The 278,404-nt window shown below is 38.5% G+C and overlaps 25 protein-coding genes, 2 long non-coding RNA genes and 2 pseudogenes across 38 annotated transcripts; 20 read left to right on the forward strand and 9 right to left on the reverse strand.

Annotated features, from left to right (window-relative positions):
• Positions 1 to 5,864: 5,864 nt before the first annotated feature.
• Positions 5,865 to 15,533, reverse strand: LOC103709818 (V-type proton ATPase subunit e1-like). Its single transcript, XM_008795324.4, has 3 exons — positions 15,319 to 15,533; positions 9,480 to 9,527; positions 5,865 to 6,203 (listed from the first exon to the last, which is right to left on the reverse strand). Exons 1-3 carry the CDS (start codon positions 15,414 to 15,416, stop codon positions 6,137 to 6,139), a joined length of 213 nt encoding a protein of 70 aa, XP_008793546.1. The 5' UTR covers positions 15,417 to 15,533; the 3' UTR covers positions 5,865 to 6,136.
• Positions 15,534 to 19,724: 4,191 nt separating this feature from the next.
• LOC103709819 (lipoyl synthase 1, chloroplastic) lies at positions 19,725 to 24,887 on the reverse strand. Of its 2 annotated transcripts, none has more exons than XM_008795326.3 (7): positions 24,193 to 24,887; positions 23,158 to 23,339; positions 22,779 to 22,869; positions 22,434 to 22,591; positions 20,944 to 21,115; positions 20,750 to 20,860; positions 19,725 to 20,247 (listed from the first exon to the last, which is right to left on the reverse strand). In XM_008795326.3, the coding sequence occupies exons 1-7, from the start codon at positions 24,532 to 24,534 to the stop codon at positions 20,209 to 20,211; spliced, it is 1,095 nt and encodes a 364-aa protein (XP_008793548.2). In that variant the 5' UTR covers positions 24,535 to 24,887; the 3' UTR covers positions 19,725 to 20,208. The 2 variants fall into 2 exon arrangements, with proteins under 2 accessions (XP_008793548.2, XP_008793547.2); XM_008795325.3 differs by having other exon boundaries at positions 19,725 to 20,264; positions 24,193 to 24,882.
• A 2,103-nt stretch (positions 24,888 to 26,990) lies between these two features.
• LOC103709851 (pentatricopeptide repeat-containing protein At3g53360, mitochondrial-like) lies at positions 26,991 to 29,036 on the forward strand. Its single transcript, XM_008795374.2, has one exon. It carries the CDS (start codon positions 26,991 to 26,993, stop codon positions 29,034 to 29,036), a length of 2,046 nt encoding a protein of 681 aa, XP_008793596.2.
• Positions 29,037 to 30,288: 1,252 nt separating this feature from the next.
• On the reverse strand, positions 30,289 to 32,864 carry LOC103709820 (pentatricopeptide repeat-containing protein At4g02750-like). The gene has a single exon (XM_008795327.4). The coding sequence runs from the start codon at positions 32,602 to 32,604 to the stop codon at positions 30,367 to 30,369; it is 2,238 nt and encodes a 745-aa protein (XP_008793549.2). The 5' UTR covers positions 32,605 to 32,864; the 3' UTR covers positions 30,289 to 30,366.
• Positions 32,865 to 34,109: 1,245 nt separating this feature from the next.
• LOC103709821 (probable UDP-arabinose 4-epimerase 1) lies at positions 34,110 to 39,114 on the reverse strand. 2 transcript variants are annotated; one of them, XM_008795329.4, is made up of 11 exons: positions 38,966 to 39,114; positions 37,978 to 38,132; positions 37,440 to 37,564; positions 37,015 to 37,128; positions 36,760 to 36,867; positions 36,572 to 36,663; positions 35,774 to 35,915; positions 35,418 to 35,512; positions 35,176 to 35,305; positions 34,842 to 34,986; positions 34,110 to 34,588 (listed from the first exon to the last, which is right to left on the reverse strand). In XM_008795329.4, the coding sequence occupies exons 2-11, from the start codon at positions 38,036 to 38,038 to the stop codon at positions 34,347 to 34,349; spliced, it is 1,254 nt and encodes a 417-aa protein (XP_008793551.2). In that variant the 5' UTR covers positions 38,039 to 38,132; positions 38,966 to 39,114; the 3' UTR covers positions 34,110 to 34,346. The 2 variants fall into 2 exon arrangements, 1 of the variants encoding a protein (XP_008793551.2); XR_005506527.1 differs by having other exon boundaries at positions 34,438 to 34,588; positions 34,842 to 35,044.
• Positions 39,115 to 48,128: 9,014 nt separating this feature from the next.
• On the reverse strand, positions 48,129 to 58,512 carry LOC103709822 (protein PAT1 homolog 1-like). Its single transcript, XM_039114466.1, has 5 exons — positions 57,970 to 58,512; positions 56,875 to 57,023; positions 56,024 to 56,080; positions 53,365 to 53,434; positions 48,129 to 50,906 (listed from the first exon to the last, which is right to left on the reverse strand). Exons 1-5 carry the CDS (start codon positions 58,052 to 58,054, stop codon positions 48,820 to 48,822), a joined length of 2,448 nt encoding a protein of 815 aa, XP_038970394.1. The 5' UTR covers positions 58,055 to 58,512; the 3' UTR covers positions 48,129 to 48,819.
• A 5,832-nt stretch (positions 58,513 to 64,344) lies between these two features.
• Positions 64,345 to 66,434, forward strand: LOC120104067. Its single transcript, XR_005506530.1, has 2 exons — positions 64,345 to 65,574; positions 66,133 to 66,434. It is a non-coding gene; the product is annotated as an uncharacterized LOC120104067 (long non-coding RNA).
• A 3,412-nt stretch (positions 66,435 to 69,846) lies between these two features.
• LOC120104066 lies at positions 69,847 to 73,004 on the forward strand. Of its 2 annotated transcripts, XR_005506529.1 has the most exons (4): positions 69,847 to 70,011; positions 70,049 to 71,228; positions 71,899 to 71,953; positions 72,752 to 73,004. It is a non-coding gene; the product is annotated as an uncharacterized LOC120104066 (long non-coding RNA). The 2 variants fall into 2 exon arrangements; XR_005506528.1 differs by having other exon boundaries at positions 69,864 to 71,228.
• Positions 73,005 to 83,589: 10,585 nt separating this feature from the next.
• LOC103709823 (protein LIGHT-DEPENDENT SHORT HYPOCOTYLS 4-like) lies at positions 83,590 to 85,522 on the forward strand. Its single transcript, XM_008795332.4, has one exon. The coding sequence runs from the start codon at positions 84,606 to 84,608 to the stop codon at positions 85,302 to 85,304; it is 699 nt and encodes a 232-aa protein (XP_008793554.2). The 5' UTR covers positions 83,590 to 84,605; the 3' UTR covers positions 85,305 to 85,522.
• Positions 85,523 to 92,681: 7,159 nt separating this feature from the next.
• LOC103709824 (pentatricopeptide repeat-containing protein At4g21300) lies at positions 92,682 to 97,826 on the reverse strand. The gene is made up of 2 exons (XM_008795333.4): positions 94,879 to 97,826; positions 92,682 to 93,720 (listed from the first exon to the last, which is right to left on the reverse strand). The coding sequence occupies exons 1-2, from the start codon at positions 97,471 to 97,473 to the stop codon at positions 93,709 to 93,711; spliced, it is 2,607 nt and encodes an 868-aa protein (XP_008793555.2). The 5' UTR covers positions 97,474 to 97,826; the 3' UTR covers positions 92,682 to 93,708.
• Positions 97,827 to 102,322: 4,496 nt separating this feature from the next.
• LOC103709825 (serine/threonine-protein kinase tricornered-like) lies at positions 102,323 to 120,452 on the forward strand. 4 transcript variants are annotated; one of them, XM_008795335.4, is made up of 15 exons: positions 102,323 to 102,569; positions 102,824 to 102,929; positions 103,053 to 103,342; positions 106,921 to 107,095; positions 110,241 to 110,324; positions 110,404 to 110,645; positions 110,723 to 110,960; positions 111,648 to 111,727; positions 111,796 to 111,880; positions 115,302 to 115,433; positions 115,520 to 115,633; positions 116,526 to 116,573; positions 119,458 to 119,542; positions 119,702 to 119,758; positions 119,844 to 120,452. In XM_008795335.4, exons 3-15 carry the CDS (start codon positions 103,122 to 103,124, stop codon positions 119,975 to 119,977), a joined length of 1,695 nt encoding a protein of 564 aa, XP_008793557.2. In that variant the 5' UTR covers positions 102,323 to 102,569; positions 102,824 to 102,929; positions 103,053 to 103,121; the 3' UTR covers positions 119,978 to 120,452. The 4 variants fall into 4 exon arrangements, with proteins under 4 accessions (XP_008793557.2, XP_008793560.2, XP_008793558.2 ...); XM_008795338.4 differs by having other exon boundaries at positions 102,412 to 102,648; positions 119,458 to 119,536; XM_008795334.4 differs by having other exon boundaries at positions 102,413 to 102,648.
• Positions 120,453 to 125,047: 4,595 nt separating this feature from the next.
• On the forward strand, positions 125,048 to 133,600 carry LOC103709826 (ribosome-binding ATPase YchF). 2 transcript variants are annotated; one of them, XM_008795339.3, is made up of 11 exons: positions 125,048 to 125,302; positions 125,809 to 125,997; positions 128,215 to 128,268; positions 131,039 to 131,149; positions 131,319 to 131,381; positions 131,490 to 131,744; positions 132,213 to 132,359; positions 132,455 to 132,482; positions 132,578 to 132,648; positions 133,025 to 133,084; positions 133,205 to 133,600. In XM_008795339.3, exons 1-11 carry the CDS (start codon positions 125,093 to 125,095, stop codon positions 133,271 to 133,273), a joined length of 1,257 nt encoding a protein of 418 aa, XP_008793561.1. In that variant the 5' UTR covers positions 125,048 to 125,092; the 3' UTR covers positions 133,274 to 133,600. The 2 variants fall into 2 exon arrangements, with proteins under 2 accessions (XP_008793561.1, XP_008793564.1); XM_008795342.3 differs by lacking the exon at positions 125,809 to 125,997.
• A 1,386-nt stretch (positions 133,601 to 134,986) lies between these two features.
• On the forward strand, positions 134,987 to 135,647 carry LOC103709827 (auxin-responsive protein SAUR78). The gene has a single exon (XM_008795343.3). It carries the CDS (start codon positions 135,068 to 135,070, stop codon positions 135,440 to 135,442), a length of 375 nt encoding a protein of 124 aa, XP_008793565.2. The 5' UTR covers positions 134,987 to 135,067; the 3' UTR covers positions 135,443 to 135,647.
• Positions 135,648 to 142,898: 7,251 nt separating this feature from the next.
• On the forward strand, positions 142,899 to 144,319 carry LOC103709852 (peroxidase 5-like). Its single transcript, XM_017843475.3, has 2 exons — positions 142,899 to 143,255; positions 143,364 to 144,319. The coding sequence occupies exons 1-2, from the start codon at positions 143,025 to 143,027 to the stop codon at positions 144,123 to 144,125; spliced, it is 993 nt and encodes a 330-aa protein (XP_017698964.1). The 5' UTR covers positions 142,899 to 143,024; the 3' UTR covers positions 144,126 to 144,319.
• An 8,651-nt stretch (positions 144,320 to 152,970) lies between these two features.
• Positions 152,971 to 159,539, forward strand: LOC103709853 (putative pentatricopeptide repeat-containing protein At3g01580). 4 transcript variants are annotated; one of them, XM_017843479.3, is made up of 3 exons: positions 152,971 to 155,599; positions 158,754 to 158,873; positions 158,968 to 159,539. In XM_017843479.3, exon 1 carries the CDS (start codon positions 153,037 to 153,039, stop codon positions 155,203 to 155,205), a length of 2,169 nt encoding a protein of 722 aa, XP_017698968.2. In that variant the 5' UTR covers positions 152,971 to 153,036; the 3' UTR covers positions 155,206 to 155,599; positions 158,754 to 158,873; positions 158,968 to 159,539. The 4 variants fall into 4 exon arrangements, with proteins under 4 accessions (XP_017698968.2, XP_026661518.2, XP_026661517.2 ...); XM_026805717.2 differs by having other exon boundaries at positions 158,971 to 159,539; XM_026805716.2 differs by having other exon boundaries at positions 158,754 to 159,539.
• A 68-nt stretch (positions 159,540 to 159,607) lies between these two features.
• LOC103709829 (alpha N-terminal protein methyltransferase 1) lies at positions 159,608 to 170,079 on the forward strand. 2 transcript variants are annotated; one of them, XM_008795345.4, is made up of 9 exons: positions 159,608 to 159,945; positions 160,026 to 160,164; positions 160,459 to 160,517; positions 163,297 to 163,416; positions 163,501 to 163,602; positions 167,313 to 167,367; positions 169,219 to 169,316; positions 169,428 to 169,574; positions 169,807 to 170,079. In XM_008795345.4, the coding sequence occupies exons 1-8, from the start codon at positions 159,805 to 159,807 to the stop codon at positions 169,554 to 169,556; spliced, it is 843 nt and encodes a 280-aa protein (XP_008793567.2). In that variant the 5' UTR covers positions 159,608 to 159,804; the 3' UTR covers positions 169,557 to 169,574; positions 169,807 to 170,079. The 2 variants fall into 2 exon arrangements, with proteins under 2 accessions (XP_008793567.2, XP_008793568.2); XM_008795346.4 differs by having other exon boundaries at positions 169,899 to 170,079.
• Positions 170,080 to 173,033: 2,954 nt separating this feature from the next.
• On the reverse strand, positions 173,034 to 175,000 carry LOC103709854 (berberine bridge enzyme-like 18). The gene has a single exon (XM_008795378.4). It carries the CDS (start codon positions 174,932 to 174,934, stop codon positions 173,285 to 173,287), a length of 1,650 nt encoding a protein of 549 aa, XP_008793600.3. The 5' UTR covers positions 174,935 to 175,000; the 3' UTR covers positions 173,034 to 173,284.
• Positions 175,001 to 182,717: 7,717 nt separating this feature from the next.
• LOC103709855 (patellin-4-like) lies at positions 182,718 to 185,216 on the forward strand. Its single transcript, XM_008795379.4, has 4 exons — positions 182,718 to 183,814; positions 184,374 to 184,498; positions 184,584 to 184,728; positions 184,848 to 185,216. The coding sequence occupies exons 1-4, from the start codon at positions 182,864 to 182,866 to the stop codon at positions 185,094 to 185,096; spliced, it is 1,470 nt and encodes a 489-aa protein (XP_008793601.2). The 5' UTR covers positions 182,718 to 182,863; the 3' UTR covers positions 185,097 to 185,216.
• Positions 185,217 to 190,402: 5,186 nt separating this feature from the next.
• On the forward strand, positions 190,403 to 191,261 carry LOC103706518 (protein P21-like). The gene has a single exon (XM_008790648.4). It carries the CDS (start codon positions 190,427 to 190,429, stop codon positions 191,108 to 191,110), a length of 684 nt encoding a protein of 227 aa, XP_008788870.2. The 5' UTR covers positions 190,403 to 190,426; the 3' UTR covers positions 191,111 to 191,261.
• A 6,390-nt stretch (positions 191,262 to 197,651) lies between these two features.
• LOC120104138 (patellin-4-like) lies at positions 197,652 to 198,332 on the forward strand. Its single transcript, XM_039114679.1, has one exon. The coding sequence runs from the start codon at positions 197,652 to 197,654 to the stop codon at positions 198,330 to 198,332; it is 681 nt and encodes a 226-aa protein (XP_038970607.1).
• A 5,532-nt stretch (positions 198,333 to 203,864) lies between these two features.
• On the forward strand, positions 203,865 to 204,764 carry LOC103709833 (protein P21-like). Its single transcript, XM_008795348.4, has one exon. It carries the CDS (start codon positions 203,921 to 203,923, stop codon positions 204,602 to 204,604), a length of 684 nt encoding a protein of 227 aa, XP_008793570.2. The 5' UTR covers positions 203,865 to 203,920; the 3' UTR covers positions 204,605 to 204,764.
• A 4,095-nt stretch (positions 204,765 to 208,859) lies between these two features.
• On the forward strand, positions 208,860 to 209,754 carry LOC103709832 (protein P21-like). The gene has a single exon (XM_039114468.1). The coding sequence runs from the start codon at positions 208,897 to 208,899 to the stop codon at positions 209,578 to 209,580; it is 684 nt and encodes a 227-aa protein (XP_038970396.1). The 5' UTR covers positions 208,860 to 208,896; the 3' UTR covers positions 209,581 to 209,754.
• Positions 209,755 to 220,778: 11,024 nt separating this feature from the next.
• Positions 220,779 to 221,683, forward strand: LOC120104068 (annotated as a pseudogene).
• Positions 221,684 to 223,706: 2,023 nt separating this feature from the next.
• LOC103709831 (thaumatin-like protein 1) lies at positions 223,707 to 224,626 on the forward strand. The gene has a single exon (XM_008795347.4). It carries the CDS (start codon positions 223,765 to 223,767, stop codon positions 224,461 to 224,463), a length of 699 nt encoding a protein of 232 aa, XP_008793569.2. The 5' UTR covers positions 223,707 to 223,764; the 3' UTR covers positions 224,464 to 224,626.
• A 5,765-nt stretch (positions 224,627 to 230,391) lies between these two features.
• On the forward strand, positions 230,392 to 231,302 carry LOC103709834 (thaumatin-like protein 1). The gene has a single exon (XM_008795349.4). The coding sequence runs from the start codon at positions 230,450 to 230,452 to the stop codon at positions 231,146 to 231,148; it is 699 nt and encodes a 232-aa protein (XP_008793571.2). The 5' UTR covers positions 230,392 to 230,449; the 3' UTR covers positions 231,149 to 231,302.
• Positions 231,303 to 239,308: 8,006 nt separating this feature from the next.
• LOC103700746 (thaumatin-like protein) lies at positions 239,309 to 248,289 on the forward strand. Its single transcript, XM_039114469.1, has 2 exons — positions 239,309 to 239,956; positions 247,999 to 248,289. The coding sequence occupies exons 1-2, from the start codon at positions 239,373 to 239,375 to the stop codon at positions 248,090 to 248,092; spliced, it is 678 nt and encodes a 225-aa protein (XP_038970397.1). The 5' UTR covers positions 239,309 to 239,372; the 3' UTR covers positions 248,093 to 248,289.
• A 6,444-nt stretch (positions 248,290 to 254,733) lies between these two features.
• On the forward strand, positions 254,734 to 256,396 carry LOC120104110 (berberine bridge enzyme-like 26). The gene has a single exon (XM_039114639.1). It carries the CDS (start codon positions 254,964 to 254,966, stop codon positions 256,335 to 256,337), a length of 1,374 nt encoding a protein of 457 aa, XP_038970567.1. The 5' UTR covers positions 254,734 to 254,963; the 3' UTR covers positions 256,338 to 256,396.
• Positions 256,397 to 261,708: 5,312 nt separating this feature from the next.
• Positions 261,709 to 270,512, reverse strand: LOC120104139 (annotated as a pseudogene).
• A 61-nt stretch (positions 270,513 to 270,573) lies between these two features.
• Positions 270,574 to 272,567, reverse strand: LOC120104140 (stress response protein NST1-like). The gene is made up of 3 exons (XM_039114680.1): positions 272,324 to 272,567; positions 272,103 to 272,217; positions 270,574 to 271,028 (listed from the first exon to the last, which is right to left on the reverse strand). Exons 1-3 carry the CDS (start codon positions 272,375 to 272,377, stop codon positions 270,574 to 270,576), a joined length of 624 nt encoding a protein of 207 aa, XP_038970608.1. The 5' UTR covers positions 272,378 to 272,567.
• Between the last annotated feature and the right edge of the window lie 5,837 nt (positions 272,568 to 278,404).

Raw genomic sequence — 278,404 nt, forward strand, 5'->3', positions numbered from 1 at the left:
ACCTTCCCTCTTCCTTGCTCCACCCTTTTGCCTCCTTCATCGTTGTCGTCACCTCTGATAGTATGAGTGTGCTACCGCTTGCATCCTCTCCATCATTATCTAAGTCCCTATTATAAAGTTTATCCACACTCTCACTAAGCCTATCCTCACCAACAACCTCCACCTTAGCGCCACCACTAACTTCGACAAGCTCAACCTTGTCGCGCTCTCCTACACCCTTTGCCACATTACAGCCACCATAGGAGCATACACTAATTCCAGATTTTGACCATAGATTTTGCTAATTAAATCATTAATTTGACTAAGCAAACTATAAATTCTCTCTCACTCTCAAAAAAAAAAGGAAAGAAAACTATAACTTCCACTCCATCTATCTACCAAGCAATATAATGCATATCATCTTCAAAGTTAAAGCTCTCTACTAGAGGTATCCAAATGACTTTCAACTTTATTTTTTCTATATTTCCATGCATCCAACAGCTTTAATGGCCTATTCCTCTTTTCCAGGACTCATATAGCACATGAATAAATCTTGGAAGAAGCTTTCAATAGCTAGGTAGAAGATATTCAAGGCATGCTTTGCTATCCAATTTTTTATCTTTCCTCTTTTTTGGCATTATGCTAGCAATATATTTTTTATATGTACTTTTGGGTACTATTCAGATTTTCTCTCTATTTGGCTAGGATTATTGCAGATCGAGAAACTAATAATCTAGAGAGTTTGGTTTTATAAGCTTTACATAATGTGAAAAAAACCTCCGCTATTACTTGTGGTGTGGATGGAATGGTACTTAAATGAGACAAGTAACTTTCCTTTCATACTCAAACAACCCTAAATGCTCATTAATATTAACGACTCCAACTAAGCCCTTTTATCCTTGTGAGGACATGATTGACTAAGAGGGAACTTCTAAGATAACTGAAGTTATTTGTTCTAGAATTTAACTATTTGATTATTCTAGCATTTTTCCTTCACAAAAATGATATGAAAAGAAATTGATCTCAAATCTTTACTTTGCATATTTCAAGTAGTTGTGTACTTTCAATAAATATAGTGATTCAAGATGGATGAAAGAATTAACCTATGCCTCCAAGCCATTTTGCTCAACCTTTTCTTTTGGCCCTATATAGGTTAAGCCACCTTGGCTATCATGTTATATCTCTAAACACGTCCATAGTGGAATATGAAGCCAATACAGTTTCACTATCAACTTCAAATTTTCTATTCTAATATTATTTGGATGAACCCAATGATACTCCACTATGAAGGAGATTTTGGTACAAAGAACTCTAAACTTTGAATTAAACTCTTACTATAAATTAAGTGCACACATTTAAAAGGTAGTCTTTGGGCTGCCTTTGCGTTGATGCATCTTGGTGGACTTGGATATATATTTAGGCAGAGAAAGATTGTTGCCATGCATGTAACTTTGTAGAAAGAAACATAATTAGGTAAATGATCTTCTTAAGATAAGCTTTATTTCTTTTTAAAGTCTTTAGAATGCAACACAATCTATATCGTACCTTGATGCATGGTATTTACTACATCATGTAGTGACACTAGCTTATTTAAATTAATATCTTTGCATACATCTAACAACCATGCACCAAGCTAACATTTTACCGTGATCCTTTTCTAGGCATTCTAATATGAAATGGTTCCACCTAATACTTTTGTTATTAGCTCGTGTGCTAAAATTTGAAAGAATGTAATAGGATACCGCCATAGGATATTGTTACATGGTTACCAAATAATATAAAGTTTGCTATACCAAAATGGGACAAGACTGTTATTTTGTTTTTATTTTGGTTTTGCACAATTTTTCTCAGAAAATTAACTAATCTTTTTATATCTCTATTTTTACATATATAACATAAGGAAAGCTAATATTAAGGGAAAAAAAGACTATAGTGGAACCTCCATAAGAAAAAAATCTATTTCCTCGGAGAAAGGGATGGAAAAATGCCCTGGGTCCTAAAAAGGATTCCCATCCTATATATATCCACAAATTGGGCAAAGATTGAAAAAAGAGAACCGATGGCTTATTAATTGTTTTACTCGGCTACCTTCTTTTTCTCTAACTTGCAAATTTCTAATTCTATCTCTGCTCACTCTATGTAAATCTCAAATCTTCCCACCCATACTCTTGCATAGACATTAAAGCATCTTCCTTTGATCAATCCAATCTCTCTCTTCTTTTTCTACTAATCACTTTCATCATTCCATCCATGACAAAAGATATTTAATTTTTCATATCTTTTAATACTTTTATAAGTTTTGCCTTTCTTTTTCACAAAACTTATTTCTTCTTTTTAAAAGCACATTAATATTTTTTACCAATAGGAAAAGGTATTCAAACTTTTTATTTACTTAATCTTATATCTGGATTTTGTATTTTTTTATACTTCTACTTTAATGTTATTTAATTTATAGTTTTTGTTTTTTAATTCTTTAATATTTCTAGGGAAATTATTTTTTATTTTAGTAAATTATTTATATTTATTTTTTAGTATAATGTGCATTAGACATGTAATAGAAACAATGAGTTTTGCACTTATATTTATAATATCTATTTTATCATTTATAATTATTTTTTATTTTCTATTATACATTTATTTTTTTAAAATATTTTTATTATTTTTATTTGATATTTTATCCTTTACTCAAAATCATGATAGTTATTGTTGTTATATTATCTAAATTTTTATTACTAAATGTGCATCGCATGTACCTACATGTAAGTTGTTAAAAACATAAATATGGTGAGGTTGTTGTGATGGAGGCAATAGGAGTGGTAGTGGTATTGGTGGCAGCGATAATAGTAATGGTATGGTAGAGACGGTGATAATTGCTACAACAATGGGATGGGATGATGCGGACATTGGTAATGTAGTGGAGGTGACAACAATGGCGATAGTGGTATAGTGGAGATGACGGTGCCGAGATGGTGGTGGGATGTCTGGATGTGGTGGAAGTGACGACAACAATGGTAGCAGTGTGGTGATAACTATGACAATGTTGCAACATTAGCAATAGTGGTGGAGGGGACAATAACAACGACGGTGGTGAAGACAGTAATGATGATGATGATAACAAACATGTTTTTTATTTTGAAATTTTTTTAAAAAAAACTTAGCGGTGTTTGGTGGTGGTGTTTAAGTTAGACGAGTTATTTTTAGAGTGAAATTTCTAAATTAACATTATATTGCTTATATTATTTAGAAAAAATTACTGAAACACCTTCTCAACTTAAAGTTGTTTTTATTTAGTACCTATTGAGATTAAAAAGTTCCAATTTGATTCTAAAAGTTACTTAAGTTGTTCAATATAGTCCCACAAACCATCTCCATTTACTTAAGCTTATGGAATTGCATCCTGTAATGGTCACATGACAATCTTAGCACAAAAATATCCTATAAGGGCTCAACGAAGAGGTCCGATGGTTCGACGTCGGAGCATGGTGGCAACATCAATCATAGTAAAGATAGAAACCCCTATTATACAATTTTTTTTTAAAAAAAATCTGTATAAGTCAATTGAGAATTTGAGATGGGGATTAGTATTTTCTATACAACTCAAAATAGGTGCAAACGGTTGCCTACAGAAAAATGACAGTAGACCATCCAAAATTGCCTTGTCATTGCAAAACCCTCATTGAGGAAACATCACAGCCTCCTCATGTAGAACCCAAGAGCAAAACAAAGAATAACAGAAGCAAGTTTAGAATGGGAGTCGTCCTCATGGTGGGAAAGTCTGAGGAGATCGAGAAGAAGGGGTGAAGCTGAACCTAATGAAGGACCACGTAGATCCAATCATGGTGGGAGAAGTGCTTTAAAAGAAGGATGCGACCTTCTCCAATCGCTCGATTCCTTATGCCATTCACTCGCTTAGCTACGTCGGTATCTCCATCCCATTGCTGCCACCAACTAAAGAGTGGCAGAGCCTTCACAACATTAACATATGCAATGTAAAAAAAGAAAGAAGACGATTTCTACAGTGCTCTAAAGGATAAAAAACTCTAGCCATCCGATTTGACATGAATGGTCAAGATTCGTCCACTAGCAACCGTCTGTAGCCAGTCATGTGCGTGGCTGGTATGGTAATTGTTTTTCAAAATCTAGGATCATTTTATACTGACAGAATGGTAGGGAGCATAATTTTGTGGAAGTTGAGGGACTTTTTCCGAATGGCCTTCTCCCCTCTTCGGCTCGATCCCTGCTCTATCGATGGAGACAAGTCTCTCACTCCGTACGACCTCACCTACTCCTTCTCGCTGGTGAAAAGCTTTTGCTTGGATGAAATGAAAAGAAGTTAAGAAAAAGCAAGGAGGATAGAGAGGGTGGATGATGCCAGAGAGGGTGGATGATGCCGGATGCCCCCGGAGCCGTAATACATAAGCGGCCCAATACATTTGGCGACCTAACGAGAACTCATTAAGAGCAATCTTTTTTTTTCTTTTTCCGTTTTATCTTTAAAACCTTTTCTGCAGTGGGCCGGCCTAAGGCGAACTCACTAAGATGCGTCTTTTTTGGACCGAGGCCTTAGGCGGCCACCTCAGTCGCCTAAAGATTAGGCCGACCCTAGACAGATAGAGGCAAAATGGTGGGGAGACAAGTAACGAAAAAAAGATGAGCACCAGCAAGATGGCAGGCAATAGCAGAAAGATGGGCAGAGAAGGTGAGAAGGAGAAGATGTCGAGGTGAATGATAGCAAAATGGTGAAGAGTCAGGGGACCGTAGGGAGGCAGCCGACGGCAAGAAGGCAAACAGCGGTGAGGAGGTGACAATGAGGAGGAGTAAGGTCCATGAGTGGGGCATAGATAGGGGTGGTGGAAGATGGATTGGAGTCATTTATAAATGTAAATGTCGGTGTAAAAGGGGAGATGGATTAAAACGTGCCGTACTAATGCAGTTTATAAATGTCAGTGTAAAAGGGGGAGATGTGTTGGAGTAGTCGAATAACTTTCTCAAGGTACGATACATTCAAAGATGCCCATCTTTGTAGATATCTAGTCTGTTACTGCCCATCATAAGTAGGCTTGCTAATTTCAAGGAATCCATCTCCAACCCTAGTTCCACCCCACAATGGACGAAACTCCAAGATCAACTCCACTTTTACTGGGGTGAATCCTTCCTCCCGTCCTTGTTTGCTCTCCTCCTTTCTCTGGCCGAGTATGTGTCATGCATGGGGTAAATACCAGAAAACTACAAAGGCAAGTAGAACAAAGGTACTCAAGTGGACTCTCTCAAGGGACAAGCTGGAGGCCAAGCACAGGCAGTCAACTTCTCTAACCGGACTCCTTGAGAATGATTGCTATTTGAAGAGTTCAATTAATTAGGATTCAGATTCAGATTAAGATTAGATGTATTATTGCAGGAGCATGTTTGATCATAGAAAGTTGGACTTTGAAATGGAAATGAGTAACTTTCATTCAATGAGAAATTCTATTCTCATTCTGATTTTAAGAGAGTGAAAAAATCCTATTCTCTCAAAACCAAATCTCTACTCTTTCCTAGAATTCAAATTCCACTCCAATTTCGGTCACGAACTAAACATATTGGACGATATGACCATTCTGATTCTTATTTTAATCCATTCCAATTTCGGTTCAGACTGCGAATCAAACACACCTTAGAAGTATACTAGTAATACCAACAAAAACACATAATAACTCGATCATCTAATTCTTTTGTTTCATCAGCCGACCAACCTACTTGACAGATTAAATTTCTTAGAAACGTCTAATGACACTGAACAGCTGGTGTCAGGAACTGAATCCTGACATGAAAGACGCAAGCATTGGCAAACTCCACATGGAAATGGATCCCTTTCACATTCGGCTCACCCTTGCACAAAGTTCACATTTCCAAGAATTGAAAACAACAAATGGCCTTCTTTTATGAACTCACTGCAAATATCTGAAGTCCCACGTTCCTTAGACCAATAAAACACTACATGAATCCATGTACGTGAAGATATCTCTGGTACAAGTTATTAGTGGCAATATATTTTACCAAGCTCAAAGGGAAGGAAATCCAAAACTTGCATGCTGAAGATTTCTCAAGTTGCACTGCAGGTTGAAATAAGACATGATGCTGAATGCCACCAACTAAAAGTTATTCTTTGACAAGCATTTCACTCTCCTTCGCTGAGGATGGGGACAATCAACGGCTTCAGCTGTGCAAGATATACAATTGCCCACCTAACAGTAAAAATAGCAGATGGTCATGAAAAATATAATGGAATAAACGTTTAAATCTGAGCAAATGTTTACTGATAACATAGTGGCATAAGGAAATGTTCCCCAGTTTCATGATAAGTAGTTTGGCGAACTGCCAGAAGAATTTCAGATTCAGCAGTTTTTCTCTGAGTATCAGTCAAAAAATCATAAAAAATAAATACATTCTGAAAAAAGAAAACTAAATTAAGCCATGAAAATCACACATTTAAAGTATTCAATATTTTGGAATCATTGATTGTATGGTTTTAGTATATTTGGAGTGAAATCTTGAAATTTAAAACTTAAAATTCTAGTACAAAAAGAAACAGAAATATGGTCTCTAATTATTTGACAGCAATCGAATGTTAGATATCTATGTATATCTGTGAGAATAACTGTATATCAATATGAACATAAAATAATTATAATACAGAGAATTTGCAAATATGACTTCGATTAGATCTATTTCTTTATAAGATTTGATCTCAAAACTCATAGACCCAATCTCTCTTAGGTGTAAATAGAGGGGGAAATGAACACTTTTTTCTTCTTTTTCATTCTATTTTCTTAATTTCCTCTTGAATTCCTTAAAGCCGACATCTAATGTGTTTCCAATGTTCTGAAAAATTGCAAAACATCTCTATTTGATCTTAAAAGTTCTTTCAAAGGCTGCATTAATCATTCATCATTTGGCAAAGTAGCACCTCTTGGTGATTGATTGTCCATTTTCGATTGTCCTGCCCTCACCCTAATTTCATCCAGAATATTTCCCATCCTAGTTCTCAAATATATATAGCTTTCTCATCTTTTCCCTTCTAATCGTTGATACAATCAATTTGTAATTGAATTACTCTTTCCCTTTATGAATTTGTATCATTCTAAGACTTGGGAGAACATTATTTGCTTATTCATTTAGATGTACTTAATAATACATGACGAATAATTTCTGTACTTGGAAAGTCTGAAAAATTACTTGAAGGACTAATTTGCATAGACCCAATGCTACTATTTAAAGTAGATTCTTCTTTGAAGTCCAAAAAATTGAAAAAGACCAAAAATCAATATTAAATACCCAAATATAATTAGATAAGTGAATGTCCTGATGACATATAATAGTCATATAATCAACATATTATAGCAAGGGTGATCAGTTGGAGTCAATTTGCATCCAGACAAAAACTGGCTGTGTCAGCAGAAATGCACAAATTTCCCTAGTGTCAGCCAAAGGTGATTCATTTTGGATGAAAAGTATCTGTTTTAGCTGAACTTAAAACCTTGTATTGATATTAAAGCACAAAGCACACTCGAGATCCCAAATAAGACAACATATATTATATGACACAAATAACAATATAATCTTCCTTTTTTTTTCAATGCATAAGATGCAGAATCATATTCTAAATCCTAAATGCCATCGAAACTGGCAGCTTTGTTTATATTTTTAACATACTATAACTTCCCTGCATCTCTCAAATTCGCATTCATTTCCCACGCAAAATGCACGTTTGTGGCATTGCAGGATACCTTTAGCCATTGTTTAGCTAGTTGTTTCATGTTTGTGCGTTCGTGCGTGCGTGCGTGCGTGCATGCGTGTGTGTGTGTGTGTGTGTGTGTGAGAGAGAGAGAGAGAGAGAGAAGAATAGCATGCCATTACAGCATACCATTGGCTACTGTGTAGCTGGCAGTTTCGTGTATGTGCACATTCGTGCCATTGCAGCGTACTTTTAGCCATTGTCTGGTTGGGGGTTTCGCGCATGTGTGCACGCGTGCATGACAAAGATAGCATGCCATTTTGCATGCATGCATGTGACAAGGATAGTATGCCGCAGGTGGTTTGAGGAAAGAGATGCCAAAAGGGAAATTTGAGAAAGTTTGCAAGGTCAGAAACCACATTTCCTAAAAACTCAGGGTTAATGCAAGTCACCTCAAAGGAAGATACAGTATCCCATATATAAGAAAGAACATTAAACAGCCTTACGGTCGATATCTGCCATGAAATTTATATGCTGATCGTGCCATGTTTCTATAGCATTTCCATGCATCCAAAAAGCTCCTAAAGATATTGGTCCTTCAATTCAGATGCAAGGGTGTGGAAGTTGGAATATATGAACAAGAGTTGTTCAGTTGATTTCTAAACCTAGGGTTTCCGTATATTGTTTAACAATTTGCATTGAGATACTTGTAGAAATGCAAGCAAACGTGAAATCTTCAATAATACATTCTTAACTATCATTTAGTAATCATTTGCATAATTAAAGAATTGTGTGCCAGTAAAGCATTCATGAAATGATCTCCTATACATATGCTTGTGCAAAAGATCATGTGCTCCACAATCTGCAAGCAAGGGGAAAACCTAATCTTGCATAAAATCTAAATTTGAACATTAACATGGAGCACATTTCGAATAAAAGTAGCAAATAAAGCAGTTTTTGGGGTCTATTTAGGACAGGTGGAAGCCCACTGCTTATACTAATTAAATATACCAAAAACTACAGAGGATTGATGGATATTAATAAAATATAAAGAATTTTGTTAGCTGCTTAATCTTAAGCTCAAAGTCATAGAAATCAAAACATTTAGATGACCCAACACCCCTAACCAAGGTATGACATACCGTACCGAACCGGATACTATGAAGCATACCGAACCAGTTCGGTACCGATATGTGGTACGGAAGGTGAACCAACGCTCGGTACATTGAACTGGACCCCATACCGGACATGCTAACATAGTAACAGGATGGCATCAGTATGGGGTTCGATACCGAGACGGTGTACCTTGCCCCTAACCAAGCAATTCCATGCAATTTACTAAGTGGGAAGCAGGATGCTAGCATGCAATTTCATTTGGCAACATATTTTGGGAATTGGAGACCATCTGGGTTTGTTAGGAAGAATGTCCAAAATAGGGTTCTTTTTTTCCCATTTGTGGTGAGGAGGGGACGTGGGATGGGCAGGTTGGTTAGCAAAATGAGCGTCTTGTAAAATATGACAAGCCATAATGAAACATCTACATTTTAATTCTTTGTTGGGGGGGACCCCAGAGTCCAGTATATATGCTCAACTCTAGGACCTCCCATGAGTCCCTTAAAAGCAAGCTGCTAAATCCTGAGATGCCATCTCTTGAAAAGAAAAAAAAAAAAGAGAAGGGGAGAATCCACAACGTGTACATGCATTGTGCTGGGGACTAGTTAAAATAATGTGTCAAAAATATTTTGAATATTGAACTTATGCCAATGCAAGAAACGGGAGAACTTACATCATCCAACAACATACTGTTGCGGTGACAACCAATGTAAAACGTAACCTGCATCACCAAATTAAAACAGTCATATGCCAATGAGCGTGGAAAACTTCTTTTAAAACAACCAAAACTCAAGATATGTATGCCAAAGCTGCTTAGAGTAGTAAATTTCAAAATAAATCGCACAATGCTCCAGTTATGGTCATTTAACCACAATCACCCCATGAGACACAATCCACACATTTGATGATCCAAATATAAATCTACTATTAAACTTTTGATGTATCTTGACATGGAAAGTGTTGAACTTATTAAATAAGTCTATTTTGGAATAGAATTTATGCATCAAAAGCTTTACATGAGATTATGGCATATCAGTCTTTATTTTAGTCACTTAATTTGGTTATCAATGGCTACATTATTTTTAATTTGACTCAATAGTTCAAAATGCTTCAGCAATCAAGTTGTTTCGTAAATGCTATAAAAGCGTAGTCTTGCATTTTGACTTACTACTTTTCTTCTTCACGGTAGTGCTATTGCTGCAATTATGAGACTTCATCAACTTGATTAACATAGCTCTAATCATCTTCTTAATGGGCGAGCTCAGTTGAGGCCTTTCACAAGATGACTCTATATTTTATCCAAGAAGAGAGGTGCAGTGCCTTTAGCTATTGCTTTAACCATCCCCCCCCCCCAAAAAAAAAGAATAGAGAGATATTTTATAGCTTTATATTAATAAACAAGATTGTCTTGATGCATCAACATCGACAATCAAAACGGATCAAGATGAATATTTTTTAATTCCTCTTACCGACTTCGCTTAAGAATTGCGAAATTAAAAAGCGGTCGACCCCTATTTTGAACGAAACAGAAAAACGGCTATGTAAGTCGCAAAAGAGCCCGACGCCGGCCTCCCTCCCTCTCTCCCCTGCCCTCTCTCTCTTTTCCTTCACTTTCTCCGCCTCCGGCAATGGATTTCGTTTCCGTTGCCGGAACCGTACCGGTGAGCCACCGGTAAGGTGCAGAACAGCCGGAACCGTCCGATTCGGGACGGTTCCGTCAACGTTGAACCACAGACATAATAATTTTATGAGGCAGTTCATATCTAAAGTGGCAAATTCCCCTTTGTGTGGAGCCTCGGGCTCTTTAGGAGACATACTCAAGGCCTTGTTCCTTATCTATATGTTACTCTTCTATCAACTACAAGAGAGCGTACAAAGTTCTGAACTGGTTTGATGGTTTAAGGAAATGAAGAAAAGCTCATCTACCACTCAAGGATTTGTTCAAGAGAATGATATGCACCATCACAAGAACTTCATCCTTTTGGTGAAGCAGCATTACTTGGACAATCTCATCCATCTTCAAAAAATTGTCTTGACACAAATCTACAGATGGATATACATCAAAAGTCTAAATATCTATTAGAACCTTGGATTGTGGTTAAGACTGGTTGAGAGTCAAATTTTTCCAACATTGAATCTGTCTCACAATATCTAATGATAATTAGAAGTGGAATCTATTTGTTCTTGTATGGATGAAGGCATTAAAAACTTGGTGAAATGTCATATAACTTTTGTTCTTGAGCTATATTTCAGATTCTAATTAGAAATATCTATTATAACAGCAATTGCAACATGGCAAATTATCAATCTTAAAATTCATGTTTTATAGTGGCGACGACTTTCAAAAGTCTGAATCATCACTACATTTACTAGCAGAACACCTTTTCAACACACTTTCAATCACTTTTCACATATGAAATGACAAGCAACATTGCTGTGGCTATTTGAGTTAATCATTTCTGAATACGTCAGCACTAACATCAAAGAAGCACTTCTCAGTTATAAGTTAGGTGAAACAACTTCATAAGTATTATATTTTCAATATTTTCAATTCAACAATATGAAATAACTCATTATATACTTCTCGTACATATCCTTGTATCTTGTATTTTTGCTCTTGCCACATGATACTTGGATACACATCTGATCTGATTCTCATGTCCGTGCCCATGCATTTTGGTGGTGAAGACGACTACAATTTATCCTAGTTTTAGTTGTCACAATTTGTACTAAATTTATTAATCAAATTGATGTGAAGAATGACTTTTATCATGATGATTTTTATGGGGTCTAAGATGCAACACCCAAGTGTCTGTTGCCTTTATGAAACCATGTATGCACTCAAGTAAGTTTGTGTTGTCATTTGAACACTTTGGGTGATTCTTTGTTGTTCTTTTGGCATAATTCTTCAACAAAGTAGCAATTACTTTTGTTATTCTCACAAAATATTCGTTCAATAAGATAGCTATTGTCCTACCCAATGTCGATGATAATGCTTCAGTGATGCACGTAGGAAGCAGTTCTTAGAATTTTGAGAAGAGACTTGGGCCTTTTTACTACTTTTTGGGTCTTGAGTTGTATGCTATCTCCCAAGATACAAGTCCTTGTTTCAACAGAAATATAAGCATCTCTGATAAGCACCACCATGATGGATACTCATAGCATTGGTACAGTAGTGGATCTCCATTAGAGGCTTCATCACACTAGTCATCCTCTATAATGAGTAGCATATGCTTGGTACGTTAGCTTGCTACTGAATTTCTTAAATTGACTATAATAATGTTCAAGTGTTGAGCAAGTTTGTTAGTCCCCCACATTCCAATTCATTAACTGCAATTATTGCAAATCATTAATATCATCTTAACATTAGAACAATTCTCCATACCATCATACAACTACTGAGAGAATAATGCTTTGAACAACATGCATCTTAATTGGTTCCCAACATGAGTTTGAGATGAGAGGCCTCTTGATCCTCAGCTATTCTTTAGATTTTGAAATTGTCTTTCTTTTTCAAAGACACTTGCTCTCATAACAGAAATACAACTCATCCCTAATCAACCAGTCTGTAATAGACAGCCATACTGCTAGTATACCAATGAAACAAAGCCTGAGCTAATAGTAATATATATCCAAATCCGATTCAGCATTGTCAACTTGCAAGTCGCTTGTTGGACTGACTGCGACATTGTGCTTGTGATGCTAGTGTCGAGCAAGTTTGTCAATTAATTGGTTTTATTACGCATTCTTCAGTACCTTTATGGAATTACGAATTACTTTCCCTTGTCCTTTGCCTTTACGTGAAGGCTAGGTTGGGGCCTCCAATTATAACAATTTTGCTATGCACCAAATACTTCAACACCATAGGCTTGATGATCTATATCTTCTTGAGATATTCCCTTATCTTGGCAGAATTGAAAGCACAATGTGTCGTTTTGCTCCATTAACCAACGTAATAACAATGCATCATGGTTAAATTTCTACTAGAGGTCATCTAGCCTCATTACCTTCTCTTAATGTTGGTGCTGCACATATAAATCTTGCTGACATGATACATGCTTTTACATTGCTAACAAACTGATTTGACGAGTACGGGCGCATTAGAATCAACTACCACTTTATCCAACATGTCTACCATGGTAATGTCACTTGCATCCAGTCTACTGAGTTGCTGGTGGACCTCTTAAAACCAGTACTGCAAACAAACCACCTACTAAGCACCTGATGACTACTTGCTAATTAGGCAACGAGTATGAGGGAGATATTCGATAAACCCAGATCAGACTAGATTTCACATGCATGCATTATGTCTACACTTCAGTGGATTGAGTGCTCCGCATATTTCAATGCGTAAAGTGTCAACCAATAGAATGATATGAAGAGGCAGACTAACATAGAGTCTAAATCATTGAGAAATCCTTTGTGTTAATGGCTTGTTCCTAATCTAAATTCTCCATTGTTAAAACCTTCAAGTTCCCAATATTCTTTTTTCCATATAACTGCCTTCATGAAGTTCCTTTTAGTTTTCCCAGGAAACAACAAATTGACTCAAAATCACTTGAGAGCTACTTATAGGGTCAGAGGAAGCTGCAACATCAGAAAACTGATGCAGCATTAAGTTCATTCTGACATGTTTAAAGTAAAAATACCAGATAGGAAAGATGAGTTATGTATAAGTTGGAGAACAAGTCAGTTTTCTTAGTTCAAGACTAGAAGCACTAAAGTTTAATTTCATTAGATGAATCAGCTTGGTACAATACTAGGATCAGAGGATGAGATACTATTTTGAAGGTGAAAATAACCATCATAGTCTTATGTAATAATATTTCTTTTATACTTTTAGGGTTGATCCAAAAAGACATGATAAAAAACGAAAGCTTTACCAGGTCATAGATATATCAGTTAAAGAACAATCCAGTTTTCTTACTAAAATGAGGATACTTCAACTTGCTAGACAGAACAGCTTGAAATGATGTCTAAATCTAAAACATCAGCAGATGGGATACCAATTTGGGGGTTAAGCATAACAATTATATTCTCATATGATAACATTTCTTTACAGATTTTTTCAGGACTGATCTGAAAACATATGCCAAATGCAAAAGGTTTAGTATTTTATATATATTATAGCTGCGGAAGTCCAGGGCCAAGAAATCATCAGAAATCATGAAAGAAGAAGACCAACCATGAAGCAGCATCATACTTTAATCTCTGTACCTGCACTGCCGCAATTCTACCATAGATTTTTCTAAAGAATCCATGTTTATGTTCAGGTACCATTGAAGCTCAACCTCATCCGATATCAATCCTCTGTTTATATCAAACCACTGACAAATATATTCTTCATTGACCCTCGACAGCGGATCTATACTCAGTCAGCTTGAGTTTCCTCATGTAGAACTACCTCATGGAGTACTCCAATTTATACGTTCTTCTCACAATCCTCTACATATTCCAACTCTCTCAATGATAGATGGACTCTCGCATCTCTCTCACACATCTCCCCCAGCCTCACCAACCATTATAATGCCTTTAGGGAAATCAATATCGCTAACATCATCGAGAGAACTCTCATAAAAGCTTATTAGAGAGGACCTCTTGATGAGCAACTTGAGATTTATGTCAATATTTTTTTTTCAGACGCATGTTGTTTATCCTTAAAATTCATATAGAAGGAAAAAGAACCATACATGTCTTACCTATGGGTATGCACTATCCTCCTTACACCTTCGCCCCCCCCCCCCCCCCCCCCTCCTCTCTCTCTCTCTCTCTCTCTCTCTCTCTCTATTTTGCTTTCTTTTACATCATATTATTCTATCTATTTTGATTGCTCCTATATATGTGCATCTTTTATAGTTATTTTATTAAAAAAACTCTCTAGGGCTGGTAAACGAGCAAGTTGTTCACAAGCCAGCTCGTGGTCAGCTTAAAATTTGGCTCGACTTTAGCTCGCTCGCTCAGCGAGCTTTTGCATAAAACTTCTGAAACTCCTTACTTTTACTTTAGTTTTTGTTTCTGAAAGCAATAAATTTTTGCTACCTAAAGCTCCAGAGCCTAGAGGCTTGGCCGAGATTTTTTTTTTAAAGTTCAGTTAAACTTTCTTCTTGGATTTTTGAAAACAAAAACAGAAAACAAAAGAAACACCAAACGGGCCACTAATGATTCAGAATTCTGTGCCGTAGTTTTAGTTCTTTTCCTTTGTCCTCTACATAAATAAAATTGAGAAAGCGAAATATTTTGCGCATAGACGCAAAAACAGAAAAAACCACAAACATCATAGATCAAAAGATGCTGATGCATCCAAAATTCAAACATTACACACAAAATCTGCACTAATTTTTATCCAAGGTTAAGGAGATTAGACTGTGTCGAGGTGATCCAACTCCAAAAGGCAATCCAAAACACAAATACGACGGAGTCCTAATAAGAGTCGACGGTTTCCGTTAGATTTCCTCATCCGAAATCGTAATCCAAGACAACAAAAGAGAGCGGGAGAGGATAGGGAGACGTACAGATTGATGGAGGGGCCGCCGTTGAAGCAGAGGCGGACGGATAGGGCGGCGACGACGCCCGCCACGAAGAAGATGAGGGTCGTCACCAAGAAGCCCATCGCGAGCGATTCCGACGATGCGACGGAGCGAATCCGACCCAAAAAAAAAAGGAGATTGGATGTCTCGTCGTTAGTTTGGGAAAAGAACCGTGGAGGTTTTGTCCCGTTTGCTGTGGGTTGGCAAGGGATCGGGTTGGAAGGATGGGGTTGGTCTGATACGAATCGGATCAAAAATTTATCCTCGAACCCAAATTATCCATTAAATAAATTAAAAAAAATAATTAAAATATTTTATTAGGTAGATAATTTTATTGATTAGGTTGAATTAGGTTAAATAGATTAAGTGAATTTTAAAGGGCCCGATAGATTTAAATAGATTATATTGGTCGGATCAAGCATGTTAGATAGATTTTAAACAAGTTTTGAATAGATCTAATAAATTTAGTCATGACTGATCCAATTATTAAAAGAGATTTAAACCCGAACTCTACCTATTTAATAAATGGATCTAGGACCTCTAGATGGGTTGTCCATTGTTCACGCTATATTTTAACTTATAATTGGAGCTTGAAGGTCGGTTAAATGATGACCACATGCAGGACCGGCCTAATTCTTAGACGACTGAGGCGGTCGCCTAAGACTCCGGCCCAAAGAAGGCCCACCACAGAAAAGACTTCAAAGATAAAACAGAAAGAAAAAAGGCTTTTCTTAGTGAGTTAGCTTTAGACCGGCCCACTATAGGAAATGCCTTAAAAGACAAAATAGAAAGAAAAAAGGCCCCCTCTTAGTAAGTTCGCCTTAGGCTCCCAAATGTATTGGGCCGCTCCTGACCATATGGCATAGGATAATAATAAGAAACTGGTCTTAGCATTGTCAAGTATGCTATAAGGGTCAACTTTGATGCGTCAGTGCAGGCGTGGAAGTCACTAACTAAAAGATAGGAGAAGATCAACTAAAATGGTTACACATAATGAGACCCGAGTATAGTGGGCTGATCAAGTCCTCACCAAGTACTAAGCAAGATGGATAGGATCATGACTAAAAGGGATAGGTCGAATCAGGATGAGTGATGGATTGAGGCTTGGACCTAGTTCCAAAGATAATTGGTATAGGTTGATTATAAGTATGGCTTATTGAATAGGGTAAATAGTGATTTAAGAAGCCAATCGTACCTTATGTTGAATGAAGCCTCTGAAGCAAGACAAGAGAGAGATAAAAGCAGTTGTTAAAAGATCGGGACGTGGAAGGTGGAGATGTGCAAAACCGGTTATGACAACCATCAGAAGAGAGTGGACGAGGTAGCAACTGCTAATATGGACAAATGTTGGTATTTGGAAAAGACAATTGTTCAGAAGTTAAGAAGAATATGTATACATATGAAATTGCAATCCTGGGAAGGGCCAGCTTAGCCACCAATTGAATCAATTACCAATTTTTTTATTAGTTTATCTTCCAATTTATTTTTAGCATTTTCAATTCCCAGTTCATAATTTGTTGCTCGTAGGTCCTAGATGCTGCTCTCTTCCCTGAAAATATGGTACTCTGGTAGCGAAAGATCTTAAAGGTCAAGACAGTAATATCTACTTCCATTTATCCTCTTTCCAATTTAGATACTGATGGCATGCCCGCATCTCTATCCAACCAGATCCGTTAGCTTGCTCTCCATCCTAAGGAGAAGGAAAAAAAGAAGCACCAAGACTTGTTTATGCTCGAACTTGTTTATGTCAAACCCAAACCTGCTTAAAAGCAGGCTCGGCTGACGGGCCAAGTTTTATATTGCCACTAGGTTGGAAACTGGGAGATAAGGAGGATGCCAACTTCTTGTTTTATACCAAACGTGGTATGGTATTACTTGTAATTGAGCAGATGACACTTAACTTCTTTTATTAGCTAAGTAATCCATAGATTTTGGTTCGCTTCTCTAAAGACTCGTTTGGTTTGCATGAAGAATTTTTTTATACTGGAATATTTTTTTAGAGAAGATAATATCTAGGAAAGTGATTTTTACATATTTGGTTAACCATGAGAAAGTAGCATATTCCAGAGAGGCTTATGTTTGGTTGAGCATTTATTTTCCTAAGAAAGTTGTGTAATATTCTTATTATGCCCTTAATAGATTTTATCCCATTATATCTAAAAGCTTAGGGGTGTTTTTGGAAAAAAATATCTCAATTTTCAGTTCGTAGGAACTGAGCTTTTTCATGTCCTATATAGATTTTTCTTTTCTATGAAATATAGGAATTTTATTTCTATAAAAAAGCTACTTTTTTTATCCCTCTAATTTGAAAATTTCAACCAAATATAAGACATTTATTTATTTTTTTGTTGGCCATACTTTCCTCTCTCTCCTCTTTCTAGAAACCACACGAGTCCATTTGTAGCTAGCAAAGCATGCAATACGTACTTGATTTGCCATATATCTTTGAAATTGTGAATATGAGATGAGATGAAACATCAAACATTCAGAGCTATTTATACTGGATGATTAATAGTGAATCACCTCCCAAACCTAAGAGACCCGATAAACATAAACTGCCACATATTAAGCCTTCCTAGGCTACCTTTAGCTCAACATTAAGGACTGAGCACATTAATGATATACTCAAGATGATCTTTAATTACGAATAGCACTAGCCAAAGAATACTTATATGATCCATCAAAGTTCACTTTAAAAACACTTAGGACTCGTTTAGTTCGTAGGAAACAAATGAGAAAAAGTGTGGTCAACGGAAAAATGAAGAAATGCCTCTTATTTGGTTGAAGTTTTTAAAGAAGAGAGATGAAAAAGTAGCATTCCTATGGGAATAAGATTTTCATGTTTCATGCAAAAGAAAAATCCACGAGGAACATGAAAAAGCTACTTTCCCACCAGTTGGAAATTGGGATTCTTTTTTTTTCCAAAACTATTCTTAAGCCATAAAAAATTTATGAATAAGATCTTTCCTTTATTAAGGGTATAATAGATATTTCATACAATTTTCTCAGAAAATAGATGCTCAACCAAACATAAGCCACTCTGGAATAGTCACTTTTCTATGGTCAACCAAATATGCCCAAATCATTTTTCTAGACATCATATTCCTAGGAATCAACTTTCTAAAAAAAATATTCCGATACAGAAAAATTCATCATGCGAACCAAACGAGTTCTTAAGGGATGAAGAAAGCTAGCTAACCTTAATTCGATAATGGGTCATGAAAACCAGAACCTTCATAGGGCCTTGCTATTGTAATGAATTTCTCTTCAAATGTAGGAGAAAAAATCTTTAGCTAGGAATTTAGGACTATCAGAGATCATCCAAGTTGTATTAATCTTACCTTCAAACAATCATTCGTTCCTACTGCACCATATTAACCAACAACTACACAGAACTCAAAGCAATAGTTTCACGAGATCTATCATTCCCTGTGGCACAATGTATCAAGTTCTCAATAGAACTAGCAGTTATATTCAAATTGTGCTTTCCATAAGGTTCTCTGTACAATTTGGCTATAAATCTCCTTCAAGTAGACCCTATTACTTTCAATCCTTGAAAGAGTTCGAACACTCCAGAACCTTTTTATAGAAGGGGTCGTGGGGGTACACTCACAAGCTCTTTTTTATAATTAAACAAGATCGTTATCCATAGCCTTGTCCATGAGATAGGTTTCTAGCACCTTAGCTAGGTGACAATTTCATAATAAGCCCTAGGTCAGAGAGGGTCCACGAACACTAGGCTTTAAACCTTATAGTTTTGTTCTTCTTTTAGAAATAAAAGGAGGAAATACCCGCCTTCCAAATGTATCATTCAAGACTAAAACCTAGAACTTCCTTAGAAAACGAGGGGTACATGACCACTCAACCTTTAGCTTAATAATTATGAGGCTGTGTTTGGTATCTAGCCATGCTATTCATCTGACAATGACATACATTATTAGACATTTAGCCTAATTACACATAGATTGAGTAAATTTTCATATGATGCTACAAACGTAAGCATTCAAGAATCTGCTAAGAGTAATGATATGTTCTTTGCATATATAGTTAGAAACCCACAGCATCATGGATACATGACAAAGATAAGATATGACTGACACTGTCAAATGAAAATGACAATCAAAACCTATTTGTTTGCTCATGAAAGTCCTCACTTTTTTAATTTGTTGGACTCTTCACCACTAGATGAATAAGCTTGGTGGAAATTTTTGATCAAGACATAGCAACAACAACAACAATAATAATAATAATAAAGCAAAGCTGCTACCTCTTGTATCAACCATTACAAAATAGCAAACTGAATTTGAAATGAATGTGGCCATGTCTCAAGCTCTCCCAATTCTAAATGTTTATTCTGATTCAATTTAAACAATATGCCACAATTGCAATTATTTAAATAAAAGAATTGGTATTTCACCTCATTTTGCTGGAATAATGTGGCTTAAAAACACAATAAGAGAATTTAAGCAATTCAATAATCTCAACTCTCAAGAACCTCCATCTCACTTTTCTCACTTTCTCTGACTAAAGCCAGCTAAGAGAGCCAAACAATTTGCATCAAGACAAAGAACAAAAACTCGAATAAGTTTTGTAATTCCACATGCTGTGTATTATATGGTACACTACAAAAATGAACATGTTTTTCTTCCATCAACCAAAGGCGGTCTCTAGAATTGAACATATTTAAGTACCTTCCAACAGCTCTTACTTGCCACCAAGACTGTTTTAGTGGATTAGCATCCATCATTACTAGTCTCCAGTGCATTGTTTTCTGATGTAATTTGCGAGGCCATGGATGTCAATGTGAAGTTGTCACTCAAAAATCTAGCAGCCATCTGTGCTGATTAAGATTCACAGGGTACATCCTTTGTCTTGTTACCTCTCGCCAACTTTTGAACAAACAGCTCGCCTGCTCTATAGGAAGACCGAACCTAGAATTACCAACAAAGGAGTCCAAGTTTCTTAAGCAAAAACAGGAACTTGAAAGAACGAACTGAAACTTGTTTCCATGCAGGTTACAATTGAAGATGAGAAGATCAATAGTTTTAAGAGATATAGTGCATTAAGAAATCACAGTGTAGTGAAATTATTGCATTATCCCTTTGGCAGGGTAAAAAGGGTTCACCAAAGATGATGGATGACATTGAGACCGAATCATGTCACTCAGAAGGGCAAATAATTTCAGGTGCTAAAAGCATCAAACAACTAGATGGTTACAGATGAACAACTAGTTAATGATTTTATTGTTTTGAACAGCTCACTTTAACCTTCAAAAGAGTACATCGAGATGATTACTTGTTCATTAGTTAAAAGAATGAGTCAGAGCATAAATTTTCTGACAGATATAAGGTACCCAATTTTTCCCTTAAAAAAAAAAAGGAGCAAGCCAACTAATATGAAGTATGAATTGGTTTACCATTGGTCCACTGGCAACATAACGGAAACCAACAGATTCCCCATAATCCTTCCAGAAAGCAAACTTCTCAGGAGTCACATATTCTTTGACAGTCAGGTGCAAGGGTGTAGGCTGCAAAAGCTCTCAGCATTTACAACAGCTAATTAAAGGAACAAAAAACTTGATTGAAATGAACTGCTTGCTTGCTATCTAACCTGCAAATACTGTCCTAAAGTCAGAATATCAACACCAATGGCCCTTAAATCAGCCATAGCTTCCTGAACCTCCTCATCTGATTCTCCAAGTCCTAGCATTATAGAGGACTTTGTAATCATCCCTTCCTTGCAAAGCTTTGCATGCTTCAGAACAGACAAGCTCTGCTCATACCTGCCCCAGAAACAATGACATAGTCAATGCTATTAGAATATCTAATCTACTATATAACACAAATTCTGGAATGGAACATTTGTGAAGCTCCTGTCTCAGCATTGCTCGTGTCATACTCTAGTATATATAAAAGAAAGGATCCATGACAAGAATCTGTTCTGATGCATTTGTTGGTTTTTTATTTTAGGTTGGGCGGGGTTGGGGGGGTGGGAAGTAGAACCTCCGGGAAAAGAAACTAAAAATAGAAATTAAATCCTGGGAAAAGAACCACCGTAGCTGTCACCAGTGAGTTGACATATGGTGGGCAAAAATCGATCCCAGTAAAATCAAAGTTCCCGGGACACTTTGACCTGATCTTCCACTTTAAAGGCAATAGATCCATTCCATTCAATCTTTTACTACAACAATTAGTGCCATGTCTTCAAAATCAGAAGCCTTCTGCATGGTATGTCTTAAGAAAGATCTGCAGTTTGAATTGCAATTCCGAGAAATAAAGCATGAATTTGTAACATTTACAAGAACTCACGTCATAATCCTTAAAACTAGTCAAGAGGAAGCTGTTCAAGTCTGCAACCAAGTTCAGCCAGTCCATGTTACTTGATTAAGTGCTTTGCAGAAGATATGATAGTCTTGAAGGATGTTTTGGATGGTTTTATAGTCCTGTTATTTCCAAAAAGATAGAAAGTAGAGAAATCGAGGGAAAGCCTACATTTTAGGGAATGCAGGTAGACAAAAAGTTTCAGTGCGTCTTCTTTGAATAACTCAAACTATGAAAGGGATCGAGGCTGACACCAGTTCTTGACTTTGGTAGCAAAACCGTTGCTTGCAAATTTAGTGGACGTTAATCAAGGGAACTACTTTTTGAAACGACTACAAGATTGTTTAGACTACTAAGTTAAGAGAACTTTGCCCATGTTTGCATCATTTGCTTAAATTTCTTGTTGGACCCAATGTAGCTTTCCTGAGGTAGATTAGATGGAGGGAAATCCATAGGTAAGTAGACACATAATGGCGAGCTGCAGGAGTTGACAACAAATTTGACTTTAATTAGTTTTATGAAGAATGGAAGGGGATATGGCAGAGACAACGGTAAAAAATTTAGATTTCTCAATTATCTATCAAAAGGTTAACCACATGAGAAAAGGATGATTCATCCAAGACAATGTATAGACAAGTTAACATCTACATTAGATGAAAAATATTAGATTATTTATAGAAGACTTCAATAAAAATTAGATACTATTTCATAACAAAGCACTTTGGAAGTTCAACCAAAAAAATAATGATTCCTAATAGTAGAAACATGAGTGCTTCTTACCCTGCTCGAGGATCTCTAACAATTCTCTGCAGGCGCCTAACAGTTTCGATGTTGTGGGCAAATACGTCTAGCCCAGAATTTACCAAAGTTGACACAGCCTCTAGATCGCCTCGAAAGTCAGAAGTTAAACATTCGACCAAAATTTCAGGCTTTAGGTTCTGCACAATAACCAACTAGCATTTCAGTAAAATGAATTGTAGAAAACCCAGATACCTATTGGAACTTCACCTCATCATGCATCATCTGTATAGGAGGAATGCATTACGAACCTAGCAGTAACTATGCAAAAAAAATTAAAGTTATTTTTCTTAATTAAGAAAGAGGTACTGAGGTATGTTAATGAACCTTAATGGCTTTGACTGTCTTAGCAAAGTGGCCACTTCCACCATCAGGAAGGTCATCACGATCAACACTAGTCAATACAATATATTCCACACTGCCAAAAACACAAAGAGAAAGCAAGTTGTTGAAAATTCTATAAGCAACTGTTTTTTTTTTTTTAATGAAACTTGGTCAGGTACAAATCTGGAAACTGAAACCTTGTACATCAACTTTTATTGCACCTTATTTTTCAAAAATGTATTAAGGGGGACAGCACTTTAATCAGTTGCTATAAGATGTTCAAACACTCAAGAGACAACTTAGATTCTTAAGCACCGATTTTACATCAGCAAATTTTAAATTACTGCAAGACTATAATCTCAGCATGAAGAGAAAAGCCTACCCCCAACTTGCAATTGCCCTAGCTGTGTTTTCAGGTTCCATAGCATCTGGTGGTGGTGGGTTTCTGCTTGTTTTCACAGCACAAAATCTACATCCACGGGTGCAGGTATCCCCTAGAAGCATGATAGTTGCAGTTGCAATACCATCCCCTTCTCCTCCTGCTCCTCCTCCTCCATTCCAACACTGCACCCAAAAGAAAGCAAATCATGATGAGCCAGCTTGTCAAGCATATTATTTCTAACAGATTCCATGTAACTTTAAAAAACACATACACACATGCAAAAGGAGTGCATTCAAGAAAATACATACATGCTTGATACAAGCATTCTTCTTTATTCCACAACATTGCTACAATTAGACTCTTATAATGAAGGAGGAAAAGGAAAGAAAAACCCACCTGCTCCTTCTAGCCATGACAGAAGACCACAAAACTTTACAACATGAAACAAAAAAAAAGCTCATAAAATTAAAGAAGGAAATTTCTAGTGAAGTATTTGAAAATAAACATGAAACATTACAATGGCAATAATTTTAATCAACGAAGAACAAACTATGGACCGAGAGCATATCAAAGAACAAGGCATATCTTTCATTTATCCCGTCTACTCAATACCTTCACTTCCACTTTGTTTAAGTCACTGAAATTCTAAACTTGCCGTGAATAAGAACTACTCAAGCATCTACAACAATATCTTGAAACAAGTACAAAAGAAGGGCAAAAAAAAAAAACATAACTGCCCTAAATAAAAACCAAATCAAACATTTTAGCCACCACAGAAAGCTATAGAAGTTACAAAAAGAAGATGAAAACATCAATAAAGTACCATTTTTCCTGAATTAGAAAAGGCTTAAAGTCAAAAACATCTATCATATTCACCAAAGTCTAATTAAAGAACAGACATATGTTTACAGATAATAAAATAGCAGAAGCTCATAAACCTCCATTCATGACCTAATTCCAAAACTAGCAAACACACAACAAAGAGAGAAAAAAGCGCATTTTGGGGTAGAAATCAATGGAAAAAGAACATTTGACCTCTCCAATGTTGGGGCATTGGGCTTCCACGCAAACAGTATTCAGCTTCAACTTGGAGAGAGACTCTTGAAGCTTCGCAAACTTCTCACCTTGCGGCGCCCTCTGCCGCAACCACTCCGGCTTCCTCACGCTCGGATTCCGTCCCGTGTGCAGTCCCATTCCTCCCGGATACGGGCCCCCAGGCCCCTTCGAGATCGCCGGGGACTCGAACAAATTCTTCGAAGAATCCACGGCATTAGATCGAACAATAAAGGCAGATCTGGGGGAATTCTGGGATCTCGGCTTCGGAGAACAGATTGGAATCGGCGAAACCAAGGGATTGGCGAGCGATTTCTGAAACATTATTACTGTTCGAACGATGAGAAATAGAGGATTAAAACCCTAGAATGGATCGAAGGAGAATAACGAATAGAATGACATGGACGAGGACATCGAGGCTAGAAGGGTTATCAACGATTTGAAGTTGGACTGATTGTGGGTGGTTTGGCGATTGCGATGAAACCGATGCTGATACGAGTCCTCTCAAACCTAGGTTACTCCGCCTTCACCGTCCCGGTGACGGGCAGCAGCCGAATTCGGCAAACAAGAACCCCACGATTAGAAGTTTACACGTGTGAAACGGACCGCACGTTTCGTCATGAAGCGCTCTAGGCTTGCCATGCATCCTCATGCGTTCAAGGTCGGAGGGTTATACGTGAGACCAAAACGACCACCCACCCAAAGTTTGTGCCTTTGTAGCCCAGAGTGAAAGGCTTCAAAGCATTCAGTCCCATGTAGAAGCACAGAGTAATGCTACTCGAACTAGCACACGCCGAGATTCGTTGTCTCGGTATCGAACTTCGTATCAATACTATATTAGTATAATATCAGTACAATAGAAAATTTTTTTGGCATACCAAGCATTGGTACGTCACCTATATTGAATACCGATATCGAATCAGTACTGTACGATATATCCTATACCGTCCGATTCAGATCCGTATGGCCTACCATAGTGCATACAAACATCCCTCTTAAGTGGATATTTTGATGGATGTTGTTTAGTTGTGGTCACCACACATGGATGACTGTGATTGGCAAATATAATTGCACCTTAGATATTGCACATCATTCTCATGTGTTGCCACAAATTAGAATTTAACGTTCTCAACCTAGAGAGAGAAAGCGGAAAGGAGGAGGAAAGGAGAAGAAGAAGAGTGCAACCTACAATACTTATAAAAGACTTAGAAAAGGAAAATATAGAAAGATGATAATTTTAATTAGAGGAGACTATCTAAGGACTCTAATATTAGTGTCAAGAAACTTATATATAGGGCTGTAAATGAGTTGGGTCGGGTCGACCCGACTCGTCGACCCGACCCGACCCAACTCGAATTTTAGGACCCACGGAGCTGGGTTGGATTCTAAATTTGGACCCATTCTATTTTTCAGGTCAAGTCGGGTCCATCCAATTTTGACCCGGATCTGACCCGACATATTTTTTTGGGTCAGTTTTTTTACTATTCTATGGTGGAACTTTGAATATAAAAATACATAGATTCGGACCCGGATCCGACCCGACCCCTTTTTTTGGGGTCAGTTTCTTACTATTATATAGTGGAACTTTGAATATAAAAATACATAGACTCGGACCCGACTCGGATCTGACCCAAATGACTCGTCTGGTCAAAATTTATAGGCATGGACCCAACCCGACCCGATCCGAATTTCAACCAGATCGAATTTAGGTCCAAAATTAGGACCCAAAAAAAAAATCGGGTCGGATCGGGGTCCCTCAGGACCCGATCTGATCCGACCTATTTGCAGCCCTACTTACATATGACTTATTGTCATATTTGTTGTTTAGATATACTTGCAACCTATATGAGTTGTAAGTAAAATGATTTGGCCAGTATTAAAAAAAAAAATACGAGGACATCTCTCTAAGTTTGGATCAGTTACACTTAGGTCAAAAAAGTTTAAAAAGCATCAATTAGCCACTAATTGATACTTTTTTAGTTTCTTTTTTAATAAGAAACTAAAAAAGATTTTAGAGATTGGTAAACATAATATGAATGCCTTCTTGCAAAAAATAGTAGGCCAAGCCCACACAAGGATAGAGAGGTCATCAAGCAAGACAATTAAAAGCTCTTAAGGAAAATTAGAAAGAAGAGATCACTATATTTATCTACCCAGCACTGCTCCCATATCCAATTAGCAGCATGTTTGACCTCCCAACATCCATGTATAATAACTGCTTTTTTTTTTTTTTTTGCTAAAAAAATGGGGGGAGGGGAGACAATATACTCATACTTTCTCCGACCCATGGTTACTCACGTGTAAGTACGTCACCCCAGCACCAGCATACCAGCAGACCAGAAACGCTCTCACGGAGCGCGTCCAGGCGGCGCGCGTTTCGAACCTAAACCACACTAGTAGAAACAAAGCTCTGTTTCATCTGTGCTACAACCTTGGTAGTTAATAACTGCTTTTAAACTTCTTATGATTACCAGAAAGTCCCAAGCCACTATACTGGATTATCCATGGGATTCCTTCTCTTGCATGGGCCCTTCTTCCAAGTTCAATGCTAAACCCATGCCAAATTTATTGCCTTATAATGTTGCAAGCAATCCAATGCCTTAGATCACATCCAAGACAACTTTAAACTCACCAATGCCCCTCTCTCTCTCTCTCTCTATCTTCTCAGTCCCAGCACACTCCAATCCATCAGCATAATTGCAACCAAATCCAGAAGCCATACTTCAGTTTCAACCATGAAAAGAAACTGATGGCATCTTTTCCACAAACCCATTGATCCAATGGAGTCCACCCCACCACCCAGTCTTCCAGACAAGCTTTCCTCCTATCTCAAATGCCGGGCCATCGACCCAAGAGCCGTCCATGGCCTCTTTCATAAGCTGGGCTGCCTGTGCTCCACTTTCCTCTCCAACAACCTTCTCCATGCATATGTTTCACGATCGATGATCGTCGATGCTCGCAAGCTGTTCGACGTAATGCCCCAAAGGAATGTTGTCACTTGGTCTATGATGATTTCTGGCTTTGCTCAAATAGGTAATCTCAAGGATGCCATCTTTCTGCTCAGAGAAATGCTAGGTAGCAGAATTCCGGAGAGCGAGGACGGAGATGGTCTCCTCCCAAACAAATTCACTTTTGGCAGCATTGTCACGGGTTGTGCTCGTGCTAATGACTTAGGAACAGGGGTCCAAATCCACTGTGACATAATTAAATTCGGAGTCGAGTCTGATACATTTGTGGCAGGTGCACTGATTGACATGTATTCCAAGTGCGGGAAGGTCAAAGAATCATGGAACGTCTTTGATCAGACTCCAAATAAGGATGTAGTGTCTTGGACTGCTATGATCACTTCCTTAGCCAATTGCGGGCAGCATCAATTATGGGATTATGCATTCAAGCTTTTCAAGGACATGATCTGCAGGGGGATTCAGCCAGTTGGCATGACATTTGCTAGTCTGGTCAAGACTTTCAATGAACCTATGAAGCTAAGCCAAGCAAAGCAGGCACATGGATGCATGGTGAAGCTTGGGATTGAAGTGGATGATCTTATGGGAAGTGCTCTGATTGCAATGTATGGGAGGTGTGGGGGAACGGATGAAGTTATTAGACTCTCTGACAGAATAAACCATGATGTGGTTTCACGAACTTCGCTGCTAGTGGCTTACATGCAGAATGGATTTAATGTAGAGGCAATCAATGTGTTCTGTAAGATGATAGAGGAGAAGTTTATGATGGATGTATTTGTGTTCGCAAGTGTAATTGGTGCTTGTTCAATGCTGGAGGAATTAGGAATGGGAAAAGAGATCCATTGTCATGCTCTGAGGAAAGGTTTCACATCAGATGTATCAGTTTGCAATGCTTTAATCACACTATATGGAAGATGTGGTGAAATTAGAAAGGCCCAGAGAGTGTTTCAGTTGATGGGGGATAAGGATATGATCTCTTGGTCAGCAATATTGACATGCCATAGTCAGAATGGTTATGGGGAAGAAGCCCTCCTGTTGTTTAGGCAAATGCTTCAGGAAGGACTGAGCCCACCCATCTTTTGCATCACCAGTGCCATACGGGCATGTTCTACAACAGTGAGCCTTTCGGTGGGTCAGCAGATACACTCAAGGATTGTGAAAATGGAGATTGTTGACAACCTCTCTGTGGAGAATTCTCTTATAACAATGTATGCCAAGTGTGGAAGAATTGAAGTGGCAAAAAGAGTTTTCAACTCCATGACAAATAGAGACATTGTCTCTTGGAATGCCCTAATTGCAGGTTATTCACAGCATGGTTATGAGACAGAGGCTCTAGAACTGTTCAACCAAATGCAGAAAGAAGGTGTTCGACCCAATGGCTATACTTTCACTGGACTATTAGTCTCTTGCAGTCGAGTGGGCCTAATTGCTGAGGGTTGTAGGTACTTCGAACTTATGAGCTCAGAGTATGGATTGGAACCCATAATGGAGCACTATGCCTGTATGGTTGACCTATTCGGCCGTGCTGGTAGGCTTCATGATGCCATGGAGTTCATTGATGCGATGCCCTGGGAGCCAGACCAGTTGGTTTGGGAAGCCTTGCTTGCATCATGCAAGGTCCATGGAAATGTAGAGCTTGCAAACTTTGCGGCAAAAAAGATATTGCAGATGAGACCAGAAGAGCCTTCCCCTTACGTCATATTATCTTGTATTCATGCTTCCATGGGTGTGTGGGATACAAAGGCTCGCTTTCATGCTATGATGAAAGATCAAGGGCTGCAAAAGGAGCCTGGAAGAAGTTGGATTGAAGCCCAGGAGTATTCAGAAGATATATTTAACATGTTGCAAGTTGGAGGATTTTGATGAATAAAGAAACATTTAGGTATATACACCAAAGAGAAGATCACATTGCACAGGGACAGACAGCAAAACCATTATGACATTTACTGGGGCAAAGAGTTAACTAAGAAGTTGGGTTGAAGCCCAGGAGTGTTCAGAAGATGTATTTGATATGTTGCAAGCTGGAGGAATTTGATGAAAAAAGAAACATTTAGGTATAGACACCAAAGAGAAGATCACATTGAATGGGGACAGAGAGCAAAACCATTATGACATTGAACAGGAACAAGAAGTTTGTGTTCTCCATTCTCCGACAAAGGGAAATGTGCCACTGGCAGTTGCCTCACTCGCACTAGAAGATGATCATAGATCACAATCATGCAGATGATCTTGTGCGGTGCGGTATGCAACTATGCAAGATATTAGGTGATCTTAGGTAGCACAATACTACCAAACTGCTGGAGAACTGTTTACAGAGGTGGAGGATTGAGAAACTGAAATCAGTTTCATCATCGAATTAAATGTCTCTATACCAAGACCCTCCTTAACCAGCATCATTCAGAATGTAGATTATAAAGAATTACTTTGGAAAAGATTAGCCTGATAATGTTCTGGACATTCTAGCCTTAGGTAAGGAGCTGACGAGAAAAACGGGTCTCCACGTCTTTTGGTACCCTTTTTATGTCTGAAGAGGCAACAGATTGGTGATAGAAATAACATTGTACAAGGTTACTCTTCCTGTATCGAAAATTTTTGATCCCTTGGTCTCAATGCTAGAAAAATGGATTGGTAATGAAATTTCAAGGTAGAGGACTGCTTTCATTGTACTGCAATAATTTATAAAGGTTTCAAATTACATGAGTAATTTTTCAAATGATTTCTACTCATATTTTACAAACAGAAACAATGTGCTCCAGAAAATCAATATTATTTATGATTATCTCATGCCACCCCCAAATTGTTGGGAAAGGCTGGATGAATATGGTTATGGTTATTCTCCGATCTCCCACATGTAGCTCTCATCTCTGATTCTTTGTCTCAAATTTCAACCAGCAGATTCTTCTCCTTCAGTGATCAACATAACTGATCGCTGAGGTCTCACTATTAGATGGTGAGTAGACTTGAATATCTTTGAAACAATTTATGCAGCTCTATATGCATGTGTGATTCTGGATGGAGCTTGCAGAGGTAACAAGTTCAATGGTGATCATATTGAACCCAACTGCAAAAAAAGTCAGTCACACTGATCTCAGACCGGTTCATCCCTTTGACTCAATTCATTTAAGAGCATAGCATTCTCGGTGAAGAATAACAAGAAGCATTGATAATATCCTTGTGAATTTAAGCCCAAATGTCATCCACATTCTATTTGACATGAACCAGCCATAAGCCCTGTATTTCTCATCTGTGCATTCAATGTCTCCAAAACAGTGCACACTTCTGCTGTTCTTGGCTGTGTTGAATCATCAGAGGAAAAGGCACAGACGTTGTTCTTAATTTCAATCCAACTGCAGCCACGTTGCTTCTGCACTCCTCTCTCTTTCATCAAAACCCTCACTCTTTCAACCTCATCCCATCTACCTGCCTCAGCATGTATGTTTGACAACAGCACATAGTTTGAAGTCTTGTGGGGTTCGAGTTCAAATAGCTTCTCAGCAGCAAAATTCGCAAGCTCTGGATTCTTATGTATCCGGCAAGCCCCAAGTAAGGCACCCCATATACCAGCAGTTGCCTTGATCGGCATTCCCTGCACGAGTTTGAATGCTTCTTCCAATCTCCCTGCTCGGCCAAGCAAGTCGACGACACAGGCGTAATGCTCAGCCACAGGTCTAATTAAGTAGGCTCTGCTTATGGCGTTAAACAAATCTAGTCCTTCATCGACTATTCCTGCATGGTTGCAGGCTGATAGAACACTCACAAAGGTGACCTCATCAGGCCTCACCCCATTGGTCTCCATCTCTTGAAAAAGTGAGACTGCCTCTCTTCCATAGCCATTCAAGGCATAAGCAGCAATCAAAGAATTCCATGAAACAAGATCAACCACTCCCATCTCATCAAAGATTTGCCTCGCTCTCGAGATCCTTCCGCACCTGGCATACATAGCTATCAGTGCATTACCAGCAAACAAATCATCGACATGACCACTTTTCTGGAGAAGTTGGTGGAGTTGCTTCCCGACCTGTAAAGCTGCAAGGTTCGCGCAAGCACTGAGGCCACATGCAAATGTAGACCAATCAGGTTTCTTGCCCTCCTTCCTCATCAACACAAAATACCGAAGTGCCTCTGTATAGAACCCATTTTGAGTGAATCCAGAAATAATAGAATTCCATGAGACTGTATTTCTCTTACTAATTTGTTCGAAAATTCCAACTGCTTCATCCATTCGCCCTTCTTGAGCATACCCTGCGGACATAGTATTCCAAGAGACAACATCCTTTTTTGGCATCTTCTTGAATAATAGCATAGCTTCATCCATTCTTCCACATTGTGCATAGGCAGAGATCATTGTATTCCAACATACAACATCTCGTGTGCTGATTTGCTCAAAAAGTTGATGAGCATCATCCATTCTGTTACTCCGAACATACCCATTGATCATTGCAGTCTGCGCTGCAACATTTTTAAAAGGCATCCTATCAAGCAGTTCCCTCGCATCTTTAAGCTTCCCAACACGAACAAATCCACTAATCATTGTTGTCCAGGATACTGAGTTTCTCTCTGGCATCTCCATGAACAACCTACTAGCCTCTTCTATTTGCAAACTCTGCACATATCCTGCAATCATTGCATTCCAGGAGACCACATTCCTCTCTGGCATTTGATCAAATAGCCTTCTAGCCTCAATGATCCGACCACTCCTGCAGTAACCATTGAGCATCGTCACCCATGAGACAACATTTGGGCAAGGAATCCTTCTAAAGAACTCCAACGCTGTGTCCATATCACCAATTCGAACAAAGCCATCAACCATTAAGTTCCATGAGAATACATCCCTCTCTGGCATGTCCTCAAAAAACTTCAAAGCCAGTCCCACCTGTTCATCCTGCGTGTACCCTGCAAGCACCGAGTTCCATGAAACCAAGTCCCGATACGGCATCTCATTCAATAACTTGATGGCATCTTCGAATCTCCTATTCTTCGCATAACCCGAGACCATTGCATTATAACAAACCGAACTCTTCTCTCCAGGCATTCGATCAAAGAGGCACCTTGCCTTCCCCAATTCCCCATTCCGCGCGTAACAAGAAATCATCAAAGTCCATGAAAAGACGTCCCTTTTGGGCATTCTTTCGAACAATTCGAATGCCTCCTGAACACAGTCATTATGGGAGAATCCGGCAATCATGGTGTTCCATGAAATCAAGTTCCTGAAGGGCATCCGATCGAAGAGACGCCTCGCTTCGGCTATTCTACCATTCTTGGCATACGCCGAGATCATGGAGTTATAGGTCACAGTGTTTCGACTTGTCATTCCATCAAAGATTTTGACGGCTTCTTCGAGTCGGCCGGATCTCGCGAGCTGCGTAAGCTTTACATTTTGATTGAAGACGAGTCTCCCCCTCTCGCCCACGGACTTGAGGGTGGAATTCATTTGGAGGTGAAGGCGTTTGGTCGCTTGTCTAAAGGCAGTAGAGGGTTTCTTTACGTGGGTCCAAAATTTGAAATATAACGGTAAAAAAAGACACTGGGCTGGATTAACGGTAAAGTAAATCTAAGACGCCATGGCTGTCCTTATCATCTTTTGACCCGTCACCGACAAATCTAAATGAATGCTGCCATCTGCTCCCATTCTTAAAGCCTGATGCAGTACAGCTATATTATTTGGCACAACTCACAGACAGACAGACACACACACACACACACACAGAGAGAGAGAGAGAGAGTTATGTCTGAGTCACCATGGGGCCAATGCATCATATTGCTTTGTCTAATTTTAACACTTTGGCAGCCCATAGGGCCAAAGCATTATCATGCTGCTTCTCTAATTTTAACAATGCTAGCAAGCATCCCTATTCCCATTTATGCTCAGCTGCTAAATACATGCTTAAATTGCTGACATTGTTAATTAGGATGTTTCAGTGCCGTGCCAATATCATTGAGCATGGATCCTCTGCAGCGCACTGTTTGCACCGCAGGGTGCTGTGCAGCATTCAATGGTTTCTATCAGACAAGACACTGGACGGTCATTAAACAAGACGGCTTTACATATCATATACGACACATCTTGCCAGACGACAATCTACGTTCTGATAGCAACCATCGAGTGCTGCACTGCACTATATGGTGTTGCACTCCTATGGCTTCATCTACGACAACTACGTGTCCGTGCTTCAGCCTTTATGTTGTCTTTTCTTTTCTGATTTTGTTGGCCATACTTACATCTGTCTATGAAAGCTGCCATTGTACCAAAAAAAAAAAAAAAAAAAATTGTGATCTAGCACTATGGGTTCATATCCATCCTTAGAAAGTTTCTTCTTGGCATCTTTTAGCCCCTTCTATTGGCCGAATTTTCATGATGCAAGCACATGCATGTCTTCTGCAAGTCTCCAAGCTACCAACAACCATCAATTCTTCCAATCTCATTTTTCAGTGAATTCAGGGCCTTTGGCTGTTGAGTGGCATTCACAAAATCCAATGCCTATTTGAGTAATGAACTTGTTTTTCATAAAAATCGACAAATTCAATGAATGTCTAGCGACAAGCACCAATCCTTCACATCTCATTTTTCAGAGTGCTTAAAGCCTATTGAAGAATTAATTTGTTTTTCATGGTCAACAATCAATGAATGTAATACCTTCCAGACCAACAGATGCTTACGAGTCGAGTTCTTATCTCTAGTTCTTTAAGCTTCAACAAGAAGCAGCAGTTCTTAGATTGTTGGAAATACCAAGGACCACACCAGATATCGTGAATGCCTTGCGCTCATCGATCTGTTATGTTTCCCTAAGAAACCTCATCGATGCCGCTAGAGCATAATAAAGAGGATGCATGCTCCCTGAAAGAGCACACCAGAAACTTCAAATTAAATAAAACTTCGAAACAAAGTTGAAAGATGCCACTCCACCAGTTACCATTAATTAGCAAGAACAATACAAATACGAGGATGGCCATCAGCTTCAATCTTTATTAAATTTGTTGTCCACGTAAAAATAAGAAATGAACAGCTCCTACCACCATGTTACATATGTAAAAATAATAAATGAACTGCTCCTACAACCAAATAGATGAATCCTTCTATGCGCCTCATTACCACCACTCTTCTAACTAAAGAGCCATAGATCAAGGAAGAGCTTATAAATTTCGATACAAATAAAGATGGTGCAAAGAGCCATATCAGGAAGCCATAGCCCGTGGCGAACCATAGCCATTCCTATGTTCTTTCTGCCATCTCCATGCAACACCAAGGCTCTCCAGAAGGTCTGTGTGTTTTGCTGTCCAGTTCAATTCACGATTTATCTTGGACGGGTCACTATAAACTTCAGCATAATCGCCGGGACGGCGGCTAAGGTAATCAACCTTAATGTCAACCCCAGTTGCTTGCTTGCATGCTTCCACAAACTCTCTTACTGATCTACCTGATCAGTAATGCAAAATGAAGTTAGAAATTACTGGATAGAACTAATATCCATTTATGGTGACATCTAATTCAAGAGTCTATTATTTAGAAAAGAAAAAAAAAACTTGCAAATAAGAATTTAACAGAAATCTCAATAAAACAAAACTAAGAAACATAAGTACAATGCTCAATAATTATTAAGATATGCAGTCCAGAAGACCACTGGAAATGTAAATGCAAAAAGGAGAGAAGAAAAAATGGCATAAGGGGACCTTTTCCTGTTCCGACATTGTATATGCCAACTTTATTTGGTTCTGCCTTGTCAAGGGCTTTCATATGAGCATCAACAAGATCAGTGACATCAATATAGTCTCGTATACAGGTTCCATCAGGCGTTTCATAGTCAGTTCCTTTAACCTATAAGGCAGCCCACATATCATCAGCAACAAATCTGAACATAATGCCATTTCCTTCTCTGTACAAGTACTTGAATGTTATACACTTAGGAACTCTTGTTTTACTAACAAATTTCACAAGATATGACGGAAGGATTAGAAATAGCAGTATACTGCATCTTTATATGAAGAGAATAAGTAACCACCGTACCTTCAGACCTGGAATAATTCCTAAAGCTGCATCAAAGCATGCACCAGAAATACGTCCATGCTCTCGCAATTCAGGTCTGGGAGCTTCGCCTAGTCTTCCCTCTGGATCAGATCCAATGACATTGAAATATCTGAAAGCAAAAATGTGAACTTAATCTCTATTTTTGTCAATTAGGCAATCAATTTCTTCTTCACATAGGCATCAGATTTAGTGGTTTCATTTATATTTCAGAAGCAACAGACCTTAAAATCATTACGGCCATGTTTGATTTCTTTGAGAAATCCAAAATGATGTCCTCAGACATTTTCTTAGCCTTCCCATATGGGTTAATCGGAAACTGCACACATGCACAGAAAAAATCAGTTCAAAGAACCTAAAATACAAAGCTCAATCTTTCAATGCATGGTTTATCTTATAGACATTCTGCTTCGTATTGTTTGACAATTGGAAATAACTTAAAAGAAAAAAGAGATTTAAGTAACAACACGCTATGATTTCATATTCTTTCTAAAAAAGCTAGATGACTTTAAGCCAATGAAAGGAAAAACTCCAATGCATAATCGATCTGACCAAATACTCAAATAATTTCCTACATAACCTGAGGAGTTTCTTCTGTGATGGGCATCTTTTCAGGCTCTCCATAAGTTGCACATGTACTAGAGTAAATTAGGGTTTTAACACCATAGGCTGCCATAGCTTCTAGCACAGTCAAAGTATTCGATGTTATATTGTGATAGTACCTGTTGAAAAATAGAATATGATAATAAGAAATTAGTAGCACTGATGCTGAATTTCCAACATCTAGATTTATCCACAATAAACAATCAGTTGCAGTATCTCGTGATACTAAAATTAGCAAATTTAAACAAGTAATCAAATCACTAGGGGGAGGTGACAGGTGAAATCATGATGCCAATCCTGAATGCAGCAATAAATTTCACATGCAGTCCAATTTTAAGGATTAGGACCCACAACATATGGAGCATAGAGCATTTCAAACAATTAAAAAGCTTCTAATGCCATGCAACAAGAACAGCCAATCGCTATATGCTTCAACAAACCAATGATCTTCTACAAATAATGTCAAATTTATAAAAAAAAAATGGCTGACAAGAAACTAAAAAAATCTTTTAATTAATCCTAAAAAATAAGCCTGGTGTCTGCAGTTTACAACTAAACAACCATCATGCTGTTTAAAAATATGATAGACAGAATCATGGAGCTTCATTTTGTGGCTCAATCCAATATACCCTCCTCCACCAAATTATAAGGATTGAATGAACCAAACCACCAAATTATAAGGATTGAATGAACCAAAGAAACAATCCATCCCAATTGTTTGCTAACCTTATGATGTCAAATAAACTTCATAAGGAATATAAAAAAAACAGCATACCTAAGAGGTTCTAGCGTGCTTTCACCCACATAAGCCACAGCTGCAAAGTGCATAACAGCATCAATTGCATTTTCCGCAAATATTTGTTTAACCTGAACATTGATTAAAAAGTCAAACTCTTAAGTCCATTCTGGCAACAATAAATTTTTATCAAAAAAAGGATAATCGAAAGGCATGTGATAACATACAGCTTTTGCATCTCCTAGATCAGCATATATAAATTGAAGTCTTCCAGGCTCTGGGAATCGTTCCTGGAGAACCTTAATGGCCCCAATATTTCCCCTAGAAAGATTATCCTGCCATATTTGAATAAGAAAGATTAGTGATTTACAGGAGAAAAGAGTACCTAAGCTTTGATTTAAAACAATAAGAGAGCAGAGAAGAATGAAAAGAAAAAAGAAAGAAAGAAAGATCAATTACATATGCTAATAATAGCGAATTACCACTATAGTCACTCGATATGAGTCCTTTAATAGTCGAAGTGCAGCATGTGAGCCTATATAGCCAGCACCTCCTGTTACTAAGACATGCGTCACCCCACGTTCGTGGATGGAGAACTAAGAAGATGCAAGATCAACCAAATAAGCTATCAGGGAAACATAAAAAAGAGAAGCATAAGACAGGACTTTATATTGCTACCATTCAGGAACAACTTTTATGCAGTCGTGTATTATGACGTCCCTAATATATAATTTAAACAGCTTCTGCTGCTGGCCAAATCCTGGCCTTAGGAAAAAAAAATCTAAGGATGCTTTTAAAATAATTATGCAGCAACTCTAATTGCATAGACGGCAACAAAAGATTAACATACCAAAAGATTCTGATACCAATAGGCACAAGGACAACAGGATGGAGTTAAAATATGTACCGGGCTTATTTCTCTATAACAAGGAGTTTGTTTCAGCACAAGTATGCACATGACTGTCAGAACAGCAGCCACAAGAATTTTATTGAGAAAATGAGGCTTGCGTTTTGGATCGGAGTAGTCCATTTCTGAGAAAGAATAAGAATAATATTAACAAAGAATTCAACCAAGTAGAAGAGACAGCAAAGAATATCCTCATGCTTGCAAATGAAGATGCTCAAAATTAGCTGCTCTTCCCAAGTACTTAACTATACGCGAAAAATACAACGATATCAGTTCTTTTGGAGCACAAACCATAAACAGCTTGAAGAAGGAAATGGAAGAGTAGGTTTCAACCATACAGATATTAAATTTGCAGAAATCATAAAATGTTGGAAGCACTAGAAGCGCAAATTTGCTCGGCTAAAAAGGAAATTAATAAGCGCAAAGGCATCATTAGTCAAAACATGAAAACTCAATTTCATGAAACCAGAATTATCAACTTAGATCAAAATGCAAGTTAAATAGCCAACAACAAACAATAGTAGGGATCAAGCCGAACCTGAAAAGGACCAAGGTCTGACAGACCTAGTCCCAGGTCTGCTCCGGTTGGCTGGTAGCATTCTAGCAAAGTCTCTCAGTCCAATGAAATTGAACACGTCTCGTGAGATAAAACTCCTTCTCCTTTGTGAAGCAAATTTTTAGCCAAACAAAAATCTGTGCCAACAAAAACACCACCAGAGATCAATCCTAGATGTTCAAACTTCAATCTTCAAAAAAGGGGCTTAAGACGCTAAAATCAGAGGTAAAGGCAAAAGCATGCAAATTCCTAAAATAAATTATTAAGATAATCGGACCCTAAAATTTCAATTATGGAGGAGCCTAAGGCGATTTCCCTAGAGACATCTGCGAAAATAAGAAATAAAAAAAAAAGAATACCAAGAAAATTAGCATGGCCCAGAACCCTTAAGATCTCAAAAAATAATTTTTTTTTAAAAAAAAAAAAAACAATGCAAGCGTCTACGAACAGATCTCACATATGATCATGTTACAGCAGTCAGTAGAAGAGAAAGAAACCATTACATAATTGCCAAAAAAGAGGACACCTGAAAGCAACCAAATAAATTCAGCAACCAAAGTAATTCAAACAATGTCAGCTAAAGCGTAAAGGACACCTGAAAGCAACCAAGTAAGGCATGATCTAATGAAAGAACAAAAGGTCAAAAACGATCACAATAAGTTTCCCCAAAACTCGATTTTTCCAATATAACATGGAACCCAAAACCATACAAAATTAAAAAAAGGCACCACCTTTAACCTCAGTAACACCCCTAAAAGTAAAACCCCATCCAATTCTGCGATCTCCCCAGCAAATAAATGAGTTCCGACAAATATCACAAAAATGAAAGTGAAGAAAGTGAGGGAATAAAAACAAAATTTTAGCGAACCCAGAAGAGAGCAGATCGTGGAACCAAAATCTCATCCCCACAAGGCAATGAAAAAGGTAAGAAATCGTTTAAACTTTCAACATGAGAGGCGAACTGCAGTACCTGGGAACTGGGGAGTCACAGGGGAACAGGGGCGAAGAGATGGAGATATGGGAGGTGGGCGTTGGAACCTCGGCGCGGAGGTCCTTTTGAGGTGTGTGTGTGAGAGAGAGAGAAAAAAAAGAGAGCAAAGGAATTGATTCCGCTGGGTTCGCGGCACCTTCTCCATGGTTCATACGACGGCAAATAAATTTCGGAAGCGGGTCCCGCTTTCGTTGTCTTTGGACTTTTGGCATCCCCCACTTTTTTCCTTTTTTATTTAATATTTCTTTCTTTTAATTATTTTCCCATACAATTAAATAAATTGAAACCTGCTGAGCTTAGGTGGCATGATGCATGTCATGGAGTCATCTTCATGTTTTGAACTAACTTTGTATAGAAAAGTTTAGTAATGGGCCCCTTCTCAATTTTTGCCATGTAAGTATTTTACTTATAACTAATTGTGACTGCAATTGGTATTTGGATGGATAAATAGGCGGGATTGCACATTCCATGAATTATATTTGGTCTCTTAAATTCATTCGGAGAATGAGTTTGAAGCTTGTGAGGTTCCTCGATGCGTATATATTCTTATGGTGGCCACAATAACTTGCGATATAATTCATTTTGCTGTTGTTAAATAGGATATAGTTAGTTTAGGAAGCTCCACTTAGATGAATTATGTTTGCGTCGACTCAGATGTTCTTCATCAATTTGCTTTCCCATGACTGATAGTCCCAATGAACTGTGCTTGATGCTTCCTCACCATGGAGATGTGCAACTTTTCATAATTTGAAAGAATCTATTAAGCACTCTCTTATGCATTTTATTGTTTAAGGTATCCTTAAAAAAATATCAAGTTTATTATTGTTATATCCTATTCACAACAAGAAAATGTTTTAGAATCTCACTCGAAAGACTCACCTAATAAACCAGGTATCTTCTTATTGATCCTTATATGCAAACATTTTACAAGGTTGTGATAAAAGGATATATGGTTTTCTTTTTTTGATATTATCATAAAAAGGATGATAGTTGAAGCACAACATCTACAAGGGTACTATTACCTACCTTGTTCGGTTCCCCTTTTTCTTTTTGGTAAAAGTTCTCCGATCTTTTATGTGATATGCGGTTGGTGAAATAAACAAGGGGATGGAGGAGCGTTACTCATAGTCATGTCATTCTACAACACCAAGTCAACATTTGTAGACCACCCTATTATTGGTAAGAAAAATTAGATGTTGATGTTTAGCGTCTTTCCTATTGGAATCTCACTTCGCATGATTGAATATTTTACGCCATATGTACAAAGGCATAACATTTATGAAACATGAAAAATAAAATTTTAGTATATATATATATATATGTATGTATGTATATATGTATGTGTGCATGTACGTATGTATGTGGATAAAAGTTAGGGCTCATAGCCGATATAAGAGAAAGATAGGACTATGATAATCACTTAGAAACATTATATATATATATATATATATATATATATATATATATATATATATATATATATATATATATATATATGTATGTATATATATTATAAGTAAATATTATATTATTTTTTTTCTTTACCTTATATTTGGTTGGGGTTATGAGAGAGAGGATGGATGGCCTTCATCCACCGTTTGATTCAAAAAAATTTAAAAAAGACAAATGAAAAAGAGAGATTGTCCATCCATTTTGGTCCACCAATTTGTACCCTTCTAAATTGGAATGATGTAAGGAAGGAAGAATGAAGCATATAAGAGATGGATTTCTACGTTGTTAAAATTATCCCGTACTAATTTTTTGACAAAACTCTAACACCACTTCTATTTTTCTATTTATATTCACTATTTTTAGTTAACTAGTTGTATAATAATTAATTAACTACTTAAATTAAATTCTAAATTAATTACATATTTATATAATTAATATGTATGAATAAATTAATTCATATATAATTAATTTGTAAAATTATTTATTTAATTATATTTAAGAAAATTTAAATATTATATTATTTATATAATCATAAATTATTAAGATTGTAAGTTTATATATTGCCCCACTTCTTTAGCATAAATAAGTGTCGTAAATCGATAATAATAGTACTTTTGTATCAAAAATATAGTTTAGCAAAAATACCACACAAATATCATCCATCCTTACTTTTATTCCTTCAATTCTTCTGTACTAAATAGAGGAGAAAATTATTTCCACCCATCCTTTTATGTATTATGAAACATATAGGAAGATGAATGGAAGATCCATTCATCCTTTTCCTCATCCATCCTTCCTCCCGTATCCATCCTTCCTCCAATCCATCATTCATACCAAATAGAGGGTAACACGATAATTGGGTATAAGTGATAAATAATGAAGTATCTTACTAGTATCATTATTAAATATCAATTATACAACTATTAGTTATATGTATATAATTGATATGAATATCATTGATACTTGAGAATATTATCTAGCTAAAATAAAAAATATTAAATTTATCTAAATTCATGTTACCATATCAGTTTAGATATTTGATATGAGTTTCTGCTCAGCCATCTTAAAGTTCTTACTTAATGTACAACAAAAATTTAGCTATTGAAGCCTTCTATTAATTATAATTTATTACATTGTTATATTATATTTCAAGAATAATTGGAAAAAAAATGTACCCCACACATCAAGTGAGGTCATTCGACTAATATGTTTATAGTATGTGAATTGAACAGTTTTCTGTATTATTTTTTGTATATCTTTTGCTTTATAAATCTTCTAATGTTAGACACAAGTCATCTTAAACAGCCGACTTTTTGAGCATATGTTCTGCACAAAAAAGAGCACTTGAATCAGAACAATCTATTTCCCATGGATCAACAATTTTTAATGATCCGTTGAAATATTCTTTGGAATTAGAAATCATAAAATAAATTATCATAGTCATATATGTGTCAAAGAAATCTTCTAAGAAAGAAAAGAAAAAAAAGTATAAACGAGATTTACTAATATTTAGTAAGTCAAATGAAAACTTACTAAGTTGAGCTCTCCATTTGCTATGTGGGCACTCGTATTAATAATGTCATTAATATAATATTTTATTTTGGACAACAAGTAGAGTTCTAATACCAGAGAAAAATAGGTCTATAATGATCACTTATTAATAGATACTTGTTATGAATGAGTATTATATTATCTATTATTTTAATGAGTGAGTATAAGTGATGGATAATGAAACATTTTACTATTTTCAATATTAAGCATCAACTATACTTACATGATTAATATAAGCACAGTCGATACTTGAAACATCATCTAGCTATAATGAACAAGTATCATTCTTATACAAACTAATATTACTATATCAATTTAGATATTTAATGAGAGTTTCTGCTTGACCATCATTAAAGTTCATTATCTAATGTGCAACAAAAATTTTGTTACCAAGGTCCTCTATTTACTCTAATTTGCTACATTGCTCCAAAAACAGTTGGAAATGGCGAACTCACATAGATATGCAACCGGTATTATTAATGTTGGTATTGATGATGAGAGTTACTACTCACCTATCATCAAAATTAATTACTCAATGAAGAAATAAAAATTTAGCTATTATAATTTTCTATTGATTTATTATATTAATATATTATAATTTAAAAATAGTCTAAAAAAAGGAAAAAAAAGTATCATGGATCTTATGGGGTATTTACTAGTGTGTGGGTTCTTTAGTGCTCTCAGGGCTCGATGACCCCAATCAGTTATTGTGCCCATGTGAAGGTTCTTTACTCTTTAGTGCACCACATTGCAAATAAATATTAATACCATGGATGGTGATGGCTTGCTTATCTTGAGGGGCGGGTGGATGGCCAGCGCTTCCCTGGTTGTCAAAAGTGGATACCTTGGTGGAACGTTACCAAGCCGGTTGGATAATTCGCTGAATAGTCTCCTGTTTCCTGTCGCTGGACATTTTATTGCATATTTAGGTGGGTTCACTGGACCGGATGCCTCCTGCTTGGATACGCTCGGTGAGAATGCTATCTGATCTAGCTGGCATTCAGGTGGCGCTGGAGTGACGTACTCACACGTGAGGTGACCCATGGATCAGAGAGGATATGAGCAAAAATTTCTACCTGCATCGAACATTCTCTGGTGGAAGAGGGGTCCAGTAAAAGCTGCTACATGGGTGAGGTTTCCTCTTCTCTCTCCTATTTCTTAGCAAAAAAAAAAAAAAAGCATTAAGTTCTAACTTTCTTCTTTTTAAAAAAAAAATTATTTTATTTATTTTAATTTTTCTCTTCTTTTCGAGTAATGAATTTTTGTTTGGCTAAGTTCTGCCTTATATTTGCAGTCCTAGATCCTATCACTTTTTTACATAAAAGAATAACCAGTCTTCTTTCGCGACATTGATCGTTGGATCATACTTCACATGGATCTCGGAGCACTTCAAATTTTTTAATTTATCAGCATAGATCTCAAAACGGTTGTTACATGATTCAATTATGAATTTGTGCCAAAGTAAGATGAATTCTTCTTTCGTGCGAAAGATACAACCCCTATTCCTCTTCGATTGCGTTGTAGAAGATTAAGGTGCAACTCTTGGACAAGTTCCGGTACTCATGATTATTTTATACAATTAAAGAATAATGTAGAATATAGATCCATATAATTTAAAGAGCAATATTTTAAAATAATAAAATATAACAATTTTATATTATATTTAATCTTTTAATAAATTTTAATATTTTAACAAAAAATATTTATCATTTTAACTCAATTCAACCGATCGTCTTGGTGATTACGTTAGTGGCTCAGTGGCCTGACCCTTTAGTAGGACGTGTAGCTATACTTTGTACTAATTTTTATATCATTCAGAACTAATGTATATCTACCGTAGAAAAACTATCGATACAATGCTCTTGTTTTCTTAACTTAAAGTCCTTAAATTAACTTAACAATAAGTTATTGTTCTTACTTAAGTTAGGGACTTCTAAGTAATTCCACAATGACCGAGTGTAAAAATTATCATACTTATTAAACCCCAATTAAAATCCAAACTTGGATCAATTGGTCCGACCAAATTATTCTAAAAATATATTTGAAAACAAAAAATATAGAAAAACTAGATTCAATACAAGAAAATAATATGCATGATTTTTGATGGATTTTTAAATTTTTATTATTACTCTTTAAAACATATAGATCCACTTATATATTACTCTTTAGTTGTAGGATAGATAAAAATAATCATGAATCATTTATATTTTTTAAATAATGTAAGAAAAATTATACATGTAAAAAATAGTATTGTTGATGTTTTTAATTATTCTAAGCAGTAAAGTTTCAAAAATATAAAATGAATGAAATGAGTACTCATTTTGTAAAAGAAGGGACGATTAAATAATTTTTCTTATTATGAAAAGAGCCAATTATTAGACATTTATAACATAGTATAGTAGTTTAATTTCACATTTATGTGCATCAGGTTATTTTCTGGTGGTTTATATTTTGGTACAACCAAGATATAAACACAGTAAAAAAAAAAAAAAAACTACATACCCGCAGCTTAAGCGAAGGCTTAGGCGCTCCTACAACACCATAACCTAGTGGGAGAACATACGTAAACAAAACTCATGCAGCAAATTTAATGAGCCTAAAAGAAGGGTGGCGGATGGGGGCAGTCAAAAGGAGTAGGGTTTGAAACCAAAGCCTCCGAGGGGCAAAGCCAGCTCGGGGCACCAACTTTCCTAGCCATGCATGCATGCTTCCCTACCAACATTGGGAGGATGATATCTTTAGCTCGCAGGGGCATTCGCAATGGTTGATGCAATGGAGCCTACACCATTTGAAGGAAAGCTGGATGAATTTTTTTTTTAAGAGCAGCTCCATGAATGGATGTCGGATCTGGTGCAGCTTACCTTGTCTGCAGGGCAGAGTTTGATGACCAACCACGCGAGAGACTTGGACCATTGGAGGCATGCATGGTAGCCATAACCACACTCATATCTCTGCCAAAATTGTCGTTTCGAATAGGCGCAACAATAGGAGTCTATAGTAGTAAAAAAAAAAAAATTTATTTGGTTCGCGGGAAAAAAAAATTCTTTACTAGAATATTTTTTTGAAACGTTAATTTTTGAGAATATAATGTCTAAAATTTAATTTTTATATGTTTGATTGATTATAAAAAAATAGCATCTTTTTTCTAGAAAATTAATTTGTTATTTTTTTATATAATTTGGATCATTACTATAGATTTTTTTTTTTTTTTGTAATGCAGTGCACGTTACGTATCTATCAGCACAAATACTATTTTGTAAGTGATAACTTAATTCAGCGCGAGGGTAAAGTAACTGGCCCTCCCTGAGTAAAAGTGAATTGCCAGCAGAGCAGAAGAACCAATGAGATAAAAAGGTAAAATACTCTATATACGTGAGGATGACCCCTTTGTTTTTATTACAAAATATCCATGCATGATTGTTAATTAAAGACTAAAGAATGTCTCTTGGAAGTAGTACCAGTAATAATAGAAAATCGTACCGTCTTGATGCATTGCATTCCGTCATGGCACCGAAATGTTCTGCGCAAAATGACAGAAATCTCGGAATTCCCCCCCCCCCCCGGGGGGGGGCCGCCCCAACACATTTTTTTCTGAAAACTTGATTTCTAGATAATATGTGATACTTAAAAAAATAATTTTTATATATTTAGTTAACAATAAAAAATATATTTTTAAATAATGTATATTTAATTAAATATTTTTTTGAAAAATTTATGTAAAATATTTTCTATTTCCTCAATAAAGGAAAAAAAATCTAATCTCATTCTATTTAAAAATTTAAATTTTTTTAAAAAAATACTCAAATTTCTAATAAATAAAAAATAACTTTTTTACATTGTATCTAAAATTTTCTTTTCAACAAGATATAAAATTTTTATTTTCATAAAAAACTTTTTTTTATTTTTTTAAAAAAAACTCTAACTAGATTTTTTTTATTTTTTTATTTTATTTTTTTCAAACAAATCAGTCAAGCTTTTGCTTCTTTGTTTTCTTGGAAGTGGCCGTATTCCAATTTGTCAACGATTCTGAAAAATTTAAATGAGTCGGCGAGGTTAGATTTGGATCGCAAAGCGCCTGTACCTACCGACGACCTTGGAAATGTACCTAACAGGCTTGCCGATTTTTCCAATCACTTTCCTGCTGTTATCGTGGCAGGATGGCTGCCGGTAGAAGCCCACACGAGGTCGGTAGGCAATAAATTAGCATAAAACGTACAGAGACATGTCTCATGCCCATAAATCCACCCCACTTGCAATTTTAAAACGTTAGATACCCATCCGTAACGCCAATTGGCGGACCTTAGCCTGCGAGATTTACGGTTACCAACCGAGCTCTCACGGAAACGCTGGATTCAGCGGGAGAGAAGCATGTGCGCGGTCTTTGTGCACAGTCTGGTCCACGGAATCATAACTATTTAATTTTGTCCTATTGACCGCAATGATTGAGTCTCGTTCAATTAATTAAAGCTAGCGTCCGATCCCCCAAACTTTTCCTCATTCCACAGCCCTCACCAATGGAGCACCACCCCATATATAATTTCTAGGAAAGTTGCACTACTAAATCTAGAGGGACGAATCACCCTAAAAACACGATCCCAGCCTCAAATTTGCAAACAAAAGGGTCTAACCGTCGAGAGAACAGTCATGTTATACAAAGCTAAGAACCTGAACCTTTTTTTCACACACACACACACACAAAAAAAAAAAAATCCCAGACGCCCTTTTGATCCTCCATCACTTTGCCATGCAGCTTTTGGCTTCACCTAAGATATTTATTTTGCACATCCTCTAGTAGACACTCATCTCATACATATCCAATAATTAAAATTTCCCCTTTTTCCGTAGCTAGGTCCTTCAAATGTAAGGATAGAGTATAGAGACTGAGCAGTTTGAAATTTAGGAACTGAGATCCGGCCACCTTGGACTAGATAAGAGACCAATCAGATCTAGAATAAAATAAAAATCTATCAAACTGAAACTAACCTGTTTATTAAACAGATTAAAAATCCAAACCCAAATCTTTCCAAGGCTGACCTACAGCAGGTTGAATCTAGTTAGTGAGTTAAATCATGTTAAACACTGCCACTGCTGTTGAAATTTCTTTTAAAGACCCATATGAAACACCAAGATATTAGTACACCATGTAACTTGGGTCACCTTTAGCAATCTGCTGGGCTGACAGAAAAGTTAAATCCCGGTAAATGGTTGAAATGTAATCAGTGCTGAACGCAATGGTTGCCGGCTAATTATAGGACTAGGGAATCCATAATTCATCTTGGCAAAAGCTCTTAACCTTATACCAGTCATTTTGCGCACCAGTTTCCCATGTCATGTGGCAGGAAAAATTATATTCAGTAATGCCAAAATCCTGGCAATCTGAGATGGCTAGACATCTTTTGCGAATCTGGCGCTTGCCATCCAAAACAGCACAAATCAACGATAGCTTTCTTGATGAACTATAGAGGACAATATCATGTTTGGCGAACATCTACACCACCTCATGGGATAGTTATCATCTAGGATAACCAACTAAATAACAAGAAAGCCCACCATCAAAGGGACTCATATTAATGATCAATACCTGCTCGTCAGATTCAATCACCATCTTTTTGGCGAAAGGATTCAATCATCTTTTGGGTGAAACTGCTTGTATAAGCTCAGTTTTTCACGACATTTTTTAAATACATGCCATACCCGGTTATATGACCGACATGTTTAGACATTTATTTAGCAATATGCTCACATCATTTTATCCCCATGAAAAGAAATTATAGAGTTTGACGCCAATCTAGAGCGTTGGATACAAATATGTGATCTGCACTCAAAAAAAAAAAAAAAAAAAAAAGAAAGAAGACTAGCGCCCAAATTCCTGCTATTTCGGAGCCTGGGGAAGGTCAAATATATGCGGTTTTACAGCCGCATACAAAGAAACTTTCTACGTTCTAAACCTATGAACTCCAAATCATAATACAGCAACCTTATCATTGCATCAAGACTTACCTCTAAATAGGTTCATCCACACTGCATCAGTAAAAGGCCGCCTAATGCTTCAAAAAACTCTGATCCTATAGGGCCCCATTGAGTGCTAGCATGCATAAAGAACCACTTGACTGTTAAAGCAGAAAGATTCTAACCAATCAGAACAAAAAATTTGCAATAATACATGTTGCTTCCACGCTAGAATAAAGTTGAATATCCAGAGCTTGAAGTTTGGAGGCTACATTCATAAGCTGAAATGTGGAAAAAGGGAAGGACAAGAAACAAACCTTGCGGATGATAAGTGCACGTGACAACCATGGGTCCAATCTACACAAGCTAAGAGAAGCGCTCTCTCTCTCTCTCTCTCTCTCTCTCTCTCTCTCATCAACCAAAGCATGCGTAAAAGAACTACCTTGTGCACACTTCCCATCTCTTTTCAAAAGAACGGAGATAAAGGAAAGCTGCCAGTAACAGAACCTGTACAACTTCTATTCCCACTACATTTGTCTGGAGTTCCAATACAGAGCACCAAAATTAAGCTCCCCAGAAGAAAAGAAACTTCCAGTTGCAACTCCCACGATGCACTAACAGGATACATACATGCAGAGGCTACTACATTCACCAGGGCAGTAAAAGTTGAAATGATGATCCAATAAAATAGGAGAAAGAAAAGCTATAGAGCATTTTACCTGATTTCCACAGATGTTCACACCCTCCTGCGCTTATGTTCCACATGCCACCAACATGTTTCAGTTCTTGGCGGGGGGGCACAAATGTGTGGTATGTAGAAATGTAGGGACAATTCGCATACAGCATGCCGTTATTAAACTGCTTATTATTTTCCAGGTGCATTAGCCAGGAACTGATTCGGAGGTCACAGGACCACTGCCACCTCCATGGACGCTAAAACCAGTTACGGGCTTGGATCTCTGAGCAAAATCAAGCAGCATCTTGCGCTGGTGCTCATTTGTATGAGGAAGGCTCGCGCGTAGCAGCTCCACAGGCATCTCCCTGCTTACTGCTCTGGCTGCTTCAGACCCAATAATTGAAGTGTTAAGCGCCTGCATGTGCAACATTTGCAATATACTGTCATATTTACTCCCACAGTACTTTGTAAGAAGCCCAAAAAAGGCATCAAATGATGCTTGCCAAAGAGCTCGGTTAGACATGCTGTAGTTGCTTGCGGCATGGGGCTCTGTCAAAACGTCCGTTGCTCTGTCAAGAACAGATTTTAAAATCATCGATGCTCCATCACCGGCTGAACTACCAAGTGGGCGAAGAGGTGGCTGTTCAGATGAGCAAACAACAGCAGCAAGGCAAGCACTGAGTGCACTCAGCTCCATACTACATACACATGAAGAAACAGTCTTGGCAAGATCTATTGTTGTTTCTGCTGCACTAGAATCTGATGGCAAACCACCAAATAAAAACCGTAGATGCCGGAAAATGGCCATGCAAACTATCCGAGTGAGCTCACTGCCGGGAATAAGAAGCTGAAGGTAGCGTGACAGGAGCTTCCGGCCCTTAGGAAGAGATGCTAGGCGAAGAAACACAAGATCATCTTTTGGGGCAAGCCCACCCGAATGACCAGCTTTAACCGGGCCAAGTGGATCAACGAGCTCAAGAGATGCTGCAAAGCTTTCCAAAAGGACCTGGCGCCTCCGTCTCAGCTGGAAGCCACCATCTTGTTGTTGGCTAAACTGTAACATCCGGTCAATATCATCTATATCAAGGAGGAAGCAAAGACCGTCTTCAATGGTGATTCTAGCTGCCAGCATCGGCTCTTGTTCAAGGGGCTTTACTGAAGATTTCTGTTCATGGATGCCATCACCTGAGGCTGAAGGCAGGTCAACTTCAAGGAGAGGGCGGGGCCTACGAATGGACGAAAATGCAACCCTCCCAAGTGCGTCAACCTGAAGAAATGCATGTGGCTCATTATTACCTCGTGACCGAGAAGGCAGATCTCGAATAAATGTTGGAAAGAAATGGTGCTTCAGCCTTGAACCAGCAGACTTTTTTGCAACACAAGCTTGGTGATAGTAATCGTCTATATACGGATCATTGCTATGAGTTGCAGCATTCTGCATTCTCAAAATGCTTTCAATCTCTTCAGCTGACATGTACTTGGACCTAAACTGTGGCCACCTATTGTCACCTTTCGGGCTGCTGGTATCAGAAGATTGTTGAGGATACCGCATGTTCTGTTTTCCTCTTTGTGATGATTTGGATCTCTGGTCTCTCAAGCCAGATATACCAAGAATTGCATCAAGCTTATTCATTATTTCTGGAGGATGGGAACTGAGTAAGGGAGACTGCAAGCGAGAAAAAGGAGGCAGAGATGGCTGGACCTGTTGCACTCTCTGCTGCTGCTGCAAACGTAGCTGTGAAGGGACTGAGCCATTTGGCTGCGGCAAATGTTGCTGTAGGAAGTTAGGCAGCAGATTTGGATGTTCCCCTGCAAATAGGCTGGTTTGATTCAACCAGTGATTCTGCGGCTGGTTATTAAAAGAGAGGCCTGGAGAGCCAAACTGAGACATGTTTCCACCATAATGCAATCCATGCAGTAGTCCTGCCAAATGATGCTGCGGACCAGAAAAAGGAGAGAGATTTGGAGGAGCCATCTGAAGCCCAGCAGTTAGAGATGGAATGCTTGCATGACGTGTGAGGTTGGGTGAAATCTGAGATCGTCCACCAGGTGGAGGATAGGATGTGAAAGATGATTTAGGTGTAAGAATTGGTTCACTGGAGTGTTGTTGTGGCTGTTGTTGAGGATATGATGATGCTCTATACAGGGGTTTTGATTCTGAAAGACTAGATGATGATGGACGTGGTTGTGACCACCATCGTTTGCCCTCCTGAAAATTTTCAGCATCTATTATATTCTCGTCAATCCAGTTTGAACAATCTGCCTCCTGCATCCAGTCTGCAGTTGAAGAGCCTGAAGATACAAATTACAACAGTCAGCAAAACAGAATGGAAAAATAATTTATCTTAACAGATACATCATTAATCAATAACATTTCACAAAAACAAAAGTAAATTAATAATTGCATGATTCACACAGAAACGCATGCACACACGCATGCATAGAGAGAGAGAGAGAGGGGGGGGCATGTTCCCTTAGAATAGAACATTATTTGTGTCATGAAGCATTCAAGACTGTCAATATAGAAGTCTAAAAGATGGTTTATATATTATATTTGTAAAAGCTAGAGTCATTCTCCTATACACCAAAGGTCCCCATATCCAACATTACAAGACAAAAGACCTCCCTCTTCCTCCACCTGCACCACCAACTATGCAATCAGCGCATTAAGCTCCCCTTCTCCTTCCTGCAAGAATTCTACTTTTTGTGATTTTTTTGGGTTTGAATACTGAATACAAAGTAGAAAAGAGAAATGACCCAAAAAAGGGAGCCGCTACCCTAATCAAGAATTTTTCACTTCTTAACTTGCCAATCCTCAACTAAACCCTTTTCACTAGAAAAGATCAACCAAGTTCTCAGCTTACAAGCACGTTTTCATTAAAGTTCTGTTGCAGTTAAAACAAACAGATAAAGTAAATAACTAAAACTCCACAAATTTTCTGAAACAAAAGGATAATATATAATAGATGACATTCGAACCACCTCACCAGATAAATGTCGCATCTATTCATCAATTCCAAACCCCTTTTCTGAAGGTTATATGGATCAAAATTGTTCATCACAAACACCACAAAAGACTTGCACCATTCAAGTGGCAAAAATGTTACCATATGTAGAGTACCGCAAATTTCAAAAGATTGCTCAAAACTTGGAGATCAAACAGTCAAAGCCCCTAATCCCTACTATCCCACTATCATTTACAAGTCTACCAAAAACAATTGTTTCGGAAAATTCTGCATTGCAATGTCCCTGGAGCATCAGAAATGTACATCAATATCACAACATTTAAATGTCTCTCCACTTGCATATACACTCTAATCATGATATACTTGCATCTACCTATATTCCCATCCATTTGTAGAGTCCTGAAATCTCTTCTCCACCGGCTATGAGTGAAGCAGAAGAAACTTTGCAATAATAGTTATTCAAATTAATATCAAGCAAAAAAGTTTCCCAGCCTAAACCCTATTAGAGATAAACCTGCAAAGTATTGGATGAAAAAATATTAACTTGTATCATGTGCAGATGCTAAATATAAATTTATTTATGCCTCTGTGCCTGTCCATGCACACAAAGGCTGCACCAAAACTGAGCCCAACAGCCCAAGCTGGGGCATTTCCCAGTTCACAACCACCATGCCATATTACAACTGCCTTGTATCTGAAAACAAACAAGGATGAAGAGATCTAAATTTATCCAAAAAAAATCATAATACTTATAAGCCATGCTTTCAGCAAACGTAATTACGACTTATAAGATTATCTATGGTAAAATAGATAGCTGGATTACTTTATATTCTGGTTTATTTAAATTAAAGTTGCAAAACCATTATTTGGTTTATGGCACCAACTTTAGAATGCATATATGATAGCCCACAAATTTACATAGTTACAATAACACCCCCTTCACCTTCCTAGACATACATTCTTCTTCTTCCTTCCTTTAGGTCTTAAACTTCGTGTACAATTGATTTCAGACCATCTGGACTCATCTTACCAATACTTCACTTGTCATTGACCTAACCCAACTTTTTAGACATTTTTTAATTTAATACTGAAATGTGAATTATACCCCCCTTTTCAAGCACCTTCCCCCACCTTTCCATCCCCAGCCCGCTTTTCGAAGTGCATTAAAGCCCTAGCTCCCTCACTCATAGCAGGGTTTCCTTTTAGTGCACTGGTGTATCTTGGCATGCCAACACATCATGCACATTGCATGATGCGCTTCTATCTTTGTACTTCTAATATTAGAATAGTAGCATATAAATTCTGCCATCTTTATGATAGGTATTATGACAAAAATATAACAGAAATAAACAGCAAGATAAATCCTGGAGGAACCTAGGAACCTCAAGAACGTCTATTATGCCCAAAAAATAAATACTTCTACATGGAACCATACATACATTCAAATTTATATTCTACAATTGAAAAGGTTAGTCTCCATTGAAGTATCATTATTTTTGCACAGGAAAAAAAAAATCTCATACAACCATTTTGATGCAGTTTATCTGAAAATGCAGTATCTTAATCAACTAATACAGGTTGAATGCCTAAGGTCACAAAAATTAGAATGATAATCTAAATTCATTTAGATATTAATTCTCAAGATGGTTTTGGCAACGTGAAACAAAAATAAAGAATAATATTGAAACTCCCATCAGACCTAGCTACAGGCTTCACAGATCAATTCTGCTGTTATAAATATGTTTAACCGAACCATAAAGAGTTTGTACAGCAGGATTACTCACTTTCTCTGGAAAAAGATCTTCTATCACCAATAACCCCAGCACTCCTTGGGTCACTAATAGTTCTGTTCAACTGACAACAAGATGAAAAACTTAGTATAGAACACTTCACTAACAACCAAATCATGGTTAAAATACCTTAAACAAAAAAAGATATAAAGGTATCACACATGCACCAGAATTGCTAGATGCAAACAGGAAATGCATTGGCCTGTACAACCAAAAACATGAATAACATGTCAAAAAACAATGCAGCAGAATTGCTAAATGCAAACAGCAAGCATATTGGTCTGTACAACAGAAAACTTGAATAACATGTCAGAAAAGAACAGAACACTTTATTTTTCCAATTGTTCATAGAAATGATATTGGACGTAGACCAATAAAGAAGACAATTTAACTCATTAGGATATGCACTAGTAAGTTTTTATACTTAAAGCCTCTCAGTTGATGACCTGCCAGCTCACAAGGGTACGTGGAGTAATGAAGGTCACCATAGTCAAGTAGGTGAAGCAGTGTACCATATCTAACAGATGAATGAAATATAGCAAAACTGCCTAGGAGGAGTGCAGCTTCAGATACACTTCAAAAATCAGATCGAAAAAGCTGACAACTTCCCCAAGAGAATACTGTTTTCACCAGACTAGCTACCGGATAGATGCAAAGCACATTAAAATAAATAAATAAATAAATAAATCAACATTTTGGAAGATAAGAGACAAAATACATAGATTAGTGAAAGAGTACCGATGTTTCTTTTTATAAAATAAAAAATAAAAAGAGCCTAATAGAAATTGGTATTTATTTCAAGCTCAAAAAATATATTTTCTATGTTTAATTATTACAAATCTGTTTAATTATTATGATGGCATCCATTAAGCAATCACACGGTTTCTCTGAACCAATATAAAATAAAATCGCATTAAAACATCCTTAAAATCATTATCTAAAGATCCATAAAACTTAAAAAAAACCTTTAAAAAAATTGACAAACAAAAAGGCAAAAAGTGAACCAGTACCAAACCTATATGCATATCGATTGATGGTATGGTTTGGCTCGGTATCGTATCATACCGGTAGGTGACCGGTATGATCCTCGTTACCAAGATTATGGACCTTAGTTATGATAGTGGGTCATTGGTAGGCCAAAATAGACAATATATTTAGTAGGTGGCGATTCTAAGTTTCAAAACTTTTTAATAGGATCATACTAGTGATAAGTGTTATAAAAAGTAACTGATTTGTCTAGGCAACTGTATGATGCCCATGCAAAAAGTGGAAATGGATATGTAGGTAAATATTAATAAAACTATTAAAACCGTAAATATATAAATATAACCAGAAATTAGGGCCACATGTGGAGGTTTTTTGTTCCAAAAACATTATCCTTTTCATAAATTTGAAATTTTTAAATTTTAAAATTTGAGAAACTTCAGGTGTCTGGTTGTTAAAAGGATAAAAAACAAAAATAGAGAAAACTGAACATCTTGTCATGAACTTGCAGAGTTCCATTCAAAGTTACAATTTCGCCATATTAGGTCCTTCCGAAGTTTCACCGCAAACCAAATACCTCACATTGCAACCTAATAATTACTAAATTTAAAAAAGAAAAGTCATGAACTATCATAATTTGCAGTATATCCAATAATCCAAATGCACAATAATATAAATGACACAAGAAATATAGAAAATCTTAGCGAAGGTCATTTAGAGTCCTATACTAGCATAACATGACCCTTTATGTCAACTACACAATAATTATAACCCAAGCTAATGGAAGAATACCTCCACCAAATGATGAATAAGCAGCAAAAAATTGGAGGAACAGCTAATCAAGTCATCTCTAAGTTTTGATTATTTTATCAACAGATAAAAACATGGTGGTCATGATATTTGAAATAAAACAATACAAATCATTCAACTCTATGATATGACCTATCGAACAACAGTTACAGGTGTAGGCACAATAGCCCCTTGTAATGCCTAACCTGCCTAGCCTAACTATATGCATTGGACCAGCGTGAGCCAACTATGCAATTGTTTAAGCCTAATGACATGCGTCCTCAACATATACGCAAGTGATGAGAACCGTGAAAAATAACACAAACCAACAGCAATGTATTGCAAAGTTAAAAACATTGGTTGAATGCCAGCAAAAATCAATTTCGCAACAAATTGTCAACCAAAAGAAGGGCCATAGATTAATCAATACTAATGTAGCCAACCCTAAGCAAATGACTAAGCACCAGCACAGCGGAAGGGCATGACATGTTATAGTTAGCTGCATTTAATCATATTGTTAGCACATTTCACAATTGCTTGCAGAAGTATCCTAGAAAATGTTAGTATAGAAAGAGCAATTAAATTCTTAAGCTATCCATATTTGGGGTCAATATATCCATGACATATGACAAGATGAGATATATGAACAACTATAATAAACTATGATTACCTAATGAAAGACAACACATAATATAATATACAAACCACATGAGCTGGCTTAAAACCTTCTGCAATATGGTTATTAAAAAAAAATCATCATGACAGAAAATAACAAGGAAAACCATAAGTATACATGACTATGATAACTCTTTATGAATAACCAGATTTACAAAAGAATCCCCAGTTGATAGTGATAAAGCAGATATAAAAAGAAACCAACCTTTGCAAAAGTACTTGTAAGATCATCTATATCAGATAAAGATCCCAAACCTTCAACCTGTAAATATTACAGAATCGTATGTTTTTAGAATTCAAGGTCAGCCCTTCATAAAATGCATATCTCAAACTAATATAGTGAAACAAAGAAGGAACAGGCACATAAAATATCATAAACACTTAAAGCGAGAAAAACCCCATTCCTCTCTTTCCTTTTTGAGAGCATCGTACCACAACTGAGAAAATAAAATTGTGTACAAAAAATATATATAAATAACAGGCACACTCAATATTACTAATTCTAATAACTTATTACAAACAACTCCAACATTAGAGGATTTATAGTGACGTTAGACTCAGACAAACAAGTGTAAATTTGACACAGCATGAACTAAGCCTAGTGAATCATTGAATAAATACAATGTAGATCAGCAGCTACTCCTCCGATGCGGAAATAATTATGCATCATTCGCATACCTGTGGCGGCTTCGAATAAATCATTATATTCTAAAAAAAGAAGCATTTTTTATATTTTCTATATCTAATAATATACACGTCCAGAGCAAATCAAATTGTGGAAAAATGGCCCCAGAAAAATAATAAATGTACATCCTTTATAATATTAAAAGATGAACAGGTTGCATTATGATGAAAAATAAAGATATAGCACTTCACATATAACGAAAACAACAGAAAAGTAACTCTACAGCAATTGCTGCATTTGTAATCTTAAAAGGAAAGACAGCTAAAACTGCTTGCCCCTAAGAGCAAAGATACATATTGTAAGGTAATATATGGACATGAACAATTCAACATCAAGATACTTGTGTGTATCCTGTAAATAAGCTAAATAACCTCTTCTCTATCTCCAATAGAACTAAAACGGTATTCTTCATCATGAAGCCCGATAAATCCAGCATCATCTTCTAAACCCCCTAATTCAACTTCCTCCATGACCTCCTTACCGAAGAATGCATACTGTGAAGCATCAAAGCGAGCATTATCTGCAATGAAGCACGAGGATGAATTAACAAATTACATCTGAAAAAACATGACCAAGTTCTTACACGCAAGCATATCTGAATAAGCAAAGCTGAACATTCAGTTTGTGAACAGAATCAGTCAATATAAATGTACAAATTAACATAGAACAGGTCAAAACTTTTCTAGATCGTGAAATGCATACAAAAAGAATTAAAAATTTAGCAGTCAGCTACGCATGAAATGAAGACCCCAGCCTCGCAGTGATCAACGTCGCTACATAATTCAGGGGCTAAAGATGATTAGAGAAGAGAAAAACAAGATTGCAATATGAGAACCTTACTTAAATGATCAATGATCAAATGCAAAGCAGCATAATATGAAACCAAAACTAAAAATCAAGTTCCACAAGGTACTCAAAGCAAAGTACTAATTCAAATGCACATCAAGTACAAAGAAACGGAATGTTGAAATCCAGAACAATAAATAAAGTTCGAACTGTCAAAATGAACAAAGAGGTCACTCCGGAACAGGGATTGCACCAACGCTTTTTAAGACAGTCAAGAAAAAACCCTCCCAGATTGTGTTGACCGAGAGCACAACAACACTAAAAATAATGAATTGCGAAGGGTGGCCACGGCATACATAAGTCTTGAAGATCAAGAAAACATCCAAAGTTGACCCTATACAGATTTCGACTCTACTAAGGAAAATTAAAAAAAAAAAGAAAGGGAAACGCCAAAACACGAAACAATCCCTAACTCAACAGCTACAGAGTCTTGCAAGACGTCATCTGAACTCTATAAGCCCCTAACACGAAATCCCCCAAAACACAGCGAAAAGCAATTTTTCCGACCAAGAACTCAATCAAACAACAAAACTCATCGAATCACACCAAGAAATCAGATCAAAAAGATTATCAACAATAAAAGAAACAATCGAAATTCCCATCCGGAATCAAACGCTCACCTGCAGCACCAGCGCCCAATTCTTTGACATCGTCATTAGGGTTAGGGTTTTCGGAAACCCCACCCTCTCCATCTATCCCCCCCATATATCCCCCCCTGCTACTACTAAAACCCTAGCACTCGAAACCCTAGGAAAACAAATCCCGCAAGACGATGGAGATCAAGAAGCGCATACAGATAGAAAATATGACAACGCCTCCAATCCGACTCCACCGTTAGGGTTTCCTCGCGAGCTGAGATCTGAGAGCACAGCCCGGACGAGAGCGAGACCGACCTCGCCTCCTCCCAAGGGCGCTTCGCCCTATAAATTATCAAGACTCGAGAGCGCAACGAGAAGAAAAAAAAAAAAAGGAAAAAGGAATCAAAATATTAAGATGATTTCGCACACAGAAGAAGGATTTCGGTGGGGAGAGAAGGGTGGTGGGTTCTTTAATATTCTCTCTCTTTTTTCTGTGACTAAAATTCTCTCATTGCAAAAGGATGGGACGGGGTGATGTTTTTATATATATCCCTACGGCCTAAGTTTTTTTTTTATTATTATTTTCTTGGACTCGGACAAGGCTTTTAGGAGGTCCCAAACTTGCTTTCTTGGGTCAATGTTAAATAATTGTGGGGGGATTCATGAGCCGATATGGGGGAGTAGTCGGTTCGAGTGGGAAGCGTACATGAGACAAGGCCGTGGAACTTCCATGATGGAAATTTCACTGTAAAAGTGGGGTTGAGGTGAAAAGGGAAATGGCTGAGAGAGGTTGGGAAGGGAATAGAATATTCCTTGTGAAGAGCACTTGATGATAGGGAATATATGTAAAAGAATTGGTATATATATATATATATATATATATATATATATATATGATGCAATGGGCCTGAGGTGTTCTCATGTGGTAAAGGAGGGCAGTATGGTAATTCCAACTTCTATGAGTCTTAGAATGAATACATACAACAAAATTAAAAAATAATATATCTCAAGGCCGATATTAGTATCCTAGGTGCCCCCACCCACAGATTTTTTTTCAAGGTAAACTTCGATAGCAGCGTAGCAGCGGACGGAAGTTGTGGAGGTGTGGGATTTATTATCAGTTATTATGACGCTAGACTTGTGACGGCAGATGGGCGGAAGATTTTTGATTCGTCAGTGATGACCGCTGAGCTTCGGGCGGCCTGGAAAGGTGTCTTATATGCGAGGCAAGTACTAGGTACAAGTCGCATCCTTCTCGAGGGGAACTCGACCATAGTGATCAAGTGGATCTGGAAAGAGAGGTGCTCAGTTGAGGACCGGCCGCTACTCCACGATATTCGCAGGACATTAGGGAAAGCTGATTCCTACCAGGCCAGGCACGTATATCGGGAGGCGAACGGTGCTACAGATTGGGTTGCTTCCTTCGCGGCTCATAACTCGGGAAGCTTTTTCTAGATAAACTACGGAGTTGTGCTTATGCCTTTGCGCAGTATTTTGTTGGCCGTCTTCACACTCATCAGGTGCGAGCCGCCGATATACAAAAATAATAATAATAATAATAATAATATATCCTTAAACAGAACAAGAATACTAAAGTAAAATGTCCACAAAATTTTACTAGACTTCTCACCAATAAAACAGCCACTCAATCAGTATATATGGTCATGACAAATGATAAACAACTCTCAGCAAGTCTTCAAGTGCCTAGTAATAGGAGATAATCGGTAGTAGATACTCACCCTCCATTGTATTTATGTGATTTGAAAATGTATTCATTGAGAATGCATTGCATGGTTGTTATTGCTATAATTAAAGTACTTGGATGGCATATGGATGTCTCTTTATGTGACTTGGGATTCATTATCATGTCCATGATGAAAACAAAAAATTAAGTCGTTCTCACATTCACAATAAGTTAATATATATATCAATTATATGTTTAGTCATTCTCTTTCCTTGATATTATCTTTCTATCAATTGAAAGCATGTATCATAATACAAGGTGACATTTTTTTTGTTGTAAATAATAAGCAATATCAAACATGTGTAGATGCATGCAATGTGTGCACAGGTTTTTGCTTCAATGAATAGATGGTTAAGGTTAGATGTCATGATATTTGAAGGGTTTGTAGATGTACTTCTCTTTGTGTATATTCTCATCCTTTCTGGCACTCTCTTCAAAGAGAAAAATTGAGGCATTTCACAAAGTGAGTACACATTTGTTGGCTTCAAAGAGAACCTTTTTTTAAAAAGTCATAATAAGTTTTCAAAATTTGCTACCTCACATGGGCACATATAAGTAAAATTCTTAACTTAAAATTCTCAAGTAAACCTCCTACAAAAAAGCTAAAGAAAAAAAAGAAGAAAAAAGAAATAGAGATATATTTTATATTTAAACTACATAGCAAAACCTACAAAACAAAATGTGATTGTTCTTATGTCTTTCAAAGCGAACATAAATTGATTCATGACTTAAGATCTTTAGCTCCAACAATTTATTTTCCCATTTTATATTGTTTATTGGTTGATAAAAGACCTATACTTATCGTTCTTTTAAGAAATGGCAACGAGTTCTAACCCTATACTCGCCCACCGAGCCTAATGCTCATCGAAACAGGTTACTAAGAAATAGAAGCTTGAAAGGAGGAAGGGTTGACACCCTTCGGGATCAAACTCTACCCCTTGTCTTAAGTGGCAAGAGGTGATACTATCCAAACTAATGTTTAATGGCGACCATAATTTTATCATTCAAATAGTACAAAACTAATGCATGCAAGTGAAACCCAGTTGTAGGGGAGGCCCTTTTCCAGTGTTTGGATTATTATACATTGACCAAATTAAATCATGTAAATCAAATTACATTCGGTAGCCTTTTGCAGTATATTATCTTATGGCTAAATTGGTCGTATGATGAACCACTAGAACTAGAAAGGCTTTAGAGACATCTTTATGATTTAGTAGTACATAATTAATACCACTTTAATAGTACAGCCAAATACAGTTATAGTTCTCACTTGCAGGTAAAGAAATATAACATTTTGTTTACTACAGGCATTCAAAGGCCACCTAATTGATTAATGATTAGTTTGAAATAGGTGCCAATTGATAATAGAAAAAACATGAGCATACCATAAAAAAGGTTTGAGTTAAACCTTACATAAAATGAAGTTTCGCTGTTTCTTTTGCAAGTATGAACACTATTTATGCTCCTTTTCATGTTTGGACACCAAAGTTAGAAAATAGTCAAATGTAATCCTATGCTCATTCTCTCATTTAAATGCTTGGTTTTTCTTATCAATATTCCATAGTTTGGTAAAAAGTCATTTATGTCATTCCTCTTACAAAGCAGGATCACTTCTTTAATACCAACATCTAGTACGATTCAATGCATGTGGTGGAAAATGGCTATGATCTCATCTAGTAGAGGGACCACTAGACCTACATGAGAAAACTTGCATATTTTATAGGTCCAAGATGTGGCAGTATCGTCCCTTCCACTGTTTTGGTTGTAAGAGCAGTGGACTTAATAAGTTTTTAGGGTGGAGCCAGGATTTTAATTAAGGAGCATATGGTATTTACTTTGACCATGGATTGTTGAGCATTAACTATCATTTTATCTTTGAAAAAAAATGTAGAAACATCCCTTCGAGTTTGGACCAATTACAATTTGACCCAAAGATTTACACAGTTTCAATTAGCTACCAAAACTTTATTTTCGTTGCAATGTGGCTCAGTCGTCTATCTAGGTCTTGACAGCGTTAACAGAGTAAGAAAAAAAAATAAAATTACTCTTGACTCAGAAAAGTTGGGTCGTGGTAGATCTTAATGCACTCCATCCAGGTGCATAAATTTTAAAGCACTTCACCTCTACCATCCATCCACTTATACATATCTTAAAGCACTCCATTTTTATTATCCATTCATCCGCACAGATCTTAAAGCACTCCATTTTCTATCCGCTTACACTATCTTAAAGCACTCTATGCTCATCTTTCATCCATCTGCATAGATATTAGAGCACCCCAACCTCGTTTTTCATCCACCTGCATATAAAGCACTCCATTCTCTATCATCCATCTAACTATACATATCTTAAAGCATTCAATATTTCATCATCTATCCATCTATATAGATCTTAAAGCACTCTATCCTTTATCGCCATTTCTTGCACAAATCTCAAAGCACTCCAAAGTATGAGAGGACTTTTTTCTATCCATCCAAATCCATCACCTTTGCACAAACCTCAAAGCAAATCATCCTTTGTTGCACCTGCACAGATTGCAAAGCACTTCATCTTCTATCATCCATTTACTAGCATAGATCTCAAAGCACTCCATTCTCTATCATGCATTCACTTGCACAGCTCTCAAGCACTCCATCCTCTATCATCCATCCCTTGCATAGATCTCAAAACACTCCATCCTCCATCATCTGGCTGCACAAATCTCAAAGCACTCTATTCTTTGTCATTTATCTACCTGCATGATATTAAAACATTCCATCCTTTGTCATACATCTACTTGCACTGATCTCAAAGCACTCTGTTCTTTATTATTCTTCCGCATGCATACATCTCAAATTACTTTGTCCTCATGACTCTTCTTCCCCTCTTCTTTAATTCGTGCCAAAAGATGAGCATCTTGCTAAGTTAGTGGGAAGGACAACTCTAAATTTTTTTAAAAGTTTAATTATTGGGCAACCCTTACATGATAATATTTCGTAACGGAGATAGATGGCTGCATTACATTGCAACGAATTTGAAGTTTTGGTGGCGGATTGATACTTTTTAACCTTTAAGATCTAGATGTAAATAGCCCAAACTTGAAAGGGTATTGATGTATTTTTAATTTTATTATATATTAATATAAGATATAATAATGTTAAAAATTAAAAATATATTATCAAATTTTGGTGCATGTTGTAATTGTCTTTGATGGATCTCATATTTTTAAAGATTCAAATAATTATCTCAGATAACATAGAACAAAATTTTATTTCTATAGTTTTCAAAACTTAGTGTATCTTTTTTTTGTGATTCTATTATTTTTTATGTTAGAAAGGGCCGTAAGCAATAAGCGATACAATAGGGGGCAACTCACATCTAAATAACCTAGTCCTTCAAGGTCTCAATGATGGGGATCTAATCCTAAGTTATTGATATGAATGCAAAAGACTTTACCAACTTCGTTAGGTAGAACTTTTATAGATGGCCGTACTCATATAGTAGCATCCCGTATGAAAACACAAAGAGCCAAGTAAATTTAAAGATAATAAAAAATATTCAATGATACGAGGCAAGTAGTATTGTAGACATTCCCGATCATTCCCTCCTAAGCTTTAGAATCTAAAATAAATAAGTAATGATGCTCCTAAATCAAAATATCTTTTTTTTTGTTTTTGGCATATCTTTATCTCACTAACCTTCTTTTTTATTTCAATTAGCTCTAAATTATTTGATATCCACTCCATCCTGCCCTCAATGGATTACATTTTTGATTGAACCTAATTTCACCCAATTATGTCAATTGACCTATTTTCTTAATTCCAAAACCATAATTCATCCAGTTTAATCTAATTACACCTAGCCTAGTCATTTCAAATCCTATTCAGAGACTTTCCTATCTGATTCCATCTACAATTAACCAATTGTAAGCTCAATTAAACAATTTTCTTATTAATCGTGCCAAGCTCCATCTGTCCTCCAATAGGACGTTCCGCGAGAAGCGCATCCTGGGGAGTCACGTCAACCATCCCACAGAATTCGACTTGATTTTTCTTGAACCTTCGGTCATGCAATGTGCTAACCATCTTGGTTTGAGTCGGAGGATTGAGAAGCGCATCCTGTTTTGAATGACTTTCTAGTCAGATCGTTCCTGCGTTTCGGATATTCAGTCTCATTCGAAGCTTTAGACAAGGGTGCTATTGAGATATTGGGCCCTTATGGTATCTCGAATTAACCTAAATAGATTAATCAGAGTTCACCTGATCTAGCTAACTCATTTACTCGATTCAATTTTCTCCTAATTATCCCCCAATTCCGTCTTCCTATCCATACCAATTATTGATTGGTGGGTCAAAATTGCACTTCTTGATATCCAATATTGTCGATCTTTATATATGGAAGTTGATCGGACATAACTTGGACCACTTCTATATCTAAATTTTATGATTTTTCAAACCACTTTAAACTAGCTTAGGTTGGGCTCAAATTTAAATCACAATCTCCTCCCATATCCCAAATTTTTTATTAGAATTTCTTTTTTTTTTTGATATGGCTACACACACCAATTAAAATTATTAAAAAACACCTAAAAATCCACCAAAAATTATCAAAAACAAAAATAAAAGAGAATAACAAATAGATCTAATAATTTTGAGCCCTAACTAGTGTTTTACTTTCAAAATTAATGAAAAATTTACAGAGAGAGCATCCCAACCATCAAATCAAATTCGTAATCCATGGCTCATCTCAACTTCTTTTCTCCAATTTAGAAAATTTAAACTCCACCATTTTCTCCCCATCTCCATCAACTCTTGGAGGATAGGAAAGCCTCTCTTATTCCTCTGCGCTCTCTCTTGATCTCTGCTCCCATTTGGATTCCTATTGGCCCTTCTCTAGCCCTTCTACTTTCTTAGCTCTTCAGCTTTAGTTTAAGATCCCTTAACTTTAATTCTCTTTCTATGCTTTCCTTTTTCTTTTTCCCAATTCTCTTAGATTTAAATTCCTCCAATCCTAAGAGCAACCCTCTTTGAGATCCAAGAAAGCGCAACGTAAGGTGAAATCCAAGCTAGGAGAGATCCTTAATGGATCTACTCCGAGAAGGAGCAAGTATATCAGATTGTATCGATTGATCACTAGAGAAGCTTCTTTTCCCTTATCTTCCTTTTTTTATTTATTTGATCTTGTTATTATAATTGTTAACATGTCATCAATCTAAATTCAATGAAAGTTCTGGTTCCTTGATGATAAATTTGCTTGTATTTCTCTTTTCTTGCTTGTTTTAGCTTAATTGCTGCCTACTTGCAGATAGTTAGTAGATCCCTCTCTTTTTTTGGCTTTTAAGGCATCTATGTAGATAGATAAGGTCCAAGATTCCTTGATCGAACTCTTTAGAAAGCCCTAACACTATCAAATCCTGAGATCTAACATGTTAGGGCATACCAAGGAAGTTAGAATTTTGGTTTCTAGATCCCGGCCATCGAATGCCCACTTAATAGTTGCATGGTAGTACCCCTAGGCCCTTCTCCCAATAAAGAAGTATATTCCTAGAGAGGTTGCCTCATTCCCAAGCCTTTTCCAACAACACCATCTAGTCTTACTCAAGACTCAATTTTGTTGATTGGCCTATCTACTCTTTTCTTTAGTTTTCTGGCTTTTCTTAGCCTTAAAAAGTAGAAGGCAACTTCAAACCACCTTAGATTGCTGCCATACCATAATTATAAAGGATGTTGCAATAATCTGGCGACTCCACTGGGAAAATTCAATTTGAAACTTGGAAAAACTATGTAACTTGAAGTTGCTAGACCTAGGGCCTTTGCTTTTTGGTTTTTAGTTTGCTTTGTATTTGCTTACTTCTTGCATTTGCTTGTCTTTTTTTTCTCCAGGTTTTTATCCAAAAAAAAAAGTTCACAAAATCTTTAAAAGAGGTAGGCCACGAGCAGTCCTCTCTCTAAATGTTGCCTATGTAGGGTTTCTTTTTGCTTTTGTAGTATAGATCTTGATCTTTGGTATCTTTCATGCTATACTCTTTTGTTTTTGTACATCCATGCTATGATCCCTTGCATATCGAGATCCTAGACTTTATAATGCATGTATGATTAATTCTAGCTTGTTTATTTGTAGATCTATGATTTTTTGTTTAGAACGTGCATGAGGTAGTGTAAATTGCTTTGTTTCGTTTAGATCTAGTTTCTTTAACTTGCTCTAGTTTAGATCTAGCTTGTTTTGCTTTGCTTTTTCTTAGATCCTATTCTTTTGCATGCTTTGGCTAAAATATAGAGTCTTTTCTTGCATCTTATCTAGATCTAGCTTGTTTCTAGTTTGATCTTGTTTAGCTTTTCTGAATCTTGCTCTAGTTTTCTTTGATCTAACACAACTTTTTCTTGCTTCCTTTTCATGCTATGGTTTCAAGCATGCAAGCTTCCAAGATATGACTGTACATATGCTTAACTAGCTTCTGTACTTGCTTTGGTTCTTGCTATTAGCCAAGGTCTACTGTGCCAATACTGGACACCGTACCGGTTGCCTGGTGGCACGAGTCGGTACGGGCTATGTCGGGCCTGTACCAAGAGAGAAAACCTGCCATAGCTGGAGAAGGAGAAAAGAAAGAGAGAGCGAGCGGGGGAGGGAGGAGAAGAAGCAGCGGCAAACGCCGGTGGAGAGCCATGGGGGGCCGACGGAGGCCACGGAAAAAAAATTTAAAATTTTTAAGTAAAGTCGGCAAGTCTAAGATATGACTGTACATATGCTTAACTAGCTTCTTTACTTGCTCTGGTTCTTGCTATTAGCCAAGGTCTGCTATGCCGGTACGGGGCAAAGTACCGGTTGTCTGGTGGCACGAGTCGGTACGAGCTATGTCGGGCCTGTACCGAGAGAGAAAATTTATCGGAGAAGGAGAAGAGAAAGAGAGAGCGAGCGGGGGGGAGGGAGAAGGAGCGGCGGCGGATGCCGGCAAAGGGCCGTGGGGGGCCGACGGAGGCTGCAGAAAAAAATTTCCAAATTTTTTTCCACGGCCGCATCCCCTGTTTTGGAAACAAGAGATGCGGCCTCACCCTCCATCGGCCCCCGCGTCCCTTTGGCCGGCGTCCGCCGCTGCTCCTTCTCCCTCCCTCCCTCGCTCGCTCTCTCTTTCTCTTCTTTTTCTCCATCTCCAGCAGCGAACCGTTTTCTACACCGGAACCGTATTAATAAGCCACCGGTACGGTTCGGAACGGAAAGAACCATCTGGTTCGGAACGGTTCTGCATTCCTTACTATTAGCTCATCGATCTTTTAGTTCTTCTTTCTTGCTTGCTTACTTTGTTTTAAGCAATCATATGAAGTATAAAAAAGATTAGAGAAACAAACCATCAAAACATCATAACCCCCTCTTGTAGGTTACCTTGAATTCATTGTTACATCCCCTCTTCACCCTTTTGGCTATGTGTATGAGTAGTGTCTATGACTTAGACTGATAAGGAAGGCTCTAAAAGCAGCCTATCCCCAGCCTTATCCTTGCCTTGTACAGTTATCCCTATTCACCCCTTTTGTGGAGCACTAAGAGTAGCGATTGAGTAAGCTTAGATACTCATCCACTATATCTTTTTCACCTTTTTAGGGCATTTTTAATTTTCAAAATTTAGTGTATTGGGTTTGTGCTGTGATTGTACCTAATCCCCCTTGATTTGAGTGTTGCTTAGGGGGTTTTGCAACACATGCCTATTCAATAGTTGAATGGTGGCATGAACAGCAGCAACTCCTTATTGCATCCCCTTCCCTCACTTCATCAGATCTACCCTTGAACTTAGGGATCTTTTGTTTAGTCCCCCACCTCCTTGTGCTATTTGGCATGGGTTTAGAGGCGAAGCCGATATCTAGGCTGGTTAGATTGGCTTGCAACTCTCTTGCTGCCCCGGCTCTCTATCGGCCCCTTATAGCATAGGCTTGCAACTCTCTTATTGCCCTAGCGTCGTGCCGGCAGTTGTAGCATAGGTTTGCAACCTTTTACTATCTTGGTTTCATACTGGTCCTTGCAAGTACACACTGCACCCCACATGCTACCTCGATTCAACACTAATTGTAAAGTACATAATTCGAGGTTTTGAGGGATAATCTCACTTTTCAAAATTGGGTGTTATTTTCTTCTTTTTTAGATGGCTCATTGAAAGAAGACTCTCCATCGGTCACATGATGTCCACTTTAATACCACAATGTCCGCTTACAACAATGACAATGTTTGCTTACTTTCAGTAGAGTTATACCATGATTTAAATTTCACATTACAATTATTACTGGCATCCTACTTTTGGGTTCTATTATATGGGTTACAGGCTAGTGATATGCTAATCATTTTGCTTCCATAATATGAAACCAATTAATTTTTTTGAAACTTTAAGTCCAAATTTTCCTGAGGTCCCTTAGTGTAATTTATTTTTCAATTAGAAAGACAACAAAGGTTTCAGAAGTATTAGTAATACACCATATCATTCCTAGATCAAAGTACCCCTTATTCAGAAATACATATCTTCAACATTTCTGCTTGAGTTCCTCCTATATAGATGAATGCTAATGGAAAGAGCCCCCGCTTCTCATGTCTTAGTTTTTAACATGCACCAACTGAGAAGCGAGAACCTTAATCCAAGAGTCATCCCATGGGACAAAACCGGCATCGCAATCCGAGCCACCAAAGTAACAGTGACAACCATGAGTTGTGGATGCCCAAAGGGCATTATTATCCTGCTCACTCTCAAATTCATCATATAACAACAAGAATAGTCTGACCATGTAAAAGATGATAGCTTTGCTAGCTAGAAAGGGGCATGAAAGGTAGCCTGATCCAAACCTCATCTTCCTTCCTGTCTATGCACTATATTTCAAGATCTTACACTTCATATGTTTTTTTTTTTTAAAAAAAATGTGACTTGGAAATGAACTCTTTTCAACATTAGTTTTATTCCCTGTCTTTCAGAATAATGAATGGGTGGACTGCTGCAAAATCTGATCTAAAACTTGATCATCAAGCCTCAAAAGACCCACTCTGATCAAAGAAATCAATACTCCATTTTAGCTCGCAATTGTGTTATCATGATGCAGCCTGAGCTTGAGCTGACCTGTTCTTAAGTAAGCTAAATACATGCTATTTATGACAATGAGTTTATAGTAATATTTCCCTATAATCTTGAAACCTTGTTTTGCAGTGTATTATGATCCTGTGGGAATTCTCTACCCCTCTACAAAGCTAGAAATCTGGGTCCTAGTTATGCTTTTTGTCCTTACAAAGAATCAAAAACCAAACTTGGCACATGTAGGTTAGGCACTGAAGCTTAACCCTTGGACCATAGTAGAACATTCCATAAGGAAATCAATTTACTACTAAAGTCAACAAAAGGAAATGTAATTTGCATGAACTTAAGTATCGATTCATGCATTTTTGGAGCTTGATGTGATTTGAAATTTCTGATCATTGAAGCTGCAAAGCCAGCCTAACTTAACATGGTCTTTAAATAAGTTTCAGGAAGACCTAATCTGACTCTGTATATATAGATGGATATGGATTGAGCATACTGCATGTCCCTGACCAAGCCAGACCTATTGTGGCCATCTCTCCTATTGTGCAAGTATTAGAGGATAGAGAGAACTTCCTTGTCCATTTACTTTCTCCATCTCAACCATGAGCACTCTTCTCTTTTTACCAAGTGAGGAACATCCAGAGAATTAACCCTCTCCTCGACATTCTCTATATTTGATTCTCAGGAATTCTCTAGGGTAGTTAAGAGTGGGATAGTTAATCACTTGGAAGCAAAGATGTAACAACCCAGAACCTCACCCAAAATGGCTAGCCGGAAAGTACTATTTGGGTTCCTTGATCCTGTATAAATACCCAAGATCTACCCAGCGAATAACCGATGTGGGACTAAACACACGCCCGTACGGGTCCTCACATACTCCCCCCGTTCAAGCCCTGACGTCCTCGTCAGGCTAAGGGTTCAAATCCATTCAAATCTAATCACAAACATCACGATCGGCTCATGGTTAGCCTAATGGATCCGTGCTGCAGTGTCCCCTAGTCCACATAGGTTATGGGCCAGGTCCGCTCTGATACCATATGTAACAACCCAGGACCTCACCCAAAATGGCTAGCCGGAAGTTATTATTTGGGTTCCTTGATCCTGTATAAGTACCCAAGATCTACCCAGCGAATAACCGACGTGGGACTAAACACACGCCCGCACGGGTCCTCACATACTCCCCCCGTTCAAGCTCTGACGTCCTCGTCAGGCTAAGGGTTCTCCTAAATCTGAAGCTTGTACTTCTTCAATTAATATCAACCCTCTATTTGAAAGAACTTGAGGTTGTCAAGTGACTTTGATGAATATTCCACTAGGGGTGGATTAGAGTTATTTATGACCTAATCTTGTGATAGATCGATTAATCAAGAGTAGTTGATATTTTGACAAAGAAACTTGATGTTCTTATTCAAAATTAAGACGTTGATTTTTATTTATGAGAGAGAGAAGTTTGATTTACATCATCTATAAAAGAACCAAATCTGGAGGTATTGGACCTTATTCTTATGATAAGATGAAATTATATTGATAAGTAGAACTATTGGAAGACTGAGGTTAGTCTTCTAGTAGAGAAGAATGTTGTTGGTTCTATGAATAATCTGAAGGTAGCTATGTAATTTTCATCAGTGGGGTTTTCTATTGTTGACAATTCTTGGGAGAATCTTGGGCATCTTAAATTTAGTATTAACGAATTGATGGTTACTTGGTTGGACTTAGATCTGGAAAGTTTTAACATGGATCTCCTATTCCTAATTCTAACATTGTTAATCTGGCTATTTGAAAGGGCTTGAGGTTTTATAAGACAAAGGTTGATCATTATATCATGGAAAAAAAATGAGGAGCATTTGATACTAAAGCTTTCTCCTACTTACATTTAACCGATTAAATTTCTATGTAGAATTAATCAGGAGCAATTAATTTCTTGAAAAAAAAAAAAGAAAAGAATTATGACATGTTAATCCAAGGCTGGAAGGTTAGTCTTATTTTGAAAGAGATCAAAAGAACTTGCTATGAATCATAGATGGAAAGGATTCAGTTTTAAGATGCCATAATTTTGCAAAAATCTTGTGAGCCTGCATTTCGAGATGGGGATTGTTTAGGAGCTCGAGAATGATATGATGTTTCCATATTTTCATAATTTGAAACTTTAAGTGAGTTAATTTCGAGGACGAAATTATTTTAAGGGGGGAAGAATGTGAAACCCAAGCTTTGAACCGAACTGGGCCCGGTCCACTTGACCGGCCCAGCCACCAGTTCCGGCCTCACGTGCGTTGCACGTGAGGGCACACAGTGAGGAGGTGGAGGGGATCCATCCCGAAGAAGCCGGGATCCCCTGTTTTAGGGCATTCTCCTCCTCCCCTTTGAGACCATTCGAGGTAGAGCCGCCACACCCGAGTTCTTCCTCCTCAGGCTGCCGGCAGAGAGAGCGAAAGAGAGAGGGAGATAGAGGGCTTTGGGTCTTCTTCGGTACGAGGGGTCTTCTTCTTCCTTACCGCCGGAGAGGAAGAAAGCCGCCGGACTTTCGTCGGGGCTGAGGTAAGGCCTTCTCCTCCTCTCTTGGTGATTAGCCATGATTTGTTGAGGTTTTGGAGCCGGCCAATCGCCGGAAACTTGGATCCAAAAATCGGTCGGCCGAGTGCTCCGCCACTGGCCTTGTTCGCCGCCGGGAGTGGCCGGGCTTGCTCCGCCACCTCCTGCCGCTGTCAGAGCCGGCCACCACGGCCGCCCTTGGGCCCGACCGTGAGGGAAGAAGAAGGGGGCAGGGGGGGTCACGGATCCCCTGTTTCGCCGAAGGGGAAGGAAGAAAGAAGTCGGGAGAAGTTTCTGGAGAAGAAAAGAAGAAAAGAAAAAGAAAAGGAAAGGAAAGAAAAGAAAAAAAAAGAAGGAGAAAGAAAAAAAAAAAAGAGAAAAGAAAGAAAAAAAAAAAAAAGAAGAAGAAAGGAAGAAGCGGGGAAAGGAGAAGAAACAGAGAAGAGAGAAGAAGAAAGAAGTCGGGAGAAGTTTCTGGAGAGGAAGAGAAGAAAAGAAAAAGAAAAGGAGAGGAAGGGAAAAGAAAAAAAAAAGAAAAGAAGGAAAAAGAAAAAGAAAAAGAAAAGAAGGAAAAAGAAAAAAGAAAAGAAGAAGGAAAAAAAAATGAATAAAGAGAGGAGGTGGTTTACGGGTATGAATCCGAATTTAAATGAAAAATATGATTTTTGAATATTAGGTTCTGCGAGGGATTTGCGGAATTAATTGGATTTGTTGTGGATCGCGTTCGCAAGGTAAGTGATGTAACCTCTTTCCTAGATTTATCGGCAAAGTAAATATCTGTTTTACGAATCGAAATATTTGTGATTACGAATTTGATGCATGGATTATATGTATATTTTTAGAATATTGTATGACTCTGATTGGACGTATTTGCTTCTGGTTGAATTGTATTTAATTGCTCTGACATTGTATTTTTCGGCTTGAAACACTGAACATAATGTAAGAAAAGATAATGACTTGAGATAGATTCAGACTTGCAGTCGAGCTATGTTGAGGACCCTGCCAATGGGGCTAATACACTGGTACCGCAAGAAGAATAGTCGGTGATATGACCCTACCACAGGGAACATGTGGTCATAGTCCTTGGCTGTTGAGTTGAATCTGGTAAATTGAAAGAGGTTAAGATATGAACGATATTTGGTTATGACACTGTATGTTTTTATAACTGAAATATGAAATAGAGAACTAATTGAACTATCGACCTGGCTATGTTGAGGACCCCGCCAATGGGGGCAGATACGTTGGCAATTGACTGTCCTGAAGGACTCACCGCAAGAAGATTAGTCGGTGTTGATGACCCTGCCACAGGGAACATGTGGTCATAGTCCAGGATCGACATGATAAATTGAATATGTGAAAGAATCTTGAAACCGCGAAAAGAATCTTTTGAATTTAAGAAATATTTGACTTATACTTTGGAACTGCATATTTATTTATTTTCCACATATTATTGCTTGATTTATCTAGCTAGAGTGTTCATTACTTACTGGGCTGTCTAGCTCATTATACCATCTCTTGTTGTTTTACAGATTTCGAGAACTAGTCTATTGGGGATTCAAATTGGGAGAGCGATTAGAAGGATTGTGGCACAAGTTATCTTAGATTAGGGTTATTTAAGTTGATTTGTTATTATGGACATTTATTATGATTGGTGGACTTTTATTATTTTAAGAACTAGGTTTCTGCATGTTGGTAAATGATTATTCCGCTGCATATTTAGACTTGTGAGACATTATGACTTGAGTTAGTCAATGGAATAAGATTTCAATTTATTCTGTTAAATTATTTTGGAATTTCATAATTGAGGTGTTTGGTTTAGATGCCTTGCATACTCGTGGGGAGAGTTTCCTACGGGTGTGCGGCGGTTGGCGCGACCCCCGGCCCGCGATCTCGGGACGGGGGCGTGACAACTTTTATGGTATCAGAGCGGACCCGGCTCATAACCTATGTGGACTAGGGGACACTGCAGCACGGATCTATTGGGGCTGACCACGGGCCAATCGTGGTGTTTGTGATTAGATTTGAATAGATATGAACCCTTAGCCTGACGAGGACGTCAGGGCTTGAACGGGGGGAGTATGTGAGGACCCGTGCGGGCGTGTGTTTAGTCCCACGTCGGTTATTCGCTGGGTAGATCTTGGGTACTTATACAGGATCAAGGAACCCAAATAATAACTTCCGGCTAGCCATTTTGGGTGAGGTCCTGGGTTGTTACAAAAGAATTTACAAAAATTTGCTCTCACTTGCGGATAAACTCAAAGGATCCTATCATTTTATTGCAAGTAAGGATTTAATATGAACTTAATCTTATCAGAACTTAGATGAAGGGAAATGAAGATTCTTCTTTGCAAATCTATACAAATATAGATTAAAGTTTAATCCTTATCCTAACTCATATCTAGACAAATTCAGACATGATTTCTATGACTGAAATTACAGTTCAAATTTTTACTGGCTGAAAAGCTTTTAGAAAATAATTAGGTTAATTATGGGTCATATGAACCATTTACAGGCAAAATTTTCTCCAAGATAAGGATAGACAAAAACTCATTACTGACTATTGCTAATAATCAAAATCACAAACTGACAGTTTTTTCTTCATTTTTTGCATATTCTGATGTGCTCTATATTGCTTCTATTTATTTGTTAGTTATACAAATGGCAACATCTTTCCTTTGAATGTTTGGAAAGAACTATGTTGGAGTTATTTTTTCAGCATACTAGCAATGGCGAACTATCAGGGCAATGGAAGTGGTTAAATTTGTTGTCATACTGCAAAGGACTCTAGAAATACTTTTCTACATTTTTTCTGAAGGTTAAAAGTTAACACAAGCTCATCTCAAATTGTTTATTGTATTATATGTTTGATTTCATGCTATCATATTTTATTATTCTAAAGATATGTATCTTTTCTATGTATCATCAATTTGATTATGACTTAAATAGGAGATGTCAACTTTGGTAAGAAGACTCGGAAGAGTATATGATTTAACGACAAAGATACTTCAGAAACTCAAGTCAATCCTTGATTCTCATCTATCTTTTTGGAAAGCAAGTATGCAAGGATCTTATGAAGTATGCATTATTGACCTGCCTGAGTTAATACATGAACAATTTACAAAATTACTAGATGTTTTCTTTGTCATCATCAACCCAATGCACATTCAAAAATTTTAAATTTTTTCTTTCCTTGAGCTATTCTAGCAGCTCTCTTTTCCTTGATCAATACTTTATTTAGAAGCATATATTAATAATGAGGTGGTATTTAATATATGATCCTGAAATTTGAAGAAAAAATCTACTCAATATACACTTTTAAACTTTAAACGATTCTAAATATTCTAAGAGATATGACAGAAAACATGATTTATGACTACTTAGACATACCTCAAACTCTCTTTTTCAAAAGCAACAATGATTAGCCACCAAGGTAGTAGCCTGGTGGTAAGGGGGCGATAATTCCGCCCAAGTTGCCCGGGTTCGAAATGCACGGGCGTCGATTAAATTAGGGGACCGGATGCCCCACGCTCGGCTGGCTTGTTGGCGGTTATGCTTTCCTTCCACTTGTACCAAGGTGGCACTGGGGTGACGTACCCACACGTGAGGCGGTGAACCCAGTGGGGTGAGCCCACGGGTCGGGGAAGGCACGCGAAACCTGCGACCTGTATCGAACATTCCCTAGTGGAAGGGGGGGCTCAGTAATGGGGCTGCTACGCGGGTGGGCTGGTCCCTCCCCCTCCCCTCCTTTCTTTGACCAAAAAAAAAAAAAGCAACAATGATTTTCTGTAATCAATGGACAATGGCATTGGTGGTGGGCTACGCAGGCCTTGATTTCTTGGTGGTGAGAGCCATTACCTGCTTCAGGGGCAAAATAGTATTTTTATAATTATAATTAATTTTTAATTTACATAAATATGAATTTAACTAATGGCATCTACAGAACCCTCATGTGGAGGGTACTCATGCAAAAATGATATTTATGAAGGTATAGTGCAAATATCAATTTTGTAAGAATATTCATGCAAATTCGAATATTTAAGAGGTTATAAATATATATATAATTTTTTTTTGTCAAAATTGAATATTTCTTTCTTTGCTGGAGGTGTTATAGAAATGTGTAGAATGGAGTAAATAAGTTTATGAACGAATGGATTATATCCAATTGGAAAATAGAAAGATTTGTGAAATTGGGAATTAGACCTTTTATCCCTGGGAAATCTTTAGGTATGAATATATTAAATACCCATGGGGCAATTGGTGACATAGTCTCCAAATCTTAAAAATATTTTTTTACCGTATGCACAAATTTAGCCATTTTGTTTGATGAAGCATCCTCAAAGAGCTACATAGGTCGTATCATTTGTTTTTCAAAACCCTATATCTCATTTATCCAATTTGCATATATTGATGTGAAATTATGGTCGTGGAAGGATGAGTGCCTTTTGGGCTTGCAGTACATTGTATTGCAGCATCTATAATATCTATTGATTATATTCCAACGCGTTCAAATAATTGGCTCATGGAATATGTTGGACATGGGAGATTATGCAATGATACCATCTTGAATCCCCTTTATATGGCATGACATTGTGACTTCCAGCTGCTTCATCCAAAAGCCGAAGAGGAACCTAAAAAAAGCAGATCAAGGGACTCACTTCTTGTTCTAAAGAATTCTCAAGTCCAACTTCCTTTAATAAACCAATATGGAATAAATACATCCATAGAAAGCAGAAAATAAAATATTGGCAAATTCAGTAGGAATATCTATCAATAATGTTCGTAGAGTAGATCTAATGTGATTAGCCATATATGTATCGCCATCCAATTTGCATGTAAAGATCCGTGCAGATATGTGTTTAGTTCTACTTCTACATCGACTATTCGCTGGGTAAATCTTGGGTACTTATACAAGATCAATAAATCTAAATAATATCTTCCGGCTAGCCATTTTGGGTGAGGTTTTAAGTTGTCACAAATGGTATCAAAGCGGACCTGGCCTATAACCTATATGGACTATGAGACATTGCAGTATGGATTCATAGAGGTTGACTATGGGTCGATCGCGGTGCTTGTGATTAGAATTGAATAGATTTGAACCTTTATTCAGCGTGTATTTAATTCCATATTGGTTATTTGCTGGATAGATCTTGTGTGCTTATATAGGATCAAGAAATCCAAATATACTTTCTGGCTAGCTTTTTTGGGTGAGGTATTGAGTTATCACACTGTTAGCCTTACGTTGTTAGCCTCTCTATAAATATACCTAATTTCGAAAGACTGTAGAGATGATGTTATTTTCTGGCAGTCCTAGCGAAGTGGATGATAACCATCTAACAGCCATCAAAGAATCTACTCTTTGCTCCATCACTTTAATACAAGGGTTCGCACCCATTACTTTAAAAGAAGTGTGAGGGTTGGTTCTAGTATTTTTATATTAAGTCAAGGTTATCTTTCCATTTATGATTTGGAGGACAAAACTGACAGCCCCCTTGTTAGACTTGGACTTCTGAAGGCCATATCAGCTGTCGGTATGGCCATGCATTATTTAACTGAATTTATATGGTTTTGATTTGTGACCCATAGTCGCATTAAAATGTTATTCTGAACATATGCTGGATTTAAGTTTTACGTGGGTTTGCCATTGTCCATAAAGGGATTTTTTATTCGATTGGGTTCAATACTGCTGTAACTTATGTCAATTTGCTTATATTATAATCTTCATCAGAAATCAGCTTATTCGAAAATCCAAAGACTTGTAATTAACTGTTAGAAGTACTCTCTCTTCACCCATCAACTCTTCACAAAATGCCCCTCTCTTATTCCCCTTTTTTCTATAGATTAATGGTAGGAGAATACCAGATATAAGTAACTAGGCCAAAAACTTGTGCACCACTCCTCAAGGTTTGATCCCATATTCCCCTCCCTAGTTAGAAGAGGCTATACCCCACTTTGCAATATCTTAGCATGAAATATGAATTTTCTAGTCCATTGGTTCTCTGTTAACAGAGTTCATGACTAATAACAAGTCACCACTAATTATATTATATGCGGTTTGAAATGCAAGTGCAAGTGTTTTACTGTTTAAATGCGTAGTTAATTTACTGCACTCAGTGCTTTAATATATGAAATTTGTGTCCTGCAAAAGGCTTCTATCACTTCTTCATTCACCATTCTAAAATATAAAATTTCCATTTTATCAGCTGGATGGCTACAGAAAAATTTTGTAGCATAAGAAAAAAAAAATAAAAAAACTGTGCTCTGAAGCATGCTGCTTTCTGAAACTAGCCTGGTAATAGAACAACTAATAAATGCCAGTTCTGAAAAAAGGTTTCAAATGCGTCAGGTTGGAGTTATTAGTGGTGGAAGCCAAAACTCAGGTTGTTAGTGGTAGTTTCCATGTGGTCTGATGTTGGTGGTCATTTCTTTTCTTGAAGCTGGTGATTGGTTTTGCTATTAGTTGTTGCAGCACTGGCAGAATGGATCATTTACTGTCCCTTAACTTAGGTCTCTCTGCACATCCATTTATATTAGGTCCCAAGGTAAACTCTCAAACCTTAAAGACTGCATTGGTTTATCACAAGAGAATACAGCAAAGCTCAGAGCAATGACAAGAAGTAAAATGTATACAATGCACAAGTGGGTCAGTTTCAATTTTGTAGAAATGTCGGATTTCTGTGAGTCGACAAGCATAGAGGCAGTTGCAGCATAAACAAACCCAAAAAATTTTGTAGATCCTCGAGTTTTTTGGACACAAATTCTTCCATAATTTTCCACCATCAAAGAAGACCTTGAAATAGGGTTCAAGGATCTACTTGAGATAACTAAAGCACAACCTTGCCCATGTTTATGTCTATGCTCGCTATAGGCTTAGACGATGTTGTTGATTTATGTTTAGCATTGAATGTTGTTAATCATTCAATTTCTTCAGCAACCTAAAAGCTGTTATCTGCTTTACACTGTTACATTGATGATATTGGGCGATGAGAGTGTTTAGTGGTTTTTGCTATTTTTTTTGTCAGATCATTAAAAGGGAAAATAAACATGTTTGAACTTCTGATACATCACTTGTTTTGCATCTAGTGAACATTTTAATTTGTCTAAGACCGGTCCACAAAGATTGTAACTTTATAATCATGCTTGTTTGGCTCTGCTCGAGCACTAGATCGAAGTAGAAGATAAAATCCTTAATAGAGACTGGTTTTGGATTGTGTTTATCATAAACAATTTTTTGAAAGGTTTCATTTTAGTTTATTTTAAGGATAACTAGAGTCCTTGAAATGCTGAAGCTGTTGTTCCTTGGAAGGGGAGCAAATGTTAACAATGCATTATGAGATTGTTAAATCCAACTGTTGCTGTTGTGACACCAAATGAACAGAAAAGAAGACATCCCGAGTATGACCAAAGACATGCCGACATCAAATCAAGGAATCAAAAAAATCTATGCTGAAAATTTTTAGGTTCACTTAATAATTTGGATATGTTCTGAATCAGAATAAATTGGAGCCAAATAAAATTGTTCTGATCCAATTTTTGGGAGGTTTCTTTCCATCCTAGTTCTCAAAAATAAGACTGCCTGACTTGAAGAGTGAACAAAAAAAAGAAGAAAAAAAAACAAATCAACTACTACCTTGGACAGGACCGGCTCACACATAACTGATTCAATCCTACCTGTTTTCTGTTGAATCGTTCCTTAGACTTAAAGTTATAGCTTTTTTCTAAAATGATTGATCTTTAATTATGCTTAACACAAGCAGTCGGCCTGTTTGCAGCCATAAATAAAATGGTTCTTTCCAGCCTTTTTGAGCAAAATGATTCCTTCCCATCTCCAGGTTACAGTTGATCACTCATCCTTAAGATAGTTATTTCTATGTAACAGGATCACATACTTTAATGAAAAAGGAATCAGGAGTCCTTGGGCTTCTTTCAGGTGTCACTAAGAATGTTTAAAATGACTACGTACTGCTGAAGCTCAACTGACTAAAACTGTTCAAATACTCTCCATTTTGTCATCTTTCCTACTCCTACTAGCTTAAACGTGATTGCTATATTTTACCTTTTGACAGAATTCAATTACTGCCTCACATATTGTCAATTTTACCATTCGTCGCATTTAACTGTTGAATTTTTTGAATTTTCATGATATTTATAATATATCTGTAGATTTTTAACCTCATTTTATCAGATTATGCATTTGCAAAAGCAAACTATGAAACATTTCTAACAAAATGAAAAAGAAGAAAAATGAAGTACAATCCTCACAAGAGAAAAAAAAGAAATCCTCTCAAAAAAGAAAAAAATGAAACATTAACTGACCTTCTCATGAAAAATCATGCAGGTTTAATACATAGAGCATTATTAAGTGTTGGCCCTATATAGGCCTCTATATAATACATTAGATGTAGGAACCATTCTCAAGCTACAGGCAGAAGGCCATCTGAAAAATTGGCAAGAAGAGTGGGTGTCTTGGGTATATAGTGATTGTTGTGGGATGGGTGCTCCAGTTTAGTCCCACATCTGCTAATCAGCGAAAAGGTCTGTGCCTTATAATGAGGAGGTGCAAACCTTTCCTCCAGAGGGCCCTTTTGTGGGACAAAACCGTGCGGGTACGGGGATACTCATCGGGCGAGCCCCCAGAACAGGGATACTCATCGGGCGAGCCCCCGGAACCCAGAGCGGACAATACCTCTGGAAGGGACGCGGATGCTTTCCCTGCTCGGCCGATGTGCGGGCTGGTGCCGGGGTGCAAACCCCGCATCAGATGACGCTAGAGGAAGGGCCCCGCCCACGCACAAACCTTCCCGCTGGGGGGGTTGTGTTGTGGGATGGGTGCTCCAGTTTAGTCCCACATCGGCTAATCAGCGGAAAGGTCTGTGCCTTATAATGAGGAGGTGCAAACCTTTCCTCCAGAGGGCCCTTTTGTGGGACAAAACCGTGCGGGCACGGGGATACTCATCGGACGAGCCCCCGGAACGGGGATACTCATCGGGCGAGCCCCCGGGACCCAGAGCGGACAATACCTCTGAAAGGGACGCGGCTGCTTTTTCTGCTCGGCCGGTGTACGGGCTGGTGCCGGGGTGCAAACCCCGCATCAGTGATCAAAGGACAACTATTCTGAAATTGTGGATGTATCAATCACCTATATCTCAGATGACTGATCAAGCCTTTGGGGTGAACAAGCAAATATTATAATATATATCTTTGCAACCCCATTAAATATATCTTTAATTACTTAAACCATTGTTCTTTGAGATTTAGTTGGCCCCATACAAAGCTTCCTAACTAAATTTTCGCCCGGCTTTCAGTAGAAAAGCCATCTGCTTGTTTTTCAAAAAAAAAGAAGAAATCATTAGGTTTGACACCCCAACCTCCTCTCTATAAAGTGAGGCTTCCTCCGTTTCCGGGTCCTTCTCAGCCAGCGTATTCAGTCTCCTACCATCCAAACGCTGCAATATGATGCATGTAAGCTGTTTTTGAGAGTCCAAAGCCTGTCAAGAGCACTAATAAAGGTTTCCCCACTCGCAGAAAGGGACGGGTCTTTTCATGAGAGCTCGCTCTCGCGAAAGCCATCATTCTCGCCACCTTTGTCGTTATTCATCTAGGCTCAGTTATGGGACGTGGTTTTAGCTTGCTTTGCAGTACCAGCCATGGAAGGTGATCAAAACGTGTGACACGTTAGCCCTGATACGGATTCAAGTGGTCCTGATGGAATCATGACTTCTAAACTTGCATATGATCTCCTTGTACCCACTTTAACGTGTATCTACGACGTTAACCATGTCTTCCATGTCCTGCCCTAGCCTTTATTCTCCGTTCCACGCTGAGCAAATCAGTAAACCGATCAGCCACGGCACTTGCTTGTCCTTTAAAGTCAGTCGTTTAATATTAGTACTTGTTACTAATAAAATTTGAGTTGAGGTCGGTCGGTGCCCGAAATGAATTTAGATCGGTCGAAACCGACCTACATCAAGGATGGTTGTAATCGAGATACACCGAGGTTGTTCAAAACTGAGAAAGAAGATGGAAGATCAATTTGCAAAGAAGTTTACTTGTCTGAAGGTTTTTGATGGAGGATCCTTCAATGCTTGAATTAGTAGGATCTAGAGCAACAGTGAGATTGAGCATAGATGAGTGCTTTAGGCAAAGAGGGAGCTTGAGAATATCCACTGATCATTCCTATATATAGGACGAAAGCGGTGTCCGTTACCTGATTTATAATTAGAAAGTGGCATAACTGTACAATAATGACCTATCTTGTATTAACCGTATGGTAATGACTTTCCACGAGTGACATGCAGCGATAATCGCGTCGATAGTATCTTTCACGCTGTAACCATTGTCAAGATTATGATTGCGACTCATTCAATGACCTTTAGCATTACTTCGAAGTAGGATCGACCAAAACGGTACGTTGGCTAATACCGAGGTTATTCACTTCAGTTAATGCCAAGGTCAAGAAGGTCGGAACAATCAGAGATTAGGATGACCAACATTCACCCCATAAGTACTGTAGTAAGATTTATATTCCATTTTTTATTTGTCATTTTTATTTCACTCTAGCAGTACCCTATTTGGCATTTCCAATAATTTTTTATATAAATTTGCATACAAAGGCAATCCCTTACTTTTGAGTCCATGAAGAACTATTCATTCCCATTGATCTTATACATTAAAAAGTAGAATTAATGGACTTTTCGTTGGATGAGAGGGAAACTCTCTCTTTATCTAGCATCCCAAAATTCCTTGGTGACTTCTTATATAATTGTACATTAGGACAAACTAGTAATCACTCAGAGATATCATGAAAAAATATCATAGTTGATTCTACTATTTCCAACTCCAATAGCTCCCCCTCAAACTCTTGAGATGGCTTGGTTTTTTGTTGTTTTATATTATGCCTTTGGTCCTAATCACATAGCACACCTACCCATTTGCTTGCTCTAACAATTGAAAAGTTTGTACAACTTGTGTTCATGATATGTGCAAATGGCATTCAAACCTTGTACAACTTTTCTTATAAAGTACTTAATTTAAATTCTACAATTATGTTTCTATATATAAATTTTTGCAATCATCTATTAAACTTTGACAATATGTACTATACAACTGCAAAACCATAACAAGGGGTGCTGGCCAGACCCCTTCCTTCTTATCCTTGAAAAAAGGTGCAAACATGGCAAGGGAAAGTATGATAGCATAATAGGGGCAAAGGCTATTTATATCCCATGGTAAAAAACCATTCCACTTGTATTAAAGGAAAAAAAATGGATGCAATTTTTAAAAAATACAACAATTCTTCTTCCTTTTGCAATGTTCTCTTTATTCCAATTAATCCCTTTCCCATTATCAATCTTGTGATTTTGCCAAAACTATATGTATTAGAAAGCCAATCATTGAAAGATTTTTTGTGGTGATTGGACTTTTTCTTTGTCAATATGTGAAGCTAATTAACAATTTAATTGGTTTTGGAGTACATGAACAATCTTGCAAGAACATGAACAAGCTCATAGCAATAAAAAGTTGAGACTTTTTTCTTTTTTCTACCAGTTCTACTATCAATTTGAAAGAATAGAAATATGACATCATCAACCATCTACCTTCCTTAGAAGCTCTTCCATTAAACTTTGGCCAGATGCTTTCATTTTTTGGAGTAGAAAACCATGAAGCAACATTTCAACCCCCATCATAATGGCACTGCACAAATTTCATTGTTGACATATTGTTGTCGCTAGAATAGAGCCGTTTGTTTGCCCAATCCAACTTTTGACTGTACTTTAATTGAAAATTTGAATATTTTTTAATTGAACAAATGAATATTCGTCATAAAGGACATCATTATCTCCCTATTACAATGGGAATGGCCTGAAATTAATTAGATGTCCATTGCTAAACATCCAGAGCTCTGCTCGTTATTTCAATTTCTTTTCACGAGTTCTAGCATGAATGGCGATTTATGAAAGGAACAATCCACAAATGCATAGAAGAAAATTTGGTTTCTTAACTACCATGCTTAATCGCTTCCATGCATTACACATGCTAGATATGCTGAATCTTTAATTTCTTTTTAATTTTGTAATAAATTAGTCATAGTGATCTCAAAACACTAAGAAACCTAATGTACAACCATTATATGACGCAAAAGACCAAGAAATAATACCTAAAAGTATCTCACAATGCACAAAAATAAAAATAAAAATGGTGCTAGTTCCCAAATTTTGGACATAGTTGACTGTAGCAACCAATATTTTTGTCTTATGATAAAATAATTTTTCATATATTATAATGTTATTTCTTTTCTATCCATGCTTATGATTATTCATAGAGTGTTAATACAGAAAAATATTTGAAGTAGTGGAATTAAAGATCTAAAAATATTATAATGTTATATCAGCCATTATTCTAGATCATGTTTGCTCTACAACCATGGAAATAGCTAGGAAGTCGATCTATCTCATTTACCTTTCTGGTCCAATGTCTTGAATGATATCAAGTGAATGAAACCTTAATTTAAACTAGCAGCAAAGTGTTAATCTGCTCTAGAAATTGAAATTTGAGGAAAAAAGAGAGGAGGAAAGTTGAAAAAAACAAAGGAAAGGAAAAAAAGGAGATGAGCATATATACGAGGCCATGATTTACCATGCGGGGGAGTTGGTAAGAACATGACGTGACGTTTGGTGATGTGAATCGTCAGGGCGCCATCACATCGGACGGAAACAACGTGGTTGCCTACGTTGTGGGTCCCTTTTTCCTCTACCACCTTCGCATCAACCGAGCTCTAGCCACCCTCCTGATCTATTCTTCTTTGCTTTCTACCTTCACATATCATTACTAAATTATAGTCTTAATTTACATTATCTTAATATAACATGCATCATATTGATGCATAATCCTTTAGTTGCTCATTCTCAATCACTATATATATACACACCATTCTCTCCATTGGAGACACCTTAATTCCATTTCCTCATTCTCCCCCATTTCTTCTTCCAACCAACATCTCTTTCTCTTCTTCTTTCTCCTCCAAAAGCTAAACCTTGTCTCCCTCCTTTTTCTAGACCCACCCATCCTCCCTTTCCACCAGAAGCTTTTCCTCCATCTTTTGGTTCTTATTCCATCCCAAAAACTCAGCCCTATTGCACCCACCACACTACAGCTATCCTTCCTTTCCTTTCCTTTCCTTTCCTTTCTTCCTGAAACCCAGACTCCTACTCCAACCAAGTCCTACTTCTTCTACATACTCTTTCTTCGTTTCATGAACGAAACTGAGTAGGCTTTCCACCTAACGAAGTATAGAGTAGAATGGATTAAGTTAGGAGCGAGCAAGAGCAACCCAATTGTTCAGCTTTTTTCCCCCGGAAGTAGTAACAAAAAAGATTGCGAGGATCGATGTCGGCCGCCACCTCCGGCTCCAACTCGAACAGCTCGATGAGTTCGGGCGCCAGCGAAGGGCGGCTGAGCCGCTACGAGTCGCAGAAGCGGCGAGACTGGAACACGTTCGGGCAGTACCTGAAGAACCACCGGCCGCCGCTGGCGCTCTCGCGGTGCAGCGGCGCGCACGTCCTGGAGTTCCTGCGGTACCTGGACCAGTTCGGGAAGACCAAGGTCCACACCGCCGGGTGCCCCTTCTTCGGCCACCCGTGCCCCCCGGCACCCTGCCCCTGCCCCCTCCGCCAGGCCTGGGGCAGCCTCGACGCCCTCGTCGGCCGCCTCCGCGCCGCCTTCGAGGAGAATGGCGGCCACCCGGCGGTCAACCCCTTCGGCGCCCGCGCTGTGAGGCTCTACCTCAGGGAAGTGAGAGACTCGCAGGCCAAGGCGAGAGGGATCACGTACGAGAAGAAGAAGCGGAAGCCTCTGCCGCCCCCAGTACCGCTGCAGGCCGCTGCTCCAGCGCCGGCATCATCAGCGTCGCCGGCAACTTCCATTCTGCATCCTGATCTGAATTCGATGACTTCGGGCAATATGGATTGCCCAAGTTACCAGTACGGCCATGCGATCTTCCTCGGCGGTCAGGCCGACGACGAGCTTGTTATGGCGGTCATCGACTCTCGCAGTGGTGCTCTCTTGCCGCTGCCGGTGTTTAATTAGTATGACTGCAGTAGCTCTTCTTATAGTAGAACGATGTTAGTAGGTAGGTTGATATGAGCAAGCTAGCTTGTGGGTGGCTATAAATCTCTTGTTGACAAGAGACAGTGCTGTGGTTCTTGGAATTTTATGATTGTGTTTTACGAACTTATGCATATGTTTTTGTTCGTCATCATGTTTTTAAGTGTACTGTGGTTTTGTTAAGTGTGTTTGTTTGACTTGATCTCTAGACTTGTTTGTGCTAAGAAATCAAAAGAATGAGTTGATGACAAACCAAAGGAACACAAAAAGATATGCATACATCCAATCATTGATAACAAGTTTTCTAAAACAGAATAGATCATTGCCTAATTTAGGATATGTTTATAACTGAAAGATGGAGCAGCCAGCCCTGAAAGTTAGCACTGCAATTTTGGTGTGATGATATAATGACATCATAAAAAAATTGTGTGTTCAAGAACAAATGCAAGCAATGGCCATCCAAGGATGCTCAACCGTTGTATATATATTCTTCATTTGATTTCCTTCACTATTTCATGCATTGATAGAGATGGAAACATCAGCCTTTGCCATTCAAGTAAACAAGGGAGAGGGAGGAGACTTTGACAGAAGAGCTAGCAGTCCTAGGATTTTAAGATGAATGTAGCATCCGTATTGCATGGTTCAATCAAGCAGTACTTATTTATAGAAGCAGCATAATATCTCTCTCCTTCTCCTTGTTCTTCTTCTTTCAGAATGACAGGAAGAATGAGATCACACCCCAACAACCAACCCCCCCTATTTATTTTTCTGAAAGATGTTCCCAATAGAGCTGCTAGAAGAAGGTTGTGCCTGTTTGATTCTTATGGCCTTTGGCCTCCTTGTTCCAGTACTACTAGATTATGCTATACAAACTCTCACATGACCAAGATTATGTGAACTGAATTTTGATCAGTTGTTGTCGAAGAATTTTGATCTGGTCACAAATCAATGTTGAAAAGAGAGTAAATCAGGCATATTAATTACATGAATGCAGAAGAATTTTGCTGCAGTACTTCTTCATTATTTTTTCAGAAAAAAATGTTGAAATCAATCCTAACCATTGTTGTGAGGAATATAAGAGAAAATTAACCAGAAACCAACCACTAACCTTTTGCAAAACCGATATAGGAATATATCGATATGGAAGAAAAAAAAATACAATATCTTAATTTCAAAATAGGTGCTATGGCTCTAATTTTATAAGGTTTTGCCTTCTGAAAGAACTAAACTTTAGACAAGGATACTTCTATCATTCTTCTTAATTACTTCAAGCTAGTCCATTTTCTCAACAAAAAAAAAAAAACCTACATGATAATCTAACATAAAATTTTTCTTTATAAGCAATTGCATGATAGAGTTAGGTCCAGGTTTTCACTGGAAAGTCTTCATGGGACCACCAGATGAATGGTGGTCCTGAGCGAGAGAGACCACCATCCTGACCACCAGAAGTTTGGTGGGATGCAGACCTCCCAATAATGCCCTACAATGTGAGATACGTTGGAAGTGCGGTATAGTGGGCCACTTCCGATTATCGTGGACCAGCACAGCATTAAAGGCCCCTACTCCTTTTGGGTGGGTGGGTCATCCTGTGTTCAAGGTATCATCTGAATGACAACAACATGCCCTGCTTATGGAAGTATAGGCATCAAAGAGATTACAATAATCTATTAGTTGATTTTATCTAAATAATAATCAAAGATGATCGTAAATAGGAACGCTCGGCTAATACTGATTCATAAAGCCAATCTCAGATAGTTGGAAAAAGACAGGATAGTTATAATTATATATGATTATATTTACTTCAATAAAGGTTATCATTTTTTTTTTACGCATAAAAACTGATTTTGTCATACTAGAAGTAAATTTATATCTGAAATATAGTATGAAAAGCAGTGAGTTTAGCAAAAAAAACTCAACCACCTAAAGATGAAGACACATGAACAAATAGATAAGTGATTTAAAAAGAAATTTTGTTTTATATTTTCAAATTAAAAAATGTTAGAGATCTCATGATATGTGTAAATCTATGCAAATTGGATGTTGGATAGAAAATTTAATCTCTGCAAAGGAATGCTTTCGCATAATGTCATAAATGTGGTGGATTAAGTTTTTTTTTAGGGGTAAAGAGGATATATGAGTGCTAATATATAAATTTTTATAAAAGGCTTCATTTACTAGCAATTCTTTATTAATGGAAAGGAGTTCTTTGTTGGAATATTAGGAGGTGCTCTCCAAAATGTTTGATGCCAATAGTCCTGAATCATTTCATTAAAATGATTGGTAGCACTTTGGTGGTTTGAGACCTAAGTAGCACTTTGACGATTTAAACCCTAAAGGTTGTTGTGTTACACTTTCATTGTGTTTTTTAATTAAATAAGAAAACAAATGAACTAGGAAGAGTTATTTCGTATATTGTTTGTACCTGGAGTGTTTTATTCTAGTTCAAATTGGTTATGGGCAATATTGAGGTAGGACTAAAAGAGGCTTGTATTTTGAAAATAATGCTATTCCCACTCTTTTAAAGTTATTTCAAAAATAAGCAAGTATTTCATCAACATAAAAATTTCTTGATTACTTTTATTTCTTTAATTTTGGGGTTTAGAAATAAAGTCTATTTCATCCTTATTTTAGGTTGATTCTAAATCAACTAAAACCCCAAAAGAAATTCTATATTATCTTTTAGTGTGATACTTTATTTTCTCTAAGTTCCCTCCAAAACTAATAATATGTGAATGAATATTTTTTTCTTTTTTGAGAAATAGAGAGGGAGAACCATCCATATTATAATTATCTAATGCAAATTCTCAAGGAAGCACCATCCAAGATTCGAATCTTTGGTTTCTAAAGAAAGAACTGTGTCGATTGGGATAAGTCTAAATCACTAGCATAAAAAATTTGTCACAAGCGGCATTCTACAATATTTAAGCTTATATGATATCTTTCCTATTAGCAAATAAATTAAAGCAGAACAACGTCTTGATCCTAAAATATTTTTTTTCTTTTTGAAGGGATAAATCCTATTTCATCCTTTTTTTTAGGTTTATTTCTTAACGAAATAAAACCAAAAAAAATAATTCCTCCATATGAGGCTTGCTAATCTGTCACGTCATTCTATTAATGCATAATTTTTAATCTTTTCTAAATTTTTTGAAAGCTAATAATACATACACGAACAATTTGTCGCGAGCTAAATTCTACGGTATCTAAATTCAAGAGAGATGATGAATTCTTGCTCCTATTATAATTTTATAAATCATATGAAAACAAATTCTAATCCTGTGATAATTAAAAACACTAGTCGCCAAACTAAGCTATCTCAACTTTCTGCAACTAATATACTTAATTAAAAGAATTATTATTATTATTATTTTTAGAAAAGAAATATTATTTTTGTCAATGGTGAGCAAAAATGTATTCCCCTTATTTTTCATAACCACCACTGGCAGTGTACATTATAATAATCTGCCACTTTTTTTTTTGGTAGATATAAATAAAATAAACAAAAATTAAGAAACGACAAACAACTGATAGGGCTATACACTGAACAGCAATCAAGTGGACTCCCCAAAAAATATAAAATACAAAAATCATAAATTAAATAATAAAATATCAGTTTAAATCTGACAAGAAGTCCCATCAATTCTTTTTGTCAAGAGAAATATGAAAAAATAAATAGAGACAAGTAGATTGCCGGTGAGATCAGCAGATCTCCTCCCCACTTCTTTAGAATCCGTGCCATCATAAATGGCCGTCTGATTTGACATTGATGTGATGCGTCGTGACAGGCCATCACACGTGTATGGTAGACCAGCTGTCGCCTCCCGCTGAGGCAAGCGCCTCAGTCTGGCCAGCTCGGAGACGCCCCACATTTTTTGAACTTATTTACGTTCCTGCCCTTCTGACTCTACCCATCTTTGACCGTTGCAGTGGTGGGTCCCGGAAATCGTGCGGTTGGATAGGGATGAAATCGGCTCTTTCCGTGGAGGGGCAATTATGGAACGAGAGAGGTTGCAATCAAACGTCTCGCAGAGGAAGCGACCGCACGCGCTTGAAACGCGTCCATTTCCGTTTCTTTCGGACCCTGACGGGTTTCTGGATCTTAGTGATGGGTGGGACCCGTTTTGCTCAAATGGCCCAATTGCCGAGTTCTGTTCCCATAAATATTTTTTTGTTTTTTTGGCTTAAGCAAAAGAAGGGGAAAGAAAAATTAACCCAGCACTGAGCCCCTCTTCTACTAGAAAATATTCAATGCGAATAGACAATGCACTCATACCTTCTCCAAACCGTGGTTATTCACATGTGAGTACGTCACCCTCATATCCTTTCCGACCCGTGGTTATCCATATGTGAGTACGTCATCCTAGTGCCACTTCAATGCCAGCTGGACCAGAAGCGCTTCCACCGAATGTGTCCAGGCTAAGGGCATTCGGTCTCCAAATTTAATCGACATCCGCACGTTTCGAACTTGGGCCACTCCAGTGGAAACAAAGCCCCGTTCAAACTGTGCTACCACCTTGGTGGCAGTTTTCTTCCCATACTTCAACGCAAGAAATTCTAGCCTAGATTATGTTAGATGAATAAAAGGACCTCAAATAATTAGAATTTCATTAAAATTGGCACCGCCAATTTTTAATTAATTTTTTTTTCTATATCTTTTTTTATATTCATCAATGTTTTGGATATTGATACTCGGCACTTAGGGTATTAAGATGTTTGATTTATAATCGTATTGATACCTTATGAGTTCAATCGATATAAAGCCAAGTTTTTCGTAGATATCAATTGGAAAACATCAAAAATAATTCTCCTTAGCAATAGTTTATCGTAGTTTTACTAATTGTCGATATTTCAATACATTGACTCTTATATATTAGTCCATATCTACCATTGAGATGGCCAAAATTTTAACTCAATATTATATACTTCAGGAATGATCGAATCACAAATTACTATTGAAAGAGGAAAAAAAAGGGTGTTCAATTAGATTACAACATATAAATTTGAATCCTTTCCAAATTTACCATGCCTACACCTGTAATGATTTGAAAAACTATCACTATGCCTACATCTAGCCTTAACAAAATTTTGCAAGAACAAATTCAAGTAGAGACAGATTTACATGTCGAGAACCTGATTCGAGGCAAAACATACAAACCTCATCATACATCACAATTGTGTGTGTCTCCAACCTGTCTTAATTCTCAGTTGGGAGGCAAACCTACTTGAATTTTGTACCATGCTGCCATTAGCACAATAAGATCCATTCTTTATCATGGCCAAAGTTTCTCCCTGTGCCTGTGCAGTGTGGCCTCCTCTGTGCAAGCATGGCATGGCTTCTTCTGTGCCATATGGGCGATCGATACATCAAGATGAGTGTGAGATCATGTGTAGGCTCCCAGTGCATGGCCAACCATTCTTGAGAGCACAGACAGGGCTACCAGGATCAGGCACAAAGAAACCATGCCTGATTGCAAGTCACAACATCCAGGAAGTTTGGTTACCATATGAATCTGAGACATTAGGCCATGCCCTTGTGTCTTGGGCACATTCTGCTATTAATTGCTAGCCATTGCCATGAGCAATGCCATGCAGACCACTCTATTTGTCGTGTGTTCATCATTTGTGATGACAAAAGGAGATTGGTGTAATTCCTAGGGGTTGGATGAATCATTAGGCACCATCTTGGATGGTCAATAGTGCGAGAAGTAGAGTGATTTTTTTATATAATTTTTCTATTGTCATAAATACTAACTGATATTTTAGCTCTTTCTTTTTCTCTCTCTTGCACGCATGCATACGCATGCACGTAAAAATATCAAATTTTATAAGAAGATAGTAAGCCTAATCCATCCCATTTCCGGCAATACACATCCTTCATATCAAAGCAACAAGAACGAAATTTTTGAGTTAAGATTTCAGCATATAGACGAAACATCGAGGGTAACAAGCCTCTGGCTTATAAAAGAAACTTAACTGTCTCAAATAATTAGCTTATGGAGTTTAGATAGTGGTTATTAGTAATTCAAGAGTCCATAAACGGCATAAATAGCCTTCTAAAGAAGGAAAAAATGTTGAAACACTCAGAAGTCCAGTGGAAGGACTACCTAAAGCAACAAAACGAACTAGAATTTATTTCAGGTCCACTGGAAAGTCTCTTCAAATCTGCACAAAGCTAAGTGATATGTCCAAGTAAAATGCCATATTTGTGCACAGAGAGAGAGAGAGAGAGAGAGAGAGAGAGAGAGAGAGAGAGAGAGAGAGAGATGTTAACTGGTGAAATTTGTTATCCACATATTTCCTGTCATTTTGTCATGTCCTGATTCAGTATCATCTCAGAATTTTTATGCATCAGCTTAAGCTGGTATGAAGTTTGTGATAGGAAACATGACTCAAACATCCAAGAAAGCATTGTAGATGATCATGGACCTAGGAAAGAAGAAAGAATGCCCATGCATTCCATTCATTGAATACGAGTAAAAGAGAAATTTAATGGCCACAACATTGAGATTGTGGCCTAATTGTTCTACAGATAAAGAGGTTTGGTTCTAGCAACACAGATTCTTGGAACAGTAAGCTATATAGGTTTACCTCGATCAAAACACGATATCTTACCGCTGTAGAGCAGCTGGGGAAGCTTTGGAGGTTCATCGGTACTTGCGATCATTAACAATTAGGACCAAACAAAACTAGAATTGACAAAGGAATGGAAAATACAACCACATAAGGAATGCAAACTAATATATACTAATAACACAGTTCATTTCCATCTCAATATTTCACCGTGATTGTCAGTGCAAATATGTGTTGAGACGTGCATGTCCAGAGTTCAAAGCGATAGAGCACAAAACTAGCTTCCTTTACTCTGTGATGTGCTTAAAAGAAGATTTCTTTTTTTACTTCCAGAGCACAAGAGAAAAAAAAAGGTTCAGTAGCGAAAAACACAGCCTACCCGTCCAATTATCTAAGCAAGCAAACCTATTATATTACCGCTAGTATCTTTGTTTCTTTATTGAAAGTTATGATTTAGAACAGTTCCTTGGATGGAAAATATTGACAATAGAAGTTTGAAATTTTTGTTGGCCTCTGTGGTAACTATCTTATGCATGCATTCCTTTCTGAACCCGGCATGCTAATTGAACAGGTAAGATTGTGATATACTCCACTAAACTTTAGAATTGAAGGAAGTGATGAAAGAAAAACATTGAAGATCAGAGAACAACGCAGCAAACAGCTACAAGATTCCACACTAACCTGACAACCTCAATATTGCAAAGCTAGAGAAAATCTAGAATATTTTATTCTACACCTATTAAGTTTCTTATTTCAAGTTAAAAAGACCAGAAATTCATCCATTGATAATTAAGTAAACCATTAGAAAATTTTATATTAAATTTATGCTGTTAGTAAATTACATCAAATTGGTGAGGATTCAAATATGTCAAAAACAATATGATAACAAGCCAGGAAACCGTGACTCCATGAAATGAACTCCAACATGAATTGAACTAGATGAGTGGTGCAAATAGTGCAAGAAATAGGGGAAAGTAAGGTTTGCCACAAAAGATGTAATTACTCAATTCATCAAACCACTTGGCTATCCAATTGAAGCACACAGTTTCACATCGTTGAATGATCACAAACATGTGCAGAAGAACTAGCTCATATGAACAATTGGGCAAGCATATAGACAGCAACCTTTCTGTACGAGTGGGCAGCAAACATGTGGGATGCAGGATCATGCAACCACAACCATGCTACCACAAATAGAGTAGTCCATGTATCTTACGTATAAATATTTTCATGCACTGAGACCTATCTGACAATCTGTATGCATTCATAGTTCATTTACTATGTGCCCATACCTCTAGAGACCTATTCCAGAAATTATTTATTTCTGCCCATGTTCATTGTCAGATCTCATACTGAAAACTACCTTAAGTCCTTTGTGGCATTTGCATTTCCCCTTTAGACATGGCTGCTGAGGTGCTTAACAATATAAGGTGTCAGACCTTTGAATTTGCATAAATTACTGATAAAGTCACCTTATCCTCAATCCACAATCTCAAGATGTGCCAGATAAATGGAGGTTAAATTCAAAAATATGCCAACTCACCGGGAAAAAGGCTCCAGTTGGAAATTTATTGTTACTGATAATTTACAAAAAATATGGGAAGATATTTGGCATACATTTGTTACTCATAATATTGTTACACTCTGACACCTTAAAAATTTTTAAAGAATGTATGAATAATCGCTATTAAACTCCATTGCTGGAGGTTGTAGTAGAAGCTTACCAATTTAGCTCCACCTACTCTAGCTCAAATTAGAATATGGCGGTATCTTCAAATCTTCAGATGAAGGTATATCATGTTCCTCTCAGGAGCCATCAGGAATCAACCTGTCAGTATCGCATGAACAAAAGTTACATTAGTATAAGTATGTTAAATATTGAGGGTAGTGGAAAAAAGGCTACACTGGATTGATAGGCCCCATATAAATGCAGTATCAACAGCAAGAAATGTCATTCTTCTGTAATTAGCAGATACGAAGGGTTAGAGTACACAAAATAAATTCATCTAGACCTTGCATTCCAACCAACTTAACAGACTATTTGGAAAATCTGGACATCAGATGCATAGGCCTGACTGGTTCTATTTAGACCTGACTATAACAGTTTAAAATATTGCATACGACAAATTCAAACTTGAACCAAGAAAACATAAAGTAAATAGATTTTCTGACCCAGCAATCAATTATAATTCAGTACAAGATATGCTAGACTCAACCTTGGTCCCACCCATCCCAGACCCATACAATTAGGATTATTTCTTGTACTTCACGAGTATTGAGGGTAAATCACAGATTAGGAGCTTGCATTCCATGCCAGCAATCAATTCCAAGCACTCAAGCAAATCATAAGCTGAAAATTGATTCTAATGGGGTATATGTTATGCTAGACTTGAACCTGGTCCCATGCACTTGGAACCCATTCAATTAGGACTTTTGTTCTTGTTGACAAACATTGAAGGTAGACTATAGATAAAGAGCTAACAAAAAGGATCTATTCAAATTCTAATCCATCAATAATTCTAAGCCACTCATCTATCTTATAATCTGCTTGAGCAAAGCAAACTATAAAGTAAATTGATACAGTTCAAATTCTAAACCGGTAGTTGATTCTAAAGGGGTTCGGATCACGCCAAACTTGAACCTGGTCACACCCATTAATAACCTATTCCATTAGGATGAGTTGTTGTGGTCAACAATGACTAAAAGTATACTACATATAGCAAGATCACAAAATGGAATTTTCCTTAGCATGCATCTTCTTCATTTTGTCCTAGTAATGGTTTAAATTACAAAGACCTATTGGATATTGTCTTCAATATGTTTAACAAGGCACAAAGGATAAGAACGGCACTTATGCATGAGGAAGCCATACAAAGTCATATAACAACCTACTACCAGAAGAAATAACAAAATGTAAATTGTTTGATTGAGTGGAATACTTGATCTTGAAGACAGGATTCCTATTTTTGATATGCTGCAAACCTACCTGCTTGTTGGAGTTCATGTTTAGTGGATAAACAAAGTCTGGTTGGGGAACATAGCCTTCCTCTATTAGCTCTAAAATGATGCACTTCAATAACAAGTAAATTTGTGAAGAATCTGGGTGACTTTGGTCTGCTGCAACAAATATATGATTGATGTTGTTGATCTCAATCCAACTACATCCAGGCACTTTCTGTACCTTTCTCTCCTTCATCAAGCTTCGCACTTTTGATACTCCATCCCACCGACCAGCCACCGCATGGATGTTTGACATTAGCACATAGTATCCAGAGTTACAGGGATCCAACTCAAAGAGCTGTTTTGAAGCAAGATCAGCAAGTGCAATGTTGCCATGCACACGGCAAGCTCCAAGCAGAACACCCCAAATACCAGCATCTGGTTTAAATGGCATGCTCGTTATAAAGTTCAAAGCTTTATCCAACTTCCCAGCACGGCCGTATAGATCAACCATGCAAGCATAATGCTCCATCCGAGCAGCAATTCCATATTCCTCTGTCATACAATGAAAAAATCGAAACCCTTCTTCAATTTGACCAGCATGGCCACAAGCAGATATTAAAGCAAGAAATGTTATATGATCTGGCTGAAATCCTGCATTCTGCATCTGTTGGAATAGGCTTACTGCATCCTTAACAAGACCATGTGTCCCATAAGCTGCGATTATACTGTTCCATGATACCTCATTCTTTTCTTGCATTGAATCAAAGACACAACGAGCTATGTCCAAATTCCCGCATTTGGAATACATGTCTATTAGAGCGCTAACAGCATATAAGTCGTCTCTTAAAGACCCTCTTGCCATGAAACCATGGATCTCCTTCCCATAATGTAGTGCTGGTAAACTTGCACATGCTGATAGGGCAGAGGATATAGTGACACAGTCATATCTCAATTCTTCCGACCCCATCTGGCGGAAAAGACTGATAGCTTCTTTTGGTTGCCCATTCTGGTTAAAGCTTGTGATCATTGAGTTCCATGCTATGGTGTCCCTCTCAGACAACTTTGTGAAGATTTGATGGCCAAGATCAAGTCTGCCACATTTGGCATACATGTCCATCAGTGCACTTCCAACATAGCATTTTCCCTCAAATGCATTTTTAAGAATATAGCCATGTAACTCCTTCCCCAATTTTAAAGCAAACAAACACGAACATGCTGGCAAGACACTAGAGACTGTGATAGCATTGGGCTTTAGCTGTGCTTCTAACAACCAACGGAACATTCCCAGTGCATCACGGTTCATTCCATTGAGCACATAGCCAGATATCATCGCACTACAAATAACCACATCCATTGCTCCAGTAGCATCAAAAACCTTTTGTGCCATCCTAACATCTTTGCATTTAAAGTAGATATCAATAAGCGCACTCTTCAAGAACGCATCCATGCACACACTATTCCTTATTATATAAGCATGTATATCCTTACCTTGCTTCAAGCTAGTCAAGTCAGAAAAGGCAGGAAGAAAACTTGCCAGTGTAATGGAATCTGGTTTGATGCCAGCTGCTTGCATCTGGTAGAACAAATCTAAGGCTTCATTCCTCAGTCCATGCTGGACATACCCAGAGATCATCCCATTCCAAGCCACCAAATCAGCTTGTGGCATCAAATCAAACAATTTCTTCATATCAGTAAAGCAGCGGCATTTTGAGTACATGGCTAGCAGCGTATTCGCCACCGATGCCTCCAAATCTAACCCACATCTGATCGTGAGCCCGTGAAGCTGAATACCATATTTCAACATTGCCTCTGCGGCACAAATGGACAACACGCCAGCAAATGCCACAGAATTCGGTTTAATTTCTGTTCTTCGCATGCTATTAAAGAGTTTAACAGCATTCCCTCTATCCCCATTCCTCACATATCCATCAATCATCACATTCCACAGAACACAATCTCTTTCCGGCATTCGGTCAAACACCTCTCTTGCCTCATCAATAAAATTACCCTCTGCATACATTTTAATCAATGAACTACCTACAAAGAGATCCGCTTCCAAACCCATCAAACAAATTGTCTTATGAATTAACCTACCCAATCCAACAGCAGATAAATTACAACAAGACTTAATTACATACGGAAATGTGTATTTATCTGGCAAGGCACCAACAAACCACATCTTAATATAGAATAACAAAGCTAGGTTAAACCAACCAACCATAGTAAATCCCCTGATCATCCAATTCCAAGGCAAAGGTGACACCTTTTTGAGCCGAAAGAACACATCTTTGGCGTCTGAAAAACTGCGGCATAGAACATACATCCCCAAAAGTCTAGTGCCCAAAGAATCATCGTCGTCGACGCCATTCACGACCAGCTGGGCATGAACTTGGCGGCCTTTCTGGAGATCCAAAGGGTCGTGACAAGCCCTCAGCATCGAGAGAAACCGAGCCATCAAATCCTCATTTCCTCTTCCGGTGAAAGAAAAGACTTCTTCTTTTTGAGGAATATCATTAAAATTTATAGAATTTACAGCTAATCCTGATGAGTTTTTGTAATTTGCGAGATGAAGCTTGGAAACGAGTGTGGGAAGCAAAGGAAATCGTTTGCAAATAGTAATCAGTCGTCTCCCTTGCATTATTATAGTGAAGAAAGATAGTAGCACATATTTTCACAAGTTTCTCCTTATTCTGTAGTTGGAGAGTGGAGGGACAAACACAAAGGCTGGTAATTTAAACTCGAGGAGGGCATGTTCTAGAACTAACGAGCGGAGCAAAGGAAGTAGGAAAGGAGAGACTCGGACCGGGAACGGCCGGGGGCGCCGCCGAGAGCCCGGCGGAAACAAAGGTGCTCGAGGTCGGCATCGGAGAACTGGTACGCGTCTGATGTATCCTATGACCGTGCCGGCGGCCAGAGGATGAGGGGGTTTAGCCGGAGCCGATCAAGGGAGCGGGAAGGAGGGAAAGAGAGGGTGGGGGATGAAGGTCTGGCCTCCAGCCTAATTTTAAACCCGGACCACTAATCGAACCGGATCTTAAGCAGCAAGGGTGTGTTTGTAGAGGTGCAATCGAGCCGCGTATCGATTAGCTAGGGGCCCGAGCTTGGCTCGATCAAAAATATTTAAGCTCGAAACACAATTCGACATCAATTAAATTTTGATATCCAATATTCAAGCTCCAATTTGACCCGATCATAAAAAAAAAAATATATTCGAGATCAATTTGATTTGACTCGCATATCAACTTGAGTTCAAGCGTGGATTATAATTAAAACATATAGCTAAAATAAAATATAACATAATATCATATTTTAAAATATTAAATTAATAATATATATTATAAAAAAATAATATTAAATATATATTTGATTTGGCCCGCGAGTTTTGAGCCAAGCACTTTGCAACTCAAACTCAACTGTTTGTGCTCAACTCGAGCCCGATGATAATCAACTCGAATTGAGCTTAGACTTAAGTTGCAAGCTGCTTGGCTCATTTGCACTTTTAGTATTGCGGCTCATTTGCACTTTTAGTATTTCGTAAGGGTGTGTGGGTGTGTTTATTTTTATAGAAGTAAAAATGAGGTATAAAATATCGTATTGGCATATTAAAATATTATTACAAATTAAGTCCAATATTATTTTTTAATTTAAGTTGGATGTGATTCTAGTGAAGATGTGAAGGGATTAGAATTGAATTCAACTGGTAGGTTGTGTTGGTGGTTGGAATTTGGCCCAAGGGTGACCACGCCGAAGGAGTCAAGGGAGCTGCCGGTGGTTGAAGGAAGAAAACAGGGGCCACCTTCTGTGCGGCGGTGGCGACGATGGACCTGCACAAAGCCTCACCGGTGTTTCTGATGAGGATCTTCTGACGATCAAGTTAGAGTGAGGTAAATTTGATCCGGCCAAAAAGTCTCTTAGAAGTTACTTGACCGGGCTATTTATAGTCCCAATGGAGAGGCCCAGGGGGCAGAGGCATTATCTGCTCTCATCATGAGAGGGGGGTGACTCTGAGTCGAATGGCGCGCAGCTAAGGCTGGCTGGTGGCATGTGGTGCTGTCCGTTCTCGAAAACGGTAAGGTGTTGACAGTCGTAGCATGATATGGCCGGAGTAGTCATGGTGCTTTCCTTTGACTGTCGGGGGCCAGCAATCAAAGCATGGTGCGGTGGCGTTGCAATGTACGACCACGTAGGAAGGCGTGGGCGCATACATGGGTGCGGTTGTTGGCAAGGTCGGACCTGTTGAGTAGTCGCATCATGCGTTGACGAGGTCGGCTAGATGGGTGCCGAGGATAGCTCGGCTCCCCAGGTTCTGAGGTGTGCTTGGTGGAGCGCCTCGAGCTCGACGGTCAAGGCGTACTACTGAAGTGGGGCGCCCTAAGCTCGGTCGGGGCGGGTCGGCGAATATTGGAGACACCCCGAACTTGGACCAAATGTTTCCATTGCACAAAGCAAATAACACCTACCTCTCATTGCAATGATCCCATAGAAATATATACTACCTTTTTATTAACATTGGCCCACCAAAATGTAGCCCCAATGAAGGCCATTATTTCCACCATCATTGCTCAAACCATGCACGCTATCATAACTCACTGCCCGCTGTCCTCATAATTGCACCCGTATCTGGCTATTATCATTATTAACTTCCATAATATACATTCAAGTGATCTAACACCATCTCTTTGATAAACTTAATTAATACAAAATATGAACTGGCCGGGTGTTTTTTAATTAAAGAAAGGGTTGGGTCCTAATGGGGAAAATATTGGACATTTGGCCCCAGACGAGACCAACCTCCCTGTGACCTCGGCATAAGCCGATTTCGGACCACTTTGGCTCTAGTCGAGAAGCCAACCAGCCAAGATAAACGACTTTGCCTCTGGCCAAGGAACCTATTAATATGTGCCAATAAGGATTGGCAGACCTAACAACCGATGATTTTGGCAGTTTGCAGTCGTAGCAGCACCGCAGTCTGTGTTCGACCAGCACTATATATCGCCCACACAGACTAACTCCCACATTGTAGCCGTACAACTGGCCGTTATTTGGTCATCATTGCACGCTATGTCAACCCAAGTAACGATAAAACATACTTCCTTATATAAAGAGACCCTAGAAGACTCAGATACGCGATAACACACACTACATGATATCATTGCTCAAAGAAAACTACTCTGCTGAGATTCTCTTTCTTACATACTATTACCATTCTATTTTGACTTGGGTCTCCAGTAAGTGGATTTCTTGCAGGTTGTCTCTAGTGAAGACCGTCTGATACCTCAACCAGCCTGCTTAGCTCATTTCTAACCGATCTAAAGGTTGTTTGAGCTGCACTCTGACATTAGTCCGCACCCTACAGCAATAAGTCCCACGCTCACCATCAAATAGTGCGAATGGAGCACAATTTTTGATGTGATCTTTATTCACACGAATTGCAATGCAGATCCAAGAGGCAATGGGGCATCAACCTAATACGACTCCTTTTTTTATCATGAACGTTGTTATTGCGCTTTGATCTTGCCAAGTGGCGGCTTATGCGCTGTCCGATTCGTAGACCCATGAACGTGGGCCTAAAAAGTTGTTCCCTCTCATCCAGAAGCGCGTCAGGACCACCCCCAGTGCCGGCTTTTCCGGCATGGACGGCGCGACGTGCCCCCACGAGTCCTCCTACCATCGCCACGTGTCCCCCCGGCAAGGATGTACCCAGCCCCCGAGGGGCGCCGCTACGTCCTGGCTTCGCGGGCATAAATGCCTGAGAGATTTCTATGCGTCGTCTCCCCTAAAAGCCTCCCCGGTAGGTTCTAACTCTCGATTTTCTCTGAACCGTCCCAAATTTAAGCACCGAAATCGTGCAAGACGCTAAAAAGCCGGCTTTTTACAAGCTCGTGGAATGTCTCGGCGAGACAAAGTAGCATCTCTTTTCATTGCCGCCTAGAACTCATGAGAGCCGCCCAGCTGTACTCCGCTCTCTCGCCAACGCGCTTTAGATTCGGGTAGTTCTAAATACACCCCTCCTATTGCTCAGGACACCCCCCAAAAATTAAAAAAAAATTAAATACTCTCTACACCCCCCCATTTGCTAAGAACACCCCTAAAAAATTAAAAATTCCTAAATTACCCCCACCCTCCCCACCCCCCGCCTCTGCCTCCTCCTCCTCCCCCCTCCTCATCCTCCTCCTCCCCCTCCCCCTCTTCTCGCCCACCTCTGCCTCCCCCTCATCCCTCTCCCCTCCTCCTCCGCCCCGCCTCTGCCTCCTCCTCCTCCCCCTCCCCCTCTTCCCGCCCACCTCTGCCTCCCCCTCATCCCTCTCCCCTCCTCCTCCGCCTATTCACCCTCCTCCTCCTCCTCCCTCCTCCCTCCTCCTACTCCTCCACCCCTCTACCTCCGCCCCCCATCCCCATCCCCTCTTACTCTGCATCCCCCTCCGCCTTCTCCCCCTTCTTTGCCTCCTCCTCCACCCCCTATTCCTCCCTGCTCCCATTCCTCCTCCTCCTCCTACCCCTCCTCCCCCTTCTCCTCCACCTCCCCCTCCTCCAACTACCCCTCCTACCCCTCCCCCCTCCGCCGCCTCCTCCCCACCCTCCTACCCCTCCTCCCCTTCCCTCCGCCGAACAGAAGGATTCTGTTCGGTTGAGGATCGCCGAACAGAAGCCTTCTGTTCGGCACTGGATCGCCGAACAGAAGCCTTCTGTTCGGCACCGTTCAGCCGAACAGAAGGATTTTGTTCGGCGATCCAGTGCCGAACGGAGCACGAAACGGAGAAGGAGGAAGGGGGTGTACTGAGAAAATTTCAAGGGCAATATGGTAATTACACTAAAGGTTAGTTTGGGTATTTTTTTTTAATTTTTGGGGGGTGTCCTGAGCAATAGGGGGGTGTATTTAGAACTACCCTTTAGATTCCCTCAAAATTACCAAATTACCCTTACGCTATATATCCGTTAGGATCGGCCCAATTTCAAGCAGAACCATTTTTTTTCTTTTTGGTACATTGGGGCGCACACTACTTTGACATGAACACAATCAGCTAAATAACTAAAAAATAGCCTATATAATGATAGAGAAATAGAAACATGCTCAATCCAAAAAATTTCTTCAAAATGATGGGCAACAAAGAAAACACAATTCAATATGTAAAGAAAACACAATTCAATATGTAGAAATTTATAACCCATCCGACAAATCTTTCACCAAATTGGCAAGGTGGGTGCCACCGAGAATTTGCGACTTTGGGCTTTGGCCACCAAGTGCTCGGTAGTCGAGCCAAATCCTCTCGTGCTCTGCGCTTTCCTAACCCGGAAAGGGAGCCCATTTGGGATCAACCTTGGCTCGTGCGTCATTCAAGAACGGTGGGTGGATCCACCGGCAAAAAAATTCTACTCGAATAGGTCCCTCCAATTGAAAGGGTATTTCGGTAATGTTATGTAAACTAAAATTATGTTAATATTTATTTGATAGTTGTAATCCGTAGCTCTCACTTCGGAAAGTTCCAATGCAGCGTGTGAAATAAAAATAGGGAGTGGGAATAGAAGTTCGCTTTCGAGAGAGACCGGGGGTATAATCTGGCTAATCCTTTGTCGATCGCGTTTTAAGAGGAAGGTGGGGAGAAAGCGCTCCAAGGCGTAGTTGCGGAGAGTCAAAGCTACGGTGCTTAAGCTCGAACCGGTGGGCGATTGCGATAGAGATTGAGGGAAAAAAAAGAAGAAAAATTCCCGATTGTCGATGATTTCGAGGTCCAGGTGGGGTTAATTTCTGTCCTTATGCTGTTCGTACGATCTGTATTGGTGTTCTCGTTGCCGAATTTGGTTCAGGATTGTGGTAAATTCCGTTCCTTATTGTTTTCTTTTCCATCTTCTGGTTTTTCTAGGGTTCGATTAGTTTCGGAGGAGGCGAATTTGCGATTGTTGCCATTTTTTATTGTTTTATTCAAGATTTTTCCTTTCTTGTTTTGGAACTTGATAAGACTCTTCTTTTGTGTTAATTCCGTTACCAGATCGCAAAAAACGTGGCGTGTGTTGGGAAATTTAGTGCGAAATCTGGAGTTTTAGGTTTTGGTTCTGCTTAGAAATGCGATTTCTTCAGTTGATATCAGTGCACTGGTACTTGATCATGTTCGAGTTTTTGTCTTTTATGCATTTGAAGTCATGGGCAGTCTGATGTGCGTTTTTGTTGGTATTTGATTGCGGTTCACTCTGGTTTGAATGCAAGTTATTGTTTCTCAGCTGTATAGGTTAATATTTTGATCGCAAACAAGAAGTTTTGGTTTTGGTAACGATGATGTTGTGATCGAGATGGATTCTGCGAGGAGCTGGTTCCAAAGGTTCCAACCTAGGGATAAGTCGAAGTCTAGACCCCCAAAGGCGAAGGATATGGACAGTGGGAAAGATTTGCAGAAGCCGCCAGTTGATGATGCACCTTCAAACGCTACAAAACAAAGGGCTGCTGCTGCAAAGCAGTACATTGAGAATCATTACAAGACACAAATGAAGTCCTTGCAAGATCGAAAAGAGAGGTGAATTTTCCTTTGCTGCTTCTTTTTTTTCTTTTTTGCCCCCCTCCTTCTTCATGGCGTAAGGGTTTTGTACTTAAGAATTGAATTACATGATGCACAAAAACAACAGAATAACATTGATAGGAGTCTGATATACTTGAAATTACTGATAATTCAATTTCATATTATGACATTTTTTTTGCCTATTTATCAATCTATATGATGGTTATATGGTTATCTTTCTGCACTGGGTCCAGTGAGTTCCTTTTGTGCAGGCAGGCCATATTGTTGGAGGGTGCATGATATTCCACCATCCTTCTCTTTTGAGTATCAGGTTGTGTTTGGATGTAGTAATAAAATTAAGATATTCTGTGAATTTCATGTTTGTTTTATGTCAAACATAAATAGTTTTATGACACTAGTTGTTTGGTTGCACATTAAAGTTTCATGAAAGCCCTAATCATGAAATTGGATGTGTCAAAATCATGTTTCTCTTTAGATCATCTTATGTCTTTCCACTTTTTAACGTTCTCATTTTAATGGCCAGATACCTTGTAAAAGAATCTCAATTTTAAAAATTCAAGGAAAAATCTAGGAAAATGGCAAAATCATGCTTTTGAAATAAAAAAACTTTCAAACTCCACCCGATGTCTTCTGAATATTCCATGTGTTTGACTGCCTTTTCGGTTAAGGTAGATTTGGTCTTCTTATGGAAACTTAGGCTTGTGATTTTCCTATTACTATTGCTATTATTTGTTTTGTTTAGTATGAGAGGATTCTTAGTACAAATATGGAAAAAATGTCATATGAAACGACAAAATCATGCTTTTGAAGTTAAAACTCTTCAAACGATGCATGCTATGTTCTATACATAGAGTGTGGATTAGGTCTTCCTGCAAAGTAAAGACTAAGTTTCCGCTTCAGAACGCCCTACCATACAAGATGGACTTTGAGATTTGGAATCGGGTTATGGCATATACCGCTTAACACATGATGGCACTTTCGCATCTCAAAATCCACCATTTATGGGAGGTGGTTCTGAACCACATTCTTATACATAATTTTTGTCCTCTTGTCAGCTAACCTAAACCACATTCTTATACATAATTTTTTTATTTTCTGCTTTTTGTATGGCATATACTGCTTAACACATGATGGCATTTTCGCATCTCAAAATCCACCATTTATGGGAGGTGGTTTTGAACCACATTCTTATATATAATTTTTTCCTTTTCTCAGCTAACCTAAACCACATTCTTATCCATATTTTTTTTTCGGCTTTTTGCTTTTATGGTAGTAATATTTATTGCTGTTAGTCAGTTTTTTATGAATCTTAAGGACATCATTGATGGGATAATGCTCCATAAGCAACTCTCTACCTTTCCATGCAGCTCTAAATTAACTTGGGAATAGGGGGACTTCATATCACTGCTAGAGATATGATAGGCAGATGCTGTTGGATAGGAAAGAGAGTTGGAGTTTTCCAATAATAGACTTCCAAATTATGACTAAGCTTCTAAGCTTCCTGGTTAGTTAGTTATTTGTAGGATTATTAATAAAAATTTTCTTTTCTGCCGAAGACCCTCTTCCTCCCTCTCTTTCTGAACATGTGTGTTTCCATGTGTGCATGGGCTTCCTAAACTCAAACTGTATGGTGTTGGTTAACATAAGATTTTTGGCACCAATAGTGGTCTTCTAGCAGAGGAGATATTCGGTAAGTGGTTTTAACTCCCATGAGATGGGGCCATCCTAGTTTCTCAGTGGAAAGGGATGTTACATTGTCATGCCCATCCTGACACTTTGGACAGAGGATATCCTAGGACATGCTGATCGAGACACTGGGACGATGGGGAGATGGTTCCTTCCTGTCAATTGGAATGGTATGCTGTCCCGGTGTCCTACAGGATGTCCTACTAGGATTTGAAACCATGTTTGTTCTACATTCGAGGGGAAGAAGTTATGAAGGGATTGGAGTTTCCTTCTTTGCTAGGTCATTGCTTGCGATCATTCTATTTTTTTTTTTGGGTCATTTTGGATTGTGTTTGATGACTGATGACTTGAAGGATAGATGAGTTGGAGAGGTAAAGGAGAAGAGGTATAGAATATGCCATGTCTTGCTTTGAAACTACTTTTGAATGTGTAGCAAGAGAATACAAAGGAAGTTGAAAAGGCATGCTTTGCCTAGAACTGAAGTTTACCCAAAGCTTGCAGTTCATTGCCCATGTATATATGTGTGATGGAAGTAGAGAGTAAAAGGCACAGGTGCTTAACAGGAGAACTCAGTACAGGAATCTTGCATGTGTGTGGGTGCATGCATGTGGGGTTTGAGTGGAAGGACTTGATGTCAAGAGGTTAGTGTGAAAAGGTTCTTTATGGATTCTAAATTTAACTATCCGACAGGGTAAACCTGTGATAACTTGGAGATCTGTCTTATATGCTGATTCAACACCTTTTAGTGCATGTCGTATATGTCCTATCTATCATAGTTATTTAACTCTCCTTGTCCATTAATTTGATATAACCTCCATTCTTCTGTATAATAACTTCATAAAAATAAATGTTTTCTGACTGTGGTATCTCTTGACTATTTATCTTGATTGATGCCTCATATTACCTTCTTTCCATGTAGATTGCATTCTATATACTTTGTCTAGTTCTACTAGCTTTTAAATCTTTATTCTTCAAAGCTGTCTTTAATTAGTTATAATTAACATTGAACCCTGATTTTTCTGTATTGTGATGTATTCAGTATCTTCTTCAAAACATCAACAGTTAATTTGCTTACGGCAAGTTAAAGCATATAGAGCTTAAATGTGACATTTAGTGTATTTTCATTATTATTATAAAAAATAGAGAGAGAGAGAACTTGTTTTGCTGCAAGTACTCCTCTTTTTTCTTGTTGAGATGTTGAGAAGGTAGTCTTCATCATTGACTCTTTGGTAATTCAGCTACATTGCCCCAATAAAATGTTTTTTTATTTTATTGATTTTCATTTTCTATCCTCTCATAGATTGATATTGAGAGCTTACTAAGGTTATTCTAGTGATTGTTTGGTTTTGTACATCATCATTATGTTATAAATGGATTGCTAAATATAAGTCACTTGAACAAAGTGGTGCCTCGAGTTCTTCTATGAAGATTGATCACTTACAGGTAGGTATGTATGTATGTATGTATGTATAATGGACCCCATTACTTGCTGACGTGTTTAATGGCATAGCAAAACCTACACCATCATCGTTTTTATGATTTTAATAAAAATGGTTTTGTGAAGTGCTCATTTCCATTTTTTTGTGCATTTTAAGAATATATATATATATTTCTGTATGCTATTTCGCCAAATGATTTCATTATTTTCATTTGAACCCCTTTAAGGTGCTGTGGTAGTAGAGTATCTGCATGTTCAACTTTTATTTCCAATAATGATAATTTAACTGGGTTTTAACGACATTATCATCTGTCTTCATCACCAAGTCTTTTTTTCCCTAAAATAACTTGGGTTCTTTTGTCATGCACCTTTTTTTAGTACTTATTATTTAATACCTTAATATGTTTGGGTTAACTTAAATATTTTTTGCTTTCCCATGTGGTGATCTTAGACGCTGGATTTTGGAGAGGAAGCTTGCTGATGCTGATGTTTCTGAGGAAGAGCAGAACAATCTTCTTAAGCATTTGGAGAAGAAGGAAACTGAATACATGCGTCTTCAAAGGCACAAGATGGGAGTTGATGATTTTGAACTGCTGACGATTATTGGGAGGGGGGCATTTGGAGAGGTCACCATCTGCCTTAGACTTCCTGCTCTTGTGGTTACTTTTCCTCATATTATGTGTTGAATATAATCATAATCTATTCAAGGAAAGATTCTTTTAATTGAAAATGATACCATATTACTCAGATTTTCTTGTTGATACTGACAAATCTCACTTTGATATATTTCTGCCAGTATATTTCTCTTATCTGCCACCGTTTTCTCCCCATCCCCCCTCCTTTTTTTTTTGTGACAAGCATTATCTCTGTTGTTTGCATTAAGATTACTTACCTTTCATGAGTTTGAAATTCTGTGATGGATCCAGCTTCACCTTTTTATTTAACTATCCTCTACTGGATGTTACACTATCATTCTGTTCAAAATGCTATTTTTTCTTTTTCTTATGTACAGTATTTTATTAGGAAGTATCAACTTTGTAGATTCTTGTTTACTGTTAAATCTCATAGGGTGGTTATGCATGCTTATGTTGACATGGAAACTATACCTTCCTATAGTGCTGCTGTTTATGCTTTTGTTTTTCTCCCCTTTACAGACAGTTATTTTACTAGCATCTTGTTATGTAGTTATCTGTTTTGATGTTTACATCTCTCTTGATATAATGGATTGAGATTGTAAATACCCACCTATTTTGATTGAGTACAGAAATTTCCTTTGTAAGTTATAATTTACTAGCACCAGACATGTGCATTTGCATGTGAGATGTAAGATGGGTGATTTCAAAATTAAGGTCTAATTTTCACTTTCTTTCTTTATTTTTTTTTTAAAAAAAGAATTTGAATGGATCAATAGGATTCCATGAGTCTAATGGATGGAGCCCATTGGAGATTTGAATGCTCGGGGAACAAGTGGAGTGTCTCCACAAGAAACCAAACAATGCACATATTTTTAAAAGCAGATTTGAAGGTATTTCTTGGTGGAGTCCAATCCCTGAGCGTCAGCATTATAATAATAGAGATGATAGAATCCAGCATATGCAAGTGCATGTGTGGACATGTGTGATTCAATTGAAAAATGACTCACAGTGAAGCTCTGCATCATGTAAGTGAAATAGTGTGTTCTTCAATAGAGGGGCAGTAGAGGGGGAGCTACAATTTTTTCCCCTTTGGTGAGAGATGTTTGTGTCATCTGGAGTGGGGAGTATGTTATTTTATTGATACATGATGGTTTGATAGAAGATTTATTTTAAGCTTAATAAATTTACTCTTATTTTTGAATGGTTGGCCTTTTATGTTTCTTTTAAGGAATTAGAAGGTAACCCAAAAGAGTGTGCTACAAAAGAGGTAGTATATATAGGAATGAGAAGTTGGATAAAAGTGAAGATTTCCAAAAATGAAGGGGGGACAGAGAATCCACGAGATTGAGTGCGATTTGGCCTCTAAAGAAAGGAAAAAAATTCATGTTTATCGAACAGTGGAATGCATGGATCTTTGTTTTGTTTTTTATTTTTTATTTTTTGGAAACATGGAAGCCTTTGTGGCTTCCTTTTGATGTGTATGGGGATGTTGGTCCACCAATACAAGAGATTTAGGCTTTGAGGCTGGCTTCGAAGCCTTTCCTGTTATATAATAATTTAAGATCATTTATTTGATCTGGTTGGATATTAGCTCAAATAAAAGTTGGGTCTTTGTTATTCTAAAGATGTTCTAACCTTCTCCTGCTTATAGAGTAGCCGAGTGTTGAATTTGGTTCATCATATTAATGAAAGCAGAGATCCATGATCTTATCATTTTATTACACAAACTTTTATATAGAAGTGCACCATGTTAAACATGGTGTATAAGGCCACATATGCAAATGCATTTATGTATGCAGTCCTCATATCCTACATTCTGCTACTTATGTAGTTGGGCTGCATATGGGGCTGAAAATGGTTTGCATAGCATTCTGCAGGCATGTACATTAGGATTAACATTGTGCAGCCATATATCATTATGAAACTACTTACGGAGCCCTTTTAGCATTGTATGGCGACATACGTGGCCACTCATATGCAAACCACTGCAATTACAGCTGGTTGAAAAGCTAATGGTTGGGTTGGTTGTCGGTTTCAAGCAGGGCAGATAAATGTATTTTAACAATGACAGGTTATCTATTAGTTTGAAGTTGCTAACAAGAACCAAGTACTATAATAAGCACTAATCACGACATGCTGTTGCTTTTTACATTGCTATTACTTATAACAAATATTGATATAATTATTGTTTATGCTAACTGTGAGATGTTATTGTTATTAAATATTTCAATTATTTATAAAAATATTGCTATTATTATCGTATGTAATTTACTTTTCTTTTTAAACATTTAAAATGCTAATCACATAGGTCTTCTCATATATGTGGCCTACATAATGCATATGCGTGATGTGGTCCCTTTACTGCGACGTGCTGCAGACACCTCTTAAGAGATTGGAAATTGACATATTCAATGGACATACTTGGTAGCATATGGGCTTCTGGAAAATAACCTATTAATATGGTTTCATTTATAACAGTCCTCCATAGATATGTTTAACAATTCTTTGGTTATAATTTATGAGACCAATTTTGAGTTACGGGAGTTATTTTGTGCAAGGTCCGCCGTACCGGTACCGGTCGGCGTACCGGTGGCCGGCCGGACCGGTACGGTACCGGTCCGGTCCGGTACGTACCGGCCGGTACCGGTTCCGTACCGGCCGGTACGCGGTGGTTTTAAAAACCACAGCGCGCGGCGCTGTGGTTCTAAAAAAAAAAAAAAAAATCGTACCGGTGCGAACCGGCCGGTTCGCACCGGTACGAGGCCGGTACCGGCCGGTACGGGCTCCGAACCGGCCGGTACGGGCCCGAACCGGCCGGTACGCACCCGTACCGGCCGGTTCGGATAAAAAACCGGGAAATACCGGTTTTTTATCCGTTCCGGTACCGGTCCACGGCCGGACCGGTACGTACCGGCCCGTACCGGCCGGTACGGACCGGTACGGCATTCCATGATTTTGTGCTTTTTGTTTCTTATGCTGTATACTTTTAAACAGCCCTTTTAGTTCGCAAATTAAAAGATTAATTGACATAGGTTGTAAATTAGGGGCTTGAGTTTGATACTTTCTATTGATTCAAAAAAAAAAAAAAGAGAGATTGCTGAGTGAAATTTCTTATCGTTTTGATCCAATCAAGCAGGTGAGACTTTGTAGAGAGAAGACCACTGGGAATGTTTATGCAATGAAAAAGCTTAAAAAATCTGAAATGCTTCGGAGGGGTCAGGTATCATTAACAGGTCAACTGTTCCCCTTTTTTTTTGTCAATTACCTTGATAATCTGCTGACTTCTGTGTGTATTGTAGGTGGAGCATGTGAAAGCTGAAAGAAATCTTCTCGCAGAGGTTGACAGTGCTTACATTGTCAAGCTCTACTGCTCTTTTCAAGATGAAGAGTTTTTGTATCTTATCATGGAGTATCTTCCTGGTGGAGACATGATGACTTTACTCATGCGCAAGGACACATTGACAGAAGATGAGGCCAGGTTTTATGTTGCAGAGACAGTTTTAGCTATTGAGTCTATTCACAAACACAACTACATTCATAGGTATTCTTTTTGCAGTTCTGTGTTACTGGTTTGCAACTTGTATGAAGTTGTAGAAATTATTGTGCCTGTCTTTACAGGGATATCAAGCCAGACAATTTATTGTTGGATCGAAATGGCCATATGAAGCTTTCAGATTTTGGGTTGTGCAAGCCTCTTGATAGCAGTAGTTTTCCAAATCTGAATGAGCCTGATTATGCAGTGGGAAGAAATAGCAAGCCTCCATTAGAGAGTAATAAGCTGCTAAGCACCTCTCCTGCACCTAAGCGTACACAGCAGGAACAGTTATTACATTGGCAGAAAAATAGGCGGTTGTTGGTAAGTCATTTGTTTAAATACTTCATGCTTATCTATTCTACCTGTAGCACCTAATGGTTTTAGTTGTACATGTAATATATCTAATGCTAAACTTGGATATGTTTCATGATTTTTTTTAGGCCATTTTTCATATATGCCCCTGCAAAATGGCTTATTGCATATTACCCATTTTTATGAGTAGAGAAAAAAACGCTACAAACAATTGGTTATGTGAAAATGCAGTTGGAGGAATCTGTGATAAGCATAGCCAAGAAAGCCTTGTCCTATCTGTTTTGATTGTTTCAGTAAATACTAATTCCAATGGCACTAGTTATAAGTTAACTAGCACAAACTGAAGGCCAATTTTCACTCTTCTATCAAGTCAGTAGGCATTGTAGTAACAGAACCATTTACACAAAAGATGTTCTTTGTCCCATTTTATCTTCAAATCTTGCTTGAAGGTTGAAACCTGGTCTACAAGTTCTTACTGCTACTAGCCGACATGTTTCTTGGTTCCTGGTATAGGATACTATAGTTGATAGAATTATCATTTAAATGCGTACATTGATGGACAGGATATATTGACAAATAACAACCGCTTTTGTATTTCATGCTTGCACTTCATGTTTCATTCTATTTCTTTGTCAACCACAGGTGGGAATTAGTTGTAGTTCTAACATTTGTTAACAAGTTCTTTTGTGATTACAGGCTTATTCAACTGTTGGTACCCCTGATTACATTGCTCCAGAAGTTTTACTGAAGAAAGGATATGGAATGGAGTGTGACTGGTTAGTTGTCTATTTTGTTCTATACGTGAAGTTTCTATCAGTTTCCTGATTGTACGTAAATCTGTTAGGTGGTCACTTGGAGCAATTATGTACGAGATGCTTGTGGGTTACCCGCCATTTTATTCTGAAAATCCAATGTCAACCTGTAAAAAGGTATGCAAGTCAAGTTTACTAATTGCTTTGTTAGCTTTCTGGATAATTTGATTATTTGGGAACTAAATACTTTTGTTTTAACTCATTATTTTTACTGCTGAACTCATATCATAGTGTATTTTCATGTGGGGACCACTGTTGGTTGTTGTTCCAGTATTTCCTGACCGTTACATTAATTCCTTATAAATATCCTGTAGCTCAAACTAGATCCAAAAATGAAAATCCTGCATGAAGTTTAATTTTGATGAACAAATTCAGGAGCATGAATCTTTTTTCAAATACACCCTATCAACATTAAACTTAGCCTCTCTGTCCATATTGAGATGGCCTCCCATCATCCTTCCTTGACACTTGATAGTGGGAGTTGGGAGCACCATCAACACATTTAACTTGCTCCATAGTCCATTTTTCACCTGTTAAAAGATGTCTATTGTTAACCTCAGAACTGCCTTAAGACACTTATAAAATCTGGGCCTCCATATTGGTTCCTGGGTATAGCAATTAATTTTTGTGTTTTTCTCCGATTTCTGTCTGTTTAATGAACAAGATATCCATCCTTGTGTGTAAAAGGCTGACATCTGTAAAATGTCTTCCTTTTGCATGCTTTTACTGCACATTTGAAAACCATTCCAACCTACTCTTGTTTCATAGATACCATACTGTAATCACCATGCTTATGCCTGAATTTTCAATTTTTTACCTTGTATCCCGAATTTTGCACCCATATTCTTTATCTGATTACTTAGCACTGAGTTGTAGGAATAAAAATATTGCATTAACACTATGTCCCCTCTCATCCTACAATGGCATGCACCTACCCCTAGCTTGGATGGCAATTTCCTGCACCAACCTTAGCACCTAATTATAGAAACATACCATTCTTTGGTTTTTCTCACATTTCCCTTGACAAGTTAAATATAATCACTCTTACCATCTTTCATGATACACCTTCATATACCTTTCACTACCTTTACCTAGTCTAAGTAACTCTCATGACGAGGTCTTGATCTTCCAACATAAAACAAACTAATCCTAGCCATTATTCTAAAGGACTTTAATTGGCAGGTGGGTGGCCTAGTGGCTGCCGAGCACCTAGGTGCTAGATAAGCAGTGCCTTGAAAGTAATAAACTATAAAAACAAATAAATATAAAAAAAGAACCTGAATAATTTTAATACAACAAATGAAACATACCATGTCAAATAAGATGTTGCAAATCAATGATAATTATTAACTTGGAAATATTCAGTACTACCTTTTAAATCAATCTCAACCTTCAGACTCAAAAATGATGGAGAATATTAAGTTGGGCACATAGGCAGGCTGTCTAGGCTGTGGGGGCTGTCTTTTAAAACAGTGATCATAGCTAATGTCCACAGCTGTGATTTTAAACCATCTCAACTATACATAGCCTTCCCTCTTCCTATACTTTATCAAACAACTTGAACTACCTAACAAAATATTTGTCCTTTAAAACACATTCCACAACCACTTTATTGTAATACTCCATTTAATGCTTGGCATTAATAACCCATTTATTGTCTTAAAGATAATCCTACATTATCCCAATCCTACATTCTCCCTCAATATTCTAGAAATAACCCCCTCGTCCTCTTCCTACTTTCTCATGTTTGAGAAACTCATAGGAGAGAAACTGCCTTAATGCAAGAGATCCTTTAGCTTCCTCTCTTTCTTTAGCTTAGCAATTCTTAGTTTTAAATTCTCTACTCCTCTGAACTCCAGAGAAGATGTTCAAAAAAAAAAATAGTGCGTCAAAATTCTAATAATAGTAAAATCCTTGACAAACTAACAATAACTTTATATATCTGTGGAAGATCTGAAAAAATAAGAGAGAGCTCCCTTGATCCAGAGATCCTTCATGAGGTAGAATATGCTTCCAAAATCTCAGCTTCTTTGGATAGGTTCTCCATTTGCCTCATCACGGTAAATACTTTTTCTAGTCTCCATAAGATATAAGCGGAAATCCAGTTCTTCAGTGGAGTGTACCCCTAAAAAGGCTTTCTTATATCCATAGGATATAAGAAAGACACATGTCATTTTCTAGAATTCCTACTCGGCCAATTTGGTAAAATCCTGTAGGATCTGGTGGAATAGGCTAGAGAGAGAGAGAGCAGGGGAGAAGGAAGGGAGGAAGTGGGAGAGGGAGATGGATAGTGCAGGGATCCTGCAGGGATCGGGCCCCACCACCCCCTGCCCTCTCTGTCTCCTCCTGCTCAGGGCCTATCCCACCAGATTTTTCCAAACAGACCTGTAAAAGGCATTTCAGGAAATAGAACATGACTTATTCGATTTGGGTTTTATCTATCTCTTTTATGATTTAGTTTACTTGATTTTGTGATTTCATTGTTGGTTCTTCTGCAGTTTGCTTGTTCATAGATTTGTATTCTTTCATATTTATCTCATGCTTTTTCACCTTTTTTTTTGCCTACAAGAAGGCCTAATTTGGAAGCACTTAATGATGCTGAGCATCTCTAGGCTAAGTTGATCTCTTTTGGAAGCTTATATATTTTGTTCTCATAGTTCCATGAATCTATCCTTTCCCTCTTTCCAGCATCATCATGTTGGTGCATCTGCTGGCTCTACTTGGTAACACTTCAGTGATAACTATAAGATGCCTCTGTAAAATTGAAATTCCTCCTGAGGTGACTATTTTGAGAATCATTGTTTGGGCATTCAGTTTTCTACTCTCAAAATCAAGATTCTAAGTACCAATAGCAAACCCTATACCATTTTTCTATTGGCATGGTGCGGCATGAGTACTCATGCTATGTATCAAAACTGTTAGCTTCAGAAAAAAGAAAAAAATATATGTATGCAATGGTACATCTGTAAGGTATCATCAGTACATACCGGTACGGCTAGTACGTACTTGGTGCACAAGGTTTCAGCATCTTGGAATCTATACCAATGCCGGTTTCTTATTGGTACAGTTCGTTACTGGTTGTACTATCCCATTATGGTGGTTTTTGAATCCGTGCTTAAAATCAATACTTTTATTAGGGAAATATAGTAAAATGTAAGATAATTTAGATTTGATATTTTCAAAAAAGCTTAGAGAAGTTATATCAAATTAACATATGAAATTCACCAGTGATGAAATTTTCTTGCTACAGAGTTAATTAAATCAATATGGTGCTTGCAGTAACATGTGGAAGTTGTGCATGATAATGCTTTGGTCAGTTTTGTGGTGAATGATATACATGATCAATGATAAATGTGCAGGAATTAGAATTCGAATGTTCCAGAGCTTGTAGCAATTGATTTAGACCTTATTCTGGGTCCATGAATGTGAAGTCTGTCTTGATTTTCAATCTCAATCTCCTGCAATAGTTTGGTACATAGAGTTAACTATCTGAATTCTAGCTTGTTATCCTATTGTTTGCCTACTTTGTGTCTTGCAGATTGTAAATTGGAGAAATTACTTAAAATTCCCTGAAGAGGCAAAGCTTTCACCTGAAGCTAAAGATCTCATCAGCAGACTTCTGTGCAATGTAGAGCAAAGGCTTGGAACCAAAGGAGCCAATGAAATAAAGGTTTGCTTTTATTCAACATATCTATTCCTGTTAGTTTTCTTTACCGTCTGGTGCAAAGTTAATACTGGGATAGTGGTCTACTTCAGGCGCATCCATGGTTTAAAGGCATCCTGTGGGATAATCTGTATCAGATGAAAGCTGCTTTTATACCAGAGGTTAAAGATGAGTTGGACACTCAGAACTTTGAGAAGTTTGAGGAGGTGAGGCATTCTTCAGTTCAGCTGAATCATGTTTTTGCTAAAGCACAAAGTCTATGTATCCTTATGCATTATAAATTACATACACAACTCATTATTAAACTCTTGATACAATACATCTTAAGTACCTCCCACATTTTTCTTTTGTTTGGGATGCTCTGCCTACTGTGTATTTGGGAGTTGGGACCTATGATTTTGCCTCTGTTACTTTGAATAGAAATTGCTTCCTTTCTGTGTATGCATTCTTTGCTTTTGCTTTTCAATTTCATTCACCATGTTTTCCAACTTTCCCTTCTGCTTTTTTATTCTTTCCTGCTGCTAAGAGTTGTTTCATTAACGTCCATAATTGTGGATCCTGGAAAATTTATGCAGTAGTGTGTCTTGTTAGTACCATTTTATGGAATGAAATGGAAGTTGCCTGACTTATCATTTATCTTTGGTAAGGCACATGTTCGTGTTTAAATCAGTTATAATGACCTAATGACCTTTCAATGTTGTAATGACTCTCAGTTTGGACTTGGTATATCAGTGGTTTAATTAGGTTTAGAACTTTTTCACCAAACTGAAGAAACTCTTCGTTTGGAAGTAATATTTGTAGTTCTTTCATAGTTAAAATGTTGATTTACCAATCAGAGTTCGCCGGTCTTGTACTGTAAACATGTATAAAATGATTAAGACCTTGACAAAAATTACGAATGATTGTTTAAATTGAATATACCCTTTGCATTCGACAGATGGTTTTGATCATATTTTTTTTAGAAAATGTCTCTTTTGTTTTTTTACTTATTGTAGTTTTTTTTAATTTAATAAAACCAGTATTTTGGCATCTTGTAAGAGCATAGATTTTAATTTGTTCTGCCTATAAGAATTATAATTTGTTAATATCATGGTTCAGACTGCAGCACCGATGCAAACTTCATCAAAGTCTGGTCCATGGAGAAAGGTATGTTGCACTTATTTTCCTTTGATGATGAATTATACAGAACATATTTGAGTAATACAAGTCGTTGCACAATTCTTGTCCTTTTTATCAGTTGCCATGAAGTGCTTATAGGTGGCTATATTTTGAAAATTGTATGCCATCTTATTGTGATGTCTTGTTTCTCTTAACTATGTTTTTCTCCTCGTTACCTTACAGGGCATGGGGTTTGAATCTAGCAGATACTACATGTTTTCTGAGAACCATTTATATTGTTCTTAAGCATGAAGAATTTGTTAACTGTAGCTTACTCTTAATAATATGGGAACGGTATTAGTAACATTAATGTATTTTTTCTTAATATATATATATATATATTTAAATCACAAAACTAAATCCATTTTACTTTGAAACGTTGCCTTATATTTCTTTCACAGTTTGATCTGATTCAGAATCATGCCCTCAAATCATATTAATACTGCTTAGATCCTTTACCTTTGTCTGTATGTTCTTTTAGATTTTCAATCATCCCTCCCTTCAGCCCTTTAGATCTTCCATCATCTTCACTGATGTTTAAACCATGCTATATCTTGGGATCATTTCATACTTAAATGTTCATTGTTTGGAAAAATTTTGAAAATGGTAGAGATTAAGAAGAACAGTTGTAGATATTTTGGACTTCAATGTGGAAGATCATACCCATATTGGTGGACTTTCATTTGGTAGATGATAGAAATGCCTACTGGCTTGGAGATAAAGATCTTTAGTTGATGAGACACATCATATGGGGATATCATATCCTTTATTAGCAGGGTTAAGTTGCAAGCTTGTGTTAACGTGTGAATTTGGTTTGAACCTAGTACTTGACTCTATTTGCAGAGCTTGAGTTTTGAACTTGATGCTTTTGACTACATGTGATTAAATGAGTAGAGTGAGTGTGACCTTGTGGAAACTTGATTTGACTTTTATTGGTGCCATAAGATAATCATTTCTTGATGAATTGACTATGTACTGGTGAGGAAATTTGGAGTTGAGCGCTGGTTAGATTGATAATTCAAACTTTACCCATCAAAGAAAAGTCAAGATGAGCTTTGCCTACCAAGGGTTTACTTTGGACATTCCATCTGCTTCTGCGGATGCAGATAGGTGGGTGATTGTGCTCTGGCTCCCTATTAGCAGAGATAGATGTCTTTTGAAGGTTTACTATAGTAATCAAGCTTTCTCATTACAAATTCAAACACTTGATGTCAGTTGGAGTTTAGCAAAGTAGGCATCACCTCTGAGTTCATGGTAGGAAAAGTAGTTTAATTACAACCACAAAGACTGTTATTTTCTAGTCTGATGCAGAGCATGTTTCTAAAAATGGATATATGTGACAACCGAGTTTAAGAGTACACAGAGTAAGGTTATTCTGCTCGTATTCTACACTTCATGTTTGAGTTGGTGATTTTGTTGTCCCATAGATTATACAAAGGTGATACTTTGGCTCCCTTGCTTGGAGTTGGCACTTTATACCCTGGAGTATTTATAACTTGCCGAAGTTTTCCCATCCACCACACTGACCCTTGGCATTGTGTTTTGGAGGGAGACCACAAGTGGGAGGGTGAGTTTGGTTGTGAATCATCAGTTCCTTTAACATTCTGAAATATACTGATATAAAGATCTTCTTAAGAAACCTCCAGGAAAAAGGAATTTTGAATTCTTCTATGTTAAAGAGGTTAAAAAGAAGTTAACATGGAGGTGAACAAGAAGATGTGTCAGACCTAAGATTTTTTGATGCAGGGCATGGTTTTTGAGCCATTTGTTGTTCTTTTGTCTTTTATGCACCATCTGTTAATATTGTGTGCTTGGCCTCTATTGATTGGTTAAGGCACTTCCTTTGTTCTTCTTTGTTCACCTTGTAATCCTCCCTCTAGTTCATTTCTTATGCAATCCCTACTTCCCCCCACATGGAATAACAAGTGTTTGTCACATGGATTTTATTCCCTTAGTCCAGTATGGGGTTGGGGTTGAGCCTATATTCCTTAAGTTTGAATAAGATGGTGGGGATTTGTTAGGTTTTGAAGAGCATGCTGCATATGTTAGATGCTAGGTTATAGAATGATCCTATTTTGAGGTCTTTCTTCAATTTCATCACTGTTTTCTTTGATATAGTTGAAAGATATGTTTGCACATGTTGTTGGGTTGTAGCGTATAACAAAGATCGTTACATCAATATAGTCGTTACGATCAAGATAATGAAGTCTTAGAACCATATTATAACATGAAACAAGAGTCATGAAGGATTTTTTTTTTGTTTTTGTTTTTTTGAAGAAGTTAATTCATCTTCTTTCTATGTTGAAAATAATAGTCTCTAGTCACATGCAATGCATTTTGTGTATCACATAACAATAATAAATTGAATGAATATAAATAGATTTAAAAGAAAATTATTTAGCGTTATGTGCTTATACATGTGAATGAGTATATTAGCAATACTATGAGGCAACGTGAAAATCAAAATAAAACCACAAGGCATAAGAAGTCTGTAGTTACATCTTCCATCTTTTCATGTTATTACTTTTTATATTTTGAAGAGAAATAATAGCAATATTTGACAGGCATTGTAGAAGGGCATGACAAGCTAAGGTGCCATTAGGAACAAAATGGTGAGTTATAGGGAGTTTGAAATGAAGACAAAGTCTTAGGATCAGTTAGGGATACTTTACATGCCAAAAATAGATAACCTGATCGAGTTTTGTCAGACATTTGTGTTAATAATTTGCTATTTAGGATGTAGGACCTGTTTTTTTTTTTTATTGACAAGAAATGGTGTAGGTTGTCATAGTCTGATTTCATAATATTTTAGCGTTATTAAGCTTTCTTCCTTGGTTACACTGAGGTAAATATTCCTCTTCCTTTCTTGCAGATGCTCTCTTCCAAAGATGTGAACTTTGTGGGCTATACTTACAAAAACTTTGAAATTGTGAATGATCATCAAGTTCCAGGCACTGGTTATCCTCTCTCTCCCTCCCTACACACCCCCCCTCCCACCCCCCCAGCCACAAATAATAAGTGATGGCAAATGACACTCAAGATCTTATATCATAACATCTTGAAATTGCTATGTTTTATTAATTTCTAATAATTATTTTAATCATTTAAATGTTCAGTTGAGTTGAAGAAAAAGAGTAACAAGCCAAAGAGGCCGACCATCAAATCATTGTTTGGTAATGATCACCATTATAATTCTCACTTAATACTTGTTTTCATTATGAGATCCCTAGCTGAATGCATGTGGTTGCCATGAGTCAGATGCGTCTGATCAGCCAGCCCAGGGAAGCTTTCTCAATCTGTTGCCAACACAATTAGAGGTGTCTGAAAGCCTTGAACCGTCTCCTCATTCCAGCATTTCTTCTCCAGATCAATCTCAATCTCGGCATAGATAGTGAAAAAAGTTTCACGAGCTAATTGTTAATAGTCAAAGCAAATTAAAAGGAAATGTGTTTCCTGTTTTGTTATACTGTCCAGTGTCTGAGCTTTTGTAACCAGTTCATTCCATATGCTTTTGTGTTGAACCTTCCATCCTTCTCCCATTACCCTGGAGTCAGGGAAGGTGAGGAATTGGTCTGGTTAAATGTGCAATTCCTGTTAAAGGGTGGAATTAGATTCTTTAATTCTTGTAATTTGGATCTTTGTACTGATGGTGAAGGCTTAATCGTCCTTATATGGACTATATATTAATTGCTGCTGTAAGTGGATGTGAAAAGGGCAAGCACTTTCTTTTGGGCAGCACTTCCAAGAAAGCAGCGTACAAGGGGCAATGTGTAAAACATTATTTGAATGAGAAATTTGAAGATAATCTCTGTATCTTGTTGTATTTACTTGGAAAAGTCAAAGACCACTAATATTTATTCTCTTTAATTGGCTCATCTGTTCTTTTGGCATATCTGATTCTCTGCTGCTCACCGAGTACTTTAAAAAAAAACAGAAATAGATGAAGGGATTCTACCATCTCAATATATACACACCCACATATGTGTGTGTTATATGTGTGTATGTGACATTGCATGCCATTTTTGTTTATCGCAACAGTTAAAGTCCAATGTTTTAATCAAGAATGTCGGATTCCTAGTCAAATTTATAAGCTTTTACTAAGAAATTTTGGGAAATTGGAAAACAAATGATTTCTCTTTGATTCTTGTACAGAAGTCTTTAGAGATTTTAAAAATTTATTCTCTTGGGTCATACATATTATAATTTTTCTAAACTAAAGAAAGTTTTATTAAAAAAATAATGAAGTTGAACATTCAAGAATATGTACACTTGAGTTGAACCATGTTAAATATTTATTTGAAGATTGAATGATTCAATAATTAATGCTGCAATATGTCAAAGATCAATGTAATTGATTATAATATATATTCATAAAAACAACGAGGAATAAAATATACTTTTTTTTTTTGATCTCTGCATCTTATGGATGCAAAAATAAGCTGCATCTGTTTTGCTATTTTTTTATCCTATTAAGTCATTAAAATTAAACATTTATTTTATCAATCATGAGCTACATATGTTAAATATTTTGCAAATTGAAAATCAGTATATGTTAGTGCTTAAATCATAGCAACATTTGGTCTTGTATCATTAAAACCATCTAGTTTTATGCCAACATGATGCAATGGCTTGAAAGGATGCATCATTGATCTTGAATAGTTAAAATCTTTTATTAAAAATTAACATCGTTTGTTTTCTCTCTATGCCCATGTGCATACATTTTGGTGTGTTTATGTGTGTGCATGTAAAATTATGTTGGATTCCGCTATTATGAACCATATATGATGAATAAAACAATTGATATACTGAACGAGAAGCTAGTTGTTATGTATCATAAGAGGTTTTTTTTTTTTTAACGATATATGCAAACCCATAGATAAAATATAGTGATCAAAGGTGGAAAACTAAAACTAGAGAGATCTGGGTGATATCATGGGATCCTCTCTAGCCTGATAGACACTAACACAGTTTTTTACGCAAAACGTGAAGTATAATAATTATGTTAAAAATATAAATCCAAAAGTCTAATTCCAAAGAGATTGGAAAAGCTAACAGATCCCCCTCTTAGTCAGAAGTGTCATAAGTTAGCACTTGGAATATGTTAAGGGCTCATCTACATCTATTCTCATTTTTTGAACCACCGAGTCTACTAATACATAATGAAAAATGCTTTGAGATTAGCCTTACAGAGTAAACCTCAAAATTCTCATCATGGCATTATGTTATAAAAATAAAAATAAAAAAATAGGGCTCTGTCCACCTTCATATTTTATTCTTTAAGTGCCCGAGTTAAAAAAAAAAAAAATCAGAAAGACAGATGCAAATATTACAAATTTCTCTAAAGTCAAGTTGAGATACTTCCACCTTCCATATTTCTTCTAATCACAATATCCAATATATAATGAATACTCCCATGAGATATCTGTCAGATATTTACCGAGTCTTAGAATTATTTTTTGAGAAACAATTATTTTCTGAGAAAGGGTGGGTATCCTAAAATATCAAAATTTTAAATCCAAGCCTGGATTTGAGCATACTTTCTCTTTTTAATTAACTAAAATAAATCATACTCTGATAATTCATGGAGATTTTCAAACCAGAAGTCCTAGCTAATCCTCTCCCTCATCTTGTTTTCCTTCTTAAATGCCGACACTTTTGTGTTGCACAAATCGTTATTCTTTTTTATATGCATGGCAATATGGCATATACCTGTATGATCCTTCAGGTCTTTGATCATTTGCACAGAGCTTGGCACTTCATCTCGATGCCCGGTTTTTCTTGCCTACAAGGATGGATCATTTCATCATCCGGATCTTTTGTTGGTTGGATTTTTTTGATAACTAGTAGTCGGTTGATTAAGCTAGGCGTGCTTCCTCCCATCCGAGCTTAGTCTTGGCTAGGTTTTTCATCAGTTCTTGATTAGTAATAGGCTGGTGGCTTCCTGGAAAGCTCTTCCCGACTTGAGATGCTCAAGTGCGGCATTCAGTGGTTTCTTAGAAGACTCGTCCAATATTTCATTTACAATTTGGTGATTTGGAATCTGAGCTAGGCCAACTGGAATAATAGATTGGTGGCCTCTTAGGAGACTCGTCTGATCTGCGGTGTCGAGGATGGTGCTTTTGGTGGTCTCTTGGGAGACTCTCCTAGCATTTTATCCATGATTCAACAATTTGGCATTTTAAGCAAGCCCACGAAAATCTTGATTGGGGGCTTTAGCAAGCTCACTCGATTCATCGCTTTTAAAGATTTCTTGGGTGGCGGTTGATGTATTCACCTGCAGTATTCGGTTATTTTGGAGCACAAAGACAACCTTCGTTTATTATGGGCAACAAAAAAGTATAGAGTTCAACATTACGATTCTTAGTGGTGGTATACTCGAAGGTTATTAGAATTTCGTGCATGTGGTATTGGAGTTCCATCAAGTTGCTCGAGTTGGTATATGCTAAGTCGGATGACTTTTACAATCTTGTACGATTCTTCCTACTTGGGTATAAGTTTCTCACGGTCACCCTGTCCAACTACTTTGGCTTTTTTGAGAATGAGATCCCATAGTTAGAGGAGCTTGGTCTTGACCCAGGAGTTCCATGATCGAGCCGCCCATTGCTAATAAATAGCCATCTGGACCCGAGCTTATTTCTGCAGAGATTTTTGGCATTTACTTGCTCACCATATGTTTTCACCTAGTAGGACGGGATGTCGATTTCTATGGAAATGACAGTTTTAGTTCCTAACAAGAGATTGAAAGGAGTTTCTCAGGTGGGAGTCCTATGGATTGTGCGTTAGGTCCATAGAAATGCTAGGGAGCTCATCTAGCAAGAAGACCTTAGCTCAATTAAGCCTGGTATTTAAGCCATGCAAAATAGTGTACAATTACATCAGTTTCTCCATTGGGTTGGGGATGACCGACCTAGATGAGCCAGTGGTCGATGCTGAGTTCAGAGCAGAATTCTATAAATCGGGCATTATCAAATTATCGACCATTGTTGGTGATGAGGACCCAAAAAATTTCAAACTGGCAGATGATAGATTTTTAGACAAAGTTTTATACATTTTCCTTGATGATCCAAGCTTTTTGTGAAGTAGTCAACTGCAACGATGAGAGACTTTTTCTCATGGCTTTGATCTTGTTGTTCATTTCCTTGATCCTTCGATTGAGGTTGGTCTCTCTCTTGGAAAGCTTTTCTAGTTAGGGAAATTCTGAATCTCTTAGGCTGGAGCTATTTCGGAATGAGTACCACAGAGACCATTTTCTCTGTGACGGATGAAGTTCTCGAGGAAGCGACTAGCATGCTATGCTGGGCCATCCTATTAGTCTGATGCCACGATAGTAGTTTGCTGGTTCGAGCATTACACATCTTGAACTACCTCTATTAGAGTTTGCACTTGTTGGACGAACAGATTAAACTGCTTGATCATTACCACCTAGTTGCGGAGCCGGAGATTGCCGAGGGCTAGGTTGGGAGTCATTAGACTCTTACTGGGGCTGATTGGTGGAATAATGATTATTTCGTTTGGATTTCATCTCTCTTAGATATTTAGAAAAATCTCAAAAGAAGAGGGCTCTTCCTCTAGCATCAAACTGTTGCCGCTCAAAATCCAACCCGACAGGCAGACATGCCCATTTGCTCGGTTGAGTTGAAGGAGTGTAGCAAACTGTTGGAGCTGTTTTGCAACAACAAAAATGATCGAAGCATGTCCGGCTGGGGATCCTTCGATGCTTAAGTCAGGCAAAATTTCGGGAGGAAACAAAAAAGATGAAAGAGAGAAGAAAGTATGAGATATGGTATTCGAGTTTTTATCCATCCGAGGGGTCCTCGTGCTTAATATTTATAGAGGAGAGGGTGCGATTTATGTGATTAAGGATTTGATTGCTTGTTGATTTCGCTGGATATATGTCGTCGTTTGGTTGGTGGATTGAGCTGTCAGACGAGATTTTAGGGATGGTGAATCCGAGCCATATCACTTGTTGCTCGACTAATACCCATATTCGTATTCATATTCATCAAAGAAAAATATATATGAATATGGGTAGACAACTATCCGATCTGTGTTCGAATATCCGATTTCATTTATAGCTCTATTTAATTTTATATAGCACTCAAAATTTCTTATAAAAAATAAATGTTCATATTAATATACTATTAATTTGATTTATCATCCACTTAGTAATATCTTTGATTCTCTGGTCATAAAGTTTAATTATCCAATTTATATCTATACTTTCGGTATTAAATTTACATTCATATTGGTTTAAAATAAATAGAAGTATAAATTTTTGTATCCTATTAATATATTTATATTCGTACTCATCAAACAAAATAAAAATAGATGAGGGCATGGTGGTATCACATCAGCCCCAGATATTTTTCGGTTCAAAAAATTCCATCACAATTCACAGCCGGACTATTCTTCACGTGACATGCACGTGCCATTTATCTTCGACTTTTTTTTTTTTTTGTTTTTTCTTCCTTGCCTTCCCGCTGCGAGAGCTAAGGGGGGCGGGAGCGATGGCGGTGGCTAGGGTTTTGAACTCCGCTTTCCTAGGGTTTACGAGGAGCCCCTCCTCCGTGTCATCGTACACGTCTTGCTCCTCTCCTCTTCTCCTACAATGGCAATGGCGGCGGCTCTACTCCTCGGGCTCGAGGCTCAGCATGACCCTCAAGGCCGGCATCGTCGGCCTCCCCAACGTCGGCAAGTCCACCCTCTTTAATGCCGTCGTATGCTCTCCAAGTCCTACTCCAAATCTTAAATTTCGCATCTCCCCCTTTTTTTTAGCTGAAGTGAAGCGAGAAAAATTGCTTCTTTATGTTAAAAACTCGATGAATGTTTTAAATTTCCGTGAAAATGGATGATCATAGTTCCTTCGCTCAATAATTGTATTGCTTGATGTTGTCAGGGGGTAGTTTTCTGATGACACTCTTGATTACAATGATATGCTTGATGTTTTGACGCTGAGATATATCTGTAGCATTTCATAATTTCTTGCAGAGGATTTCTCACTTTATCAAAAAATAGATATTCCATTGCAAGTACTATGCCTTACGAATAGTCTTTATGCTTACTATCTTGATGTCTTTCACTAGCCCAAATTTTATGCTATCTGGAATTAGAAAAGTGTTTACGCTTGATGCTATCATATCCTTAATCAACTCCTACTTTACAATGGATGTATCATGGGCTTTTTGAGGAAGAAGTTAGGTCGTTTAAAGATTCTAATTTTTAGGTTGAGAATGGAAAAGCTCAGGCCGCGAATTTTCCTTTCTGTACGATAGAGCCGAATGTTGGCATTGTTGCTGTCCCAGATCCACGACTGAATGTGCTTGCTGAGCTCAGCAAATCTCAAAGAGTCGTCCCAGCATCTATAGAGTTTGTTGATATTGCCGGTCTTGTCAAAGGAGCCAGTCAAGGAGAGGTAACTTTGTTGCTGTCATGATATTTAGGCCTATATATTCTTGGTTTTCTAGTGGCTTTGTTCACTGTTTTGCTGATGATTTAGTATATTCTGTTGTGTGCATTTTGGTGTTCAAGTTCTGAGGGCAAAGCATAATGTACGTTGATAAGGGCATCTTCCCACCCCCACCCGACAATACATGCGGAGAAACCTAACTTCTGCTGGAAATGCTGACATGCTTGTCATATTCTAATGTTAGACTGAGAAAGATCTGATTTTATGGTTGTCTACTTAAACCAGATACTAGTGGGTTATATAAGTCCTGCTGCTATGTTAGTGTAGATTATTACTGCATTGGAAACCGTTTCTTAATGTCACTTACCATATCATACAAAATAAATATCTGAAATAGTTATTTAATGGAAAAGGAAAAAATGCCTCTTTAAAAGTATGCTTTATAAGACATTATGTTCTATGGATATGGCCACACTATGAACAGAATCATAATCAGCATACCCTTTCATATAGTCTTGGCCTAAGGTAATGACTCTCCCATATGGAAATCCTGAGGTTAATGTTCCTATTTTGATTAATACTTTCATTTCTCTAACTCCTGTTTGACTAACTTTTAAGAAGTTCAGCCTCACATTGAAGCCCTGATGAGGAGAAACTGTTTTGGGGTTCTTATCGAGAATGAGTCACCATAATTCCCTACCATGGGCTAAACACCATTTTTTCCCACCAATATCTTTTGCTTGACTTTTACATATGCTCTCTAAGGTCTTGCTTGATCTGTAAGATTATTGTTTGCTGAAGGAATAATTAAACCCATTACAAGAACATTCTATTGAGATGGTGGGCAGCAGTTGGAATGATATAATAATAATTTTAAGGTAATGATATGGCTACGTATCCATGGAGCACTTCAACCCCTAAATTACTCAGGATGTTGGGGGAATCACCTTCTACTAGGAGTTGGCATATCAAAATTGCTTCCCTTGGAGTTAGTGCCTCCACTTTATTAATTGTCTTGTTTTCAATAGGATCAAAAAGAAAAGAAAGGCAACATCTCCTTTAGCATTCTTTTGATTCCTTATAAAAAGGAAACATTTGGGCCCCCCATGGGCTATCATCCAAATTTAGTTTCAGCCAACCTTTTGAAAGTGTGGTCTTGCATAACAACTTTTGTATGGCTTGCTTGCAATACTATACTATTTGATTGCTTTGTCAGTTAAAGTTTAGAATTCAACCTTCTCGAAGAAGAAAAGAAACAAGGAAAAATATTGCCTGTAATTTTCTTGATCCTTTTAGTCAGTATCCCTTCATTTCTTTCCTTCATTTAACTGAAAGATTGCCAAAGAAATTAATTTCCGTATCTCCTTTGCTACTCTCTTCAACTTACTATCACTTCTAATGACATTCTAAAAGATATAAGATCAACCCAACTCATACTCATAGCCCTTAGGAAACTATCTCAAACCTTTAGGTGAAAAGTTGATGATTTGCACCACCCTTGTGTTGTTTGCACATAATGCTTATGAAGATCCTATGAACTTCTTGTGAACCTTTTTTTTTTTTGAGAATCATTTTTGGAGCCAACAAGAAAAATAGTTCCACTTAAGCTGGCCATCTAATAAAGAATATTACTTCTAGAAGATACGTACAATGCAAGCCCCTCATTTTGAGGCTTCCTTTAGTTTATGTTTAGAACATACTCCTAGCATCTTTATTTCTTTGCATGATTGATTTGGAAGGTCCCTGTAACTGAATGTCTGCAACTGGTCCAGTGATGATGGGCCAGAGATTAACTGTTCGCAGTTGGAATGTCTATACCACTCCTATCAAACAACTTCGAAGTTGATTTCTGTATGGAGGAATGTCTTCCTCAAATATCATGGTTTCACATTTTTCCAATTTGCATGAGTTTGAGCATGTGGGAAACTTTGCTCTTTATCAATTCTAGCATACCTCTAATGGCGTCCAGAGCATTGGTGCATATCTCATGGAATATGTTGTTAGAATGAAGCATCACTGCAACTCTAAATTGATTGGCTATTCAATCAGTATGCTGTGAGATGTCATGTTACCTGTTGGTCTTCTGTAGTATCTGTTAAAATTATAATATATTAAGATTTTTTTCCCCATTTAAGAGTAAGAGTGCTAAATTATATGCATAACCAAACCTCATTCTATTTTCGATTTGTCTTTGTTATTTGACTGTCTGTCTTGGCACTCCAGGGATTGGGGAATAAATTTCTTTCACACATCCGTGAAGTGGATTCCATCCTTCAGGTTCCATATCTTTTTAATCTATGCATATTCCTTGTGTTGCTTGTTTCTTGAATTATACTATTTAGCATCTCTTTGATTTTTTTTCTCTCAGTTTGTTTTTGCGAATTGATGCTTGTAGTCATGATGACAAGAAGTTATGCAAAGGTGGGGAGACAGTTCACTGCAAGGTTTTAAGTGTTGGACAAATTGATAAGTTTTAGCTGAAGTCATTGGACTGTTTGAATAGAAAAGACCTCAAGGTATATATCTAGGTTAGGCACAGATCAAATAAAATCCACTAATTTACATGGCTTTTTTGCATTGTTGGGGAAGGAGTTCTTTAACTCAAGCATGGCATATAGTAACATCCAATGTTGGAATATGATTTGCTGCTTCCCAACTTTCTATAGCAATTCATTGATAATTAAGTTACAATGTCTCAACTTACTGGACATTCCTAAGAAATCCAAGCTGCATCCTTTCTTTATGTTTGCTCTTGCCCGATGATGATCATAAACGTCCCCCCCTAGGGTACATTGAGCATTCAATTTATTTCTATGGCTAAGCTTGATGACTTGGCTCTAAGATTTTTCAACACAACTATGCTTAGAAGATAAACATGGGACTTAGAGAATACCAAAGTTTAAAATACTACTTGTATAATGTTGTAATAATACTTCATCGCTTCTAGTTTAGTCTTGTCATGCATGCTGATAACATAAATTTAAATAACAATTATATGGCCTTTCTTTCATTATAACATAAGATATGCTTTGTTCACCTAAATAAGATATTATTTTTATTCAACTGCTAAATAAAATTACTGTTTATTTAATAGTTGTGACAAGCAGATAATTTTTTTTTATTATTATTGTTTCTATTATTCTTTGTTATAATGGTAAGTACCTTCTGTTGGTTATAGCTGTTGCTTTGTTCTCAAATAACATGCGAAGGTCTGAGATTGGCAATATTCTATAATATTAAGTAATTGGCCTCCCCTGACATTGGATCCTGGCTCCACCCCTGATAGTACAAAATACTAATATACTTGATTTTACATTATGTTATATTAACTTCAGCTTAAAATTGTTGACACTACATAAATAAAGAACCTATATAACACTAAATACTCTAAATCATTGCACAACTTTTCTTGGCCTCTTTTTGATATTCTTCTTTTTTTTAGTTTTTAAAATTTTTCTTGATATTTTGACCAAATGTCCAAAAATTAGAGTGCAATGCCCGAAACTATCGAAACTACTGAAGCCACAAGTCTATAAAGCTGAAATTTAGCTTTTAGACCTTGGTTCATTGTTAGATATGGAAAGTAGAGTGACTATGATGGTTAGGATCCTTAATGAAATAGAAGGAATGTGGTGATGAGCTGCTCAACTACCCAACCACAACTTGTTATACTTATGTTGGGGTGAAATCGTATAGTTTTCACCGTTCATCTGAACAAGGGATAAATTGCTAGATTATTTAAGTTACTCCATATTTCCCTTATGATGACATGTAAGTGTTTTTGTCCTACTATTTATCTAACCCTCCAGACAATGATGTAGCTTCCCTCCTTATTGTAACAACCTTGAACCTTTGGTCTACGTCCTAAATCATCGTTGTTGGTTCGCCCCATCTTATGCTTCAAGAGGTGAGAACTGCTCTTCCTCTATGTACTAAATGGCTTACGCACCTATCTTGTTTTTCCCATCTATAATCAGTGTGTGTAAAGTTTCTTTATTGCCGATATTCAGTTGATCCACAAAACTTTCCCAACTGGTAGACCATGTACACGTAATGTATATGTAGATACGTACATATATGCATGCCCACGTTCAAGAACATGCATACACATACACATACACGTACAAACTTATGCATGTATATGTGTGCATTTATTGTTTTTATGATACTTATGTGATAAATATGATCATAATCAAGGGTTGTTAATCTTAAGAAGAATCTTACCATAAAATTTGACCTGCCCCAACCCCAACCTTGACCCAAAACACCAAAAGCATGAGGTTAAACTTTGATCTAAACCGACCCAACACATCATCACCATTGGATCTTGAATATAAAAATTCTAGTATGTTTTGAAACAACCCAAATTAATTTAGTGGGTTGGGCTGGATCTAGATATTAGGTCCAAATTTAAGTAGGGATGGATCAGATCAAGTAAACCCCCAAGCAATCTGACTCATTTGCAGTCTGATTGAGTTCCTTGTGGCATTGCTTTTCATCATTCGACCCTATACTTATTGCTATGTGGAACATTGGCTTCTAACCTTTAATGTGAGGAACGTTGGCTTCCAACTTTTAATATGGACTAACTTATAACTCGTGCCTTAGGACTTAAATAGGAGTTAGACAATTCCTTATCCCTTAGTTGTCTGTCTCATTCAAGTCAATGGAAACCTGGAACAGTCTCTTTGCCAACAAGTGTTGTAAATAATAAGGTAAACATGATGTAAATGATAAGGTAAGCTCCCTATAGGCTAAATGGTATTTTAAGTTTCATGGTTGAGTCTTCTATTGTCCAGTTGACTTATGGCCATGAGTTGGTTGTAAACATGATTTAAGCTGCTGGCATCATAGCCCAATTTTAAAAGCTGATGGGTTAAAGCTTATAGATTGTGGTTTTTTAGTATTTACTAATTCATTACAAATTTCCTTACTTTTATCCACTGGCTATGAACATGCTGATGCCGATACTTCATCTAGGTATGCGTGAATAGTTGCAAAGTTATCATGAGTAATAGTCATTTTTTTAAAAAAAAATGTTTCTCAGGTTGTACGCTGCTTTGAGGATAACGATGTCATCCATGTGAATGGGAAAGTTGATCCAAAATCAGATATTGATGTCATCAACTTAGAACTAGTTTTTGCAGATCTTGACCAGGTATGCAAGTAAGGTAATTATGATTGTTATTGTTATTTATAGTACCATTCTATAGTTGGAGCCATTTAAATCTTGATTGGCTCTAAGGCAATGCAGTTGCCCATTTGTTTAGGTGCTGAGAATAGGGAAAACTAACAGGACTAAGTTGTGCCTTTTATAAGAAATGCAGATAGACAAACGACTTGAGAAGCTTAGAAAAGGCAAAGCAAAAGACTCACAGTCGAAACTGAAGGTAGTTTATGCACATGGATTTTTCTGGACATTCTAACTTATCCGCTTTATCAATAATTTTATTCGACACGGTCTTTCCATTCACATGTTTGGCTTCCTTGAATCTCAGGAGGAAGCAGAGAAGTCAGCTTTGGAGAAAATTCAGAAGACACTGATGGATGGAAGACCTGCTCGATCTGTTCCACTAACAGACTTCGAAAATGATTCCATACGTCATCTCTGCTTACTGACCATGAAACCTGTTATATATGTAGCTAATGTGGCTGAGTCTGATCTTGCGGAACCCAATAGCAATCATCATGTCAGGGAAGTGATAAATCTTGCATCAGACTTGCAATCTGGTCTGGTAACAGTATCAGCACAGGTAAGTCGCTTATGCTGCTCTGCATTAGTTTTGACTAACCCAACTAATATATGAATTGCTATTGGCTTCCAGAGACCTTCCTACATAATTACATGGGACTCTACATCTTGTTAGCCTTGGCTCCTGAGAAATAAATTTCTGATTAGTATTGCAAAATACAATGGATTTGTCCACGTGTCCTGAAACTTATTCAATTTATTTGTTACGATTGCAAATTTTGTAAATTGATATTGCTTTACAAATTTTCTGGAACAACTCCATCTTTCTTCTGGACAAAATCCTCACAAACTTACCTTTATATATATATATGTATGTATCATGTATGTATTTATAGGAGTGTGTTCATACTTCCCTTCTGTGAGATCTACCAGCCTGGGAAATATTCATGTCATCATTGTTTTACTTGAACTGAATCTTTGACAAATTTGATATTTTGTCTATTAAGCTGATGATTAAAAGCAATATCAGGTTGAATCTGAGCTTATTGAACTTCCAATGGAAGAGAGAACCGAGTATTTAAAATCTCTTGGAGTAAATGAAAGTGGACTGGGAAATTTGATAAGGGCAACATATGAACTTTTGGGTTTGCGAACTTACTTTACATCTGGAGAGAAGGTGAAGCATTTGAACTTGAGTTGGTATCTGATTATTTTCCTTGGTATCTTCTTGATCCAACCATCTTGATGTGCTTCTTTTTCTTTTTCCACCAGGAAACAAAAGCATGGACAATACTTGCCGGTTGGTTGTGTATCCCTATTATTTAATAGATACATAAGATCAGTTATATTGGTTGACAAATTACTTATGCTTGTACTATCATTCTCATAACATAGGCATGACAGCACCTCAAGCTGCTGGAGTTATCCATTCAGACTTTGAGAAAGGCTTCATTCGAGCAGAGACTGTAAGTACAATTCAGTGCCATTTAGATTGTTAAACTGAGTTAAGCTTACAGATGCAGTGGCACCTGAGAAACTACAAGTAGGCCTTAGTGCACCCATGTTAATAATAAAGCCCCTGACTGTTACCAATATTTTAATAGCAATCAACTGCCAGTTTGAACTAATTAATTTCAAAAGGGGGCAAAGCATGTTACTTGTTTTCTTGAAATATCATTAGAAAAATGAACCCTATGAGTTTCTTTTGTACCTTTGAGAATTGCAATAGATTTCTTTATGTGATCAGCAACTTAATAGTTTTAGTTAATATGGAGTGTATCGATAACCTTAGTTTATCTATTTAACTGATCAACTCATGAAGGTGTGGGATAAATTTCGCAGGTTGCTTATGATGATTTTGTTGCAGCTGGTTCTCTGGCAGCAGCAAGGGAGAAAGGACTTGTAAGTTTCATGTTCATTGTTCATTAATCAGGATGCATGGCACTGGCTAATGAGATAATTAGAATGACTGGAACGCCTGGAATTCAAGTCTTATACTTGGGTTGTTTTCTCTCAATGCAGTTGAGGTCCGAGGGAAAAGATTATGCCGTGCAGGAAGGAGACGTGATGCTTTTCCGGTTCAACGTATAATGATACCGATGTAACTCGAGCGAGCTTTATTTGGTCATTATATCTTTTTGCAGCTTCTATGGATTTTGCATGAGCTGCTATTGATATGCATCGACTGCAAAGCAGTGTTCATTGTAGGAATTTGTTTATTGGAGGCCCATCATATTCTTCGACATATCAGAGACACATCATGAATGTTTGAGGAAATGCAGGATTAGTTACTATACACATTTCATTGGGAAAATTCTTGTAATAACAATTCACCCTTGATGTTTTTGTAAATTTAGTCAATGTTTTGTTTTTGTGGACCATAGAATTCACTCACCAAGACCTGTCATGTTCTGAGGATGCTAGAGTTGTTGCTCTTGCACTAAATTCTTGGCGAATCATGTGTTCCCCTGTGGGGTCAACAGAAATTGGTCGGATGAAGCGATTTGTTTTTAGTAACATGATGCAGTGGAATCTTATCTTCCAATCCTCTCTCTTTTCCTATTTTTTTTTTCTTCAGGACATGGACACGGTTGATGCTTTTGCTTCAAAACTAAACTCTCTGGGGCAATGTTGTTTCTTTGGAGTCAAGCGTGAATTGGACACCATTAGTTAACAAACCATGCCCATGTATCAGCCTACAAAGATCCCTATCCTTAAACCCGACATCATGTTTCTTATTCAGCTTGCGATGGAGATAGGTGTAACTGCCGAGATGCCTTTGATAATGCCAGGGAAGGAAAACTTTGTTTAGGATCCACGGCTCTTTCTTCCAACCCCCTCAGTGATGCAGTTTGGCTATCTGATCGAACTTGTTGGATGTTCAAATGCTGTTAAATTATCGCATTTGTTGTGTTGGTGTTCCTTTTGACATATGGAGTACTTTCTCTAAAACCAATTATTCGTCGAATGCTCAATTTTTAATTGTGCTTTAAATCACTGATCATGGTTGCGATGCAGAAAACATCTTAATTATCCCCAACCATAATTAGGGTTTTATAGAGTTTGCAGCAGTGGGCATGTATGATGCATGTATGTTTTAACATTTTGTTATTATAGATACATGCATTTAGGCTCCACCTTTCTTCGAAGAAAAAAGAATTTCTTATGATAATTCCGGGTGCCATGTTCCTATTTGATTTAAAGATGATTTGTTTTCTGGTTTTGTTGGATGTATTCGTACCAGTTGAGTATCAGCCATCCAATTTATCAAAATAATAATAATAAAAAATTTTCTTACGATCGAATCAAGTTTAGGTTAGTGAAGACAAATATCCGATAATTATAAAAAACATGTTCAGGAAAATCAAGACCTAAGGCCACCCGAAAGCAAGGCTAATTTATCATGATGGAGGCCTTCCATCAGGAGATGAACAACACTATCATTCATGTCCCGGACAGCCGAAGTGGGTCCCAACCCAAATAGGCACCGATTGGAGATGCTGTCGGCACCCACCTTTCGCTAAATTTCCGGCTTCACCATGTGCTGAGCCTCACTACTAAGCCTCAAATTGGACCATGGTTGGAGCTAAATCTTAGTTTGGTAATTAAGGATGGGGTCTCGGTTTGAGCCCCATTTTGGTTAGCTTGTTTCTTTCTGGGCCCAATGTTAATGGATCTGGCACCCATTTGGGTTAGTTTTGTTCTCTTGTAGCCAATAGGCCACCCACATCCTGGTTGCTTGAATAAAACGATGTGGCATCTACCATTGCAATTTAAAGACTTGGCTGAGAGTGTATACTAAGCCATGGTTGTGTCCCTTCTAAGCTACAAGGATATCTCTGCTCCATCTCTCTATTGTCTCTCTTCTATCTCATTGATTCGAGGATGAAGAAGATGAATTTGCTGCTGAGGAAGTGCAGGAGCCTCTCCAGGTTAGGGAGGTCTTCATCTTATAGTAGTTTGAGGTCCAAATCCACTAGAGATGAGGACCTATGCGAAGGTGTCACGACCGACGATGATGAGGTGGTGGTGTTCGTCGGGAGATCAAGGCGGCGGTACATGATAAGCTCGAAGCACTTGAAACATCCGTTGATGAGTGCGCTCATCGACCGGTCGAAGCATAATGCCATGGACAAGATATCAGTCAAATGCGAGGTCGTGATCTTCGACCACCTCTTGTGGATGTTGGAGAATGCTGATCCGGAGATGGTCGGAGATGGTGCTTCATTGGAGGAATTAGCTCAGCTGTATGTGTATTGAGATCCAAGTTACTATAAGCGGATTAAGTACTTGTCGAACATGTCATGAATTCTAACTTGTTTCTGGTCCGAGAGAATCACTGTTGTGGTAATTCTATCCAGTGGGGTCTAGATTTGTTCATGGATTTGTGTATTGAATTTGGTAGCAGCATTGTCATTGGTTACATATATAAATTATGTAATAAAACAGTGAAGCCTTCCTATTAGTTTCTTATTTGTTTCATGGTGTAAACTTAATATTATTATTATATGGTTTTCGTTCTTTTTGATGAAAACCATAAAGAAAGAAAAGGAAAGATGGGGATCAATTGCTATTGCTATTAGTCATTCTAACTATGGAGAGAGAGAGAGAGAGAGAGGAGGAGGCAGAAGTGATGAAGGGAGAGGGACATCCTAACAAACTTCCAACTTAGCAACCAAAAGGTTTTGTCAAGGGGAATAATCCTGCAAAAGCTAGCAAGATAATGATGTTTTCTTAGGATACAACCCGAAAAAGAGGCTCTTGCTACAACTATAATAGTAAAATTATAAATACGATTTTGAATTTTGATCGTCAATTTAGATTATTTTAATAAGTTTTTTTCCTGAGTTTCTTATAGGGGAACCAATTTTTTTTTAAACAAAAATCCTATGGTGCATCAAGATTGCTCACTTATATTAGATACAAGTGTATTATTAGTCATGATAAGCACAATATATGGAACCCAATTAGGTTTTTGGTTGCCTTGATTTATCATTTTTTTTTCTTTTGTTCCTTTTTTCATATATATATATATATATATATATATATATATATATATTATAATCATCTGAGCCCAGGTCCCACCCATTTGCATAAGTATAAAGCAAGCCACAGGATGAGCAGATCATGATAAATTGTTGGGAACAATGGCAGATATGATCTCCATTAAGGAATTAGTGAAGACTGCAATATCTGGCCCACCTGATTTCTTCTCTCTGACACCTTTTTACAGAATAATGAACTAGAAATGATCATTTAAGCTCCCACCATGTTGATAAAAAAGGTGAATGTTTAGTAAATGGCATCCATAAAGGATACCAAGAAATATTTAGTAAATGGCATAGGAGGTGAATGTTTAGTAAATGGCACAGGAGATGGCCTCTGTCTTCTTCCTCCGACGACCAGCAGCTCCCTCTACTCCTCCGGCATGGTTATCCTTGGGCCAGATTTGAACCACAACATCATCCATAAAGGATACCAAGGAACAAGCAGTCATGATGAATGCCATCACTTTCTAGTCTCAAAAAAATGACTACTAGGACTACTAGTTTGTGAATTCCATGTGTTTAGCCATATGCCCATGAAATCTTCAAATGCCTACAAGATCCAGTCATCATAATAAGGTGGTCAAATGGCAGATATCTGATCCATCTCAAACTTAAAAACCAAATTAAAAGAAAGATTATATTTTATACAATGTATTGCTAGCCATTCAATAGCCACAGGAAAATTAGATCCAAGTCTTATTCCGGCAGCTCTACTATATGTGGATCCAAAAATTCAACGCATATGACCGCTGGGGACAACCAGCACAAGTCATTGATCGCTAAAATCTAAAACTTTTGAATGAATACAAGCGAGCAACGACAAGTAGAGTGAGTCAGGCTTTTCTTCGAACGGTGAGAATGCATGTTGTGCTCGTGAAAGAAAAACCGATGGTATATCATGGATAGAAAGATGGTGTGTTAAGTTTGATTGACCGATCTGAAGAGAAATCCAAATCAAAGAAGCAACAGATCGATCGGATCAAAGATAAAAAGATTAAAATTCCAACAAAATCACTCAATCAATTGATATCAAACAAAATTGAGACAGATACTTAGAGCGATCAATCGATTAATATCTTACTCAAGACTATTTACACCAAACCAAACATCCTACAAGCTTGAATAAGTCCAATGCACCGAAAAGCGAGCATAGCAATCTACTTTACATTTTTATTCTCTGAGAAAGAAAATCTCTCCCAAGTATTGATCCCAACAATTAAATCAGGAGAAAAAACTAAGATTTATTTTCCCTATATATAGCATATATCATGACCATTAGTAGGCATCATCCTAAAAAAAAATAATTTAATGTGAATAGCATGGCTTCCGGTAAATAACCATGATATTACAATCAGCATTTAATATCTCTAGCATCTGAGTTTGGATGATACATAGGATGTGTTGTGGTTCAAATTTGGCCTAAGGGTGATCACGTTGGAGGAGTCGGGGGAGCTGTCGGTTGAGACGGAGAAAGTACACCACCTTCCGCAAGCCGGCGTACCTGCACAAAACCTCACCGGTGTTTCTGGTGAGGGCCCTCCAATGCTTAAGTTATTAGCGTAGAGTATTTGTTGGCCAAAAAGGTCCTTTAGGCATTACCTGATGGGGCTATTTATAGTTCCCACGGAGGTGCCCAGGTGGAGGAAGTATGGCCTGTCCTTATTATAGGAAGAGATAGTGCTGGCTAGGTGGCGTGCAGTCACGGCTTGCTTGAGGTACACAGTTTGAGCTATCTCTGCGCGCGATATAGCGCTGGCATGTGTTGCAGGGTATGGCCCTTGTCAGTAGGCATGGCTGGGGCATCAAGGCGTAGTCCTTTGTCGACGTGTCTTGGCGTGGCCATTAAACGAAGCATGGTGCGGTGAGGTTGCTGCAGGGCATGGCCGCGTGCATACTGGGTGAGATTAGCTCGGCCTTTGGCGGGGGCCAAGGTCGGCCTTGCTTGCATAGCAGGGTGCTGAGGTCGTACCGATATGGGAGGCCACGACAAATATTTAGTAAGGTCGGCTCGGCGGGCTCTAAGATTGGCCTAGTCTCTTTGACTTTGAGGTCTGCTCAGCAGAGCACCCCGAGCTCGGGCCGGGGCGCGTCGTCGCATAAGGCACCCCGAACTTGGCCGGGGCGCATCATCGCATAGGGCGCTCCGAGCTCGAGCCGGGGTTGGTCGTCGTTGTAGGCTCCAGAGGAGGTTGCTGCAGGTCGTAGCAGTGGAGAGATCTGGCCGAGGTCGGCTTGGCCTTCGGCGAGGTCCGAAATCGGACTGGCTCTTAGCGGGACCAAGGTCCCGCCTAGTCGGCGCCGAGGTCTACTTGGCTGGAATGGGGTGGTCCCTAGTCCTAAGTAGGACGATCCATTCCGCCCCCTATCAAGATGCAAACTGAAAGAAAAATAGATTAGGTTAAAACTCTGTGAGAGGTGCTCATTACATCTCATGAACAGCCCAAAAAAATGTTGGATGAGATCCATCTCTCCGCTAGAAGAAAAACGAGTCAAGATAGCAAATAAGAACCGAGAGCTTGGTGCCACCTTTTTCTAGAGAGATATCAAGTTCAAAAACAAGTAATCGCAAAAACTTGTTCCGGTATTCAAATTCATGATCTCTATAATTTGAGCTTTAACATCACATTAACCAATCCATTGATCCCAAAAACAGCTCTTATGTATTGCAGTTTCTACTATTGATTATGTAAACTGCTACCTCTTCCTAGTTGTGGTGGTCTTGTTCGTATGACACGAAAATTAATTAAAACAAGTACGGCAAGTCTTAAAGTCAGTAGCAGGTTACGAGACCATTAATATATATTAAATTGATGAACTGGGTGGTATAGATGACTTGGTAGCAAGTAGTATCACATTTCATGCTAATTTTCTTTCACAGACCAATAACAATTATCTTATACATATATTTCCATCCCTTTCTCTGCCAGCATTTTTTTATTTTTTATTTTTGGTACAAATGACTGTTCAAACTACTCTAATGTAGGTATAACCAGCAAAATGAAGAGTAAGAAAATGATAAAGTGATGGAGGAGCAGCTCCTCCTGATGTGTCTAAAGAATCTCTCCAAAGTATTGGGTAGCATAGACGGCAACTCAGTCAGCATTTCTGTTCGTCTTCCGGTACACATGTCTATCCAACAGATATTGCAGAGCAGAGGATTTCCATCACCCCTCTGCCTCTCTTTTCATATTCAACTGATCATCGTCGCTCAATCTTTCTCGAGGAGGATATGCTTAGCCCACAACATTTTTTATTTTTTTTTCCAACCACCGCTGCACGCGTTGCTTGCTTGTTCAAACTTCGGGCATTCACATTGATGTTAACTCCCCTCATGGCATCATCATTTGAAGTTAATTGCGAGTGAGAAAGCTATTATATTCTATGCTCATCGCACGATCATCGAACCTTCCATCACATATAGTCCTCTTGTACGCAATCAAATTAAATGTCAAGACACGAGGTCGGCTCCAAGAAACCACCTTCGTGCTCGCTAAGAAAAACAAACCATCTATATACTAAAGAGAAGTCAACTAAAAAAAAGAGAGTATTCTAAACACTCGACGCGGAATTCAGATCGATGTTTTATTCTACTCATTAATGATAACTCCGCCCTATCTTTTTTTTCTTTTTTCTTTAAGTTTAGACGGTACGGAAACAATGTAATGCAAATGACTTGGTCTCGTATCCACCTTCTCCCACTTGCTATGGACGAAGATAATGCATGCAGGACCAATTGCTGTCACTACAGCAAAATGGGGCTTCGCCGACGCTTCTCTGCCGACGCAAGAAAGAAGCATCGGCAATTTGGTCACTGCACTAAAATTTGCCGACGCTTTATAGTAGCGGCGGAAGGAATTTGGATTAAACGACGATGATGAGCGTCGTGAGAAAATTTTGGTATCCGACAATGCTTATAAACTTCGTTAAAGGCCAAAGGCGAAATGACACGACCCTTTCTAAAAGCGTCGTCGGAGGCCCTTTGCTCCTGAACTTTTCCGAATAAATAAAATGGCGTGAAGTGTGACGACGCTTTAGAAAGTGTCGTCGGAGTCTTTCCTCCTCCCTTCCAGAGCCTTCCCCACCCCCCAAATAAATCCCAAACTCCTCTCCCACCAATGCCCAAATAAATCCCTAACCCCCTCCCCTCCCCTCCGCGGCTATGCGCGGAGTCTCTTCTCTGACAGTCGGGCCCCAACACCGTCGCCTCCGTCATCAGAGAGGGTGACCCGAATGTCGGTCCCACAGAGAGTGATCCCTGTGGCTTCCTGTTTCACCATGAAGGGCGCCGAGGGTTTCAACTCTATCGGCCGCTCCATCGTCCAACACTCCTGCCGAGGGTTTCAACTTCATCGCCGACTCGGAGAAGGAGAAGGAGGAATGGTTCAACTCCATCGGCCGCTCCACTGTCCAGGACTCCCGCTCTATCATCGACTCCAAGGGTTTCTTCTCCTTTTTTTCTTTCTTTCTTGGGTGTGCTTTTTTTGATCGTGTTGGCAGGAAGCCATGGGGAATCGATGCATAAGACCTATAGCTGCTAGATTTCTCCAGCGTTATTTACTACGACGCCGATGGGAGAAAGCTGTCAGAGGTGCCCACACTGTGGTCACCGCTCTGAAGCCTGCTGCCTTCCTTCCTGCATTCGGTCATCGTCGGTTAGGATACAAAGAAGGAAGCTGTCTGAGCACTTCGTTAATCCTCCTTTCTCTCTCTCTCTCTCTCTATTTTGTTAAACAATCCCTTCCTCTTTATAGAGTGCTTAGAAGCTACATGTCCGAGTGTTAAACATCGCAGTGTTTTTTTTATGTATAAATTCATGCAAAAAATAGTTATAATTTTTTTCTCCTTTCTCTGACTGCTATTGTAATTTGGCAGTGCTGGAAATTAATGTATGGATCTATTCTTATAAATTATCACATGCTTCACTTCGTGCTTTGCCTTCTTCTTGTTTATTCTACAATTTATGTGTTCAATTCTTCAAATTTTCTTGTTATTATTAGCAGGTACTTATATTGCTTGATCGTTGCAAAGCAGATAATTTCTTTGCAGAACTATCCAGTAGAAAATAGGTATACATTTAAAAAAAATAATTTTTTTTAAAAAATAATCTTAACGATGCTTTAAAGCGTCATTATAAAAAGCCGAGCTTCGATTTTAGCGATGTTTTTAAGCATCGCTAGCAATTGATCCCTTAGTGACGCTTTTTAAAAGCGTCAGCAAATTTTTTTTCCACTCTCACATGTCCAACGCTTTAAAAAGCATTGGCAGAAAAATTACCGACGCTTATAAGAATCCGTATAAGCTTTAAAAAGTGCTGGAAAAATGCATTTTTGTTGCAGTGTGTCACGCCCCGTCACTTAAGTCAAACATATGATATGGCCGCATGAACTCTAGAGTGGTATCCTATACAAACAATCAAAAATATATTCCAAGCAACTAAAATCATTGATATTTGATAGATTTATTCCATAAAGAAATATATATTTATATATACTCATATTAGAGATCAATCAACAATCATGTGGCAAATGATGCAAAATCCAAAATCAACACATATGTTCTATATAAGTGATTGTGTATAGAAATTCTTATCTTTACTAATCTTAGACTTAAATATAACAAAGTTGAGAGCAAAGTGTTTTACTCAACACCTTTTTACTCAGGCATACTCACTTAGAAAGCCATATATCATCACCAAAATAATCTTACTTGCTTATAGAATTAGTAGATGATTATAACAAGGTCAGCTCAAACCCTCTCCTAGGGCAGTATAATGCTGACTCGGGCTCCCTCTTAGGGTTACAAAATGTTGATCTGAGATCTCTGGTTATGCAATACAGGCCTGGAGCTTCTAGTCGTACAATGTTGGCCCAAAACCACTCCAAGGATCAATAGATTCACAAGGTTACAAGGTCTTGGCCTGTTAAAGCATCTAGAGAGAGAAAGTGAGAAAGTAGAGAGAGAGAAAGAGTGACAAAGAGAGAGGAAGACAGGAGCAAGAGAGAGAAGGCAGGAGAGAAAATAAGAGAGAGAGAGAGAGAGAGAGAGAGAGAGAGAGAGAGAGAAAGAAGAGTTGGGGTTCCCTCTCAAAAGAGTGAAAGAAGATGGGTTCTAGGGCCGCCCATCCCCACGGTGGCGACCTCCGGCAATAGCTAGAAATTAGAGATCAATACCTCAACTCCGATGATAAATCGACGATGATTTGCTAGAAATTCCTAATAGAAATCAGAGAAATCCAATGCTATTTTCTGGCGGTCGATCGGAGTTTGGGGGTGAGATCGTTACAGGGAAGAGAGGTTGTTTTTATAAGCTGAATTTAGTTATTGTTGAAGTATGATGCACCCTCTAATCTCCTATTTCTTGCCGAACTCAGATAGAAAGATGGCTACCATCAAAAGTATTCTTGCTCTATCTCACGTGCTAGGCACATGCTGAGCGCCCAAGCTGGCTAAGGCCAGACCAGGTCCACCATAGAACTGGCTTTTCTTGGCTTTTATTATATTACAACTTGAAAGGCTGTCAGTCTGTCACTTAGGTACGGCTGTACCCCTGGTCGGCCTTTCCAAATGTCCTAAATATGATCGAACCACTGGAGAGAACCGGTCAAGCTCCCGAAGCCGTGCTGCTCATTCTCTAGACTTCGTCCTTCTCCAGTTTACTTGGTAAACTTACCTCACACCATCCATCCCCTTTATTTGCCAAACACCTATAAATACGAAGGTATCATAGCTGCTCTTCTCCATCAACTGCTTTCTCTCCCCCTCTCTTTCATCTACTACACAAAGCTAGCGCACAAGATGAGAAGAGCTGGATTTCAGATGCCCACCTGCACCTCATGCTTTCTCTTCATCATGGCCATCCAGGCCACGTTCCAAGTATCGTTGGCTTCCCTAAAAGTCGGCTATTATAACCACAAATGCCGCTCAGCGGAAGCCATTGTGAGACAGACCGTGCGCCAGGCCATGGTCCGTAATCTGGCCATCGGCGCCGGGCTCGTCAGGATGCACTTCCATGACTGTTTTGTTAGGGTAAGTTCCATGCTATATGTATCCTCTAACTCCTTCCTCCGGCTTCTATGATCCCAACTGCCACCACCCATGCAATAATCGCTAATTCTCTCGTTATGCTTCATCCAGGGCTGCGATGCTTCGGTCCTTCTCGACTCCACCCCTGGCAATCCTTCCGAGAAGGAATCCCCGGCGAATAACCCGAGCCTACGAGGGTTTGAGGTGATCGATGAAGCCAAGTCAAGAATCGAGTCCGTCTGTCCATCCACAGTCTCCTGTGCCGATATCCTCTCCTTCGCTGCCCGCGACGCCGCCTACTTTGCTGGCGGCATCAAATACGCCGTTCCGGCAGGCCGGCGCGACGGAAGAGTCTCCCTCGAATCCGAAGTCCTTTCCAACAACCTCCCCCCTCCCGTATTCAACGCTGTTCAGCTCGAGGAGAGCTTCGCTCGAAAAGGACTCACTCTTGATGAAATGGTCACGCTCTCGGGAGCCCACTCGTTCGGCGTCTCCCACTGCTCGTCGTTCGCCGATCGTGTCAACGCCACCGGCCCGCGGGATCCCACGATGGACCGCAGATTTAACGCCTTCTTGAAGTCTAAATGCTCGCCGGCTGGAAGCGATCCGACGGTCAACCTGGACGTCGTGACGCCGAAGCGGTTGGACAATCAGTACTACAAGAACTTGCGGAAGGGCAGAGGGCTGCTGACGTCGGACCAGACCTTGCAAACCAGCGCGCTGACGGCGAGGCTGGTCGCAGCCAATGCCGAGAGGCCTCGGGCTTGGGCTGCTAATTTTGCAGCGGCCATGGTGAAGATGGGATCCATCGAGGTTCTCACTGGAGATCAGGGTGAGATCAGGAGGACGTGTAGGTTTGTGAACAAGTTCTAGTTCTTAGTACATCTCTGCGTTCGGTAACTAGCGTGTTATTACCTTCTTTCCTTTTTGTTGGATTGGTTTATTGAGGAGGACTTAAGTGTATATTGCAAAGTTTTTACCAAGCCCTTTTATTCTTTTTTTTCCTTCCATAAGATGGCTGTATGAAATATGACTAAAATGATTCATAATAAATTATATGCATTTGTTTTGACCAGTTCTAAAAGCTTTTCCTTCTTAATGTTCTTTCATATATGGGGAAACTTTCCTACAATGACGTAGGCCCGTCGAAGACTCGCTCAATGTCATGAACGCGTTTTATCCAAAATAGATTATTGCACAACTCTCCAACAACTTTAAAATGCTCGAGTAATTCAGTAACAATTGTCAGGTTCTTACCTTTCAGCTTTCCTACTTAAGGCGTTTATCACCGACAATATATAGTAGACGATCATAACAAGGTCAGCTCAAACCCTTGCCTAGGGCCGTATAATGGTGACCCGGGCCCTCCTTTAGGGTCCTATAACACCGATCCGAGATCTCTGGTTATGCAATATTGGTTTAGAGCTCCAAGTCGCACAATGTTGGCCCAAGACCCCTCCAAAGATCAATTGGTCTACAAGGTGTTGGGTCCTTTCTTGAGGCCCATTAAGGCATCTAGAGAGAGAAAGTAGAGAGGGAAAGAGGGGCAAAGAGAGAAAGAGAGGAGAGAGCAAGAGAGAGAAGGCAAGAGAGAAAATAAGACAGAGGGAGAGAGAGAGAGAGAGAGAGACTTGGGGTTCCCTCTCAAAAGAGAGGAAGAAGGGTTCTAGGGCCGCCTACCCCCATGACGGTGACCTCCGATAATAGCAGCAATGGCAATGGCGATGACCCGAACAACGAGGAGTCACAACTAGTGGTTGGCGGCGGCATGCAAGAAAAGAAAAGAAAAGAAAAATAGGGGAAGGTTGTGCTCTATAAATTCGGCGGCTAGCGACTCTAGTTAGGCTATCAATGGTGGTCTAGGGGTCGGAAAAGCAAACGAGAAGAAGAGTTAGAGATCAATACCTCAACTCCGATGATAAATCGATGATGAGTTGCTAGGAATTCCTAATGGAAATCAGAAGAACCCGGCGCTATTTTCTAGCGGTCGATTGGAATTTGGGGGTGAGATTGTTACAGGGAAGAGAGGAGGTTTTTATAAGCTGAATCTATGCATTGGTGGAGTGTGATGCACCCTCGAATCTCCCATTTCTTGCCGGACTCCCATCAGAAGTGCTCCTCCTCTGTCTCACGTGCTAGGCACACGCTGAGTGGCCAAAGCAGCTGGGGAGGCCAGACCAGGTCCACCATAAAATTGGCTTTTATTATGGGGGAAACTAATGGCCGATCCATTTTTTGATCGGACTCTAACTTTTAATCCCTTGTTTAACAATTGGTCCAACTATATTTCGATATTCCATCATGAGACAAAAATACCCCTCATAAATTCACTCTTCCTCACTTCCACGAATAGCGACCTCTTCAACAGTGAGGCTGAGGGGTGCATCATCGGGCACCTTGGCCGCCGGCCACGGCCTGGCCCCCTCCCGCGCCCTCTCCCGTGGCCGCCACGGCCCGGCCTCCTTCCGGGGCGCCGGCCTCGCGGGAGGAGAAGAAAGGAGAAGAAGGGAGGCCGTGGCTGGCGGCCATCGACCGCAGCCTGGCCCCCTCCCGCTGCTGCCAGGACTCCGCCCCCTTCCGCGCTGCCAGAGATGCCTCCGCCCCCACGGTGGGACGGTGACGAAGAAGAGGGAGAAGGGGGCACCCTCCCGCATCCCGCGGCTGCCGCCGGCCACGGCCCGACCCCCTCCCGCATCTGCCGTGGCCCGGCCTCTTTCCAGTAACGCCAGCCTCGTAGGAGGAGAAGACTTCGCTGCTAGCCTGCTGCAGCTGCGGCCGGCTGCCGCCCGGCCTCCTCCCGCGGCCTCCTCCTGTGGCCACCACAGCCCGACCCCCTTCCGGCGCTGCCGGCCTCGCGGGAGGAGAAGAAAGAAGAAGAAAGAAGAAAGGAGAAGAAGGGAAGAAGAGAAGAAAAAAAAGAAAAAGAAAAAAAGAAGAAAAGGAAAGAAAAAAAGAAAAGAAAAGAAAAAAAGAAAAAAAGAAAGAAAAAATAAATACATAAATAAGATAATAAATAAATATATTTTAATAAAATAAAATAATAAATAAATGAATAAATAAATAAATAAAAATAAAACTAATGAGTGAGTGACAAATAATCTGATCTTTATGATATTGATAGGTAAAGTGGATTTATCACCATTGCAATTAGTTAAGTAAGTTTGAAACTCAGTTCATATAGCTTCGAGCATAGTTAACTCACCATTGCAATTAGGTTAGTAAGCTTGGTACATAGGTAATATTGCATGACACACATTTAAGTAAGCTTGGCATGCAGTTAATCAATGTTTGAACACTTAATCTAGCTTGGCATATAGTTAAGTAAGTTTGGAACATACTTAATGTAGCATGGTACACAGTTAAATCATCTCGGAATATAGTTAAATTTTCTTTACACAGTTAATTAAGATGGCTCAATGTTGTAAAAAGTTTGAAATCAATTAACTCCTTTTTGAGTAGTTAAAGAAAGATTGCGCAAATAAATGATCCAAGAAAAATTTGTAAAGACCATCAATAGCAAATCAGAACCAACAACTATAGAGTCCTTTATTAAATCAAATCCAAAGTTTCTAAAAGAAACATAAAAACCAACTTTGTCCAAAACAGGAACATAAACTAAATTTTGAGAAAAAAAAAAAATAAAAGGTCTTATCTAAATCTAAAATAAATCAAGAATCCAAGACTATCCTATAGCATCTAACTACTTTGATATGTGAAAATGCTTAATTTTCAGTGGCAATTGATGTTTCATTTTTAATTAGAGGCCCACAAAAACAAGCAATTGTGATTGGCGTGGTATGGTGCAGGATTTAACTTGTTCTGTTTCAGGCTTCAAATCATGCAAAGCATGGCCTAAAATTAGCTACCTTGGTGATTTGCCTCTTCAGGTGCATTTGGAAAGGAAAATGTCGCTAATTAGCTTAGCTTTGTGGGTACTTGTTGTTAGATTTGGGACCGGCCCACTAGATTGCTGTAACTAGTTTGAGCTGATCATCTTGGTTGTGTTTATTAGAATAATATAATTTTGTTTCTCCAAAAAATAAAAAATTAGGTTCAGGCCAAATGTCTAGTACACTACCCTGAAGAGAAGCATTTTGTTTGAATCCTGTAAGCATCAATAGAACTCAAAGAATAGGGTTCAGGTTGTATCTTTCATGCAACAGAATAATTAATCTTCTTTTGTGACATTAACTATTGGATCACATCCTACATAGATCTCAAAGCACTTTGAACTCCTTCATTCATCTATCTGCACATATCTCAAAGCAGTAATTACATGATCCAACAGTGGATTCGTGCGAAGGGATGTAAAATCTTTTTTTTTCACAAAAGATGCAACCCATATCCCGGTAAATAATCTGAGATTAACCTACCATTTATGCATTGCACCAATCTTTGAGTGCCACATTCAATAGGGAATCGAGGAGGGAAATGAAATGGCGAATGGTAGTAACAATCTCTAGATAATCTTTGTCCAACAGATTTCAAATTCGGATTTTGGACAAACTCCTAACAGAAGAGGATATAACTTCTAGATTATCAGCAGTTTTATTCCTTCAATTTGGATGAGTAGTTTGGAAATCGAAAACAAAAATGTTGGCGATTATGGTTTGTACAGCTTTTCGGATTGACAATTGTAAATTGCACACCTTAAAATACATGATAATATATGGAAATAAAGTAATAATGCAGTATTTTCAAAATACTCTTCTTTCAAAGTATTCATATGACGGCGATGATGATAATAATAATTTAAAAATTATAAAAATTTATTAAAGTTTCATTTGAAACTTTGCTAGTTTGAGAATGCTTTCTATATTGTCATTTCAAAAAAATATTTTCTATATTTACGTACATCTCTTTTCTTATAAGAATCATTGGATCAATTTTGGATCAAAGCACATATATATATTTGTTTGCATTCTCAATTTTTTACAATATTTATTAAAAATATGAATTGATAGATAAGCTATAACATAGATGAGCAATAAATAATTACATTCTATATATTACACCTTTAATGTTTTGAAACGACCTTAATAAATTTTTATTTTTATTTTTATTTTATTTTTGACCCACGTACATGAGCATATCTTTGTATCTAGCAACAAGACGTTACTCAGAAAAAATATAGTTACTAACAAGAAGAATCTAGCTTTAGCAAAAAAAAAACAAAAAACAAGAAGAATCTAGACTATCACACATAATAATATATATATATTGTCTGCAAAAGTGTTGGATATGATGATCCAACCAGCAAAAGTCACACGCTTCAAATCTCACTTTATTCGAGTTTTTTCCACCTTAAAAAACCAGGTCTTCTAAGCCCGGCGCCCCGGCGCTGGCGCCGGCGCCGACGCAAGTGCCGCGAACACCGCTTGGGCACAGGTGGCGACGAGGCCGGGCACGGCTATCTGGACCTCGCTCTGCCCGCCGAAGAGGAACTCCCAGCACCTGCTGTCCTGCATGTCCATGGCCAAAATATTGCGGCAGCACGGAAAGCTCAGCGCCCGGCTCGTCCGGTCGCCGAACACCAGTAGCTCGCTCACCTCCTTGACGCACTTCTCTCCGTCACCGTCCTGGCCCAGCTTCTCCAGGCACCGGAGAGCCCTGTTCTCCACCTCCACGGCCAGGATGTCATTGGTCTCCTCGGCGACGAGGTGGAGGGCTTCGGTTATCGGCCCCTGCGCCACGCTCCCCACGTCGGGGTTGTAGCCGAATCGTGCAGGGGCGGTTTGGACATCGAGGCCGAGGGAGGCTGACGAGGAGACGAGGAGGACGGCAATGGCGACGGCGACGTCCAACTTAGCCATGGTGGGATTAGGATGGCTTTGCTTTGCTTTGCTTTTCCGGGTGGGTGGATGGGGTATATATGTACATAACGAGGGTGAAGGTGATATGAGCGTTATACGTTTGGAAAACTTAGTTTTAGTTTATTGTGTAATAACTTGGAGGTTTCGTAGCAGGATATTTATGTGGCAATATTTACTGTTGAGGTACGCGTTTTGAAGAAGAGCTCAGGGCTTATTTCAGAAGTTCTGAGTTTAGAATTAACGGCCATTTTCTTATTTAGGCGAATGGGAGTTAAGTGGGGGATAACTACCTAATTTTTCCTGCTTATCCTTAGGGTGGGATAGGTTTTGTATTTGGAGGCCTAAAATGATCTCAAACGTTTCAACATAAATGCATTTGTGGGCTCCAATGCATAAATAAGAAGAAAGATAATAAATTTCTTTAGATAAGAGATACGTTCCAACATAAATACATTTGGAGGGCTCAATGCATTTGGACGCTCGTCTTGGAACTCACGATAATAAATGTATTTTGGGAGCCGAGGCTTTAGATTACTGCCTCAATCGCCTAAGAGTTGAGCAGATCCGATAGATTTATTATAATAGATAATTAAAATTACAATTAGAATTTGTTAAAAAAAATTTAACAAAATTGAACTGAATTTTCTACAAACGGTTGATCTTTTCAACCCATATCCTTCTAACTCCATGCTAATCTTAGCCTATATCTTATCTATAATTTCTTCCTCAAAATTTGGGCTCACTTCATGAATTCAATAGTGTTGCTGGAAATTGGACCCGGGGGCCGCCGCGAAGCCGAGGAAGGAGGAGCTCCGCTGCTACAGGGGGCGGACGGCGGTGCGCCGGCCGGCTGCGTCCTCCGCTGCGGGGGGGTGTGCAAGTCCTGCAAGGAAAACCGGTGGCCGGGCTCCCCGGCGCCGGCCCTCCGATGCCTAAGTCAGAGGGGGCAAGTATGTGGAGAGAGCAGGGAAGAGAGTATATGGAGAAGACAGCAAGAATATTTGGATAGGATAAAGAAGACGAAGAGGATGATGTCCTCAATTGTGTCTATGCTTCCCGGCGGGTTCAGTCCCGGGGATCTGTTTCCGTTTTTTGTTTGTTCCCCCCCTTGGTTCTCCCAGCTTCCCTTTTATAGGAGGGGATTACGTTACCTGGGAGGTAACCGGGGGATTTGTCCCTGTCTGTGATAATTGGGCACGATTTGGCCCATTTATGGCATAGTGGAGAACAGGGCCGAATCAGACCGGAATCAGGGAGTTGTCACGGTCGATCGGACCTGTTGGAGTGGTTGAACCGCCGGCCGTAGCGGGCCTGGGGTCTGTGGATGGTAAGTGCATTTATTACCGAATGAACCGGCGGTCAGGTAGAGCCATGCGCTCTGATGGTTCAGTGATCCGGAGATCGTCTTGGACCGTGTTCATTAAATGACTGAGTGCATCGGAGACTTGAGAGAGTCTCGTGTATTAATGGCAGGTCGTGCCGAATACCTGCGAAGATCTTATGCCTTGATGGCTTGGAGATAGTGGCAGGTCGCAAGCCGTAGGAGTTGTCAGTCCCTTGGACTTTAGGCGGAGGTTGAACATTTGGTTAAGGCATCGGCTCGGCAAGAGTGCCGAGCCGAGCTGGTCGCCCAATGGGGCGCCCTGTGGCGGGGTTGCTTCAAGTACTCCTGGTCGGCGTCCTTTAGGCGAGCACCTTCTAGCAGAGCGCCTTGGCGCTGTCTTTGGTCGGCACTTTCTAACCGAGCAGCTTTGGGTGGGGCACCTCTTGGCGCGCGCTCTGGTCGACGCCCTCTAGTCGAGCGCCTTCCTGGTCGGCATCCTTTGGCCGAGCAGCTTTCCGGTCGGCGCTCTTCGGCCGAGCGGCTTTCCGGTCGGCACTCCTTGGCCGAGCAGCTTTCCGGTCGGCGCTCTTCGGCCGAGCGGCTTTCCGGTCGGCGCTCTTCGGCCGAGCGCCTCTGTGGATATATGACTTAGGGTTTTTCCCCTAACACTACCCCCCGACTTCCGAGCTCCAGTTGGCTATCAGCTGGAGCGCGGGAAGTAGCTTTAATTGGGTCATCACGAATTCCGAAAATTTTGATTTACTGTGCGTTTTGAGTTATCGAACGCTTTGAGGTGCCTTTAATAGGCGACGTCTCTTCTTTCCCGAAGAACCTCATTATTGGGACACCTTTTGCGAAGCGTCCTCGCGTCGTGGGCTCATGATGGGGCCGCACGATCTTCGATTGCGGATGCCTTTCCGCACGATCCGATAGGGCGCTTCGACATTCGAAGCGCTAGCCCTAATTAAATGCGTCGTTCTGTCTTTTAGGCCGACACGTGTTATCATCTAACCAGGACGCAGCGCTTTCTTCGCTGATCCGGGCCGTTGGGGAGGTCTATATAAACTCTCCCCCGGCCCCCTGTCCTCTTTCTATTGCCTTCTGCTTCCAGCTTCCTATTCTCCCAGTCTTCCTCAGACCGAAGTCCCTTTTCTCCGACATCTTTCCCAGGTCCCCCTTCTTTTTGATTTCCCTCTCTTGTAATGGGTTCTTTGCCTAGCGAAGTAGTATCCACCATGAGTGTCCTGGAGGTCGAGATGACCGAAGAGTGGTTTTTCCCTCTTCACGGGTTCCATTTGGAACCCGCCAGGCAAAGGGATCGGGTAACCGATCCTCCGGTAGGCCGGATCGGAGTGCACTCGGAGTCACTCTGGGCCGGCCTCCGATTTCCTCTTCACAGCTTTGTGAATGAGTTGCTGGCGGTATGCCAGTTGGTCCCGGCGCAACTCACTCCAAACGCTTGGAGGACAGTGATGGGTTTCCTATCACTGTGTTTACTACAGGGGATTCCTACCTCTGTCAACGTCTTCCGGCGACTTTTTATTTTTAAGTCGAACCCGGGAGACGGGGAGTGGCTCTACATCGCCCTCCGGGTGGGTCGTCCACTTTTTCATGGTGCCCCCTCATCCATTCATGGTTGGAAGGAGAAATTCTTCTTCCTGGGTTCTGAACGGTCCTGGGGGTTTGACCCCAGGTGGAGGCCGGCCCAACTTAAATCCATCAACAGGCTCCCCCAGCTTTCTCCGCGTGAGCAGGAGATCTTCGATACCATCCGCAGCCTTGGGGACGGGATTTTGCTGAACGGCCTCATTGGCGAGGACGCCCTGGTGAACGTGGGCTTGAGCTCGGCACGTCCTCAGGGTAAGGATAGTTACAGCAACTTATTTCCTTATTGTTCTAATGTTCTAATTTTGCTCATCTTTGCAGACATCGCAAAAATGGTGACCAAGAGCGAAGTCCTTTACGCCCGCTTCCAGAAGAGGGCGGCCGAACTCTCAGGAGAACCGACCGAGCCGAGGAAGAAAGCAAAGACCTCGGCGAAGACCTCGACGACCACAACCGTTGAGGCGCGCGCTTCTCGCCCCGTGCGCCCTGAGGCTGGTCGGGGAGAGGGCGTGGGCTCTGGCGGAGCCACGATGGCACTTCCGTGTCCGGTGCCGATTTCGCAAGTCCCTGGTCGGCGGGAAGCTCCAAATTCCGACCAGAGAGGGAGGACCTCAACAGATTTGGCGCTCGCATGCCCCACCTGTACCACGCAGCGGTCCGGTCAGCCGTCTACTCGACCCCAATTCCCCAGCTCTGAGCCGGGGAATAGCCAAGAAGCAACGGGGTCGGCCGCACCCAGGCCAGCTGAGGCCGGTCTGGCGGGTTCTTCGGGTCCTCAGGAGCGGGTGCCTTACGCTCCTGGATGGGCTGTTTTCGAGGGCGACTCGGCCCTCGATAAAATAGAAAATCCAGCCCAATGTTATTGAATTTCTCAAATATGCTATTAATTTATTTTCTATATTCGGATGAAAGTCCAATTCACGATCATCTGCCGACTTTATATATAAGCACGTAAGCAGGGGAACTCTTTAAGTAATTCAAGGATCCATCGGTACTTAAATATTTTTTCCTTACTGAAATCGGCAAAATTGGCCGAGTTTATATGAAACATTTAAATTCCATATACATGAGAAGCCGGGAGTCGCTTCCTAAGATATTCGAAGCCTGCAGAGACGCCCACTCCGTAGCTCAGCTCCACTCGCTCCTCATCCGGACCGGCCTCCTTGCCGCTCCCGACTGCTTCTTTGCCACCCGCCTCACCGCTTCCTACGCCCGCATCGCTCATCTCGAGTCTGCCCGCAAGGTCTTCGACGAAATCCCCCATCCAAACACCTTCCTCTGGAACGCCATCCTCCGCGCCCACTCCCGCGCCCACCAATGGCCCGAAACCCTCAGCCTCTTTCACCGTATGTACCGCTCCTCCCCGCCACATCACCGCCCCGATGCCTTCACTCTGCCCATTGCCCTCAAGGCCTGTGCGGCCCTCTCCGCGCTCGGCACTGGCAAAGCCGTCCATGGACTTTTTGTCAAGACCCACCGTGCCAGCTCCGATATGTTCGTGGGCGCGGCACTTGTCGAGATGTATGCGAAATTCGGGGACATGGGTTATGCTCTCCGGGTGTTTGAGGGATTTCCAGAGCCGGATGTTGTGCTTCGGACTTCAATGGTTTCTGGGTACCAGCAGAATGGTGAGGCTGATATGGCTGTGTCGTTCTTCTGTCAAATGTTCGTGGGGAAATCTGTGACTCCTGATCCAGTGACCCTTGTCAGTGTGGTATCTGCTCTTGGGCTGCTAGGGGATCTTCGTTCTGGAAAATCCTGCCATGGGTTTGTGATTAGAATGGGTATTGAGTCCGACTTGTCTCTGATGAATTCTATTTTGAATCTATATGCGAAGCTGGGTGTGGTCGGTATGGCAAAAAGATTGTTTGAGGTGATGCCTCGAAGAGATGTGATCACTTGGAGTTGTATGGTAGCTTGTTATGCTCAAAATGGGAGTCCTATTGAAGCTTTGAATGTTTATAGGAGGATGAATGATGTGGGATTGGAGCCTAATTCGGTTACTTTGATTAGTGCTCTTCAAGCATGTGCACTTGCTTTAGTTCTGGAAGAAGGCAAAAGGGTGCATGAACTTGTGCTTCAGAAAGGATTCGAATCAGAGTTGGCTGTTTCCACTGCTTTGATTGATATGTACATGAAGTGTTCAAGTTACAGCGAGGCGATGGATATCTTCAATCGAATGCCAAAGAAGGATGCGGTCTCCTGGGCTGCCATCATTGGTGGTTATGCTCAAAATGGTTTGCCCGATGAGTCCTTGAGAGTGTTTAAAGGTATGCTTTTGGATGGATCGATTCCTGATGCAGTTATAATGGTGAAGGTTCTGAAAGCATGTTGTCAGTTGGGAATTCAGCACCAAGCTGTCTGCCTCCATGGTTACTTGGTCACGAATGGTTTTGAGAACAAGGTGTTTGTGGGTGCTGCCCTCGTGGACTTGTATTCCAAGTGTGGCAACCTGGATAGTGCTGTCCGAGTATTCGGAAGCATGGATGAGAAAGATGTGGTGCTATGGAGTTCAATGATTGCAGGTTATGGAATTCATGGCCTTGGTAGCAGAGCAATTGCTACATTTGAGCACATGATTAAATCATCAGTCAAACCTAACAATGTTACATTTGTATCTATCTTGTCTGCATGCAGCCATGCTGGATTGGTTGAGGAGGGGAGAAGGATTTTTGATAGCATGAACCATGTTTATGGGGTGGTGCCTGATTCGGAGCATTATGGCATCATGGTTGATCTGCTTGGGCGCAGTGGAGAATTGCATGAGGCCATGATGCTCATAGAGCGTATGCCGAAACCTGTTGGCCCTGATGTTTGGTGTGCTTTGCTAGCTGGTTGTAGAATACACCAGAACATTGAGATGGGCGAGTTAGTTGCAAAAAACTTACTGGAACTGCAACCTAACCATGCTGGTTACTATAATCTTCTGTCTAATATGTATGCTTTTGATGGTAAGTGGGATAATGTGACAGAGGTTAGAACTGTGATGGAGGAGAGAGGTTTAAGGAAAATACCTGGGTATAGTGCAGTTGAGGTTGGTAGTGAGGTTCACACTTTCTTGGCTGGTGACAGATTGCAAGAATGGGGGAGGATTTATGAGTTATTGAAGGAATTGGCAGTGAAGATGGGGGAGGAAGGTTATGTTCCTCTTGAGGAAGAAGGTTTGGTTGACTGCCAAATAGAGGAGTGTTTGGTTGAGGCCTGTCTATAAGGAGTTTCCCTGAAAGTGCAAAATATGTAACTGAAAATTTTGTTTGTGGAAATCTATTCCTTGGGGCCTGGTCATTTCTAGAACCTAAGATAATGGCCACTGATCAACAGCTTTCGTCTTGCTTGCACTGGCCACCAACCTTAGGTTTAGACTCTCATTGGCTGCCTCTATGGGGACCCTATGCTGGGTCCACTGTTGTGATTCAATTAATCTTTTACCCACTGCCCACTGCTTACCTGGCACCACTCAAGTGAAGAAAATCTTCAAGATTTTTTCCCCTCATCTGATCAAATAGGTAACTGATGGTGGCTGGCTGCGATGTGTGGCTGTGCATGGGGCATTTGGGGCCTTCAATATGAGAGGAGGAAGGCATTGGAGAGCTTGATCTGCGAAGGTACATTGTCTATTTTTAGTCAAGTTGCTCTCTTTGTTCCTAATATATATATGTATATTGAAGTTTGGTTAGCCTAAGTTTAAGGATTCCTCAATCTTGACATGGATTGCTCAGGCTTTTTCCAATATACACTTTGTAATCTCCATAGTTAGATAGATACCAATATTAGGCTTTTGATTTTACTGTTTCGTATATTTTTCTTAATATGCATAACATGCATTCTCATTTGAAATTGAGTCTTAGCTAATGTCATGATCATATGGCCATGACCTTTCCTTTGTTTCTTTTTTTTTTTCTCCTCTCCGCTGGACTTGGTTTAGACTGCTATTTGCTGTGTTGCCCTTTCCCCTCCAATCATTATCTATTTATTGTTTACTTATTTGCTTATCTATCTGTCTGTCTATTTATTTATTTATTGGGTAAACCAGGGGACACCCACTGCCTACAACAGAGGAAGGAAACACCAAAATAGTCAGCTGGGGTCAAATCAAGAAACTGAAGGGAGGTTACATGTCTAGTCTCTATGGATACAATGATCTATCACTTAACCAGCTATCCAATTGACCGGCTGATTTCTTTTCCTATAGATGTGAGAAACCTCTAAGAAAATTAATTAATAATTAAATGGCCACGTAAATATCCTTAAGCATAGGATGGTCGACAGGTGTCGTGTCTGTTGGGTTTTTGAGCCACTAAAATAAGAATGAGGGGAAATAAGAAAATGTTGAAAGGAAGGGCTCCGGAGCTGAGGGTCACCTCCTTGTGGCGTCACATGTAATGATCCTCTGTTGGCCTGGTGTTGTGTACAAAGTCCTGTAAAATAGTTGATCTTGCTTATGTTTTTTCGCTTTAGTGAAAATATATTTATTTTGAATTCATGACAAGATATTAGCTAGACGTATGGCTATATATTGGTATCAATAATAATCTTATTCTTGTATGATAGATATGTAATGTTATAAAGAAATATGAAGTCTGTAATGTATTTACTAACTAATAAATTTTCTTGATTGAAATGCTAAACTTATCCAAAAGAAAAGTGGACAAAGAACCATGGTTTTCACCCTAGAAGAAATAAAGACCTAATAATTAATTTAATATATCTTTTTCCATCTCAATGTGATAAATCCTCATTCTAAAGGCAAGTGTGAAATTGACTGGATAAGTTGATTCAAGCAATTAGTTTGCTTGTGCTTTTGAAAATGGAAGGACCTCTAACCTAATTGAAGCTATGAAGCCGTGAATTTCAAATAAACTGTAGAGATATGATGTGGCACAGTGGCACAGATACAGTCTTGGCCCGGTAAAGTTTAGTTGTCTATAACACAATTCAGAGAGAGCTTATTTTCATCTCTTCATTTGTCTTCTTTTATCCATTGAGTTGATAGTATCATTCATAACCTTGAGAAACTAGATCCTCTTAGTGCAAGCTTTAAAGCTTAATCTTGAAAAATAGAGCTATTAATGAAACATTTAAGCAAGTGAGAAGCTGCAATAATAGAGGGTAGAGTGATTAAAAACTGATTGAGTTGATATGGTTGTGTGGTGCTCCAAAGAGAATCGGGATAAAGAGAGTGCTTAAATATGTATGGAAAAATTATGGAAAAGAGGGAGGAAAAAATCCAAGAAAGCTTTAAAGGTGTAAATGGAAGCTAAAAATATTTTAAGCACAAGAATTGTATCCTTCAAATGAAGAAATCATGAGGAAGGATTCATGAAGCTGACCCAAATAAATTAGGCAATGCTTGTTTCATGCTTATGGTAAATTGATGTTACTAGTAAACTTTATGAATAGTTTCTCATATGTTTATGCTTGACTTTATGGATTCTGCTTTTCCAAGAGTCCTTAATCAAGGTCAAGTAGTGAACCCGTCTAGTTTAAGGTGTCTCTTTTTGCCTTCTTACTACTCTTGGAAAACCTTATCATTGTTTGCTGAAATTTTCCTTTTAATTACTCTCCTTGCAAAAGATGTTTAAGTTTGTATCCCTTCGGTTCTTCTTGGCCATAATTGAGTGATCATTATTCCTGAAAAATTATTCATATTCATAACTTTATCTCCTTAAAAAAAACTTTTTCCAGTATACCACTTATATGAAATGTCATCTAGGCGGAATAGAGAGGGAATGAGGCCCTTTTTTCTCATTTATGCTGCCAAATATTGTTTTTGGCCTGGTGGAATAGGGTTATAATCTGACAAGGGATAAGTAGGAGAGAGAGAGGGTACCATTCTATCACACCCTTTAGGTGGAATAGAGATGGAAAAAAAATTCAAAAAAAAAAAGGGGGTGGAGCTCCTGTTTTCTTTGGCTGGAGGAGATAGGGGCTTGAGAGTCCTCCCTCTCTCCCCTCCCCCTCCCTCTCTCTCTTTCCTCGCTTTCTTTTTCCCTCTCCTCCTCCCCTGCTGGATTTCTCAAACCGAACGGTAGAATCGTGCCGATTGATCCTCGATACGATTCGGTATGCCCCGAACTGGGCAATTTGGGATGGTAGCATCTTTCATGGTATACACTATGAGCAATCATTTCCGTTTAAAGCAACCCTTGAAAGAGTAGCTTTGGATGTTGCTTTTTAGCCAAACATCCATGCATTAGAAGTGGTCATTGTTTATCCTTTCATAAAAGCCTTTACTTTCCTAGCTGGCATGTCTTTTTGTTATTCAGCTTCAACAACTAGCTCATTATGTAGTCAATATCCTCATCAAGGATTTTAGTGTTGGTTTTCAAGTTATGCCAGGCCATGCAGCACAGAGATGCCGTGTCATGTCAAAACCCAAAAAGATACATTAAAAACCCTTTGTAATTAAAAATGTAAAACATTTAATAGGTGCCATGCTGTCCTGAGAAGCATGAATATGGACATGGGATGCAGATACAACATCATACAGATATGCCAGTAGATCAAATGTTGGAAAACTATGGGTAGGATATGGCAATATTTATACATATACATATTACATATATGTCAAGAAAAACATTCAAAGTTTATCATAAAACACCATATAACAGCATTCAAAATCACAATTATTTAGATAGGTCATAACAGCCTCGATTGTACTCCCTATAATAGCAAGTTCATACTACATCATGTTCATCATCAAAATGTTAACATTAATCAAAAGGAATAAGCTCCTTCCCTCATCCTTCCTGCACACAGGAAACAACCAATCAAAAGGAGGCCTATCCTTAATGGGCACATCATTGTTGCCATTGCCTTCATTAATGAACATTGCAGCCTCCAATTCTGGCTCATCAAGTGAACGATCTGTAACCACAGGTATGTTGACATTCTCAAATGAATCAAAGGCATGTCCTTGAACATCCCACATCTTGCTCTCTTTTTTCTTGTAATCTTAACTTCTCCTTGGCAGAAGATGAAGATCAGTGTGTACGTATACCAAATCATCAGCATGTTGTGGTGTTATTTTTTCTTTTCTCATTGAGCATACAAAGAATTAGGTGCTCCAATTCCTCTTATATGTTCCAACTTGAAGAGGAGGTAGGTTGCCCTAATAAAAGACCAACTTTGGAATATGGTTTTAGTAGCCCCATAAACAACTCATCATTGCCTTGGATCCAAAATCCCTCTTATCATTTATGGAGAAAGGATTAGCAAAGTCTTATGAAGCTGTTATTTTTCACTTGTTTTCAGGCACTCATTAATTCAAGTTGCGATAATCCCTATTACAATTGAAATGAGAACTAATTTATGAATAATGATTTTATTAACTTCGTAAAAAAATTGCAACTTAGTAAGTCGAGGAGTTATCTTGTATCAATGAATTTTTCAAGTAGTGTGTTTCTTCTATTGTGCACTTATTTAAGTTAATGGTTTGGCTAATATTCTCTTATGCTATAAATTAGAGTGTTGGATAAAAATAAACTTTAAAGGAATAAGTATAGAATTTTCAAATTATTAGATATAAATATAATTTAACTCTAATTTTAGAATTTTTTTTTGTTATTTACTTATTATGGAGAATAATTTTAATTTTTTAAATAAAGTAAACGATTTTATTAACGCCGTAATAAAAAAAATTGGCGCAAACTTAACGGAGCTGCGAGATGCTTCCTATGGGCCGTTATAACGGCCTGTCATTCGAGCCTCAATCGCTGAACCCGAACAGTAGGGTTTAGCGTCCGAGAGTGGGAAAGGTTTCTCCTCATCGTCGCCTCCTCTCGTTGTCGCTCTCCGTGTCACCGTTGAGATGGACGCCGGCGGGTTGGACTCCGACGGCCGGGGATTCTCGAGCTCCAGGGAGATGTGGAGAGAAGAAATCGGCATCGGCGAGGCCGAAGGCGGCAGCAAACGCCACGAATGGTACCGGAAAGGCATCGCCTACTGGCAAGTAAGTTCCTCTTTCTCTCGCAACCCCCACCCCCCTCCCCGAGGTGCTTAAATCCCCTTCTCACTCACTTCTATTTGAAGGCCGTGGAAGCTTCTGTGGACGGGGTCTTGGGAGGCTACGGCCATGTCAACGAGGTCGACGTGAAGGGCAGCGAGGCTTTTCTCAATACCCTCTTGCCCAATCGGTTTGGAACGGAAAGGCGGCATCTTGTAGCTCTTGGCAATCTCTCTCGCTCTCCCTGTGCTTTTGATTTCCAACATATTGTTATTTTTGAATTTCTTTACGCTGAAATGGATTCATTTTTAGGGACAAAAGCCGACGAGGCTTGAAAAAGGAATCTTGTTTCATATGAGAATGATATTTGAAGGAGAGAAAAAAATAAAAATTTTTATTCGAGAACTAGTTTTGTATTTTCTGTTGGGCTCTTTTGGAAGAACTTCTAAGTTGTCTATCTTCTACGTTTAGTCTCTATGTGTTCGGTGTTCAATTTCTCATTAGTTGGAATTGCTGCAGATTGTGGTTCTGGCATTGGGAGGGTCACAAAGAATCTTCTTCTAAGATACTTTAATGAGGTGAGATTTTTCATATTGTTAAACTCTTACTTTGTGTACCGTTTAATTAATATAAGGTTACCTAAATTTTGGGCATCAACAATCCATGGAAGGGGAAAAAGAAGGCTACATAATGGAACAAAACTGAACTGTACAATTAAAATGTAATTAGGGTATACTTTCTCAATTTATATAGCGTACTAGCTGCCAAAATTATGTTGGCGTTCTATGTTGAGCTTTTGAGCTGTTATGGAATCACAATGGAGATTTTTGGCCTTATGCTATATGAGTTTATAAATGTAGATAGCATTGAATGCCTTATACAAATTAGAAATCAGAGAAAGGAAGTGGAAGAATGTTAAGGGTGCTTCTAGAGTAGTGCATAAGTTAAGGCATTTGTACAAGGATATTCTGAATGCAAGAAATAGGATAACTATGACTTGAAAACCTCAACATGACATATTTGATGTTGATTTGCTTCTTGCAACAGTCAATGAATTCCAGGTGTTTGCGTAGCTGCACAACCTTGAATAGGATATATGTGGTTCTCTTGTGTGTTTATGGTTAGAGGGTCATGCTTGTCTTACAAGAAATTACATCTCGCAAAAATACGCCATTCATGGATCATCAAACTTTTGTAAAAGAAATAATAGGGAAATCAAGTGAATTTTATTGTTCAAATATATAGAACACCCAAAAAACCAACTAGCAAGCCTTTTCTCATCTAGATGGGGTTTGACTGTCAGCTTTATGGAATATGGATATGATTTGTCAAATTTAGAATGTTTTTAGACTGGTTCTCTTCTTGATGCCAAGACTCAATATGAGTATTAAATAAGTCGAATTTCTGTATGAAACACATTTGGGCAACAGGGAAGTTCACCCTGAAATATAGAAATCTGTTTTCAAGTCGAAAACTTAGTTTTTAACTATGCAGTATGCATTCATGCAACCATTAAACCTTTGGAGATTTATAGGATGATAAGGTATTAAAGGAATGGGGCAAGCCATATAATTAAGATCAGCTCAAAGAAGATGGCAGGACATTGGTGTTAATGTCATGTCATAAAATGTTGAAAAGAAGATTAGTTTTTTAACCAACATATAGGACCTGCTCTGCTAGTATTTCCCTAGAAGTGAATTCCATTCTAGAGAAATGTTGAAGTACTTTCTAACGATATTTTGGTTTTTGCTTGCCCTTGTTTGTTGGCTTGCACAAGATGGAGTCTTGTGCTTGAAGATGCCAGGTTTGATACAACATATAAAACCTTGATAAAGTTTTTTTTATTTCAATCCTTTGGGCCAAAGTGGTGATTCATACCCTTCTCAATGGATGATGTCGCTTTTTGATAATCTAAAATTTGGTTTGTGTCTCAGGAGAAAAGGAAGCGGAAGGGAATATTTTTCATTTCCTTGAAGGGTTGAATGGACTAATTTATTTGAGACAACTGCCCCATCAGATCCTTCTGTCCCATTTAACCAAATTATTGTTTTGGATTGCCAGTCTTTTTCTTTTTTTGTTTCGTAAAAGTGGTGTATAGAGAAACTGGGGAGTTGAAAGAAATCAGCATTGAGACATAGAGGCGATGGTAGCAGGTATAGAAGATCTAATAAAAGGTTCTGCTAGTCTTTCATAAACTAGAGGAAGAGTTGATCTCTGAATTTCTAGGTGTGAGATGATTGGGTGCATTGAAGGATATGTATGGGGTAGTCATGAATAAGAAGCAAATTATGAAAAGGCAAGTTAAGTGGTGGGGTCTAGTAATACTTGTCTCCTTTTGATGCCAAGAGCTTTGCTTGTGATATCGCAAATGGTTGGGCCAATTAAATGACAAAGTTGCAGAGGAAGCTAAGAAATAAGATGTGCCAATAGGGGATATCTTAATAGTAGGATTAATACTTTTAAAGTTTGCAATAAAAGTGGAAGTTTTACCAGAATATTTCAGAGTAATGAACAAGGTTACTATCTTGATAAAACAAGGATGATACCTGTGGCTGCGTTTAAGCAAAATGAAGTGGTAGAAAGTGCTTAAGGCTGCTGGGCCAATTGATTTAGCAGCATCAGACTCTGTATCAGAGGTGGTGAGGTTTGGATTGTTATATTTCAAGTCATTTTAGAATATAGAGAAGGAAAACAAGATCTTGTCTTTGGAATTGAGAAGGGGGAGTGTAAGGAGAGATTAGAGGCATAATAGGGGAATCTCAGTGCCATTAAGTTGACCTTATGAAATATACATGGACTAAGGTAAAGAGTACAGAGAGATAAGAAGCCTATCTTTCTTTCCTTTTTTTGATCAATTATATCTGGTAAACTAACTGGGAATTGGCTATGAGGATTTGCACTTTAAGTTTGTGCATATATGCACTTGGTAGGTGAGGTTAGGTTCACTGTGACTGTGTACACTAAAGAAACAGCTTGTTGTTGAAAATGTCTTAAAAAGTGGATTGCTTTACTTGGGTCCTATTCTTGGTTTATAAGCTTCATGATTCAAGAATTTGTTTTTGTGTCTGCACATGCATCATGCCATTCTTTTGTGGTGTAATTTGAGGGACATGCTTGAGGTGACCTTTGCATTTTTTTTTCACCTCAAATGTTTAAGTTATGGGATGCCATTGACAGAGGAATCCCTTGCCTGGACTTTGCCATCTCACACTATTGCCTATTTCAAAATCATTGTGTGTGTGTGTGTGTATATATATAGATATAGATATAGATATTTGAAGATTTAGATTTTGTTCATATATATTTCAATAGCACCTTTTTACAACTATTACATGTGATACTAATGGATGAAATCAGGTAGATCTTGTTGAGCCAGTGTCACATTTTCTGGAGGCTGCTCGTGAAAATTTAGCTCTTGATGGGGATTCTGAAAAAGATGCTCACAAGGCTGTAAATTTTTATTGTGTCCCTCTTCAGGTTATATATTTTCTTTTGCATATAGTGCTTGAATTACGTGTGTTTGTCATTTTGCCTTTGAAAGTCAATTGTTTGATTGTACAGGAATTCACTCCAGAAGCTGGCAGGTATGATGTGATATGGATCCAGTGGTGTGTAGGACAGCTTCCAGATGATGATTTTATCTCATTTTTTAAGCGAGCAAAGGTACGTAAGTCTTGGGATATGTCTCACATGTTCATAGTTTTGTTTTCTGGATGTTCTGATAAAGTGCATTTCCTTTTTACTTTCTGGTCAAGCTGTACAAAGCACTAGTTTGTTCACACAAGCACACATAGGCAAGCACACCATGCACAACAGCATGAGAGTATTGAAAATTGTTGTTAAAATCTTATGATATATGATCGGGATATTGTTAACTGGCCCTAAAGGATCTCTTTCACATCCTTGGATCAGGATTAATCAGGATCATAACATTCAGACTCGTATCGTGGATCATACAATTCCTTGTATCAGAAGATCCAGTTGGATCATGTTATTCCATTAATAAACCTTGTGGAAATCCCTTCCTTATAATTTTTGACTCTATGGCTTTCACAATTATTTATTTATAACAAACATTAAACACATGAAATAGCAACCCTATTAGGGTATTTAACTACAAAAAGTAAAGAAAAAGAAATCTTGGAGTCTGTGAAATTAAAAGCAAGAGAAAATTCTTGAATTCTTACAGCCATTTGCTAAAAATCTGATATTTTTTAGAAAAAAATCTATTTTAAAAATATACGTGAATATATATATTTGGAAGTGATTGTATGCATGCATGTATGTTTGTACGTATATATGCGCGCGCGTGTGCGCGCACACACACACATATATATATTTATGCACATATGTATGTATTTATGTATGCATGTGTGTATGTACATAGACCATAAGATTTATGTATAATCAGTTACTTAACTATATCCTAAGCATATTACGCAAGAAAACATCAATTAAACAACTTGTAGATATTATCAACTCCTTCCACATAAGACGAACTGTCAGTAGCATATAAATAATTGTCAACATTATATATTAACAATAAACTGCAGAGAACCTATTAGTAAAAGTAAAATATTTTCTTAAAAAGTGTAAAAAATATAATATATTAGTTTTGGGTTGGTTTGGAATCAGATAGGCTCACTTGGTGATCCATATTTGAAATGGTTATACTTTTCAATCCAAGCCTAATCCAAATTATCTTGTTTTGGATCAGACCTTGTCATTTTTGGGTTGGTTCCTTGATGGAAGTGGAAAATCAATCCAGTTGCACCCTGATAAGAAAAATAACTGCAACAGTAATATTTGGTAGTGACATAATAGAAGTAGATAAATTAAGCACATAAAATTGAAGGAAAATCCATTTTTGATGGTCAAAGACCATAGATTATTATATAACTTGCTTCGGGCTAGTTTAACGGCAGCCATATGTTGCTAAATCTATTTCAGGCTTGAATTTGAACTCTTCTGCAGACCCTAGTTGCTCAGTCCAGGCCTGAACTTATGGTCCTTGAGCTAGTATGAGCCTGTTACCATCAGTAGTTATGCATGTAAATTTAATCACTTTGTGAATTGTATTCTTATGTTTATACATCTTGTAGTACATCATCTGCACTTGTAGGAAACATGTCCTTACCATTTTTGACATAAGTTCCAATTATATATAGTCATTATTGTTTTTCTCTCAACTCCATAGCTAATGCTAAAGGGAATTTTTCAAAATTTCTTTTTCATGTATTTCCAGAATAATTAATGTGCAAACAAACTCAAGATGGTGCCCAAAGAAATGTTGGAAATTAATGATAGTAACCTAGTAACCTAGATGAGTCCAGAACTTGAATTCTATGGAAAACAATTTTGAGCATTGGCTAACCATAACTATCCACCTTTGCCCAAATGTTTGGTTTTAGCTTTATGGATCCTTATTCCCTTAAGGATCCATATCATGGTTTGTCATATTTTCTACAAGTGGTTGTCCACCTAACATCAACACTCCACCTTTCTCATCTAGAATTGGGACTGGCGTTAGGTAGGGGTTTGATCGAGCTAATCTTAATTGAGCTTGGGTCTCATAAAGCATGGTTTGGACTTCACTTCAGGCTTAAACACTGAGATAAAGCTTGATACACTTACCATTATTTCGAGCTCAATTCGAGCTTAATTTCAAACTGAGCCAAACATGAGCCTAATTAATCAGCTTGATAATCTCAAATTGAGCTAAAATCAATTCAATCTTTGTTCAAGCCTGCAGTAGCTTTTAATTGATTCCAAGAATAAATAGAATACACTGATGAAAGCTTACATTATATGCATAATATACATGATATTCATAATATAGATATATTCGAGCCTTATCGAGCTGGGTCATTTGGCTCAGATCGAAATTATTTTTTATCTTGTTTTGTTTGTTCAAGCTTGATTTGAGTTTTTCTTGAGCTGACCTTGAGCTGAACACGAGCTGCTTGGTTTCAAGCATGGGATTTTGACATGAAGGTTTTGAAACTCTGAGACTGACTTAACTAAGCTCTCTTAAATTAAGAAAATTCAAAGTATTCTTCCGAATTTCGTACAATGTATTATTGTCACTAGAGGAAAGTTGCAGACTGCAATTACTCATTGAGTGATTTTCTTACACACTTTAAATTACACCTTAGGACCTGAAGTGGTTAAATGCTGTCAGGGTCAAATTCCTAGTTCTCCAATTTTGGCATCGTTGTGTACTGAAAAAGTTTGGGCTGACTTGAAGCTTTTCCAACAGTATGAATGCATGTCTTATGTTCTTTCTTAAACCTTGGTTTCTTGTTAATGCTTTCTTTTAAACACTTTTTAAAATCTCCATACTTCTCAAGAACTCTCTCAAATTGCTCTTTATTGTGCACGTAGTTCTTAGGTTTGTAACTTGGAAGCGAAAGCAAGCATAGGCGGAGTATGAAATGTTGAAGAGTCATGCTTCTTGCTTTTCTGTAAAATATATGAAAGTTTAAATGTGCATTCTTTCATCAAGCTGGTGGATGGGGCACCCTGTGGCATTGGGGCAATCTAGCAATTTGAGCTTAAGAACTATCACCTTCTTGTGTTTCTCTTCTTTTCTGTTTTGTAGTTTTAGCATATCACTTTTCTTTTCTTTGCCTCCTTCCCCCCACGGCTTGGCCCATCTTGATATTGTTTGTCCTCCTAATTTATGACTTTGGTGCCCCTTTATTTTGGGGGTTTTAGATATAAGGCCATAATCCAATTTCTGCTTGTTTTGCTTCAGATTTTACAAACGCATGAAATTGATGGACACACCATCTATTTTCCTTCTTTTTATATTCAACTATACATATTGAACCTCTGTATGTGAGAGCTCCTTTGTTTTAAATGCTTATGCTAATCATTTAAATTGTCAACATGCGATGCTACTTGTTGATAGAAATGACTTCTTCACCAGTGCTCTGCTATGAAAAAATCACAGTAAGGAGAATATAACAATAGCATACTCCCCAAGAAGTCATGCTAACTAGGCCCAATTTAAAGATCTTTTTTTTTGGTCAAAAACCATAAATTCAGGTCCAAAATTAGAGGACCTCTATTATAGTCAGAGCAAGTTAAGATGGAATAATGCTTTTCGACTATTGGAAATTCAGCTTTTCATGTCTATTGAACTTGACATGTACAGTACTTGCCTTTCATTTATTTACTTTCAAATAATTGTGACTTTTATCCTCTTTTGTTCTCCTGTCCTTATGAGGTTTTCCTTTTGTAACTTCCCTATAGAAATTGTTGGCTTTCTTATTCCTCTTTTGAGATGTGTTGGCTTTTAGGTTCTTAGATATGCTTTAATTTTGACACTGCTACATGTCACTAATCAATTATTGGTTGGAACTTGGCAGGCTGGCCTCAAACCTAATGGGCTTTTTGTCGTCAAGGAGAATATTGCAAGAAAGGGTTTGATCTTCATCCTCCCTCTCTCCCTTCTCATATATATGTATAGTAAATATTTTATTAAGAACCTGACTAACAACCAAAGAGGGCACTTTTAGTGAATACAAGAAAAGAGCAGTTTATATTTTATAAACCAAACTATTTAATAATTTGCAATATATATCAGAGATGTTAGAACCAAAATTATCTAACTAGGAATAACATACAAGCTACAGTTCTCAGACAAATGTTCTAGATGCTCATAAATTGGATCAGAAATATTTCTTGCCTATAAAATGTCTAATGCATGGTTCTTTCTTGTTAAACTTACATCAGGTTAATGTAGTAAAATTCTAGTACTTGTAAAATATGAATCACTTGTGCATCTTTCTTTTGGCTCGTTTTATTATTTTTTTTTTTGAGTAAGAAATTTTGCGTATTTTGTTCAGTAGTTTGTGGCTTCACAAATTATTTCATAAACTAATTACAAATTATTCACAGTTTATTCTGGAACACTGTAACTAGTTCATGACATACTCATAGATCATCGACTCATGTAATACATGACATTCTTACTATGGCCATTCTTGTCTTCACATGTATTAGCACATGATATAACATTTCTTTATATCTATTTGCCTTTTTTTTAAAAATCAAATTTTAGCCTTTTACTTTTGGAAATCTCTTATTTTTCCAAATGAAGTCCATTTTTTTGCCAAGTTATTCTTTTGTTCTGAATTTATATCAATGTTCCATTTCCGACTATCAGGGGTTCTATCTTCTAAAAATTCTACTATTGAAGCAAAGCATGTACTCACATAGCTGTTCATTTTGTTCTTTTGATTGCCAGCAGTTTGTGACAATTCCAGAACACTTTTTCCAATCCTGGCAGTCTCGTTCCTCTTATTCTTGGATGTCTCATAAACACAGGACTGCTCAACAGTCTACAGATTACCTTTTTTAGGAAAGAAATTCAAATTCGGTTTTTTCTGTTAATTCATCAGTAAACATTTGAGATTCTCGATCTTAGCAACCTGTTTTGAGCAATGTGTTTGCAGTGCTGGAAGCTAATGCTGTTTTCATTTGTTGGATCTACTTCTTCATGTCTCAGATATTGATTTATTTCTTTATCATGTACTCTTTTCCAAGTCAAGGTAATCTTGAAGGGTTGCTTCTTCATTGCAATTTTCTCAGCAGTGGGAACAAATCGTAGGTCAACAAAGGTAGTAACATAGGATAAGTAGCCTTGAATTACAAAAGTAAGATTTATGGATCTTGGAGAAAATTTCATAATTTATTACAGGTCTAAATCAACTAACGATGCTTTTGAACTGATGTTGGTTTCATTGTCTTATAACCATTGACTTCTCAAGATAATTATTTCCCAATGCTATCGGTTTTTTCTGAAATATGGGCCATTATATAATTGGGATGAAAGCTGGTGATTTCTGGAGGATTATCAAATGGTACCTATTTGATATATTGAGTGCACAACTTTGCCCCTTGGAATATCACGTGCTTCTTTATTATGAAACAACCATATGTAAATGTTTGTGTATGCACCATCATTATCTCTTATTTGTGAATAGCTGATTGTCTGTGACAGCAACTGAGAACCATAGGTATGCATCCTGTCGAGTAAAGATTTATTCAACTTTTAAGTGTTCCTAGTTGATGATCGAAGTACTGCACCGGTTTTGGATTGACTGGATTACATATTATTTTGATTAAAATAAACACTAATAGGAGACTAATGTAAAAGGTTTCTCCTTATTTGGCTTTTCGATGTGAAGTAGGTTGTCAGGGTTGAGAGTATTGCTGCTTATCAAATACATAATCCAAGCATGCTCTGATTCCTATTGGTGCTTGTTGCAGGATTTGTATTGGATAAGGAGGATCATAGCATCACTAGATCTGATTTATACTTTAAAGAGCTTTTCAACCAATGTGGACTCTATATCTACAGCACAAAGGTATGGATACTTTTTACTTTTAGGCAATGGGCTGCCAAAGTTTACTACAGAATTTGCTCTGAAGTATCCAATTTTCCAATTAATCTTTGAATATCTGATGTTCTGCTCTAGGATCAAAAGGGTTTCCCGGAGGAGATATTCCCTGTGAAGATGTATGCATTGGTAACCGAAAAGCCAAAAGTTGCTAGCAATCGCAGAGCCAAGACGCAGCGACATAAGCCTGCTGTGATCAAGTCCTGACACTTAAGAAAAACCAGAGTGAGTGTATAATTATGCCTAGTTTCCATCTGAAAATATGCCCTTGGGAGTCATGTTGCAGAGTTGCTAGACTATTTTTCATCCCTCTCATCTATATTAATTGTGTGCATGTGTCTGCCTATGTCTTTCATATGCCGGCTGCTTTTGCAGTCATTTAATCTTTAATATCATTTAGGATGCTAGATGAATTAATGTTGAGTTCCTCAATTGATATCATGCATCAATGCATCAGAGAGCACATCTTGTTGGCAGTCAGAGGGATGTAAATGGTTGTTTGAAGTCTCAGCTATCGAACCTGAAGATTGCTTCATATTGATCCGGTAGGTCGAAGTCCTGTTGAGGTCGCTGTTGAATTGCTGGTGAGATAGCAGTCTAGCTAGGAAACTTGGTGATCTAATTAAAAAACTAACAGAGTTTTTATCATGAACTTGATCCAACATTGTGAAGTTTCTGAAGTTATTCATTAAGAAGTACTTTCACATTGGTATTCTGTTTTTTAGATTTATATGATTGTTGTTAGAAATTTATAATGCCTACAGTTTTGTGTGCTTCTCTACTGTACTTGCACGTGCATTGTAGCCACCAAGAAAAGCATTTTCAAATGGCAAACTAACCTAAATTTCGAACTTCTAGTATTTAGTTCGGACTTCTAGTATTTAGTTCAAATGCGAAAAATACTTGTCTACCTGCCATTGAGATTTGACAATATCTATAAACGGTCTTAAAAGGTGCAAGATTGCCTAGCTCTTAGTGTAACTTCATGCGTTTAAATCATTGAATCCCATTTCTATAGGCAATAAAATATAGACCAAGTTCTTTTTAAATTGTTTAATCTAAAAATTTGGCACCGCGACGAGAACCGATACTTGCTGTAACACCAACGGCCATGTAATTAACCTGTAGGAGCTTTCAAAAAATAGATAAATTGATGCATGATACCTATAAGAATTGTTGTGGAATTATTGAGCTAGAAAGATATAAGAGTTAAGGGTGCATTTGGTTCACAGTCAGAATTATAATTGGAATGGATTAGAATGAAAATGTATTTTTTACTGTATTTGGTTTGTGGGTGGAATCAGAATTAAAATGAGATTTGAATACTAGATAAGAGTTGACATTAAGTTTTAGAGGATTGGGACATTCTCATTTCTTTCTGAAATTGGAATGGAATCCTTCATCTCTTTCCAATCTTTCAGTGGGAGTCATTCATTTCTATTTTTATTTTGGAGCCCAGCTGTCTCTAACCAAACATGCCTTAAATATCTTAAGGGTGTTGTAGGCCAGCTGCCTTATACAATGATTAATGAGAGGAGCTGCTTAGCTTTTACTTAAAAGAAAGAGCAATGTTATGATAACTTCAAAAAATCATTTGAAAGAGTCACTGGAGGGGCTGGATCAATCACTTTGTTTCATTAAACAAAAATGCTTTCGTAACTCAAAGACAACTCAAAAAAATCATTCAGCTGGAGGTGCAAGGTGGGAGGCCAGTTGAGTGACTTTTTTGAGTTACCATAGCATTACTCCTTTGTTATTAAAATATTGTTGAAGAGGATAACATCCCACCTCACCAAGAAGGATGAGGAACTGCGAAGAAATCTTCCATGCCCACGTTATTATAAGTTATAGATTCATGAGTTTTGCATTTTAACTCCTAAACATTTATTAATAAATCAGTTTTGTATCAGCTTGTTAGTTAATTTGTATGAGTCACCAATCCATTCGGATTCAGTAGAGCTTCCAAACGTTTATATTTAGACAGGAAGCCCTCCAAGCTATGTAAAACTATACCTATATTTATCACAAAAGAAAAAGAAAAACTATTAAGCACTGTCATGCTACATGCAGTTGGCCGTGATTCACAAGAAGGTGCACCGAAACCTCAGTCAATCTGTGGAATCCCTTTTAAACAAAATTTAGTTAAAACTATGCTAAGAATCTGTTTGGTTGGCTGGAAAAATAAAAGAGATAGGGACCTCCCAAGTTCCCTCCTCCCTTCTAAACAAAATTTAGTTAAAACTATACTAGGAATATGTTTGGTTGACCCGAAAAAGAGAGATAGGGATGGGGGTGGAAGTGGGTTGGATAATAGTCATCCGGATCTATCTTCATATCCAAAACTATTTAGGTATGGATAGAAATTTGAGCATCCGATTAATATTTATATCTATATCCGTAAAAAAAATAGATATGGATGTGGATGGACAACTATTCAATGCATGTCTAAATGTCCAATTTCATTTGTAATCTTATGCAATTTTATATAAAAATAAATGAACATATTAATATGCTATTAATTTGATTTATCATCCACTTAGTAATATCTTTGATTCTGTGGTCATAAAGTTTAATTATCCGATTTATATCCATATTTATATCCATACTTTCAGTATTCGATTTGTATTTGTTTAAAACAAATATAGATATGGATATGTATTAATATCCTATTCGTATTCGATCTAATTTCTGCGTAGATAGGGACCTCTCAAGTTTCCTTCTCCAGCTACTTGCAATGGTGTCTTTGATGGCAACCAAAATGAACTCTACTTTCGTACCATATATGTGGAAGAGTCCAGACTCAATCCAATCTTTATCTCGAGGCTTTCCATGCTAATCCACAGACTCGGAGAGGGCTTACTGGAAAATGCTTATCAATCTTAGAATCGAGAAGCTTGGCATTTTTTCTGTGGAGGAGTTCGGCAAAAGAAAAGTTTCCTTTTGACTGTTGATTTGTTTGCCATGCTTCAGTATTTATCCCTCGGGCTTATCTTAATCTCAAGAGAGACGAGATTAGAATAAGATATTTAGACAACTTTAACTAGATTCCCCAACTCCTTCGGGAAGGAGACATATTAGAGATTCCACTGTATTTCCAACCAGCTGATCCCTTTGGGGTAAAGTTAGCTCGGCTGGGACTCAAGAAAGGATATAATTACTATGACAACTCAGGACCTCACCCAAAATGGCTAGCCGGAAGGTATTATTTGGGTTCTTTGATCCTGTATAAGTACCCAAGATCTACCCAGCAAATAACCGATATGGGACTAAACACACGCCCGCACGGGTCCTCATATACTCCTTCTGTTCAAGCCCTGACGTCCTCGTCAGGCTAAGGGTTCAAATCCATTCAAATCTAATCACAAGCACCACAATCAATCCGTGGTCAGCCTCAATAGATCCGTGCTGCAGTGTCCCCTAGTCCACATAGGTTATGGGCCGGGTCCGCTCTGATACCATTTGTAACAACTCAGGACCTTACCCAAAATGGCTAGCCGGAAGGTATTATTTGGGTTCCTTGATCCTGTATAAGTACCCAAGATCTACCCAGCAAATAACCGATATGGGACTAAACACACGCCCGCACGGGTCCTCACAATTACAGTAATGCTCTTAGGCTATTTCCTTGCAGTTTTGGCCTTTTGGCTCTTGTAAAACCACCATACTTGAGTCTCTTCGCACGCATGAGAATAACAATTTAGTATGACTAGCATGGTAGATGCAATAGATTTGGTACACCCAACATCGATACCATTTTCACGTAACTGGAATTCTGGCCAATTATGTGGTACCTAGAATTCTGGCTACGACAACATGCATGCATCTCCATTATTACAAGTTCGTGGTCATTTTGCTAAACCTATTAGGTTGGAGTCTTGGAGAGCATAAAACGTAACCAGAAATCAATTCTTGGCCAGCTTTCACCTACACTGATCTCAAGCAAAGAGAGGTGGGATGCTTTGCTCATTCCAGAAATAGTTATCAGGATCAACTCTAGCCTTCACACGTGCCAATCCCTCGAAGTTATTCAAGAAGTACTTCCTTCCCCAGGCGCTAGCTTTGGCGTAGCTCGTCCTTCCTCCATCATTCCTACCCAAGTCCAAATCCTTGTAATTGAGGTACGCAGCTCTTGGGTTCTTGGATGCATAAGGAGTCATGAAACGATACAGCTTCCTCATCCACTTCAAATGCATCCGAGCCGCTGCCTCCTCCGTCTCAAACCACCTCATGAAGTACGCCAAGTTGTACAGATTCCCCTTCCGATGAGGGAAAGCAACGGCATCCTCCGCTATCTCATCCATCCTCCCTCCCCATGGTTCCAGTATCAAGCCCACACGCTGATCTCTCGCTTCCAATAACAGCTTCCAGATTCGCTCCCACCCCTTCTCGGTGATGGCTTTCTTCACAAAGTCCGACTTCACCTTTGTCGAGCTATTGCGTTGTGGCCTCCTATCCAACAACTGGGATGGGTTGTCCACAGAATAGCCCTGGGCAAAGAAGAGAGTAGACTGTAACCAGCTCATCTCAGTGCAGTCCTTCGCGCCGGCACGCAGCTCGGGGAACCTCTCCTCCAGGATCGAGAGCAGATCTTCGCACCTGCCGCCGAGGAACAAGCCCTCGATCCAAGCTCGAATTGTTCGATTCACCTTCCCACCCACACCGTCGTCGATGGCCATGGTGAGGACCCTGACGAAGAGGTCATCATCAAGCTTCGGTGCAACGTGTTGCCATCTCTCCACTATTTTAGTCACACCCTGTGATAGGTCTCTGTCGACTCTGAACACAGATACCGTGGGGGGAACGGAGACTAGGCTGATCTTGTATGAGATCACGATGCAAAAGCTAGCTGCTCCTCCTCCTCTTATGGCCCAGAAGAGATCCTCGCCCATGGTCTCTCTGGTCGAGAGATTGCCATGGGCGTCAACAACTAGCGCGTCGACGATGTGGTCGGCGGAGGTTCCATATTTCCTTAACAGGGTCCCGATCCCGCCGCCGCTGAACAGCCCACCAACGCCGACGGTAGGGTAGGCGGCGGCGGGGAACGCCGCCGTCTTGTTCTTGGTGACAATGCCGATGGCATAGTATAGCTCGCCCACCGTCGCGCCCGCCTCGACCCATGCGGTGCCGGTTGATGCATCGATGGAGACTGATCGGAGGTTGACGAGGTCGAGGAGGATGAAGGAGTCGCCGGCCGAGGCATAAGACTGGCCCTCGTGGTCATGGCCGCCGCTCCGGGTCCTGACACGGAGGCCATGGGCTTTGCCGCAGGTGACTGTGGCTTGGACGTGGGACGGGTTGGCCGGGACTACGATGAAGGCCGGCTTGGTGGTGGAGGGGGAGAGGTATCGGAGGTTCTGGGCGGAGGAGCGCAAGATGGTGTCGTAGGAGGGGGTGTTTGGGGTGTAGATGGCTTGGGCGGTGGAGTTGGAGTTGGTGTAGCCAAGAAAGCATTGGAGGAAGGCTTCATGAGATTTTTTGGTGTTGGTGCTGGAAGCTGAAGCTAATGCAAATTCTGAAAGGAAGACAAGAATGAAAACGCTGAGGTTGGTGAAGTTGGAGAGAATTCTTGATGCCATTCTCCTCATTTCTTGCTCCTCCCTCGGTTTCACGCTGGCTCTTTAAATCATTTCATCATCCCCCCCTCCCCAAAAAACCCCATCCCACTCTCTTTTGTCTTCATCTCTTTCATCCGGTTCTTAGATTCCTTTGCCAGCTAGCCTAACAATATACTGTACGCTTTATTGTTTTTCCCACCAATGTTATCGAGATTGATGCTAAGCTAAGTTAATAGGAGACGATAAAAGAAAAAACATTTGCTTTATAAAAGAAAAAACCTCCTCTTATTCCCAAAACTCAAGGTAGTTTTCATATTTATTTGCTGAATTATTCATTTCAGCTTCGTGTTAGCATTTCAGTGGGGGAAATTAACCTTTGGTTCTCTTAGTCTTTCTTAATAACTTGTCATATAAATTTAAAATGTAACTAATAAGTTTCATGTTGTTATAATATTTTTTTTGTGATAATAAATCAATTATGATATTTGAGAATTCTTTATAAATTTAATGCTGTCTTCTTTGATGAAAAAAGATGGGAGGGTGTCCGACCGGAATTATATTAGTAGGTTTACTATTTACAAGGGTAGCACTAAAAATTTAATGTTGTCTTAACAACTGTGCCATCCTACTTCATGTCTAATCTTCAACATGTCTATGAAAAGAGAAGGACAATGTCAGCAACTTTCAATACGTAGTAACTTCGAATGGCATCTGCAGTGCTCAAGAGGAAGGGGATTTGGAAATTAGGAACATTAGAAATATGAACCTTGCTCTTCTAGCTAAATAAGCCTAATTGGAAACTGATCAGAGATTTGGGAGTTCCATGAACGAATCAAATTAATAATAATTAGTTCTCTATGCTAGAAGAAAGCTTACAATCCAGGTTAAAAGGTCCCTAGTTAATCTCTTTCCTATTTCGAAGGTTGTCAGTAAGGAGATCGATTTCTTATGGTCCTATATCTTTGAAGTTAGGAAGTGGAGATAATATCTGTGTTTGAGAAAACACTTGGATTGATTCAATTCCACCGTCCTCTCTGTTTCCAGAGCTTTATCTAAGAGTTGTCTACTCTAATTCCTTAGTTGCTTCACAACACAGTTGGAGATCTCTATAGAATGGAACATAAGACTACAAGGCCCGCTTTCCGTCCAAGAGTTTAGGTAGAAAGTCCGCAAGATATACTTTCCACCATTAGACCCTCAAGAATTGTAGATATCTTGATTTAAAAGCTCATGCAGCATGACAATTTCTTCGTTGACTCATATTACAAGTTCTTTTAGCTTGCTTCGAAAATACATTGAAAATACGCGTCAACTTGAGAGGTTGTTCATCCAATCTTCAAGCTCTTTGGATCTCCTGGAGACGTAAAATTTCAATTCAATTATGCGAAGCGCGTGGGATCAGCTTCTTATTGTATTATGTTGGCAAATTTGGCACAAATAGAATGCACACTTTTTCATAGAAGAAAAGGTGCTATCAAAACTGCTCTCCAAAAGACCCTTCAGGCTTTCAAGCTCATGGCCGGGAAAGCTTATGCTCTATCAAACTGATTCACAGCAGGAGCCCAGTGAGCTTAGTTTCTTGGCTTTTCTGCATTCCTCTTTCCCTCTGGTAAATATCTATACATTCATTTAATTTATAAAGCTCGAGGGAAGTGTTTCCTTTCCTCCATTATTCCTAGACGGAAGATTTCCTTTTTTTATTTGCAAAGGAAATGGGTATATTGCCACAGTTACAGCTGCTCACTTCTTCCATGTCTAAGGCTGGGAAATGGCCCTCCAAGACTCCCTACCTCGGTCGGTTGAACCACATTTGGAGATGGTAACTCAGGATGAGCAGCAATTTGCTAGGTAGGAGGTGCCCAGCCCAAGCATCTCGAGAGGCTCCTCCATCTTGGAATTTGGTTCCCATAACCCAAGAAAATGAGCGCTCAGAGGTTCGGGTGGCCATCGGGTTGGATACCGTTTAGATCGGATGCGACTTAGGTCAAAAATTTTGCCAACTCGAATCCAGCTTGTTTATTAGACATGTAATCTAACTCGTGACCAACGTAACCCATTTATTAAATATGTCGAGTCAGATCGTTTGTAGATTGGGTTGATGAGTCGAATCATAAATTACCACTCTCTAACTAAAGATGTTCATGGGTTAGACTTGGGCATAGAAAACGTCAAATTTTAAATAGGCTCGGCCTGAAGTCCAACTAAAAAGAGAATGTAGTTTAGACCCGAGACCCAACCCATGATTAGCTCTACCTCTAACCCCAGGAAACACAACTCAAATTACATAGCTTCTCTCACTAGAAACGTTCTAGAGAGAAGTCTCATGCAACCATGGTTCTCTTTTTATGTTTGAGAAGATTCACAGACATGGTTCCATAGCACTTGTTGATTAACTAATTGCAGCCTCCAGCTAACGATTTGGAAGGCATATATCAATATGGACCAAAATGCAATTCGGCCCCATTGACCTAGGGATTAGAGCTGGGTTCATGGGTCAGTCCATTAAATATTGTAGTCCAGATCTAGATCTCATTAAAACTAGTCTAAATAATCAGATTCCACTACATTTAGTCATACAATATATATATATTAGAGTGTCAGAGTTATTTTAATGATCCTGATGCAATATGGACCTGATATGAATATGAGAGTTGTGCTAGTTGGGTATACATTGGCAAACTATATGATGCTCCAAGGGAAGGATAGGAACTTAATCCTCTTCCTCATGATGGCAAAAGCAAGATCAAGACCAAAGTGATGTACTCCAATCCCTTAATTAACAATTATTTCTAGAAGAAATCTTCACACTTGACTAGTCTCAAAGGAACTGCGTTGGATTTTCATTGACTAGCCATTCAGCAACTTGGATTTCCTTGGAGAGTTCTTAAGCAACTAATTTTTAATTTAAAGAAATTTTCAACAGAAATTTTAAATTGGCTAAATTTCTCAAACACTTCTGATTTTTGTTTAACAAAATAAGCCTAGGTATATCTAGAGAATTCATCAATAAGGATAACTGCATACCTCAAACTAATTAAAGATGGAGTAGTAATCCTTCAAGTAAGGTTTGAATGTATCAATTGTAGTAGTTGAGAGAATCTTGTTTGTCTTTCTAATTAAAAGGTAGCTTGTGCATCTTTTTCATATTGGCAACTAGTGTATATAGTGCTAGTATTGATCTTCATCCTAGGAAGCTTATTAACCAATGTCCTACTCTGCATATCTTGAAGTCTATCGTAATTCATACGAGCAAGTTTAGCATGCCATAAATCAGTTGTATCATGTTTAAGAGTCCGATCCATATAAGAATTACCTGCAAACATAACATAAAACTTGTTCAGTTTTCTGCCTTGAGTAATAAACTTTCTATAGGCTTTGTCATTAGCATAAATCTCTACAGTATGAGGCCCAAATAGAAGAGAATACCTTTTGAATATAATTTATGAAACGGAAATCAGACTTATCATACCAAGCACATAATAAGCATTATTCACATAAATAAAAAAACTAGTATATGAAGTGAGAGATAAATTATCAATACTTTTGACAAGATAAAATGAATTTTCAGCGGTAGCAATAGCATCAGAACCAGTATAATCATGTAGAGAATCAAATACCTCTTAATGACCAGTAAGATGACTAGAACATCCAAAATCGATAATTTACATGAACAAAAGTAATGTCTGATATATGAGACGAAGTAGAAACACATACATGTTGGCTATTAAAACAACTAGAATCAATAATAGTAGTAATGGGAGTCTAACTATCAGTTTCCTTCTCTCCTCCATGCTGTGAAGTAGAGGATGTAACATTAAAATATTTGACCATCATCCTACAATTTTGAATTTTATGATCTAATTTTTAATATTTATGACAATTCTTCTTGAATTTATAATTTTCTTCTGATTAGAATTTTTGATCTTCTCAAATTCTCCAACTGACCTATTTCCTGAATTTTTAAAATTTTATTCCACTTCTTTTTTTACTACCAGAAAATAAGGTCACTTTTTTTTTCAGGGGATAAAGCAAATCACACATCTAACTATTAAATGCTTCTTGATTAATAAGTATATTTTCTAACTCTCCTAATGTAAGTTGTTTAGGCTATCCAAAAATAGAAAGCATATAAATACTATGCTCCTTATTCAAATATGAGCCAACTGCCTCCGCCATTCATTTTCATCATAATGAGAATTTGGATCAAGCATGCCAAGCTCATCAAACATTTTTTTTTCTTTTAGCAAAATATTGAAAGATTGTAAAATTATTTTATTTGAAAGCACCAATTTTGTTCTCCAAAAATTGAAGCCAAGCCTCATTCAACTTTGAGTGGAGAGCATCAAAAATATTCTATGCTATCTTCGGATCCTCTATATCTTGAATATGCTGATAATTATTTTCATCAATATTGGTTCTGAGAATATACACCAACTTTGATCTTTTATTTTTTCATCGTTTCTGCATTGTTAAAAATTTCTGATGGCATCACCGTATCTGTTACATTCATGATCTTCCATAAATCTTGCTTGACCAAATAAAACCTAATGCAAGCCTTCCAATATGCATGACTGGTGATATTCAATTTTTCGATCCACAACGAGCTATAAACACATGAACCACCAAACCAAACTAGTGGTTGTGATACCATATAGAACGATATGTTATTTGGGATGGATCCGTGGCGGCCTATGACCTAGAGCAAATACCAGAAAGACAAGTAATAGAGAAAAGCTGCTAGAAGAAAAAAAAAAGTAGAAAAAAAAATATTTTATTAGAAGTTGTAAGCCACACAAGAAAGCACTCAGTCTCTCATGCCTCACCAAAGAAGATGCCTTAGGTTCTCTTACTCCCCCGTTTTTTCAACTACACCGTACGCTACTTTCTCTCTTCCTTAAACTCTCACTAAAAGATAAAATTTCACTGCAAAACAAAATTCTACTAGGACTAGGTTTGGATTTGTTGTGCTTAAAGCTCATCGTGGGCTAACACCTAAACACAGAGAAAAGACATGTTGGAGATCGCAATGACTCCAACAATTTGAACTACATAATAAAATGTTTGGTGCATAACAAAAGATCAGATAGAATTATAGCTAACATTATACATATTTAACAGAATCTTTGACAATGAAAATTTGGTACTCATCACATATTGATTATACATATTACTGTTAAAAGAAAAATCTGTTTCTAAAATCTAGCCCTTATGGAAATTATTCTTAATTTAATTGTGTCAAGACTTTGATGTTTGATTTCTATTCAAGTTTCAAGGAGCCCTCAACAAGTTTGCTTCAATGTAAAGGTCCTGAAACCTATAGATGCCGCCCTTATCACTTAGAAACCAACAAAGAATATATTTGAGATTCTTCTCAATTTTTGTATGGTATAAGGCTTCTCAAGAACCCGTGGAGCGAGGCAAAGGTTCAAATAAAACAATTGGTTGGAGACTAGGACTCTTCTAGCGAGGCCCTATGATGATTAGAGATGCAAGATCGAAGATCTACTAGGAAAAGAAGGTATGAAGCCTTCTAGTTATCCCTTAGCCTTAGTTTTGCTTCTAATTCTAAACTTTTCACTTCAAATTAGAGCTGAACATGGGCTAGGTTTGGGCACTGAAAAAATCAAGGCCTAGCCCGAAGCCCGATTAAAGATGAATAGAGTTTACGCCCAAGGCCCGACCGTGATCATGTCAGATCTAGCTTTTGGATATTTTTCAATTCTTTTATTTATAATTTTTACTTCCAGTTTAATCTTGATTGTTTTTAGTTATAATTTTGCTCTTGCTCTGCACCATGTTGCTCATGTGAGCTAAGGTTCCCATAGGGTTCCTTGCCTGAATTAGGCAGGCTCATGTAGAATTGCACAGACATAGCCACATGAAGTGACAGATAAAAAGGACGTCATTACTTCGTTTCATTGTTACTACCTTGGGTGATCTATGGTGATTATCTTCATATGCTAGATTCCTAGATTGCAGGCAGTCATTGGGCAAAAAGGCGACCATGAAGTTTCTTCAATCAGCGGCTTTTAAAATAAAAGTACTGGTTAAGGGTGTTTTTACTCAAAGCAAGAGCTCCTAAGCAAGCAACTAGGAAATTTTTGCTTTGATTTTGAGATTAATGGTGTTGCCTTGGTAGGATACTACCCTAACTCACCAGATTATAATGATAATTTGATTCACCTACCATTGATATATAGAATCATTGCAAGTGTTGGAAAGTAACCTTGTATCTTTTTTTCGGAGAAAATGAGCTAACCCAAAAAGATTCACTAAGAATGAGAGATATACCCTCTTGAGAGAGAGGTACAAAAAGAAATAAAAAAAAAAATCCAACCACCAGTCAAAGCTAAATAGCAACATTGCAAAAACTAACTAAATGGCCGGCCTAGTCTAGTCCAAAATTTAGTAGATTTAGTACTAAAAATAAATAGGACAGGCACGAAGGAAAAAAAGAGGCTGGACTCGGACCTAAAAAAATTAAAAAAATAACTTAATGCGTCTCAACCCCGTTCGACATTATATATATTTTATATGTTATAATAGAATAATATATAGCTCATCTTTTATGAAAAAAAGAAAAACAAAAGGTGAGAATAGAAATTAGGACTTGGCCTATTTCTTATAAGATGTCTCCAGTGATTGCCAACCACGGCCATTGAGATGAAATCAATCAAAGATTGCTGCTAGATTCATGCACGCAACAAATTATATGTCAAGTTCTTAGACCACACTACTTAATGTTGCCTCAGCTGCTACATCGCTGGACTACTAAATTTTGCGAATGCCTATGGACCTTCTAAGTTCTGTCTTCTGTCCGGTGCACAAAAACAGGGAGATCTATTGGATTGTCGCCTATTTGGCAATGCAGGGCCCACCTAAAATTTTCGTAGTTTTGAACACGTGTCAAGACAGGAATGCTACAATCTGCTGTCCTGCCTTCTACCAGTGCAGGTAACTTCGAGTGGGACCCGTCAACAAAAAAAATTAAGGAACCGCACCGCAAATCAAGCCTTTCCAGTTTCGAACCACCACGTTGGGTCTCTTCTTCAGGGTCCACCACGAGGTCTCTGTTAAACTAACACAAATGTCACCCGGCAAGCTTGGATATAAAAAGAGAGGAAAAACCCCATTGCAACATAGCTTTGTATTTGATAAATAATGTTGGGGATTCAGGAAAACAAAATGATACATGTTCTTTAAAAAATTCAGAAAAATTAAAATTAGAAAAGCCAATGAAAAAGGATGTAATAAGAATACCGAAATAAACAAGAGCATAATGATGGATATTATATTGCGCAAGTTCATAAGGTTTCTTAAATTAATCAAGAATCATAAAGTCCATGAAATATCAAATACAATTGGATCCATTTTCTTGCCTCGGTAGTGGAAAGCCAATTAAGAGTTGACTAGCAGGTCAAAGTGCAATGCAAGCCACAAGAAAACATGGCATCGATCCAATTTGATAAATATGCTAAAGCTTTTTGCTAATTATTATTTCTAATTTTAATCTGAACTAGATATTTGTAATTTTAGTCAAAAAGATAATTTTCTGATACCTCGTTAATCAGTGTTTGATAACATACTTAGATGCAACTAAGTTGATAAAGATGTGGAGAGATAGAGCATTTTTCTTGTAACAGTAAAGATGACGAGCCAATTGCGTACATTTTATTTTTGCAGCCTTTCTAGAAAATTAAAAAAAAATACATAAAATGGCTGGATTCTTTTTTTTGAACTATTAAAAAAATTAGCATTTGAGAATAAGATAAAAGTTGGGGGCCCGGGGAGATTCCATTTTGCAACGCCAGTCTCTCCTGTCAACCAGCCTTGCAGGACCTCTTGCACCAATCCCCTGTTTCTTCCAAAAAGCCAAAGCCTCATCTTCTTCTCCTCAAAACTTCTTCCACTGAGAAATCGTTGCCTTCTTTGATCCCAACTGCACCCCTTGCACCAATCATGGCCGCTGCAGACAAATCCGTGGAAACCCAGGTGGCTGGTATTGCTGTGAAGGCGGTCGAGGAGCCTGCCGAGGTCATCAAGGCAGTGATGGTAGAGACAAAAAAGGCTAAAAGGGAGCAACCCAAAGCAGAGGAGGAGGAGGAGAAGGTCAAAGTACCCCAAGAGGCCAAAACTCTGGGTTCATTTATGCAGAAGAATTCTTCCTTCAAGGAGGAGAGCAACTTCCTCTCTGACTTAAAATATAGCGAGAAGAAGGCCTTGATGGAGCTGCGAGGAAAGGTCGAAGAGGCCATCCTCAAGAGAAAGCTCTTCAAGAAGGAGGATAGGCAGGAAAAGCGGCAAGAAGATAAAAAAGAGAGACGTCAACCTGATGGAGAAGGTGAAGAGGATAACTCGGCTGCCAAGGAGAAGGCAGCAGAGGCCATTGACAAAGACATCTCCCTATGGGGAGTGCCACTTCGGCCAAGCAAGTGCCCCGAGAGAAACAATGTAGTCCTCCTAAAGTTTCTCCGAGCTCGAGAATTCAAAGTTAAGGAAGCATTTGAGATGCTCCAGAACACACTCCAGTGGAGGAAGGAATCGGCAGTTGATTCAATCCTCAATGAAGATTCCTTGGGTGCAGATTTTGCAAATGCATGCTACATGGATGGCGTCGATCGCGAGGGACGTCCAGTTTGCTACAATGTGCATGGGGTTTTCCAGGATGAAGATCTCTACATGAAGGCATTTGGGACAGAGGAGAAGAGGGAGCAGTTTGTGAGGTGGAGGGTTCAGCTGATGGAGAAAGGTATTCAGAAGCTAGACTTCAAGCCGGGTTCTATTGCTTCATTTGTCAATATCATTGATCTAAAGAACTCCCCCGGGCCTTCCAAGAAGGAGCTGAGGCTCACAATTAATCAGGCCGTCGAGCTGCTTCAGAACAACTACCCGGAGTTTGTTGCTAAGAATGTTAGTATCGTTCCACCATGCCTCATGTCATCTAAATCATTTATTCAACTTTTCTAATATGTGAAATTAAAATATCTGCTATTGAAATTGAAACTGAGGATGATACTGAATTTTCTGACAAAAGTTTGGAGAAAACCAAGATGATAATCTTCTCTTTGCTTTTATTGGTTAATTTTGATTTGAAATCTGCAGTGTTTTCCACCTGGAAAGTAATTTGTAGTTTACTGTTTCAACAGATAAGCAAAATTTTCAGACAAAATTTTGTAGAAGAATACGATCATGTATCATTGATTACTGATGCTAATTTTAATACTCTCTGAAGAGATTAGCGACACCATTTGATTGTTAATATGTGCCAGTTCTTGCAGTCATGTTTTCATAGCATTTTTCTTGCAGTTGTTGCCACTCTCATCCTTGTAGTTCTGGCGTGTGGCATTATTTGTCACTTTTGTAATCCAGTGATCTGTATGCTTTTTTTACTGCTCTCTCACTAATTCTTTTTCCCGACACTGAATTATCTCAAATACTTAACTACTGTGACGATGATTCCGAAGTGTAGATCTTCATCAACGTCCCCTTCTGGTACTATGCATTCAATGCTCTCCTGTCACCTTTCCTAACCCAAAGAACCAGGAGCAAATTTGTCTCTGCACGCTCGTCAAAGGTTACTGAAACTCTTCTGAAGTAAGTTTTTTCATTTCAGCTACCATCTTCGTTTCAAGTACAAAATATGATGGTAAATTCTTAGCAATCCAGATATTCCTTACAGATATATTCCTGCTGGAAATATCCCTGTATGCTATGGTGGTCTGAAACGCGAGAATGAAACTGAATTTTCCGCCGATGATGGTAGGGTTACAGAGCTCAGAGTTAAAGCTGGTTCCACAGAAAATGTAGAAATTCCTGTGCCAGAGGTAAAACATCAAACCTTCCCCCTTAAGCTAACATCTCTAAACTTAAGCTATTGAGACAAAGTATTTTAGTGCATGATATTCTTCTAAAGATTGGTAAATTTTGAGCTTGATGAGTGCAGGTTGGGACTACCTTCATTTGGGATTTGACTGTTTTGGGCTGGGAGGTTAACTACAAAGAGGAGTTTATACCGACCGATGAAAGGTCATACACCATCATCATTCAAAAGGGTAAGAAAATGGGAGCTCAGGGAGGACCAGTTCGGAACTCGTTTAAGAACAATGAGCCGGGCAAGGTTGTGATATCAATTGAGAATACCACGTTCAAAAAGAAGAAGGTCTTATTTAGGTGCAAGGCAAAGAGTTCTTGAGTCATGACTTGGGGTGAGATTTCAAATTATTGTGTCCGGACAGGTTGGTTTGTCTTGTTTGTGCTTATGATGGTTTGATTGTAACTGTCGATCACATTCTAAAGATTTCTTTTGTATGAACTCATGTTTACTGTACCGTGTGCTGAGTGCCTCCTCCAGGGTGAGGGTGTGCTCAACTTGCTTGAAGTGAAAAAAGATTATGATCCCCAAACTCTATAGCAGCACGGATAAAGTTCAGGTTCATCAATGGACGCCTCGACATTCCGAAGAGTTTCTTTGGACATCCCCAGTGGACATACCTTCTTCTTCTTCGTACTTTTTACCTTCTCGTAATTTAGCAGGATGTACTCACATTAGAGCTATATAAATTGTTGTTTTCACTTATAAAAAAAAAATAAAGGATGCCTCGGAAAGAGTATTGGGCCACATACTTCGTCTCGCCAACTTTGAGGCCTCTCTTATAAAGAAGCAAGCTGAGAGGAAGAAATAGGATAGCTCCAAATGCTAGGATTCTTCAAACCCAACCTGAAAAAGGTGGGCAACTCGTACAAGATGATCCTTGTATACCCATTAATTAAATCTCGAGAAATATGGAAGAGAAAAGCAGCTAAAGGAAAGAACTAACCAGCATAGTTTGAGTAATATCCGTATCTAACAACCCTAATGATGAAGAAACTGTTGCAGTACCGCTTATTATTTTACTCAGTAAATGATACAAGCCACTGACCGACTTCCCTTTTTATCATTATATGGACCATCTTAGAGACTTTCAACAACTATTCTCACTAGTATCCTTATACCCTTGAGAATCCAAAGTATCCAAGAAAATCATGTTCTTTTTCAATTTTGGAACATGCCAAACTTCTAAGGTCCTCACAGTACCATCATAGGTCTCAAATCAAATTGTTCCAATATTAACAACCACAACAGATTTATTATCTTCCAACAGAACCTTTTATTAGTTTGATAGGTAGAAAACAAATCTTCATTAGGAGTCATATGTAAGAAACAATTAAAATCAAGAATCCACCTTCTTCTAGAGCTACTGACACTGACAGACAAAACCTCACTACCTTCTTCTAATATTTGCTTTAGAGTCAAGCTCTCTCTTTTCATTATTTTCTTTTCTCTTTAGACAAAGTCTTTTAAGGTGTCCTTTCTTATGACAGTACAAACAACAGATGTTTCTATGTTTCGACTTTGATTTGGTCTTCCCCATATTGCTAGAACCGCTTTCCCTCCTCCAACCTCTAACAATCAAGCCTTCTCCTTCATTCTCCACATAACTTCCAAATATCTTTTTCTTCAACTCTTTAGATTGTAAGGCATCTTTTATACCACTAATTGAAAGAGATTCTCTACCATACAGTATGGTATCAACTAAATTCTCATAAGAGGATGGTAATGAGCACAACAAAATAAGGGTCTAATCATCAGTTAGAGCACTAAAATTTTTTAAAACCAAGATAGCTTTATTAAATTCATCTATATAATTTTTTACAGGCGTACCTTTTTTCACGCGTAGGTGGTAGAGCCGATGCTTCAAATATAATTTATTTATAAATGACTTGGTCATGTATCTACCCTCCAATTTTAACCATAGTTTAGCAGTTGTCTTATTTTTAACAACTTCTCTAAGCATCTCGTCTGCCAAACATAATTGAATTGTATCGTATGCCTTTGCCAGTAGCTGCTTCTTGTTTCTATTAGATATGCTATCTGATAACTTCTCCTTGCCTTCCAATGCCTTCCACAACCATTATTGCACCAAAAAGGCTCGCATCTTAATCTTCCAAATACTGAAATTGTTTGCGCCATTAAACTTTTCAATTTTGAATTTTGTAGTCATCATTGCGAAATTCTAATCGAAAAGACCAAGGTTTTGATACCACTTATTGCGACAGGCAGATAAACTAACAAAACAAGAAAGAAAAATAGAAAAGAGCAAGAACTCAATATTTATATAGTTCAGACTATTAACCTACGTCTACGGGTAGAGATGATGCAAAAGCTTTACTATAAAAAAAATTAAAGATTACAAAGTACAAGATTTTCGCACAAAATCTAGCCCCAATATACCTAATCTCTAGGATACTCAATTGCTCTCATCCCTTAGGGCTACAAGAGATATATATAATAGAGTAAGTCAATTTAAACTCGAATTAGTATTCCTACAATAATCAGGATAATCCAATATATAAAATAGAATAAATCGACTTAGACTCAAATGAGTGTTCTAAGTCATTTTGGATTCGATCTCTATGACTTGTAAATTCAACAACACACACACACACATATGTATGCATGTATATTTATATATGTGTATATATATGTATATGTGTTGTATATATATACGTATGTATGTGTCTTGTACATTCATCCATCCATCCATCCATGTATGGTACGTATATATGTTATACCCATTATACTGAATGCAAAGATGCAAATGGCATCTAATAATTTTAGTGTAAGGCAAGATTTAGAAAATCTAAGAATGTATATTGCATCCTAATATGCCTTTTTATGAAACCGTTCGAAGATTTATCTGCTATAATGTCTTTAATTTGGCTACAATATAATTTTAATCTAAAGAAATTATAAATTTTACAGTGACATGGTTTTTCAACTGAGTCTATTTAAGATTTATCTTATACTTAACCACTTTAATAACTTGTCTTACCCGATATAAGTCAATTGCAACCTATAACCCATACGATCATATGGAGGCCATGCTTTAATCTGTGAAATTGGTTTTAGATGAGGAACTTCCCACATGGATATTCCATCCCAATCCTCGATCCTCCCTTGGTGAATGCACTTGTTGACATAGTCATCCTATTTGACTAGTCTTCCTTTTGTTGATCCTCCAAGTCTTAGGCCAAAGAGGCAAACATTAAATATCATCGGACTTATCCAGAGATCATCTTCTATTTCTTAGCTACAACTTTTCTAAGAAATGGAATTCCATACAATGGTGACATCATGATATCTAAAAAATTGTCTCAGAGTGCCCCTCTTGCAGTGACCTAGGAAAGGAATACGAAATTGGACTTACCATTAGTTTAATAGTGCTCACGAATTCCCCCATAAGCCTGAAGAAATTATGGCTCAACAATTTATTCATACTTTGTAAAAGAAAAAAAGTCCTTGATGCTGCAAGTAAAACTTTATTAAGAAGCCGACGTAGTGCTAGTTCCTTGAAGACCGCCCTTTTGTTAATCCAAAAACAAGATTATTTATTTATTTATTTTATTAATTAGTTTCTTGGGTATAAGTGGGCTTGCCTAGTGATAAAAAAGCACTTAAGCTACAGATCTCTACTATACCAGATTAGAGGTTAAAGCTATCATTGCTTATTTAAACTTCTTTACTAGAACCCTGTTTTTCACAATATGAAACACATAATTTTAATGCTAGCAACCTCAATTATGATCAGTGCTCACCCCTCGTCCGATGACCGGAATAAAGGAATTAGTGCATGGGTACACTACCATTGAAATGGAAAGAATCTAGAAGAGTTTGATTAAGATTTTTGTAAGAACAATTTTGAAAACATAGTCGAGGACAATCATCTTAAAGTACCATCCAAGGCATTAGTTCAAAAATTGTAAGTATTATACATTAATATGAATTTGTCGAAAATCTGTTTTTTTGAGTGAAATTCTAAATTGTAGTAATGAATTAGTTCAATTGGTGAAGTCATTAGAGGCTGGATATAAGTGAGTTGGACTTGAGTCTCGCTTGCTTTACTTTAAATTTGTTACATCAACACATTAGGTGAGTATGAGAGACCCCTATATTTGCCATGCATATAGTTCATGGATTGCTTTATATTTTTTAATATCATATATAAATGATATTTTAAAAACAGCGTGAAAGTGCTTTTATCAATTTCACATATGACTGAGATTTCGACTCACTCATGCTTCTTCTCATTCGCAAAAATTGACCTAGTTACCCTAAGTAAAATGCATACATGGTAAACTTTAGAAGAGAATTTGTATCCTCATAAAATCTATGAAAGGCCACCATAAGCAAGTGTTGTTTGATTTAGTGCAAATCCACCTGGAAAATGGGATTTTTGCCATTTCTTTTAGTAGGTCCATCTAGAAAAGGCTTCTAGAAACTGATCAACCAATTGGTTTGAACCAAGCAAGCACACCCACAATTTCTATCTGTTGGACATCGTCACCACCAAGGAAATTAACTATAGTCAAATTTGGTGCATGGAAAATATTAGAAGAAGTTAAGGAATTTAGAGACCATCGGATGGACGCAAGGATGCTGGCCTTGACATAAGAGATGGATGGATAATTAGAGGGCCCCTAAGGTTTTTCATTTTTTATGGATCCACATACACATGCAAGTATCTAAAAATGAAATAGTTTTAAGCACAGAAACACGTATTTTCAGCTGGTACTTGCTCAAATAATATCACTCCTTACCACTTGGGCAAAGGATCGGAGGATTCGATCCTGATTGGATTAGGCCCCTCGAAGGTGGGATAGATATAAGGCAGAAAAGGTGGGGATCAGACTCTCTAGACTCTCTTGAAAAAAATAAATTATATAAGCAAGGAAGTTTCAAGATGATTGACTTTATGCATATTAAAATGCAAGCAGATGTAAACACTTGTTTATACATATTTTTTCTGTATAAGTTTTAAACAGACATATTTAGAGACAAAATTGTTGGAAATTTATTGCAAGTAGTCTGGGTTGGGATAAATTTTGGGGGAAAATTAATTTGAGAAAACTATGAAACGGGTGGCATAGTGCTCTAATATTATTTGTCATTTAAATATTTTCGTTTAGAAGAGCTTGGCTCAAGGAAAAAATAAAAAACTAAAATTTTGACAGAACTCGACGTGCATATATACCAGTTTCTTATGTTGCACTTATTTTTGGATTATTCACTAGCATATAATTAGTCAAATATATTACGTTATACTTCTCACAACATTATCATTTTACTATGGGCATCTGCAGCATGTTTCCCAAATCAGGTGGCAGCTGCTTAGCAGCGAAACTGGAAAAAAACGCAGCATTAGACGTGTTAAAAATGCTAAGCCTAGTTAGCATTATCTTTCTTTTCTCTGCCCCTCTCAGTCAAGCCGCCTGTCGTCCCTACTTGAAGTCTTGATTTCTCGGTAGACAATTCCATCGTATCTTTGAACGTTCCAAAGCACGCTGGCTACGTTGGACAAAAACAAGAAAACAGAACGCTTCCTCCTCAGCCTACCCTCCCCCATCGCCCTATATATACTCTTATTGCCCATCCCAGAACCCCACACAAGCCTCAACCAGAGGGCCATCTTCCTGTGTCTCAAAATGGCCTCCTCGACCTCCCTCACTCTCCTCTTCTTCCCCTTCTTCCTCCTCACTCTCTCCCACGCCGCCACCTTCAACGTCGTCAACCAATGTTCCTACACCGTGTGGGCTGCATGGGCAGCCACCGGCAACGTCGGCGGCGGCAAGCAGCTCGACAAAGGCCAGACCTGGACGGTCACTGTTAACGCCGGCACCACTGGTGGCCGAATCTGGCCCCGTACTGGCTGCTCCTTCGATGCCAACGGCAACGGGAAGTGCCAGACCGGCGACTGCGGCAAGCTCGCCTGCACCTCCTACGGCTCCCCACCCAACACCCTCGCGGAATTCGCCCTCAACCAGTACCAGAACCTCGACTTCAACGACATCTCCCTCGTTCAGGGCTTCAACGTGCCCATGGACTTCCGCTCCACCTCGTCAGACTGCAGCATGGATATCCAATGCACCGCCGACGTCGTTGGGAAGTGTCCCAGCGCGCTCAAAGTAACCGGCGGCTGCGATGACCCATGCACCATCTTCAAGACTGCTCAGTACTGCTGCCCGTCCGGCTCCAGCTGCGAGCCAACCACCTATTCCAAGTTCTTTAAGAGCCTGTGCCCGAATGCGTTTAGCTACCCGGATGATTATGTCAACACCAGCTTCACCTGCCCCGGTGGGAGCAACTACCAGGTTACCTTCTGCCCTTGAGGCTTTGAGAGCATGGTGATCCATGCATGACGCTGTTTGGAGTATGTGATAGCTTTGGAATAAGGTGTTTGTAACCAAATTTACGAGCAATTAAACTGGCCTGTGATGCATGCAGCATTATTGGAATTATAGAAATAATTGTTTACTGTTAGTAAATGCACTTCTCCATCTTCAATATCTTATGGATGACTACAAAAATAAGAAAATGGTATAGCAAGTTGCTCTATTCGGCAATACATTTCCCCTCCAGTATGGCACTAGCGTAATATCTGGTAAATGGACCAATTCCAGCGCTCACTGACCCCATCAGTTGCACCATCCCCTTTTGCCCTGTGGAACTTGAGGTATATATTGATTGGAGATAAATACAGTGGTTGCCTTACTAGATGTCTTAATAGATGTCTCTCAAAATTACATGTCCTCTCCCTAGAGTAATTAACAACAATAAAATCAAACAAAGATGAAGACTAAATTTCTCCCAATGTGACTGTTGAACAGCCAACAGGAAGCCAAACTATAAGAAAATTCAGACAGAATTAAGCACTGTTCTTGCAGTATAAGCTAACTCTAAAACTATAAAAAGGAAAGAAGAAGAAAAAGCATCTCAAAGAATGTGACTCCCACATGAATAGAAGAGCAATTAGATTCCCAAAAGAACAGGGCAGCTTTTCACTGTCAAAAACGGCTTCCTTCCTAATCAGGCCTTCCCTTCATTTTCTCCATTTTTTTTTTTTGAGTGCACTGGTCCCACAAGGACTGGACCCGATGTGTCATGCACCCTAGCAATCTTCTCGTCTAGCCCATGGGGAAGGGGCACCACAACTCCTTATTTGGAGTCCATGTGAACAAGCTCTATGCAAAGCTAAAGCCTCTCTCTTAGAATGACTTTCCAACTTTTAGAAAGTTCAACCTGTAATATCCAGGCCCAATACTAACCGGGCCCAATATTTTGAAGCCCAGTTTAAGGGTATTGGGCTAGGTCACTAAATGGACCAACTTGGGCCCGAGGTTGGCAGCCCATTTAAAGGCTGCCCCCTCATACCCCAGGTTGAGGTGATGGGCCCCAGCTGGCCAGTAGGGAAAAGGCTAGCTGTTGGGCCCTCATCCATGCAGAATGGGAGTCCGCGACCTCCAACCTCAAGTTGAAGTAACAAGCCTAGCTGGCCAGAGGGAAAAGGCAGCTGCTGTAGGCTTCCTGAGCAAGGAGGAAGGAGAGGGTGCCACCTCTTCAGAGGTCACCGCCTAAGGGGGTTTATTTAAACTCCCAATTTTTAACCATGGATTACTATACCCTCTTTATCCCTAGCCCCTCTGGAGTACTGTACTAAAGAAGCCGAACCTTTGACTCGAAGAGCTAAAGGAAAGGAACCCTAGAGCCCTAAGGAGAGGAAGGAGGGACTGTGGAAGGGATTACTGCTCGGCTACAGCCAACCAGGAACAGGGTAAGACTTGGTTTACTTAAGTAAATTGGTTTAAACTAAGAAAGAGGAGAGTTCCTCTGTGGAATGTTTCTCCCCTCTGTTTCAACAGTGAAATAAAGGAAAAAAAACTCTAGCACAAAGGAGATGGAAATCGGCCGACAGGTTCCACCCCACGCCAGACCCATGCACAAGGACAGACCGTGGGCCGGCCTAGGCCCAATAACGGAACTGGGCCGATCACAACCAAGGACGGCCCAGGTTCAGCAGCCATCCGGGCCGAGCCCAACTGAGCTTGACCTGTGAGCACGGGCTTGGCTTCCAAGCGCCTAGGGCACAAGGTGCGGCTGCTGGGCTGCCAGCCCTCCGGCCGATGCCCCACCTCTTCCCGGTGAGGAGGTGGTAGCGCCACCAAAGAGGGAGGAGAAGAAGAAAAAGAAAAGAAGAAGGGGAAGAAAGAAGAAAATAGTTAAACAAAAATAAATATATTTTACTTACCCGAACATCGAGGCTTTATCCTCAGACGACGGCTCTACTTCACCATGGTCGGAATAGATAAGGGATTCCCGAAGACTAAGCACACCCCCCCCCCCCCCCCCCCCCCCCCCCCCCCCCCGCCGCCGCCCCTACCGGCACCACTTTGAAGGGGGGTAACCCTTCCTCTTCCGCCGCCGCAACTCTTGGAAGGGGAGGTGGTGGAGGACGACGAGGGAAGAGGAAGGGGATGAAGCAGAAGAAGGCCACAGCTAGTGGAAGGGCTAGGGCTTCGATGGAGGATGAAGGAGGAAGAGAGAGAGAGAGAGACCAAAAGAGAGAGAGGGGAGCGGGAGTGGAAGAGGCGGAAGCCTCTGGAAGGCCGGAGAAGAGCCCTTAAACGGGTCCGGCCTAATTGGTCGGATCCAGGTTTGGGTCTGAACCTGTTAGGCCCAAATAAAAAGAAAGTGGGTTTAGTAAACCCACTTTAAACCTGAACCCGAGCCCAATTAGATTGGGCTAAGTCTGAGCGAACCACAATTAAATAAATCAGGCTAAATCCAAGCCGAATTGAGTCGGGTCTGAACCTAATTAAATGGAGCTGAGTCTGAACAGACCAAATTGAGTAAATTAGATTGAATTCGAACCCAATTGGGTCGGGTCCAAGCCCAATTGAGATGAGTTAGTCTCAGCAGACCTAATTGAGTTCAAATCAGGCCCAATTCAAGCCCAATTCAATTAATTGGAGATCAGATTAGCCACAGGCTGACCCTGACTCAAGCCCAATTCTTTAATTAAAAGCCCAATTGACCTACGTGAACCCAATTTGGTTCTAAATCGAGCTCAAGGGCTCCAAACTAGGTAAATTGGACTTGGGCCAGATCCTTAGATGGGATCCAGGCCAGTGAAATCATGTTATGATAAACATATGAAATAAATAGAAAATAATGTAACACCTTTATTATTAATTTAGGTGATCAAGGATTTGTCATCCGGACGTAAGAAATTGAAAAGCGAATTTCTATAAGTAACTTGCCTTAATCTTATTATGGATCATGTATACGCTTTCTTGCATAAATTATAAAGTGTAAGTAAACTGTCTTGATCTTATTATGTTATGGATCATGTACGCATTTACTTACATAACTTATGAAGTGTTATTGATGCAATTTATTTAGGTAAGTAGCCTATTCTTAATCTTATACTTTATGGATCATGTGTGTATCTTGTTTGTTAAGACTTTAAAGGATTATGCATGCAAGTTGATTTGTGTATGAGATGGATTATGATACTATAATTGTGCTTAATATAGTAATTGTGGTATAAGTATAAGATATGATGATGCTAGAAAAAAATAGAAAAAAAATATATTTTATTAAAAGTTGTAAGCCACACAAGAAAGCACTCTGTCTCTCATGCCTCACCAAAGAAGATGTCTTTGGTTCTCTTACGCCCCCCTTTTTTCAACCACACCATACACTACTTTCTCCCTCCCTAAAACTCTCACTAAAAGATAAAATTTCACTGCAAAACAAAATTCTACTAGGACTAGGCTTGGATTTGTTGTGCTTAAAGCTCATCGTGAGGTAACACCTAAAAACAGAGAAAAGACATGTTGGAGATCGCAATGACTCCAACAATTTGAACTACATAATAAAATGTTTGGTGCATAACAAAAGATCAGATAGAATTATAGCTAACATTATACATATTTAACAGAATCTTTGACAATGAAAATTTGGTACTCATCACATATTGATTATACATATTACTGTTAAAAGAAAAATCTGTTTCTAAAATCTAGCCCTTATGGAAATTATTTTTAATTTAATTGTGCCAAGACTTTGATTTTTGATTTCTATTCAAGTTTCAAGGAGCCCTCCACAAGTTTGCTTCAATGTAAAGGTCCTGAAACCTACAGATGCCGCCCTTATCACTTAGAAACCAACAAAGAATATATTTGAGATTCTTCTCAATTTTTGTATGGTATAAGGCTTCTCAAGAACCCATGGAGCGAGGCAAAGGTTCAAATAAAACAATTGGTTGGAGACTAGGACTCTTCTAGCGAGGCCCTATGATGATTAGAGATGCAAGATCGAAGATCTACTAGGAAAAGAAGGTATGAAGCCTTCTAGTTATCCCTTAGCCTTAGTTTTGCTTCTAATTCTAAACTTTTCTCTTCAAATTAGAGCTGAACATGGGCTAGGTTTGGGCACAGAAAAAATCAAGGCCTAGCCCGAAGCCCGATTAAAGATGAATAGAGTTTACGCCCAAGGCCCGACCGTGATCAGCTCTACTTCAGATCTAGCTTTTGGATATTTTTCAATTCTTTTATTTATAATTTTTACTTCTAGTTTAATCTTGATTGTTTTTAGTTATAATTTTGCTCTTGCTCTGCACTATGGTGCTCATGTGAGCTAAGGTTCCCTTAGGGTTTCTTGCCTGAATTAGGCAGGCTTATGTAGGATTCCACTGACATAGCCACATGAAGCGACCGATAAGGAGGACGTCATTACTTCATTTCATTGTTACTAGCTTGGGGTTGATTTAAAGTGGCGATCTACGGTGATTTTCTTCATATGCTAGATTCCTAGATTGCAGGCAGTCATTGGGCAAAAAGGTGACCATGAAGTTTCTTCAATCAGCGGCTTTTTAAAAAAAAGTACTGGTTAAGGGTGTTTTTACTCAAGGCAGGAAATCCTAAGTTAGCAACTAGGAAATTTTTGTTTCAATTTTGAGATTAATGGTGTTGAGGATACTACCCCAAATCACCAGATTATAATGATAATTTGATTCACCTACCATTGATATATAGAATCATTTCGAGTGTTGGAAAGTAAACTTGTATCTTTTTTTTTCCTGAGAAAATGAGCTAACCCAGAAAGATTCACCAAGAAAGAGAGATAGACCCCCTTTAGAGAGAGGTACAAGAACAAATAAAAAAACAAAAATTCCAACCACTAGTCAAAGCTAAATAGCAATATTGAAAAAACTAGCCAAATGATCGGCTGGCCTAGCTCGAAATTTAGTGGACTTAGATACTAAAATAGATAGGACAGGCACGGAGGAAAAAAAAGCCTAGATTCGGACCTAAAAAAAATAAAAAAATAACTTAATGCGTCTCAACCCCAACATTATATATATTTTATATGTTAATTATATTACCTAGTTATATATTATAAAAGAATAATATATTGCTCATCTTTTATGGAAAAAAAGAAAAAAAAGAAAAACAAAAGGTGAGAATAGAAATTAGGACTTGGCCTATTTCTTATAAGATGTCTCCAATGATTGCCAACCACGGCCATTGAGATGAAATCAATCAAAGATTGCTGCTAGATTCATGCACGCAACAAATTATATGTCAAGTTCGCAGAACACACTACTTAATGTTGACTCAGCTGCTACATCGCTGGACTACTAAATTTTGCGAATGCCTACGGACCTTGTAGGTTCCGTCTTCTGTCCGGTGCACAAAATCAGAGAGATCTATTGAATTGTCGCCTATTTGGCAATGTAGGGCCCACCTAAAATTTTCGTAGTTAGTGCTGCATTGAACGCGTGTCAAGACAGGAATGCTGCAATCTGCTGTCCTGCCTTCTACCGTTGCAGGTAACTTCGAGTGGGACCCGTCAACAAAAAAATAAGGAACCGGACCCCAAATCAAGCCTTTCCACAGTTTCGAACCACCACGTTGGGTCTCTACTTCAGGGTCCACCACGAGGTCTCTGTTAAACTAACACAGTCACACGACAAGCTTGGATATAAAAAGAGAGGAAAAACCCCATTGCAACATAGCTTTGTATTTGATAAATAATGTTGGGGATTCAGGAAAACAAAATGATACATGTTCTTTAAAAAAAATCAGAAAAATTAAAATTAGAAAAGCTAAGGAAAAAGGATGTAATAAGAAGACCGAAATAAACAAGACAACAACCAGTAGCAAAAGAATGGATATTATATTGTGCAAGTTCATAAGATTTCTTGAATTAATCAAGAATCATAAAGTCCATGAAATATTAAATACAGTTGGATCCATTTATAGAGAATAATTTAGATAACATTATTTTCTTGCCTCAGTAGTGGAAAGCCAATTAAGAGTTGACTAGCATGTCGAAGTGCAATGCAAGCCACAAGAAAACATGGCATCAATCCAATTTGATAAATATGCTAAAACTTTTTGCTAATTATTATTTCTAATTTTAATCTGAACTAGATATTTGTAATTTTAGTAAAAAAGATAATTTTGTGATACCTCGCTAATCAGATAACATACTTAGATGCAACTAAGTTGATAAAGATGTGGAGAGAGAGAGCATTTTTTCTTGTAACAGTAAAGATGACGAGCCAATTGCGTACATTTTATTTTTGCAGCTTTTCTAGAAAATTAAAAAAAATACATAAAATGGCTGGATTCTTTTTTTTGAACTATTAAAAAAATTAGCATTTGAGAATAAAATAAAAGTTGGTGGCCCGGGGAGATTCCATTTTGCAACGCCAGTCTCTCCTGTCAACCAGCCTTGCAGGACCTCTTGCACCAATCCCCTGTTTCTTCCAAAAAGCCAAAGCCTCTGCTTCTTCTCCTCAAAACTTCTTCCACTGAGAAATCGTTGGCTTCTTTGATCCCAACTGCACCCCTTGCACCAATCATGGCCCTTGCAGACAAATCCGAGGAAACCCAGGTGGCTGATATTGCTGTGAAGGCGGTCGAGGAGCCTGCCGAGGTCATCAAGGCAGTGATGGTAGAGACAAAAGAGGCTAAAAGGGAGCAACCCGAAGCAGAGGAGGAGGAGGAGAAGGTCAAAGTAACCCAAGAGGCCAAAACTCTGGGTGCATTTATACAGAAGAATTCTTCCTTCAAGGAGGAGAGCAACTTCCTCTCTGACTTAAAATATAGCGAGAAAAAGGCCTTGATGGAGCTGGGAGGAAAGGTTGAAGAGGCCATCCTCAAGAGCAAGCTCTTCAAGAAGGAGGAGAGGCAGGAAAAGCGGCAAGAAGATAAAAAAGAGAGACGTCAACCTGATGGAGAAGGTGAAGAGGATAACTCGGCTGCCGAGGAGAAGGCCGCAGAGGCCGTGGACAAAGACATCTCCCTATGGGGAGTGCCACTTCTGCCAAGCAAGTGCCCGGAGGGAAGCAATGTAGTCCTCCTAAAGTTTCTCCGAGCTCGGGAATTCAAAGTAAAGGAAGCATTTGAGATGCTCCAGAACACACTCCAGTGGAGGAAGGAATCGAGAATTGATTCAATCCTCAATGAAGATTCCTTGGGTGCAGATTTTACTAATGCATGCTACATGGATGGCGTCGATCGCGAGGGACGTGCAGTTTGATTCAATTCTCCTTTGTACTTTTTACCTTCTCGTAATTTGGCAGGATGTACTCACATTAGAGCTATATAAATTGCTATTTTCAACTATAAAAAAAAAAAGAATAAAAAAGATGCCTCGGAAAGAGTATTGGGCCACATACTCCCTCTCGCCAACTTTGAGGCCCCTCATATGAAGAAGCAAGTTGAGAGGAGGAAATAGTACAGCTCCAAATGCTAAAATTCTTCAACCCCAACCTCAAAAAGTTGGGCAACTCGAACAAGATGATCCTTCCATACCCATTAATTAAATCTCGAGAAATATAGAAAAGGAAAGCAGCTAAAGGAAAGAACTAGCCAGCATAGTTTGAGTAATATCCGTATCTAACAACCCTAATGATGAAGAAAGTGTATCACTGACCGACTTCCCTTTTTATCACTATATGAACCCTCTTAGAGACTTTCAAAGACTATTCTCACTAGTATCCTTATATCCTTGAGAATCCAAAGTACCCAAGAAAATCTGGTTTTTTTCCAATTTTGAAACATGCCAAGCTTCTAAGGTCCTCACAGTACCATCATAGGTCTCAAATCAAATTGTTCCAATATTAACAACTACAACAAACTTATTATCTCCCAAGAGAACCTTTCTTAGTTTGATAGGTAGAAAACCAATCTTCATTAGGAGTCATGTGAAAGAAACAATTAAAATCAAGAATCCACATTCTTCTAGAGCTACTGACACTGACAGACAAAACCTCACTACCAACATCATCGGAATTTTCCTATAATATTCTAATATTAGCTTTGGAGTCAAGTTCTCTCTTTTCATTATTTTCTTTTTTCTTTAGACAAAGTCTTTTAATGTGTCCTTTCTTAAGACAGTAAAAACAACAGATGTTTCTATGCTTCGACTTTGATTTGGTCTTCCCCGTACTGCTCGAACCGTTTTTCCTTCTCCTACCTCTAGCAATCAAGCCTTCTCCTTCATTCTCTACATAACTTCCAAATATCTTTTTCTTCAACTCTTTAGATTGTAAGGCACTTTTTATACCACTAATTGGAAGAGATTCTCTACCATACAGTCTGGTATCAACTAAGTTCTCATAAGAGGATGGCAATGAGCACAACAAAATAAGGGTATGATCATCAATCAGAGCACTAATATTTCTTAAACCAAAATAGCTTTATTAAATTCATCTATATGATTTTTTACGGGCGTACCTTTTTTCAAGCGTAGGTGGTAGAGCCGATGCTTCAAATATAATCTATTTATGAGTGACTTGGTCATGTATCTACCCTCCAATTTTAACCATAGTTTAGCAGTTGTCTTATCTTTAACAACTTTTCTGAGCATCTCGTCTGCCAAACATAATTGAATTGTACTGTATGCCTTTCCCAATAGCTCCTTTCTGTTTATATTAGATATGCTATCTGATAACTTCTCCTTGCCTTCCAATGCCTTCCACGGCCATTATTGCACCAAAAAGGCTTGCATCTTAATCTTCCAAATACTGAAATTGTTTGCGCCATTAAACTTTTCAATTTTGAAATTTCTAGTCATCATTGCGAAATTCCAATCGAAAAGGCCAAGGCTTTGATACCACTTATTGCGACAGACAGATAAACTAAAAAACCAGAAAGAAAAATAGAAAAGAGCAAGAGCACAATATTTATATAGTTCGGACTATTAAGCTACGTCCACGGGTAGAGATGATGCAAAAGCTTCACTATAAAAAAATTAAAAATTACAAAGTACAAGATTTTCTCACAAAATCTAGCCCCAATATACCTTATCTCTAGGATACTCAATTGCTCTCTTCCCTTAGGGTTCCAAGAGACATATATAATAGAGAAAGTCGACTTAAACTCGAATTAGTATTCCTATAATAATCATGATAATCCAATATATAAAATAGAATAAATCGACTTAGACTCAAATGGGTGTTCTAGGTCATTTTGGATTCGATCTCTATGACTTGTAAATTTAACAACACACACGCACACATATGTATGCATGTATATTTATATATGTGTACATATATGTATATGTGTTGTATATATATACACGTACATATGTGTCTTGTACGTTCATCCATCCAACCATCCATGTATAGTATGTATGTATGTTATACCCATTATACTGAATGCAAAGATGCAAATGGCATCTAATAATTTTAGTGTAAGGCAAGATTTAGAAAATCTAAGAATGTATGTTGCGCCCTAATATGCCTTTTTTATGAAACTGTTCGAAGATTTATCTTCTATAACATGTCTTTAATTTGGCTACAATATATTTTTAATCTAAAGAAATTATAAATTTTACAATGACTTGGTCTTTCTACGAGTCTATTTAAGATTTATTTATACTTAACCACTTTAATAACTTTTCTTACCGGATATAAGTCAATTGCAACCTATAACCCATATGGTCATATGGAGGCCATGCTTTAATCTGTGAAATTGGTTCTAGATGAGGAACTTCCCACATGAATATTCCAAGTGTTTGGCCAAAGTGGCAAACATTAAATATCGTCCGACTTATTCAGAGATCATTTTCTATTTCTTAGCTACAGCTTTTCTAAGTAATGGAATTCCATACAATGGTGACATCATGATATCTAAAAAATTGTCTTAGAGTGCCCCTCCTGCAGTGATCTAGGAAAGGGGTACGAAATTGGACTTACCATTAGTTTAATAGTGCTCACGAATTCCCCCATAAGCCTGCAGAAATTATGGCTCAACAATTTTATTTATACTTTGTAAAAGAAAAAAAGTCCTTGATGCTGCAAGTTAAACTTTATTAAGAAGCCGACGTAGGGCTAGTTCCTTGAAGACCGCTCTTTTGTTAATCCAAAAACAAGATTATTTATTTATTTATTTTATTAATTAGTTTCTTGGGTATAAGTGGGCTTGCCTAGGGATAAAAAAGCACTTAAGCTACAGATCTCTACTATATCAGATTAGAGGTTAAAGCTATCATTACTTATTTAAACTTCTTTACTAGAACCCTGTTTTTCACAATATGAAACACATAATTTTAATGCTAACAGCCTCAATTATGATCAGTGCTCACCCCTCGTTCGATGACCGGAATAAAGGAATTAGTGCATGGGCACACTACCATTGAAATGGAAAGAATCTAGAAGAGTTTGATTAAGATTTTTGTAAGAACAATTTTGAAAACATAGTCGAGGACAATCATCTTAAAGTACCATCCAAGACATTAGTTCAAAAATTTTAAGTATTATACATTAATATGAATTTGTCGAAAATCTGTTTTTTTGAGTGAAATTCTAAATTGTAGTAATGAATTAGTTCAATTAGTGAAGTCATTAGAGGCTGGATATAAGTGAGTTGGACTTGAGTCTCGCTTGCTTTACTTTAAATTTGTTATATCAACACATTAGGTGAGTATGAGAGACCCCTATATTTGCCATGCATATAGTTCATGGATTGCTTTATATTTTTTAATATCATATATAAATGATAGTTTAAAAACAACGTGAAGGTGTTTTTATCAATTTTACGTATGACTGAGATTTCAACTCACTCATGCTTCATCTCATTCGCAAAAATTGACCTAGTTACCCTAAGTAAAATGCATACATGGTAAACTTTAGAAGAGAATTTGTATCCTTATAAAATCTATGAAAGGCCACCATAAGCAAGTGTTGTTTGATTTAGTGCAAATCCACCTGGAAAATGAGATTTTTGCCATTTCCTTTAATAGGTCCATCTAGAGAAGGCTTCTAGAAACTGATCAACTAATTGGTTTGAACCAAGCAAGCACACCCACAAGTTCTATCTGTTGGACATCGTCACCACCAAGGAAATGAACTATAGTCAAATTTGGTGCATGGAAAATATGAGAAGAAGTTAGGCAATTTAGAGACCATCACATGGACGCAAGGATGCTGACCTTGACTTAAGAGATGGATGGATAGTTAGAGGGCTCCTAAGGTTTTTCATTTTTTTTGGGTTCACACACGCAAGTATCTAAAAATGTAATAGTTTTAAGCACAGAAACAGGTATTTTCAGCTGGTTTCGAACGGTATAAACCACTATGTACTTGCTCAAATAATATCACTCCTTACCACTTGGGCAAAGGATCGGAGGATTCAATCTTGATTGGATTAGGCCCCTCGAAGGTGGGATAGATAAGGTGGGGATCAGACTCTCTAGACTCTCTTGAAAAAAGTAAATTATATAAGCAAGCAAGTTTCAAGATGATTGACTTTATGCATATTAAAATGCAAGCAGATGTAAACAATTGTTTATACATATTTTTTCTCTATAAGTTTTAAACAGACATATTTAGAGACAAAATTGTTGGAAATTTATTGCAAGTAGTCTGGGTTGGGATAAATTTTGGGGGAAAATTAATTTAAGAAAACTATGAAACAGGTGGCATAGTGCGCTAATATTATTTGTCATTTAAATATTTTCTTTTAGAAGAGCTTTGCTCAAGGAAAAAATAAAAGACTAAAATTTTGACAGAACTCGACATGCATATATAACAGTTCTTATGTTGCACTTATTTTTGGATTATTCACTAGCATATAATTTTTGGATCAAATATATTACGTTATACTTCTCACAACATTATCATTTTACTATATTGATCATATAATTGTCGTGTATGTAATTCACACGTTCTATTATGACTACACGCCCGTCTACATATATAAGTCGGATCCTATGCATGTAATATGAGATTCTTATAAAGAAATTAGATTATTTTATACTGCTTGGAGGAAGTTCTTGAAATAGCTTATAGTGATCTTCGAATTAGGATGCGGTGTAAATTACAACAATTATAGTTGTAGCGGTCCAAACAACTTGTTATTTCCCGTTGCGATAACTAGGCCTGTACAGCTCAGTTGCAACAAAGCAAACAAGATCTTAATAACAATTAACAATATCACAAAACTTAACCAACATCTACATGAATCTTGAACTTTATGATTATAAAGAAAACACATTCTAATGTCTAAGATATTTTCATTTTTAAAGTGTTCTTTATATCTGACACATGAGATAATTTATAGATTAACAATTTAAAGAGTTAAAAAAAAAATTAAAGATTATCCAACTATTAAAACTAGGAAAACGTTTCTTAAAACAAATTTAACTTAAATGAGCTTTCTATATACATTAGATGTGTTTTCTTTCTTTCTTTTTTTTTTTGATACAGTAAAGGAGGCAAGCCTGGAAAGTGGAAACAGAAACAAATACAGCAAACATCAAGAAGGAAAACTAGGCTTAGGCCCGAAGCATACACCACTTTATGGGCATCTGCAGCATGTTTCCCAAATCAGGTGGCAGCTGCTTAGCAGCGAAGCTGGAAAAAAACAGAGCATTAGACGTGTTTCTCTGCCCCTCTCGGTCAAGCCGCCTATTGTCCCCACTTCAAAGTCTTGTTTTCCCGGTAGACAATTCCATCGCATCTTTGAACGTTCCAAACCACGCTGGCTACGTTGGACAAAAACAAGAAAACAGAACGCTTCCTCCTCAGCCTACCCTCCCCCATCGCCCTATATATACTCTTATTGCCCATCCCAGAACCCCACACAAGCCTCAACCAGAGGGCCATCTTCCTGTGTATCAAAATGGCCTCCTCGACCTCCCTCCCTCTACTCTTCTTCCCCTTCCTCCTCCTCACCCTCTCCCACGCCGCCACCTTCAACGTCGTCAACCAATGTTCCTACACCGTGTGGGCTGCATGGGCAGCCACCGGCAACGTCGGCGGCGGCCAGCAGCTCAGCCAAGGCCAGACCTGGACGGTCACCATCAACGCCGGCACCACCGGTGGCCGCATCTGGGCTCGTACTGGCTGCTCCTTCGATGGCAACGGCAACGGGAACTGCCAGAGTGGCGACTGCGGCAAGCTCGCCTGCACCTCCTACGGCTCCGCACCCAACACCCTCGCGGAATTCGCCCTCAACCAGTACCAGAACCTCGACTTCAACGACATCTCCCTCGTTCAGGGCTTCAACGTGCCCATGGACTTCCGCTCCACCTCGTCGGACTGCAGCATGGATATCCAATGCACCGCCGACGTCGTTGGGCAGTGCCCCAGCGCGCTCAAAGTTGCCGGCGGCTGCGATGACCCATGTACCATCTTCAACACTCCTCAGTACTGCTGCCCTTCCGGCTCCAGCTGCGAGCCAACCACCTATTCCGAGTTCTATAAGGGCCTGTGCCCGAATGCGTTTAGCTACCCGGATGATTATGTCAACACCAGCTTCACCTGCCCCGGTGGGAGCAACTACCAGGTTACCTTCTGCCCTTGAGGCTTTGAGAGCATGGTGATCCATGCATGACGCTGTTTCGAGTATGTGATAGCTTTGGAATAAGGTGTTTGTAACCAAATTTACGAGCCATTAAACTGGCCTGTGATGCGTGCAGCATTATTGGAATTATAGAAATAATTGTTTACTGTTAGTAAATGCACTCTCCATCTTCAATATCTTATGGATGACTACAAAAATAAGAAAATGGTATAGCAAGTTGCTCTATTCGGCAATACATCTCCTCTCCAGTATGGCGCTAGCGTAATATCTGGTAAATGGACCAATTCCAGCGATCACTGGCCCCATCAGTTGCACCATCCCCTTTTGCCCTGTGGAACAAGAAATCCTGGAGTTAATGCCTAGAAGTTGATCTAACAAAGTGAATCACCACAAAATTCTTTCACCGGTCAACTGCTGGTGTATTATAAGTAGTTATACGAACTGAGAGAAACTATTTGGAAAGTCCGGAAGATAATGTTTTTTAATTTTTGAGTGAGAGACTTGGGCCGAGCGTAGTCCAATATACTAAAATAAAACAGAGTGCAAACGGTGACATTTCACCACCCCCGGGCCCCTTGATTCTTACTAAGGCGGAATTCAATCATTACATAATCCTCAAAGTCTGCCCAATCCATAACATGAGTGTTAAAATCACCACTAATCCCAAAAGCTTAAGCTGATAGGATAAAGTAGATTTATTTATATATTTTATTTCTTACACTCTTTTTCACATGTGGGCCGGACTTTTCTTTTAATGGGCGAGCTCAACATGTGAAATTTTTTAATAATGGGGTTAAAGAGTGTGGAGACATGGTTCGAACTCAGGACCTCTGCTCTGATACCATGTTAAAATCACCACTTGTCCTAAGCTGATAGGATAAGGTAGATTTATTTATATATTTTATTTCTTACACTCTCCTTCACATGTGGGCCGGACTTTTCTTTTAATGGGCGAGCGCAACATGTGAATTTTTTCAATAATGGGGTTAAAGAGTGCAAAGAAAGGGTTCGAACTCAGAACCTCTGCTCTGATACCATGTTAAAATCACCACTTATCCCAAAAGCTTAAGCTGATAGGATAAGGTAGATTTATTTATATATTTTATTTCTTAGTGGTGATTTCAATATGGTTTCAGAGCAGAGGTCTTAAGTTTGAACCCTGTCTCCGCACTCTTTAACCCAATTATTAAAAATTTCACATGTTGGGCTCACTTATTAAAAAAAAGTCTGGCCCACATGTAAGGGGGAGTGTAAGAAAAATATAAAATATATAAATAAATCTACCTCATCCTACCAGCTTAATCTTTTAGGAAAAGTGGTGATTTCAATAATAAGTAGAAATTAGATTAAGCCATAAATCAGAAACATATCTCACATTCTTCAAAGTTAATATGCAATCAATATTAATCTTTATTACACATGTCAACAATTCTCACATTCTGCCTGCAATTGCTATTACTCATCCTCACATAGCCAAAGTCTATTGCTCTGTATGATGTGAAGAACTTCCTTGTGGGAGAGGTATGCTGGGAAGCTACTGAATCAACAACCCACTCAATATCATGGTTAGAAACATGATTGCACTCTTCATCTTCGAATATGAGAACCATCACTTCCTCTTCAGATAAATTTATCGTAATGTTCTTCTGCCTTTTTTTATTCTTCTCTTATTTCTACTCTCGCTTCTATAACCTGCAGTTTTATTTTAGATGCCCCACTTTGCCACAATGATAGCATCTTCTACCTTCTTTTGATGTTGACCTATCTTTGGATGTACCTCGACCCTTAGGTCCTCTACTGTTTCTCCTACCCCTGTTCCCTATGACAATAGCCTGTCGTTGTGATTTTTTCATCTTCTCACTAAATAATAGTGCTGATCTAACATCCTTCAACACGAGTTTTCTTGCCATGTAATATGGTCGTAACCAATGTATCCTAGGAACTGGGCAAAGAAGCCAAAAGAAGTAGGCCTTAATCTTCTTCTTCAATTTTTACATTGATGTTTTCCAACTGTATGATCAGGCCATTAAACATATTCGGATGTGCTAAAAAATTCCTACTCTCCTCCATTTGAAGTGCATATAACTACTTCTTCAAATACAACTTATTTGTCATATCCTTTACCATGTACAAGCTCTCTTTTTCCAAATCTCCATGGTGGTCTCCACATTATTCACATTATTCAAAACTTCATCTAACAAGTTAAGCTGGATAGGACTAGCTACATTACTACTTTGAAGGCCCAAATTGACAAATGTAAACAAAATAAATTAATTAAGCGAAAGAGAAAACACCAAAATTAACATGGAAAAACCCCCTCTATATGGAGGAAAAAATTATGAAGCAATTCCAAATAAAATGTCCCTCAAAATCACATGTCCGCTCTCTAGGCAATCAACACTGGTGAAATCAGACATGAATGAAGGTTAAATTCTTTCCAGTGTGATCGCTGAGAAGATAACAACCAATGGCAAGCCATACTTAAAGAAAATTTAAAGCACCGCTCACCAATTCCACTTGAATACTGGGATATGCAACCTCTTGCAACTTGGGCAAAAGAGGCCTCTAGCTTTCTCTTCCCTTTCTACTTAATAGGTACATAAAAATAGAGATAGGTATAGAGATATTTAATCAAAAAAAATTGTATATAAAAATAATAAAAATAATGAAAGAAAAATTCTAACTTATTGCTAATGTATTTTCTTAAGTTTGAAGACTCCAAATAAAATTCTCACTATTTGGAATGTTTTTTTAAAAAAATATTTTTCTTTTTTCATATAGTCTTTATATTTTCCTTTTTTTGTTTGGTTTTCTCTACAATTTTCTTTCAATTTTTACAAAATTTTGGTGAAAGCTCTAACCCACTCTATTCTTTATGTTTAATAGGTACGGAGATATAGAGATTATTATATTATCTTAATTATTAAATTAATAGCTTTCTTCATACACAAAATAAAATAAATTAATTTTAATGTTATCTTGTTTGTGGCATACTATAGAAGGTGCTTCGTTTAGATAGTATGATTTATCCTATCTAGGTGCAAATAGTTGATGATGGAATATACAACCAACTATTTCGTGTTTTTTTTGAAGCGCATTCTAATAAGAAGAATCAAAATCAAACCTTAATAAACTAAATCCAGATACGTTATTATGGAGACTAATAAAAATAAACCAAAGCCACATATTTCTATGCGGCAGGGAAGCTGGCGTTCTATATATGCTCGAAGTTAATGTACGAAAGATATTTCCAAGAAAGATGACAATATAATCTCTAGAAGTCTAAACACAAAAGGAATGAGAAAATTGTAGAGGAATATACCATTGGATGATTATTGCTAGCTAGACTGCCTGTCCTATGTCTATTGTTGACCCGAATGAGCATACAATAAACAACACCTAAGTTCACAAAAAAGATTATTTCTCGCTTGGAAGATAACCATCTTTTCTTGGAAGATGACTCAACGACAATGATTGATTGGATAAATAGACATGGCCGGCAAGTAGAGAATCATCCGTTATTGATGAAAATATGGAGTGTATATAGGTTGTATCTCTCCTTTTCCACATCATATGTTTACGAAAGACGAATAGAGCAGCGGATTGGGTGGCAGCTTATATGGATGATCGCTCAGGTGGAATCATTTGGATGGATTATGCATCTTCACACACTCAATTTTGGGACATGCTTGCTTCTCATATAAGTGAATGAATTCAAATTAGATGGCTATAAGCCACCTATGTAATCCAAAAACATGAAAAATCGGTTGGCATTGAAGAATGTGGAGAAGTGCATGAGGCGGCCAGTTTGATGTTTCTAGATATTTTCCACCAATGCGGCGGCCTGCCTTGGACTTCCAACAAAGGACACGGTCATGTTAGGCAAATGGAAAACTTTCTGGGTCGTTGGAATCAGCAGTCCAAACACTTTGGAACACGCAAGTAGGGATGCCGACACGGGTGATTTTTTATTAGCTCATAACCACTGATCGAATCATGTGCCTTATATACATTTCTCCAGCACTCATTTCCGCATGATGAGGATATGTACATGTAGTAAAAATGGCTACAGGTGTGTCAGGGCCAGCCGCTTAAAAGTCTTGTTTTCTCGGTAGGCAATTCCATCGTATCTTTCAACATTCTAAACCACGCTGGCTACGTTGGACAAAAAAAAGAAAACAAAACGCTTCCCCCTCAGCCTACCCTCCCCCATCGCCCTATAAATACTCTTGCTGCCCATCCCAAAACCGCACACAATCCTCAACCAGAGAGCCATCTTCCTCGGTATCAAAATGGCCTCCTCGACCTCCCTCACTCTCCTCTTCTTCCCCTTCCTCCTCCTCACCCTCTCCCACGCCGCCACCTTCGACGTCGTCAACCAATGTTCCTACACCGTGTGGGCTGCATGGGCAGCCACCGGCAACGTCGGCGGCGGCCAGCAGCTCGACCAAGGCCAGACCTGGACGGTCACCATCAACGCCGGCACCACCGGTGGCCGCATCTGGGCCCGTACTGGCTGCTCCTTCGATGCCAACGGCAACGGGAACTGCCAGAGCGGCGACTGCGGCAAGCTCGCCTGCACCTCCTACGGCTCCGCACCCAACACCCTCGCGGAATTCGGCCTCAACCAGTACCAGAACCTCGACTTCAACGACATCTCCCTCGTTCAGGGCTTCAACGTGCCCATGGACTTCCGCTCCACCTCGTCGGACTGCAGCATGGATATCCAATGCACCGCCGACGTCGTTGGGCAGTGCCCCAGCGCGCTCAAAGTAGCCGGCGGCTGCGATGACCCATGTACCATCTTCAACACTCCTCAGTACTGCTGCCCTTCCGGCTCCAGCTGCGAGCCAACCACCTATTCCGAGTTCTATAAGGGCCTGTGCCCGAGTGCGTTTAGCTACCCGGATGATTATGCCAACACCAGCTTCACCTGCCCCGGTGGGAGCAACTACCAGGTTACCTTCTGCCCTTGAGGCTTTGAGAGCATGGTGATCCATGCATGACGCTGTTTGGAGTATGTGATAGCTTTGGAATAAGGTGTTTGTAACCAAATTTACGAGCCATTAAACTGGCCTGTGATGCATATGCATGCAGCATTATTGGAATTATAGAAATAATTGTTTACTGTTAGTAAATGCACTTCTCCATCTTCAATATCTTATGGATGACTACAAAAATAAGGAAATGGTATAGCAAGTTGCTCTACTCGGCAATACATTTCCTCTCCAGTATGGCACTAGCGTAATATCTGGTAAATGGACCAACTCCAGCGATCACTGACCCCATCAATTGCACCATCCCCTTTTGACCTGTGGAACAAGAAATCCTGGAGTTAACGCCTAGAAGTTGATCTAACAAAGTGAATCACCACAAAATTCTTTCAATCGTCAACTGCTGTTGTATTATAAGTATTTATACGAACTGAGAGAAACTATTTGGAAAGTCCGGAAGATAATGTTTTTTATTTTTGAGTGAGAGACTTGGGCCGAGCGTAGTCCAATATACTAAAATAAAACAGAGTGCAAACGGTGACATTCACCGCCCCCGGGCCTCTTGATTCTTACTAAGGCAGAATTCATTCATGATACCTTTTAATGATTGTCAAAACTCATATATGCAAGTAATTAATATTTTAATAGATCCTTATTGAATTTGATTTAACTCTAAGACAGAATTTCCCAACATGCTGAATGGAACCTCGGGGCATAATAGCGATGGGATTGGGAGGTAATAAAAAATAATACAATTAAAACACAACAGAATCAACAACTCTCCCACCTCATGTAAACCTGTTAGGAAATAAATAATGCTGCAACAATAGAGTAATAAAATCGTTGGATAATTGTTTACTGTTAGTAAATGCGCTCCTCCATGTTCGGTATCGTATGGATGACTAATTACAGAGGGAAAAGACGAGAATACTATGGCAAGTTGCACTATCTATTCGGCAATCCATTTCCTATCAGATATGGCACTATCTAAACGTCTAGGAAATGGCCCAAGTCCAACGATCACTGACCCCATCAATCGCACCATCCCCCTTTGACATGTTGGATAAGAAATACAGGAGCAAAACGCATCGAAGCTGATCTTGCAAATTGAATCACTCCAAAATACTTTCATTAATCTATTGCTGTTCCAATATTAATTATTTACATGAACTAAGAGAAACCATTGGGAAACTCTAGAGAAGATACATCCATGTATTTTTTTTTATTTTTATGACTGAAAGACTTGGGTTGAGTCTAATCCAATTTATTAAATTAAAATAAAGTACAAACGGTTAGGCCCCTTGTTTCTTAGGTAGAATACACTCATGAATTTTTTTATAAATTGACTAAACTCATGTATGTAAGTGATTAATATTTTAATAGATAACTTAAAGAATTAGATGGAATTACCCATATATATATATATATATATATATATATATATATAAACATCTTCCGTGTGTTACCTTCTATCATATATGGAACGTCGGGTCCCTGTTGCTTACAAACAGGTGCTCTGGCCAAGCCGAATAATATTGGATTTAGTATCCTCTGTACAGGATTATTAAGTTGGTCACGAGGAAAAATTTCATCGTGCATCAAGATTTTGGATAACCTTCGCAACAAAGTATGCTCCATTTGACGATTAGATTGCACTAATCCCAGAAGCCCATGGAGGAAGTTTCTCAGAACTTGAATTCTCTGTAAGTCAAGTTGCAATAGCTCACGTACTTAAATCAGTTGAAGTATGAAAGTGGAATTGGTGTTGTGTGGGAGGATGCAGAGAAGCATATAAGACGGTCAGTTTGGTGTTTCCAGATAATTTCCACGGACGTAGCGGTGGTTTTCCACTTCTACCAGCTATTTCTCAGCAGACCTTTCGGGACTTCCATCGAAGGACACTGTCAAGTTAGGCAAATGGATAACTTTCAAGGTTGTCTGCATCAGCAGTCCAAACACTTGGAAGACGCAAGTAGGGATGTTCACACGGATGATTTTTCTTAGCTCATAATTACCATGCGCCTTACACGCATCCAAAATTTATTTCTACATGGTGAAGATATGTACATGTTCTGAAAATGGATACAAGTGTGTCAGGTTGGATTAGGATTTGGCTTAGTCTGGAAATGCATATATTAATTGTTGGAGTTTTAATTTATGAAAAGATTTAAATTTTAAAAATAAAAAATCAATCTTATTTCATATTTATCAGTTGCTTCAAAAGTTTTAAAACTTTTTGTATTTTTAGTCCAGCATCAGATTTGTGAAAGCAAGAATGAAAATCCTGTATCCTTGGTTGACAACCGTGCGCCATACTCACTGAACCTGCATCCTCGGTGTTTTTTTGGCCTGCACCTCTTTTGATGCATCAATCTTTTAATCTTAGCTGATCTAGATGTGATGTAACACATCCCATCAGGTGACGATTACAAAGGTGATAGGATGTACCTTGAAGAATCTGATAGAGGCAAGATTTAAACTTATCCAATGGATAGAAACCATGGAAGCTCTAGTGAAGGTAAGATCAATCACCGTGCTTGCCTAGCAGTCCATTGATAAAGTAGATATGACTGAGCAGGTTGCTCCCTAGCATATAGATTTGGCATGACTACATATGAAGATGACGTGATGGTATCCTCGAAGGTAGTTGCCCCCTGCCCTCGAAATAAGAGTAGGCTACATTGCAAGCTGGTTGAACTGTTGTTCTTCATCCTCCAGTACTTAAAAATATCTAACTTTGGCAAAAGTGACTGGAGTCAACATGATTCCATCGACTTCTCTCTTAGCTACCATTTGCAAAAATCAAGTTAGTTGAGGCCCATCTCGGGCTTGTATATTGGCCTAATATTGACCAAAGCCTTATTGACTGTCTATTTGATATGATTTGCTCTTGCATTAACCTGCAGGACCTCCTTGTCTCAGCCTATAGATTCCAAAAGCTCCATAAGAAAATTTTCGGGCTCTTCCCCCTGATGAGCCTAACTCGGATTCTTCATATACTACAATACTTCCCAGTAAAATGGACTCATCTTCCATGAAGATAGGATCGATTTCTTCTTCTACAGGATATACTAGAATGTACTGTGATTTGGTGCATCAGCTTTCAATCATGGAAACAGATCTTTCAATCCATTCCACTATCGAAGCCGAAGATGCTGCATAACGATCCAAAAGTGGTCTTAGTATAGAGGCCGCTTTCTATGCCGTTGCTTCCTTAACTTCCTTCCATAGTGGTATAGTGGCAATTACATGATTATGTCACTAGAACTAATATGACAATGACTACGTATGGCTTCACTAATACTAGGGTTCCACTAATACATAGGGTTACACAATTAAGTCGGACCCATCTTGGATTCTAAGAACGACAATGATGACTCGATTGCACTAGGTCCTCCTGATTTTCCATTGCATAAGTCTAATGTGGCAGTTGTTGCAGCTACGGTTGTTGCTGCTGTTGGTTAGTGACCATCTACTATAAATTCTAGGGCGGCGGCGGTCAGCGATTGAACCTGCTGCATGAGCAGACTAAACTATTCACTGGTGGTCGACGGGTCAGGCTGTGGCTCTTGCTGGGGAGCCCTCCGAGAGCTCTATAAAAAGCCATTAGACTCCATGACTGCATCCTATTGGGCAATTGCAGTCGCTACCTAGGTTTTCTTAACTTCATAGCTGTGTGTCGTCCACTTGATCGATCAGACCTCCAAAGATAGAATCATAACCCTTCCACTAGCCCCAATCTATTGCCGCTAGGAACTAGTCCAACCTAGGCACTGAGTTGGTGGGGATCGCAAAGATCTCAGCTCGTTTGTCGTCCAGATCAGAGAAATCAGATGAGATCGTTGCATGTCTCCACGGTAATGTTCCAGTGGTTGTTGCACTCGATCAATGGTGATCCCGATGTCGAACACTCACGAGTCGGTATTGTATGATGGAGGAACGGCTTCATGCGATGCTCTGACGTAGGCTCCAACCTGAAACGGTAAAAATAAAGAAGTCCACACACTGGAGCATATTCGATGGGGATCCTTCGATGCCCAAGTCAGACACAACTCAAAAAGAATGGGAGGAGGCCTGAGATGGGAGAGAGGAAGCACAAGAGAGTCGAAAGAGAGCTTGTACGGAGGGTCTTCATAAATGCAATACATAGATAAGGATCGAAGCCCGCCGCCAAGTAATTTGGAGCTATATATATGCTAGTTGATGAGGCAATAAGTTTTTATTGGTTAGTTTGTTTCATCAGCATGGATCAATTCGGAGATAAATGATCCTAAATAGGTTGGTTTTGAATGAAAATAAATTTTTGCCTAGATTTCTTTTCCAGGCTATGAAAATCCATGAGGATCGTAGAGTCTGTCCCTGGCCTTTCAGGGAAAGGGTCCATCCAAATCCTGCCGCAGATTAGAACTCTTGCAATACATAAAGATGATGAATTTTTATTGATTGGTTTGTCTTATCAGCATGAATCAATTGTAAAATAAATGATTTTTAATTGGTTGGTTTTGAATGAAAAATAAATTTTTGTCCAGATTCTTTTTCCTAAGGCTGTGAAAATTTTTGAGGATCTAATAATTCTCTTTTTTTCGTACAGTCAGTCCCCTGAAAGGTCCATCCAAATCCTGCCGCATATTCGAACCCTTGTAATGGTTATCCAGTTAGCGGATGGCTTAGAAATTTTCCAGATGACGTCGTTCACTCGCAGGCTTGCGCGCAGTACCATCTGAGAATAAAATGCCGTCGGCTTGCCCGTAACCTCTCTCTCTCTCTGTCTCTGTCTGCCGGCCAAATTTTTCCATGCTATAAGGACCCGCTGAGAGACGTCATGAAGATAACGCATGAAATTTTTCAAACGATGACGACAATAGTCTCCAATGCTATTGGGACACCTCCGGCTCAGAGGCATTATGGAAGACGACGCATGGCACTTTTCCAACAATGACAGGCAGTTTAGTCTCCAACCGCGTAGTGATCCCCTTCTCGGCAAGATAGCTCATATGTGAAAGCAGTAGCGTATAGCGTACTGCTCGCGCCGTGAGCTTACAGAATAACTTGACATTTATATACATAGAAAAGCCTCCTACGTACTTTAATGTAACATTAAATTCCGTTGCACTTGCGTAGACGGGAAAGCATACAAGTTGGATGATCAAGGATGATACTTGAGATCTGGGCGCGGAATGTATTTGCAGAAATTTTCTATTAGGAAGAGCATTTTTCAATGGTTGGGTTAAAAATTCTATTAAATTCATATGTTGGGCCAGTACAATGAACATGATCAAAAATATCCAAAAATAGTTTTGGAGCGAGTTGGCCTAAATTTTATAAGAAAAAAAAACTCAGTAGGTCTAGTCTGGCCTCTAATTCTGTAATTTTGCTGATTGTAATGATCCAACCCATAAATTTAATAGGATTTTCAGTCTACTCATTCAGACAGGTCCTTCCATGTGGTGCCGACTTTTGAGGTACATGCGAGGACACCATGGTCAAGCTCTGTTCATGGAAAACATCAACGTGAGTTAATTAGCATCAGATACCTGTGACTTATGAATGGGAGGATGCTGAGCTGTGGAGATGGATGGGTCATGAATTATTAACTTGCTAGTTATTTACTAAGGCTCATAATGGATCACTACATGATTTGTTCAAGAGCAAATTTGCATATATGACATCAAGAGTATCACGAGCTTTCCTTTCTTTTGCGAGAACACGGTGATTATTACTTAAGTTTGAGCTCGAAATGTATACATGACCTAACATGGTATTTCGTACAAGTATGTTACATACGGCACTCAATATTTTTTCTAAATTATTTTACAGTTTACTAAATATACTATGAAATATACTCGTTATGATATTTTTTTTAATAATTTGAGACTTTTCAATACCTCAAGCAGAAACACAAATTTAATTATTCTAAAGCCCAAAGAAAGGTCTGCAGTCCTCAATAGCTTACTCCCTGGGAGGCGTTCCCTGCTTTGGTTCTGTTCTATAGATATTAACAAAAATAAAATATAAAGATATAGATTATGTATTTTAAATATAAAGTATGGAATAAGAGAATATTTCTTACCAAATATGTTACACACAGAAATAGTTGCAGTATATGTAACAAGAAATAGTGGTTAAATTTTAATAAGTTAGAAAGTGAATTGAGCATACAAAAAATTTTAGACTCATGAATTAGGTATAGGTAAAAAAAAAATCAAGATTCAGATTTTAAGGTCTACCTCAAGATTGTGTATAGTGTTTTTTTCTTTTTTGGGCTAAAATCTCTTATCTCACACACACACACACACACACACACACACACACACACACACACACACACACACATATATATATATATATATATATATATGCACTTAATATTCCAATCCTTATTAAAATAAAAGAAGGAGAAAAGGAAAGAAAGAGTGGAAGAAAAAGTTAGTTATGGAGGTTATTAATATCTAAGAATCATGCTTATCTAAGAGTCTGATTTTATTCAAAATCATTTATTATTGTTTTTATGATCGACATTATATCATAAAGAATAATTCAACTAGTAACATTCCAAAAATTGTTCCTATGACATTTCAAACTTTCACTTTTTCATATATTTTAAACTTTTAAAATATTTACTTATGCAATTATTGTAAAGAAAATGTATGTCATATCCATTTCCTCAAAAAAGGTATAATGTAAAGTGTGAAGCCGACCCTCTGTAAATGGCATTTAAGTTACTACATAAAATAAAAGCACAAAAAGTTTTATATGAATGAACTATGAAATATTCAATAATTTGAGAAGTACATTATATTATATAAAAATCATTCAAATAATAAAGCAAAGATACCATGCATGGAAGTCTGATTTATGAAAACAAATAAAGTTAGTAGTAAAGAATATATAGTTAGATACTAAAAATATCCGTAGTATGTTGGGTCAATTATTTTATGATTTTCTAGATTTTTTTGAATTTTTATAAGCAGCATTTTTTCATAATTTTTATTTATAATATCCACAAGAAAGTCCAATCAGTTTTAACCACTGAAACAAAAACAGAGCAGGAAAGCTTAAATGGAATTTTTGTTGATGATTTAGTTAAAACAATTTTAGTTGGTCCATTGATATAACATATTTGGATAACTTAAATATATTTAGATAATTTTTACATATTTATATGATTTATAATCCATCTATTTTTTTTTGAATTTAGCATGTAAAAAATTTGAATTTTGTGCATACAAATTTGAATTATGTGGCTTATTTGAATTTGATTTAATATGCTTCGTTTATTTTTTTTGTGCATATATGCGATTTTTTATACAAATTTTTCTTTGTAACATACATAACTTCACAAAATGTCACGCTTTTTTTTTGTAGAAAATTTCTTTTTTAACATGTCCTAAAATGTCTCTATTTTTTTGAATTGCGGAGAGGGGTTGAGTTTTCTCTTTCTTTTCCATTTAATTGGTATAGAGATAACGTTATAACGAGGCAATAGAATCCTCTGAGTAGGTTGTAGAAAATTCTTGATTACAACTAAGCCATGTGTCAGATTTATATTTGTCGTTTGATCAACTATATCGAGTGCATCTAGAAGATCAAGTAAGTTGGTTTCGAATGAAGATAAACTTGGCTCTTCTTGACTTTGTCCTTAGGTTGGCAATCGTCCACTCTAAGTTGAACAGGTTTGAAACCATCCTAATCCTCTCTCTTTTTTTTTCTTTTTCTTTCTTTTTTCTTTTTTTTTTTCTTAGCAAAAGGAAAGAGTGGGGTGAGGAGAACCTCACCCGCGTAGCAACCCCCATTGGGTCCTCTCCCTGCTGGAGAATATTTAATGCGGGTAGAACCTTTTTTACTCATACCCTCCCCACCCGTGGTAGAGCCCCACCAGCATGGCAGCCCTGCTCTCGTGTGAGTAGTGACACTAGCACCACCTAAGTAAACGGCAGATCAGATAGCGACTCTACCGGACAAATCAAGCAGGGAGCATCCGGTCCTCATATTTAATCGATGTCCGCACATTTCGAACTTGAGCCATTCCGGTGGAATCAAAATCCCATTCCCACAGTGCTACCATCTCGGTGGTGCCTTCCTAATCATCTGGTGGACTAGAAGTGTTGTCCTGATGATCCTAATAACTAGTGCATGACTTTAATTTTATCATAGTCTTGCATACTTGCTTTGGAAGGTAATGCATGGGAGATTTTTCAACAATGACGACATTTGAATAATCTCCGGCAACGTTTTGTTCCCGTCGCCTGCATCCCAAGACTCCTTCAACAGAGTCACGAGAAAATTGGGAGGGCATGCGAGACTTATCCCTGGAAGACTTTTCCACACTTGACCTGCTTTTTGCCCGAAAGAACTTAACGAAGTCATCATTAAAAAAGATGACTACATGGCAGGGGAATAGAAAAACTCGTTCATTCATAAATGCAGCATTGCTAAATTCAGTTGTACCTACCGACAAGCACAAGCTCGCGAACAAGGTTTTTTTTTTTTTTTTTGGTCCTGATGATCCTAACCAGCATGGTTAGCCACGTAAGTGGCCACCCAATCTGCGCGCAGCTCCGACAGCTTCTCTAAACACATGCTTCACCTGGATATTCCTTTCGTCCCTCATCATCATTCAGATATCGCGAAGCAAAAAATGGTCACCAGCAGCGACCCTCAGATCTCTCTGGATCTAGGTGATGACCGTAGCCGAGTCACCCTTCAAGATGACCGACCCAACTGAGAGCACACACTGAGCATATCGAAGGCCCGCCCAGGCTGCCCTTAGCTCTGCACCAGAAATCGTGCAGTCAAATAATTGACAGCCTCCCACTGCCACGACCCTGAAGTTCGGATCCCTAATGATGAAATCCGCTCCACCGTTAGCGCCTCCATCCAGCACCGACCCATAAAAATTGACCTTGAGGAAACTACGGGGTAGGGGCATCCAGGTGAAAAACATCATACGAGGAGCTGCAGAGGCAGAATGGGAACCCCAGATATCCCAAGCTGTCCAAGGTCCTTCTAAGGAGGAAGCATGACTAATCTTTGCCGCCTGCGCCGAGGCACTCTCTGCCACAAGCCTTGGCGACTTGCTGTGCTCACCGAAGGTTTGAGCATTTCTTGCCAGCCATACCTGGTATGCTATGCAAGTCGTCCTAACCGCCTCCTGGCGTGTCAGTGGGTTGCCCGACCACCTACGAATGGTCCATAAGAATTGATCCCCCTTAGACTAACTCTTCCGCAGCAGCACCGCTGCACTCCACGCCGCCCTAGCTCATGTGCACTGAAACAGTACGTGGTCCACCGACTCATCGGCACCGCATGCCCCACACTCAAGGGGTAGCCTCAGTCCCCGTCCGCTGAGTACTGCTCTCGTCGGAAGCCGATCCCGGACGACATTCCATAAGAACAGTGTAACCCTCGAGTGGAGACCTAGGCGTCAGACCCAGGCACACTCCGGACCTAGCTCATGATCAGGCCGGAGCACTCGGAAGAGCTCTCCCACCCTAACGCCGGTACTACATGACGTGCTCCACACCTGAGTATCAGGACCACATACCTCGGAATCGGAAGAGACGGGACCCTCTCAGTTAGGTGTGTCCCAAATATTTGACCCAACCTAGCCTCATCCACAGCAGCCTTGCCAAGGTCAAGGAGGTCGCAAACCTGCAGTCCTCCACTACCTCAATATCAACCGTAGTCAACCAGAGTCTCCAAGGGAGGGCACCCACCCATGGGTCGCCAACCACATCGATACTCCGCCCATCACCTGTCAACCATATAGTATTCTCCATAACTGTTGGTAGAAATCTTGCGATCTCTCGCCACATGAATGAGCAACGATTTGTACTGTGGATCACCCCTACATTACCCGTCCGGCCATATCTGGCAGCCATGGTCTGACTCCAAAACCCCTGCAGCTCTAGCGTGAATTGAGCTGCATGTCGGGCAAACAACGCCTCGCGCCTCTCCAAAAGAGACAGCACACCAAGGCTTTCCTTACTCAACGGTAGGCAGATACTCTCCCATGCCACTAAATGCACCCCATGACCCCCTCCATACAACCCCCATAGGAAGCTTCGAAGTAGTCTCTCGATCCTCATCAGCACCATTTTCGGAACCACCGTGTTTGCCATTAGGTAGACAAGCATGGAACCTAGCACTGATCTAATCAGCGTCAATCTACCCATCATAGAGAGCGAAGACACCCTCCAGCACTCCAGTCTACTCTGAATCTTCTGCACCAGACCGGTGCACTCGGCTACCCGCAGCCTCCTACCCGTAATGGATACTCCCAGGTAGCTCCAGGTCCCATCCTATACCAGCATCTCCAGTATTCCCCGAATCTTCTGTCTGACCCTATACTCCATGCTAGGGCTGAAGGAGATGGTTGACTTCTGGAGGTTTACCTTCTGCCCTGACACTGCGTAGTACTTCGCTAATATTCTTCTAAGCACTCGTGCATCCGCTGCCAGCGCATTGACTAGGAGAAGACAATTATCTGCGAACAATAAGTATGATATAGGTCAAGACCCTGGGTCTAACTGGGTCGGGTCACGAGTCGACCCAACCCATTTGTAGCCTTATTTCTACTTAATAGGTACATAAAAATAGAGATAGATATTGAAATATTTAATCAAAAAAAAATGTATATAAAAATAATAGAAATAATGAAAGAAAAATTCTAACTTATTGCTAATGTATCTTCTTAAGTTTGAAGACTCCAAATAAAATTCTTACTATTTGGACCGTTTTTTTTAAAAAAATTTTTTTTTCATGCAGTCTTCATATTTTCCTTTTTTTTGTTTGGTTTTCTCTACAAATTTCTTTCAATTTTTACGAAATTTTGGTGAAAGCACTAACCCACTCTCTTTTTTCCGTTTAATAGGTACGGAGACATAGAGATTATTATTTTATCTTAATTATTAAATTAATAGCTTTCTACATACACAAAATAAAATAAATTAACTTTTAATGTTATCGGGGTTGTTGGAATCAGCAGTCCAAACACTTGGAACACGCAATTAGGGATGTTGACACGGATGATTTTTCATTAGCTCATAGCCACTGATCGAATCATGTACCTGGGACTTCCAACAAAGGACACGGTCAAGATAGGCAAAAACGCTTCCTCCTCAGCCTACCCTCCCTCATCGCCCTATAAATAATCTTACTGCCCATCCCGCAACCCCACACAATCCTCAACCAGAGAGCCATCTTCCTGGGTATCAAAATGGCCTCCTCGACCTCCCTCACTCTCCTCTTCTTCCCCTTCCTCCTCCTCACCCTCTCCCACGCCGCCACCTTCAACGTCGTCAACCAATGTTCCTACACCGTGTGGGCTGCATGGGCAGCCACCGGCAACGTCGGCGGCGGCCAGCAGCTCGACCAAGGCCAGACCTGGACGGTCACCGTCAACGCCGGCACCACCGGTGGCCGCATCTGGGCCCGTACTGGCTGCTCCTTCGATGCCAACGGCAACGGGAACTGCCAGAGCGGCGACTGCGGCAAGCTCGCGCGCCTGCACCTCCTACGGCTCCGCACCCAACACCCTCGCGGAATTCGCCCTAAACCAGTTCCAGAACCTCGACTTCAACGACATCTCCCTCGTTCAGGGCTTCAACGTGCCCATGGACTTCCGCTCCACCTCGTCGGACTGCAGCCAAGATATCCAATGCACCGCCGACGTCGTTGGGCAGTGCCCCAGCGAGCTTAAAGTGCCCGGCGGCTGTGATGACCCATGCACCATCTTCAACGCTCCTCAGTACTGCCCCCCTAACGGCTCCAGCTGCGAGCCAACCACCTATTCCGAGTTCTTTAAGAGGCTGTGCCCGAATGCGTTTAGCTACCCAGATGATTATGTGAACACCAGCTTCACCTGCCCCGGTGGGAGCAACTACCAGGTTACCTTCTGCCCTTGAGGCTTTGAGAGCATGGTGATCCATGCATGACGCTGTTTCGAGTATGTGATAGCTTTGGAATAAGGTGTTTGTAACCAAATTTACGAGCCATTAAACTGGCCTGTGATGCATGCAGCATTATTGGAATTATAGAAATAATTGTTCACTGTTAGTAAATGCACTTCTCCATCTTCAATATCTTATGGATGACTACAAAAATAAGAAAATGGTAGAGCAAGTTGCTCTATTCGGCAATACATTTTCTCTCCAGTATGGCACTAGCGTAATATCTGGTAAATGGACCCACTCCAGCGATCACTGACCCCATCAATTGCACCATCCCCTTTTGACCTGTGGAACAAGAAATCCTGGAGTTAACGCCTAGAAGTTGATCTAACAAAGTGAATCACAACAAAATTCTTTCACTCGTCAACTGCTGTTGTATTATAAGTATTTATACGAACACAGAGAAACCATTTGGAAAGTCCGGAAGATGATGTTTTTTAATTTTTGAGTGAGAGGCTTGGGCCGAGCGTAGTCCAATATACTAAAATAAAACAGAGTGCAAACGGTGACATTTCACCACCCCCAGGCACCTTGATTAATTCTTACTAAGGCAGAATTCATTCATTATATCTTTTAATGATTGTCAAAACTCATATATGCAAGTAATTAATATTTTAATAGATCCTTATTGAATTTGATTTAACTATAAAACAGAATCTCCCAACATGCTGAATGGAACCTCGGGGCATAATAGCGATGGGATTGGGAGGTAATAAAAAACAATACAATTAAAACACAACAGAATCAACAACTCTCCCACCTCGTGCAAACATGTTAGGAAATAAATAACTAAAGCCAATCCATCTAATATATATATCATAGATATTCACAAATACCTAGCTGATCAAATTATCAAAAACATAAAAGCAACACTAAATTTTACGTCGAAAATTAAACCTCCCAATATGGAGAGTAAAAACAACGGGACCGTAGTCCACCCAAAAACTTTCACTATCAACCAAGAATGGATATTACAATCTGTTCTCTCTAGCTAAAACTAGAGACATATATCACCACATAATTTCAAGAACAATATTCTTGGCAAACATCAACAATAAGAAAGAGAAAAAATGAGAAGATCTCACATGAACAGCAGTCATGTTTTTGCAGAATCTTATTATGCTGGAAGATTGAAAATAGCAATCACACCGTATAAATTGAAGAACCACGTGTTATGAGCCTACTGTCAAAATTTTAACTCAATCGGACCTCGGATTGCCTTCCAATCGTCGTTTGATCAAAACTGCACATAGTGAACTAATTCTACTCCTCCGCCGCTGCCTTCTTTTTTTTACGAAGACTCCTCACGCTGCCTGGCTTCTCCACATAAAAACTGTCCTAATGGGCCCCACATTTTGGGCCAAAAGTTATTCCAACTAATATGGGCTAAAAATAATTAATTGAGCCCACATTTGTTGGGCTAAGTCTTCTCCAACATAAGAGGGACAAGCCAACAAATCTCCCCCTCCCGACTATGTGGAGGGATTCACCATCCCAGCAATCAATCGACATGTCAGTCCTATGTCTATTGTTGACTTGAATTAGCATACAATAAACAACACCTAAGTCCACAAAAAAGATTATTTTTTGCTTGTTATATATAAATTGTTTAATATCACAGTTGATTTTGGAAGCTAACCATCTTTTCTTGGAAGGTGACTCAGCGATAGTGATTGGTAGGATAAATTGAGATAGCCGACATTTGGATGGATTATGCATCTTCACACAACTTAACGGGCCTACCTGGGACTTCTAACAAAGGACACGGTCAACTTAAGCAAATGGAAAACGTTCTGGGTTGTTGGAATCACCAGTCCAAACACTTGGAACACGCAAGTAGGGATGTTGAAACGAATGATTTTTTATTAGCTCATAACCACTGATCGAATCATGTGCCTTACATTTGTCCATCACTTATTGCCTCATGATGAAGATATGTACACGTACTGCAAATGGCTACAGGAGTGTCAGTGCCAGCCGCCTGTGGTTCCCACTTAAAGTCAAGTCCATCGTATCTTTTCGTTTTCTCGGTAGACAATTCCATCCTATCTTTGAACATCGCCAACCACGCTGGCTACGTTGGACAAAGAAAACAAAAAAAACAAAACGCTTCCTCCTCAGCCTACCCTCCCCCACCGCCCTATAAATACTCTTACTGCCCATCCCACAACCCCACACAATCCTCAACCAGAGAGCCATCTTCCTGGGTATCAAAATGGCCTCTTCGACCTCCCTTACTCTCTTCTTCTTCCCTTTCCTCCTCCTCACCCTCTCCCACGCCGCCACCTTCGACGTCGTCAACCAATGTTCCTACACCGTGTGGGCTGCATGGGCAGACACCGGCAACAACGGCGGCGGCCAGAAGCTCGGCAAGGGCCAGACCTGGACGGTCACCGTCAATCCCGGCACCCCCCGTGCCCGCATCTGGGCCCGTACCGGCTGCTCCTTCGATGCCAACGGCAACGGGAAGTGCCAGACCGGCGACTGCGGCAAGCTCGCCTGCACCTCCTACGGCTCCCCGCCCAACACCCTCGCGGAATTCGCCCTCAACCAGAACTCCCCACCTTACTACACCAACCGCGACTTCAACGACATCTCCCTCGTTCAGGGTTTCAACGTGCCCATGGACTTCCGCTCCACCTCGTCGAGCTGCAGCATGGATATCCAATGCACCGCCGACGTCGTTGGGAAGTGCCCCAGCAAGCTCAAAGTAACCGGCGGCTGCGATGACCCATGCACCATCTTCAAGACTGCTCAGTACTGCTGCCCTTCCGGCTCCAGCTGCGAGCCAACCACCTATTCCAAGTTCTTTAAGAGCCTGTGCCCGAATGCGTATAGCTACCCGGATGATTATAACAACACCCAATTCTCCTGCCCCGGTGGGACCAACTATAAGGTCACCTTCTGCCCTTGAGGCTTTGAGAGCTTGGTGATCCATGCATGCATGACGCTGTTTGGAGTATGTGATAGCTTTGGAATAAGGTGGTTGTAACCAGATTTACAGCCCATTTCACAGGCCTGTAATGCAGCAGTAATAGAGTAATAAAAACGTTGCATAATTGTTTGCTGTTAGTAAATGCGCTCCTCCATGTTCGATATCGTATAGATGACTAATTACAGAGGACAAAGAAGAGAATACTGTGGCAAGTTGCACTATCTATTTGGCAATCCATTTCCTATCAGATATGGCACTAGCTAACTCCAACGATAACTGACCCCATCAATCGCACCATCCCCTTTTAACATGTTGGATAAGAAATACAGGAGCAAAATGCATCGAAGCTGATCTTGCAAATTGAATCACTACAAAATTCTTTCATTAATCTATTGCTGTTCTAATATTAATTATTTACATGAACTAAGAGAAACTATTTGAAAACTCTAGAAGATACATCCATGTATTTTTTTTATTTTATTTTTTTTGACCGAAAGACTTGGGTTGAGTCTAATCCAATTTATTGAATTAAAATAAAGTAGAAACGGTCAGGCCCTTGTTTCTTAGGTAGAATTCACTCATGAATTTTTTTATGATTGACTAAACTCATGTATGTAAGTGATTAATATTTTAATAGATAACTTAAAGAATTAGATGGAATTACCCATATATATATATAAACATCTTCCGTGTGTTACCTTCTATCATATATAGTATGTCGGCGTCCTGTTGCTTACAAACAGGTGCTATGGCCCAGCCGAATAATATTGGATTTAGTATCCTCGGTACAGGATCATGAAGTTCGTCACAAGGAAAAATTTCATCGTGCACTAAGATTTTGGATAACCTTTGCAACGAAGTCCACTCCATTTGACGATTAGATTGGACTAACTCCCAGAAGCCCATGGAGGAAGTTTCTCAGAACTTAAATTCTCGATCTGTAAGTCAAGTTGCAATAGGTTACGTACTCAAATCAGTTTAGATTAAAGTATGCAAGTGGAATTGGTGTTATGTGGGAGGATGCAGAGAGGCCCTCATTGGTGTTTTGTTGCAATAGGTCCAGCTTCACAGGATCGGGGCCCAAGCCCTATTCATTGAGGGAACCACCTTAACGGTCCCTCGAATAACAACGAGAGCATAAGAGAAGCCGTAGACTTTCTCTTGTCCCCTCTCACACCTGCCTCTCTCTCTCTCTCTCTCTCACTGTCCCACGCGCTCTCTCTATCTAAATCTCACACGCTCTCTCTCTCTCTCTCTCTCTCTCTCTCTCTCTCTCTCTCTCTCTCTCTCTCTCTCTCTCCCCCCCCATGTCTCTTTCTCCCACCTCTCTCTCTCTCTCTCTCTCTCCTCTGCTCTTTCTCTCTTACTCTCTTCTTCTTCTCCTCCTTTTCTTTCTTTTTCTACTCTTTATATCTCACAGCTAGCCCTAGAGGTGATTGAATCGGCATCCAAAATATTCCCAAAGTACATAAAACTCTAAGAAAGACAGCCATCATAAGACGTCTAAATAGGTCTAGGCCGAAAATATATAATTATCAATCTGATAATTACTGCAAAACACTGTGCCAATGAACGTGTGTACTAGAGAATAAATAGCATCAATTATCAAAATCATTGAGAGTGGAAGCTAGATACAGTGGCAACCGTCAAAGTGGACAATTATTATCTATTAGTATAAATAAGTAAAAACTATACTTTATATAGATCCCTTCGACAATTCAAATCAAGAGTTATAATTTATCTTAGTTCTTAATCTACCAGTAGTTTCTACTTTAGGAGTAGCTGTAACTTAAAATCTCTACCACTGCAGTCCAATGTTACACCTCTATTTCTATTGGGATATATTTCTTTCAAGAAGTGGTGAAAGTTTTTGAAGGTCTAGGAATCTAGATCCTTGCTACTCTTTGTCCTCTCTTCAATCATCATCATGTCAGCTGATTCAACGTCGTTTGCATGCCATGCACCCACCATAACTTTGCCACCCAACTTGTGTGGACAAGTTCTCTAGCATGCCCATTCCTTAGGTAGTGCGAGAGTGACTTCACGGTGACAAATAGGTGAAACATTAACAAATTGTGATTATAGCTAGCTAACAGGTTAAGTGTTAATTTAAAGGCTAATCGTGTTCTATATCATTCTTGTTACTAAGAAAAGTCATCAGCCTAATATAGGGGGTAAAGACCTAAGCAGTATCAGTGGTTATCAAGAAGTCAGGATGTCAGAAATGGAGATAAGTAGTTCAAAAACTAAAATTGACTTTAGCAAACTTCAAGGGAAAGTGATCAAAATGGTGTTAATTAATCGAAGATCTCAGGTGTCAGTGTTAGAGAGAAACAATTGTTTAGATCCAGAGAAGGGACCTTTTCTCTATTCAATGATCAACATTTTCATTTTCATCCCTTCTGCTAATTTTGTTATTTCTTTTTATCCTCTAGCTTTTATCCTTTATCCTCAATAGCATAGCGTTGCAGCTATCGCTTCCATCTCTAGGAAGGCAGCATCTAATAGCGGAAGTCCCTATAGATTAAGATGAGACAGCGGAACGTACCACCATTTATCCTTTTCAGTTGGAACATCCATGTTACGCCAGCGCATCTATCAAATCCAACTATTAATTGCCAACTAGGATGCCAGTTGCTGCACTATAAAAAAAAAAAAAAACATTAATGATGCCTTTTATTGCCAATATCGAAGCTTATAAACATTATTAATTTTATTAGTGATGCCTTATAAAACGTCGCAAAGGCGCCGATTATATGAATGTTGAAAAAAGAAATTGACGATGCTTGGAGAAAGCATCGCTAACTGCCGACGCTTATAAGCGTCCGCTAATAGCAACGCTTAATTGCATTGCCAGTTAACAACACTACAAAGCATCGCTAATATTTTTTATAACCACGCTTTAAAGCATCGTTATAATTAAATTTTTTTGAAAAAAATATTTAAAAAATTTTAAAACTCTATATATACACACATGCTAAAAGTATCTCTATATAAGAATGCTCCTTATATCATCTTTTCATACAAGATTTCTTTCCGTGTTACTGGATCCAAAACTAGAGGTGTGTTCTAAATAGGAGGGTTGGTTACATGGAGTCGGCAATATGGAATCTATATGAAATACTTATTCAGTATAACCTTTTAGAAAATCATTGTACACAAATGTTCTTCAATAGTTTTTGGAGCAAGAGAAGAACTATTTACACATTTTCGATATGGACATAAAATCTTTTAATTCATATTAGATTTCTCAAAAGCAAATTTAATAAAATTCTGAACTCCATCCAAATATTCGACACTGAATCTCGACTTATTTATCCAACTTTTGTCTATTTTATTAGAATATTGATTAAACTGCAACTTATCTAAAAAAGATAAATAAAATTAGAGTATAAAGAAGGATGGCATAAAATTTATTCAATAAAAAGATCAAAGAAGAGGATGTTAATGAACACGTGGCTGGAGAAAGATACATTGTTCAACCAAACATATGGATTCAAGTGTATACTTAAAAATTGTACAAAAGAAGTGTTCTTTAATGGTAGTCAAAGATGTTTAGAATTCGTAATTAAATAGGAACACTTGAGACAACTAGTTATTGGGGGATTTAAAAACATAAGAAAAACTAATGCCATTTTTACAGCATATAACTGCATTTAGGAAGAAAATAAGGAACTCTAATGGGTTGATACTTTGACTTAAAAGTCAGACAAGGTTCCATTATAATTTTGGGTTCAGGTTGGGTCTTTGGCATGAAAGAACATTTGATATTCTTTCGCCTGTGGGACCGTCCGATGGGGATGAGCATGTTGAGATTGGGGCGGATGGGGAAGCAGAGTCGAAACTGAAGAGAGCCGTTAAGGCCAATATGCATGATTAATCAAAGTAGGGCAACAATCAAAAAAAAAAAAAAAAAAAGATAAGATAAGATAAGAAAAAGTGAATCATTAATCAACACAATGGAACCTCATTCTCTAATGGTGTTTGAATAAGCTAATCAGAGGCTCGAATCAATAATGGTAACAGGACTACAAAATCCACAAGAAATAAAAAATGAACTGCAGATATTTAATTCTTTTGGAAAATAAAATATAAGAAAGAAAAGAAGAACAACAGTCATCTTAGTACTGAAAACAAGAAGGCTCTCTGATAAAAAAGTTGGCATTGAACAAATTATGGATTCAAGAAACTGAGCAAACTAAATCTTCTGTTCATTGAACCAAATCAACAGAAAGGGACCAAAGGGTACAGCACAAATCCGAAAAGGAGAGCAAGGAAAATTAAGAAGCATGAGCTGAACAACTCCCCAAGCTTCTCCGGACAAAATCCTCGGTGCTCGGCCCTTGACATGAGGCCTCCACCAAAAATATCACCAGGGAGGTCGGTTGGTCGGTCGGCGCCGGAGAGAAAGGAAGAGGAGAAAGATATCTGTGATGGATGGAGACGGAGCTCGATAGGAGGATTGGGGTTGGTCGGTCGGCGCCGGAGAGAAGAAAAAGAAAGTTAGGACTGGTGGGTAATGAGGGCTAGTGGGTCGTGTATTAGGATTCTTTAGTGGGGTGTTAGCCTCCAGCGATGCTCATAAGCGTCGTCTTAGGTCCTTGCCCTCTGACGATACTTAGAAATGTCGTCTTAGGTCCTAGGCTTCCGACGATGCTTATAAGTGTTTTCTTAGATTAGTGTTTAGGCAGAGTTCAGTGAAAGTTAGTGTTAAGAAAGTGTCTAGTGTGTAGAATTCTAACGACGCTTTTAAACGTCGTTTGCTCCTTTTCCTCATTCTATTTTTTTGGCCTCCAACGATACTTATAAATGTTGTCTTACAATTTAATTTCAACGATGCTAATTAGTGATGTCATAATTTCATCCCTGCAGACACTACTTAAAAGTGTTGACAAATTTTGATACCGAAGACAAAATTACCGACGCTTCTACCTAACATGAACATGTATATGTCGGCATTCTTCCCTTATTCTGGAGTGCTGCATCTCAACCTAATGCTGCAACTTGAGTCATTGTAGCCCGATATTTTGTAGCGCTCCCAAATCTTTGAGTGGCCTAGTGGCAGAAAACTATGAGCCCCCAAAAAAAAATAGTTATACCGTAAAAATATTCACACATATGTTGAACTATTTGATTACAAAGAACATGTATTATAATCTCTAAGATATTTTTTATTGGAAAAAGGTTCTATATATTCATGCTTATACAAAATAATAAATCTCCTGCTACACTTTGGGAATTCACATGCATTTGCCATTAGTCCAATGATCTCCCTTGATGGCAACACGAGAAAATATATAGTTTTAATACTTTAAGGGGTTCAACAAAATTACAAAATTATCAAACCATTATTATTAGGGAACTTTTTTCTTAAAACAAGTTTAAATTTATTAGATCACCAAAAATAATCATTAATAAAAATTAAACTTAAATGAGCTTTTTATACCCGTTGCACGTGTTGAAAATGCCAATCTTAGAGACGCCGATGTACCGCGAGGACATTACCCTTCATTTCTCCGCTCCTCCCGCCCCAGCCGCCCGTGGTCCCCACCTAAAGTCAAGTCCATCCCATCTTTGACTATTACAAACTGCACCTGCTGCACTGGTTAATTAATATAAAAAAAAGTGTTACCCTAAAAAATGATCCGGCCTTATCAGTTGGATCCAGAAAGATTCAAAGAGTAACGGATGCAACCATTCTTTGCTCCAAGATATCTGTACAATATTGAGGAATAGAGAAGCCTTTCAGAACAAGCATATTTTTCGAGAAACCAATAGAGCTGCAAATTGAGTGGCTGCTTATATGGCCAGTAGTACTATATAGGTTGGAGATAGAAGTTATTTTGGGCACTCCGAAGCATTTTACTTTATGACTTTATTAGATGTACGGTATAAAAACTCCTACCGCCCGCCCCCAACACCCCACACAATCCTCAACCAGAAAGCCATCTTCCCGGGTATCAAAATGGCCTCCTCGACCTCCCTCACTCTCCTCTTCTTTCCCTTCCTCCTCCTCACCCTCTCCCACGCCGCCACCTTCGACGTCGTCAATCAATGTTCCTACACCGTGTGGGCTGCATGGGCAGACACCAGTAACCTCGGCGGCGGCCAGCAGCTCAGCAAGGGCCAGACCTGGACGGTCACCGTCAATCCGGGCACCCCCCGTGCCCGCATCTGGGCCCGGACTGGCTGCTCCTTCGATGCCAACGGCAACGGGAAGTGCCAGACCGGCGACTGCGGCAAGCTCGCCTGCACCTCCTACGGCTCCCCACCCAACACCCTTGCAGAATTCGCCCTCAACCAGAACTCCCCACCTTACTACACCAACCTCGATTTCATCGACATCTCCCTCGTTCAGGGCTTCAACGTGCCCATGGACTTCCGCTCCACCTCGTCGGACTGCAGCCAAGATATCCAATGCACCGCCGACGTCGTTGGGCAGTGCCCCAGCGACCTCAAAGTAGCCGGCGGCTGCGACGACCCATGCACCATCTTCAAGACTGCTCAATACTGCTGCCCTTCCGGCTCCAGCTGCGAGCCAACCACCTATTCCAAGTTCTTTAAGAGCCTGTGCCCGAAAGCGTACAGCTACCCGAAAGATGATGCAACCAGCACCTTCACCTGCCCCGGTGGGACCAACTACCAGGTCACCTTCTGCCCTTGAGGCTTTGAGAGCTTGGTGATCCATGCATGACGCTGTTTGGAGTATGTGATAGCTTTGGAATAAGGTGATTGTAACCAGATTTACAGCCCATTTCACAGGCCTGTAATTCAGCAGTAATAGAGTAATAAAAACGTTGGATAATTGTTTACTGTTAGTAAATGCGCTCCTCCATGTTCGATATCGTATAGATGACTAATTACAAAGGAAAAAGAAGAGAATACTGTGGCAAGTTGCACTATCTATTCCGCAGTCCATTTCCTATCAGATATGGCACTGGCTGACTCCAACGATCACTGACCCCATCAATCGCACCATCCCTTTTTGACATGTTGGATAAGAAATTGAATCACTACAAAATTCTTTCATTAATCTATTGCTGTTCTAATATTAATTATTTACATGAACTAAGAGAAACTATTTGGAAACTCTAGAAGATAAATCCATGTATTTTATTTTTTATTTTTTATGAAAGACTTGGGTTGAGTCTAACCCAATTTATTAAATTAAAATAAAGTAGAAATGGTCAGGCCCCTTGTTTGTTAGGTAGAATTCACTCATGAAATTTTTTATGATTGACCGAACTCATGTATGTAAGTGATTAATATTTTAATAGATAACTTAAAAAATTAGATGGAATTATCCATATATATACATATATAAAACATCTTCCGTGTGTTACCTTCTATCATATATAGTATGTCGGAGTCCCTGTTGCTTACAAACAGGTTCTCCGGCCAAGCAGAATAATATTGGATTTAGTATCCTCGGTACAGGATATTAACCTTCGCAACAAGATTTTGGATAACCTTCGCAACAAAGTCCGCTCCATTTGACGATTAGATTGGACTAACTCCCAGAAACCCGTGGAGGAAGTTTCCCAGAACTTGAATTCTCTGTAAGTCAAGTTGCAATAGGTTACGTACTTAAATCAGTTTAGATTGAAGTATGCAAGTAAAATTGGTGTTATGTGGGAGGATGCAGAGAAGCGTATGAGGCGGCTAGTTTGGTGTTTCCAGATAATTTCGAAGGACGTAGCGGTGGTTAATTTTCCACTTCTACCAGCTATTTCTCAGCAGGCCTGCCCGGAAATTCGATCCATCGAAGGACACGATCAAGTTAGGCAAATGGAGAACTTTCAAGGTTGCCTGCATCAGCAGTCCAAACACTTTGAAGACGCAAGTAGGGATGTTCACACGGATGATTTTTCTTAGCTCATAACTACCGATTGAATGATGCGCCTTACATGCATCCAAAATTTATTTCTACGTGATGAAGATATGTATATGTTCTAAAAATGGCTACAAGTGTGTCAGGTTGGATTAGGATTTGGCTTAGTCCAGAAATGCATATATTAATTGTTGGAGTTTTAATTTATGAAAAGATTTAAATTTTAAAAATAAAAATCAATCTTATTTCCTTAACTTCCTTCCATAGTGGTATAATGGCAATTACACGATCATGTCGCTAGAACCAATATGACAATGACTATATAAGGCTTCACTAATACTAGGTTCCACTAATACGTGGGGTTACACAATTAAGTCGGATCCATCTTGGACTCTAAAGACGAGAATGATGACTTGATTGCACTAGGTCCTCCTGATTTCCCATTGCACAAGTCTGATATAGTGGTTGTTGCGGCTATGGTTGCTGCTGCTGTTGGTTAGCGACCATCTACTGTAGGTTCTGGGCAGCTGTAGTCAGTAATTGAACCTGCTGCATGAGCAGACAAAACTGTTCATCGATGATTGACGGGTCAAGCTGTGGCTTCTGCTGAGGAGGAGCCCTCCGAGAGCCCTATAAAGAGCCATTAGATTCCAGGGTCGCATCCTATTGGGTGATGCGGTTGCTGCCTAGGTTTTCTTAACTTCATAGCTGTGTGTCGTCCGCTTGATCGATCAGGCATCCAAAGATAGGATCAGAATCCTTCCTCTAGCTCCATTTTTTTGCCGCTAGAAACTATTCTGACCTAGGCACTGAGTTGGTGGGAATCGCAGAGATCTCAGCTCGTTTGTCATCCAGATCGAAGAAATCAGATAGGATCGTTGCATGTCTCCACGGTAATATTCCAATGGCTGTTGCACTCAATCAATGTTGATCCCGATGTTGAACACATACGAGTCAGTATTGGATGGTGGAGGAACGGCTTCAAGCGGTGCTCTGACACAGGCTCCGACTTGAAACAACAAGAATAAAGAAGTCCACACACTGGAGCATATTCGATAGGGATCCTCCAATGCCCAAGTCAGACACAACTCGAAAAAAAAAGGGAGGAGGCTTGAGATGGGAGAGAGGCAGTGTAAGAAAGTCGGAAGGAAACTTACACGGAGGGTCCTCGGAAATGCAATACATAAACGAGGATCGAAGCTCGTCGCCAAGTAATTTGGAGCGCTATACGCTTGTTGATGGGGCAACAAACTGCGTATCTCATTCGTAAATTAAATCTCGTCCATATTTCTCGGTCGTCGAATGCTCTAAGTATCGCATTTGTTAGGGAACAGCTAGCGAATATGGCTAAGTTGTTGCCAGTTATAGGAAGAGTTTAAAATATAGAGAACTCTCTGTTTATCTTTTGGGTCGACCATATATATGGCAAATTTTGAATAATCAGTCTTTGGCTAGGTGATGAGTTTTTATTGATTGGTTTGTTTCATCTGCATAAATCAATTTGAAGGTAAATCATCCTAAATAGGTTGGTTTTAAATGAAAATAAATTTTTGCCTAGCTTCCTTTTCCAGGCTATGAAAATCCACGAGGATCGTAGAGTCTGTCCCTGGCCTTTCATGGAAAGGGTCCATCCAAAATCCAAATCCTACGGAAGATTGGAACTCTTGTAATGGATGAAGATGGCGAGTTTTTTTTGGTTGATTTGTCTTATCAGCATGGATTAATGCCAAGATCAATCATTCTAAATTGGTTGGCTTTGAATGAAAATAAATTTTTATCTAGATTCCTTTTCCCAGGCTACGAAAATCTACGAGGATCCAGCAAGTGACTGTCTATCTCCTACAGTATGTCCCCCTGGCCTTTCATATGGAGAGGGTCGATCCAAATCCTGCCGCAGAATGGAACTCTTGCAATGGTTATCCAGTTAGTGGATGGCCCAGAAATTTGACGTCGTTCACACGCAGTCCTGCAATACCGTCCGAACGCAATTAAATGCTGTCCGCTTGACCGCACCCTCTCTCCCTGTAGGCCAGATAATTCCATTCTACAGGGACAAGCTGAGAGACGTCATGAAGATAACGCATGGCATTTTTCAAACAATGACGACAATTTAGTCTCTAGATGCTATCGGGACACCTCCGGCTCGGAGGCAGTATGGAAGATGACGCATTGGCATTTTTCCAACAATGACGGACAGTATGAAAGCAGTAGAGTATAGCGTACTGCTAGCGCCGTGAGCTTACAGAATCACTTGACATTTATATACATAGAAAAGCTTCCTACATATAAGTTGGATGATCAAGATAATACTTAAAGAGTTCTGGGCGCTGAATGAATTTGCAGAAATTTTCTATTAGAAATAGCTTATTTCAATGATTGGGTTGAATATTCCATTAAATTGGTATGTTGGGCGGTACAGTTAGCATAATCATAATATTACTGATTGAATTAGATTTATTATATTCATAAATATCCAAAATTAGTTTTTCAGTGAGTTGGCCTAAATTTTATAGAAAAAAAAAGATTTCAGTAGGTCTAAGTCAGCCTGTACTTCTATAATCTTGTTGATTGTACTAATCCAACTCAGCCTAATTATTCAAACTGATTCTTAGATGTGGTTCTAGCAGGCCGAATTTTGAGGTTCATGCGAGGACTCCATGGTCAGGCTTTGTGCATGGAAAACGGCTATGCGGGTTAGCATTAGACACCTGTAACATACGAATGGGAGGATGCTGACTTGTAGAGATGGATGGGTCATGAATTATTAACTTGCTAGTTATTTACTATGGCTCATTATAGATCAGTACATGATTTGTTCAAGAGTAAATTTGCATATATGGCATCAAGAGTTTCATGAGCTTTTCTTTATTTTGCGAGAATACGGTGATTATTTATTTAAGTTTGAGCTTGAAGTACGTTTGTTGAGCAATTTATGAGTTCGAAATGTATACATGACCTAACATGATATTTCATACAAGTATATTGCATACGGCACTCAATATTTTTTTCTAAATTATTCTACAGTTTACTAAATATACTATGAAATATACTCGTTATGATATTTTTTTTAGTAATTTGAGACTTTTCAATACCTCAAGTAGAAACACAAATTTAATTATTCTAAAGCCCAAAGAAAGTTCTGCAGTCCTCAATAGCTTACTCCCTGGGAGGCTTTCCCCGCTTTGGTTCTGTTCTATAGATATTAACAAAAATGAAATATAAAGATATAGATTTTATATTTTAAATATAAAGTATGGAATAACAGAATATTTCTTACCAAATATGTTACACACAGAAATAGTTGTAGTATATGTAACAAGAAATAGTGGTTAAATTTCAACAAGTTAGAAAGTGAATTGAACATACAAAAAATTTTAGACTCATGAATTAGGTATAGGTAAAAAAAAGAAAATCAAGATTCAGATTTTAAGGTGTACCTCAAGATTGTATATAGTGTTTTTTTTCTTTTTGGGGCTAAAATATCTTATCATATATATATATATATATATATATATATATATATATATATATATATATATATGCACTTAATATTCCAATCCTTATTAAAATAAAAGAAGGAAGGAGAAAAAGAAAGAAAGAGTGGAAGAAGAAGCTAGTTATGGAGGTTATTAATATCTAAAAATCATGGTTATCTAAGAGTTTGATTTTATTCAAAATCATTTATTATTTGTTTTTATGATCAACATTATATCATAAAGAATGATTCAACTAGGAACATTCCAAAAATTGTTCCTATGACATTTTAAACTTTCACTTTTCCATATATTTTAAAATTTTAAAATATTTACTTATGTAATTATGGTAAAGAAAATGTATGTCATATCCATTTCCTCAAAAAAGGTATAAGCCGACCCTCTGTAAATGGCATTTAAGTTACTACATAAAATAAAAGCACAAAAAGTTATATATGAATGAACTATGAAATATTCAATAATTTGAGAAGTACATTATATTATATAAAAATCATTCAAATAATAAAGCAAAGATACCATGTTTGGAATTCTGATTCATGAAAACAAATAAAGTTAATAGTAAAGAATATATAGGCAGATACTAAAAATATCCATAGTATGTTGGGTCAATTATTTTATGATTTTATAGAACTTTTTGAATTTTTATAAGCAGCATTTTTTCATAATTTTTTCTTTATAATATCCACAAGAAAGTCCAATCAGTTTTAACCTCTGAAACAAAAATAGAGCGGGAAAGTGTAAATGGAATTTTTGTTCATGATTTAGTTAAAACAAATTTATCTGGTCTAGATATAACATATTCGGATAACTTTAATATATTTAGATAATTTTTACATATTTATATGATTGATAATCCATCATTTTTTTTTTTGAATTTAGTACGTAAAAATTTGAATTTTGTGCGTAAAAATTTGAATTTTGTGCATAAAAAATTGAATTTTGTGGCTTATTTGAATTTGATTTAATATGCTTCGTTTATTATTTTGGGCATATATGCGATTTTTTATACAATTTTTTTTTTTGACATGACTTCCAAAAAAGTCACTATTTTATATAATTTTGTGTAATTTTTTGTGCAAAATTTCTTTTCTAACATGATTTTCAAAAATATCTTTTTTTTATTTTTTTTGAATTGTCGAGAGGGGTCGAGTTTTCTCTTTCTTTTTCATTTAATAGGTATAGAGATAAAGTTATAACGAGGCATTAGAATCCATTGGGCAGGTTGTAGAAAATTCTTAATGACAACTAAGCCACATGTCAGATTTATATTTGCCGTTCAACTACATCAAGTGCATCTAGGAGATCAAGTAATTAAGTTGGTTTCAAATTAATGAAGATAAGCTTGGCTCTTCTTGACTCAGTCTTTAGGTTGGCAACCATATATCCACTCTAAGTTGAACAGGTTAGAAACCTTCCTAATCCTCCAGCTAGCGGACTAGAAGTGTTGTCATGATGATCCTAACAACTAGTGCATGACTTTAATTTTATCATGGTCTTGCATACTTACTTTGGAAGGTAACGCATGGAAGATTTTTCAACAATGACGACATTTTAATAATCTGCAACGTTTTGTTCCCGTAGTCTGCATTCCAAGACTCCTTCAACAAAGTGACGAGAAAATTGGGAAGGCACACAAGACTTATCCCAGGAAGACTTTTCCACACTTGACCTGCTTTTTGCCCGAGAGAACTTACGAAGCCATCATGAAAAAGGATAACTACATGGCAGGGGGGATAGAAAAACTCGTTCATTCGCAAACGCAGCGTTTTTAAATTCCGTTGTACCTACCGTCAAGCACGAGCCCGCGAGCAAGTGGTGGTTTTACTGGACTGGTTCTTTTAGCAAGCCGACGTTGGGCCATCATCCAAGGACATCATGGTCAGTGTTGCCGCTAAAATCCGAGATCTATTAAGATGACCGACTCCCGAGGCAAGATTGAAGTCAGCTGCAATCCAAATTAAAATGCCCCATACAGATGGATGATGGTGAAGTGGCTGACTAGGCTCTAAGATGCAAATCTGACCTAAAATAGAAATTTTCTTAGTGAAGATTTTTCTGTGGGAGAATCCTCTAATGCTCAAATTAGTTGAATTATAAAAAACGGTGGGAGAGAGAGAGTGTTTCTAAAAATAAAGTGGAGTCGAGAGAATGGCTAACCTAAGGATTCTTCGATTTTTCTTATATAAAGAATAAGTTTGGTGTCCGTTACCAAGATTAATGAGACATGCGATAAATATATGGTAACGGCTCTTCACAACATCTAGTAATTGCACAGTAATGGCTTTTCGAGTTATGCATATGATAATAATACTTTAATTAGGTAGTTTTGGGTGAGCTGGCGTAACCATCACCGAGATCGTGACCATAATCTTGATAGGCATTACTTACTTTCTAATGGTCTTTAATGAGACACGTGAACTCTCAATTAGGAGCGATATTGCACTTCGGCTAGTATTGAGGTAAAGTAGAGGTGAGGAACTTCAATCTACTCCGAGATCATGTTGGCAAATATTCACCATATCAGCTAGGTTATTGGGCGCATGGAAACGTCCATGGAAGAATTGGCACCAGCGATCTAGACGCTTTGCACAAACACTACGTACTTAAGATGCAAAGCCTACAATAGGTGCAGATATGAGTACGTCCACGTTAGAAGAGGCGTGTAAAACCAGAAATATATATGTCAAGCTCATTGTGAGGAAGAAATGTGAACAAGGCCCAAGATGGTCTTCCCCCTGCACCATTATCACAGAATTATTGTACGGTTGATCAAATGTGCCATGGAACATTTTCACCCTGACAACATTTTCCAATGAATTGAGACTTTAAAATCCTTCAAATATATATTATCATTATCAATGTTTAAATTCCTAAAACAAAAAAAAAATAGAAAAAACACTTACGAGCAAGAAATATCCCCTTTGTAGATTAGATGAGACCCTTATATAGTGGTTCGGTTAGTTTAATCATTTGGAAGGAGGTCATTGTTTGGACAAGCTAAAATTGCTTCTTATTTTTAATAAAATAATATGGCATGACGTATAGAGAGTAGAGATGTAAACAGATAATAAATTATAATTTCTCTTCTTGATATTAAAAAAACAATACCTGTGTGAAAAAACAAATAACCAACGAATGTTGTCAAACAATATGTTCTACAAAATTAAATTATATTAATGTAACATGGTAAGTTTAATTACGTATTATGTTACATATATACCTCAATGATCTGAATATTGTGAAATCCTATCCAAATTTATAGTTTGGAAAGTGATTTGTAACTTTAGTCTTATAGGCTGTTGGCATGCAAGGCACGTAGGTGATACAAGAGTCCAAGTGAAAGCCTTCATCTGTATCTCGTTCGCTCCTTGTCAGCTATCGAGTTCCAATCTTTGAACTTTCTCAGCGTGCCAAGATTCCCAAGCGATCATAGTGCAACGTGGGCAAAATCATATCTCATACAACTCTCTTCTTCCTCCTATAAATACCCCCTTCCTCTCCCAGGAAACAACACAACACAGCACACACCATAGACCTCCACTAGCTCTCTTCGTTATCCCAAAATGGCCTCCCCAACCTCACCCCCTCTCCTCCTCCTCCTCTTCTTCCCCTTCCTCCTCTTCACCCTCTCCCACGCCGCCACCTTCAACATCGTCAACAACTGCCCCTACACCGTATGGGCTGCCGCGGTCCCCGGCGGAGGTCGCCGGCTCGACCGCGGCCAGTCCTGGAACATCAACGTCAACCCCAAAACCACCGGGGGCCGCGTCTGGGCCCGCACCGGCTGCTCGTTCGACGGCAACGGCAACGGGCACTGCCAGACCGGTGACTGCGGTGGTAAACTCGCCTGCACGGCCTACGGCGCCCCGCCCAACACCCTCGCCGAATTCGGCCTCAACCAGTTCCAGAACCTCGACTTCATCGACATCTCCAACGTCGACGGCTTCAACGTGCCGATGGACTTCAGCCCCACCGGCGGCTGCAGCAGGGGCATCCGGTGCACGGCCGACATCGTCGGGCAGTGCCCCAACGAGCTCAAGGCTCCCGGCGGCTGCAACAACCCGTGCACCGTCTTCAAGACTAATGAGTACTGCTGCACCTCCGGGAGCTGCGGGCCAACCAAGTTCTCCAAGTACTTTAAGGACAGATGCCCGGATGCGTACAGCTACCCCAAGGACGATCAGACCAGCACCTTCACTTGCCCCGGGGGGACCAACTATAAGGTTACCTTCTGCCCTTGAGGTCCTGCTTTCCTCCATGCAAGCGAAGTTCCAAGAATATATATATATGGACTCTTGGGAGGCTGGGAGCTAGTAAACTGCTAATTACTATTCTGTAATAAATTAAGTGAATGTGAGCTCCATAAGCTTGCGAGATTGAAATAATTAAATAATAAGAGGTGCACCGCAGAACGTGCCATTACTTTTAAAACAGTTCACTTTTAATGGCTGTCGCGCTCTATGGCCTGCTTTACGCGAGGTCAAGCGATTTCCCATGGGCTGTTGGTTTTGTCGCATCTTATACGTTTGCTCCAATTTTTTAATTTGAGCAAAATACTTAGAAAAAAAGAAAGAAAGAACAAAACCGGTCAATGAAGAAATCGGCTATCAATTTACTGAGAAGGCAAAAAAAAAAAATTAACATCCAATTAATCTTTTCTTTGATAGGAATTTAACACATATGTACTAGATAAAACAATTATGATTGCACACCGTTTGCTCCAATCTTTTCTTTGATAGGAATTTAATATAATATCTACTCGATAAAACAATTATGATTGATGAAATCAGTGGCACCCATCAAATGCGCTATCGTTCGTATAAATGAACCATGCGCATTGCATGGTTTGGAATAATAATTTCCATGGTGCGTGGGTATCTTGGGTGGTGGAAAGTCCTTTTCACGTCTTGGATTTAGGAAAAACACTACCATATTACCCACACGGTGCACGAGGTATTTCTTTTCTAATTTCATCAAATATGAATTATTTCAAATTAAGTACTCTTTTCCAAATAAAATGTATACTTGAAGTCGGTTGTTTAAGCTCACATAATTCTAATGTTAAAAAAATTATAGATTAAAAAACAACATAATATAAAAGACTATTCAGTTCAAATGATATTAAACTTATAAATTTTATTTGAATAAGAAAATAAAGTATTATTGGTGGCGCCCAGTATTCTCGATTGGAAAATGAAGTCAAATTGTTTAAGTGGTATGGTGGTAGAAAGTAACAATCATTTTTGTCTCTTTTTTTTCAGTGAGGTGTTTTCTTATAATTTTTGGTCTCGGATTTGTTTATAATTTACTTGCATATCTTGAAACAATATTTTCATCATCAATTGTTTCAGAATGCACATTATTCAGCAGAACAGGATCACTAATTATTTTCTTCCCACGAATATCTTTTTTCTTCGTGGTCCTATCCACAACGGCACTTTCATCTTTATTATCTTCAATCTGTGAAAAGAATGTGTAATTATCAAGTATTAAGAAAAAATATATAAACATAATCATCTATAAACAGAAGTATAGGAATATATGAGTCACGATAGATTTTTCTTGATTTTTATTGCCTTCTAACTCCTCATATGCATCATTGGAAAACACTTTAAGCATAGTATAGGACTTTATCCTCCCTCTTCAAGATTGTATTCATCAACATTAATTTGGAGTATATATATTTTTTCTACGTTTTTTTTTGATATTTAAGAAAATGCCAAAACCATCATCTTTCTATATGAAGAAAAATGCATAACATGGTATCATCATCCAAACAATAGAACGAACTAGACATAAAATATATGTTGCACAAATCTTATCCATACATAATTCTATTTACGAAAGAGCAGAACCAAATAAAATATTTAGAAATATAACTAAGAATAAAAAATTGTAGGGTAAGAATAAAAAATATTATTTCTTTAACTGACATGAGTAAGAGATATTTTATTTCTTTTCATGCTCTAATAGATATATATTTATCTTTTATCTAAAATGAAAAATATATGTTAGGACTGGTGGTCCATGGAATTTATTTAACTAATATCATAAATGTTTAGAAAATATTACAGAAAAGATACATGCATTAATAACATGAATTAAATGATAAAGTTACTCTGATTAAGAAATAACCTTACTAAAATCTCAGTGCCTCTGCGTCGCCCCCTTATAAGGAATTTTTCTTTTGTCATATTATTTCTCTTTATGTCGCATGAATGTACTTATGGCATGATGGGCTTCGTGATGGATATGGTTCTGATACAGTAACTCTCTTGACATTTGGAACTATTTTTTTGGCATAAAGACTTCAATTTTTATTTATTTGAATTGACGCGAACTCTTAATTTATTTTTCCTTCCCTTCTATTCCTCCTCGTATCCTGTCCATCACGAAATCTACCCACATTCATTCCTTGCTTTTTCCCTTTCAAATCACAAGATCACCATCTTTCCCACTATAATCCTCTCCTTCTCTTTTCTAACCCCACTCTTCTATTTCTTATTCTATGTGTTCAACTCTCTATCGCTGTCCAAAACGATGTGTCTCGTCCTATTCTTGCCTTCTCTTCTAGCCACTACAACTAGCCATGGGCAGCGATCCAAGTGGTGGAAGAGAAGGGAACGGGAAGAAAAAGGGGTGGTGTGGCGGCCGGAGGAGAACTAAGCCGGGAACGACACTGTCTCTTCAGTCTCTCGTCTCCTCACTCTTCTGCTTCGGTCTATGCTTTTTTAAATTCGATCTGGTCAACAAAGGGTGGTGTGATTTTGATCTTTTCCGATTAAATTTGGATTTTCTCTGGTATTGTTTTTTTCTTGGTCCTTAATGGAAGACTCTCGGCACAACAAATGTTTTCTCTCCGAGAGATGTTTCTATTCTAATTGTCAGAATCATGCACAATCTCAATCATTATAGTATGTACGATCTTGGATATCACTGTTGTCACATATTACATGCACAATCTTAGTATATCAACTTAGAGCAATCTCCAAAATTATAAGATCTGATTGTTATGTTCAAATTTAGTATTTATACCAAATAATAAGATTTTATTCTTGTATTATATTATATATAGTCTCTAGTATCTTTCCTATGATCATATGATTTTATTATTATATTCTACTATATCCGGTCCGATCTCTCAGGCTCAACTTATATATAAAGCACTAGTGCTATCTAGTCCCTAGTACCTTTCCTCTTCACATTTTCATTGTTCGATTGATGAGGTATTACGTTTTAGCTCCAACCCATCTCATTCCTAATTCTTTATGAGTTATCATTGATTTTATTGTTCTGTGTCTTATTCAAGATATCCATCCTACTATCACTTTTTTCCGAGCTTGTGTTACTCTGAAGAGGCATCTACCAAAAAAAATTGGTAGTACTTTTTTTCTTGGAAGGGCCGTCAAAAAACTTCCTTCTCTATCAATGGATGGAAAGAGAGATTTTTTTTTTATTTCCTCCGAGCAGCTATAGTGCTTCGGACCCTCTGTGGAAACCTCAAAGATTGTTGAACTGAACTCTGGGGTTATCAGATAATGATCAACAATCACTCAAAATTATTCTTGGATCCAAAGTTCCACTTTTGCGAGATTTGTTTTCTGAGCAAACTTTGACCAACGTTGGTCTAAGCCTAGCCAATCCAAGAAAAGTTATAAATGAATGAACTATGAAATATTCAATAATTTGAGAAGTACATTATATTATATAAAAATCATTCAAATAATAAAGCAAATCTCCACAAAGAACTACCAGAAAATAAATTATATGTAAACTTAATATAACCATAATATCACGGTACGATCTCTTAAAAGAAGTTATTGAACTTTAAAAATAATTACAAATATGTTATAAATGACATTACTTTTAAGTAATAATACAAATGAGTTAGGCTTCGATCGCAATCAAGTCAAAACCACTCCATCTTTAACTCTCCTCTGTCAAAGATATACCATGCATGGAAGTCTGATTCATGAAAACAAATAAAGTTAGTAGTAAAGAATATATAGGCGGACACTAAAAATATCCGTAGTACGTTGGGTCAATTATTTTATGATTTTCTAGATTTTTTTTGAATTTTTTTAAGTAGCATTTTTTCATAATTTTTTCTTTATAATATCCACAAGAAAGTTCAACCAGTTTTAACCTCTGAAACAAAAACAGAGCAGGAAAGTTTAAATGGAATTTTTGTTCATGATTTAGTTAAAACAAATTTAGTTGGTCCATTGATATAACATATTTGGATAACTTTAATATATTTAGATAATTTTTATATATTTATATGATTTATAATCCATCAATTTTTTTTGAATTTAGTATGTAAAAATTTGAATTTTGTACATAAAATTTTGAATTTTATGGCTCATTTGAATTTGATTGAATATGCTTTGTTTATTTTTTTGTGCATATATGCGATTTTTCATATAAATTTTTCTTTCTAACATATATAACTTCACAAAATGTCACATTTTTTCTAGAACATTTCTTTTTTGACATGACTTCCAAAAATGTCTCTATTTTTATATAATTTTGTGTAATTTTTTATGCAAAATTTCTTTTCCAACATGACTTTCAAAAATCTCTAATTTTTTTAATATTTTTAAATTTTTTTTGAATTGTGGAGAGGGGTCGAGTTTTCTCTTTCTTTTCCATTTAATAGGTATAGAGATGAGGTTAAAAGAAGGCATTAGAATTCTCTGGGCAAGTCGTAGAAAATTTATTAATTCCAACAAAGCCATGTGTCAGATTTATATTTGCTGTTCAAGTGTACCGAGTGCATCTAGGAGATCAAGTAAGTTGGTTTCAAATGAAGATAAACTTGGCTCTTCTTGACTCTTGTCTTTAGGTTGGCAACGGTCCACTCTAAGTTGAACAGGTTAGAAACCTTCCTAATCCTCCGGCGGACTAGAAGTGTTGTCATGATGATCCTAACAACTAGTGCATGACTTTAATTTTATCATAGTCTTGCATACTTACTTTTTGGAAGGTAACGCATGGGAGATTTTTCAACAATGACGACATCTTAATAATCTCCGGCAACGTTTTGCTCCCGTCGTCTGCATCCCAAGACTCCTATAACAGAGTCAAGAGAAAATTCTGAGGGCATGCAAGACTTATCCCTGGAAGACTTTTCCACACTTGACCTGCTTTTTGCCCAAAAGAACTTACGAAGTCATCATGAACAAGGATAACTTACATGGCAGGGGGATGGAAAAACTCGTTCATTCATAAATGCAGCATTGCTAAATTCCGCTGTACCTACCGAGGGGCACGAGCCCGCGAGCAAGTGGTGGTTTTACCGGACTAGTTTTCTTAGCAAGCTGACGTTGGGCCATCATCCAAGGACACAATGGTCAATAGATCGGCCGACTCCGGAGGTAAGATTGTAGTCAACTGCTATCCGAAGTAAAATGCCTCGTGCTGATGGATGATGGTAAACTGGCTGACTAGGCTCCTAAGATACAAATTTGACCTAAACTAAAAATTCTTTTACCGGAGATTTTCCTACAGAGAATCCTTCAATGCTCAGGTTAGTTGAACTCAAAAAAACTATGGAAGAGAGAGAGAGAGAGTTTCTAAAGAAAGAATGGAGTCGAGAGAATGACTTACCTAAGAATCCTCCGATTTTCTCTATGGTTAGTGTCGACATGCAATAAATGTATAAACGGCTCTTCACAACATCTAATAATTATGAATATGATCATTATTGCAAAACACTTGCCAATGAACGTGTGTACTAGAGAATAAATAGCATCAATTATCAAAATCATTGGGAGTGGAAGCCAGACACAGTGGCAACCGTCAAAGTGGACAATTATTATCTATTAGTATAAATGAGTGAAAACTATACCTTATATAGATCCCTTCGACAATTCAAATCAAAAATTATAATTTATCTTAGTTCTTAATCTACCAGTAGTTTCTACTCTAGGAGTAGCCATAACTTAAAATCTCTACTACTGCAATCCAATGTTACACCTCTATTTTTATTGGGATATATTTCTTTTAAGAAGTGGCATGACGATGGTGAAAGTCTTTGAAGGTCCAGGCACCTAGATCCTTGCTACTCTTTGTCCTCTCTTTAATTATCATCATGTCGGCTGATTCGATGTCGTTTGCATGCCATGCACCCACCATAATTTTGCCACCCAACTTGTGTGGACAAGTTCTCTAGCATGCCCGTTCCTTAGGTGGTGCGAGAGTGACTTCACAGTGACAAATAGGTGAAACATTGACAAATTATGATTATAGCTACCTAAGAGGTTAAGCGTTAATTCAAAGGCTAATCATGTTCTATATCATTCTTGTTACTAAGAAAAGTCATCAGCCTAATATAGGGGTAAAGACCTAAGCAGTATCAGTGGTTATCAGGAAGTCAGGATGTCAGAAATGGAGATAAATAGTTCAAAAACTAAAATTGACTTTAGCAAATTTCAAGGGAAAGTGATCAAAATGGTGTTAATCGAAGATGTCAGGTGTCAGTGTTAGAGAAAGCAGACAATTGTTTAGATCCAGAGAAGGGACCTTTTCTCTATTCAATGATCAACATTTTCATTTTCATCCCTTCTGCTAATTTTGTTATTGCTTTTTATCCTCTAGCTTTTATCCTTTATCCTCAATAGCATAGCGTTGTAGCTATCGCTTCCATCTCTAGGAAGGCAGTATCTAATAACGGAAGTCCCTATAGATTAGCGACGCTTTTTATTGTCTATACCGATGCTTATAAGCATTATCAGTTTTATTGGTGATGTCTTATAAAGCGTCGCAAAAGCGTCGACTATATGAACGTTGCAAAAAAAAATTGCCGGTGCTTGGAGAAAGCATCGCTAATATTTTTTATAACAACGCTTTAAAACGTCGTTATAATTAATTTTTTTTGAAAAAATTATTTAAAAATTTTAAAACTCTGTATATATATACATGCTAAAAGCATCTCTAAGTATGCCCCTTATATCATCTTCTCATACAAGATTTCTTTCTATGTTACTGGATCCAAAACTAGAGGTGTGCTCTAAATAGGAGAGTTGGTTGCATGGAGTCGGCAATATGGACTCTTCATGAAATACCCATTCAGTATAACCCTTTAGAAAACTATTGTACACAAATATTCTTCAATAGTTTTTGGAGCGAGAGAAGAACTATTTACATATTTTCGATATGGGCATAAAATCTTTTCTTTTATATTAGATTTCTCATAAGCAAATTTAATAAAATTCTGAACTTCATCCAAATATTCGGCACCGGATCTCCACTTATTTATCCAACTTTTATCCATTCTATTAGAATATTGATTAAACTGCAACTTATCTAAAAAAGATAAATAAAATTAGGGTATAAAGAAGGATGGCATAAAATTTATTCAATAAAAAGACCAAAGAAGAGGATGTTAATGAATACGTGGCTAGAGAAAGATACATTGTTCAACCAAACATATGGATTCAAGTGTATACTTAAAAATTATACAAAAGAAGTGTTCTTTAATGGTAGTCAAAGATGTTTAGAATTCGTAATTAAATAGGTGCACTTGAGACAACTACTTGTTGGGGGATTTAAAAACATAAGAAAAACTAATGCCATTTTTACAGCATATAACTGCATTTAGGAAGAAAATAAGGAACTCTAATGGGTTGATACTTTGACTTAAAAGTCAGACAAGGTTCCATTATAATTTTGGGTTCAGGTTGGGTCCTTGGCATGAAAGAACATTTGATATTCTTTCGCCTGTGGGACCGTCCGATGGGGATGGGCATGTTGAGATTGGGGCGGATGGGGAAACAGAGTCGAAACTGAAGAGACCCGTTAAGGCCAATATGTATTATAATCTCTAAGATATTTTTTTATTGGAAAAAGGTTCTATAAATTCATGCTTATACAAAATAATAAATCTCCTGCTACACTTTGGGATATCACATGCATTTGTCATTAGTCCAATGATCTCCCATGATGGCAACACGAGAAAATATATAGTTTTAATACTTTAAAAGGTTCAACAAAATTACAAAATTATCCAACCATTATTATTAGGGAACTTTTTTCTTAAAACAAGTTTAAATTTATTAGATCACCAAAAATAATCATTAATAAAAATTAAATTTTAATCGTCTTGTATTAGATCCGATCCAATCCGAATGACTGGTTGGGTAAAAAATTGTAGGCATGGACCAACTACTCCAAGTACTTTAAGGACAGATGCCCGGATGCGTACAGCTACCCCAAGGACGATCAGACCAGCACCTTCACTTGCCCCGGGGGGACCAACTATAAGGTTACCTTCTGCCCTTGAGGTCCTGCTTTCCTCCATGCAAGCGAAGTTCCAAGAATATATATATATAGACTCTTGGGAGGCTGGGAGCTAGTAAACTGCTAATTACTATTCTGTAATAAATTAAGTGAATGTGAGCTCCATAAGCTTGCGAGATTGAAATAATTAAATAATAAGAGGTGCACCGCAGAACGTGCCATTACTTTTAAAACAGTTCACTTTTAATGGCTGTCGCGCTCTATGGCCTGCTTTACGCGAGGTCAAGCGATTTCCCATGGGCTGTTGGTTTTGTCGCATCTTATACGTTTGCTCCAATTTTTTAATTTGAGCAAAATACTTAGAAAAAAAGAAAGAAAGAACAAAACCGGTCAATGAAGAAATCGGCTATCAATTTACTGAGAAGGCAAAAAAAAAAAATTAACATCCAATTAATCTTTTCTTTGATAGGAATTTAACACATATGTACTAGATAAAACAATTATGATTGCACACCGTTTGCTCCAATCTTTTCTTTGATAGGAATTTAATATAATATCTACTAGATAAAACAATTATGATTGATGAAATCAGTGACACCCATCAAATGCGCTATCGTATAAATGAACCATGCGCATTGCATGGTTTGGAATAATAATTTCCATGGTGCGTGGGTATCTTGGGTGGTGGAAAGTCCTTTTCACGTCTTGGATTTAGGAAAAACACTACCATATTACCCACACGGTGCACGAGGTATTTCTTTTCTAATTTCATCAAATATGAATTATTTCAAATTAAGCACCCTGTTCCAAATAAAATGTATACTTGAAGTCGGTTGTTTAAGCTCGCATAATTCTAAAGTTAAAAAATTTATAGATTAAAAAACAACATAATATAGAAGACCATTCAGTTCAAATGATATGAAAAGAAATGGTCAGGGCTATGCAGGTGCCCATTGAAAAGAATTAATCTGTTGTGAGCTTGCCATGCCAACGACCTTGTTGAAGATGCTTTTACTTCAGTCATCCGGGTAAATGTCGAACTGCGATACTGTGTCGATTCCCAACTTCAATATTTGATCATTTCTTCTTCTTCTTTTCTTTTTTGCAGGATGCCCACAATGTAAGTTTCATGTATGATAAGCTATTCGAGTAACTGTGGATCACAGTAATTCTTCCATCAATTAATCCTACATGCATTAAACCCAATACAGTGTAGATCTCCCCAAGAAAATCACATAGTTCCATTTCAAAGTCGACAATTATTTGTTTATAGTAATTCTGGTTAGATTCCATATTTTGTCTAAGGAAATATTTGAATAACATAATCTTGATTTTTGGTAATGTTGAGATATATGGAAACACTCCATATATCTTCTTCCTTTGTACCTTTAGACTTGTGTACTTTTGTACTTCTGTACTCTTATACTTTTGTACTTGTATATTTTTGTGCTTCTGTACTTCACCTCCTTTGAACTTACTATACTCCCTATAAAAGAGTCATTCTTTGTACATATTAGAGTAACTGAGATATACATAACTCTCTCAATTCTTTTCGCTTTCTCCTTTTCTTCATAGTATCATAGCTGCTAGAATTTTGGTGCCTCCACAAGCTTCTCCTTTCATGAGAGTTCATCCTAGCCTTGCTTGGTTTTTCCCTCTCCTCTCACAGTTCCCGAAGCTCTTCATGTCCTTTTGAAGCAGTTCGAAGATCGATCTCGGCAATCCAACACCGTAAGGCTATTCACCCAACACCGATCTTCAATCCGGCAAAATTTTACGTCCAACCGTCGCCTCACGCGTCTACCACTCCAGATCCAGGCAAACCTCATGCATGGCACTCTTCCCACGCACGCCTCACCTCAATCTTAGCTACATCATCCTCCACGTAAGTCTTTGACTATTGACTTTGACTTTTGGGCCTCTCTTTTCGCAACAATTATGGCTTCCCAAAACGATGTTACTCATCCTATTGAGATCATTTTGGATGGGACCAACTACAATCTATGGGTTTCCACTATGACGGTTTTTCTCAAAGGAAGAAAACTATGATGTTACGTCTCTGGGGGACTTCCTAAGCCTGAGAAGACCTCGTCTGAATCCACCATAGAGTATGCGACCTGCTTGGAGGAATGGGAAAGCAATCAGTATAAGATTCTCTCATGGTTCATCAACACTTCAGTTCCTTCCATTCACAGCCTCCTTCCAAAGCTCGGAAGCACTAAAGTTGTGTGGGACTTCTTGGCGAACCGATACAACTGCACCAACGACGCATCACTCCAGTTTCAGATCGAGACCAAGCTCTACCAGATGCGTCAGGAACCAAGTCAATCTATAACTGATTTCTATTCTTAAGTCACTAATCTTTGGGATCAATTGGCTACTGCATAACCACAGCTGCATTGTACCACCGACATAGAGCTCTTCGCTCAATATCGTGATTGTAGTTAGCTCATGCACTTCATGATGGCTCTACGAGATGATTTTGAATCTATTCGGGCCTTCCTTCTCCATCGTGCACCATTTTCTACCATAGACATCGTAGTTACAGAACTAATCTCTGAAAAGAATCGCTGCCCTACAATGAAGTTGCAGTCTATTAAGATTGTTATGGCTGCTGCTCCCAAGCCTTCCTCCAATCATTCTGCACCACAGCCCAATCATTCTCCAATCTTTCAAAAAGCACTTCTGCAAATATTGCAAAGAAGATGGTCATGTAGTCCAATATTGCCTAAAGTTGCAAAAAAAAAAGGCTCACGAGTCTCGAGGTGCCCTCCGACATGCTACTGCAGTTGCTTCAACTACCTTATCTGCTTCTTAGTCTTCTTCTTAAACCAATGTGCTTACTACAACTGAAATTGAGGCTTTAATCCACCAAGTTTTGACTCGCGCCCTATCTATCACCACGGGTAAATCCTTCTGGTTTATAGATTCAGCCTGTTGTAATCATATGACATTTGATCTCATTCTCTTTCCTACGAAAACAGTCCTCAGGCCTAACCACATTATTTACACTGCTAATGGTTCTCATTTACCTGTTAGCCATATTAGATCAATTTCTACTTCTAATCTCACAATTGGTAATATATATTTGTTACCTAAGTTGTCTTTGAACCTTCTGTCAGTTGGCCAACTTTGTGAGTTGGGTTTCGAACTTCATTTTACTAATCGGGGTTGCAGGACCCACGAACGAGTCAGTTAATTGGGACGGGCCATAAGATTGGATATTTGTTTGAGCTAGATCACTTGCAGATCCCTCCCACAGTGTCTCCAACTATCGTTGCTCTCACCACCTCCTCCAGTCTTTGGCATTCTCGCCTCGGTCATACCTCATTGCCTCGCATCCAATTGTTAGCTTCCAATGGTTACCTTGGATCAGTAGATTTTACTAAATTTGATTGTCTTTCTTGTCAATTAGGCAAACAAACTCATTTACCTTTTAATACCAACGACTCATTTTCTCTTGCTCCTTTTCATCTTGTTCATTCTGATATTTGGGGACCAACTCCAATTTCCACTGAAGGGGGATCCCACTACTTTGTCATTTTTGTGGATGATTATTCTCGTAACCCATGAATTTATCTTTTGTATAGGCGTTCTGAATTATTTGACACTTACAAAAAATTTTATAAAATGGTGCAAACTCAATTCTCTTGTACCATTAAAATTTTCCAATCAGATAACGCTATGGAATATAACGAAAAATCTTTTCTTGAGTTCTTGCAGCAAAATGGCACTGTCTCTCATCGCTCTTGTCCCTACACCTTCCAACAGAATGGACGAGAAAAATGTAAACATCGTCACATCTTGGACACGATAAGAACATTGCTCATCTCTGCCTCTCTTCTTAAACATTTTTGGGGTGAAGCTCCTCTCACCGTTGTCTATACTATCAATCGTGTCCCATCACCCACCATTTACAATAAAACTCCCTTCAAGCTTTTACATGGTAAACTCCCTGACTATAGCGCTCTTCAAGTTTTTAGTTGTGTTTGCTTTGTTCTCCTTCCCCCACATGAACGCACCAAGTTGGAGTCTCGTTCCCAGCTTTGTTGCTTCCTTGGTTATGGCATTGAACACAAGGGATACCGTTGTTATGATCCCGTAACCAAGCGCCTTCAGCTCTCTCGTCATGTGGACTTTTGGGAACACAAATTCTTTAGCAGTGTCTCCTCTTTTCCTTCAGCCTACTCCGGTAACTCGCCCATATTCACTGATCCATTTATTAATTTGTTTTCCGAGTCCACTAACCATTTTGCAAGTGATTCAAGCTCTTTAAGTGATTTGTTTTCGGCCGCTCCCAATAACTCTAACATGTCCGTCAATCATCATGTGGCATCACATGCCTTTGAGTCACCCTAGGACCAACCAACTCCACCTGAGCCCTCCCAAACTGTCGAACCCCACCATTCTAGTCGAGTAAGTGCACCTCCTCCACATTTGGAGATTACCATTGTTTTTCTTCCCTTGCCACTCTTAGCCTCGCACATATCGTGAGGCTAGTGCTGACCTTCTTTGGCAAAAGGCTATGTCCAAAGAATTAGATACCTTTACCAAAACTCATACGTGGGATCTGGTGGATGTACCTCCTGAAAAGTCTGTGGTGGACTGTATGTGGACGTACAAGATTAAGACTAAAGCAGATGGATCATTTGAACAATGCAAGGCCTGTCTTGTTGCGAAGGGCTTCACTCAAGAGTATGGTATTAATTATGAGGAGACATTTGCTCCTCTTGCTAGACTTACCTCTATTAGATCTTTGATTGTAGTTGTTGCAATTCAGCATTAGCAGTTATTTCAGATGGATGTCAAAAATGCCTTCCTCAATGGTGATCTTATAGAGGAAATCTATATGAAGCCTTCTCCTGGCTATGAGCACCTTCCTCACAAAGTCTGTTGTCTTGGTCATGCTCTCTATGGTCTTAAGCAAGCTCCACGGACTTGGTTTACCAAGTTTAGCTCTGTGATTGCACAACAGGAATTTGTACCCAGTTCCTATGACTCCGCATTATTCCTCCTATGACTGATGTCGGCACCATCATTGTCCTTCTCTATGTGGATAATATGCTCATTACAGATGATAACGCCACTGGCATTCGAGCTCTTCAGGACTATCTTAGTCAGCAATTTGAGATGGACTTGAGTACTCTCCATTACTTTCTCGGCATTAAGGTAACCTCCTCCTCATATGGCTATTATCTCTCTCAGGCCAAATACGCTTCAGATCTTATTTCCATAGCAGGCTTGACAGATAGTAAGATGGCTAGCACTCCATTAGAGTATAACGCCCGACTTAATCTCACTAATGGTGTGCCTCTGCCTGCTGTCACTCTCTACAGACAGCTGGTTGGCATTCTTATCTATTTTACAGTTACACGGCCAGACATTGCATATGCAGTCCACATAGTTAGTCAGTTCATGCACCAACCTCATTCTCTCCATTATGCCGCTGTTCTTCGAATTCTGCGTTATATTAAGGAGACTTTCTTTCATGGTCTACACTAATCTCAGTCTTCCTTTGACCTGCGGGCCTACTCTGACGCGGACTGGGCTGGTAACCTTACCGATTGTCGTTCAACTACTGGCTACTGCTTCTTACTAGAGTCTTCTCTCAATTTCTGGTAGAGTAAGAAGCAGACAGTTGTTACCAGTTCCACCACTGAGGCTGAGTATCGCGCAGTTGCTGATGCAACTTTTGAGCTCTTATGGCTTCGCTGACTACTGACTGACATAGATGTTCCTTCACTGTGACAATCAGAGTGTCATTCAGATTGTTCATAATGATATCTTCCATAAGCGCACCAAACATATTGAGATTGATTAATTGCCACTTTATTCGGCAACATCTCAACGATGGCATTCTCCACTTACGACCCGTTACTTCTGCAGATCAGCTTGTTGATATCTTTACGAAGTCTCACCCACCAGGTCGTCTCAGTGAACTTACCAGCAAACTCGAGTTAGTTTCTACGTTACCACCTTAAGTTGAAGGTGGATGTTGAGATATATGGAAACACTCTATATATCTCCTTTCTTTATACCTTTGTACTTGTATACTTTTGTACTTCTATGCTCTTATACTTTCGTACTTGTATACTTTTATACTTCTATACTTACTTTCTTTGAACTTACTCCCTTTGGCCTCACTCCCTATAAAAAGGCCATTCTTTGAACAGATCAGAACAACTGAGATATACATAACTTTCTTAATTCTTTCTTCTTTCTCCTTTTTTTTTGGGGTAAATATTTCTATATCATATTTTTTATTTTGGGTAAGCACTAAGCAATGCATAAAATTTTGTAAAGTAACAAATCATAATTAAGCTATTTCTTTTGCCGGGAAATTATGGAATATAATAAATCACCCATGATATGCTCGGATACACTGAATATAATAAATCACCCAAGATATGCTCGGATACTCTCCAACGAGTTTATTCTTCCTTGTATAAATACCATCCACAGCCAACGTCGTAGAGATACAGAAATGGCATCCGCAATTGTAGCCAACCTCACTATTCTCTCTTTTCTCTTCCTCTCGGCCTCTACATCCCATGATATGCTCGGATACACTGAATATAATAAATCACCCAAGATATGCTCGGATACTCTCCAACGAGTTTATTCTTCCTTGTATAAATACCGTCCATAGCCAACGTCGTAGAGATACAGAAATGGCATCCGCAATGGTAGCCAACCTCACTATTCTCTCTTTTCTCTTCCTCTCGGCCTCTACATTCATAGATGCAACCACCACCAACGCCACCAATCCACATGCCTTCATCCAGTGCTTCCTCAATAGCACTAGCTCTAGTAACTCCACCTCCAAACTCCTGCACATCCCAAGCACCACTTCCTACGCCGATGTCTTCAACTCCTCCATCAGAAATATAAGGTCCATTACCCCTAATGCCACAATGCCGGCCATCATCTTGACACCCACCAATGCCTCCCATGTTCAAGCTGCGGTCAAATGTGGCAAGGCCCAAGGCCTCCGCATTAGAGTCCGGAGCGGTGGCCATGACTACGAGGGACTATCTTCCGTCTCATCTGGCGATCCCTTCATCCTCCTCGACCTTATCAACTTTGCATCGGTCGCGGTTGACGCAACTGATGGCACCGCATGGGTTGGAGCTGGTGCAACAATCGGCGAGTTGTACTACCACATCAATGTTGGGGCCAAGAACCAAACTGCCGGGTTCCCCGCGAGCATTTGCCACACCGTCGGCGTCAGTGGGCTGTTGAGTGGAGGTGGGATTGGGACCATGATGAGAAAGTACGGGACCTCCGCCGACAATATCGTCGACGCAGTCGTCGTAGATGCCAGTGGCACGCTCTTGGATCGAAAGTCCATGGGTGAGGATCTCTTCTGGGCCATTAGAGGAGGAGGTGCAAGCAGCTTTGGTATAGTCCTCTCATTCAAGATCAATTTAGTCTACGTTCCCCCCACGGTCACTGTTTTTCAGGTTCAGAAAACCCTAAGTGAGGATGTAACTAAGCTAGTCGGGAGGTGGCAGAAAGTGGCACCGAGGCTTGATGACAATCTTTTCATTAGAGTTCTTGTTAATGCCATCGGCAACAAGGAGAAGGGGAACCGCACGATCCAGGCTTCGTTCCAGTCTTTGTTCCTCGGCGGGCGCCAGGAGCTCCTCTCCATCCTTGACAAGAGCTTTCCTGAGTTGGGAGTGGAGGCCAAAGACTGCACTGAGATGAGCTGGATGAACTCTACTCTCTACTTCGCAAAAGCCCCTAAGTTGGACCCTACCTTCTTGTTGAATAGGAACCCATATTCCAACAGCTCCTTCAAGGCCAAGTCAGACTTTGTGAAGAAGCCTATCCCTGCAGAGGGTCTGGAGAAGATCTGGAAGTTCTTATTAGAAGCAGTGGATGATTCTGTACAAATGGTTATGGATCCTTTGGGAGCGAGGATGGATGAGATAGAAGAGACTGCCATTCCTTTTCCTCATAGGAAGGGGAACTTGTACAATATCCAGCACTACTTGGGTTGGCCTACGAACGAGGATAGCCAGAAGCATTTGGATTGGATGAAGAGCTTTTATAATTTCTTGGCTCCTTATGTTTCTAAGAGTCCAAGAGCTGCCTACTTAAATTACAGGGATATAGACCTGGGCAGGAATGAGAAAGGTAAGACAAGCTACCGTAAAGCTACTGAATGGGGGCAAAGGTACTTCTTGAACAACTTTAAAAGATTGGCACAAGTGAAGGCTAAAGTTGATCCAGATAACTACTTCCAGCACGAACAAAGCATTCCACCATATTCTATAAATTAATTAGATCATTTTCTGCAAACTGAAGAGTTTTTTTGTATCTCTCAATAAAATAAATAAGATGGGTGAGCAACATTTTCTTGTTCTGATTTTGATTCATCATGTAATGCACACACCAATCCAACCCATTACAAACTCTTGAAAAACCAAAGATCAATGGTGCATGATACTGAAATCTCGCACCATCCTCGCTGCCTTCACCATTTTCCACCATGTCAATGGCGTAGAAAATTGAAGCTAAAGGAATTATTGAGACCATATGTTTGAGGTAAAAGGCCACCTACAATTCATCTATTGCTTGTAAATTTATAGTACACAAGGTCAAAGATAGAGAAGAAAAAAAAATAAAGAATAATTTACAAATAAGGTATACTTTCCTAGACTACAACATAGTGGAAAGGAAAGTTTTTGAATAGCTGCACAATATGCAAGAATTCCTTAGTCAACTTGATGCTCTATGATTCTTGGGTTGCATGATTCTAGTCAACTTGATGCTCTATGATTCTTGGGTTGCATGATTCTCACTAATGAGAAAAAATTTTGAATAGTTGCACAATATGTTAGAATTCCTTAGTCAACATTATGCTCCATTATTCTTGGGCTAATGATTCTTGCCAATGTGGAAAGTTCTTGAATAGTTGCACAATATGCAAGAATTCTTTGGTCAGTGTGATGGTCCATGATCCTTGAGCTCCATGGTTGAAAGGAATGATTTTCGCCAATATACCTCCGCGAGATAGGGGATCCATCAGATACACCTATCTTTGGAATGAAGAAAGGTGAATCATTGCCACGATAGAGGTATGGTGAGCACAATGGCAAACTGGTCTTGAGTAGACACATGAGAGACTTTTAAAAAACCTTTGGAAACTTTCTCCTACACAAAATAGCAATCTATAGCAATCTGTTTCATCCTGGAGTGAAACATGCATGGGATTAGCACATACATACGTGATGCCAATATTATCACAATAAATTATCATGTAAGTGGGAATGGAGAGATCTAATTGTATAGAAGAGACTAAACCCAAGCTAATTCCAAGATCGTGGTAGCAACATCTTAATACTCAGACTTAGTAGATGAGCGAGTAGCAGACCGTTGCTTTCATGAACACCATAAAATAGGATTGCTTCCCAAGTACACGATGTAATCCATGGTAGATTTGTGATCATCTTGCCATCCGCCCAATCAGCGTTGGAGTAGGCATAAAGGAATGGAGAAGAATGTTGCCTAAGCAGTAAGCCATGATAAGTGATTCTCTTGAGATATCGAAACACATATTTGATGGCACTCCAATAAGTTTCCAAGGGTTGATAGATGAATCGAAATGATTTGTTGACTACAAACGGAATATTACGTCGAGTGAAAAAAAGATATTGAAGAGCACCAACAACTTATCTATATTTAGTAGCTTCAATGCAGGGAGAACCATCTAAGAGAACCAGTTGTAAGCAAAGGAGCAGCAACTTTCTTAGCTCCCAGCATATAGGTATGATCAAGTAAATCTCAGATATACTTGTATTGAGTGAGAAAAGGATCAAAGGATATAAGTATAACTTCAACACCCAAATAATAATGAATGTACCCTTGTTCTTTTTGAGAGAATTTTTTTAAATGAGCTTGAACAAACTTGTGCAAAAAGAGTTATTACTATAGGTGAGTATTAAATCATCCACATAGACAAGAAAATATGCAGTAATGCCACCATGAAAATAAATAAATAGGAAAAAATCAAACTTTGATTGAATAAAGTGATACTCAATAACGAAGGAGCTAAAAGCGTGATACCATGCTCGAGGGGCCTGTCTGGATGACTAGCTTAAGGACCATGGCACTTTTGATGATTGGAAGGATGGGTATTATTGGTTCGATTATGACTAACCTTGTTATGGTGATGGTAAGTATTTGATTTTTTTGTATAGTTGGCAGTGGCTATAGGAACTTCACATCTAACTTTCTCTCTCTTCAAATACTACTCAAATTCAATGAGTTGGTCATAGAGTTCTTCAAAGGCATTGGGAGTCACTTGAGCTCTAAGTGCAACATAAATCTCCTTAAATTTCAGGCCTAGGTCATTGAGAGTATGAAGAATCAAGTCATCCTCATCAATTGAAGTATTAACAAGAGCAAGTTCATCGGCACTAACTTTCATAAATTGTAGGTATTCAACCATTAAGTGAGTATCATGCTTAGTGAGCATTAGACACTCCTTAAGACTCATAACACATAAGGTGTCTTGTTTGCAAAGAGACGTACTAGCTTCTGCTATGCTTCACAGGAGGTCTCTGCAAAGGTGATGAGAGCCCTGACTGAGTCAGAAGTGGAGGCTATTGTTGCATGAAGCAGCAATTTGTCCTAACAAAGTCAATAAAAATAAGCTGGATTTGGGCTCCTTTTTCAATCACTGACAGCTGTCATGGGTGGAGGGATATGGTTCTGATGCACCATGATTCTTGGGCTGCATGATCCTCCATGATGCCTTTTCTCTATTTGCAACCCAAACCACAGTTTTCCCGGTATGTTGTTGTACCAAATTCCGAGATAATAAGTGCAAAGATACTTACCAGGATTGAACAAGCCTAATGCAAAAACTCCACCAGCAGAGTCTATATAGTCTGGTTCATCAAGATAGATTCTCCGGTATGTGTTTTATGGCATGTACTAGCTCATGAGATGATAACAATGATAAGAAAGTAGAAACTAGGAGAACTAAAAAAGTTAAAAGGATCATGGCAATTACTATAGTGACTTTAAAATTGCTGGTACTCCTTAAGGACTGACCTATTGGCCAAGTTTCAGAAAAACAAACAGATGGACACCTGATCTTTGAGCTTCAAATCTACTATCTAAACATGATGTGAAGAATTTTCTTCTATGAAATTTGTTTAAAGCAAATGCTGTGAAGAATCAGGTGCAGATTCATTTATTAATAGGTTGCTGAAAGGAAGTAACCATACAGCTTCCTATTTCAAACCCTCTCATAAACTAATCCTCTCCCGTCCATGTCAAGAAAGCTGCATTACTTTTAGTCCCAGTATAAATAATCAGAAAAATAGAAATATAGTAGAATTTATCGAGATAAAAAGGGATACGACACCACGAATATTGCTTAACTTGAGGGGGGGAATGCCCAGTAGGACTCCTTTGATTGATTTACCAGCCTTCACACCAAAATTTAAATATTATTCTGTGATCTTAATTAAACAAAAAGAGAGAAAAAATGAACTCAAAAGAGAATATACTATCAAAATGACACCAATAAAAATAAAATTTTATTCTAATGACCTTTACTAGACGGTCTGACCCACGAATATCCCTTGTTGAATTATTGCTCCCTAATCGCTGTGATGGTTCTTTTTGTATTTGTGACCTCCCAGATTAAGGTATAAAATAAGTGCCCATGTATAAAATAGACACTAAATCAACTAAAGATCGTTACCCATAACCAAAAGGAAAACTTTAATTTAATTTTTGTTTCATTGTTCAGTACTCCATCTAATAAATAGCATAGCATTCTAGAAAACAAGTGATCCTGTTGAGAAAATAATTTTTGTTCAGTGGACAATTTTTTGGATTAACTGTTGCTTATAACAATAATTATTTTTGTAAAAAAAAATTATCAAAACGCTTGTTACAATTAAGCTAGAATAAACCCCGGAGAACAGGATTAGAGGCGAGTGGAGCGTGTCGAGCATAAAAAGCAAGGTGAGGCTTGGTGTCAAAAACTAGAATTCGGCAAGCAACAATGGTTTATGGAGGGACATCCGTGCTCTCAAGTAGTCAAGTGGTGGCGCCTGAGCAATGTTAATGGAGGAAAAGCTGGTGCGGGATATTTATAATATGTTATCTTAATGAACTATTGGTGTTTATAAGAAGGCAATAGAAAGCTTTTGACATAAAGCCATGTGCCAGCTGAGAGGCCTGCCATGAGATGAGATTCAAAGTATACGGTGGAGGAATAACTAGCTAAGCAGTAGTACTTTTAACTAGGTCTTGGAGTAGAAAAGTAAATATGAATTTTTAAAGGCTACTTAGGGATAACTAGTTTCTTACCTTGCTTCCAAAGGCTCCCATCGTCTCTCAGATTCATCGAGACACTCACCTGCCAAAACCTACCAAACTTGCCATTGCCGATCCCTGGAATCAAAGATATCCCTTATCTTTAAGTAGAGTTGTATACAATCCAGCATGAAGAATAATTTTAGAGCAACCACAAGTTAACATGTTCTTATGAACGTCTTTTATTGATTGATGATAAAAGGACAAGCTCCTTATAGCTCCAAAGGCCTCAGCTTTCTTGAACATCCCTTTCCCATTCTTATCTTATGCTGCTTAATAATAGAATATGTACAGACTCTGTAACCAGGATGCAAAGAATTTCGAGAATACCAACTTTGAACATAAAATTGAAATAAAATTCCCAAGTCTCTGCAGCAATTACATCTTCCACGGATCAAAGAGGTAAACAAAAAGATGGCCTTATGCGCTACACGACACCACTACGAGAAATTGTGTTGAAGTTACTTCGGCAAACTGGCAACGCAAGCAGAACATTGCAACAAGATATACCCAGTATACAAACAGTTGCAAAACCAACGCAAGACTATTGGACCATGCAAGTCATCTGGTTCTGAAGAATAAAGATCTTTACAGAAGAAAAGATTCGACAGAATTGCTGGTGGCTGATTACAATTAATGCAACAAGATACGACAGCCAAATAACACTGCAGATTTTGCCATTCATATTAATGCAAAACCGAGAACGGCATTCAGAGTAATCCAGAATACATCTCTCTCCAGATTCACTCCTGTCAAAGTCAAACTAATGAGTTCAAAATGACATCTTCACCTCTCATGCGGTATAATGATTTGATTGTAGCAAAATTTATTTGCACTTCAAGAATTGTTTAGCTTCTGCAAGACTTGTCAGTGCGTTGAGTCTAGAGGAGAGCAGTGGAGGTAAAATGCACTCCAAGAGAATTGGCCTTAGAAATGTTTTGTATGGCACTGAAAGAAAATTCCTTTACCAAAATCGTATCCAAATAAGCACAATTTTCACCAGGCCCCACACCCAGCCATAAGAACTTGATCAATCCTGTAGTTGGGTGCCCTTGAACCAAAATCAAGTAGAACTTTCATTTATACCAATTAATCAACTGAGATCCCACCGGAATGACGTAGCAAGTATGATCTCAATGAAAGCAGAGATTTTAGACTACAATAAGTTCAACCAATAATCTTCAGCGTGTCGAAGGGCAAGAAGGAATGCTGCTCCAAATTAAGGATCATGCATTGGAGACAGAGACTGGCATGACGTGACCAATTGTTTGCATAATCAATATGGAAGAAAAATCATCTTCCCTGCTCATTAGCTTATCTAAAGAGTTCAAATGAAATTGCCTGTTGTTCCATGCTTAGATGAGAAAACCACTTCTTTACTTGCGTGACATAACCATATTCAGTAGCATCTTGTGAAAGTTCTGGGTGTCCATCAACAATTTCTTCAAAATTGAATGGAAGAAGATTTAGCAAAGCACCAACAGCTGAAAATTGAGTGGGGATACTCCTTTTTTGGGTAAGGCTTGCATCTAGAATCCTGGACAACATACATCTCAGCTCTGCAACTCCAATCTGGAGATAGCCACCATCATCGATGCCAAATCTGGCAAACAGAAACGAATGGAATGAGCATTTAAGACTGTAAAATTCCAAAGCATCATAAACTTTAACATAAAGCAAGCAAGGAAAAAGAGATTGATCACCAAATTGGCAATAAATTACAGAAATAAAAACAAGAAACAACAATTTTTCAATCTGAACATTTGGTGTCTCCGCATCAGAATCATGTGGAATAATAGGCAGCATTTAGACCTCTTAAGAATATATACAACTAAGTTATTTAGCCAACAAGCACAAACTTTATCATCCATCCCTAGGAGTGGAAATAGGTTGGCCAGCTCAAGTTCATATATCAGGTGGCTATGGGCCAGACACAAACACCTCTTGACCCTGTGAGAAGGTTAGAAGTGCCCCATCCGAACATGTCCAGGGTCAATCCAGCTGACTTGGACCTAACCCATATGGATAGTCAAAAAAATGCTGTCCCATTTTTTTCTTTTCTTTTTTTTTATAAAAAAAAAAAAGGCTGTTCTGGACAGCTGACTGCACAATAAAAACTATTCATTATATATTTAAGAGAAAATAGTCAAACATTTTTTTGCCGTTTTGGACAGCTGACAGTCAACCATGCAGTTCACATGGAGCTAAAATTTTAGAAGGAAAAATATAGCCAAACCTGCCGTTCATATCGCTCTTCTTTGAAACTATATTATTATCAGAAATTTTCTATCTACATTCCCATGACACGACAGTTTGAGAACTGTTGATCCAAACCCGATCAACCCACTGGTGGGGTCTGGGTCAGCTTATACCGCCGGACCACAAATGCAACACGTCAGGTTATGCAGGTAGAGTCCGAGGTTAGGTCCGGTCAGACAAACAAGTCTAGGTCAAGATTATGTCAAAGTCCCACATGACTTGTAAAACAGATGCCATGAGTTTATTAGCTAGAGCCAGTCCTCCTCCCAACAGCTTAAACTTTAGGTTGCGAGTCCGTGACAAATTGTATCAGAACCGGGTCCATTGCATGTCATATATTTATAGTCATGTGGACCTCTCATTGGGGGATACCAAGATCGAGGAGGACCTTGTAGGGTCGAGTAGGGCCGATAGGCCCTCCTCTCTCGTGTAGGAGAGGACCATGAAAAGTGTGTCATGAGATTAGACTGGGGGAGATTGTCATAGTCCCACATTAACAATAAAAGGGATGGCACATTGGGTTTATTTAGCCTAGGCAGGTCTCCTCCAAACAACTTAAGGTTTTGGACCTGTGAGTCAATGATAATTACCACGCCTATCCTCTCTCACGCCATCTCCCCTTCCAGTGCTTTAGGCATGTAGATACACATTAAACCTACTTCCCAACCCATAGTAGAGGGTAATATTATGAACTAAAGAACAGAAATCTGCTGATATTAATGCAAGGATAGAGGAAAGAAGGAAAAGGAAGCACTGGAAGGGATCGTGATGGAAACCCTCATTTTTCTTTTTCCACCTCTAGTTTATTTTCTACAAACATAACAGCAAGTAGGAACCATGTACATACAAACAATAGGCATTTCCATTATTCATCACTATCGTTTCTCTTGAATATGCAAACATGTGAACATAAGATGTAACGGTATAGCAAAATCAATTTAAAATTTTGAAAACCAGGTCCTGCAAAATTGAGACATACCTTCCCAGCTGACCTACTAATACAAAAAGAGCAGCTAAAAACTCCTCAGACTTGCAGAACTCCAGCATATTTACAATATGAGACACCGATTTTGTCGTATGTCCAGTCCCATCTCTAAGTAACAAACACAGCAAAGGAATTAGTCAGAATAATGTTTATTCACCAGACATCAGCAAAGAAATAGGTAACCAAGCAACTTGAATCAGATATCTACAGCATGTTTAATGCAGAGAATTTAGATAATATGAAGAAATAACTTGGAGAAAAGTTATATTCGGCAGTGCAAGCTGAAAGCAGTCAAAGACAACTTGACAACCCATGTCTGTGTATTTGGCATTAAAACCCAAAGCGTTAAATTTAAAATTAAATTAAAAAAAACACCAACTGGTACGTGATCTGTTGTATTTATGCAACATCTCCATTAGTTTAGATTGAACATTGAATGCTAAAAAGCTGGACAAGTCTATGCTAGTGCAACCACATAACATGATTAGTACTGTGTTCCCAAGTTTTTTCTGTGTATTGGGAAGTTGGGGTCTTTCCTTATTCATTAGTGCACGCATGTTGATATGCAAGTGTGCATGTACATTTTCTTTCATTTCCTTATTTTTGGTTTTTTTTTGCAGGGGTGGGGAGTGGGGGGCAAGGATTCGTTCTAGGAAATAGACCAATAGAAAGCGAGAGAGCTAACTGTAAGGTAAAGTTCATACCATGTAGCACCCAATCAGCTCCACCAAAGAAATTATATCTGTAAAGTAGCAAAAAGAGCTCTCAGGAAACAATCAGACCGATCAGCAGCGAGCTTTCCAAACTTGTATATACTGCAAGATCCAACGCACTCAGTTTTCAGTCCACTGACTTTAGTTTTACTGACTGTCCCTCCATCATTTCTCTCAGAGCATGACTGGAATGTGCCGATTGAAGCAGTTGATTTTTTTTCCATCCAGATGATTGATATTACCAGCCAAGGCATAAAATTGTAGCTCATCCAAAAGCGAACAAGCAAAATTATCCATACAAAATTCATCCGTAGCAAATGGGCATTGCTCGCAGGGAGGAAAGATAAGCATATGTTGTGTTGAATGGAGACAAGAAGCAGAATGTGCAGATTCATTCCCATGCTCAACTAGTGAAACCACCAATCTAATAGCATTTAGAAGAAACTGACAGTCGTCCAGATTAAAAAATTTCTCGCCACATACAAAAGCAAAAACATGCAGCGCCAATAGAATCCAGGAAATATCATTTCTACACGTTCGAAGAATTCTGTAAGACAACTCCAGAACAATGCCAATGCAACCTACTGCAGCAGAAATAGATGCAAATATGACACAACCAGCAATAATTTGATCAACTGTTGCATCTCTAGTAGACACACAAAGACCGCTCCCATTTAACTGATGAAATTCCTGTGATGAGAAACATGCCGACAAAGGCTCGAGCAGCCTGTCAGTGTACAACAGAACTTTTCTATTAATGAGAAAATCCTCAATTAGCTCAACAAGAATGTTCAGTTGGCATATTTCTAGAATTAACCATCTTGCCTCCCCATTTGATAACACTGCAAGAAGAGCACATGTTAGTTCTTCCAAGTGTGTTGATGACATAAAAGTAACAGCAACATTGCATATATTAATGCTACAGCATTTACTCGAAAGAATAAAAAGGCTGCTAGCACAACTGGAGAGTTGACTCAGTCAACTTGAACATGGAGATGAAAAGAAAAAATAACAGCCTTCCATACATTCCTGCTACAAAGGAACAGTTCTAATTTTCCTCTTGCCTTTTCGACAATTATTTTTTTACGACAATTAATTGCACCTCGGTTAATGGATGCCCAGCCCTCATAATGCTGCAATAGGTTTCTAGTTAACCAAGCCCTTGCACCATTTTCATACTGTGAATTTCTTAAATAAATTTAAGTTCTACAATTGTCCAAAGAATCAGACACATATACACTAAAAAGGAATGGCACGTTGTACAATGAACTTGTATAATGACCTTCATTAGATGTTCATAGATCCTTTACTAGATGCTCCATTTGTTGATCACTTTGAATAGTTGACCTAATTTCACTTTTGATATACAGAGCATTTCATGCGACTAAAAGTTAGGACAAGACCTTGTTCTTCTGTTGGATAGCATAAAGTAAACAATAAAGATAGAAAAAAATGACAAGTTACAGATGGCTCATTTCTTAAATAATAATGTTCCAGTTATAGGACAAAAACACCACCAAAAAAGAAGTTACAGGACAAAAATATGCAATTGATACAGAAGATGCATGAAAAGCTGTTATACTGCAGGAAGAGACATGGAACACAATGCAGCTCGACACTGAAAAAAATTGTAAAATACTTATTCGGGACAAGCATTTGTAATGATCTAGTTGAAACAAATCACCATGATATTCGATGAACTCATGCTATAAAAGTAATAGAAGTTTCCAACATTCAAAAACATGAAATGAGAAGTTAGTGAAACCTTTATTAATCTCTTCTGCAAAAGAACCAGAAGGTAGTAGAAATTCTCCACTCCTGGTGCATCTTGAATTTGCCGACAGTGTACCAGAAATATTGCACAATAATAATGAAAAGAAAACAGCAGCCTTCTCTCTGAAACAACAAGAATAAATTCTTCTTAAATATATGTAGACTCTCAAGCTGATTTGTTTAAAAAAACACTCTTCAATAAGAAAAACAAATAATTAACTAATGGCCAAGATTTAACAGATAAGGGCTGCTTAGTTGCTAAGTTCTATGGAAAGAAGACCTCATACGCTTATATCTAAATCTTAAGGTTTGCTAACACATATGGTTGAGAAGATCCAAATGAGATTTTAGTTAAATCAAGTTTTGGTTTTAATATATATATATATATATATGACAGATGCAGGGAGCCATGTTTTTCTCAAGAATAGTTTCTTCTAAAATAAAATCCCACCCTTCTTAGAGACCAGATCTACATCTCTCAATCACATCCTCATATCAAAAGAAGGCCAGACTATCACCTCACTCCTCCATTACCCCTCTACTCTTCCCCTCGATCCACCTCTCCTCTTCCTCCACTTTTTCTATCCATCCTTTTGTCTTCCTCTTCTTCATTCTTATAACGAAACAACTAAATAAAACAAGTTTAGTCGTACTAAAACATGTATGGTTTTTACAACACTGACAAACTAAACCGCCAAGGACCTCCAAAAGAAATGATGTCATTAAATCACTTACTTAGGTAAAAGTTCAGGATCCATAGCTATAGCACGAAGCACTTGGGTGTCCATGCAGCCTTGAGATATAACGGTCTTGCTATATTGTGATATCCTTGTTTTGCTGCAATCATCCATATTTGAGAACACAACAAAATACTTGGGAATTTTCTCCAGTTCAAGTCCATCACTCTCTGCACATAGATCACGGATCTTCCTGATGGTGGACATAGGCATTGATTCAGAAGCTTCCGTCTTTGTAGCACATTCTGAGACCAGTAAATTACCATGTTGCTCAGATTTCTCAGCTTCAAAACTTTTATCTATTTTAAAGGAAAATATCAGTGTCTGATTCAAATTAATGAATACCCCAAGCACAAATGAACAAATGGGTAAGAAAATGTTTGCATTATACTTACCAAGCATTTCACCACTTTGAGAAACAATTGCAACCATCATGTTTTTCTCCTTGCCTTCAATATGAATTTCTGTGGAAGTTGTAACTGTGGCATGAGTCAATCCATGGGTTCCATTTGGTACATTCACTAGTTCCCTTGATAAATTATGTATCTTTGGAATAGAATTATGCATATAACAATTCTCACATAATTGCTCGGAATGCAATGTGAATTTTGGAAAGCTACAGCTTGTGCTTCCTGAGAGCAATGATTTGTCAGACCCTCCTGACACTGCTTCCTCAGATACCTTTGAATCAGAAATGGTATTAGGACCTAGTTGGCCATGAACAAGGTGCTTGAACTCCCAATGGTCCTTTAGCCCCATGATAGGCAGCGCATTCACTAGCCTTCTGCACTGAGTCGCCAGATTTACTGCCATTATATGTTGGTTCAACATCCATGTTACTATCATTTTCAAGGAAGGAAGGATTATGTTCAATATTACACAGCATATCATGGTGCTTGAAATCACCATCTGTTACAATTGTACCATGAATTCTTACTTCTTCAGATGAATGACTTAAGACTGGATTATCATTCAATGACAGTTCCTGCAAATGAGGGGCTTTCTGTTTCACAGTGTTGGAACTAATCTCCAACTCGATGACATCAAAGGTATGGAATGGCAAGGAATTACTTCTTTCAGTCTCAAAACTCTTCAAAGTTCCCTCTATCAGAAAATGAGAGTCATCCTGTACACATAGTTTGAGGCTAGCAGACTCAATTTCAGGCAAAGTGGGTGAAAGAGGCATCTCTATTGCAGCTCTATACCTTCTTTCATCAGTATCGCTATCCAGATCAAGTAGCTTCATATAATCCCCACATATCATCTTCTCAAAAGAAATTAAATCAGCCTGCTTACTGCAAACAGCATTAGATGGCTTTCCCTGCATACAGCATTCTCTTTCATCTGAAAAGGTTTTGCCATTTCACGGAGGGCGCATGGAACCCTACTGTCTTCTGTTTCATACTTTTCTGCTTGCTTCTGAACGTCATTTTGATTCAAGTATAGTACATCATTCTTCTGCTGCTTACGTAGCATTTTGTTACTCCTGTGTTTGCAGGATTTTTTACTGCGATCATTATGATTTTTGGCACAAAACCCCTTTCTGTCATCCAAGTACTCTGAGATCCCAGAATTTTCCACGCCTGAAGGGATATTACCTTTTCTGTTCAAAAGATATTTTAACTCAGATAGTTTCTCTCCTATCTTCAAATGCAACTGACCATCCTCAGAATATAACCATGCAACAGATTCTAGAGCATCTTGGATCCTTCTTTTTTTTCTGCGACTATTAGACGCCTGATCCACTACACTTACTGCAGATGAATTCAGGCATGCATTTATTACATTTCTTTGGACAGACGTTCTATTGTTATTCTCTGTCACCACCCCAATATTTTCTGTTTGCCTAGTTTTAGCCACTCCACCAGACAGTCTCAGAATGGATGATCTCTGATTGGAGCTCTTCTCTGCTACTTCGGTTGATGCAGTGGCAAATAATGCATCCTTTCCCTGTGAGCCCATGAACTTGCTATCAGAAAAAGATGTTGCAGTGGAACATACGGCAGAACTTTGTGACTTGATTCTGACAGAACCTCCAACTGGAGGCTCCAATTCAGAACTAATACCTGAGGTTGGCCGGGTACAGCTTCCTCTAGATAACTGTAGGCGAGGGCATTCCCTGGCAGAACAAGGGTGATTAAGTGAATTTGTATAGCATATCTCTGGCAAGCTAAAATCACTTTGCGAGTTAAAATTGCATGGTTGGGGACCCAAAAGGTTGTTCTGCAAGTTGCAGCCCCATAGCTCTGGAGATTCGCCGTTCTGCATAACAAGTTCATGAGTGCTTGAAAGTTAATAAAACAGAAAAGGATCACCAAAGCATTTTGTTACTAAAAATTTAATAAATATTTCGAGCAAAATGAGAAAGACATAAAATTATTAAATGCATTTGCAGGCAGAGTCTGGATAAAGCATGGATATGGGTGTGGCAGGCAGCAGAATAAAAGAAGCTTGAATTGCAAGGCTGGAGTATCATCTTGGGGGCAAAACATCTCATGCACCAAAACATGACTAATCAGGCTTGTTGAAGAATTTTATGACAATGTCACGTAGATACTCTCCAGCTTTCTGCAAAAGAGTAAAAGAGCATCACCTAGATGCTGCACTCTCAAAAATGAGTTATCTCAATCTCCTGATGTACAGTTCATGAGAAAAAGCTGAGTTAACAACTATCATGGCTGTTTTCCCAGGGGTAACTAAGGTCAAAGTTTGGAAAAACTGAGCTTATGTCATCAGTTTTTGTCTTCTAATTCAAGAAAAAGAGAGAGAGAAGAGACTGCCAAGATGACTGTAAAGTTTAAAGAAATTCATCATAGCTATTATATTAGTAAGACGTAAAAATTATATATCAGCATATATACTATTTTCATTATCTTCATTGCAGGCTGACAATGTGTCTTAAATTTGCAAAATTATCGTTTCCTATGCAATATTCTTTGGCATTATAAAAGAAGATTTAGAAGCATGCCTGATTAATAAGAGAATCTTGTTCATTTCATGTTCTCCATCACATGATCAAATTTTTGCATGGAAGAGTAGCTTTCATAATTTAATTGTGCAGACCTATGCATCCATAATATTCCTGTGAATTTGACACCTACTAACGAACAATTACTTGTGGCAACTAATGCTAAGGTTACCTCTAGATAGGCAAAATTGTCATTGTTCAGGTAGTGCATATGACAAATAAAGATATTAGATACAAACCTTTGCCAGGCTATCTGTACCTTCCATGCTGCATGATAGGAAGTCGTAAAGGACATTAAAGCGGCAAGACATTTGCATGAAATCCTGTTTTAAGAGAGAAAGCTCTTTCCTTATAAACCTATTTTCTGCTTTCTCTAGTTTATTCATTCTTTTAGCATGCTTTACTTGCTTCTTTTTTAGCTTGAGTTGCTCTCTTAGAAGCTTGACATCTGCAGTTTTGATGTTTGTTCCGCCATTAGATCTTTTATCTCCAAAACATGAACAACCCCTTACATCTCTTCCGGTAGATAAAATCTCCTCGACTTTCCTCTGTAATTCTTCACTCCTTTGCTTCTCCTTCTCCAGCCTCTGGGACAAATTATCTGCCCTGTATTTTTCACCCATTGCCTTTTTCCTTTCTACTTCCATGAGCCTTCTCTGTTCTTCTGCTTTTGTCCTCTCCATATCAGCACGTTCCCTTTCTCTGTTTATCTTCTGCTTCTCAGCTTCAACCTTTTTATTTGCATCATCTGCTTTGGAGATCTCCCACAATCAACTTCTCTCTTGCTTCATTAGCTTCCATCTTTAGTTTTTCAAGGCAAAGCCTGTATTCATCAGCTTTGTTCCTTGCAATCTCTACATGTTTCTTTACTTCTTCTACCTTGCTTTTCTCCACTTCCACAAATTTCCATGCTTCAGCAGCTTTTTTCTTCTCCACCTCAGCATTCTTCTTCTCAGAATTGCTTCGCTTTTTCTCTTCATCTAAAAGTTCCTTGAGCCTTCCTACTTCTCCCTCTGCCTCCAAAATGCGAATCAGGCCACTTTCATCATCAGCCTCACTTCTCGAACTTCCACTTTTCTGACAGGAGGACATCTCAGCCTTCAAGTCATGCATTTCTTTCTCCAACTGATTTCTAATAGTGGACTCCTTTTCTTTTGCTTCTTTCTCTCGCCCTGTCCGTGCCCGCTCCTCTTCATAAGCTGCATTAGAATTCTCATCTGAGTTTAGAAGACCTCAAGGCATAATGACATAAAAGACAATTATTGAACTGAATTCCTATGAGAACAGAAACCAGATCATGATAATACATGTTTATTCATAAAATTAAAAAAAATCTCTCTAAGAAAATGCTAATACAAGGGTTTTCCTAAAAAATAATTAAAACAAAAAATTGTTATAAGATGTGATTTTAAGGTGATGACTCTAGGGGACATGACGAGAGTCCTGACACCTGGGGTGATGGTTATGCTAGGGTAAAATAGACCAATGAGTACAGATGAGATGAAAATGAAGACAGAGGAAAACGAATAGAAGGCAAGGGAGATATATTGGGGTGATCTCAACCTAAATAAGACTTTTGGCTGAATCCTAAGTGGAATAGACCACAGTGGCATTATGGGCTCCATGAAACACCAAAAACACAAACATATTGAAGGGAATCACTCCACTTTAGTCTTTAGTTGCCAATCCTCCTTAACAAGGGAGCATAATCAGACCTGCTTTCTATGAATTATGAACTCCCTCTGTCACAACCTTACAAATTTATAAGCCTGAAAAGGTGATATTACCCACCTTATTAGTTTGCTTAATCTAAGAGAAGTCCTTTGGTTGTCTAACAGTTTTTCACGTAATGTCCCATTATTGTTTTTGTGCCTAGCCCACCGAAATGTTGCACAATCTCTTAACATCTTGTGGGTAAAAATATAGCAACAGAACATGCTGCTGCTTAGGGCTTTCGTCTCCTTAACCAACCACGAATATGCAGCATGAACTTTAAACTGTCGATTTCATGATCGGTTCGACCCAAAGGGGTAAGAATATGTTATAACAGTATCAATTCAAAAACAATTTAGGGATTCAAATTCTTCAGATTTATTTATGGTAGCTATCTAGACTCGTCATTTCTCCTGATTTAATTCAACCAATAAATTAACCTTCAACCATGAACTACGAAGCACAGTGATCCACAAATCTGTCGAGAAAATAACAATGCAGCAAATAATGCCTATGGGAGAGGGAGAATCCACTATCGAATCTGTGATTCTTAGCCTTACCCTTCTTGAGATTCTGATTCTCGTTCAGGAGCTTATTCGTTTCGTTCTCGAGGAGCTTCACGGCCTGCCGGAGAGCATTCCTCTTCTCTTCCAGCTTCTGATACCGTTTCTTGATCTGAAACAAAGAAACACCGCACAACAATCGTCACCATGGATCAGAAACATAAAAGATTCAAAAATTCGGCGGAGAACTGACGAAAGAGAAGGGATCTGAATCTCACCTCCGCGCAGCACGGATTCAGGGGTTCGGGTTCTAACGCTATGTCGGCCGCCATGGGAGAAGAGATGATGGATAGCAGCGAGTTTGGGGGATTAGGGTTTCGAAGGCATGGCCAAGAGACGATTAGGGTTTCAGCGCTGCGCGGTGGGAGACGCCGCCGTTGCTACTGAGTGATGGTTTTGCATTGAAGCGGAATAAAACCCTTCTAAACCCTTCGCACGCGTAAAAATAATATGCCACCGCCCAGGCTTGAGTAACCGCCTTTAAGACGCGCGTGAGTCTGATGGAGATGCGCCCTAATGCGGCGTTCCGTGATCTAAATCGGATCGCCAATAACTTTTATTTTAAAACAATTTGATCCTCGATATCTCAAATCATCATATTCATTTACTATATTTTAATAATTTAACGACATCACATTTCATAAAAATTCAAAATCACTAGACACATATATCCAACAAACCTTAGTATATTTCATAAAATATATTTAATAATTATATAAAAATATATTATAATAAATGATTAATATATTAATTATTAATATATTTTATAAAAATATATTTATTGATCTTATAAATCATTAATTCTATAAAAATATATTAATCAATATTATAGAATTAATATTTTTATTTATGCTTATAATATATTATTATTTTAATAATAATATTTATTTTGATTAGAAAAATAAGATAAATAGGAGTAATATATTAAATAATTTCAATGTATAAATATAAAGTACAATATATATATTTATTATATTTTAAAATTATAAATGAATAATAATTATAATGACAATAATATGAATAATTATATATTATAATATAATATATACTATAAATACAATATATATAATATCAATATAATATAATATGTAAGGTTTTTTTGCATGGATATCCTTCTAAATATCGGATTTTGCATGAATACCCTTCCAAAATTGATATTTGCATGTATACCCTCGTAAAATACTTGTTTTGCTATTCTACCATTTTTTATTCTTATTTTTGCATACGTACCTATGTCATCTAATGCCGTTAAAAAATTAACGGTTTCAGTTAAAATGACTAAAAGATCCTTAATAGGTAGGCGTGCAAATAGAAACATTTATAAGGAAGGGTATACAAGCAAATAGTAACTTTACAAGGATATTCATGCAATTTTTTATATTTAGAAGGGTGTGTATGCAAAAAAGAATTCTAATAGAATAATAGATGGAAAGAATTTAGATACATTAATTAATGTGATAGCCTTCATAATCCTGTATTTATTAGTTACTATCTTCTCTCTAGGCCTTGGAAGAAACTTTATCATGAGCATCCTCTCCATAAAACACTTTGGAATAGAAATAATTGTTCAAAACCTATTTGCACCAATGCAGAGCATCATGTCAGGGATTCTTATACATGAAGAAATGCACCTTCCCTCTTTCCTTATTCGGGAGTCTGATGGTCATGTTACAATCTAGTGGGCAATTGCACAATCAAATTGGATTTACTCTAAATCTTGCGTCTGAAAGATGACATATCTACTAAAGACAACGATTCCATTTTCCTAAGACCATTCCAGACACACAAAAACAAGAAAGTATCATTCCAACCATTTCTAACTCCCATATAAAAATCACGACAGCGTTCTTCAATAGTAAAATGAGAACTGAATCACTTGAAAGCAAATAGCAAGCAAGTTTGTTATGTTACTAGTCAAGAATGAACAATGTGGTATTCGCAGGATCCCTAAACTTGAAGGCCAGCTCTTCAAGAACCTAGGCTTGTCATCTCCTCCACGTGATCGAAACGGCCTTCTTCAAACCCCGGGCATTTGGGCTGCCCACCTCCTTTTAACTCCGTTAGAACAATCATTATATTAGGGATATTTGTACAATAACATAGTTTTACAAGGGTATACATGCAAATATCAATTTTGAAAGGATATTCAAGCAAAATCCGATATTTAAAAGGATATCCATAAAAAAACCCTAATATATAATACTAATATAATATATTAGGTATGATATCCTAATTTTTTTTATTTGAGAGCATTTTGTCCCTAAATTTTAGCTCAAAATCATAGGATGATTTTGGATACCCAACCTCAAGGACTAGTTTTATACCATTGGGTTAGACAATGATTTGAGATCACTACCTATATTGTTCTCTTACTTCAACTCAAATTCATAGCAATTTCTATTTGATTGTGTTTATGATTGTACTATTTACATGCACCCAACCTGAGTTATAAGAAAAACAAACTTGGCTAAGCTTTTGAAAAAACAAACTTGATTTAAAGTTTGATTTATACTATTATGATGATAAATAACCATCATCATAAGAGAGAGATAAAAAAGATGGACAAATGGTTATCTGGATTATCAAATAAAAATTAATAGTCCATGTAGATTGATAAATTTTATATAGATCAATAAAGTCGCCATAGTATTTTATATTATAAAAACTGTAAATAGAATTAGATTTTTCCTAATAGACATCGTAGAGACAAGTTAATTCGTGTTCCTTTTGTTAGTTAAAATCATGGTTAAGATTATTTTCTTTTTAATTAGTTCTATTTAAGACTATTGTATGGAGATTGATTGGATCTTGGTCATGTGAAGGTAAATATTTGAAAAAGGATCCAAAGTTTGAGAATCAATGTGGTTGGAATATCTTGATGTATACCATGATATTTTGCAATTAATTTCTTAAATGCATGTAATACTTACAGAATGATAAGCTAATATCTAAAAAATTATTTAAAATTTCTAATTTAATATTAAATTAAATCTATATACATAGAATGATAAATATGAAGAGAGTAAGATTAACTTAAAGTTAAGCACATGATCTTAAATGTTCCATAACTTTGTAATAACTTATGATCTTATAGTTTTGAGTGATGCTTAATAATAGTTAACATATGGTTGTGCAATTTAATATTTTTGTTTATTTTCATTTTTATTTTTATTTTATACAGCAGCGACTCACACTTGTCAAGCATAAGTGTAACCAATAAAGTCAGAAAAAGAGTATATGATGGAGAGAAGAAGGAACAGACTCGTGATTCTTCCAAAGAATCTCTTCTGAATGATGTGCAGCATAGGAAGCGACCCAGTCCACCGTGTTGTTTCCCTCTCGATAGAAGTAAGAGACCCAGAAGGAACCAAACTCTTTCCGAGCCCGCATATGTCCTGAAGTAGTGGTGTCGGTCATCGCAGTTGAGCTGGCCTCAAATTGTTTAAGTCTGGGCCACACATGTAGATCGAGACTAGAAGATTAATTTCAACACAAGTTTCGCTTGGACCTGCCAAAAGTTTTTTTCGTTTTAGGCTTCGGGCAGGGTTCAACATGATGCCCGAACCTGACCCAATTAAGCTTGACTAGGCCCAAAGCCTGTGCCTGACTTGGCTAAGGCCAACTGGTCCCAATGTCAAGGCCCGACCCGACTAAGCGCAACAGTTCTGAGGTCTGGCCCGAATCAAATCACTACGAGAAGAGCAAATAAATTTTTGTGCATAGATAGATGAGGAACTTCTTCGCTATTTAGCAAATAACAATTAGTATTTCAAGGACAAACCCATCTTCTTCTTGTTAGGAAATCATCAATCATGCAATTCCCTCTAAGAAAAGAAACCACCAATCTGTCAAATGCTGTTGAAGATGCAGAGTTATTGAAAATTAGTAAGAAAAATATAGAGCCGTTGGAAACTAATAAGAAAGATGCAGAGTTGTTGGAAACAAATCATCCATCATACAATTCTCTTCAAAAGGAAACCACCAATCTGTCAAATGTTATGAAGATGCAGAGTTATTGAAAACCAATAAGGAAGATATAGAGCCATTGGAAACCAATAAAGAAGATGCAGAATTGTTGGAAACAAAGAAGAAATCTCTCCAATGTTCTAATTGAGCTATTAAAATTCTTGTAATTATTTTTCTTCCTATTATATTGTTGTAAGGTTTTCTATTTATAGTCAAATACAATCACCTCAAATCAAGGAGAATTTCACCCAAAAAACTACTAGATAAATCTTTCTTCATGGTATCAGAGCTAGATTATTGCTAATGCTCTTAAAAAAAACACCATCTGATCCACAAAAACCCACTCTTCTGCTCAATTTAGTATAACTCACCTCCATAGCTTCTCCAACAATTGCTATCGGTAACTTTGTTACCCTCCACCTAAAAATAGATAACTATCCTCTCTGAAGGGAGCAAATTCTAATCCTTGCGCAAGCCAAGATTTGCTTGGCTATCTCGATGGGGACACACCAGAACTCATGCGAACTATTGCTAGGTCAGGATCATCCAACACTAGCTCCATTCCCAACCCCGAACATGCCAAGTGGAAGAAGAATGATCTTCTTTTAAGAGGGTGGATCATTGGAAGCTTAACTGAAGAAGCCTTCGGTCTTATTATTGGACAGCAATCAGCTGCCAAAGTCTAGAGCGCTCTTCAAGAGGCGTATGCCCAACCTTCTTAGGAGAGGCAATTTATGCTTCTACATTAGTTGAATTCTCTTCACAAAACTTCTGAGATGGCACTTGATGATTATATTTGTGAGTTTAAGCGAATTTTCGATAGTTTGCTGCTATGGGGTGACCTATCTCTGACAAAGAAAAGATTTTTTCTCTCTTAAATGGCTTAGGTACTCAATATGAACCTTTTGTTTCTTCTATGCTTAAACCACCTACTCCATCCTATGGTGAGATAATTCCTTTACTTCAAGCCTTCGAAATTCGTACTAACATCAACAAACACCACTCTTATAGCTATGCTGCATTTTTTAGTTAGCATAACAAAGGCAACAAAAACAAAGGTGCATTCGTGGTCATAGAAAAAATTATTCAGGCAAAGGTAGAGGACCCACTCGTTCAAATAAGCCTGCAAACCGTAATGCTGCTCCACCAACCAAACCTACTGGATTCAAGACCTCGGGTCACTCCTCCAATGCAACTGTTCGTTGTCAAATTTGTAAAAGGCATGGACATGAAGCCCTTGTGTGCTGGTTTCGCTATGATCAGTCTGATGATGACACTCCAAATCAAGAGGCGTTTGTTGCTTTGCAAATTCGTGATTCTTTGGAAGACTAGGAGTGGACAACTGACACTGGAGCATCATCTCACATGACGTCAAATGCTGGTATGTTGCGTAATCTCAAACCTTATAGAGGCACTGATCATGTGATGGTTAGTAATGGTATGATGTTATCTATTACGCATATTGGCCAAGCTGTTTTGCATCATAAATCACATACTTTTATTCTTGACAATGTCTTGATTGTTCCAGATTTAGAACGACATCTTTTATCTATCAGATAACTAACTAGTGATTATCCTATAAATTGTAAATTTGATGATTTTGGCTTTGCTATTAAGGAAAGGTTGACAAACAGGATCCTTTTTAGAGGAATCAAAGGGGTAATTTGTACACAATCAAGACATCGCTAGAGGCCCACTTTTTTATACATTTTCAGGCGGTGAACAGTGAAGTTTGGCACCGACGAGTTGGCCATCCACAAGTTATTGTTGTTCAAGCTTTGCATTCCAAAGGACTTCTTCGATTGCGAGGAAAAAATAAATTTTAGGTTTGTAAAAGTTGTCAGTTAGGCAAACTTAGCAAATTACCGTTTTTACCTTGCTTGGATAATGACTATAATCTATTTGAAAAATTTCATTGTGATCTTTGGGGACCTGCGCCTATTAGTTCTAATGATAATTTTTTATACTATGCTTGTCTTGTTGATGATCACAATAGGTAAATGTGGCTTGTTTCCTTGCAAAAAAAATCTGAATTCTTTAACTATTTTCGTGCCTTTGTTGCTTATATTGAGAGACAATTTTTCCGTAAGAACAAAATTTTGTAAAGTGATGGCGGGGGTGAGTTTGTTAGCAACGCTCTCACTAATTATTTGCAGGAGCTTGGTATAGTCCATCAATTGTCATTTCCACACACCCCGGAACAAAATGGTCTCGTTGAACATTGCCCCGAACCATACGTGAGCTTGGCCTTACTATGCTATATCACTATGGTATGCCAAAAATATTTTGGGTGGAAGTCTTTTCCACCGCTTACCTTTTAAATTACTCGCTTA

Source organism: Phoenix dactylifera, chromosome 16 (assembly GCF_009389715.1).
Source record: "Phoenix dactylifera cultivar Barhee BC4 chromosome 16, palm_55x_up_171113_PBpolish2nd_filt_p, whole genome shotgun sequence".
In the NCBI taxonomy this organism is placed as follows: domain Eukaryota; kingdom Viridiplantae; phylum Streptophyta; class Magnoliopsida; order Arecales; family Arecaceae; genus Phoenix; species Phoenix dactylifera.

Bases quoted from the DNA above. Each gene is read 5' to 3' on its own strand.
- LOC103709834 (XM_008795349.4), top strand. From the start codon at position 230,450: ATGGCCTCCTCGACCTCCCTCACTCTCCTCTTCTTTCCCTTCCTCCTC.
- LOC103709819 (XM_008795325.3), bottom strand. From the start codon at position 24,534: ATGTTTCAGAAATCGCTCGCCAATCCCTTGGTTTCGCCGATTCCAATC. The intron at 22,870-23,157 runs GTAGGCTTTTCT...TGTTTTTGGCAG, and splicing joins AGGGCAATTGCAAGTTGGGG to TGTGGAATATATTGTATTGA. The intron at 20,861-20,943 runs GTTAGATAGCAA...GAGCTTTTGCAG, and splicing joins CTTTAGGACAGTATTTGCAG to CCTACACCCTTGCACCTGAC.
- LOC103709821 (XM_008795329.4), bottom strand. From the start codon at position 38,038: ATGCTACCAGCCAACCGGAGCAGACCTGGGACTAGGTCTGTCAGACCT. The intron at 35,513-35,773 runs GTTATGTAGGAA...GCATGTGTGCAG, and splicing joins TCACAGAAGAAACTCCTCAG to TTTCCGATTAACCCATATGG. The intron at 34,589-34,841 runs GTCCCCTTATGC...ATTACTGATCAG, and splicing joins CAATGTCGGAACAGGAAAAG to GTAGATCAGTAAGAGAGTTT.
- LOC103709852 (XM_017843475.3), top strand. From the start codon at position 143,025: ATGAGAAGAGCTGGATTTCAGATGCCCACCTGCACCTCATGCTTTCTC. The intron at 143,256-143,363 runs GTAAGTTCCATG...TGCTTCATCCAG, and splicing joins TCCATGACTGTTTTGTTAGG to GGCTGCGATGCTTCGGTCCT.
- LOC103709820 (XM_008795327.4), bottom strand. From the start codon at position 32,604: ATGAATTCCACCCTCAAGTCCGTGGGCGAGAGGGGGAGACTCGTCTTC.
- LOC103706518 (XM_008790648.4), top strand. From the start codon at position 190,427: ATGGCCTCCTCGACCTCCCTCACTCTCCTCTTCTTCCCCTTCTTCCTC.
- LOC103709818 (XM_008795324.4), bottom strand. From the start codon at position 15,416: ATGGGCTTCTTGGTGACGACCCTCATCTTCTTCGTGGCGGGCGTCGTC. The intron at 9,528-15,318 runs GTACGTCTCCCT...TTGGTGATGCAG, and splicing joins GGCGGCCCCTCCATCAATCT to GTTACGTTTTACATTGGTTG. The intron at 6,204-9,479 runs GTAAGTTCTCCC...TTTTACTGTTAG, and splicing joins ACAGTATGTTGTTGGATGAT to GTGGGCAATTGTATATCTTG.
- LOC103709827 (XM_008795343.3), top strand. From the start codon at position 135,068: ATGAAGAAGATGAATTTGCTGCTGAGGAAGTGCAGGAGCCTCTCCAGG.
- LOC103709853 (XM_026805716.2), top strand. From the start codon at position 153,037: ATGAAACATTTAAATTCCATATACATGAGAAGCCGGGAGTCGCTTCCT.
- LOC103709829 (XM_008795345.4), top strand. From the start codon at position 159,805: ATGGACGCCGGCGGGTTGGACTCCGACGGCCGGGGATTCTCGAGCTCC. The intron at 167,368-169,218 runs GTTTGATCTTCA...TGCTTGTTGCAG, and splicing joins GGAGAATATTGCAAGAAAGG to GATTTGTATTGGATAAGGAG. The intron at 169,317-169,427 runs GTATGGATACTT...GTTCTGCTCTAG, and splicing joins TCTATATCTACAGCACAAAG to GATCAAAAGGGTTTCCCGGA.
- LOC120104138 (XM_039114679.1), top strand. From the start codon at position 197,652: ATGGCCCTTGCAGACAAATCCGAGGAAACCCAGGTGGCTGATATTGCT.
- LOC103709851 (XM_008795374.2), top strand. From the start codon at position 26,991: ATGGAGTCCACCCCACCACCCAGTCTTCCAGACAAGCTTTCCTCCTAT.
- LOC103709822 (XM_039114466.1), bottom strand. From the start codon at position 58,054: ATGGGGGGGATAGATGGAGAGGGTGGGGTTTCCGAAAACCCTAACCCT. The intron at 57,024-57,969 runs GTGAGCGTTTGA...GCTTCATTGCAG, and splicing joins ATTGGGCGCTGGTGCTGCAG to ATAATGCTCGCTTTGATGCT. The intron at 53,435-56,023 runs GTTGGTTTCTTT...TCTTGTTGTCAG, and splicing joins TTACAAGTACTTTTGCAAAG to TTGAACAGAACTATTAGTGA.
- LOC120104140 (XM_039114680.1), bottom strand. From the start codon at position 272,377: ATGGCGGCCGACATAGCGTTAGAACCCGAACCCCTGAATCCGTGCTGC. The intron at 272,218-272,323 runs GTGAGATTCAGA...TCTTTGTTTCAG, and splicing joins TGAATCCGTGCTGCGCGGAG to ATCAAGAAACGGTATCAGAA. The intron at 271,029-272,102 runs GTAAGGCTAAGA...ATTCTAATGCAG, and splicing joins GAATCAGAATCTCAAGAAGG to CTTATGAAGAGGAGCGGGCA.
- LOC103709854 (XM_008795378.4), bottom strand. From the start codon at position 174,934: ATGAGGAGAATGGCATCAAGAATTCTCTCCAACTTCACCAACCTCAGC.
- LOC103709855 (XM_008795379.4), top strand. From the start codon at position 182,864: ATGGCCGCTGCAGACAAATCCGTGGAAACCCAGGTGGCTGGTATTGCT. The intron at 183,815-184,373 runs GTTAGTATCGTT...TCCGAAGTGTAG, and splicing joins CGGAGTTTGTTGCTAAGAAT to ATCTTCATCAACGTCCCCTT. The intron at 184,499-184,583 runs GTAAGTTTTTTC...TATTCCTTACAG, and splicing joins GTTACTGAAACTCTTCTGAA to ATATATTCCTGCTGGAAATA.
- LOC103709824 (XM_008795333.4), bottom strand. From the start codon at position 97,473: ATGCAAGGGAGACGACTGATTACTATTTGCAAACGATTTCCTTTGCTT.
- LOC103709832 (XM_039114468.1), top strand. From the start codon at position 208,897: ATGGCCTCCTCGACCTCCCTCACTCTCCTCTTCTTCCCCTTCCTCCTC.
- LOC103709833 (XM_008795348.4), top strand. From the start codon at position 203,921: ATGGCCTCCTCGACCTCCCTCCCTCTACTCTTCTTCCCCTTCCTCCTC.
- LOC103709826 (XM_008795339.3), top strand. From the start codon at position 125,093: ATGGCGGTGGCTAGGGTTTTGAACTCCGCTTTCCTAGGGTTTACGAGG. The intron at 132,360-132,454 runs GTGAAGCATTTG...TTTTTCCACCAG, and splicing joins ACTTTACATCTGGAGAGAAG to GAAACAAAAGCATGGACAAT. The intron at 133,085-133,204 runs GTAAGTTTCATG...CTCTCAATGCAG, and splicing joins CAGCAAGGGAGAAAGGACTT to TTGAGGTCCGAGGGAAAAGA.
- LOC103709825 (XM_008795335.4), top strand. From the start codon at position 103,122: ATGGATTCTGCGAGGAGCTGGTTCCAAAGGTTCCAACCTAGGGATAAG. The intron at 110,961-111,647 runs GTAAGTCATTTG...TTGTGATTACAG, and splicing joins AGAAAAATAGGCGGTTGTTG to GCTTATTCAACTGTTGGTAC. The intron at 111,728-111,795 runs GTTAGTTGTCTA...TAAATCTGTTAG, and splicing joins TATGGAATGGAGTGTGACTG to GTGGTCACTTGGAGCAATTA.
- LOC103709831 (XM_008795347.4), top strand. From the start codon at position 223,765: ATGGCCTCTTCGACCTCCCTTACTCTCTTCTTCTTCCCTTTCCTCCTC.
- LOC120104110 (XM_039114639.1), top strand. From the start codon at position 254,964: ATGCCGGCCATCATCTTGACACCCACCAATGCCTCCCATGTTCAAGCT.
- LOC103700746 (XM_039114469.1), top strand. From the start codon at position 239,373: ATGGCCTCCCCAACCTCACCCCCTCTCCTCCTCCTCCTCTTCTTCCCC. The intron at 239,957-247,998 runs ATGCCCGGATGC...CTTTAAGGACAG, and splicing joins TCCAAGTACTTTAAGGACAG to ATGCCCGGATGCGTACAGCT.
- LOC103709823 (XM_008795332.4), top strand. From the start codon at position 84,606: ATGTCGGCCGCCACCTCCGGCTCCAACTCGAACAGCTCGATGAGTTCG.